The sequence below is a fragment of the Artibeus jamaicensis genome, unplaced genomic scaffold (genome assembly GCF_021234435.1).
Source record: "Artibeus jamaicensis isolate MK-2021 breed Jamaican fruit bat unplaced genomic scaffold, CSHL_Jam_final contig_444, whole genome shotgun sequence".
Classification (NCBI taxonomy): Eukaryota; Metazoa; Chordata; class Mammalia; order Chiroptera; family Phyllostomidae; genus Artibeus; species Artibeus jamaicensis.
The window spans coordinates 5,903,553-6,125,822 of NW_026521831.1; the positions used below are offsets into that span (position 1 = coordinate 5,903,553).

General features: G+C 48.4%; 2 protein-coding genes and 1 long non-coding RNA gene across 4 annotated transcripts; all 3 read right to left on the reverse strand.

The window, feature by feature from the left end:
- Nucleotides 1-23,388: 23,388 nt before the first annotated feature.
- On the reverse strand, nt 23,389-54,287 carry LOC128627559 (uncharacterized). Its single transcript, XR_008391803.1, has 3 exons — nt 54,216-54,287; nt 52,137-52,353; nt 23,389-23,511 (listed from the first exon to the last, which is right to left on the reverse strand). It is a non-coding gene; the product is annotated as an uncharacterized LOC128627559 (long non-coding RNA).
- A 40,583-nt stretch (nt 54,288-94,870) lies between these two features.
- On the reverse strand, nt 94,871-157,589 carry PAPOLA (poly(A) polymerase alpha). 2 transcript variants are annotated; one of them, XM_037130349.2, is made up of 21 exons: nt 157,366-157,589; nt 142,395-142,568; nt 141,711-141,777; nt 135,501-135,582; nt 133,040-133,149; nt 132,546-132,599; nt 129,903-130,014; nt 129,136-129,225; nt 128,906-129,044; nt 127,345-127,417; nt 125,920-126,040; nt 124,901-124,985; nt 119,378-119,431; nt 118,724-118,843; nt 117,257-117,366; nt 113,287-113,408; nt 109,154-109,296; nt 105,836-105,954; nt 105,408-105,628; nt 98,911-98,985; nt 94,871-96,979 (listed from the first exon to the last, which is right to left on the reverse strand). In XM_037130349.2, exons 1-21 carry the CDS (start codon nt 157,371-157,373, stop codon nt 96,884-96,886), a joined length of 2,175 nt encoding a protein of 724 aa, XP_036986244.1. In that variant the 5' UTR covers nt 157,374-157,589; the 3' UTR covers nt 94,871-96,883. The 2 variants fall into 2 exon arrangements, with proteins under 2 accessions (XP_036986244.1, XP_036986243.1); XM_037130348.2 differs by having other exon boundaries at nt 105,836-105,957.
- Nucleotides 157,590-165,073: 7,484 nt separating this feature from the next.
- Nucleotides 165,074-221,386, reverse strand: AK7 (adenylate kinase 7). The gene is made up of 19 exons (XM_053666073.1): nt 221,256-221,386; nt 217,737-217,922; nt 214,924-214,926; nt 211,071-211,179; nt 207,019-207,113; nt 201,992-202,102; nt 193,506-193,586; nt 192,896-192,984; nt 190,879-190,969; nt 189,432-189,509; nt 188,164-188,313; nt 186,013-186,141; nt 185,309-185,438; nt 178,346-178,474; nt 178,118-178,183; nt 172,448-172,645; nt 169,405-169,625; nt 166,891-167,049; nt 165,074-166,180 (listed from the first exon to the last, which is right to left on the reverse strand). Exons 1-19 carry the CDS (start codon nt 221,358-221,360, stop codon nt 166,142-166,144), a joined length of 2,169 nt encoding a protein of 722 aa, XP_053522048.1. The 5' UTR covers nt 221,361-221,386; the 3' UTR covers nt 165,074-166,141.
- Nucleotides 221,387-222,270: the final 884 nt, after the last annotated feature.

Below are 222,270 nucleotides of genomic sequence, written 5' to 3' on the forward strand. Positions count from 1 at the left end.
CTAGGCAGCCTGCTGTGCTGACTCTCTGGGGAAGTTTTCTCCTTGTAGTGGGCTGTGCACAGCCAGGCCTTATTTCCATGCACTTGACCCTGAGAAGCAGTGTCTGGAACACAAGGGGCACTCGGTAAACGTTGGAGGTGCAGCTCCAAGAGCCCGAAGGGGATGGGGGGTGCACAGACCCTTCCTGACATGTTCTTGTCTGCCCCACGTGGGAGCTGAGCTGTGAAGGTAATTGTATTGGTTTCCCGTGGCTACCACACAAATCGGCTCAGAGGCAGTGGCTTAAAACCACAGACACTACCTCTCTTCCTGCTCTGGAGGTCGCAATGCCAAAATTGGTTCCAGTGAGCAGAGACCAGGGGGTCAGCGAGTCCCCCGCCCCTGAGCTTCCAGTGGGACCGGGGTCCTGCAAGTGGCAGAGCCAGGATTAGAACCCACAATGTTGGGAGACTGAGCCTGTGCAACCAGGTGAGGCCTCTAAGCAGAGCAGGCACCCCAAGGGTTCAAGCAACAGAAGGAAGAAGTTTCGAGGTCCCTGCTTCACAGAAACCCCCACGAAGGGCTCCAGCGAGGCGCAGCCCAGCCGTCTCAGCACTGCCGGTGACCCCCACGACCCCTTGTCGGACTTTGGGCGCCGGCGAGCCAGGCCAGCAGGAGGCCCAGCAGGCCCTGCCGCTCACCACCTTCACTCAGCACCCAGGGCATCACGGGCTCGCGCCCGGCAGGCCTCCGTGACCCTCATCCACTCAGATTGCGGAGCCTGGCACCTCATTAATGCATTATTTATTTTATTACCTTATTGTGGAAGTCGGTGTTTGTAATGTGCTACTTTGTATAATGGCCTTCTAAAGCACACACTGCTAAATAATTGAACAACGCCTTGCCACCGCCCCTCGGGAGCCCAGTTCCTTTATTCTGCTAACAAGGGCAATGGTTTAAGTCCCGCCCTGGTGTGTCCTTCACTGTGGAGTGGGTGCTGCCAAGCGGGTGCGGGACCAGGGGTGACCGGGGTCACCAAGGTCGGAAACCTGAGGGGGCCGCCCATCCCCTGCCCCGAGGGCAGAGACGACGTGTGACGGGCTGAGTAAAGGCCCCAAAGATGTCCACGTTCCGGTCCCTGCAACCTGTGGGTACGTTTCCCCACCTGGCAGAAGAAACCTGGCAGGTGTGACTAAGGATTGAGGTGGGGGGATGAGCCCGGATCATCCAGGCTGGCCCTAAATGGAACCACAAGTGTCCTTAGGGAGACAGAGGGTCAGGACAGAGAGCTAAGGGAGGACCATGTGACGACAGATCAGAGAGAGCTGAGCAAACACACGCTTGGCTTAAAGAGAAAGGGAGGGGCCATGAGCCAAGGAGTGCAGGAGTCCCCTGAACACTGGGGAGGGCAGGGATCGATGCTCACCAGAGTCCTCAACGGGAACCTTAATTTTCACCCTGTGCCCAGTTCCTGACTCCAGAACACTAAGAGAGTGTAATTTTATGGCATTTAAAGCCAGAAAATTTGTAGCCATTTGTTATAGCAGCCACAGGAAACTAATGCATCATGTCGTACATCCCACCGAACACAGCTTGGCACCTAGCAGGGAAGGGACCAGGCACAGAGGACACGCGTGGAGGTCTGATGGCTACACAGTGACCTGTGCGTGTGGACACACTGAGAGCAGCCTGGCAAAATCCAGGCCAGATTCCCCAGCTTTGGCCAAATGGGTTGGCAGGCACACGGAAGCTGCTGAAAGCCCACTAAAGCTAATGGGCTCCACTTCCCCTCCTGCCGAGCGTTTGGCTGGCGAAACGTGCAGCCACTAGCTCCAAGTCATCCGAGTTCCCCAGGCAGCCAGACTGGGAGCGAGGCAGGGCCATGTCCCAAACAGACAAGAAAAACAAGGCTGGAAAAGGTGAGAACGCTTGCCCTGCAGCGAGTGGGGGGTAGACCTGGGCCCCAGAGCCCCGTGACACAGAGCCGGGATGCACCACACTGGGATGCGCCTTCTCTCCTCTCGCAGGGGTCCGAATCCACCCTGTCAGGCCTCAGGATGAAGGAGTCCAAGCCCAGGATCCCCACGGGTCCCTAACTGGATGTCGAGCTCCTGAATAATTGATCGTCCTTCACATGAGCTACAAGTTGGGTGCAAAAGGCTTTTCCTTTCAGATCTGTTGTGTTATCTGGTCTCTGGTCAGCCAGTCAGGCACCAGCCACGACCGAGTGGCTCATGCTGGGACCCACGTGCTTCACCCAGGGGAAAATTAAAGACTCGGAGGGTCAAGTTCCTGATCCTGGGACCTGGCACCTGCTGCGTGAGCTGGCCAAGGGCCAGGAAAGCAGAATCCGGAGGCAGAAGCCGGAAGAGTTTCAGCTCACTCTCTCCTGCAGTCCCTTGGTTCGCAGCTTCTTCGGGGAGACAGACGGAAGGAGAAAACATTAGAGCAGACATGGGCCGTAAAGAAAGACCCAGAGCTCCCCCCGCCCCTACCCCAGCAACACTGGAGGTGGAGGAAGGGGCTCCTGTTTGCTGAATTTTCCTGTGAAAGTCACGCATCTAAATGCAAACCCTCAGCAGTGCATCTGTGAATGCACTGGGGGGAGCCTGTGTCCCGGTGGGGGGCAGGGCAGGGGGCAGGGCCAGGGCCCTACCCCTGAGCAGGGCACCGCTAATGTGGTGCTGGTGGTCCTGTTGTTAAAGTCGAACCGTAGCGTGCCTCCGTCTCTCCCTTCTTCCTTTGTTCATCCCATGAATGTGCACTGAAGACCCAGTTGCGTTCTCGGGCACGAGAACCAGGCCTCGCTGAGCCCCACATCCCTCACGGTTCAGGGGCTGAGACCCCTGTGTGGGGACACGGACCTCAGCTGACCACTGCTGGACGGGTGCTCAGGATCCAGGGGGTCTCAGGGCCAGGAAGGTGGGGGTGGGAAGAGGACCCACCCAGCCAGAGCGGCTTCCTGGCTGCGTGATGCCCGGCCACAGGGTGGGAAAATTTCTTCTGTGATGAGAAACCCAGAAGCGAGAGAGGAAATGAAGCAAACATCGTTACCTGCAGGGAATCCTTTCTGGCTGCAAGAGGGACAACCTGCAATGTTAGACACCGGGGGAGGCCTTTGAGATGCCACATGCTTTGGGGACAGGGCAGTGGCCCAGGCCCAGCACCCCCACAGCCATGGTGAAGAGGTTGGGGAGCACACCCACAGGCACAGAGATACCTTGTCACCCTCCTCCCTCACAGTGGACACCGTTGTCCCTGCCAGTCCCCCATCAACTTTCCCTGAGTGGCCTTCAGGTACACATAGAGGTGGGTCAGATGTGTGGTCTCCCAGAACTTTAACTCTTAAAAGAAAAACTAAATGCTAACAGACTACCTCCAGGGTCTGGGACATCCCAAGTGCCTCTGTGACCCACCTGGGGGCCACAAGCTCTCAGACAGCACCCTTGCTGCCCTTCCCTGGGTCCTGAGGAGCCAGGCCAGCAGGAGGCTGGCCCCTGCGGGGACCTCAGCCTCACTCTGGCACACAGGCCCCCGCCCCACTGCCCCCAGAGCCCCCACACCCAGGGACTCATGCAGCTAGAATGATTCACTTCTGTCCTTCCAGCAAGCCCAGCTCTTACCCCAGTGCCGCTGTCTGGACCACCTCCCTGCCGTTTCCACCAGTCACACACCTGCTCATCCACCTGCAGGCAGAGGTGGTGATGCCGATTGGATCTCAGCCTCCCCATGGGCCAGCTGGGGGCTGTTGGAGCAGCCCCTAAATTTCCCTAAGCCTCCGTTTCTCATCTGTGAAATCACAACAATAACAATGCCTGCCTCAGATGTAAGTTGTGAGTAGCACACAGGATAACATTTACAAAGCACATCAACACATCTTCTGGCTGTTACTGTTGTTACAGATACGAGTCGCCTCTTCCATGAAGCCTTACTTGATTTCCCTCATGCCAATCGGCCCAGGACTTTTAGCACTGAAGCCTCACACCCCAGGAAACCCCTCAGCCCCAGGCAACATGGACGACACTGGTCACACTATTCCCTCTAGACTTCTAGCTCCTGAAGGCAAGGGCCCCCAGAAGACCTCATGACCCATGTCTGGGCTACTGTGGAAGAAAGCCAACGTCCAATCAAGGAAGGGAGGAAAGGAAGGAGGCGGGGCACAAGGGAGGGGGAGGGAAGGAGGGAGGACTACTACTCTGAAATACCACTTGTACTTTCTCTCTGGTGCTTCTTCTGATAAGGGTGCTATTCCCATCATGGGGGCCCCACTCTCATCACCTCGTCTCGCCCCAAATCTCTCCCAGTGGCTCCCTCTCCCAACACCATCACAGCGGGCTACAGCATGCTAATTTGGGGGTCATAATTCGGTCTGTAGCCCTGGGCATCGGGCTGGGCCTGGTGGAGGACAAGGCAAGAGGTCGGAGGAGGTGGCCCGAGGAAAGCAGCATCTCAGCTGAGTCCCCGTCCCCTCTGTGTCTCAGGTCTGCCACCCAGTGTCCTCACAGCCTCCTGGCCCTCTCTCTCCCTTTCCCCCAAGAAGCACTTGGCCCCAGGGCCAGCCTCAAGGACTTTGTCCTCAGCCGAAAGGAGCTCTTCTCCGTGTGTGTGTGTGTGTGTGTGTGTGCGCGCACGTACAGGCATCGTGTGGCCACCCTGCTCTGGCAAAACAAGCCACAGCCACGCACGGGTCCAAAGACACTGCTTTGGAAGCAGGACAGCAGCTGCACCACAGCTGTCCCGGGAGCAAAACTTGCCTCCTCCTGCCACCAGGCACGCGGAGGCTCCCACGCGGGGGAGAGGCCCCTGCACTGCTACGTACACGGGATTCTCCTGCTGAAATCAACCGAATTTGTAGTGCCCACACTTACAGGCATGCGCACACACTCACACACACGTGCAAATGGACCGTCTTTCAGAAACGAGGGTGCAGATGGGAGACTCAAGGACAGGCCTCACCTGCCCTCTGCCAGCGCACAAGAGAATTTATTCTCCAGTCTCACCATGAATATTTAGCAAGGCAACAATAACACCCAGTGACACCCGTGAGAGGCGCGACGTGAAGAGCCCTCTCCCAGGAACTCGCACATGATCCTGGATCATCCAGGTGGGCCCTAAGTATAATCACAAGAGTCCTTATACCGGGAAGGTCAAGGGAGACCTGACTGTAGGGGAGAAAGAAGGCCATGTGACAAGGGGGACAGAGATGCCCTTTGGACGTGGAAGGAGGCGCTGGGAGCCAAGAGCTGCATACAGCCACCAGAAACCGATTGTCCCGTCAAGCTGCAGAAGAAAAGCCTGTGAACACCATGAATAAGTTTCGGACTTGCGGCCTCCAGAACTGAAAGAGAGTAAACTTGTGTTGTTTTCAGTCACTCAGGCAGCGGTCATTTTTGTTACAGCAGCAACAGGAAACTGATACATCCACAGTAGCTCCAAAGACAGGTGTCCCCTCCACAGGTGTTCCCAGCATCCCCTGAGGGGCTCACCTGCAGCCAGGTGGTCTGCGGGGATCCACCGTCAGTGCCAGGCTTGCAGAGATGACTCGAGGTTTTGTGTTTCTGTGTTGAAAATCCTTTGTGTCCCTAACAACAAAGTCAATGCAGGTCCACAGTAGGAAATGGAAGGTCTAAAGCAAAGTTGGAAAAACATAAAATAAAAATAAAAAACATAAAACAAAAAGACCGTAGCATCCATCTACAATCCCAGCCTTCAGAAATCACCTTCTCAATAGCAATGATCCCGATTTGCAACTGTAAGTTTATTTTCATGGTTCTTCTTTGATATTGCTTCTCTGTCCACTCCTCCCCCAACCGTAAGGCAAGGCCCCCTGTGCCCCGTACGCTCACTGCCCAGTTTGTGCCCAGGGAACCATGGATACAATGTGTGTTTGTGGAATGAATCACCTCTGCTAACGTGTTAGTGCATTTCTTTCCAGTCTTTTTTCTGTGTATGTTGCATATTTTTACATGTTTGCTGTCATGCTATCCACATGTTTTTGCCCTACCTTCTTCACTGAATATTAATCCTGAACATGTTCCAAAGCCATTAGTCTTCAAAACTGTATTGTAATGACCACCTATTTGTTCCGCCTGCGGGTGTTGTTTGTCAGCTTGTTTGCCTTTTTCTTTTTCCTTTTTTTTATATTAGATATGATGCGGTTGTGAACATTTTGGTGCATAAGTCTTTATCCAAGTTCCGACTGTTGTCTGGAGGTGAATCCCTGGGAGGCGCCATAACAGGAACATTAGCATGTCATCATTGTTGACGACAGATTTTAGCTCTCAATTCATGCATTTAAATGCTTTGAAACCAGCTCTGCCACCAAGGGGGGCCCCTCAGGGACCCAGAGCCACAGGGCACGTGGCTGCATGGGCCCCCGAAACCAGCCCACTTGGTTTCTGTCCAGGCAAAGAACTTGGACGGGGGACAGGGGGCCTTGGCTGTGGCGTGAGATCTGCCACCGCCTCGTCATGCCTCTTTCCCCCTGGGCAACGGGACATCCTCTTCTTTAAAACAGGGAGTCTGGGTGATGACTTTAAACTCTCTTCTACCAGGAAACTTCTCGAAACTTCTCTTGGAGACCATTACCAAAGGAGACAAGCCAGTGAAAACAAGGGGCAATTCGTGCCAGGTGATCAAATGTTGATCAAAACCCCACCAAAAGTCAGACTCACCAGGTTTGTAAATTAACCCAGCAAAGAACTTTTCTGTGTAGACGTGGCATTTGTTTGTTGAAGAATGAGTCGAAGAATTCAAAGCACGTGAAGAACCTTCCCCTCTATTAACAGACTGAAAGAAGCAGTCAGCCTGACTCCGCAGAGGCAAACCAACTCCATTTATGCAGAGGCAGAAGAAACAAAAGCTGGTCGGTGGGAAGTGCCGTCGGTAGGGCTTTATTTAAGCTGCGTGATTGTAATTGCTGCGTTCCACTGCTCTGAGAAGTGGAATCCGTGTCTGACGGACAGACGTGACGACTGTGTTAGCTGGCACTGTCCCCGTCCAGTTCCTGCTTCTCGGCGAAATGCCTGTGTCATTCCAGGCAGCCCCTGCCCTCTGTCTCTCTCAGAAATTTGACACTTCACTCCTTCGCTCCTTTATTCCGTCGGTCGGTCACTCAAACATTTGTCGAAGAGCTGGGCCAGGCCCCGGAGAGATGGGATGGAACAGGGCGTGATCTCTCTGGCACAGTGGGAAGACCGCAGAAAGCCCAGCTCTGCCTCCAAGTGGCCTGTGACCTGAGAAAATGCACCTGCTTTTAGCTCCCCATGACGGGGCCATTAATACTTCACCTGGGCCTCTTATAAAGAATAAACCATGGCGAGTAACCTGTGTGGCCCAGAGCCTGGTACAGAGGAGATGATGAACGTCATCCCTTCACCCTGGCCTGGGACCACTCGCAGCTTGAGGAGTTGCGATCAGTACAGGTTGTTGCAGCCTAGGAGGTTTGTACGAAGGTGCATGTAACCGTAGGGAGAGACACCAGCCGCTCTGGTTTTCTTAGATGCATAAAGGGGATGTTTCAAGTATACTGGCCGCAAAGTGAAGGGTTTGCAAGCCCCAGGGCCGCCCTTGGGAGCCGAATGTTTAGAATCAGTTTGCAAGGGTACTATGGCTGATGGGTGTTTATTTAGACACACACTCCGACAGCCTGTGACGTGTGCACAGAAGAGAGAAGGGGGCCGGAAGGCGGGGTAGATTTTCTGTGCAAGGAAGAACGGCAGCTACGGAATGGGGAGGGAAAGGTGCAGGAAGAGAGGAAAGGTCTTTCTCCCCTAAGCTAGAGCACTGGGCCAAGCTGGGCTGCGGGAGAATCACGGCAAGTGGGGGACAACCTCAGCTGGTGGCGTGGGCTTCAGGGCAGGCGGCCCGGGCTTGTGTCTCAGCACCGCCCCTTACTAAGCATGGGAGGGCGGGCGAGCTTTGTTTTCTAGAAAGCTCCATCCTACGTCGGATGGGGGACGTTACGGTGCCCACCCCAGGGGCTGGGGTGGGCGGGGAATAAGGTGGTGCTGAGAGAGAGCCACACAGTGTCCAGCCCCACGCAAGCGCTCAATAAATATTAGTTACTAAGCAGTCTGGTTGATATGCTTGTTATGCAATGTTTTTTTGAACTTCAAGAGAGATGCCTTTATGGAGGGTTGGTTGCAGGGAAACTTTTAACAAGAGGAGAGAAGGGAGAGGTGTGTACTTCCACCCTGGGATAGATAAGCTGGTGTTTACAGTTCATGCTTCTGATGAGCTGGTGACCCACTATCGAACTGCTGAATTTATTGTCACCTCCAAGTGTGGAAATGTCTTAGGATTCAGTTCCAACAAAGATTTTCCAAGTGTTTTCTACATTCCAGGCCTTGCAAGTCAGACATCACCTCCCCGTGTTTGATCTCAGGTCACCCACCCTTTCGGTAGCAGCACGAGGTGACACTGTCTCAGAAGTCACAGAGAGGCCCGCTGACTTGCCCAAGGACACACAGGATGGACATGTCGAAGCAGAGATTTCAAACTGGGTCTGAATGACAAGTCGCCTTTCATAACTTCACACCTGGGAGGATGAGTGTCCCGTTGGAAGTGGGGGTGCCCTGGGAGAGCCCCACAGGGTCGGACCCCCTGGCTACCAGTAGGAAGACATCTGTCCTATGGCAAGTGACCGACCACATCCCAGATCTGAGCTCCCAGGGCTGACTTTCAGGAGGAATGCACTCATCAGCAAACACACACAAACCGTCAATGCTGCATCACCGTGACCTCCAAGGCTTCCTGAGCTCGCAGAAGAGAAGAGGCACTGTCTGCTGAGCAGAGTCCTGTATCACCAGGGGACAGGTGAAGCCGTCTGGCCTGTCCCTTCTCCTGTCATGGCCCTGCAGTGACAGAAGTTGCGCGTCTGCACTTCAGGGAGCCAGGACTTGCTCATGAGAAGAGCCAGCCTCTGTCCTTGCCAGCTCAAGCTCCTGGTGAGAGGAGACACCATCTCTGAGCCACCCTTGGCACTCAGGGCTGGTCTGGGGCAGACGCGCAGCTCCCTGGACAGCAGAAGAGTGTGCAAAGACCCAAGGGTGTGCACAGCCGTGCACGGATGGCTCAATTGCCTGACCCACCGAAGTGACCAGAAATGCAGGGTATGGCCCACGATACCCTAACTCCTGGTATGTCCGGAAGTCACTCCACAGCCTCTGATGGACTTCCTTCCCAGCCTTCAGGCCGCCCTCAAGCCCCTGCCACACGGAAGCCTCAGGGGCTATCTCCTAAAGGTGCCGCCCACTCCAGCCCGTGACTCCTGCCTGAATGCCCTTTACCTCACTGACCTTCAGGCATGGCCCTCCTTCTCTGAGGGGCAATCACACCCCCTTCTCTTGCTCTGTTGAGGAGCAGGTCTCAAAAATCCCGGAGGGTGTTTATCCCCACAGCTCCAGCTCTTGGCTCAGCCCACACCCAGAATGTCTGAAAAGAGTCCTGTTGAATAAATTCCATGAATTCCTTATTTTCCCCATACACCCTTACAGCCCTATTTCAACCTCCTTTGGGGGACTTGCAGCCTGAGTGGACTTCACTGTTTAAACAGGCCCCTCGCAGGGTCCCGTTAGTCCTTGGAAGAACCCCATGCGGTGGCCGTCCCTATTATCTGCACCCGTGTTCTTTTCCTTTTTCTCTCAGTGACAAAACTGAGGCCAAGAGGCAAGTGACTCACCCAAAGCCACAGAGCTCTGTGGCAGCAGCAATGGGACAAAGCCTGAGCTCTGGACTTCGTGTCTGCCGGGGACAAGCGAGACCCGCAGCCCCCGGAGCCAGCCCTGCCCCGAGACGTGAGCCCCAGGAGGAGGCCCAGGCTCAGATGCCTCCTGGACCTGGCAGCGCCTCACCTGGGCCAGGTGGGGCGAGGCCAAGGCCTTGAGGCTCTCCTGCTGGGCAGCCCGTCCTGCCTGCCCACGGGTGGCCTCCACCAGCTGCCCTCCGCCGTCTGCCGATTCCAAGCTTTTCGGCAAACTGGCACCTAATCCCCCACCATCTGTGAGCTGAGTGAGTCTTGGCTACCTCTTGGTGCTTCTTCAAATCAACTTGCAAGTTTTCAAAGTGACGCGAGTTCTTGGTGCTTGCAAAAATGTCAGCTTCCGCCACGTCGCATTAAAGCTGAAAATATGAAAAGGTTTCAGATAAACTGAGACGAGCCCGGTTTTCCTCTTTTCTTAAGTGAGATTGCTTTCCTTTCTTGCTTGCTTTTTTTTTTTTTTCAGAAATGAAAAACATTTGGTTGTTTTTCTGTCGTCATCGGAGGGACGAGCATCGCTGGGGCACCTGTTGCCTGCTGCGGGGGCCACGCCCCGGGGCCGGACTGCAGCCGACTCTGCCCAGCCTGTGTGAGCAGTGCTTTGGGCCACTTTCCAGCAAGGACTTACTCCCACAAGGCTCCTCGATGGGGGAACAATTGTGGAGAGAATGCTCATAGTGGGCAACACACCCGCACCAGCAACAAGGCCCTGTGTGCGTTCACTTAACCCTAGAAGTACATGCAACTTTTACCTTCATGGAGATGAGGACACGGGTCAGACGTGTTCAGTCGTCACACGATGGTGAGTGACAGAGTGGGAACTAATCCAGGCAGCCTGGCTCAACGCCCTGCGTCCAGCCTCTTCAGCACCTGACCCCCACGCTCCCAGCCAATGCCTCACGGGTGACTGGGGGCCGGACCCCGCTGTAGACCTGCAGGCTGGAGGCGGAGCTTGGACCCCCTCCTGAGAGCACTGAGAAGCTGAGGAGGTGCAAGCAGGGGGCCAACAGGGTCAGACCTGCATTGTAAAGGTGACTGGAACTCCCTTGTGGATTCACTCATCCACCCGGGAAGTAGCTACCGCTGAGCAGCTCGGGGCTGGGTTCTCAGGGGAAATGCAGGAGGGATGAAACTCGAACCCACACCCAAGGGACTGAGCCGAAACCTAGTACAACAGTGCATCATTATAATGGACTACTTTCAGAATGGCAAAACCCATCAACTGTCAAAAGCCTTTGGAACGCCCTTGCGTCAGTGACCCCCACTCTTGGGACTAACCCGAGAGTTAAGGGGGTGGGAGGGAGCGTATATTATCTAAAGCTTGATCAGTAGCAATAAAGAGAGAGGGTCGAACATCCAAATCTTCAACTCTAAGGGACTGGTAACCTCAGTGGGTTGATTGCCACTGGTGGGAATATTACACAGCTTTGAACAAGGTGGTGATGAAGAGTTCGTACCACCAGGAAGATGTTCATGGTGTATTGCTAAGAGGAACAAATTAGGACAAAATAGTATGTACACTGTGTATAGAGTATCATAAAATACGTATGCTCATAGACAAGTATTAGAATAAGAGAAAAATGAAAATAATTATTGGAAGAGTTGGATATTCAAAAATAAGGGATTTCTTTCACAGTTTTCTTTAATATTGCTGTCATATTGTTTTTTCAATACAAATAAAAAGAAAAAAACCAACAATCTATACTTTTTCCCCTTTGTGTATAATATCGCTGTGTCTATTTAAAAGATTTCTCTTTTAAAATCTCATTTAGCACCACAACAAAGAATGTCCAACTTTTAGTTCATTTCAAATGAGTTCCTCATAATAAATTTATTCCCATTCACCATGCGTATAATCTGTGCAGTTTGGGGGATTTGGTGATTACACAGGAATTCGGAGTTGTTAATAATTTCCTGAAGGGTTTTTGAAGGAGACAGCGTGTTTTCCTATTTCCCAAACAATCGGAATGATGGCAAATATCCAAAGTAGCCATGCCCAAGTCTTCCTTTCTTCTCTCTAATTTCACATACATCTTTGTTGTCCCCACAGTTCTGCGCGCCGGAATTCTCCTCCTGAAGCTGCGTCCTCGCAGACGAGAAATTGCAGTCATCTTATCCCTAATGCACCACCAGATAAGAAAAGGACTTATTATCCTTCAAGAATCTACACACAAAGGCTTCTTCCCAGCGGGCAGACTCAGTCTCCGTGGGGCAGGCGAGTATCAGGTCTCATCCAGGGACTTCCAGGCTGCGGGAAATGGCATTTATGTCAGTAGCACCGCCAACACCTGTTTCGATTCATCTGCGAGATAGAGGATGGGAAAGAGAGGGCTGCAGTGCAGCCCTAGCTTGTCTCATTCAGCCACGTCGCTGCTCAGATGGGGAAACCAAGGTCCATCGGGGTTTTCACAGATGGGAAAACTGAGGCCCGGTGGACCTGCCCGAGGTGATGCTGCCCCTCAGTGGCTGGGCGGAGGCTGCAGCTGCCCCTAAACCAAGGTCTTTTCTCCCCTCTTTAAGACGTATTTTCCAAACTGAAGAGCGAGCCACGCCCTCTGACAAAGCATTCTCTCTAGTCTGTGAGTATACTTAGCCACACCCAGCCATTGGCTCCCAGGTCTCCCTGCTGCCCCAGGGAAGAGAATGACCTCGAGGAGAGAGAAGCAGAGGCCCTCCAGCACAGGGGTGGACATCAGCCGCCCCTGCCTCACCAGGCCAAGCCAGCCCCCAGCCCAAGCCAAGGCCCTCGGCCTGCTCTAGTGGAGCCTTTGTGTCTGGCCCCCCCGGGCACCGGTGATGACATGAGGGAGGGTCCCCGGAGGTCTGCCCGCTCCCGGAAAGAACCCCATTCTCTGCACGTCTGCACCACCCCTCACAGCTGCACTGCCACCATTTGCCTTGAGGACAAACAACTCAGCGCTTCTCCCTCGGGGCACATCAGCCACCACCAGGCATCCAGGGCTCCCACCTCACCCACCGCTCGTCCCCTGTGGTCCAGGGCAGCAGGTCCCTCTCCAGGCGTCGGGTCCCCTCCGCACTCTGTCCCCAGTCCCTGCTTCATCTTCATACCACCATGCCACATAGGCCATTTCTCCGCCAGCCCCAGGGACCGGCTGCGGGCCCCCTGCCCTCTGCCGGGGCTGACGCAGAGTCTGCACAGGCACCCACAGGCAGACCCCGTTAATGAGGGCGCCCAGCCAATGACCTATGGCATGAATACATTAGGTGGGTGTCTGGGGTGAGGTTTCTAAACAGGCCCCTCATTAACGCCCTGCCAGGTCTCCTGCTGGAACAGTGCCAGCTCATCTCGGGGGAAGGCAGGGACCCGCGAGGGACGGGAAGGAGACAAGTGCCCCCGAGCGATCTGGGCTGCAACCTAACCCGCGTCGCCTCCTCACACGGGAACTGGGCCCGGCTAAGTCATTTGGACACAACATAGTTTTCTTGCCAAAATGTGGAGGGAAGGCCATTTCCTGATCCCAGGAAACAGGAAGTGGATACAGCACGCGGCACTCCGCCCAGGGACCCGTCCATCGTTGGGGGCTGGGAGGGATTGACCACCTGGTGCTCCTTCTCTGATGAGGATCATGATGATTGTGATGATAATGATGAATAAAAGTTTTAAGGAGTATCTAATTACTCTGTGCCACTCTTCTAGGTGTTTTTATAAAGCTTGTCTCATTTAAACCTTACCACAGTTCAGGGAACAGGCATTGTCACCCCATCTCACAGATGAAGAGCCGGGTCCTCAGGAAAGCCGTGGGGCTCAGCGGGGCTTCTCCGAGACCACTGGGAGCTGGAGTAGGGTCTCGGCAGGTGACCCCGTGCCAGAGCCCTGCGTCTTCTGCTGTCTGAGGTCTGTCTCGGGCTCCAAGAGAGTAAATCCTCTCTCGGGAATGGTCATGGCTTGCTCACTCCATGGCACAGGATGACCACATGGCCACATGGCCTCTCTGACCTGCTCCCAGACACACAAGAGAGCTTTTCAGCTTTGCCCACATTGTCATTCCCAAGGCCAAGTGGCCTTGGAGCACTTTGCAAGACCCACTGGCTGGAAGATGGGGCAACCGAGGGACAGGCAAGAAGAGGCCAGGTCAACACAATGGGGCCCTGGATTGGATTGGGAAAGGCATCTCTTATGTGACCACCGCACCCCAGACAAAAGGGTCAGGCTCTGGGGCCTGGACAAGCTCCTGACACTTTGACAACGGATGATGACAGGCTCACCTATGTCACCAGTGAGTTCCAGAGAAAACCGACCACACCGGACACTCCTTGTTGGTGGGGGGTGGGGGGTTCTTAGCCAGACTCGCACACACACTAACAGATGCAAGTGACCTCCACAGGACGCAAGCACTGCCCAGCATTGCTGACCATGAGATACGGCCACCTGCTTCCTCCCTTTCGGAAATGCTGGCTCACACCCGTCCCCACTCCCAAGCAGGGGGGCAACCCTGCGGCCCTGAGCATGCTCACCCACTGGGATTTCGGTGTTCACAGAGGGGGGAAGGGAAAAGAGCCCCCTGTTTGCTGAAGTGGCACCACCACCAGGCACTGTAGGGTTTTGCAGACTCACCCACACTGCCGCAGGTCTGAGTGCCCGGATAACAGCCCATGAGTGGAGGCAGCTCCTCTCGTTCGTCCTCCAACAATGGACCCTCCACTTGTGGCCACCTTCCGGCCGTTACAACCAATGCTCCTATGAACTCGTGTGTAACAGTTTTTCCATGGACACGTTCTCCTTCCTGCTGGGTGTGTCTCCAGGAATAGCACTGCTGCGTCCCAGGTCAGAAACCACCGGACTGTCTCCCAAAGTGACTATGCCATTCTCCATCCCCGCCGGCCCTGTCTGAGGGTTCCCCGCTGTCACCATCCTCACCGGTACTTGTCCCTGAGTGGGCACCTCTCCCTTGTTATCCACACAGCCCTACAGCTGCACAGAGGCCCTCTCGTGGCTGCGTGTCCCCCACCTGAACCCACACACCATTTAGGTGCTGAGTGCCACAGGAAATGGTGGAATTCGTGTCTGACGGAACGAGCATGTTACTGTTTATCCTGTAAAGGCTGTATAAGTGTTATGGGGAGGCGTCCCAAGGTGGTAAGCACTAAGGGAAGTAGGATTGTTGGGAAGAGAGAGACCAGTTCTGAGTGTGCACTCCCGCATGCCCTGCAGGCTGGCTGGCCTGGCCACCGCTCAGCCTCCTCACCGAGGAAATGGAAAACCATTCCCGTGGGCTGTTGTGGGAGAGCCTAAGAGGAGACACGTGCAGTGTCCATGATCAGAATGGACCTCAGACACACCCCTAACCCAGGTCTGGTCCTTTCCAGCCATGCCCCAGGGGGCGCTCCCTGGCTCTGCCTTCTGGGACTCAACACACCGAGCGTCATCTCTTTGCAAGCCATGTCCGCAATGCTTCTGCCCACTTTCTGCAGAGGGCTGGGCTCGCTGTCCGCCAGGCCCCACGCTGGTGCTGCGGATCCTCACAGCAGCCCTGGGAGGGTGGGTGCACCCCTTCAGGTGACCAAGGCACACACGGAGCTCAGGAAGCAGAAGACTTGCACAGAGCTCACAGCCAGGCAGCAGCAAAACAGAGCAGGAGCCCCGACCTGGCCAACGCCTCCAGGGCTGTGCTCTAGGCCACGCCCTGTATGCCTGCTTGCCCCTTCTTTCCTTGGTTCTCACCCACCTCTCCTTCTCCATGGGTGGGCAAGGGATGGTCCCAAGAAAAATGGTCTGTCCCGGGACCCCACAGAAGGGAGCAGATGGGTTTGGGAGCAGATCGCTCCTAGTCACCAGGCAGGAAGCACCTCTCTTTCTCGGTTCCTGGCCAGCCGCCATCAGCACCGCCCCCCGGAGCCCACCTGGTCCAGCTGCGAACAGCATCCCTGGTATCATGACAACGAGAGGCTGTCAGTTTTCAGCTGCGATGGACTCCTCTTTGGCTGTGCACTGAGAGTCCATTAACAATGCCCTCTCCGCTAAAGCGTGGCGTCCCCGGGTTAAATTCTTTATAAACACGTGTTTATTTTTAGAGAGCTGCCGTGTGGGCTATTATTGAATGCTTAAGCAGTTCCTTAAGACGGGGGTCACCAAAGGCTTCCTCTGTAGAAAAACCTCTACATAATACTGCCTGCCGAACAACACTGCCAAGAGGGAGAAAAGAACGAAAAAAGCCTTTTATGTAAGGAAGGAGGAATATGATGGGGGGGAGGGTGTCTCTAAAAGCATTTCTGTTGAAAGAGGCAGGCTTGTATGTTTCCATTCAACGTGGAAATGGACTCTATCAAGTTTCTTTTTTCCGGTGTTTTGAGTGACAATGACAGCACCGGATCCGGTTGCGGAGGACGAGCTGTGCCAAGGAGACGTCTGTGGGTCTTGAACGCAGGGTCTCGTCCAAGGCCAGGGGTTAATGGAAGCTTCCCAGCGCCCTTGCCTACATTCTGTTCCCATGCCAGGCATGTAGTCAGGAGAAGAAAGAAGCCTGTGGCTGTCAGACAACGAGTGGGGGCTGGACAGGGAGCTGTGGGAGGTCCCCCTGGTCTGGAGAAGGGGATTTTGTGAGATGCCTCCCAGTCTCTGCCGGCCCGGTCCGTCTGGGAAGCACCCAGACCGCTGGACAAGAGCCGCATCCTGCCAATGGCCTCCAGTCCCCTGGACTCAGTGCCAGTCAGACAGCTGTACGTGAGACCAGAGTTGGCTCCGCTTGGCGTAAACCCGGGAGCTCTTCCTCCTTCAGACCTTCCTGCCTCCCAGCAGCAGCCCTTGCGATGCAGATTCCTGGGGAACCATCAAATAGAAAATGTTCTCAAGAAAAATGTACCGGGCAGAGGTATGGGCCAGGGGAGGGAAAGAGCCGTGGGAAGGAGCAGGAGGGCCTTGCCGAATCCCGCAGAGGGCACCTTGGATGCAGTCCCTGGGGAGGGGGCTGGGGACACACCGAAGAGTTGTCACAGCCAGGGGCACGGGCGTTGGGGGATTTGTATCTCAAGTCCCGGGCACCTCTGGTCCTTCTGGTTGGTGAGCTAAGCAGACTTCGGCTGCCTGAGGGCAGTCCTGCAGCCAAATGGCCGCTGCTGGCTCTCAGGGTCGGAAGTGCGACCGCAGACAGCAGGTCAAGTGAAAATGGGCAGGTGACTGTAGGGGGTCCGGGTGCAGCGCCCACAGCTTCTGACAGTCCCCAGACTCAGTTCCCCCATTTGGACCAGATGAGCTCTCGGGTCGCTTCTAACTCTGATTTCTTCCAGCTCTATGACCTCAAGGTACCATTCTGGTCCCCAGCATATGACCCCCAGGACTCAAAAAAGCACTGCAGCCACCCAAAGGGAGTGGCGGCTTCTCAGCACCCAGGAGTCTGGGTGGAGTGCCCAGCCGGGGCTGCCGGGACAGGGGCCCTCGCAGGCAGCTCCAGCCACGAGGCACCAGGAACAGCTGAGAAACTCCTCCGGCGGCTCCGGCTCTCCCTGTGCCATGGGCCTGCTGTGTCTAGACAGCAGAGATGCCGAGTCGTGGAGGGAGTTCCAGCTTGTAACTCTCAGCACAAGCGCCTTGGCCTTTTACCAATGGTCACAGGGTGGGGAGGGGAGGCATGATGGAATTTTCATACAAGGAAATGCTGAAGAGCTAGGGCTGCCGCTGCCCACAGGGTTGAAATAAGCCCCAGGAAGGCAGCTGACATGGTGCCTAGAAACTAGAGAGCTGTGGGAGTCAGAACTGTTACAGAACAGGGCTGGGGGTGTGTGCAAACGATATACTATCACCAAATAGACCCACCCTAGTGCTCTGGGGCTCCCCCACCCTGTACTAGGTTCACCTTGCCTGCACCAGGGAAAGACGTCTCTCGATGCCAGAGATCAGGGTAAAGGAAAGAGATTATGTATTTAAAGAGTTATACAAACTTAAGAGTAATGACTTAATGTCTTCATTGAGATCCCAAAGTCCTTTAGAACACCCACAAATGCACAGTCCTACCTTCCCCCTCTGCCCAGTCCAGGGTACCGTATCTCAGAAAAGGAAGTAGAAGCCTGTGGTTCTTCTCTGCCCAAGCTGTGTGGTCCCCAAAAAGATGTTTCATGGCTGCCACTCCTGGGTTTAAACCCCAGCACCACTATTCCTCTCCCACACCATCTCCAACTCCTCCCACAATTGGCCACAGCTGCCAGCATTCCCGTATTCCTCCAGCTTTACTGGGCTGCCATAGTAAGTCTGGGCAGGTGTGGCCCTGTGGTGTGAAGCCAATCATCTCCAAGTTCTTACTCAGGCTCTGTAACCATGGGGGGGGGGTTGCCTCCCAATTACATCATGGGTTGAAGTCACTCCCATCCCCCTGGCTCACAGCATGGCCACAGCTGTTTAACATATCTGTGAAACCAGTTAAAAGTTATAGACATGTTAAATGACCATTCTAGAGGTTATCTGCAAAGCTTTGCTATTCAAAACAGCTCTCAATGTCCCTGCTCCACGTGTCCCATCCCCCAGGTCAGAGTGGTGGGGGTGAGACATCCTACATATATGTATTTTTCTGATATTTCCTGGACACCGAGTTCTGGACCCCATTACAAATCCCTATTTGCCCCCCTCCCTTGGCTGCACCCTGTTACATGACCTCTCTGCTCGGCTACTTCACTGGCTGCTTTAAACGCTGTGCCCTGTCTGGTCTTTGGTTCCATGCTCTGCCATTCTGCTTGGAACCAGTGTCCTTCTGCCCCTGGGCCTCAGCTTGACTTCCTGCCTTGCCCTCACCTCCGGGACCAGAGTGCAGCCTTCTCTGAACTGATGAACATCACCATTCCCTTATTTCGCCTTGACGGGCTGCCTTGGGTGACTTCCCGGGCCCCGCTCACTCTCTGGCTCCCCTATGTCCCCATCCCCTGTCCCACATCTATGCCCTGGACCTGTGACACACCAATCTTTCCATCCGCAGTGCCCATGGTCACCCCAAACCCCACCATTTAATAAATAAAAGAATCTATATCTCCTCTTCAAAGTGAGAATAGGGTCGGCGAAGAAAGGGGAGCTGGCCATGCTACCCGGGGCCGGGCTGAGAAGTCCACGCTCAAGTCCAGTATTAATAACGGGGATGGCTTGCTATACTAGGTGGTAGGGTGGGGCTTGTGTTTACAAGGTGCTGTGAGGTTCAAAAGCAATTTGCATTCTATTGTCTTTTTGGAGCCTCACGCAAGCCTGGGAAGGGAGGCAGGAAACAGGATGTTACCCTCATTTTTCGGATGAGGACTGGTGCTGGCGAGGCTGGAAGAAAGCATCCAGGCGCCAGAGTCAGGCTGACCCAGGCTCCGACCCCAGCTCTGCTGCGTAAGCTTCTTCAGGTCACCCTACCTCTGAGAAGAAAAAAATGACACTGTGCATGTAATGAACCAGCATAAGTGGGCGGGCCATGGGGGATGCTGCACAGATGTGCTCTCACGTGGGGGAGGGGTGGCCAGCCCTGGTTTCTCACCCCCCCCAAGTCACACCCCTACCATGGCCTTGTGATGGACCGGGCGTTCTCCCCACCAGTGGACCCACCTGGGCCATGTGACTTTCTTGGCCAATGGCATGTGGCCAGCAATGAGCTGGCCAGCTGCTTAATAAGCATTAAGAGACTTTCTTGCACATTGGCCGGGGCCCTAAGAAGCTCTTCCCTGGGGAGCTGCTCCCTGGGGCCCCAGAATGAACACATGCGGAGCAGACTCACCCACTGGGCACTCCCTGCCAGACCCACAGGACAAGAGCTGCCCAGATGAGCCCAGCCCCCCTGCACTCTACGAGAACAAGTGATGGAGAAAACCACTGAGTTTGGGGTGCTTTGTTATACGGCATTCCGTAGCAATAGCTAACTGATGCATGTCCAATCCTGTGGGGGCCCCCTGGGTCCCCTCAGCTCACCGACACACCGGAACTGGACTCCTTCTCCCTGGAGAAGGATTCTAGCATGCTTCCCCCACCCCCACTCCTACCCCACCTCCCCAGTCCACAGGTCTGGCTCCCCAAGCCCACATCGTGCAAACGTGGTGGAGCATCTCTTCGCTCAAGCAGCGCCCAGCAGAAACGCCCCCGCAGGCAGGAGAAAGCAGCAGAGGCCAAGGTCTGCACGCGTCTCCGCCTCTGAAAGGGTCTTTTGTTCGGTGCCGCCTCTGCCAGAGGGGCTCACATTCCCGGGTCAAGCTCTCAGCACACGTGAGGGACAGAGGGGTACATTTCACTAAAGCTGCCCACTTCAGTTTTCTCTTTGTCAAAAAAAAAAATTCCAAGTGCTTCATGGGTACGTTTAAGGGCCTCATTACCTTCTGGGAGCTTTGCCGTCATTACCGGTCTTCTCGCACAACCACGGGAAGACCTTGACGCGGGACGGCGCCGCCTTCTGCTTCGGGGGCACCTCGCCCGGCGTGGAGGCATTGTTTCCCGGCGCTGCGGACGCCTCGCGTGAGGGGCTTGGAGAGGAGGCTCTCCAGGTAAATGGAAACACTTCTGTTTCCATTCGAGGCGCCGAGCCCTCCCTTCACCTCTGGGGGGGCTGGATAAATCATCTCTGCCAAGCAGAGCTGAGAGGGCTGAAAAGCAAGGATTTTCCTCGGGGACCTCCATTTATCTCGGTGGATTGTCGGGGAGAGACAAAGAGCGGGGAGCTGGGGCCGGGCACTCATGCGATGGTGCCGGGCTCTGTTGGCTCAGAGCTGTGGAAATTGGACGGTGAGTGTGCAGGGCACAGGGATGCAATGGACTTTCTCTCCTCCCTATGGCGTTTTAGGTCTCACGAAGCTACCTAGTACCTCCTGGTCTCGGCTAAATGGAAGGCAAGGGCCCTCTGGATCTGGAAGGTGGTTGCACTTGGTGGCCTCTGTGGCCTTGCAGGCACAAATTCTGTCCCATCAGCCCCAGCGCTGAGCTTCCCACCCAGCAACCAAAACAAAGGTCTTTTGTCCTCTACCACTGGCAAAGCAGCATCTGTCCTTAACCTCTGTGCAAGGGAGGAGGGCAGCAGAGCACAGAAGGAAACTGAGGCCCAAAAGGTTTACAGGTGAATGCGTACCCAGCTCGTGCCCACACAGCCAAGCTGGGGCTCTGGCCCCAGGACACTTTCTGCTGCTCCCAGGAATGCTCCCCAAATGGAGTTCTCTGCTCTTTCAAATACAAAATGGAAAGTGCTGCACAGAGAAACCACAGCCTCGTTCACCAAACACTGATTGAGTGCCTACTATGTGTCGGGAACTACTGCTCCATGTGCTCAACAGCAGTGATTCTGAGGCCAAATGACAGGTCGGAGGACCAGAAAGGAGACATGTGCCATGTGGTCGTGTGACTGTGTCTCCACAGTGATGGGACAGAGACATTCTAGAAACTCCCAAATGTGTGTCTCCTCAAGGCGAGGACAGTTGGCCTGGTGCAGGGGCCTTAGTGACGTCTGCCTCAGAGAAAAGAGCCCCTTGGTGGCCAAGAGGAGCAGGAGGGGCAGTGGGAGGTGCCCCACCAGGGCAGGGGTCCCTGGGCAGGCGGCAAAGCCCTGCTGCTTCCTCAGGTAGAAGCCCGGTGGCCGTGCTACCTGGTCACCTCAGAGCCTGCAGGACGCAAGAGTCAATGCCGCCTGCCAGGTCTGTGCCCCGTGTAGGTGACAATACACCCCACCTGTTGACAGGACGAGGGAAGAGTGGGAGGGTAAAGTGATGAGTCCTGTTTGGAGCCTGCTGGGTTGGCGGATCTCCAGGACGTCCCCAGGGCGACTCCCAGAACACAGTCGTGTGGCTGTAAGTTTGTTTAGAGGGCTCCACAGCTGGAGTACAGGTTTGGGGTGGTTGATGAGCCGGTGGCACACGGTGCGATGGCGCAGAGAGCGTGGGGGCAGGGAAGGAGAGGTGGCATAGTCTGCGGTCTAGAGCCAGGGGGAAGGCGCTGAGAAGGAACAGCCAGAGAGGTGGGGGCATGGGGTGGGGCGCAGAATTGAACTGCCGTCCCTGAGATGAAAGCCAAGGAAGGAAAGAATGGAAGAGAGGAGGACCAGCGGTGCCCGGGGTGGGGGTCGGCAGGATTCACCTGCCACGGGGCCGACACCAGGGAACGCGTCTCCACAGGCCAGCACGGCACAGCATGTGTGTGTCTACGCCTCGGTTAACTCCACGCACAGGGACTCTCACCTGGAGCCCTGACAGATTCCCAGGTGTTTCTGCTCGCTCCCAGGTGACATCCCGTCCTAAGGTCACTGGAAAGTCACAGAGACAGTCTCAGTTTTTAGAATGTCCAGAATAAGTGATCGAGCCCTGTGCTCAGTTTGAAGGTGAGACTGTCTCCCTGCCCAAGCAGGGCCTGCCCAGGCTGGTGCCCGGAAGTGGGAAGGACACAGGGACCCCTCTGTCCCCTGCCTGCCCACTGCTCCACTCAGCCCAGTGTCCCGAGGCAGAGCCCCTGCCAAGATCCTCCCCAGCCCCACATTCTGGATCCTTTGTTTCGAGTCTTGACCTTCCTGCGGAGCCTCGGAACTGTAGGACCGGTTTCTGCTTCGCGCTCACTTGGATGACAAAGTGTCATACTGACCCCATGCCCCCGGAGGCAGGAAGAATGTCACACTGGCATAACATTAAAGACCACCCAGACCTCAGAAGGCGCAGGCCCAGTGCTGAGCCGGTGGCAGGCTGGGCTCCTTCAAGGCGTCAGAAAGGCAGAGGCAGCATTGGGAGAGGGCGCCCGGCCGGGCCTGCACTGGGAAGCTGCCGGACAGGGGTGGGACAGCTGCCACCCAAGCCCCGCGGAGTGGCACCAGCGTGCACCTTCGGGCCCAGAAGGCTCCTCTGTGTTCCGAATGCTGTTTACAAAGCTGATCTCACAGTTCAAGGAGAAAAAAAAACTTGGTCGTTTTCAAGAATGGAAAACCAAATGCAATTAAAAAAGAGAGCAGGGAAAACCCATCAAACGCCTTAGACTTCATGAGAAGCGTTTCTCACACTGACAAGAGGGAAGTAGCAAGGGGGTGTTCTCGTTATTTTTCCCGAGGGACGGCCTATATGCCAGTGGAGAGGAAGCTACGAAAGATACCAGGGAAATGCAGTAACTGGCTGCTTCAGTGCATGGGACTCGAGCTCTTTGGGGGCAGGGAAAGCCACAGCAGAGCACTTTAGACAGCCTACTTAATTCTGAGAGAAAAGGAGCATCATTTGCGATTTCAATGGCAGCCCCTCACCGGCTCCACCACCGCCTCGGCAAGGAAGCCGGTTGCCATGGCAACTTCAGGTTGCATCATTAAGAATTTTAAAAATGTTCAGAGTTGGGAGGCAGGCCTTTAAACATTGCAGGGAGAGAGATAGGGAGAGAGAGAAGTGAGGCTTGAGAAGTGAAGGAAGGAAGTAATCCAGGGAGTAGTAAAAGTCTTGGCGAGAGAGACAGACAGACAGAGAAAGACAGAGAGACAGACAGAGAAAACTGGGGAGTGGGCCTCCTCTCACATCGAGGGGATGTTTGTGGTTTTACTGTCTCTCTCAGCATCATGGAAGAAAATGACACCTTGCCCCCACTGACCTTGGGTTCCTCTTTATTTCATGTCCTTATTTGATCATTTGATTCCTTATCCATTAAAAGGGAAAAGGGGAGAAGAGGAGGAGGGGGGCGAGAAGGGGCCTTCACTGGCGGTGGTGTGTCTGGTGTAAGTTTTGAGTGGGTCATCCCATTTCAAGCCATTCTCCCAATGTTCTCCCATGGTTTGGGCTTGAACTTGCCCCTCTGACAGAATATAAAAGCAAAACTTTGTGCTCCACGCTCAACTTCTTACAGTTGTCCTCTAGCTCTTCACCTGTGTGGGAAACAGATACCAAAGTGTTATTAGAACTATGTTTATGCCCCAAGAAAGATTTTTATCCAAAGATCCAAGGATGAGAGATTACACCATCACTCCACCGCTGTGGTGCTGTTTCTTCTTAAGAAACGTGGGTCTTATTTCTCTTCAACCTGTGTCTTCATGTGGAAGGAGGAGGAGAAAATCCGTGACCACCAAGTCCTTAGTTGCCTGGGCAAGATATGGAAATAGTCTGCTTTCACCTTGGAAATACCTTGACGATTACTTGTCTGGGTCGTCAATTCCATTTTGCGCCCGTCCTGCTCTTGCCCCTGCCCTAGCAGCTTACTGTCCTTTGCGATGTGGGTCCCCTTTTCAGTCCTCACCTGCCCCTGTCACAGGTCACAGCACTTTGAAAGAGGGCTGACCCCGCCCAGGGAGGGTGCTGCGGGCTGGAGCTCTGCTCATGCCATGGAAAGGCAGGTGTGCCAGTGAGCAAGGCTGCGTGGGGACAGTGGAGGGACTCAAGTAGCCAGCCTCACTGTGGGCCAGCAATGCTGGGGCTCGGGGGCGCCAGGCCAGAGCCGAACTGCCTGGGCCCTGCTTCCACTCAGCCTCCCCCGAAGAAGAGTAGACAATTCCACCTGTTGTGGCCCCAAGCAACCCTCTCTCCAGCCTCTGAGCCTGCTTCTTCCGGTGGGAAATGGGGAGCGTAATTATAACCGCTGCTTACCTAGAGAGTTGGCAAGAGGACAGAGTGAGGGGAGATGCAGGGGAGCCCTGTGTGCACGGGAAAGGGTTACACGGGTGTCAGGCCGCATCCCATGGGGGGCCGGCCGCAGGATCCATGCCCCTGCCTCAAACAAGCCAATGCTGGTTTCACAGAGGAGGGGCTTAGACTTGGCTCCCACTGGGTCCTCGGGCCTTTTTGAGGACACTGTCTGAGCTCTGGGCTGTCTGAAGACAGACAAGAAGCAAACTGGGCCCAATACCACTTGGTACCCACACTGTCAACTCTGCGGGGGCAGCAGCCCGAGATACCAGCCTCTTTACTCAAACGGGTGCAGGGTGGGGCCCTGGGCGGGGGCTGTGCAAGACACCCAGTGCTCTGTGCTGGCTACAGCCCACACCCCCAAGCCACGAGGCTGGCCCTGCTGTGCCCCCAACCCTCCTCCCATGCCACCCAGCCCGGGGGCCCCGTTACTGCCCCCCTAGCCTGAAAATGCACCCACCACCCAGCACAGGCACCTCTTTTTTTCCCTCTGGTGCTAGTGGCCACAGGAGACCAGGGCTCCGGCCCAGGCTCTGTGTGCTCAGGCCGGCCCCATTCCCAAACGCACACGCGTGTTCCTGGCTCTCGTGCATCCACCAGCCATCCGCCCGGCAGTCAACAGACATTTATACGACACCTTTGCTAGACATTTGGCTGAGCCAGGGGGCCGGGAAATGATGGCCGTGGGCCACATCCAGCTTGAAGCCTGTTTTGGTAAACGAGGCCTCACTGGGTGGAACACACGTGTGCCCGCTTGTTTACGTGTTGGCCACGGCTGCACTCCAGGACACAACGGCAGAGTTGGTCGTTGTGACAGAGCTCATCATACGCCCCATAAAGCCTCAAATACGGCCATACAGGCTCCCCGGTCTTTCCAGAAACAATTTTGCCAGCTCTTGGGCTAGACTCTTCGCTGGGTGGGGAGGGCATTCCCTGCCCAAGATGCTGACAGTTGAGTGGAGGGAGCGAGTTGTGGACACTATGATTCTATTACAGGGCAGGCAGGAAAGAAAGTGCTGAGGAGGCCCAGAGACAAGAGCTGCCAGTCCACAGGAGACGCTGGAAGGGGTCTGAAGGCTGGACCTCGCAGGATGGATTGGCCTTGGCCATGGGCATATGAAAAGGTCAGGGAAGGGCAGCCACAGGCTGGGACCTGCCTGGGCAAAGGTGCCGGCTCAGGAACCGGGGCTGTGCCCCCAGGAGGCGGCGGGTGTTGTGCTCAGGTATGAAGGCCAGGTGTGCAATCAAGAGACTGAAGGAACACGGCTGGAAAGCGAGGTCTGGACAGGGTCCGGCAGGGCCTGGGACACCAGCCTAGGGGGGCAGGAGTTTATTCTCTAGGCACAGCCAGTTTTTAAAAAAGTTTTCGAGTCGGGGAATAAATGGGGAAGCTGTGCTTTGGGACCATTAAAAAGGCAGCCAGGTGAAGTACAGACTAGAGATTGATATTTCCAAGAGAAATTAGGCCTGAAGATTTATTCCCCCCAACCCAGTCAAATGAAGTAATGTATAAGAAGGATTTTGTAAGCTATAAAATGTATGGGATTATTATGATTATTTATTAGAACAATAATGCTAACCCAGGTAAGATTTAGGCCTTTCTGCTCAGATTCATTTCCATGTTTCAATCACTTGAACAGCTCCCCCATCCTGGGTTGCATTTCAACTTCCCCAGACTGCAGTCTTGGCCCACACAATGCTGGGCGGGGCGTATTGAGCAGGAACGCCCAAGCGTTCAAGTGTTCACATCCAGGACTGTCCTCCTTGGCATGACACAGAACATGCCGTGGCATTGTAATGTCACATAGCAGGGTGGGGAACTGTGTGTGGGACAGATCCTCTCCCACCAATGGGGCCCAGACACGTCCTTGATGTGGCCTTGACACTGAAAAGTGTGACTCTACTGTAATCCGAGTGTCGCCAAAGGGCTGAGCCAAGGCATGAAGGGCGGCAGCTTCCCGCAGCCCCACCAGCATGAGGGGGGAGTGAACGGACGAAGGCTGGGTGTGGGAGCTGTCACCGCTCAAGGAGGGGACAGCGGACCACTCTGAACATCCACCGAAGTCAGGAACCAACAATTCATGTAATTAAAGAGATATGATCAAACTGTGTCTTAACAAGTGACACTAAAAATCGCCAAATCAAGTTTATTTTCCTTAGTAATAGCATGTAGGTTATCATGGCAGCGAAGTGTGGGTTCTTAGAATGAGTACACAGTCAGTTGGCTGGTGAGGAGACGTGACTTTTCCAATAACCCCCAGTGGGGGCGCTAAGGAGCAAGCATACCCAGAAGCCCTTGCGCTGCCATCTGCAACAAGAAAGCATGCCCCCGTGGTCACTGCGCCCTCGGCCTGGCCCTGTGATGAGCAGTCCATGGAGCGGGCTGGACAGAAGGCTGGTCAAGCTCATAAGACAGCAGGGAACACCTGTTTAGGAGACCACAGGATGGCGGCGGTGTGTGCGCGTCATAGTTGCTACAAAACCTAGCAACCCTCCTCTTCCCTACAACCTGTGAGCACCCATAAACGTTTATAACTTCTGTCTTCACGAAATCTACGGTACACAATTGAGGCGGTGTGGTTGGTTCTCTCAGAGAGTAGGAAGGGAGGTCAAGGTCAGTCTGGGTGGGTCGGTTGGTTGGTTGGTTGGTTTTGGTGGGGAGGGGAGCTGTCTGTTGTTTATCCTCTGCACCAAGAAGCACTCGGGCGAGACAGTGGTGAGTGCGGCCCCCGGAGCCGGCACACCTGGACTGGGACCCCAGCTCTATTACTCCGGGCAGAGGACAGAGCCTTGCTGTTGATCGGAGAGATGGCAATGGACATGTCTCTGCAGTCGAAATGGTTTGGCGAGTTTGTGGGGCAATGGACTGAATGACTCTGTGGCACTGGGAGTCACTCCTCTCTGGCCCAGTGGACGCGTCCCATCGGCTGACGGTTCCACTGGCTATGAGCCCGGAGCCCTGTCACAGCCACCTCTGCTGTCCCAGGGCCAGAACACATGGCCTGCTGTGCCCTAGGTGCTGTCTGAATGGCATGTCCTGGTGTCCTCAGCAGGTGACACTAATCCAGAGCGTCACCCCCTCGAGTCCTCAGAGTCACAGGGGAATGAGCAGGCGCAGGGAATGTGAAACACTTTCCAGTCACCAATGGGAGGCCAGAGGGGGTAGGGGGCCCTGGAGACGCCATCCCAGCTGGCAGCCCCTCCCAGACCTTCCCACAGGTGAGCATGAGCCTGGGGACGAGCTGACCTTGACTGGCTGTGACAAAGGACAGTGGCACTGCTCGCACACCTGAGTTCGTGGCCTCAGCTTTGTGTCAGTGACACTGTTGTAACAGAGGCACATCCCTGGGACAGTCTGTGCAGAAGCTGGAGCCGGGTTGCTATTCTGTTTGTCTCTGGAGGCCAGGACCCAGGAGGCCTCTGCCCCCTCCAAGCACTTGACCCTGCTCAAAGTGGGAAGAGGGTGTAGCCCAGCTCTCTGTGTCCCTGGTTCAGGCCCCTGCTCTTCAGGCCCCCACAGGATTGCCTCAGCCATGTCTGATTCGTCCAAGAGCGCCGAGCCTCCTCAACTGCCCAGAGGACCCACAGCCCCTGGGTCCCTACAGCCAAATGGCCTGGCTACACGCCTGGCTCACTTTCACTGCTGTGGGCATCCCCAACCAGGTTCAGAGCATTCTCTTGGGCCTTTTCTCTGAGTGGGGGCCCATGGCTGGTGTAATAATCCTTGATGCTGCCCATGGCTGGCCACCTGCTACCCACACAAGGCCAGCTCCCCCTTTCATCCTCTCCCTGTTACAGAACAGACCCCAGGGGGAGGTGTGAATGATATACTATTACCAAATGGACCCACACTTGTGCTCTGAGAGTCCCCCGCCCTGTACTAGGTTCACCTTGCCACTGCCAGGGAAAGATGTCTCTCAATGCCAGAGATTGGTGAAAAGGAAAGAGATTATTTATTTAAAGAGTTATACAAACTTAAGAGTAATGACTTAATGTCTTCATTGAGATCCAGTCCCAAAGTCCTTTAGAATACCCACAAACTCACAGTCCTTCCTTCCCCCTCTGCCCAGTCCAGGGTACCATATCTCAGAAAAAGAAGTAGAAGTACATGGTTCTTCTCTGCCCAAGCCCCATGGCCCCCAAAAGACCCCACATAGCTGCTGCTCCTGGGTTTAAATCCCAGTCTTCCTCTGCCGCACCATTTCCCACTCCTCCCACAATTGGCCACAGCTGCCAGCATTCCCGTGTTTTCCAGCTTTACTGGGCTGCCATAGTAAGTCCGGGCAGGTGTGGCCTTGTGGTGTGGAGCCAATCATCTCTTACACAGGCTCTGTAACCAGGGGGAGTTGCCTGGTTATACCATGGGTTGAAGTCACTCCCATCCCCCTGGTTCAAAGCATGGCCACAGCTATTTAACATATCCGTGAAACCAGTTAAAGGTTATAGATATGTTAAATGACCATTCCAGAGGTTATCTGCAAACCTGTTGCTATTCAAAACAACTCTCAATGGCCCTGCTCCATGTGTCCCATCCCCCAGCTCAGACTGGTGGGGGTGAGGACATCTCATATAAATATATATACATATATTTCTAATATTTCCTGGAGACCAAGCTCTGGACCCCATTACAAATCTCTATTTGGGCCCCCCGCTTTGGCTGCACCCTGTTACATCCCCCCACAAAAAAACTTTTCCCTCCTGCAGCCAGATCTCCCCAATTCTGACCGCATTTCCTCCCTCATGGCAGTTGCACATCCTTGCATGGGAAGAAGGGGTTTGCTACCTGAAAATGCCATCATGAGATGATGGTCACCACTGGGAGTGTTTTCAGAAAACACCAGTCACGTGGCAGGGATCCGTGGAAACTGGTCAGACGTGGGCTTCTAATTCTGTGGGGGAGAAAGACCAGGGAGGAGCACGTCCACTGGGGCAATGGAGGAAGAACAATGGCTATGGCACCGTCTCGGGTCTGTCCCTCTTTCTCTCAGAACACCAGCGACACTCTCAGGGATCTTCAAAAGGAAAACAAAATACGAGGCCCGTCCAGAAAACGCCCAGCCATTGTTAATATAATGAGAACAGTTTGTGCAACATCGATGTAACCTGGCAGCCAAGGGGAGTGGACTGGAATGCGCATCTGTGCACAATGACGACTTCACTGTACTAGTCAGTGGGGGCGATAGATGTCACTGAGTGACCAGGTGCACTGTGTGGCTGTCACATTCAAATGACTGAGCTAGTAAAGCAAAAAATCTGCATCAAATTAAGCTTAATACAAATTAAGCTTGGACATTCCTCCATGAAAACTATTCGGATGATGCAGAAGGCCACAGGTGTGGGCAGCTGGTGACTGGCAGCTTCATCGTGACAGCACGCCCGCCCATGCACCCTGTCTCCTGTAGAGTTTTCTGACAAAACATCAAATCCCCCAGGTGACTCAGCTCCCCTGCAGCCCAGATTTGGTGCCCAGTGACTTCTGGCTTTTCCCCAAACTAACATCACCTTTGCAAGAGAAGAGATTTCAGACTGTTTATGAGATTCAGGAAATTACAACAGGGCAGCTGATGGCGACTGGGAGAACTGTGTGAGGTCCCAAGGTGCCTCCTTTGAAGGGGAGTGAGGAGTCATTGTCCTGTGTACAGTGTTTCTTGTATTTTGCATCTTCAATAGATGTCTCCGGCATGTGGCTGGACTCTTTCTGGACAGGCCTCACGTACCAGCTCTGACTCTCATCCGGGGCTGCTCGATGGAGGTGCTGTTTGCATTTGGGCAGGGGCTGTCCTGTGCCCTGAGGACACTGGCCCCTGCCCACTAGATGCCTGTAGTTCCGCTCCCCCTACCAGTCATGACAGTCACCACTGATTCAGATGGTGTCTGCTGGGGGTACAATCACCCCAGCCACAAACCCCTGCCCTGAGGCAGTGAGAGGAACAGCCGTGGAAGGTACACGTAGGAACTCACAGTCTAGGACCGCACTGTCCAATCAGAGGAGGATGCGAGCCACAAAGGTGGGCCTCAGGTGCAATTTTACATTTTCTTGTAGGGTCACTTAAAAAAGTGAAAAAGAAACAAGTGAATTATTTTTAATGATGCATTTTATGAAACCCAATATATCCAAAGTATTATCATTTCAACATGCAACAAGATAAAAAATCATTAATATACTTCCTATCTTCTTCAGCACCCTGCCTTGGAGATCCTGTGAGTCCTGGCCACAGCGCAGCTCCGTGAGGACAAGCCCATTGGAGCACTCAGCAGTCACCTGAGGCCACGGCGGGCTGGGGAGCGTGGGTGACTTTACAGTGACACCAGAGACAACAACAGAATCAAGCAAGCAGTGAGCTGCAAGCTCCGGCTCACTTGCTGGGTGACTCTGAACACGTGATTGCCTGAGCCTCGTCTTGCCTGTCTGTGAAATGGGACAATGCCCCTCTGTGTATGAGCTCCCTCCAGAGAAGAGTGCAAGCAGCAGGGCGACCCTCACTGGGCACCCATCGAGATCCCCTGACCCCACTTTGCTCTCTGTCCCCCAAGGTCCCCACCCAGTCTCCACTTCCCCAGGGCAGCAGGGTCCATGAGCGGCGTGCATTTCAGCCCTATCGGTTCATAAATGGTGCTTCTCCTAGAATGCCACCCAACTCAGGGAGTAGAGGGTAATAACATGGGTTTGGCGTCTTCGATATTAATAGCACCGAGTGTCACATGCTATGACAGTGATGAAGGTGGGTACGGACGCAGGGCCCCCTCTCTCCTAGAAGGCAATGCTCCCCCTTGCAAACAGAAAATAAACACAGCCCTGGCAGAGCGTGAACGCCAATAACTGTGAAATTTTGATTAAATAATAGATATGTGTTCAGAAGCACTGCTTTGTAGCATGTGATTAAGAAAGATAAGTAGACATTCTCACAGCCCTAATGGTAATAATTACCGCAGCACATCAAGTGCAGAATATGACACCAGAGAGCCATTATTAACCTTTCCCAGGGTTATTTTTTGGGGTGTATTTTTGACACCATGGACACCGGCCTTCAGAAACTGAAGAAAACCAGGGCTCAGGAAAATGCCCTCAGCTATTGCCCCGATACGTCGTGGGGTTGGGAGGGTGGTGAGGGGTGAGCAGGGGAGGGACCAAGAGCAACAGCGTGCAGGGGCATAAAAACTCTTGTGCACAAAACAGATGCTTGTTCAATATTGAACATCTGCCCAGTCTTATGAAGATTTGTATTAACATTTCTGCAACTGTCAGTAATTCCAAAAACTGACAGAGCTTCCCTGTTTACATTTTCGCTATAAATAACCACCTCAGACCCAGGCTTTTTTTTTTCCTGCTTGCATGCAATTTTTGGTTCCTGACATATGATCCCCAACTGCTCCTCATTTTCCGTCTTGCCCCGAGGATGAGGAAGGGTGGTGCCAGCTCTGCAGTCTCACCTCCTCCTTTGCTGCCCCTCCGGAACCGCCCCAATGCCCCACCCTGGCATCAGGCCTCAGTGCCCCTAAGCTGCCCTCTACTCTATGCCGAGTGCATCAGTTAGCTTCTGCTGCTTAGCAAGTCATCCCAACATGGAGTCGCATCAAATGATTGATCATTTGTTTTGCTTCTGATTCCACGGGTGGGGAATTTAGATGGGGTATTGCTTCTGGCCTTGGTGGGGCTCCCACCTGGTCGGCTCTCAGCTTCCAGGTTGGCCAGGGCCTGGCTGGCCCAGGATGGTCCCCAGGATGGTCCCCAGGATGGCTCATCTCTGCTATGCGCTCTCCCAGCAACCAGCAGGCCAGCCTGGGAGGACCTGTGCAGCAGAAGCAGGGATCCACAAGACCAAGTGGCAGTCAGCAAGGTCTCGAGGGGCCAAGACTCAGAAATTCCTGCTCCATCATTGCCATCGTTTCTGCTCCATTCCGTTAGTTAACGCAAGTCACAAAGCCAGATTTATTCGATCCAGAAATGGACTCTACTCGGTGAAAGAGTGCAAAGTCAGGTTGCAAGGGTGTAGGCTGGGAAAAAACTGTGGTCATTTTTGCAAACAAGATTCCCACCCCAGGCACAGCTTCTCGGCCATTACCCAGTGACCCTCGGAGCGGGGCAGGCAGGGATTGTCGTCATCGCCTTGCAGTTCAGGAACTGCAGGAGGCTAAGTGATTTCCCCAAGGTTGCTCGGCTACTAGGAGACATCATGAATCAAAAGCAAAGGCTCTGGGTGCCTGGAGAAGGCAAACAACAGGAAACACTCCCAAGTGGGCGGCAAGGGCACTCTGGGGGCTGGTGGTCACCACCAGGTGCCACCGCTGCCCATGCCCAGGGCGAGCTTTCTGGCGGATAAACTCCGCAGCCCTAGATGCCAGCGCTTTGAGTGGCATCAGAAGGTACACTTATTATTTCACTGATTTATTTCTTCCACCATCTCATTCAACAAAGGAATGAGGCCATTTGCAAAAATAGATGCAAATGTGAAAGGACAAGAATAAATAAGAGTGTCCAGGTGCTCATCCTCAAAGGCCCGAGCTGAGGTGTGCATGCCGGGAGGGATGAGGACCTGTGCACAGCTCACTGGAGTCCGCCCCATGCAGCCAGAGACGGGGCCAACCCCGATGGCGGGCACTGGGAAATCATATGAGGTCATCTCCGGGGGGTGCAGCTGGGGAGGTGGGAGAAACTGCTGCCATCTAACAGAAGAGCTTTGGGTACAAACGTGATACGGTCCCACCCAACAGGGCATAGTCCAACTAAAACACCAGTAGTGCATTGTTTTTTAGCTACTGGCCTTAAAGGGCCCCTGTGAAGATGTCAGTGAGCTTTGACGGAAGCGGTAGTGCATCATATTCACACAGCTGGGTGGTGCAAAGGTGTACGTGTGTTTCGTCCTTTAAGTCTCACAATCACCTTGTGAGATGCAGCAGATCTGATACTTGTTTTCCCAGCAAGAAAACTGAAACTGCCGTGTTCATCGCCTTGCTCAGAGGGGTCAGTTCAGGTCCTTCAAGAAGCAGGTGGCAGGAAGGATGAAGGGCAGAGGGAGCCGGGGTGGTGGGCGGGTCTGAGAGCTGAGGGAGGAGAGGGAAGGGGGAAATGGGGGAGGAGCCTCAGACCACATGGCAGCCGGCCCTGGGGGCACCAGAGCAGACTGCCTGTAAGAGGCGGCCCATTGGTGGGGCAGCAGTGGTCCAGCTACACAACCCACTGAACTCTGTCATTGGTTGGGGACCGCTGAAGGGGGGTGTGCCCTGGGGGTGAGCACTGCCGAGGGCACAACAGCCCGAGGTTACCTGCTGACACCCTGACCCCAGAGGGTTCTCCGGAAAGGACCTCTGGGCAGGACACCCACCGCTGTGGCCACTACATCACAATTATGACGCAGTGGCGTCAGATGAGGAAGAACAAAGAGGAAGACCTGGAACACGAAGGTCTGGGGGTGCGAGGGCCAGCAGCCCATGGGGAGCCTGAGAAAATCCTGGAGTGGACAGACCAAAAAGCCGGAGGGGCAGAGACTCCAAAACCAGCATCAACGCCAGGACTGCTACTTTGCTTGGACCCATCAAGCCGGAACATGCTGGAAAGTTGGGGCAAGTTGCTGGACGCCATGCTCAGGGGATGGCCTGGTGAGAAGGTCCAATTAGCCAAAGCCTTTGCAAACGCAAAAGCCACGGTGCCCGATTTAAAGAGGTGACAAGGAGACAAACAAAAGAAGAGTTTGGAGGCTGAGACTGTCTGCCTTCCAGGGTGGTATTTTCTGGTGACTGTTGCTGCAAAAAGCCTGCCAGCGTCACCCAGCTGCATGTCACATCACGTGGGCACCCTGGCATCGGAGAGGCTATATCAGGGCCCTGGTGTCACGGGGCAGGAAGTCAGTGATGCAGAACCTCTGAGTCACCCCCGAGCCAGAGACATGATTAGTTCACACAAGCTTTAAGGGACCACAGGCATCACCTGGTGCAGCCCTTCCACCTCCACTTTACAGATGAGGAGACTGAGGCCCAGAGGGAAGAGGCTTCCTCTAGACCAGGGTTCTCAACCTGGCTTTGGGGGCCCGGGTAAGGCCTTGGCCAGAGAGGAAGGACAGGCCTGATGGACAGGCCTGTGCTGTGCATCACAGGATATGTAGCCACATCCCTGGCCTCTGCCTACAATGCCAGGAGCATCTTCCAGGTCATCTCGACCAAAAATACCTCTAGACATTTTCAGCTGTCCTCTGTGGGGCAAAGTCCCCCTGCTTGAGAAGCACTTCTATGGGTCAAACACACAGGCAGCTGCAGAGAGGCACCTCCGACCCGACTTCTTGCTTTACAAGCCACAGCCCAGTAGCTCCAACATGACAGCAGTCTCGAGTGGGACAGGCCCAGTGTCTGCCCCGTGACGTCAGGGGTGGAGAAGGGAAGTGGGGAGCCCTCTGAATTCCACAGCTGTGCCCTGGCCACAGCAGAGAGGCAGGAAGAAGTCTCATATGCCACCAGGGCAACAGTGGAAAGAACTGCCCCTTTTCTCTTTTTAGTAGATCGGGTCTTTGCGTTATGAGCCTTATCCACAGCACCAAAGAAATAGGAAAACAGAGAGCATGAATCAGATGTTGTGACTCCACCCTCTTCTTCACTGTTTCCAAATCTCCAGGCCACTGTCAGGTTTAAGGAAGCATGTTGGGGCAATGACCCCGTGGAAGTGGGTTCCCTCCCTCCACATTGGTTGGGCTGTTGTAGGTGCTCCGACAGTGCGGATATTTCAGGCAGGATACTGCGGATGTGACCACTCCAGGCTTCTGGGCCTCCCTGGGCTGGCTGCACCTGGGCTTTTTGCACCATTTCCAACTCCTCCCACAACTGGCCACAGCGGCCAGCACTTTCGTATTCCTCCAGCTTTACTGGGCTGCCATAGTAAGTACTGGCAGGTGTGGCCCCGTGATGTGGAGCCAATCATCTCCAAGCTCTTACACAGGCTCTGTAACCAGTGGGGGGGGGGGGGCTCCCAGTTACATAATGGATTGAAGTCACTCCCATCCCCCTGGCTCACAGCATGGCCACAGCTGTTTAACATATCTGTGAAACCAGTTACAGGTTACAGATACGTTAAATGACCATTCTAGAAGTTATCTGCAAAGCTGTTGCTATGCAAAACAGCTCTCAATGGTCCTGCTCCATGTGTCCCATCCCCCAGCTCAGACTGGTGGGGGTGAGGACATCCTGCATATATATTTTTCTGATATTTCCTGGACACCGAGTTCTGGACCCCATTACAAATCCCTATTTGCCCCCGCCCCTTGGCTGTACCCTGTTACACAAGGAGACGACACTGGCAGAAGCTGCGTTGTCACCTGTTATTAAAATGCCGCTGTAGGTTGGGAGGGCACAGGGGTCCCCACAAGCTCACTGAGTACACTGGAAAGCACTCCGAACCTGTCTGAAGTGCTAGGTCTCTACCCCAGCCTCCTGGTTGTGGGATTTCGGGCAAGTCCCATTCAAGTCTGCCCTGTGTGGTCGTTTGGGTAATTTGCTGCCCCAGGTGGTGATGAGAGGTTGAAATTGGGTCTGCACGTTGCTTGTTAAGTCACGTGCCCCAGGACAGATCTGTGTCATCCCAGAGAAAGCATCTCGCATCTTCCTAATTCTCACAGAGACAGTAGATCGGCCAGCCGCTGTGCTCCACTGTCTGTTCATAACCTCAGTTTCTTTTTTTAAAAATATGTTCATTGATTTTCGAGAGAGAAGAAGGGAGGAAGGGAGGGAGAGAGAGAAACATTGAAGTGAGAGAGACAGACATCGGTTGGTTGCCTTCCATACACACCCCGACCAGGGAACAAGCCCAAAACCCAGGCAAGTGCCCTGACTGGGAATCAAACCCACAACCTTTTGCTATATGAGACAACGCTTCAACCCACTGAGCCACACTATCCAGGGCAGCCTCAGTTTCTGCCTCAATGGACAAGGACACCTTCAGTAGCCTGTCCTCATTGCAGTTATAAAGCCCTTTCTTTCCCATTTGTTATTACTTCTTTTCCTTTTTATCCCCTTCAAAATGGGAGAGAGAAAGAGAAAAAGGAAAGAAGAGGGAGGAAGGAAAGAAGGATGGTAGGAAGGAACCGACCTTCAGGTTTATCACACTGAGCTTCTGGAAGGCAAGGTGGAAAGTGCAGGCAGAGCCTGGAGATATTTGGAGGATGAACAGGAGCATGACTTCCCGCAGTCCTGGGCAAGACGGGAGAGCTGGGAGCTGAGGGGGACTCTGAGTGTCAGGCTCAGGTTTTGGGGTGGGTGGAAGAAGTGGGGTTTGGGAAAGGGGCGTGGTGCAGGAAGAACTCGTCCATCATGGACAGGTGAGTTTAGAAACCTTCCAGGAGAAATGTCCCACCGGCAGCTGCCTGCACAGCTTCGAAGCTCAGGGAGGGAGCCTGAACCAGAGGCCCAGACCAACCAATCCTGGGGCACAAGGCAGGGGAGCCCATCAGGCGAACGCCCACAACTCCACTGCTGTCAAGGAAGGGAGGCGCTGGGAAGCCAAGGTGCACAGCGTTCCAGAGGCCACTCTGGCTCCAGCACTTCACACAGTTGTGGTTCTGGGTGGGACTTCATGCCTCAAATGCACAGAGAAAGGGTTCCGGGCCCCTCTAGAGGCAGAAAACCAGTGCAGAGGCTGAGCCAGGCAGCTAGGCTGCTGGAGAAAGAGACCACAGGGATCCAGGTCAGCTCTGAAGAACACTCCTGTCTGGGACACCTCTCCCACCTGGGCCTGTTTTCAGGAATTCCTTTTAATGAACAGCATGCACGACTATGGATTCTCTTCCCCCCGGGCCCCCTGTGCAGCCATTTTCAGCGGAGCCACTGGTTGAGAGCTGCACTGATCTCTCACGACGAGGGCCGTGGGAAACACTCTCATGTGGTGTTTAGTGACCACCCGCTGTTCCTGAGGACTAATTACAATAATAATAGAGTTTGCAGGATGCATTCACCCTGATCCACTTGATCATGGCAACAGCACAACAAGGTAGGACTATTATCCCATCATACAGATGAGGAAATGGAGGCTAGGCGACACAGATCAGCCCATCCGAGACCGCACATGGGGACACTCACAGAAGAGAGAGGAAATTGAACTAGACACACAAACACAGAACCAAAACGGCTCTGGGTATGCAGGCGGCAAGGACCACTTAGCATCCCTCAGGAGGCCATTTCTAGGGTGAAGCAGAGCTGGCTTTCCTTTATCTTTGTCTGATTTGCTTAAGAATCTCAGAGGAAAATATGATTGGTTGAGCCTGGGTCACATGCTCCTTCCTTGTCCAGTGGAATAAAGGGCCCTTTGATTGACAGCTCCTCCTAGAATACACACAAAGGAGAAGAGGTGATGCTCCAGAAGGCAGCAAGTAGAGTAATGGAAGGAGGGGTAGATCCAGGGAGCAAAAGAAGCATCCAGTGCTCACGCCATTCTCCCAAAGCTGTGTGTGAATCAGATTTCTGACGAATGGGGCTCTGCGTCTCCTTTCCTCTGACTCTCAACCTCTTTATAGCAAGCACTGTTTTCATTTCGCCTCTGTGAGCAATGCCACCTAAGAGTTTGGCTGCCCGTGGCTGTATGTATGTGATCTTGGTCCAGTCTGCAAATCCAAGGGAGTGGGGAGTTCCTGAGAGCCAAGGCAGGGATCCAAGTTCAAAAGGCAAGTAACAAATCGCCTTCGGTAACCTGGTAACCTCGGTGGTGGCCCTCACAGCAGGCGTCTTTCCCATCTGAAATGACAACAAGCCCAGGATTTGAGTCCCTGGGGGCACCGTGGAAACTGGCTGGCGGGGCTGAAGAACATTCCCCGCTGGCTTTTCTGTTCTAGGCGAAATCTACAAAGGCTCAGACTCCTTCAGATACTTCTGCCCTTTGGTCCCCTCCCTTCGTCTGCTCTGCACAAGCTCTCTGCCCCTCCTTTGTCACTGCCCTTGACACATTCACTCACCTTTCCAGCCCCAGCTCCCCGCTCTCCCCTGACCACCCGCCCGACCCAGAATGAAGCCCCCTTCCTCTGGGCTCCCCCGGACCTCGTGCTTTATCACGGCCTTTGCCCTGCAGGGCGAGGTCTTCAGGCTTCTTTCCCAACTGTGAGCATTTCACAGGCAGGGCATGGGTTTCCCTGTGCCCACATTCTCAATGCCGGGCATGATGCCCAGCTTGAGGTGGGTGCCAAGGGACGGCTTATGGGATTATGGTGAATGATTGATTGGGTGGATGGATGGATACTGGATGGATGGGATACTTTCCAGCAGTCTTGTGGGTAGCTGATGTCAGCCCTGGCTCTAGATCACAGCCTTCCCATTCTTGAAACAAGGTGTTCCCGAATGAATTCTTTCACTCCCCCGATCCTTAGGGGCAGTGACACTGCCTTGGCTCATTTTGATTGAACACGGCTCCCCTGGACCTACGCCCCCAGCCAGCTGCTTGAGTGGTTGGAGCACTGGGCCATCGTGCAGCGCGCCGGGCATGGTGCCAAGAGCAGGCCGGCCACGGCCAGCCTGCACGGGCACCCCAGCGGCTTCGGTGCCCCCCAGCAGTAAGCACAGCCCTCCTCTGACCGGGATGAGGGGTGAGGGCCACAGAGAGGATTTGGAAGAGGCTCTGTGGGAAAGCAGTGAGTCCTAGCCAGGAAACCGGGGATGTTCCGGAGCAACATGGGGGAGCCTATGTGGCAACAGCTGAGAGGGGGAGTGGCTTCTGGGAAGGGAGGCCGTGAGGATGGGGTGCCCTGCCGCTCCGATAACCAAGCTCCAGGGGTTCTAGGGCCGCCAGCTGTAGCCCTAGGGAGGTCACTTTGAAAACCTATCTGACATAACAGAGAGGGTTTGGAGCAGGTCGGAGAACGGCCACAGATACCGCACCATTGCACCAAAGAAGGGGGTTGGCTGGAGCCCGCTCTTGGAGGAGGGACGGTACAGGGGGAGGGGCGGGGCTGTCTTCTCTACATTCAATGAAAAGTTTCTTCTCTCCTCTCTCTGCCCCAATAGATGTCAAGCCTGCCCAGCTGTTTGTTCGTCTGTGTTTGTGTGTGTTTTTGTAAGGAGAAGAGGAGGGGAGGATTCGAAGGTGTGAGAGACCGTGGACAGGCACACTCGTGTGGCTGGCTTTGTGCCTTTGTCACGTTCCTTGCATTTTTAGGACCATGGAATTTCTTCCAGGTCCTCTGCGGCTCTGCGACCAACCCATGTCATTTCTCCAGACCTCGGTTTCCTCTCCTGTAAAATAAGAGGCTTAGCCAGGGTCTAAGGACCTCAGAACCCTAACGCGCCACGTGTCGACAACACCAGTGGGGAAGAAATGCCCTCCCAGGGGCTGAATGTGCACAAGTCAAATCAAAATATTAATCATCCCACCCTGTTATGGGTCTCATACACAGTTTCTTTTAATAAAATATGCAAATATTTTGCAGTAAATTGATTTCCCAGTTTCATTCTCTTATCTCCATATTTATTATTCATGATTCTTCCACTCCCTACTTGACATAAGGGTGTGTGTGGGGTGGGAAACAAGTCTAGAGTGTGGAGTTCACTGCTCTCTTGCCGTTATTATTAATGCAATGGTGTACCCCCAGGAACAAACGGTACAGTCAACATTGCTTCTAGTCTCAAACCAAGGTAAGAGCAAAACGCAAGAGGGTCTTCGATGATCTGAATGCAGGCACCTAGCCTCCTGGCAGACGAACAGAAGTGGGACTTTGTTGAGGGAAATGTGCATTGTGTAAGCCACGGTTGCGTGGATGCTGTCACATTGTTCAAATACATTGTACCACAGTCAGAATTTTTGAGAAAGAGGAAAATCTAGAAAATTATTCCTTGAAGAGTTTTTTTCAAAAACAAAAAAGAATATTTGAAGGATATACATTGTGTTTCAGACATAAGCCTGGGCCTAAAAGGTCCAGCCCCAGAAGAGTGTCCCGCTGAAAGCGGTGACATCCACACCCTGCAATTAGCCACACCCCCTGAAGAACACGATCTTGGCAACTCTTCATGCCGCCAATTGCTGTCGCCTGTCTTCTGACATGGCAGTGCCCAGGGCCTTTTCCCCCTCCCCCACCCACTTTTCTCTCTCCCACCCCCCTCTATCTTGCTCTGGGTCACCCCTCCCCCACTGTGCCCTGAATTCAGCCCCCACCGCTCTCAGGGTGGGCAATGCACCCATCCCTTCCCTTCCTGGCTTTCCCACTGTGGTGACTCCCAGGACTGATGGCAGGGGGCAGGGAGTGGAGGGGGATATGACCATGAGATGGCAATAGCACACAGCACTTCACTTGGGTGTCGCTTTGACAGGTGTGCATGTGAGAGAAGTCCATCAGAACGTGACCTTATTCTGAGCGGGTGACAGAAGGGGAGGGGAAGGGTGCTACCCAGAGGGGGCGGAAGGCAAAGGAACTCCTGGGGAAGAGGGGGCGGGAGAAGGGTCCGAGGTGCCTGGAGAACGTGGCTCAGCAGCCCAAGGGAGTCGCTGGGCCGGAGCTTCAAAGGGCAGCTGACACTTGGGGTCTACTCAGCTGCAGGGTCTCTCTTATCTATAGCTAACAGATGTGGGTACAGGCTCTCAGAGCATGGATTCAGCCAGGCTAAAAATCTGCTTGGAGCTGTGTTTAAAAGGCCACTGGACATGTGAAAGTTTGGGTTCGGTGTGGGAAGGTTCCTGAGCTAACAGGTCCTGGCTGCAGCCTCCCTCCCACCTGGCAGTCGGAGCTGGCTGTGGGCTGGAGGGGTCAATTCTCTGGAGTGTGGCGTCTCATCCTCCACAAGGCTAGCCTGGGCTTCTCTGTATGTTAACAGAAATATCCCGAAAGGACAAGCTCAGGTATGCAAACGCTATGGCCTCTGCTGGCATCCTATTGGCTCAAACAAGTCCTTCAGCCCAGACCCGAGGCCCTGTGGGAGGGGACTATAAGGAAGGCAGGGACCCCTGGAGGTGCCATCGGGCTGGGATCATCAGTGTAACAATCTATCACAATCCTGAAGCCACAGGGAAGACTCTTGTATGGTGTCCACTCTCCTGTCTACTGGGAAAAACCGTTTTCAGCCCCGACTCCATTCAGGAAGTTACTCCTTCTGATATAAACAAAGTTCGCCCCAAAGCAGTCCCTGACAAAAGGACTTTGGTGCAGGCAGTTTATGTGAGAAGCAAACTGGGGAAGGACAAACCAGGGAAATGAGATCAGAAGGAAGCGCAGTGCTAGGGAGTGGGTTACCACCGTGGGGGGCTCGGGCCCCTCTGAGGAACCTGCGTACAGCCTCAGAATTTGCCGTCAGACGAGAGGAAGCCGGAGCTTGTGTCCACCACTGGTGGCGTGGGTGTGGCGGTTTCTGAGATGATGGGAAAACCAGGAGGCCAAGAAAAAGAGAGGCTCAGCCTGGGAAGCAATCGGTGGGCTGCAGACAGTTGGCCCAGCTGCAGGTGAGCCGGTGGGCTGTGGGGCCATGGGCCACAGGCCGTGGTGTCAATGGCACCTCATACGGAGACAGAGGGAAATGTCTCTCCTCACCAAAATGCAGCACAACGCAACCAACCTACAGCCCAGAAGCAGAGGAAGGAGGACCAAGCTGCGGGAAACCCACGTCTTGTCACGGTGACCACCACAGGCGGTACCCTGAGCAGACGGGAAAGGACAAACCAAGTGACCAGTGAGAGACTGAAAGCCGACTCTGAGTAACCCCACACGCACAGACACACATAGCTTTTGCAAATGGAAACAAGGGTCTAACTCCCAAAAGTGGTCTCCTTCCTCATGTTTTTATCGTGGAACAAAATCTGCTTGGGATCCAGAAAGGTCTCACCTGTTTCCTGGCAAGAATGGGACAGGAAGCTCATAGAGTTCTGTGCCGTCGCTGTGAGCCACTACCTTTAAGTTAACCATATGCACCCTATGACATTGATCCTAAAGGGCACTTTTTTCGCGTTTAACGTTTCCAAAATCAGGATGCATGTGAAATTTATAACTGGAAGAATTTGTTTCTTGCTTGGTGGTACATAAAATAATGATGCACCTTACATTTGATGATGCCTTAGAGATGATGAACTGCAGGGATTCTCATTTCAGAGTGTGGGTTCAACCAGGTTGAAATAATTCTTTCATTGACTGCAGTCCCAACTTAAAGAGCTCCTTCGAACCACAGTTACAAAGAGGTGCCAAAGCCCTTCCCCATTTCCAGTCAAGATTCTGAGGTCCCAAGGAGACACACAGGGCTGGTCTGAAGCCCTCTTTACAAACACCATTTTAAAGCACCTACTTCTGCTTAGGTTACACAGGCTCTATTTTATTATTCAAGACTTTCACTCTTGAAAGAACTCTTACATCTATCAGAAAGCGCAAATGCTAAGACAGCTAAAAAGGATGCAAGAACAATAACAGAACCCCAAGCAGGGAACTAGATTAAGATTTGGTTTAGCAGGGCCCAGAATGACCCACATTAAACAAATTAGAGGTTTATTCATGTCTCATGTGGAAAAAAGACTAGAGAGAGGCAATTTTGGGCTGGTACAATAGTTCTATGTCACCAGGGATCCTGACTCCTTAAATATTTCTTACACAACCTCCAAGAACCTTGTTTTTATATCAGGGTTATCTCATGGTCTAGGACGGCTGCCAGAGCTCCAATGATCTCATCTACATTGCAGGCTAGAGGAGAAAAGCAAGTGTGAACTGTAAATAGGACTGTGGGGTGTTCCATTTAAGAACATCCCGCAGAAGTTCTGCTTAGCAACTTCTGCATGCATCTCATTGGCTAGAACTTAGTCATGTGACTATCTCTAGCTGCAAGAGAAGCAGGGCAGTGTAATCTGTTAGCTGAGTCCAAGGTGCCTCCAGGATGTAGTGGTTTTATTTGTAAGGAATAAAGGGGGAGGGAATGGGGGGTAGGCAGGAAGGTATCCGTAGGCTAAATGGGGAAGTGGGGTAAGGACGTACTTAGTCCAGGGCCCTTTATCATGACACTCATGACAGCCGTGTCCAGGTAAACTGGATGAGGAAACCTGGAGGCCGGGATTTCAGCCCTGTTTCTGACGTAAACTTAGCCCATGAGCGCCTGGTATGGATCCAATCAGCCTTCCAAAGGGCGCAGAGGGAGAGAGAGATGGGTATCCCATCTCCACGACAGAAGAAGGCCCCAAGTGGGAAAGGACAAAGCCGTTGAACACACTCTTTGCTTTCATTTCCAAAAGCAGATGCGGGCTTGCGCCTTTGTCATCAGGCCTGTCACTCCTGTGAGCATACTCGGGGCAGCCAGGGGGAAAGTGGGCCTGGTTATTAATGTGCCATCCAGGCAGGAGGTCCAGAGTGGGCCTTTTTCATGGTCACTGGTGGTCTGTGTGTCCCGCCAGCTCCATGGGAACCCAGGCCACAGCGAAATGTTCTTAAAAGAGGAAAATTACCCAGAAAGTGTCTCCCAAAGAAAAGTCAGCTCTAAAAAAGTTTGTACATGTAGCAAAGCATTATCTTTAAGTCCTCCAGCTAGGCTAAAAGCCTATCCCGTTCCTCCCTGGGATTTCTAGTGAATTAATAATGCCACTGATGAATATTCAAAAGTAGGCAGCTATTGTGCCTCCAAGCACATAATTAATTATTCATTACACATTTTTATTCACTGAATTAAAAAACACAGGGTGCTCTGGGAAATGAAGTGTACTTCACTGCAGGGGCATGAAATTCCACACTGCCCCTTTAAGGACTATTATTCTCTATTTGTGGTTACCAAGCAACATAAATGCTGGGCAATTAGATCATGGGTTGTCCCTGAAGACTGATGGGATAATAAGCAGTAGTTAAGTATTAAGTTGACCCAGCGAAGGTCCCATATGAATAAACCTGGGTAGGACCACAGCTGGTGTCTTTTCAATGAAACTTTTACATTAATACCGTACAAAAGGTGATTCTGTTCCAGGATCACGTGTCGGCAAAACTCGCTCGTCTGCACGCCCTGCTCAGGTTCCCTCTGTCGTCCCTGTGACACGCTGCACTCGAGAGGTAGGACAAGGAGCGTGCTCTCCACTCCCAAACGGGCAGAGGCTCGGATCCAGGGCGCAGCTGGGCTGAGATGTCAGGCTTCAGCCTCAGCCCCTCAAAGAAAGAAAACGCACCATTTGGGGGACTTCCAGGCAGGCTGCAGGTGGAAGAATAAAAGCTGAGTTTCTCCACTGGATGGGCCGAAGTTGGAGCGCAGGCCAGCCCGGCACAAGGGCCGGCAGAGGCGCGCACAGGCTGCTGCCTTGTTCAAGGCCGCTCATCCCTTCCTGGTTTTCACCCCAGATGGTCTCTCCTGACCTTGACCCCAGGGCAGAAACCTGAGTAGTCCAGGGCTGGAGCTCTGGGTTATGCAGCTGCCTCTCTCCTAAACGCCGCCCCCTCGGGTCCTGGGCACCCCTGATACAGGATGCAGGTCAGCCTGTGTCCACAGAGTCTGGCGCGGGTAGACTATCAACAAATGATTACTGAATCACTACTAAGGGTTTAGGACAATTTATTAGCCATGCCATTTGATTGTAAAGAAAAGCTTTACAATCACACACGCCCCCAGAGTGCGGCTGGGCATGGCCTGAGGACCAGACAGAGGCCCACAGGTCACCTCACTGTCACCTGAGGGATGTGGAGGGAAAGTATGAAGTGTAAGCAGGGAGATCCAGCAGGGCAGAAACCAGGACATTTTTATTGGGGTGAATCTCCAAGCAACCCTGTGGGGTATGTATGTATCCCCATTTGCGGACGGGAAGACTGAGGCTTAGAGAGCTTGAACAACCTGCCCATCATCACAGAACCAGAGAGGAGCCAGGGTTTCAACCCAGACAGGCTGGCCCCCCGAGCCTGGGCCCTCAACCAGGGCTCACATTCAAACTAGGTAACAACCAAGTAGGGTGTCTGACCAGACACACGCCTCAGGGGAAGAGCAGGGTCCTGGGGCTCCCTGCTGGCCAGCATCAACCTCTCAGCTGCTAAGTTATTGGGTGGTCAGTCAGGGGAGTGGGGCCCCCAAGAGATCAGGCAGCAGCACTTCGCCCCGGGAAGGCGGCCATATCCGTGTCTGACAATGGGTACAGCCCAGCAGCCCCTGCCCACCGAACACCAGCCTGCTCGGAGCCATGGCACTTTCCTGCCTCGGAGGCCCCACGAGTCAGAGAGGCACAAGGGAGTGAACCCAAAGCAGAGCCCTGGGCAGGGACCAGACTCTGCACTGAGGAAGTGACAGGGCCCGGGACTGGTGGCAGCCAGCTCTGGAAGATCTGGGCTGGGCCTCCCTGCTCCAGCAGAGAAGTGAAGTCACCGCTGGGAGGAAACAAGGCTGGTGATGGGGAGGCCCGGACCGGACACGCCCCCTCTGACCACTGGGGAAATAAAGGCTTTGGGCTGGAAAGTCTCCCAGGAGCATCGCCAACAGTAACATTTTATGATTCCATGCTTCTAACAACCACATGCTCTTGAAGAAAAAGGAAAAATAAAAACATCTGCACTTTTTGCCACTGAGGTTTTGTGCTGTGGTTTGTTTGTTTGTTTTTCTTAAGTTCAAAATGTCCTATGATCCCCCCTGGTGACGGGAGATGATGCTTTTATTGTAGTTGTAGATCATTAATTTTGTAGACAAAAATGTGGAAACACAGCTTATCTCTGCCTGCAGACACTTTGCTACGCCAGAGCATGAAACAGTTCTCAGTCGAAGATAAAGAACTGCTGTCTAGAGTTGTGTGACGGGGAGCAAAGAAGACAGTCCCCTCAGAGCTAAGTGGGCTCCCTGCTGGGCTCGAGACGGGCTGTGGCAGTTTCCAGGTAAGGACTGCAGTTGGTTAGGCAAGAGCAGGAAGCAGGGGCTGGAGAAGCTAAGGGAAGGGCCAGCAGAGCACCCCACTCAGCGACGCCTGCACCCCAAGCCACCCCTCCTACCCTGATCAGGCAGACAGACTCTTGGGGCTACTGCAGGGGTGCCGTCGCTAAGACTTCCTTCCTCCCTCTGTGCTCTCTCCTTGAGGCAAGACCTTAACCTTAGTTGTTTTCGTTCTCGGAGCTCCTGCCTAAGACAGCATGGACACTTGCTAAAGGTTTCGTAAATAAAAGGGTGGTTGAATGGATGGATGGATGGATGGATAGATGGATGGATGGATGGATGGATGGATGGATGGATGGATGGATGGATAGATGGATGAGTAACCCAGGATTCTCACTGTCTCCTCTCTCCATTCTCAAGGGTGCAGAATGTACAAATTGAGGAACTTCCTGGAAGGTTTGATCTCGCGAATGTCCTCAGGGGTTCCCAGAACTGCATCTCTAACTTCGAGTCCTAGAAGTCACGCTGGCAAGGTGTTCTGGCACAGCAGAGAAAGGAGCAATGACAAAATCAGACAAGACGGCCATTTCAGACGTCTATAAATCACCCAAAGTTGCACCTTCAACTAAGAAGTGGCCATTCGTGCAGAACCACTGAACTTCAAATGAGAACAGAGAAAGTATATAGTATTCTCGCCTGAGGCTTCTCCTATCCCTCACCCAAGGTAGGGCGAGCCAGCCCTAAAAGCCAGTAGCTTCGATGACAGAGGGGGATGAGTTGAGTTGGACCCCATACCTCATGGCCTTGTCACTAACAATAGCAACTTCAGTGGCAAGTGAACAGGGAAGACAGACAATTGAACTACCCCGAGGTTACAGTTCTCACTGGGGCAAGCATGGACCAGCAGACAGGCCAGCATTTTAATAGGGGGATGAGGTAAATGAGGCCACACCAGAAAGCCTTGGTAAGCTCTTGACACATCCATGGAGGAGAGACTTGGAGGGGTCCCCAGCTACAGAGATAACGCAGCTGACTGTGAGTCTGGACACATGTGCTGAGAAGGTATGAAAGACGTGGGGACTGACTTAGAAGCGGCCTGAACTTTGAGTGCATCCCTTCACCTGCCCAAGGTGTTTGAGCACAGCTTCCGACTAATCCTTGGCCGGCTGGTAGGCTAGACGGATACAGGGGAAGCTCTCGGTAGCTGCGCACTAAAGAGAGAGAGGTTGAACTTTGAGGATGTTACAGTAGGTGAAATACGGCAATCACAAATAGACAAACCCTGTAGCATTTCACTCATATCACTTGTATAAGGTATCTAAGTAGTCGAATTCCTGGAAATGGAAAGTAGAATCGTGGTTTCCAGGACCTGAAGGAAGGGAAAATGGGAGGTTAGTGCTTGATGTGAATGAAGTTTCAGTTTTGCATGATGAATGAGTTCTAAAGATCTGTAGCACAGTAATGCAAATAAACTCACCACCACTGGGCTGCACGCTCAGAAATGGTTACAATGGTAAATTTCCTATTATTTTTATCACAATTTAAAATCATTTTTTTAAATAAAAGAATAAACAGTTCCATAATAATAATTGTAGACCTCAATACCCCACTCTCGGCAATTGATAAAATAACTAGACAAATCAGCCAGAATAAAGAAACAGTACCGTCAAAAACCTTGACCTAATGAACATCTGTAGAACGCTCATCCAGTGGCAGAACGTACATTCTTTTCAAGCATATAACAAACATCCTGAAAGACAGATTATATTCTGAGCCATATACTAAGTCTCAATAAATTTAAAAGGATGGAAATCAAAGCATGCTCTCTGATCACGATGGAATTAAACTGAAATCAAAGCAGAAAGAAATCTGGAAAATCCCCACATATCTGGAAAGTAAACAGCACCTTCCTAAATAGCCCATGGGTCAAAGAGAAGAAGTAACAAGAAAAATTCAAAAATATTTTAACTGGATGAAAAGAAAATACATCAGAATCTAGGGAATGCACCTAAAGCACTGTTCAGAGGGAAACACATAGCTTTAAACATTTATGTTTTAAAAAGGATAAAGATTTCAAAATAATAAATTAAACTTCCACCTTAAGAAACTAAAAAACGAAGTGCAAACTAACCCAAAGGAAGCAGAGGGAAGTGAATTGTAAATATGAGAGCGGAGTCCAGTGAAATAGAAAACAGAGGAAATGAATGAAACTACAAAATCGTTCTTTCAAAAGATCAGCAAAGTTGACAAACCTTTAAGGACCCTGATCAAGAAAAAAAGAGTGAGAGACGATACATATCACCAAGATCAAGAATGCAAAAGAGAACATCCAGAAGTTAAAAAAACTTATAAGAGACACTCTGAAGAACTTTATGCCAATAAATCGGACAACTTTGGTGAAATGGACAGATTTCTAGAAAGGCACAAGTTACCAAAACTGACCAAAGAAGGCAAAAAACCTGAATAGCTCTATAATTAGTAGAAGAAAACTAGTAATTTAAAATTTTTTCCACAAAGAAAAACTCAGGCTTCCATGATGAATTCTATCAAATATTTCAAAAAGACATAAACATAAAGTATGCCTGAAAACTCATTTTATTAGGCAGCAACACAATGATACCAAAGCCAAAAGAGATATCACAAAAAGAGAAAAACTATAGACCAGTATACCTCATGAACATAAATGTAAAAAATTTCAACACAATATTAGCAAACCAAATCCAGCAATATACAAAAAGGATATTCACCAGTAGGATTTGTCTTGGAAATGCAAGGTTGAAAATCAATTAATGTAATACACCATAGTAATAGAATAAAAGACAAAAACCATGTGATCATCTGAAAATACAGAAAAAATTTTTTACAAAGTCTAATATGTATGATAAAAACTCTCTACAAAGAAAGGATAGAAGGGAAATTCCAGAACCTGATAAAAAGCATCTACAAATTGTACTTCTATGTTCTAACAATAAACAATCTGAAAATGGAATTTTAAAAATTCCATTTAGAATGAGAGAATAGAATATTTAGGACTAAATTGAGCAAAAGCGATGCAAGCTTTGTACTGTACACTGAAACTGTAAACCACTGCTGAGATAAATAAAATTTAATTAAACCAAGAGTCCAGGAATACAGATAGATTAAAGACTCACGATTGTTAAATTGACAATTCCATCCAAATCGATCTATACGTTCAACATAATCTCTATCAAAATCCCAGTAGGTTTTTCCTTCAGAAATTGATTAGCTCACCCTAAAATTCATATGGACCTAGAACGGTAAAAACAATTTTTAAAAAGAACAGAGAACTTAGAGTACCTGACTTCAAAACTTGCTACTGCATAAGGACTCTCTAAGATAATGCAGTACAGAGATGAGGGTAGGATCTCAGGGACAGAACTGAGTCTGATTATTACACTATCGCATTTGTGGTCAATTGGTTTTTTTAAATATTTTATTTATTTTTAGAGAGAGGGGAAGGGAAGGAGAAAGAGTAGAAGAGAAACATCAATGTGTGGTTGCCTCTCATGTGTCCTCCACTGAGGACCCAGCCTGCAACCCATGTGCCCTGACTGGAAATTGAACCGGCGACCATTTGCTTCATAGGCCTGCGCTCAATCCACTGAGCTACACCAGCCAGGGGTGCAGTCAATTGGTTTTTGACAAAGGTGTTAAGGCTATTCAATGGGCAAAAAATAGTCTCATCAACAAATGGAACCAGGGAAGTTGGGTATCCATATGCAAAAAAAAAAGAAAGAAAAAAGAATTTAGACCTTCCCTCACACTATACACAAAAACTAGTTTAAAATAGATCATAAACTTAAGTATATTAACTAAAACTATAAAATTTCTACAAGAAAGATTAGCAAAATACGTTGAACTTTGGGTTAGGCAGAGTTCTTAAACACGACACCAAAACATAATCCATATAATGACAAACCCATACATTGAGTTAGATCCAAATTAAAGGCATTTGTGTTTCTAAAGACATCATTAAGAAAATGAAAAGACAAGACCTATACTGGGAGAAAATATTTTCAGATCGTATATTTGATAAAGGATTTGTAACTAGAATACATAAAGAACTCTTACAACTCAATAATTAGAAGACAAAAAACCCAATTTAAAAATAGACAAAATTGACTAGACATCACCAAAGAAGATATACAAATGGCTAATAAGCACATGAAGAATGTCAACATCATTAGTCATTAGCAAAATGCAAATCAAAGCCACAATGATATACCATTATCCACCCACTAGAATGTCTATAATCAAAAAGACAATAACGAGTTTGGCAAGGACGTGGGCAAGCGAGGACCCTCAGGCGCGGCTGGTGAGGGTCTGCAACTGGGCCGCCATTTTGAAAACCAGTTTGGCGTTTTCTTGAAAAGCTAAATAGAAACTCACCGTACGACCCAGCAACTCCATTCCTAAGTCTCTATACAAGAAAAATGAAAGCATCCAATCGGTTGTTTTCATTTGTGCGTGAATGCTCAGAGCAACATTATTCGCAAGAGCCAAAAACCCTGAAACAATCCACATGTCCATCGGCTGGTCGGCGAATAAGCCGAGTGTGGTCTGTCCTTCCCACGGAATTAGACTCGGCCGTAAAGGAGGAAGGAACTACTCAAACATGCTAGTCCTTGGATGAACCTCAGAAGCATCACACAAAGTGAAGGAAGCCAAATACGAAAGACCACATATTGGATGATTTCACTTACATTAAATGTCCCCAAAAGGCACAATTAATAGAAACAGAAAGCAAATCAGTGGTTGTCATGGGCTGGGGGTGGGAGCGTGGTCGCCCTGAAGGGCCCTGGGGGAAGTGCTAGGGGGTGAAATGGCTCTAAAACTGGATGATGGCGATGACCACACAACTCCACACATTTAGTGAAGGTCGCCAGATTGTAGGCTTCACTAAGTGAATTTTATGATATTTAAAGCAACCTTCAGTAAAGCCGTAAAAAAACATTCAGTGCTCCAGGACGGGGCTGGATGGTGCACGGCCTGGGGCCAGCCCTTGTGAGCCTGGGGCACGGGAGCCTGCATCCTGGCCATGGGTGCTCTGTCCCGCCCTGTGGGATCAGCCAGGCCCTTGCCCATTCTTCCCAATGGCTGCAGGCGCCCAGGGGCAAACATATGCACTGCAAACTTGCTTTCTTGGAAAGCAGGGATCTCTGTGTCCTTGAAATTGCCCGTGGGTGCTGTGGACAGCCTGCCTCGCTGGTGGAGGCATGTAGGTGGGAGCTGGCCCTCAGGTCCAGCGCCCTGCCTGCACCGGGGGTGTCCTGCCCACGCCCACCCTGATGCTCTCTGCCTTCTTCTCCCCAGGCTCCCCCCTTCATCTCCTCCCTTCCTCCCTCCCTCCCTCCCTCCCTCCCTCCCTCCCTCCCCCCTTTCTCCTTCTCTGCTCTGCCTCTTCCCTCTGCTTCCTCTGACATCATCTCTCCTCCTCTTTGGTATTTCTCTTTTTGTTCTCTCTCTCCTTTTCTCTTCTTTCTCTCTCCACTGTGGCTGTTCGACTCGTATTCATCATACACTGCCCCTCTCTACTCTCCAACCTGTGCAAAGAATTTTCCCCCTGCTGCCTCCAGGCAAAGTCAGTGGAGAAGAATACATTTTTCATTTGTTTTTGCATTATTCTGCTCCTGCACCCCACTCAGTGGAACTCAGGTCCCTCTGCGTGTGACTAGAGATGGGACACACCTTGACCTCCGAGATTTGTGTTGCCATTTCCCATAGTAGTAAACTGCACTCAGGGAGTCAGACACCAGGCCCTGGTCATCAGCAAGTCTGTCGGCAGGTCAAGTGGGTTTTCTGTGTCCGTGGGCAGGGAACATGGGGAATGGGAGTTCTTTTGTCTCCATTCCCTGGCTGGAAGGTAAGAACTTATTAGAAAGTTGTCGAGTTCCCAAGGATGCTGGACCTGAAAGTCATGTTTCCAGCCAAGGACACCTGCTGCACACACACAGAAGGGACATTCTGTGCAGGCCCGGCCCACCTCCCTGACAGTGGACCCACTGGGTCTCTGGAACCAAGGTGATGAGGAGGACCAGGGAAAGCAGATTCCCCAATTTTCTTTCCTTAATCTAGTTCTAAACGAGAAACTGAGTCAGGGTCAGCTCACCTGGGTTTTTGTCTTTCCTCTGAGGATGTCATGTCCTTCCCTGCACCTCGATTTCCCATAATCCAAAGCAGGATCAATGATCCCAGTGTCAGATGAGAGGACCACAGGGACACCCAAGGCTGTCCAAAAGGATTGTGCTTGTCATACGCCTGGCCCCATTTGGTCCTCCCGGCCTCAGCGTCAATGGCATCTCTCAGGAGGAGCCGTCCTTGTCACCCTGTCCAAAGAAACAACTTTCGTCTTGTTGCCACAGAGCATCCTGGTTCCCTTCCCAACACCTCCATCTCCTGAAGTTGTTTTATTCATTCCTGGGCTGCTTGTTGACTGCCAGCCTCCCCTCTACAATGGAAGCCCCATTAAGATGGCACCTTGCCGCTGGCTTAGCACCCGCCCCTCAGCAGGTATGGCCAGTAAATATGTATTGAACAAATGAACGAATGAATGAATGAATGAATGAAATTACTTATCCAAGCTCCAGATATTATCAAGGATGAAACTGAGGCCCCAGGGGAAAAAGTGACTTGCCCAAGCCTGCAGAGCCAGGTGGGTCTCTAGTCCCCTCCTGGGGCCTTCACCCCGACCCCAGGTCCCCAAGTCCCTTCCCAGCCTGGTCTCTCCCCTCAACTGGGGGCCATCCACCGAAACGTCTCACCCACCCGCCTGCTCCCTCTTCAGCCAGGCCCATATTTCCTTTGGAGTAATAATTAAAATAACATATTCACCAGCTGGGTTTTTTTTTTCCTTAGATTTAATCTGCCCAGGCTCTGATTTGCATATTAAAAGCACTAATTAGCCCCTCCGAGTGCTTGAGCACGCACTGCGCAATAACTGGCCATGTGCTCCCTGAAGGCCCGCCCGGCTCTGGGCTGGGACTGGATGGCGACCACAGCCCAGCCCTGGGCAGGGAGGGGCTTTGTGTCCCCGAGTTTGGGGACTGGAGTGCCACAAGGCTTCATCCTGTGGCTCTTCTTCTCTTTGAAGTGTTGTGTTTGATCTGTTAGCTTGTGTGTCGATTTTTATGTTAGCACCTTTGGAGTATGCCTTTGAACCCCTCTGGCCACCCCTGAGCTCAGAGCCAGGGGACATGGGCGGCCTTTGAGCAGTGACACAAGTATGAGCCCCCAAGTCTAAGCTGGGTGGGCTCTCTCTTCCTTCCCAGGTGTCTCCCACCCCACCTCCAAGCAAGGATGAGAGGGTCAATTCCGGCGTGAGTGTCCCTTTAAATTATTCTTCTACTGGAAGTATTCAAAGGAATTGCTAATTGTTATTATTTTCTTAAAAATAAAATTGGGGGAATGTGTGTGAGGGGAGGGAGGCGTCCACGGAAGCTATCAGTCCATGAAGTGGGGTGCCGATTGCGCTGGCTGCAGACTGACACCCAGAGGTGGCATTCAGGGGTCCCCAAGATGGCTGGAGTGTTCTGCTCCCCCGAGCAGAGATGTGAGATGGGGACCTGCCCGCTCCAGGCGCAGCTCTGCAAGGGAACCGAGGCCTAACCCTCGCCGGAGCCGGTAAAGGCCAGCCAGGGACGCCCCAGAACTCCCCACACGCTGCTCCCCCAGACCCGGGTTTTCACAGCAAACGGCCCCTCCCGGAAGGCAGGCAGGAGCCTGCGGGGGTTGGGCCGCAGCAGAGAGAGCCAGATGGCGCCGCGTGAGCACCAGGGGGCAGGGCCAAAACCGTGATCGGGAAGAACGCGCTGGCAAGAGGGGTTCTTTATTTCCATCCCCGGCTGGCCGGGTGGGCTCCAGCTCCCACCCACGGCTGCAGCTCGCCGGAGCTTCAGGCGCCTGTGGGCGGCTGGGCACAGCCTGACCTGAGCACGCGGCAGGCGAGCTGGGCCGGCCGGGCGGACCCAGAGCCAACGGGACCTCCCCCAGGGGCCCCTCCGCGCTGCCTGGCTAGCGGGGCCTTCTGCCCGGCTGGTCCTTCCTGCCCTTGGCCGGCCTTGCAGGAGCCAGGAGCCACCCCCACACCTCATGACCCTCCCACCCCTGCAGCCCCACCCCCAGCTCTGCTCCGCCTCCCAGGACTTCCTGAGCTGCCCCCGGCAGCACCCCCCACCGCGTCCATCCCTACCTTGGTTCCAGATTCCCTCCTCCGGCAGGCATCTTGCCTGCGCCAGACCTCGAGATGAAGATTGAGAAGGCGTCTGGGAGGGCCCGACGTGTCACCTTGACTCTGTCGGCAGCCAGATCAGTAGCCGGAGGAGGCAGCCTAATGAGAAGGCCTGGCTTGGCTCTGAGTGTCAAAAAAGCAGGCAGGAAGCTTCAAAGTCAAGTGTGCATCTTACACTCCTCACAAAGGCTACAGAGGAGGGGAGGGGAGGAGACAGCACGGGGGACAGATGCTCTGTGGACAGAGGACTGCACCTTAAGAATCTCTCTTGGCTTTGGTGGGGAGAATCACCAGAAAGTCTAGGAAACGTGGAGCGAACTGCAAAGCGGGGTGTCTGGCAGTCCCAGCAGGAACTGTGGGGAAGGGGAAGAGCCGGCAAGCAATGGCAGCCTGAGAGTTAGGTGGCCGGTGAGCAGGCGGAGTCCTGCAGGCCAGCCGGGCCAGCCTGGGCCCGAAGAAGTCCTGGGCCTTGGGGACAGAGGTGACCATGTGGGGCCATGGGAGCTGCCACAGGAGAAGTTCCCTGGAGCCACAGGATGGATGCCTGCGGGGGGAGGGGGAGCGGTGAAAAGAAGGAGGCAGGGATGCGCCCTGGGGCAGAAGGCTGCCTGGTTCACTTGGGACCTCTTGAGCGCACAGCTTCCAACAAGGAGGTGAACAGGGGTGGAGGGGATGGCGCCCCTGCAGGCAGGAGTGCAGCCCATGTGCATTTCCAAGTGGAAGGCAGAGTTATGAAAGGGGTGTCCTGAGGGTTTGCAGGACTCCCTCGGGGCTGGAGAGCCCAGGAGGGGGACAGGCAAGGGCCGTGGCAGAGAGAGAGGAGTGGGAGCTTGATGCAGGCCTGCCTGGTGCCCTGGGGCACGCTGTTCCCAAGGAGAAAGGGTAACCACTTACCCGCCCCCCCTCAGACTCAGGATCAGTGTGTCTGGAAAACAGGAGGAGGAGAATACCTCCCCAGAGAAGGTGACTGGGTGGGTGAACACTATAGCAAGAAGACCCTCAGCCCGGACAGACACTTGGGTGTCACAACTTACACCAAGGGTTCCAGAGGCTGCCTTCCAAAGACGATGGGTTTTCCTTTCGGGAACAGAAACTTTCCAAAGGGGCATCAGGAAACCCAAATCCATCTGTCACTGAGAAACTGGCTCAGCTGCACCGAAGGGCTGCTGGGGACAGGCCCAAGGACTGGCTCCAAGGCCCTGGCAGGTGGCTTGACCACATCTTTCCCCAAAAAACGTTACGTCCCCTCCCAGGTACACCAGCTGGGGAGCGCCAGTCTCTGTGGCCAGGGATCTGAACTCGGGTCCCCAATTTGAATGTGGGTCTCCGCGGGGCCCTGAGGGCCCTGCTGCGACTTGAGGAACACAGTTACCAGCGCCACCAGACATGGTCAGCTGCTGCTGCCGTGGCCCCCTTGACTCCCATACCTGATTGTTAATCACTGCACCGTCAACAGCGTGTCTCCAAGAGGCCGTATGACCCAGGAACTGTGCAGGGGTGTGGATGACGGAGGGTGGGAGGGGCTTGCAGTTGAAGAAGATAGTTGAGAGGAAGCTGACTGACCCCTCATTTGACCCCGGGGAGAAGGACCAGGACTGGGAGGGCTTTGTCGGTTGGGATAGAGACAAGGGGACACAGACTCTGATGGGGGTGCATGGTGAGCGCTCAGCAGCCAGAACTGGGCAGGACACGGAGAAGACAGTGTGCGTGGGAGAGAGACTTGGTACACGTGCCAGGATTGTAATCTCTCCAAAGCGAGCTCTAAAAGTAAGAGACTAACGGCCCTGTCCCGCTTCCAAACAGAAGAGCCCTTGTGTCCTGCATGCGGGAGGGCCGTTGTTCGGGTGCTCTGTGCTGTGGATAACACCTCGCTGGGTCCCTGCTGTTGGCACAGAGGTGACTATTTGCCTGTGCCAGGTGATGTGACTGTGTGTGGCAGGTTGCTCTCTGAGCCTGGTGTCCCCCGTGGCCTTAGATAGGTGCCCGGCAGGCACCACCCGGTGTGTTTCGGGAGCTTCCGGGGCAGCCTGGACTTGGTGCTCATGAAAGGCGCCAACAGCTGAATCTTCCACCTGCCTGGACCCAGGAGGGTTTTAAGGAGCTACAGAAATTGACCTTCCAAGATGCATCTCCTTTGAGATATGTCTCATTTCTCCCCCAAGAGGTGCACAGCCGCCCGCCAAGGTGAGCCAGTACCCAGCTGACCGGCGGGCAGCACGTAGGGGGCGTTGATCTGGCCCTCCCTGCCCTCCCTGCCCTCCCAGGGAGGCCCATCACGCTCGAGATCTCATGTGCAGAGAGGATTAGACAACTCGCGGGAGAAGAAAGAACTAGAAATGGGCAGACAGAGCCCCACCCCCTCCCCCACGGCCAGCCCCCACCTCAGGCTTCTCCTCCCCTGGGCAGGTGGCGGACATGACGGGACTCTAACAATTGCTCTGTCTCCTTTCTCCCCTTCACACCTGTCCCTGTTGGATGGGTGGTCCAAGGAGATGTGGCTGAGCTGACAACCATTCTTGCTGGAGGGGACCTTTGTCCCTAAAGACAGACTGGGACAGTCAAGGGAGGGAAATCAAGTTTCTGGTGGGTTAGAGTAGGCCAAGCAAGCAAGCGCGTTGCTTAAGGTCACACATGTTGATGCGGCTCCCTTCATCAAGAGGTAGAGTCCGGTGGTCAAAGCAAGTCCCAAGGCCAACCACGACACAAGGGGCAGGAGGGGCTGCGGAATCTCGTGGCCCTGTGTTCCCATCCAACACATGCACATGCTCTGCCACGCAGCGACTCCAGGTCTCACGGTGCGCCCTGGACCTGGGAGGACTCTCACACAAACGGACGGGGACAGAAGCGCTCACCACCATGCCGGTCATCACGGCAAAATTGAAAATGAAAACAGCAGTCCCTGGAGGATGCAGATGGACAACGGCCTGTTTGTGCCTTGGGCAGCTGGACAGCGATTTATAAGACGAGGCAGACGCCCACTCACAGCACGGGCGGCTCAAAGGCCATGTGGGTGGGACAAAAACGACCTGCAGAATTAAATGTACAGTGTGATATGGTTCTGAGGAAAGATTTAAAGGGCCAAAATAATGTCACGGATTGTTTGCACATATTTGCACGCATGTCTCGCTCTCTGTTCTGTGTATCAAATGGCTGTACCTCGATTACTCGGGATCCGGTGGCTGTGGGAGTGGAATGGCGCCGGGGGTTCTCTGGGGAGAAAATGGGGTGGGCACCTGGGTCCAGTTTGGGCATTCGAGAGTCAACGCAGAGAATAATTTCAAAATAAAAATATAAAGTTGAGGAGACTAGCCATGCAGGAGGAAGCTAAGGGGGGAAGCTGGCCCAGGGGAGTTTGTAGGACATGGAAGGAACGTCAGCTACAGGGCTTTGAGGCAGGCCCTGCCTTCCCACGGGCGCTCCCGCACACGCAGCGTGTGGAAGCTCAGTGCTTTGCTTTGTTTTGTCATTGTTGCTTATTTCTGCTTACCCTTGCAATGTGCCCCTTTTATTAGGAAGGTCAGGCTGTTGCCACTGTCTGGATGAACTTGGTCTTGCCAAGACCCTTCACGATGACTGGACTCTGCCCCTAGGAAGTCCTGTCCCCTTCGTCTTTCCACGGCTGCATTAGCCCAACGTAGGGGGTTGGGAATGTGTTTTTTGGCATTCTCTTCATGGACAATAATCCTATGAAGAACCCCCGGGGAGGAAGTGCAGGGTGGACATGAACGTGGTCCTTGTTCTGAGCTAAAGGGGGCGGGAGCCTTGACCAGATGAGCAGGATGGAGGCGCAAAGGAGACCACCCCCAGGTAGACCCATCCTGTGCCAGCTGCTCTCGGCTCCCCCAGTGCAGCCCACGTGTCTGCCCCTCTGTGCTGTGTCTGACACCTGAGCCAGGCTCCCACCTTGGGAATATAGACCCAGTACAAATGCCACCTCTGCAGAACCTCCCGTGACCCCTCACCTCGCCCTTCACACTCCCCAGCCTCGGGCTCACACCCCTACCTCCTGCAGCTCAATGTGGCAGCCGGGGGGCCTTTCCGCCCCTTCCACCGCTGACCCTGGTCATTCACCCAGGCTCTTCCCGGGGGCTGCCCTACGGTGGAGGCATGAGGGAGGGCGTGTTGGAACAGGGTTCACAAAGGAAGGGGCGACGGGAGCCGTGGGGAGGATGGAAAGGTGAGGCGACACTGGCCACGCAGCGCAAAGCCCCCAGGGAGGGAGGTGGCTTTGCCAGGCCCTCTTATGTCTCGGGAAATGGGTGGCAGTACCAGTGTTGTGGTCCCACCAAGAAGGCCGCTCGGGCAGAGCAGGCTGTCTGCAGGACGCAGGGCACGCCGCGGCCCGTGGGGAGAAGGACTTCCGTCTAAACCCTGGGGCTCCCTGGGGTGGTGTGGCTGACTCTCCCCCTTCCTGTGCAACCCCCGATTCCATAGTCATTCACGAACATGAACAGCAGTGCGGCCGTGCCCCTGAGTGGGTCCATTCACACGGTTCGGTGCTGGGCTCTTGTAGTAGAGCTGCCTGATATCAAATCCTGCCACTTCCTGGCTGTGTGACTGTGTACAAGTCCCTTAATCTCTCTGAGCCTCAGGTTCTCATCTGGAAAGCACGGGGAACAACAGCACCCATCCCACTGCGGGTTCTGAGGGGCAGTTAGAGCCGACGTCGCAGGGCCGAGACTTGTGTTACAGTATGTGTGTTGTCTCATGTCATCTCCAGGTCACCTGCAGCTAGAGGGGACTGAAGCTCAGAGACATGTCCACCCCGCAGGGAGAGAGTCCAGATTTGGACCCAGCTCTCTTGTCTGGCCCTGGGGACAAAAAGGCCCTAGGAAAGGCCACTGCCAGCCCTCCTCACCTCCCCTCCTGAGGCTGTCATGGCTCCAGACACAATGCTGATCTGCGGTTCTAAGTGGCGACACAGTGGTAACCAAGAGGAGCCCTGTGGCCCCCAATCCACCACCATCTGCCTGCACCCCACCCAGTCTCCTACCACAAAGCTCACGCCCAGGCCTCCAGGGACCACCAAACCCAAAGGCAGCTCTGTCTCCCCCCCAGAACCTCCCATGCTCATTGGCTCCGCACTGACCCTCACAGTCACCTGATCTCTGGCCACGTCCCTTGGATTCCCAGCCTGCTCCTCTTCCCCACCCTCTGCATTGGCCTCCCACCCCTTGGCCTCTTCTCCTCTCTACTCTCAGCCTCTCCCTGGGCAGTTCTGGCCTCACTCCTCCACAGTCCCTGCTGATGACCCATGTCACCTCCTGGAGGTCCAGATCCTGGAGCCAATGGCTTTCTCCACCCGGATGTCCCATGGACACCCCTGCTACCTCAGCATGCCCGTGGCTGGACTCCCCTCTCCCCCAGTGCCTGCTCCTCCCCTGCCTGGACACCCACCGCCCACCACCCAAAACGGAAATGCAGAGTCACCCGGACTCCTTCTTTCTTGTGCCTCACGTTGAAAAAGTGTCCAAATCCTTTCCTTTGGCTTGTCAACCCTTTCTCACCGTCCCCTCCTCTCCATCCCCTCCACCAAAGTGGGGGCCTCCCCCTCCCTTACCGGGACCATGAGCGTTTCACCCTGAGGTTTGTTTGGTGCGCGTCCCCCTGTGCTCCGTCCCTGCCCACAGGGCAGCAGGTGACCTGCTCAGATCTCTCCCATCCACGGCGCTCATTCCAGCTGCAGCACCTGAGGGCCACACCTGTGTCTGCACTGTGCCAGGTTCACAGGATCCATGGGGCCAAACCCTGTTTCTCTCCGGAAGCTCAAAGACCTCATGACAACCGCAGATGGAGAATGAATTGCCATGCAAATGACAAAGCAGAGTAGCAACTGGTACGGGGTCACTTGACAAGTCTTAGAGGACCACGCGTGGCTCTTCGGAGGGAATGGCAGCTGAGATGAGTGAGGTTCTCCTCCCGCTGGCCCACAGGACCCTTTGTGAGCTGGGCCTGGCCACCCCTGTGCACACACGCGTGCATGCACACACACACACACACACACACACACACACAGAGCACTCTCCGTCCAGGCCCAGCCACCACGTGGCAGTGGGTGGCAGGCAGCTCTTCTCCCCGCCGGTCCACCCCAGCGCAACATCCTGCATCGAGCATCGGGTCAATTTGTGAGCTCGCAAATTGGCACTTAGCTCGCGTGCCCAAGTCCACAGGCCTAAGTTTCGGTGGCAGAAAGACATTGCTGAAAATAATTGTGCCTGGCAGCGCTGGGCTGGTTCCAGACACCGTCGAGCGCTCCAGCGCGCGGCATCTTTGGTCGCTCTCTGCCACTGCCAGATGCCTCCATCTCCTGCCCAATTAATCTGGCGTGAGTTGGGCTGTGACGGTGTACATTCCCAACAACCTGCTTCTGAACGAAGGGCCGCGGAACCGCTTCCCAGCCCCTTCGCCTCTTCCCTGCCTGTCCCCACTGTCGCTCTCTGGAGGGCCCTGCTGCTGCCAGCCCCCCACAGGTAGATGGCACCGGGTTGTTGCAGAAAGAAGCATCCCCCCAGATGAGCTGGCAGCAGAGACCCCTGCGTTGCCAGCCACTAGCCACTGACCACACTCCTGCTGGCTCCGGCAGGAGCTGGCTGCACCGCCTGCTGGCCGCCTCTGGCGGGAGGGGGCCCATGCCCTGAGCCTTTTCCTGGAAGTGACTTTGGCCCATTTCACGTGGTCGAAACTTCAAGGCGTTCCTGAGGACTGGCTTCTGCAGGCAGGGAACTGTTTCCCCCTCTTAGCGCTCCCCAGAGAACCAGAAAAGGAAAGAATGATTCTTGCTGGGTGTACCTCCAGGCAGCCTCGGGAGGGCTCTGGTCTTCATTCTTGTTAATGGGCAGCAACTTAGAAGCTCAGAGAGGGTGAGTGCCCTGGGTCAGGCCACGCTGCCAGCTGGCCATCTCAGGCAGGCCTCCTGGCCCCAGCACACCCCCCCCCCCAACACCCTGCCCTGTCACTCGATCTGTCTGCCCCGGGGGCAGGAAGAGGGGCTGTGCAGAGCAGCCATCCACCCCCAGCACTACTCAGAGGCTTGCTCGCTTCTTCCATCCCCCCCCTTCTCTTGGCTCCTCTCCATTGAACCCTCACATCCTTCATCTCAAGGGTCCCCTTGCACCAGGCCATCCGAGCTGCCACCTCCCTCTTCTCCTCCGTTCCTGGCTATTCTTGGAGCACAGAGAACGCCTGACTCCAGAAAGAGCACCCGGGCCTGGCGGAAGGCTGGAAATGTCCCAGAGCCTGCAGGGGCATCATTCCTAGGAAATAAATGACCCGAGAAATCGTTAACGTTGTGTTCCTCTCGGGAACCCGGAAACTTGAGTGAACTCCCAGGCTGGCGAACTGCTTTGAGTTTGCGCTTTTTGCGGAAATTGTGCTTTTGCTCCTTTCTTTTCCCTTTTCCCCGCACCCGCCCCAGTATCTATAAACGCAGAGTGAAGAGGCAGGCCTCGGCCCCAGCCTTCTCCTCCTCCACCTGAAGCTGTGAGTGGGTCCCCACTGCACCGTGTCCTTCCAGCGCCTCCTCCCCTGGCCCAGTCGCCCCACCCTGCCACCTCCCCGCCCCCGCCCCCACCTCCACTCCCTTCCAAGAGAAGCTGTCTCTTGGCACCCAGCTTGACCAAGAGAAATGCCAAATGTTCGCCTCCCACAAGCACCGAAAGTTCTGGGGGTTTTTTTGGTTTTTTTTTTTTCTGGCCTGTGCATGGAGCTGAGGAAGAGCAGAGGAGCGAGAAGAGGAAGAAGGGGAGGGACTTGTGCCCGGAGAGATGAGCATCACAGTCAAGCAAGGTTTCAACGTGGGACCCAGCCTCTCCCTCCATGCGCCGGGCTGCCGGCGGCCTCGTCAGCCATCAAGGACGCAGGGGCTGGCCCGCGGCAGGCTGCCCTGGCACGAGGTCCCTCCACTCACAGAAAGTCCCTCCAACAATGGAGCTGGGGCCCTTTGTTCCGCTCCCCTCTCTCTCCCTCTCTCTCCGACGCCACGTCCCACTGTGCGGGGTACCGCAGCCGCCCTCCCCGTCAGGCCGCTCCGCAGCAACACTGTGGCGCCGTGGAGAGGAGCTAATTGGATTTGTTGTCACCTCCTGAAGCTGCCAGGAGCTCACGTCTGCTCTGGTTACAGATGAAGACATCACGGTGACAAGCTCAGAGACAGCTCAGCTGGCATCCCAAGGCCACTAATAGAGTCATGTTGATTTAATGTCCGAGTGGAGAGGTGCAGACAAGCTGTTCGAGTTTTGCCTTCCAAACAAAGCAGGGATCCGCCATCCGTCATCTGTGGATCAGTAAATAAGCCTCCGCGCGCCTCCAGGAGCGCTTAACCATTGCCACAAAAGAATGACAAACTGTTTTAAACGGGGAGACGGGACTTTGAAACAGCGTCTCTCTGGTTTATGCTGCCCTCAGGGAGCCCGGCTAATTCCACCAAACATAAATTTTACTTAACTATGTAATTATGAATGGATCCTACCAGCCTTAAACTCGCCCGCTCGCTAAAGGTGTGCCCTGTGTGTGTGTGTGTGTGTGTGTGTGTGTGTGTGTGTGTGTGACTGCTGGTGTGCAGGCAAGAGGAGAGGAGAGGTGCCGGTGAAGATGGCAAGATCTATGGACCTTCCGAGAAGCCAGTCATGCGTTCGGTAGGCGTGCAGTGAGCACCTACTATGTGCTGGGCACACACTTGAGAAGCTCACGGGTCAGGTGTTGACAGACACATGGACGGGCCAGAGCAACTGGGGCCGTGGAGAAGAGAAAACAGGGGCAAGGGGAGGCCTGAGGAGGGGCACCCCTCCCTGTGAGGGTCCGGAAAGGGTTCCCAGGGGGAGACGCATCAAGCCCAGGGTCTAATTTCAGAGAACAGGGGTGTTCACCAGACGCCTCTTCAGCCTGGGCAGCTGGGGTCTGTAACCCGACAGGGAATACCAGGGTGACCGTTCCCCTTTGTCTGCAGGCCAGCCCGACAGACCGGAAGTAACAGTCATTTCCCACCAACCCACTGGTGATTCTGGCCCCCGCTGGGCCTGCTGAGGCCTGCAGGTTCCAGAGAGGTGATGGGGTCACGCTGGGTGATGGGGACATGGCACCTGAGTTTGGAGAACTCTGGGAGGCCCGTGGGAGGCTTGTCCTGCCCCCCCCAGTACATCATCCCCTGCGCCCCTCACCCCCTACCCCGCAGCTCCGGAGCACTTCAGTGATGCCCCGCATGGGAATTCTCTCAGACCCAGCATGTGCCCATCCACACAGCACCCATGCACCCCTCTCAGTGATGGGGCCCACGCAGGGGCACGCTGAAAATACTAAGTCGGAACGGGTGTGGGCAGTGCTTCATGTTGGGTGGACCACGCCCTCCGCTCGAACATCCCTGTGCCCAGCCCCCAGCCCCTCATCCTGTTCCTGACCCAGCCTGTCCTTAGGTCCCCACCCCAGGAGCCCACCGGCCCCGCTCTTCCTCCCCCGGGTCCAGAGAGGAGGAAGACCAGCGGGAAGTGTCAGCAGGGCCCCACAACTTGACAGAAGGGAGGGCCCAGGGCCAGTCCAAACTGGGGATGCTCTGAAGCCCATCATGGGACTTTCTCCCCGACAACCAAAGATGCAGATGCAGGCAGAGGCCTTCATCGCCAGGGGTGTGGGGGGAGGGGTGGTGCCCCTGTGGCAAGACAAAGACCTCCTGCCCCTGGGGCGGAATGGTCCCCCGCTTCAGCCTCAGCCCAGTTATTAAAGAGTCGCCAGACTGCAGCTTGGAGCAGAAAGAAAACTCATCTGCAACCACAGCAGCAACGAGCCAGAGGCTGCCCCCCACCCACAGTTACATCTGTCCTTAGGGCCGTCCCAACGCGGCGCCCAGCATCTGGCAGGGCCACCCTGGCAGAGGAAACCATACTGATCATAACCTGCACCCCTGCACCAATCCACGGGGAAAGGGGGCAGGGGGAGAGAAAAACCGAGGTCCCTACCGACAGTGGGACAGACCTCTGGGGAGCGAAGGACATCCCTCGCTGCTGGGTAGCTCCTGAGAGCACAGCAGCGGCACCAAACAAGAGCAGGGAGACAAAGGCAATGGAACAATGGGAGCGCGGGAAGGGAGATGGCTCAGAGCTGAGCGGGGAGAGTGGAGCCAAACCCCCTGGCGAGAGTCCTGGCTGACTCTCAGACACAGGGAATGGAAAACATGCCAAAGACCTAAACCAGTGACCTAATGGAAAAGCTCAAGAAAACGGTGAATGCCTATGAAACAGAGGGACCAAAGTAGTTAGAGAAACGCTAATCTCAACAACGGATGGAGAGGTAGAGATTGAGAGATGTGTTCGCCCAAAGCGAGCGCTCAGCAGACAGAACCGAAGATGCATCCAGAGATAATACGAGACGCTCTCTAAAAGGAGAACTTTCCGAAGAGGTACGTACACACAGTGATCCTGAACTGGAAGCCGCCGGCACCGAAACACAGCCCAAGCGAATTCTAGAACGTCAAGGACAAAAGCGAGTTCTCCAAAGACCAGGACACAAATAGCAGGTCCCCCACAGGTGGAAGAGGTCTAGTTGGCCCACCCCTTACCTACAGCCATGGTCAATATCAGTAAACGCTGGAGAAACAGCTCCCGGGTTCTCGTCTAACCAAGAGAGTTACAACCTGAAGAGAGGCTGTTTGAGTGCAATAATCACAAGAGAGACAGATTCCTAAACACGATGAAACTCTGAGAACACAGACCTGAGCCTTTGAAATAAATGTCTTATCATGAAATCAGCCAGTTCCAAGGAGGGCCCACAAAGGGACAAGTATGCCCCAGTGGCAGGAATTGGATCCATTTGAGCACAGAACTGAAATCGCACATGCCTGGAACTGTGGTTTCAGAAGATATTATAAAATATCAGAACTGGGGGTCGGGGAGGCTGCGAGGGGTGTGTGTCCGCCTCAGAGAAGAGTCCAGTGGCAGCAGCTGAAGTGGACACCTGGGGGGACCCAGGGCCAGGTAGGAAGGACAGACACGTGCGTTTGCTAGTACCTGAGGGCCCCGCTGAAACGACAGCCACAGAACAAAACGGCCATGAACGCACAAGAGCAAAGAAGATAGGGAAGACTGTGCAGCAGGTGAGACGGGTCAACGACATCTAGGGAGGGGGACAGGTGCTGGGCCGGCAGGTGCTGACCGAGCAGACCAGAGTGCTAACCTTGATTGATTTCAAAGGGTGGGGCACAGAGGGGCCACACAGAGAGAGCCAGTTCCCCTGACAGGAGCCGCGCCAGGCCCAGCAGCCCGAAGGATGGAGGATGTCTGAAGTCGGGCAGGTGAGCTGGGACTGAGGACGGAGGAGGGTGGGTAGGAAGCTGCCATGAGGACAGCAAGACCTCCTGGTAGCCGGACCCCTGTCCTGGTCACCTGGGCCTGCGGGTTTCCCCAGATGTGGGACTTCCAGGGCTAAACCCAGGGTCAGTTGGTCGCCCGCCCCCAGGTCTCTTCCCCACCTCTACCCTGTGCTTCTCTGCCCCTCCTTCCCTGGGAGAAGGCGGATTAACTCGATTTCATGGTGAGCGTGTGCCAGACTGTATACTCAACAACCCGGGCACAGTGAAGACCCCACTGAAAATGGGGGTGGGGGGAGGGGCGCTAAGAGGAAGTTCACCCAGAGACTATGGTGGGATACACGGCCCCCATTCCTCATTTGGTTCAGAACTGCGACAGTTGGGCTTATAGCGCCCCCTCCTCTCTGAATATAGCCCCACCCCCAGTAGGAAATTCAGAAACTCCCCTTTGAGGGAAGCGTCCAAGAGGAAGGTCTACCGAGACCGATATTCAGGAGCCCCCGAGAGAATAACCAGATGGCCACCAGGTGACATTCCATGAAAAACACCCGCCCACAGGCCAGGCCCTGGCCCCGGAGCTCAGCTCGGCTTTTCAGCGCCTCGCTCTGAAGGCGCCCCCGCCTTTACTGTGAAGGGACCCCCATGTATCGCCGCACGTGAGCACCAGGACTGGAGCAAAGCCTGTAGCAAAGCCTGTAGCACAGAGGTAGAAAAAAATTCTAAATGCCCAGGGAACAGCCACAGAAACCACAAGAAATACTGTCTCTGATGAATCGAACCAGAGAGCAGAAAGAGGCCTACGATGTTAGAAACGTGACTGAAGACGTTTTAAACTCAGTAGGCAGCTCAGAAGGCCATGCTGAGGAAAACTGGAAAACAGAGGCAAGAAAGGCGGGAGGCCCCGTCCCAGCGCACACTCAGGACGGCAACGGTAAGGAGAGTGACCTGCTGCTCCCGGCGTCATCCTGCAAGTCTTCCACAATGGACACATAAGAGTTTTATAGTCGGAAGGCAAAAATGTGTAAAGATGATGTCGTCACCCCGGCCAGCCCAGTTCAGCTGGTTGGACAGCGTCCCATAACTGAAAAGTTGCGGGTTCGATTCTCGGTCAGGTTTGACCCCTGCTCCAGGCGTGGATGAACCCCAGTCCGGGTGTACACAGGAGGCAACCAATCGACGTTTCTCCCATCAGGTTTCTCTCTCTTCCTTCCTTGTCTAAAAGCAACGAAAAGTTGTCTTTGCATGGGTATTACCAAATATTTTTAAATAAAATGAAGATGACATAGTAAAAAGCCTGTGCACACACAATAGGCCATGTTCTGTGAGCTCAGAGAAGGGGTCTGGGAAGGGCTGGGCGGGGGGACCTGGGATGGGCTGGGGCGGGGGCTGCCAGAGGCCCCTCCCTCTTCGTGGCACCCAGATCCGTGGGCTGTGCGTGAAGGGGGCCCAGAGCCTGAGGACTGGCTGGGCCTATGGGGGCCTGGGGCCGGCCAGGCCAGCGGCAGGCACTGCAAGGGGAGCGGGGCCTGGATTTGGACAAGGTCACTTTTTCCTGTGTGCACAAAAGACTGAACAAGATCTGTATCCCACCGCTGGCTGGGGAGGACGGGGCGGGGGGTGGCGGGGTTGGGGGACCGCTTGTGGTGCCTCCTTGTGCCTGAGAAACGTTACAGCGTCTCTCACCCCGCCCGGAGACTGGTTCACACCCTCGCTCTGCAGGGCTTCGCCAGCCTTCTCTTTGCCGCCGACACCCCTCACCGTGAACAAGGCCTGTAGGAGCCGAGGCAGAGGGCAGGCCAGAACCGTTCCGAGCACCCCCGCATGCTCCAACGCCGTGAGTCTGAACAGGGGCTGGGCGGGACAGCGTGGGGTGGTGAGGGTGCCCGCCCTCTGGGGGCCCCCTTCAGTGAAAAGGTATTTTGGAGACACCACAAAGGGAGAGGATGGCCGTGACCATGGTCTAGAAATAACGCTGCCCTCCAGGAAGACGGCGGCGGTGGCTGTGTGAGGCCCTGGTGCTGCTCGCGTCGCGGTCACCTGCAGGCCTGTCCTCCTCTCTTCTGCGCCCCCCACTCCCACCAGCCGCACATCACCACCTCTGTGTCCCGCAGGAGGAAATGGCCTTGGAAAGCAGAAGCAATGTAACCGTTGTAAAGTGCAAAGCCAAGAGTCCCACCCGGGCCGGCCTTGGGCCACCTGCCCCCCCTTCTGCCACACTCCTTAGAAATCGCCCACAGAGGCAACAGGGAGGTCAGGAACGCACGCCCCAACTTTGCCCTTCCCAGCACCCCATCATCACTCCTCCAAGGCTCCCAGTGCCCACTCGCTGGCACTCACCCTCGGCCACATCATCCCCACAGTTGCGTCCAGGACGACCACGGCGAGACCTGAGGGGGCCACACTGCATCCACCGAGGCTTTCTACTCGGTTTCTGCCCAATCCCCCCCCCCGGAAGAGGGGTGGTCCCTCCCCAGCAGGGCATCCCCAAGATGCGAAGAGGGTCCTTCTTTCGAACGGAGAGCACACGTGCCGTGCCACGTCCCCGAGTTTCTCTGGCTGGGGCCGCAGCCGGAGCAGCCGGCCGGCGCCACTGTGAGCCCCTCCTGCTGAGGGCTTGTCTCACGAATGGAAAATCACTGCCCGGCCACGGGCCCCACCTTTAAGGCCTGCAGACATACAAGTGACTCAGGCACAAGTCCCCAGCTGAAGGCCGCACCTCATCCAAACCCAGATGGGCCAGATGGCTCCCTCCATGCTGAGGTCAGGTGCCAGTGCTGTCTCCTGTTGACACAGCCTTGGGACAGCTTTGGACTTGATGGGCCAAATATCCCAGAGCAGCCACAGTGGCTCCCCCGTCTAGACTTGGCTCCTGCAGTTCTCCCTGCCCCAGGTCTCCTCCTCTGAGAAGCTTCCCAGATGCCCAGAGAGGGGTCCCTTGTTCTGACTCCCCGAGCACCTGCCTGTCTCCCTGTCACTTGTCTCCTGCACCAGATTGGGGACTCCTCATCTCATTTCTGGATGGGTCCCCACAGCCGTTAAGAGTCATTCAGTGAAGACCAGGCAGGCGCATGAGGGACTCACCAGCCCGGACTCTCCCCCTCCCCTGAGAAGTCAGTGAGGGGACTTCACAGCCACCTGCCCTAGGTGGTGGTCACAGCCCTGCTTCAGTGGAGGATGATGGTGGGTTTGCCCCCGAGCGAGAAGTGGAAATGGGAGCACCAGGAAACGTGCACAGTGTGGCTCGCTGGCTCATGCAGGGACCGCACACCGGGGACAGGCCAAGGCGGGCCATGGGAACCCATGGCGGGATTTTAAACAGGGAAGTACTATGAGCGGGACTGTGTTTGAAGGGAACCCTCAGAAAACACCGACTCCAGGACAGGACTCAGTCTGCTCTGCGCAGTAATGACCTGGAGGACCAGCTCCAGAGCCCAGTGTCCATGGACTGGCCACTTCGTTTCCAGCCCCAAGCCAGTCACTGAAGCTCTTTCTCTGAATCCACAGAGCTTTCAGGGTCTATCCCTGCGTGACCCCCTGTCTGGGACAAACCTGTTTCTGCCTGCCTGGCACCCACTCCCTGTTCGTGGCAGTCAGCTTTTACTGCGTAGCGCTGCAGTGACAAGTGATCCCGGCCCTCAGGAACTTACAGCAGCAAACGCCCGGTTCTCGGACACAGTTCACGTAGCCTTTCGGTTAGCTGCTGCTCTATGCCACGTGCCTTCTTTATTTCTGTCCCATGTGTCCCCTTTATTTTCAGATCTAGCTTCTATTTGTAACATTTCCACAGGAAAAGAGGACCAGATCTGATGGAGACTATAATGTTAAAACTCACAATGTTTCGCTCAGATATGACATACGAGGTCTGTCTAGAAAAAGTTTAGCCATTGTTACTATAACCAGAACAGTTTGCATGACATCAGTGTAACCTGGCAGCCCAGGAGAGTGGACTGGAATGCGCATGTGTGAACAACAACAACTTCACTGCACTAGTCAGTGGGGGTGGTAGACGCTGCTGAGTGAGCATGTGCACTGTGTGGCTGTTGCATTCAAATGACTGAGTGAGCAGAGCAACGAATCTGCATCCTATTTTGCATTAGGTTTGAACATTCCTTTACAAAACCTATTCAGATGGTTCAGAAGGCTTTTGGGGATGATACAATGAGTGCAGCACAAATACAAGTGTGGCACAAATGCTTCAAAGATGGTTAAGAATCTGTTTGATCCACATTCTGGAAGGCCTGCAACAAGCAGAGCACTTGAGCATGTTGAACGTGTACGGGCTGCAGTCAACAAAGATCGGCAACTGACAGAGTGAGAACCAGAATCTGACCCCTGTTCCAAAAGCTCCTGTGTCCGAGATTTCGATGCAGGATCTTGGCATGAGCTGTGTGGTGGCAAAATTTGTTCCATGGCCTCTGCTACCAGAGCAGAAGGAACACTGAGCTGCAGTTGTTAATGACCTGATTCAAACTGCTACCAGTGAACCAGACTGCTCAAGAAGGTCCTAACCAGAGATGAATCAGGGGTCTCTGGCTGTGATCTAGAAGCGAAGGCCCAGCCATCTCAATGGAGGTCACCTGGTTCCTCATACCCAAAGAAGGTGTGGCAAAGTCACAGCAAGGTCAAAACCATGTTTTAAACAGTGGGAGAGACACTGGGAGAACTGTGTGAGGTCCCAAAGTGCCTACTTTGAAGGGGACTGAGGCGTCCTTGTGCACAATGTTTTTGTATCTTATATCTTCTTTAAGGGAAATGTCTCTCTTTTTCAGAGTGCATGGGTGGATACTTTCTGGACAGGCTCACATGCCACTGACCAGAACAAACCCCATGCCAAGCTCAAGGGCAGTGGGCAGGGCGGGTAAACCCCTCCCCGAGGAGGCACTGCAAGTCAGATGGATGGGCAGGGGTTGCGTAACTGTGATAGGAGGAGAGGGAAGAGTTGAGAACAATGATACAATCCACCCCCGCTCCATCTGGTAATCTCTTTGCCATAGTTGTTGGTTCAGGGATGGGCACGTGACCTGGGCCAGGCCAACTGAGTCAACATTGTTCATTTCCAAGCCTTTCCTTTGAGCTGTAAAGAGAGAAAAGCATGTATTCCCATAGGCTTCTGAGAAGACAGTTGTGAGGTTGGAGCTCTGGCAGCTGTCTTGGCACCACGTGGAGACAGTCTATCTGAGGGCAGAGCCCTCCCAGAGAGAGCAGGCACAGGGCCAGGTCCCAACAAGAATCTGCTCAAGCCATTTGAGCTGGCTTTCTGTCCGCCAGAACAGTCCCGATGGATACCAAAATCCAACTAGACCCTCTAACAATTACAGTTTAACTTATCCCAGGATGCACTTTGCTTCCCTAACAAAATAAACACTTCTTAAGGACAGAAGCCCACAGCACTTACTTTTAATCCCCCTGAGTATCTAACTCACAACCGGACACACACATGTCATCCCATTGCCGAGAAACCCCATAACGTAAATTCACTGTCGAGTCAAAAGGATTAAACTCTGTCCAAGTTGCTCGCACATCAGTGACGGAATGGGAGGCAGAGTCACGTCTGCCCGGGCTGTGGGCAGGACGCCTCCCTGGGCTTTCAGACCACCCACGGGTGCTCCATCTCAGGGCTCTGACTACCATAAGGGGGCACACCACTCTCCCCAGGCGGCCCTGCTTGTGAGCGCGGCAGTGACACAGCCAGCCAGGCCTGGGTCTGGACTCAGTGAGTGACAGACACGCATCCTTGCCTTGTCTTGGAACTCCAAGGCACCTGCCCTGATGCCCAGCCCAGCCTCCTCCCCTGAACCAAGACCATCAGCGTACAGGAGCTGAAGGCTGGGTCCACTCGGTTCGACCACCTGTCAAACCAGCCCTTCCTTGGGCCACATCCTGCACCTTTACCCAGGGGGCCAAAGCCAGTTCCAAAGCTACTTTCTGCCCAAATTCCAAGCGTGTGCCAAGACCCCAGACCTCTGTGCCCAAGCTTCCCCTAGTCCTCCACCTTCCTCGAACTCCCGGTCCATAGCATCCAGCCCTTCTACCCTCAGATTATTAAATATAACCCCCATTTGTGGGAAAGGGGCAAGACAGTGTATCTTTGGAAATTAAAATATATGAAACCAAGTCATCAGGCAAATTACCTGCATCAGGAAGTGATAACAAACGTTCAGGCCAGCAACCCTGAAATGGCGTGTCAAAGCCTCTTTGCCGCTCCCCTTTCTGCCTACAGAGCCCTTCAGCAGAGTTCAGCGCTGGCAATACAAAGTCAAGTCTGCCGAGCCATTCCCATCAATCCGGCCTGTTTGGAGGATCCCGAGGGGCCCACAGGGCAGGGCCCCCCAGCCAGGGTCCCAGCCCACCTTTTCTGCACCCCAGGGCAGACTGTCAGGACCCTGTTTGTTCCGGGTGCAACCCCAAGACCCCTACGATTTGGCAGCTTGGGACTGGGAGGAAGTCCAGCAGACAGTCCTCTTCCCGACATTCCCTCCGTTCACTGGCCCAAGGGGCTGGCCTCTGGCACCAACTCCGCACCAGTGTGGCCAGGCAAGGGCCAGGGCAAAGGGCACTTGGAGTCCTGTTCCCCTGAGGCCCCAAGACATACAACAGCGCCTGGCAGCTCCCCCCGCCCAGTAAAATCTCTCTCATCTCCTTCCCCACAGACAGGTACACCCACCACTTCCTGCCCCTCCCACATACCTGACCCTGGTGAGCCTGCAAATAAAACACAAGCCCTGGCCTACCCTTGACCGGATGTCGGAGACCCAAATCCAGTCCTGACTTCCCCAACTCACTGCAGGAAATTAGCCCTCTGCCTTGTCTCTGCATCTGCCACCGAGAGTCTCTAGTCTCAGGCCCCTACTGGCTCCGGATGGGTTTTCTCATCCTCGCCACTGCTTGGGATGATCCAGTCCCTGAAAGTCATTCGTTTATTCATTCAACAAACACCCGTGGGCCATGTCCTGTGCGCCAGGCCCTGTGCTAAGCCTTGGGGCACTGGAGCAGTTGAGACAGGTGCCCACCGAGCTGCTCGGTCTGGGGCCTGGAGTGCGCCCTGGAAAATGCCTCCTGCACGAGAAATGAGCATGCGGACCCCGGGTCTTGGACAGCCGTGGCCCATCCCGAGCCCTTCATTTGCTTGTCTTCTGCACGGAGAGCTCATTGGATCAGTTCAGCACCGCGATTCGCAACCTTTTCCATCTCAGGGCACCCACCAACTAGTTACCAAAATTCTGCAGCACACCAACAAATATGTTCTTTTTTGCCGACCTGACAAAAACCTTTGATTCACTCACACCAGACGGCTACTGTTGTGTTGCCTGTTTTCATATTTTTCCTTGATAATCTAAGCGATAATCCCTGACTGGACAGTGTGGTACTGTGTGTTTTAAACGTTCTTGTGGCGCACCCCGAGGGCCACAGGCACCCCGGTCGGAAATGGTTGGTTTGGCACAATGGTTGAAATCTCTGGCAGAACTGGGTTTCAATGTCGGTGCCCACATTTGTTTTCTCTGCCTCAGTTTCCCCACCTGAAAATGCACATGGTAAAGAACAATCTCACAAGGACACCTCGGGGTCACATGAGGTCATGCATGGTGACACCCAGAGTAAGCAGTTAATAAACACTACAGCCATTGTCACGACTAAAGACAGGCCCCCTCCCCCACCCACCCCCCGCTGGAGCTGAGCATGCTGGCTTCCTGAGAACACTGACCTGGTTTCTGCCAGCTCTGGGGCGGCTCCCATTTTCTTCTCGGCCAGGTCCCAAGGTGACCTCACACTGTCCTCTGCTGTCCTCCAACCTCACCCTCCTGAGGTACAGATGAGGCTGTCTCACCACAGAGCGGTCTGCCCTGGGCCTCGGCTGTCCTTGTCTGAAACATAGAGCTGACGCCCCATGTCCCCGAACCCCCAGGGCTGTGGAGGCTCAGGGACCCTGTCTTATCGGCGGAGGGTTTCCGGCCTCACGCTCTCCTGTAAAAGCAAACTCACTCTTTCTTTGCAGGATCAGCCAAGTGGCTTCAGGTTGCAAGTACCAGAAACACCAACTCAGAGAGGTGTAAACAATGCAAAGACCCTGAGGTGGCATCACCTCCTGACCTAGTAGGTCAGCTGACCAGCTCAAGGGTCAACGGACACCTTAGACCAATCCCAACTCCCAAAGCCATGGTGGAGCAGAACAGGGGGGTCCTGAGCTAAGTGGAGAGATGGATTCTAGCAGAAACGGGGGTGTCCGCCACACCTGCTCACATGAGAGCTTTGAGTGAGAATGTCTCATTCTCATGAGAGATGAGCAACATGAAGAGGTAAAACCTCGACTGGGAAGGACAGACAGGCCTGTCCTTGGCGCTTCACGGCCAGCAGCCCCAGGCTCCCAACAACTCAAGGAAGCAACCTTGGGCAGATTTGCTGTCCATGGTCACAGTCTCCACTTGAACTTGGTCTGGTGAGTTGCTATCCTGGAAAATGCCAGGCCAGACTCCACGAGTCCTCCCTGTCCAGCCTGGGGAACATGACTGGGGAAGCAGGAAGCGAGGAGCAGAGCGGGGTGCACTCACTTCAGGGGGGGCAGGCTAGCCTCTAGGCCACCGGGGACCACCCTGCCCTCCTGGCTCCACCCCCAACCACACACTCTTGCTGCCACTGGAGCAGGTCAAGTAAGTGCAAGCCCCCACCTCCCACTGTCCAGTCCCCACGCCGCCCTGGTCCCTGCGCTTCCTCCAACCGCACAGGACGCCCCTTCCAGCAGCAGGCTCTCTCTTGTCAGGTGAGACCGTCAGTCAGGGCAGTTGCTTGCCGCCCAAAGAATCTGAATGAATGCAGGGGCCTTAGCCCTCCCAAGAACCTCCGTTCTCAGGAGCAGGGGAACGGAACCCGAGGGGTCAGAGCCCAAGGAATCGGGTGGCCGAGGTTGCACAGGAAGGGGCTGGCAGGCCCGAGACATCCAAGCTTCTTGGCATCTCCCCTTGCTCCCTAATACATGGGAGCTGGTGCCCTCCCACAGCCCTCCCCAGGAACACTGATGTGCTGGAGAAGGAAGGCTCTGCCCTGGCTCAGCACGGAGCCGGGAGAGCACAGGAGCCCTGCAGGGCTAAAACGGCTTCCGCCCAGCTCACCCCCTGCCCTGCCAACACCTCCAGCTCCCACAGTCCCCTGGGGACCAGAGAGGGTGCAGCCCCTCCCACAGACAGAGCAGGCAGAGAAGCAGGGACAACCCTGCTGGAGTGTTTATTGCTCCCGCAGCTGGAAGGAGCAGCGCCTCGGACCCCGGCACACAGCTCTGGGCAGAGTCAGTTTCCGTGGTTTGCTGAACTCGGGAACACAGATGTCCCGCTGCGTTTCAGCAGCGCACTCGGTGCTCTGCGGCTTGTGACCTCTGCACCGGGCAATAATGACCTGGCTCAGGCCCATTCCTCACCAGCTGGCTGGGGACTCGCTCAGTCCGGCCAGGGCCGTGCCTGCCGTCAGCCCTTTCCAGGCAACTAGACAGGCCCCTCACCACCGGGATGTCTCAGCTGGGCTCACGTTAGCACCGCAGGAGGCGGGTGGGCCTGCCCACCTGAGCAGACACCTCAGGAGAGAGAAGACCCTTCCAGAGCTCAGCTACCCTGGGGGAGGCTGCAGGAGGAAGGGAGAGGGAGGAGAGGAAAGGATGAGAGAGAGAGAGAGAGAGAGGAAAGGGGGCCAGTGTGGGAAGGGAGAGAAGAGAGTGGGAAGGAGGAGGAGGGAGGCCCAGGCCGAGCACAGCCAGGCAGCTCAGCAGGCCCAGCAGGGCACAGCCTGGACCCCAGCTCAGGCCCGGGGCCACCTCAGTCACAGGGCAGAGAAGGTCTAGGGGAGCAGAGTGCCTGGCGGAGCGCCGGCCAGAGCTGAAGAGCTGGCCTGGCAGAGCTGACAAACCTGGGTGAGCAGGAAGGGGTCGGGGTCCGCGCCGACCCCTACGCTCGGCTCACCTACGCTCGGCTTCGGGGTAACAAGGGGCCCAGCGAGCGCTACCTGTTGCTTTGCTGTGTGGGTTTCCTGAGCGGGCTATTTCAGCAGTTTGGCCTCTGCTCTACCGTCTGTAAAATAGAACAATACCAGGGGGACCCCCCAAAACTAGAATTTACTTCTAAAAATTGTGTATTGATTCTTACATGTTTGAACTTCGGTCACCTTCAAAGTCCTCTCCACTTCATGCAATACTCCTATCGAGGTGTTTTATTTCCACTTCTCAGAACAGTTGTTGAACTTGCTGGTTTTAATGCCTTATAGTGCTTCCACCGTTTTTTGTTTTACCTCTTCCACATCAGCAAAACGTTTCCCTATGAGGACTTTTTTCATCGGGGAAACAAAAAAAGTTACTCAGGGCCAGACTGGGTGAATAGTGAATGAAGGTAGGGCACGGGGGTCATGCTGTTTTTGGTCAGAAACTGCTGAACACTCAGCGCAGGGTGGGCAGGTGCGCTCGTAAATCACCCATCGTGAAATGAGTAAATGGGTTGAGTCTTCAAAAAACATTCACCGAAGCCGAATGCAGCCTCTCACAACAACACCAGCTGGTGCACTGATACAAATGGGCTCCTAGAACACTCACCAAGTGGGGAAGCCAGTACTACAAGGGGCCCGCCCTCCAGAAGATAATTCCAGGGGTGTTGGGGGTGCCCCACAGACAAATAGCTTGCTCTTCTTTGATTTGTAGGACAGCAGAAAAGCTCGAAGCTTCTGCAAACTGTGGTGACTTCCTCAGAATGTGTGGCAAGGGGACATGCTAGTGTGTCACTCTGATCACGATAAAGCACCATCAATGAAACAAGAAGCCAGTGGCTCTCCGTGGGAGAATTAACATTCTATCTGCAGAAGCAGGAGACTGGAGCTGAGAGAGCGGACACCACAGCAGGGCACAGAGCCCACGGGGCCAAGGAGGGACCTTCTCCCACGGCCCCCAGACAGACGGCCATCCATGAGGCTCCTGGGGCCCACCGAGATCCGAGACCACCACCCTGAGGCCACCCTGGGTCTCACAGTGTACCCAGGACCGTGAGGCTGGGACAGCTGACAACCTGGTCACTTGGTTAAGGGCCACCTTAGGGTTTGGGCAAACCTGCAGCTCGAGGAAGTCAATGCCCACAGTCTAGAGGGGTCTGGAGACCGGGGTACAGGAGGTCAGGGGGTCTAAACCCAGAAGTGCAAGAGGGCACACCCAGGTGCCCACAGTGCCCCACCCCTCCCAGGCAGCCACAGCCTCAGGAAGGACAGACAGTCTGGGCGCCAAGCCACAGAGAGGTAGGGAAGTGGATGGGGACGGAGGCCTGGAGCGTGGAGGAGACCGTCCTTGCTGATTAAAAGCATCGCATTTGAAGACACTGGGCCTTCTCCACCTCTGGGCTGCCCGGTGCCTGGACAGCTCACCTGGATGCAGCAGCCAAGGAGCCTGCGGTTGGGCTGCTCTGCTGCGGGTGGCCAGGGACAGTCACAAGTCTTCGGTGATGCTGTAGAGTCAGCAAATGAGCCCACCCATCACCTCTGGAAATCCTGTTATATGAGAGTGTCCTGACTTTTGAAGCTAGTGGGTGGGGTCTTCTGTCCTGTGCCACTGAAGGCAGGCTTCCTGAATCCAGGACGGGCCGCCCGCAGCTCCACCCTGAGCAGGAGGGGGTCTGGGCTGCCTCAGAGCCTGTGGCCCCCGGGGGCTGGGGCCCCCATCCCCGCGGGCCTCTGTTACTGAAGACTGCTCTGGTGTTGCCCCAAGAAACTGCTCTTTCCATTGCTTCTCGTCCACAAAGGGGACACTTTTTCCTAAGTGACTTTCTCACTCTTCCCTTCAGTGAAGCCTCCCGCCAAAGGGCCAGGGACCTCCCTTTGTTCACATCAAAACAGGAAACTACCAGCTCTCCCTTAGCCGCCAGCGGTGATTGAGTTCATTCAGCCACAGCCATCTGATGGCTGAATGCGCAGCCGCTCCAATGGCGCTGATGGGGGGGGAAGGGGGGCACAGAGAGGCTCATGGATGCCTGGGGGAGGGGAGAAAGGACACGGAACCACACAGGACGATCCTGATGCTGTATGTGCACACGCAGGAAAAGCCCGGGAGAAAACACACCAGCGTGTAGCCCTGCGTGATGAACTGGGGGCAGTATTTACTTTCAACGTTGTCTTTCTGCATCATTTTCAGACTTTCTATACAGAGCATATGGCACGATTATAACTCCCAAACTACCATGAATAGTGAGAGAAAGCACTGGACAAAGCCCTAAAAGAAGAGAAACGAAAAGTTTGGGTTCTGACAGTGTATTTTCCGATTACAGTTGGCATACCATATTGCATTAGTCTCAGGTGTACAACGAAGAGAGTAGACACGTGATTTACAGCTTTGTCCCCGTGAGTTGGGCCGCCGCCTGACACCACTCACAGTTCCCAGTCCGTCACTGAGTGGGTTCCCTGGGCCGCATTTCTCACGTTGCCCCCAAGGTCCAGAATGCCACGTGTCCACAGACGCCACATCAGGCCAGAGCCAGCCCTTCAGGAGTTTCTGGTGAGTGCGAGGCTCACTCTGCCGAACATGAAAGGAAGGAGTTGGAAGCCGGGCACCACCAGTGTGTACAGAAGCCGCCGCCCTCCGCCTCGGGGGCCTCCACGGCTGGATCCTGCGAGTTTTCTCCCTGAGGCCAGGAAGCAGCGGAGCCCCAAGAAGTCCTTGGAGCCGGTGTGGAAGCCTACCCCACGGTGGCCCACTCCCCAGGAACCCTGCACTCCGGGAGCCTGGCACGCAGGAGGTTAATTCTCTCATCAAAACTGTACAAAATCTTAATTTTGCAGAGTGGCAATCTGGGGGGGAGAAGACTCAGCAACGGGCAAGTGCTGGGTATACAGCACTAGACAGTTCTCCAGGGATCAATTATAAAAACACTCATTCAGCTATTTCTATTCAAATGAACACCTGAAGAGCAGGCCTCAGTGGTTTTAGAAGTGCGTGGATATTACTAGGTAAATGTTAGTCCAATAAAAGAGATCATCACGCACTATTTGTGTACATCTAAGTTGACACTAAAAAGATCTTCATGGAGGATGCGGCTGCGGCTGCTCCTGTTTCCACGGGAAGCTTCTTATCTCCGACCCCCTTAACGCTTTCGGAGCTGCAGACCGCAGACCTCACCGGTCTCCGGGCTTGGCTTTCTTCCTCTTGTTCGTCTTCCTCCCCCAAGATGAAGGGGGCACAGGCGATGGGCAGGCCACACCTGAAGCAGGGAGCCGGGTCCCTCACACTTATAAATATGGAATGTCCTGCTCGGAGGCGCCGTCATGAACGCTCAATAAGAATTCACGAGTCCGTGTTTGAAAACAGGCATTTGCATTTGCCCTGCGGTCACAGTACACGGACCATTCTTATTCAAAAGCTTATTTTCCTTCTTTTCTTTTTATTAAGGCCTGGAAATGTTCCGTGCCCTTGCTCTGCACACACACACACACGCGCGCACACACGCACACACACGTGCCCTTGTTTCTCTGTTCTCCTTAAACAGGAATTAAGAGAAGGGCACCCAGAGCCATGCAGTCCTTTCCCGGCAGCTGCCGGACCTGAGGGGGGGCCCTCGCTCCCAGATGAGAGGCTACCCCCAAAACCTGGTTCCGGAGATGTAACTAGTTTCATGTCCAGGTGCTCTCCCAGGCCAAAATGAAAGGCAGGATTGAAAAGAAGGGGAGCAAAACAAATGGGGGATGATACACACATCGGGGCTCACCAGGCCCCTCCATGTGAGGCCAGGGCGGGGCTCCCTTACCTGAGGGGTGCTTGGAGTGGCCAGCACAGCCCAGCCAGTGCGGGGCAGGAATGACCAGGGGGCTGTGCTTTCCGAGGTAAATTCCCTGGAAAACAGCACCTGGCAGGCCATTTTTGAAAAACAGACTTCTCAAAGGAGCCCCTTATCACCCTGAACCCCTACATGGCTGGCAGTGTTGGGGAAGGGGGGGTGCCACCATGTGAGGTGGTGGGAACCCCACGGGAACCCCTGACTGTTTGGTCTCTCCTCCCTGCCGTCCCTGCCTTGGGGGACTGCGCTGTCCCTCTGCAGGCCCCAGGCCTCCTAGGTGGCCCGAGCTCCAGGACAGGATGCTCTGAGCCGTCTGAGGCCCCCTGCTTCAGAGCAGCCACAGCGACACCCCAGTCTCAAACCCAACTTTGCACTGTTCCTCAGCTGGAGCCCCACTGAACCCCTCCTCTGGGGAGGTCGCCTAGGTTACGAGTGATCCCACAGACCCCTTTTGGTAACTTCATCCTAATTGCAGGCGCTCAGAGAGCAGTGGCACAGGTGGGGGACACAGCACTCCCTGTAGGCCTGCTGGACTGCGCTGTGTTTATTTAATCCGGGGTTGCAGGCTGGAGGGATGTCAGGAGGAGAGGGGCCCCAGGCCAAGTGCGGGTCACTGAACCCACTGGCCAGATTCCTCTGTGGGCGGCCCTGGGGCCAGCAAGCTGAGCCCCTATTCCAGGGCTAATAGTGACACCTGCAGTTTAACCCGCCACATGTCATGCTGCAGGACAGCCACTGGGAGGGGGCCTCAGCCACCGCACCCGTACAAGCCCTGTGGCCAGATGAGGTGGTTGGCCAGGGGCCCCCAGGGAGGCAGGGAGGAGCTCAGCCCTCACTTCCCTGGCAAAGGAGCCAGAGAGGCCAGCTCTGAACCTCCAGAACCGAGGACCTGGGCCAGCAGCCCTCCACGCAGACCTGGGCAGCCCTGGCCGGCACGCGCTGGGCCGTGAGCAGCAGGAAGCAGGACCCAGAGCGCATTTCTCGGAACCTCCTCTGTGCAGCAGCACTTTGTCACCAGCCCCCTGGTCCCCTGGCCCCTCAGCAAGGTAAGACACCCTCACGTTTCAGAGGAGACGGAGGACACAGCGGGGAAGTGGCTGGGTCAAGGTCACCCAGAGAACAGTAGGTACCTAAGTCTGGTCTGTAGCCCTAACCACAGATGTGTGCTCAGGACTGCCGTAGGCATCGATTGGGGTCCCATCACGCCCTCCTGGCATGGCCCCGTGGGAAGACACAGGTGCGGCTTTCCCCAGACCACCCCCCTCCGCCCCAATGCCCTCGCACGCTCGCACGCTCACGTGCGCCCTGGGAGAGGGCGCAGGTACAGCTGAATCCAGTACTTGGGCTCCTGACACCTGACCCAGGCCCCGAGGCTGGTTCCTCCAGCCCAGGCCCAGTCTCCCGCACACCCGCTCGCAGAAGTCTGAGAGCCAGGATGGCCGGGGAGCAGGGACGGAAAGGAACCGACGCGGAGATTTCTTTATATCTTCTCTCAATATTCTGCTGATTGCTAGCTCAGTAGCAGATGTGGTGTGCTTAATGATGCATAGACAAGAAGCAGCCCCTAATCCCTAAATGAACTTCTTATCTCTAAATATATACAGGGGAAGCTATGTAAACTCGATTTAGCCCCTCTGCTCTCCCAGCTATTCGAGAAAGGGGACTGGCGGGGCACGTGGGGGGCAGGGCAAAGGGCAGGGGGCCACCTCGGTGACCCCTGCATGCACATGACCAAGCTGGCCCTGGCAGACAGACAGCCCGACACCCTCTCCATCCCAGGGGCCTTCAGCGGCAGCTACGGCCACAGTGGCAAACCCTGCGCCGGCCATGCCTCCCGCCCTCCCTCCAGGTCCCATGACAGGTGCCAAGAAGACCCCTCAGATGGCTCTTCTCCCTCCTGTCCGCCCATGCACACCACATCCCTGGCAGGAGGCAGGACAGTTTCAAAACTGAATTCTTGATAAGAGGTTGAAAGGTCAGGTGCTGGCTGGGGTGGGGTAGGGTGGAGTGGGGCGAGGCAGGGCGGGGCAGCAGCAGCCGTTGGGGGCTATGAGTTCCAGGTGCAGGTGTGCACCAGAGGCAAACCACTGGGATGCAGGAAGACAGGGGGTCTCCAAGGGCCTCCACACCCCACTCTCTGCTCCAGGCCTGGCGGGACTGCCAGACAGAGGGCGGAGGAAGCAGCCGGGGCGAGGGCTTTGGGCCAGGGGAGGCATGGTCCATATAGGAGCTGGTGGGTACAAGGCCAGAGGGCCCAAGCGTGGGGCAAATGGGGGGCCTGTGAGCAGAGGGGGCAGGGCCTCTAATGCCAGGAAAGGGGCTTGATCTTTGTCCTGTGGAAGGTGAAGATGACCCTTGGGCCTCTTCCCTCAGGTGGATCCTGACCAGTCTCCTGCTATGGGTGGGTGGGCAGGAGGGTGCGGTACGGTTCGAGACTCAAGTCCCAGAGACCCTGAGAGGCCAGTCCGGGGTCTGGCCAGACCACTCCCGATAGCGGTTTAGCCCAGGTGGCCTGCACCTCTGGAAGGAAATCCAAAACAGCACAAGGAGACACGAAGGGAAAGAGCGACATCGCCCTCCACCGCCCCCCACCCCGAGGCCTGGGGAGAGCTTATGCATATTCAACTCGGGCCCACTCCGAAAGCTTTTCCATTAGCCGCGTGGAGGAGCCGTGGCCTGGGTGGGGAGTCTGTATTTCACTTTACGCTGCACACAGCTGGGTTCAGACTGGCACTGGCGCTAATATGCAAAAAAGGCCGTATCTGTATTCACCCGACACTCCCGAGGAGCCTGGAGGGCCTGGCTCCTTCCCGGGTTCCAAACAAAGAGCCGGTGGGTGGGGTGTGCCTGGGTCGGGGAGCAGGCAGGGTGGCAAGCCAGAGCCAGCTGGGGAGAGGGCCAGGGGCCCTGAAGGAGAGACCAAGTCTTTGTCGAATCTCATCCTCAAAGAGGAGACTCAGGAAGCCGGGAGGAGCTGGGAGCCAGACACTTCCCCGAAGATGGAGGTCCGCTGGCCTCATTGTATTGACGGAAACACTGAGGCGCAGAGAGGAGAAGTGACCCGCCCAGGCACACGCAGCTGGCTGTACTGTGGGTGGTTCTGGCGCAAACACAGCCGCGCTCAATCCCGGTCTCCGGTCACATGGGTGGAGAAAGGTCCAGGAGACCCGTGGAAGGTTGGTCCTGTGGAGGCCGTGCCCACTCTGCTAAGCACCGAGTGGCGGGCAGAGGTGGGGCCCTTGCCTGCATGGTGTTTGGGAATAAAAAGACCAGCTGGCGTTCCAAACGCTCGGCAAACGCTGCAACGCAGACGGCAGTAGGAACCGAGGGTGGGAAGCCCCGTGTTGGTTTGAGAACCAACAAGCCACGGGCACCTGCTGTGTGCCAGGCTCAGCCAGAGCCGCGTGGGGTCAGCGCCACCCCAGGGGTGCGAGGCACGGGGGCTGTCGGGGCTCACAGCCTTCTTCACTCCGAGCTCTGCCCTGGACCCCCGACCCCCGCCCTGGACCCCCGACCCCCAAGGCCCCTTCCTTGGTGTTCTCTGGGAGGAGTGGTCTGCACAAGCCTCCCCCATCTGCAGAGACTGGTGCAAAGGAGACCGGACGCAGCTTTCATGGTTCAAAGTGCGCGTGTCTGCTAAAGTCAGTTGAAGCCCGAGGCGGCCCCCCTCCCTCTCTTGGCACAATTAGCCAATCGATCGGCAGAGCAGCTATCTGCACTAGGCACCTGCAACGTGGCAGACACCTCTTATCTGAGCTCGCTTCCTGCCCAGGTGAGTGCAGTCCCCAGGCCACTACTTCCAGGACTTGAAGTCAAGGCAGCTAAGCCTGCCGACTGACCGCTGGTGTGAGCTGGGAACACAGAAGCAGAGTGAGAGGGAGGGCCAGTAAGGGGGCAGGGTTCAGCATGACAGTCACGTGGCAGCCACCAGGACCCTTGCCACCCACCTGATGAGGAGAGGGCACGCAGCCTGGGTGCTGGGCCGGGAACGTTTCTGCCCAGAGCCTGGAAGCCTTTTGCACTCACAGTTGAGAGAGATTCAGGGCTGAGTCCTTGGGGTGTATTGAACGTGCCAGCTGGACATCCAGCTAAAGAGGCTTTCGCTTTTCATGTGGATTGGCTGCACTCTGTCCCAGGTTTGGGGGCCCCTTTCTAGTGCCACTGCGATGACCTGGTGTCAGCCTGTGCTCCCCAAAGCCCTGGGAAGGCTGGCGTGAATCTAGCTTTGCTCTCTCCTGGATGCTCTGAGCGTCCATTGGATGGAGTGAGAGTTAGGGTGGCGATACCCTATTCATTTTTTATAAGAAGGAATCACACAAGCCAAGATGGGGTTTTTGGCAATCATGAGAGTTACCTGCCTGGGCCCAGTCCCACAGTGACGAACTTGTTTGGCCCTTGTCATTTTATTCCACAAGACCTGCCATAGCCAGGACGGTGATGCACGCAGGGACCTGGGGGACCAGCCGCTAGTCCTCACCCAAGGAATGGGATTTGACAGTGACCCCTGAGCTCTGGAGGGACCCACTAGCTGGGCTCTCTGCCATGGATCATTCAGTGGATGACAGTAAGAATTTTCGCACCACAGGCCCTTCCCAGAGAGGCGGGAGAGACCGTGGAAGGAGCACTCCCGCCTGAGGGCCCCTGGCCCCCTGGGTCTGCCTTCTTGGAAGGTCAGTGGGCTTGAACTCCGACTTGACTGCTTCCTAACTGGTGCCTGGGAGCAAGTCACCGACCGGGGTTCCTGGGTTCCGGGCAGCTACAGGGCTCTCACGGGGCTGCCTGGAGGGGTGTGCTCTACCCTCCTCGTCTGCCACCCCCAGATCTCCCACCAGGCCCTCGGGCTCAGAACGGAAGGAGGCAGAGGCCGCTGGCCTGCTGCCCAGGCTTAGTGGCCCCCTGCACCGGGCACATATCCTTCCCGCCCACCATGCCAGGTGCCTCTCCAGGTCCCCAGGGAAGACACCATGGAGAAGCCAGAACGAAGCAGGATGGACAGGAAACAGCAGGGCAGTTTGTGGAGCAAGGGGTGGCCGTGCCAGGCTGGGGAGGGGCTCACACCCCCAGGTGCCCCAGCCTCCGAGTCCCGGTGCTGCTGACTGGGGCCCCAGTGGTGTGGCAGAGCGGCTTGGGTTTTGGAACCAAGGTTCTGGCAACACTGACCTGGAGGACTGTGAATCCGCTCCAGGCCCACACTCCCCTTGCCTCCGTCTGGCAAAGTCCCCAAGATGTGTCCCCACCTGCCGTGTGCCTGGCAGGCCCCACCCCAGCCTCCCCCCTCCCCACACCCTGCTGGTTCCTCTTCTCGCTGAGACACCAACCGTCCCGTGCCCTCCCCTGAGCGAGGCTGTGACCACAACCAGCAGTCGGACAAGCAGCATCAGGAGGACATCAGGACAGCGCGTCCCCAGACTCCTGTTGGGTCTTCTCCACCATCTTCCACTCAGGTCACAAGATGCCGAACGCCTGGGGACTGGGGGGTCCCGTAGCGAGGCTGCAGCCTCTCCCCGCCCTGGAACGCATGTGCGCCCCACTGCACCGCTGAGGTGGGGGACATGGAGAGGACTCCACCTGGACCTCTCCAACCAGCAGCAGGTGGGGGGGACCGGAACAGCAGGGCAGTGGTGGAGCCTGGGCCACAGGGGCCGTGAGGCGCCAGGGTGGCCACGTTTACCAGCGAATGTCCAGAGAGCTGTTTCCGACCCTAATTAAATAGACTCGTGGACCCCAGCGTAGCCACACTGGGCCCGCAGCGACGGGCACCCTGGGGAAGGACTGCAGGGACAGTGGCCCCTACCTTAACAGGCCACGTCACGGTCCCCACACGTCAGAACGGAAGGTGCACACAGCTCACCACCTACCCTGGCTTCAGGGACATACCGTCCCCTCTCACGCACCCTACGAGCCGAATGAACTTGTGTTCCAGGGACCTGGGTGCCACCAGCACAGTCCTGGAGCCACGGCCCCCCAGCAGCTGAGACACGGAAGTGGGCAGTAGCGCTGGTGGAAGGGGACCTGGGAGCCCGGCACTCAGCCCACCCAGCAAACCAGGTGCTTCCCCAGGACCTGGGGCCCCGCGGGGCAGCCGGGAGGAGCAGAGGTGGTGGCACCATCTGGTACTTAGTGCCAGCCCATCCCTGAAAACGCAGGCGTGAGTCGGCTTCACAAAGGGTGTGGGGGGGGGGGAATGGGGATGTGATGTCCCCAAGCACCCAGACTGGAGGAGTGGCAGCAGGAAGGGCTGGACTGGGTCCGCAGTGAAAGGGGACCTGGGGCACGGGCACAGGCACAGCAGCAGGGGCCCCCACCGTCCTGTGCGGGCTGGCCACCGTGAAGGGCCATCTCTCCGGTCTGCCTGCTGCCCCTGGGCATGACGGGTTGTTACAGAAAGCAGCTGGAGACAGGGTCAAGTGCACGCCCACAGACAGCCCACTGCTGGTTCACTCGGTCTGAGCCCGCCCACACACACGGTTTTAACTACCTGCACAAAGCTAGGACTGCGCCTTGCTTGGGCGGACGCATCTCAGGCCCTTTAGGCCCCTCCGAGAGCTGTTGCCTCTCTGGTGGAAGTGGCCACATGCTTCCTGCCATCTCCCTCTTTGCTCTGGGCTGCAACGTCCCTCAACGTCCCCCGCTCCAACTCCCCACTCTGCTTCCTGTCCCACCCAGCCACCCTGCAGATGGTCCCTATGTCCCATGCCCTCCCAAAGGCCACAGAAGCCCCTCTGGGCCTCTGCCACCAAGCTGGGATGCATCTGGGTGTGTGCAGCCCTCTGAACCCCGCTCCCCTCCCATTCAACCCACTCCAGGAAGCTGGTGCTGCTGTTCCTCCCAGGTCACCCAGTTCCTTCTTGCCCCTGGTGGATGCCACACTGTTCTTCAGGTGGAAGCAGGTCTAAGCCGGGGGCTCCTGTCCTTCCGGAAGCCCTGCACTGTCCCTGGAGAGCCGTCCCGTGCTCTGTGACTCATTTGTCTGCCGTGTGTGTGTTCCTGTGACCGGGAAGCTCTGTAAGGGTCCAGGCTGCCTCCAGGCTTGCTCACCACCACTGCCCAGGACCCGACCCCACGGCTCTGACTGAGCCAGTGTCTCCAGACGGGAAGGGCCTGGGCTTTGGAACCAGCCGAGTCCAGCCCATCCCCGGCTGCGCTGTGTCGCTACCACAGACTTGTTTCTGCGGCCATGTGTGCTGTCCCCAGCGCCCCCAGGGCCCCCTCGAGGATGCCCCGTGACTGGCCCCCTGCCCTGCTCGCCCGAGTCCCGGGCAGTGGCAGCGGCACTGGTGGCTCAGTAACCTTCGGCTGAACAAACAGACCTTCACAGGAGGCTGCACTGTACCCTCTACATTACACCACAAAATGGGGGGACCGGGCCGACAGCTTTCGGAACTGTGTTTGGTAACCACTGACAGGGGTACCCATGTGCACAGAAGGCCAGGCATCACAGTGAACCGCCGCGGTTCAGTCCCCGGGGGTCCCAGGGGCCTTCGCCTCCGCCCGGCCTGTCCCCTCGGACACAGACCCTCCTGGAGCCAAGGCCACCCAAGGCTGCTCCTTCAGACGCACAGGCCCACCGAAGGGCGTGGGCCTTTCCCTCCACCTCGGCCCCGGCCAGGACGCTTCATGGGGAGATGCGTATCGTGCAGAACCGCCTGCTAGGGGACCTCGACTATGTGGGAAGGGAGGTGCATGGAAGACGAAGCGCACAGTTAAGATCTTAAAAGCTAACCCGGACGCCCAGGTTAGGGATGACTTTTATTTTCTTTATATTTTTGTATTTTTCAAGTACACAACGATTGTGTATTTCTATTATAATCAGAAAAGAAATCAACATTATCCTATGCTAGATAGCGTCAAATTTGCCTAAAATCAATCCAGCTCATGGTGCCCTTTCTAACCGACAGAGGCAGCCACAGCCCACAGCGAACAGGCCTTTTCACCTTTTTCTTCTTTTGAACATCAAGAATTGTTTTATCCAAGCCCTGTAAGGGGAACTGTGCCTCGATTCTGTGTGTCTAACAAACATCTGCTAAATGAGCACCTTCGACTCGGCGACGGCAACACCGTGCACTTGACCCTGTCTCCCAGCTGCCGCCCGAGCAGCCCTGCCACCTGTCTCTGCGGGTCTCTGGCCCGCCTCGCCCTTCACAGCCAGCTCCCCGGGCGCCCCAGCCGCAGGCGAGCACTTTAGCTGTTCTGGAACTAGAAGCCACCAAGCCCAGCCCTTCTGCCGACAACACCCCGAGCAACGCGGTGCAGGGCAACACCGTAGAGCCAGGAAGCACAAGGCCCTTCCCGATTCAGGACTGAGTTTTACAGCAAAGCGGGCCACATCCCACCCTGCTGTGTGCCCACGGGCAAGGCGTTTCAGAACACACCCGCCGTCCTCATCTGTAGAAGGTGACAGGCAGCACTGACCTCAGGGGTCGCTTGGCACCGGCTACCTACCGCTGGGAAGTTTCCCCAGCCACCCACACCCTCCACCGATGCGGGTGGGCGGGCGGGCAGGCAGCTACCGCCTCGGAAACTGCGCATTTGTCCAGGCAGGAAGGCAGGGGGTTTTATTTACAGGTGCCCCCCACATTCATTTTCTAAAAATGGGGAAGGGGTGGGGCCTTTGCCCGACTCCTGGTGGTTTTCTCCCAACTCTGGTCCTGCCCAAATTTCCTACCAGGAAGGCACGTGGGGACTCAGGAGGGGCAACTCGCTCGACACCCCTTTGCAGTGTGCCACTGGCCGCTGTGCGCCCCCGCCACTTTCAACCCTGGTGTAGCCTTAGCACTTATTTAAAAACCCGATGCTAATGCACACACAACTGCAACAGAAGTGGAGACATACAGCGTGAGACCCCTCTGACTGAGATGCTGAAGTGCTCGATTGCCTGCTGTCGCCAGGCCCTGGCGGGCAGAATGGGGACCTGTCCTCCCAGAGGCTGGGCTCTGTCTTCCCCCTGCTGCCCCAGTTTGCTCCTTAGCACCTACCACTGTCGGGCGCGCTGGCCACGGAAGCCCCAGGCTCAGACCTGGGCGCAAACTGGAGCGGGTCCTCAACTTAATGCAGGAAGGGGCACTGACCAGCCATTCTTTCTCTTCCCGCAGCCCGGTGCCGTCAGTGGGGCGGGCGGGGCCCGCAGGGGCCGACCTTCCCCATCTCCCAGCACACAGACACTAACCACTGACATTCCTCGGCACACCCAAAAACGTGTTTTTGCCACTCTGAGAAAAGAAAAAACTAAGTACGATTTTGATTCATTCACACTGGATGGCTACTGCACTGGTTCTCACTTTTTATTTAATGAGCTAAGCTGAAAGAGGCCCCGCTTCTAAATAGTCAGATACCGTGTGTGTTCAAACTTCTTGCGGCCCCTCAGGATGCCTCTGGTGGGTGCCCCACATGGGCTGAGGGTGGAAGAGCCAACATTTCAAGGACTTAGTTGGTGATGAATTTGGCTGAAATATTTACCAAAAAAATCCGACACAATGTTATACTTTAATGGGATTGCATTCAGCCTCTCTCCGGTGTGCAGCTGCCTAAATTCTACCTTGGACCAAAGCTCAAACTGCCGCAGACCATTTGGCTGACCCAATAAACCTGCCAGTCAGAACTGAAGGCCCCGGGGCATGCTGGGACAAGGGCCGAAGTGCTAAAGCCAAGACCGGAGCGCAGCTGACCTGCAAACACGCGCCCCTTCACTGCCACACAGAAAAGGTGTTCGTGCAGCACCGCGGTGTGGCGCGAGCGGGAGAACAGCAGTGGGGGCACACGGCTCCGGGGGCCACTTCGCCACGGACCATTTTGAGCAAGTGCCATACCCAACACAGATGACCAGAGCCCCGTGGAAGTCTGTTTTTCCACCAGGGGCAAGGCACCCCATCACGATGCCACTCCCACTGAACCAAAAGCCTGAACCTCATCCTCTTCCTCTCCACAGGGCCCAACCCTGCCACCTCGCTGCCGTCTGTCCAGCCTAGACCCCCCGTGGTGTTCTCCTGCCCCCTCCCACGGTAACCACGCCAGGGAGCGTCCCCCCGAACACTGCTCCAGTTGGAGCCCAGTCCCATGTTTAACTTCTCGTCTGTCCCTCAGCAAAGCTCCGGCTTCGGTGAAGTTCCGTCTTGGGTGTTGATCGAACCAAAAATTACAAGTGAAGATTTCAAAATAATTCTTCATTAATGAAGTCTTCCTAACTTCTGTGGTTTAGCTTGTCATTACTAATAAAAATGTACCAAAACATTCACTTCCACTGGCATGTAAATTCCATGAAGCCAACTAGAAAAGGCTCGAGAGAACTGGAACTGGCTGTTGAATTAACGAAGGGGAAGGGGAGGGCAGGCACTGAGTAACTTTCTCTGGGTTTCTGGCTGTTTTAGTCAATCCCTTTCTCTAGCCCAACGGCATGACCCTTTTTAAACACTGCATTTCAAACAAGTTAATCATGTCTAATGATTAGCTGAGGCAACCCTGGCCACAAGACGGAACCAGGCTCCACCTGGGATAAGAAAACCCAACCAGTGGCGATTCAGAAGTCTGTGTTCAAAGGTCTCATTAAAGGAGGTGAAGATCGGTCAGAACTTGCTTCTGAAAGTTGGGCATCAAGGACACCACGTTGAGCCCCATCTAAAACTTCAAATCCGCCCCGTGACGGAAATGATGCAATACGGACTCCTCCCGTCATGGGGACAGTGACCTGGATGTTTCGATAGCTTCCTTCTGACGTTGAGAGTTTATGAACATACTTTTTTTTATATTTAAAATATCACATCACTAGGTTTATTTTGATAGTATTTTGTTATGGCATTTAAAAAAAAAGATTTTATTTACCTTTAGAGGGGAAAGGAAGGAGAGAGGGAGAGAAATATCAATGTATGGTTGCCTCTCCTGTGTCCCCTCCTGGGAACTGGCCTGCAACCCAGGGATGTGCCCTGAGTGGGAATCGAACCGTGGTTGCTTGGTTCCCAGGCCCGCGCTCAGTCCACTGAGCTACACCAGCCAGGGCTTTGAACATATTTTTTTTAAAAATCTGAAAAGCCCTGTGACTGATTATGTGCCGGGGATGAGGAGGGTGAAACCCTACAGTTTGGACAGATAGCAAAAAACCATCCTTGCTAAATTAACTTCTTCAAAAACTTTCATTGTCAGGAAACTGAAGTGTCCACATTTGGGTCACTTAACAGGACAGAGAAGCCACAATGACACAGTAGTTTCCTCACCAAAGAAATCCAACCAAGAAAATATTCTCATTGTTAGGAAAACTAAAGCAGAGGATATGCAACCTAGGAACGTTAGAAAGATCAAAAACTATAGGCAAAACCCTACATCTTCAAATTTAGTATTAGTGTGCCGGAAAGCCTAGCGCGGGGTCGGGGGCACACGGCACAGCCACCAGCTTCCCGGAAGGCGGCAGCCCCGCTTGCCCGCAGCGAGGACACACGGCTACGAGCACCAGGACTTGGACATCCACCCTCCATAACCAGGCCTCACACAGCCACTGCCGTTTTCTGAGGCTGTCAGACTTCACTCAAGACTGTGAGTAGGCTGCTGTCTAGAAGAAATTTAAGCTTTCTCTAAAAAGCATAAGGCAATCTTAACTAAACCAAATTAGGATAAATTACTGGTGCTTTCAAGAATGTACAAAAGCTGGCTGGTGTGGCCCAGTGGACAGAGTGCCGACCTGTGAACTCCAAGGCCTTCAGTTCAATTCCCAGTCAAGGCACATGCCTGGGTTGCAAGACAGGTCCTGTTGGGGGCGTTCAAGAGGCAACCAATTGATGTTTCTCTCCCTCTTACCTTCTCTAAAAACAAAACTAAAAAAAAGCACAAAAATACTTGGGGAGTGTGTCACACCTGCAAATGCACTCGCCCTGGGCCCTCCATGGACTCAGGGCTACAAGGGGAACGTAAAATGGGCCTGAGCCAAAGACACGCAGCCTCGGGCGCAGTGTGGCTCCTCCGCTCTTGGCACGGGGCGCACGCAGCCCGGCCGCCCCTCCGCGGGGGGCGGCGTTCCTGGCTGCGAAGGCAGACCGTGCCCTCTGTCACTCACGGGGAGCAGTTCTGCCCAACTGTCTGTTTTCGACAACTTTATCATCCATCTCTTTATTAACAGCTCCACGCAGTCAGAAAACGCAAACGAGGACCAGTTCTCGGGCCAGATTTCTGGAACCCGCACAGCGCCAGGCAGCACACGGTGTGAAAGTTTGTAAGGAGGGTGCTATGCCAAGAGAGACAGCATCCACAAGGAGCGGGCACGAAGCTGGGATATTTTACGTTATTTTAAAATATACGTGCATCTCCCTGATGTCTGAAGGTTCAAAGAACCCAAGAGCCGTGAGCGCGCACAGGTGCCCTCGCCCGCGGGAGTGGGGGGGCCCTGCCAAGATGGAGACTCTCCCCGGAAACAACCCGGTTATTTTGTGTTCACATAAGTCTTCTCAGAGCAAATACGGTGTTATACCAAAAATTAGTAATTTCAGGGCTCTATGGCTTTATTAAAAAAACTTCTAAGACTGAGATAAAGGTCTGCAATGAGCTGTAAAGAAATCTAAAATCAAAATTTTAAATTATTCAAAATAGCTGTTTTCATATTGAAAACTGTTGGATCAAAAAATAGCATCTTATGAATTAAAGGAAATGCTTCTAAAAGGCTTACAGATATCTTTAAGGGACTTGGACTTTTAAAGAAATCAGGCCGCACTCGTGACTAACGTGGAATTAAAAACATTGATGTGAAAACCGAGACCAGTCCTGAGCACGGAGATGCCCTGGGCTTAGACTAAGTGGCCCTGTAGGACTTGAACTGTCAGTTACGTCACACTCTGCGGAAGACTCGGACCTCCCACGGGCCAGGACTAGCCCCTCACTCCTTTCCTGTTTCCCATTTCAATCCGCGGTGCAGTTGTGTGACATACGCTCAGAACTGCCAGCAGAACAGGGCTCACAAAGCGTCTGGACACCGGCAGCCACTGTACACCGCTCCCAGGGGAGCGTCTGGCTGCGCTTGTTTCAGGGACACACACGGTCTTGGGGCTGTGCCGTCTGTGCTTGGGCGGAAGACGAGGTGGCTGAGACGACGGGGATCGGGGGGAGGTTCAAGCCCCAGTGAGGCCGCACTGGGCCTTCTAGACCAGCACCATTCACCCCACGATGTACAGTAGAGCAAAACCAACACTGCCTTAGGCCTCCCCTGGCCAATTCTGCCTGCTGGTAAGAGGAAGCGTGATTCTCACTGCAAACGGACACGCAGAGACGCAGGTGCTCAGCTGGGCGGCGAGGAGGAACTACTGTAGGGCGTCGACCTGTGTTTCAGAAGCCGCGCAGCAGGAAGTATAAAGCTCCAAGTGGGGCGCACGCTCAGCCTGCTCTCCGGTCCACAGGATGCACTCCCCACCCCAGGACTGCATGCAGTTCAAAGACACCCGACCTAGAAGGGGGTGCTGCACACCCTGTTTACATTCACCTGCGAATACTTTCAAAGTTAACAATGTAAACAGCAGGTAGGTAAAGTCCATAAACTCTGAACAGTGCTGAGCCCGGAACTCTAAATCAGCACAATTTTTAGCTATGTGAAAATGTGAAATCATTTAAAAAAGATAACTCAAGAAAAAACAGTAATTACCCATCACAACCTTGCACACAGACATGAGCTTTCTGATATGGGAACGTGAGCACTGCCTACATTCTACCCTTTCAAGGAAAGGCCTGTGAACTGGGAGTGGATGAGGAGAGGGGGAAATGTACTCAGAATTCCATTCCTCGACAAAGTATGGTTTTGTATAAGCTGCAATGATATTCTCAGAACACAGATGAAAGCACATCTCTGAGGAATAAAAGCAGAAGTTGAAATGGCTTCCCAAGTAGACGAAACCATTTGCAGAATGAAGTACAATCATTTCTAAATTCGTGGCTCAGAAATATCGATGTCGTCTTCCTTGGGGCCAATAAAGACATATAAAATGTCGTAAGAATTCTTAAACTTAGAAGCAGAGAGAAAGGACGAATAAATTGATCCCACAAATAAGTGTCACACAAAATCAAGCAGACCACTGTGTCTCTACGACTGAAGGTCACAATCATTACAAAGTGCATTTAGTATTTCATTCACCAAGTTCAGGTCTGGGTTAAAACGGCATCCATTTATGATTTGGGACTGCAAGAAAAGCTATAGAAGAGGAATAAAGTGGAAAATCAAAAACAAAACAAAACACAAACTCCACACAATTCAGATAAATGACGACTTATTTTCCTTGTACTATTCTTTTATTAGAATTAAAAGAGGCAAAACATAGTCCAAAGGATCGTTTAATGCCTTTTTGGTAAACAGCTTTTGTTTAAATGCATTTAAGTGCACTAACAGTTACGATCCCGGGGCCTGGTTTGTGCCTTAGTGAGTTACCCTTTCATGTATCAATTACTACTTAGAGCTGCTGGTCATTTATTGCCAACTTGAGTATCTATTCTCTGCATAGAATAGATACTATGCAGAGCTCTAAAACACTTTTCTGTGTGGAGAAAAAAAAAAGAGGTGTTAATTAGACAAATACAAACCTTATTACAGAATACACTGAGAGCCACAAAACACACAACTTGCAATATCATTTTACTAATTCAGCAAGAGGAACGAACGCCAGAGGCAGTGCGGGCGACGCAGCTGCGCGTGCGCGTTGAGTCCCGCGGCCGGGAGTCAGCCCAGGCAGAGCAAGTTCAGGAAGTTGACTCTGCGGGCGTGAAGAGTCAAGGGTCATTTTTACAGGATGTTCCCTTTCCTCGAACAGTCTCAAAGGTATGACAGAAAGTTCTCCCACGCTGAAGCCATGTGTTTTTATACACGGCAGAGGCACCAGAACTTAAAATTTCGGGGATGAAACAGGCACAAGGGCACGTCCCTTGGCACAACGCTTTTACGGCAGGACGTCTGCCACTCCACCCAAAGCGCCGCAGGTGACCACATCCGGGGGCTGGCCACCACCGTGTGTACGGAGCAGCTCCCTCCTCACTGAAGTGAAACACTCAATGCTGAGCATTTGGGGGTTTAGGAAAAGTGGCATCTGATTTGGGTTTGGTAAGAGAAGTGCAGGATCCTGGCTGGCTACAGTTTTTAATCCCAAGTTCACCGAGAAACAACAGTGCCACCTGCTGACACTGGGGAGAGCATCGACTGCTTGGAAACCCACCGCTTTGTGAGCAGCACATGCAGGGCGCCGGGCGCACAGCGCGGGGCAGACACAAAGGCGAGGTGCAGTGCCCACGTGCTCGGAGGACATGCTCTGGAGGACATGACAGCTGGAACTGAGCTCAACTGCCTTCCTGTTCTCTTCCCTAATGATTACCTACGTGAAAAACAAATACCTAATTGTGTGCGCTATCAATTACTACTGGGCTGCTGGCTACTGGCATGAATTAACCAGAAAGAAATCTTCTCTCAATGGAACCACAGGAGATCCTTCTGCAAATCTTCACTCAGACCCGCACTACACCAACGTTAGGACGAACCAATCGTACCACTTAAAAAACAAAAGACAAAGTCACTCAAAAGAAACCAGCCAACCGTGGAATTGTGCTGCTGTTGTTTTTTATTGTGTTTTCAATGGAGAAATACATCATCTGTTTACAAAATAGCTCTTGAAAAATACAAGGAGTACAGACACTATAAAACAAAGCAAACCCCAGTCATGGGACACTACGTACATCATGCGAAGGCAACAGTCTGATCTCCAGGTTATGGAAACTAGAATTAAAAAGTCACTACACAGAAAAGGTCCAAGTCTCCAGCTTGGCAAAACTTGGGTGCAGTTACATGAAACGTTTAATGAACTGAATTTTTCCCCAATCTGTAAACAAAATGACAAGACTAAATCTGTGCCTGGCAATTCCGATCTAACTCTGAAGCTACACAAAACACACGGACACCTCGTACACTTCACCTGTTAGCACGACCGTCTCTTCGCAGGTGGTGGGAGGAAGGGCAAGGTGGCTGTGCAGAGCCAAGATGACTGAGGGAGGTGCCGTGCTAGACGTCCAAAGTGTGGTGAAAAGAAAGCCTCAATCAATGTGGAGCCCAAGGGGGAGAGACTGCACTGTGACTGGGAAATCAATTTAGAAGGACGGGGAAGAGTTTACGGAGCTGCAGTTTAACAGGAAAATGCACGTGTGCCAAAATGGAACACCGCGGAGGGCGTGGGACACGCTTGTCGGAAAGACCGGCCAGGCTGGCTCTGTCCAGATGGAGAGAGAGTTTATCAACATCTGGCGTCCCTCAGAGTTTGTGAAGATGGAGGTTCTGCTGCTTCCTTTGGAGGAGTTATTCCCTTTAAAGAAAAGAGTTCCTAATCCATCGACAGGATAACGCAAAACGGAGGAGCAGAGAGAGCTGACTAGATGTCAAGTGCTTGCTAGAAATGATTTTTTAAATGCTTCTACACATAAAGTTTACTGACAAATTTTGGTCAACCATTTAAAAGTAAAAGTTAGTTTAAAATTCTTGGAAAAAATATCTTTTGCCCACATTTTTTAAACTGAAAAATCAACTTTGCTGCCGACAGCTCTGCGGAGCACACAAAATCCCCCCACGCAGAGCCCCGGTGGGCACCCCCGAGGCAGCACATTCCCAGGCCTCAGCCACGGGCTGACACTGCGTGGCGTGTGCATGCGGCCTCGGGGCCGCCGGCTCCACACCGCGGTGCGAAAAAACACTGGCAAGTAGTCTCGTCTGGAGCCGCCCTGCCTTGTGCACACAAGCAGAGGGGAAAAGAGCGAGGGGGGGAAAGCAAAAGGGTTCGTTTGTTTCACAGACAACAGATTGAAGGCAAAAGAATATGGAGCTTTAATGAGCTCAAAGGAAAAATGTTTGCTGGCTGATCGCTGATTTATATGCACTCTAAACAATTCTATAAATAAAACCAATATATCATTTCTTAATCATGACCCCATCAAACCAAGAGTTTCCTAATTCTTCTTCCGATGTTAAATATACACCCTAGAACTGGCCATCCAGCTGACGGGCAACAGCTGCCCCCAGGGACTGCACTGGGTGGCCTCCGGGCCCTTCCCTGAAGGACGGCGGTGCACCTGCACGACGGTATCCAATTTGAAGACTAAAGGGGAAGGAAATTCTTCAGGAAAATGAAACTCCATCAGGCTGAAAATCTAAAATTAGTTCTACTTTCTAATTTAAAAAAAAACATGAAAGTGCATCGTCAGAATAAGGAGTTCTTATGCCAGTTTATATTGCAAATTTTTCAAACAATGCATCAAACATACACCCAATCCAGATGTCGATTATGGATACAAATAGAGCTTGAGGGGTTTTTTTTTTGCTTTTTTTTAAAGGCAGTAATTTTTTGAAATAGTTAATGCAACTGTTGCTAACACAATAATAATAGTACTCCTGGCTTCACATACTAACCTGGACTTCCGACCGAGTGCTGGTTAGCCCAGTAAGGGAGGCCACAAAACCCCTAAGTCCGTTTTCAGTCCTGTCTAGTCTCGGACCCTCCATTCTCCTTTTTAGCATCTGAAGACGACAGGTGGACTTGGCAGATACTGTGTATGGACCCCTGAGGTGGTTTTTACCGATTCAATCTCAGTTTTATTGAATTCTTGATAACAGGAATAGGATTTGCAGGGAGAGCAGGAATATCAGAAAGGTCTGTACTGGATGTTTTCTGAGAACAAAAGCAAAGAACACAACACTGTTCAAAGCGCTGTAACCGAACAATGAGACTCACTCCCCCACTGCTTTACTCCTAAGATGAGATGGGACCTTATCATGAGAAGCACTAGAAAACTGAAGAAAAATGTTCTAAAATGATGTCAAAATGGAATGCAAATAAATATGACGTACTATGAGATTATTTCTTCTACACTTGTAGAAACATTTTAGCAACACATAGAAAACTGGTTAAGTAATTTCAAATACAGCTGCTACAGACCCACTTCTCTGCGATCACCTATCATGTAATTGTTAGGTTCATCTGAACACCGACTGCTGTGATGCTGACTGGTGCTGGAGCTCCCCCATGTGGGAGAATGCTTCAAGTTCACCCTACACACAGGAGCAGCAGTTACCGGTACATTTATTATTTTCTGACCCTGTAAATTATAAAATCGAATCTATACAACTTAGCAATAATTTAATTATCCTAAATTTCAGGGAAGTCTCATGTTAAAAGTAAATCAGATCATGGGCTTCTTTAACATTCAAGAACATGGAGATAAATGTTCCAACGTTCATTACGGGGAGTTCCAAACACATGAAGGCAGGAGCGCCCATGATGAGTCCCCGGCACTTGTCCTCCACCTTCGCCAGCTGCCGGGCGAGCCCACTGTCCTCCCCCCTTCGCTCCCGGGCTATTCCAAAGCAGATCCTAGCATTTCAACGGTAAATAGTTCAAGTTTATCTTAAAACAATAAGGGCTTTTTGTTAGACACAGCCACAATACTTTACCCCTCCCCCAAGAAAACCATTCCCCACACAGCACCAACTACAGGGATGTGTTTTTAAAAATCAACATAATCACTTTTATAATGGGGCGATTTTCCTGTCAGTGGCTCTAGGAACCTTTTCATCCTACTTCCTCGTAAAAACAGCCAAAGGGCCAGCACCTCTGGGTACCAATCACCACAGGGACACAACTGGGAAAGCCCCCTAGAGAGTGACGTGGCAAATGACAGGATGTGCCATCACCACCACGGCAGGACAGCTGAGGTTGGCTGGCTAAACAGGGCTGTCCGCGCAGTGCCATCGAACGCGGCACTTCTGAATGTCGTTCCGGTCAGTCCCCCAAACACGTGTTCCTTAGATAAAGGTCACAGAACTAGAAGGCATTCCAGAAGAGTAAACACAGAATTTAGAGCATCTTTAGGGACTGTGACACAGGTTAACAACCAGCAAAAACACAGTGTAGAACTACCACACTGAAATGACCCTGGAACACAAAGCACCAAAACATCACTGCGTCAGTTCGACAACTGCAGTGGTCATCTCTGCGACTTTGTGGGGTCGAACGGTTTAACTTCCAGTTAAAGAAAACATTTACTTTGTGTCAGAGTTTGACCTAGACTTTGAAATACAGTCAATTTGAAAGAATTCAAAAAGAAAACATTGCACAAATGGAAGTTCACGAATCAACAAAAAGATTCCAACCAAGTGCCTGCTATATGCAAGGGACTGTCACGAGTAGAACTTATAGGTCAAATGAAAAACTTATTTTAAAGAACTATAGGTTACAATAAATTAATAACTGAAGATCAGAAGAAACACTTTAAAAATAAAAAGATCACATTAACCTCATAAAATCTGCAAAGGCTGGTTTTCACCTGTCATCATTTACATTTCCCTTTGACCTACACCAATAGACCCTTCACGAACACTGCATACGGTGACTCCTGAGGGTGGACGTGACAGGCAACACTCAGTGTGTAAGGAGCTGAGTTAGCGGTCTTGACAGTGCAAACAACAATAAAAAGGCTCCATGTAACCCTGTGCTTTATAAACCACAACAAATACATTTTTAAACTAGCAAGTAATTACGTTAAATCTTACACCACAATAATCTTCACTTTTATAAAACTCCTTGCTTTTCGCATTCAGTACCTGAGAGGCCAACAGAGAAGCCGCTGTCTGACCAGCTTCTGATTGAGCTGTACTTGTCTCTGTATCAAGTTGTTCCTGTGAGACAAAGATGGGAAAGAGACTTAACAACTAAAAAGGTAACTGGGCTGGTGGCTAATAAAGAACACGTACCAGAACACCAAGGATTGGAAGAAGACTCAGCTGTGGCACAAAACCACCTAGGGAGCCTTGTTGGAGGTGAGTGCCCATTTCATACACACGTAAACTTCGATTTGTCTCCTTAAACCTTCTAAAGCTTGGTCAAAATAGCTCAACTTCCCAACCAGCTCCAATTGGACATTTTAAGCAAACAATAATTAAAGGCACACACAGGCACATTATGAAATGTTGCCCGATTGTTAACAAAATATAAACCCGAGCTCTTAGTTATGTGGAAAAAACAAAGCCTATTCAGTATCATTAGATGAAATTACCAAAGCACCAAATGGCCCCATGCCTTCAATGTGAAGTGGAAAGTCGCTACATCCCCTCTTTCCCTTTGGTTTCTCTGCCCCTCCGCAATAACCACACGCTGATTCTACTCTACATTTAATCGGGAAACAAGGCTGAATGAACCGTGTCATTCCACTTTTTAAAAACAGTGCACGCACACAAACATACTTATACACAAATGAAAATAAACATAAAAATGGGCATTTCTAGAAAAAATACATATACAGTAATAGAACAATGAAATACCAATCTTCTCCTCTGAAAATGAAAAGCGTAAAGCGGGACGTGAGGAGTGGACATGAAGCGCAGTGTTTCTGTAGCACGGCTCGGCAACATGCACCGAGTTTTAAAGGGAAGCATACTATCGGCCTTAGTAATTCCTCTGTAATTACTTTTTCCTAATAAACATAAACGGATGGCAGGAATTTAGCTACCGTTAATACTACGGTGGGAAAGAGCAACTTCCTTTTTTTTAACAGAAGCAATCTCTAACAATAGGAAACTCACGCAAAAAATGGTAACTGCTTTAAGACAGCATTCTATGCAACCATTAGTAGTATTTTCTAGACATAATATAAAGTAACATAAAATGTCTTCTTGACTTACGGGAAGAATAAACATTTGAAAGCAAAAAGCACTGGCAGTATACACAAACAAAATCTATGAAGACATCGAAACCATCCGTGCTGAAATAGCAAACATGGGAATGTGGATAATTTGGGAGAAGAAAGGTAAGCTAAAAGCCTTTATTTAGCACAGGTCAGTTTCTGAGAAAAATGATGTTCCAAGTCTAAAAGTTTCCATCCCATCTACCTTGTTTCAAGCCCCATGCACCTCAGCTTCTAGCCAGAACCTCCTGCTGAAAACTAGTTCTGCAAACACTCCACCCTCTCGCCCCAGCAGTGCGGCGAGCTCATCGAGGGCTGCCCCAAACCCTGCGTGTCCGTCAGGCACCACCGCAAATGCTCCGTCTTCCCTTTCCGAAGCCCTACGCTGTGTTCTGCAGTCACAAAGTAACACCTAACTCCTCTTGCCTCTCACCACCACCAACCTCAGTTACTTTTATTTTCTTTGATAATGTAATGAAATGCTTCTGCCTCTTCTGTATGTAACTGTAACTTCTTTAAAGGTGTGGGACACAGTTCACCCACTCACCACTCTATCCCGTGAGGTGCTATCAGATTACAGCGCACCCGGAAGGGCCTCAAACATGTTGCAGAATTCAATCTCAGCGTTGTGAAGTAACATTAAAAAGGGACAAACACTTCTCTGAAAACAGTAATGAACATAAGCTACTGAACAAAAGACAGCACAATATTCGAGAGACATTCCTATCACACCTTCTGTCCTCTTAACCGTGTATGTATCCCAAAGCCAAGTTCAGTGCACCTGTTTCTGTTTTATCATGTCCACTCAAAGCTGGACAGTTAGCATCTTCACTTGTTTCATCCTGTTGTTTAAAACAAAAGCTTTATTCTCTAAAACAAAAAATTTAGATTACTTGCCAATCAATGCTTTAATTTATATAAATTTTTAAAATTATGAAATAATTTAACCTGTAGGATCAAGTATGGTCTTAAAAGAGATTATTGATTCACCTAATTTTTTCATATTAACAAGTTTAATTAGTATACTAATTTTAGTATCTGACAAAATTAAAAAGAACAGACGAAAACTGGATCATCACCACTTAAAGTGCATGCCCTAAAACCTGTAAGCTCATAAAATATTTTTTGTAAGAAAGAAAAAAAGGAGTTCCTTGATTAAACAATTTAGACTTGAAATACTATCACCTGCATTCTGGGAGATTCATCCATATCTCTTCTCTCTCTTTCTCACACACACACACATACACACACACACACACCCAAGATTCTATTAAAAAAACACACAAACACACACACACATATCCCTTTGACTTTTCCAAAGTTAATTAACCACAGAATGCCCTTGCATAGTAAAGCCTATTGAAATCCTGAATACAATGTTTCAGAAATGTTCTCTGCAGGTCTTAATTTTTAAATTTATTATAATTTTATTCAAAACAACTCATTTTTGATAAAGAAAAAAGGAAAAGCCAAAAATGGCTGTGCTTTCTTATTCCTGCAGTGACTTTTTAATAAATATCACTTTCTTAAGAAAAATAATTTTGACACTAATTTCTGTTTTATTTACTAGGAAGAACTAGAATTTAATTTTAAATGTGGCTCTTAAATAAGATATAGAAACCATAGGCTAACTTACAAAGTAGGAGATTATTAATTGCAATATCAACCAATTCCAATAATATAAACCTTATTTGTATCCTGCAAACATACAAACTTAAATATGTGGTAATTAAAATTACTGGGTAAATTATTTTCTTAAAATTTTTTTGGGTTGATTTTTAGATGGGGGGGAGAAAGAGAGAGACACTGATTTGTTGTTCTACTTATTTGTGCTTTCACTAGTGGATTCTCATGTGCGCCCTGACCAGGGATCAACCCCACGACCTTGGTGGTATGGGGATGACATTCTAACCAACTGAGCTACCTGGCCAGGACCACCCACTGGGCAAACTTCAATTCTGACTGGATATGTGACATTATGGAACTACTGTTAATATCGGTAAATATACACACACACATAAAACATATACGGTAATAATACCTATAATTCTGTTTTTATTAGTCCTTATTTTCAGAAGCACTCACTGCTGAAATGATATGCCTGGGATCTGCTTGGTAACAATGGGGAGGGGAGCAGGTATGTAGATGAAAGGCTAGCAATGAGCTGTTAACTGCTAAGTGATACAAACATCATTATAATTTTGTAAATGTTTGAAATTTTCCATAAGTTTTAAAAATATGTGTACGTATATATGTATGTATCTATCCATCTATCTATCTAAATATATGTATCACCCTGGCCGAGTAGCTCAGTGGGTTCCCAGCCAGGACACATATAAGAGAATCAACCAAAAAATGCATAAATAAGTGGAACAACACTGATGCTTGTCCCCTCTCTCTTCCTCACTGAAAATCAATTAAAAAATAAATGAAAATACACATAGCTAAAATATAATAAACATAGCAACATTAAGTTTAAAAAATATGTAGGGCAAACCCTGGCTGGTGTAGCTCAGTGGATTGAGCACGGGCCTGTGAACCACTGCAGTTCGATTCCCAGTCAGGGCACATGCCTGGGTCGCAGGCCAGTTCCCAGCAGGGGACTCAAGAGAAGCAACCACACATTGATATTTCCCTCCTTCTCTCCTCCCCTTCCTCTCTAAAGATAAATACAATCTTTTAAAAATATGTCGGGCAAATTTTTCTACTTTCTTTTATATTCCTAGCACTTAAATATATTTGAAAAGCAGAATCAAACCACCTGGTAATACCTAAACCCTCCTATCTGCACACATTAGTGTATTATTAATTACGTAGTGCTGTGTTTCTCTCTCATTTGCTAAAATTTCTAACACCAAGCACTCATTAACAGAGGATAAAAGACTGCAGTTTAGGAGCACTTCAACATGAGGCTATTTAGGGTATTCAGAACAATCTTCTTCCACTTTAGCAGTCTGATTTAGGTTGGGTTCTAACCCGGTCTGACTTCCATTAGCTCTCTAAATGCAAAGCCAATGAACCTCAAGTTTCTCTTCTAAGGAATCAGATTACTCTAAGAGATAACCAAGATCCTAAGATCCCTTCTCTATCTCAAAATCCCATTTTTATTAGTCAACTCCAGAGCTGCCTAAACAAAACCCAGACTGAGAGACTATACAGCAAAAACAACTGCAAGAAAAAAGGGGAGCAACCTGTACTTTTACAGGGCACTTAGGCACAGCACTCAATTGCTAAACAGGGATCTTATTTAGTTACAGATGTGAATAAAGACTTTAAAAAAAATCAGTGACACAATCAGGGGTATTTGGGCACCGACCAGATATTTGACATTAATAAACTGTTGATTTGTTTCTAAGTGGGTTACATTTACTTTGTTCACACTTTCTTTTTTATAACCATTATATTTTAGATAGAAGATTTCAAAATTACTCATGATAGAATGTTTGAATTTTGCATCTAAATAATCCAAGTATAGGAGGAAATAAGTGGAAAGGCTGAAAAGAATGAAGGGTGCGGGGTCTGGCTCAGTTCACGACACTTGAAGCTGCATGATCAGCATGAGTACATGAAGTGACTCTCTGTACTCATGTGTCTACTTCAAATTTTCCATACTAAACTTAAAAACTTTATATTCCTACTGCTTCTCTAAATTAGTCAGGAAACATGCGTGTTTTCTACCAAGGTAAGTGCAAATAAAATTACAAATATTGTGCTGGCACACATTTAGTTAGAGCTCATACAGAACCATTAAGAAATTAACCAATTAAGAAAACAGAATGACCCATGGTTGGTGTGGTTCAGTGGACTGAGTGCCAGCCTGCAAACCAAAGGGTCATCGGCTCAATTCCCAGTCAGGGCACATGCAGGCCAGGTCCCCACTCTGGGGACGTGAGAGGCAGAAGAAAACAGAATGACAGGCACCTGGAGTTCCACTCACATGTACTGTACTAAGGTGAAATAGGAACTCTGAAACGCCAACAGCCCCGACCAGGTACCCAGACAAAACGTGCCAGCGCATGCAAAGCAGCGCGTGTGCAGGCCGACGCCAACACTCTGCAGGGGCGCTGGGGCTTCTAATAACAGAGTCCTCAAGACTCTGGGCCACTGCCTCCCCCAAACCCCAGCCTCCAAAAGGTCTTAATCTAGTGTTTGGAAGACGGTGAGAAGCAGACAACTGAGGAAGAGAGGGGCTAAGTCAATCCTCTTTGGGTGGTGTTTCTTTAGGAAAAAACTTAAGTTTTACACAGAAACATTAATAAAAAAGTTATTTCCTTATTGTGTAAAAAAAACCCTCCCAAGCCTCCCTCCGAGAGAGCCTCTGACTCAGTGTGTCTCCAGAGAAGGCCCGAGGATCTATATTGGGAGGGGGGGAGACGTGAAAAAGTGACTCTAATGTGCACCTGGGGTCTGAAATCAGCACCTTTAGAAAGATAATCACAGTCACAGATGCAGTTTTCAGAACACATGTTTTACAATAAACTGTGACCGGTTTCCATTCACCCTTAGCATGGTGAGAACGACAAAATTCACCAAATTATTCATGCTTCATTAACAATGACTACTTCCTAAAACAAACAAAAAAAAACCAAACTTCAGAACCTAGGGAACAGAACATTTAAAAATTAAAGACAATAATTTTTCCCCATTACAGATCAAACACTCTATGAGAAAGATTTTTTCCCACATTCTAAAAAAATTTCTGTTATAATGAGTTAAGTTCCTAGACACCCAATTATCAGCCAGAAAGCACCACAAGGCTGGTGTTGAGGACTGCCACCTCCAGGGCGGTGGGGACACCTCGCAGGCAGGAGACACCTGGAGAGGGGCCCTGGGGCCAGTGCGACTGTGTGGAAGGCTACGTCTGTTCCAAGACTCACACTAACACCAATGGACACTTCAACTGGTTTCCTTAAAACTGAGACTTTGATACAATAAACCAGCTACTACCAAATGTTGAAGTATTGCTAGAAAATTTCCTAGAAAGTTAGAGAAAACGATCACTCCAGGCCCCAAACTCACCTGACTGTGCAACTTGGCCCGTCGCCCTGCAAGCATTCCCTGAGAACCACCGGTACTCACTGCGGAGACCGCAAACCTCCACGTGGGTCTGAGACAAAAACTGTGTCCAAGAGGCTATGGAGGAGCCAGAGCGCACAGCACACGGAGAGAAGGGAACACTGACCGAGGGTGTCCTGTGAGTCCACGCTAAGTGTGCTACAGTCTGGGTGGACTGCCCAGCCCGACAGAGAGGCGGTCAGGGGCGGGGCGGGACCGAGTGCAGAGAAACTAGGGCGCTACCTGCAACTTCCCTACAAGCTTCCTCCTCGCTGCTTCCCAACTTTGGCTCACAAAGGTTTCCCTCCACTGGAGTTTAAAATAGGCAAGCTGTATTCCCACGGGTAGTGAACATATAGATACCTCTTCTGCCCTAGTCTTTTTGGGACTCTCTTCTTTATGAGGTGAGGATCTCCGTTTGACCCCTACTACAGGTGTTGGTATTTTTGTCGCTGCATTTCCCGAAGGTCTGGGTGACGGGTTCACCAGGCGCGTGGAAGAAACGACTCTGGAGACTGCAGGCTTTGGCGGTGATGAAACAGCTGGCTGGGTGGCGGTCTGCGGAACGCTTTCACTTGGTGCACCTGGGCGATAAGGACCCGTTAGAACGGAGGAGTTACATTGCGCCAGCGTCCACTTACAAGTAAAGCCTCGTGTCTCTGAATGTGACTGCACTGATAATTTCACATGCAAGTGCTAAAACCTTTAAAAACTGAATTCAAACCACTTGACAAAAAAGGCATCTTTCCAGATGAAGCCTGAATCCCCACACGCTGTGAGTCCCCACAAACCTGTCAAACCGATCTCCTTGCCCCCTGAGCTTTCGCCGGAATTCGCTTGTGGCACAGAAACTTCAGTGGCTTGTATGCTGGTCACAGATGCTGCTGTTACAGCTGGTGCAGGACTGCTTCTGCTATTAAAGAAAAAAAGTTAAGAAGTAAATAGAGAAGTATAAACTTCAATTGCAAAGGTATAAGCTATTTTCTAAAGGACATGACTGCGAGTTTCCTTCCCATATGGCACGTCAGTAACTGACTTGACTCAGGGAGATGTGACCCCACCAAAAGCACGCCGACACCAGAGCAGCGCTGTCCTGCAGGACTCCCAGTGCCAGTCCTGCGCCTGCAACAGCCCACCTGGGAGTCACTCTACAGAGGAAACAGTGTCAGACACTGAGTATAGGTTTTATTTAATACTAATCACATTACAAGCGCCACATGTACCTAGGGACTACCATGTTAAGAACAGATTTTTAAGAACTGTTCTATTTGATTTTAGGTAAAAAAGAATCCTATCAAAAAATATAAACAAGAAAACAACCCGAGAAATAGAAATGTCTCTGTACCCCAAATCTGAGCATTCAGGAGACCCTGAAAGCCCACCCAGTGGCCCAGAGAAGCAGCAGACTCTCCAAGCCCCACCCCTTCCTGCCATCTTGAGAAACTAATCATTCTCCCTTCACTCTCCTGTCTCTTCAACTTTTCTATTTTAAATAAATCCAACATGTAAGCACTTAAATAATCTCATTTATTACCTCCTGGAAAAAGAAAACAAAAAAAGGCCTCTGCTGCTCCTCTCCCCCTCAACTGCGAAATGACGGCATCACAACAAGCCAGGCAACGCTAGAGCAGTTCCAGGTTTCTGGTGCCCATGTGACATTCGCAGAAGAGCCGGAGAGCATTCAGCTTGTGAAAGCTCTGGGGCTACCTGGCACAGCTGTTCCGTTCAACGTCATGTCACTTCATCGTAATACTGATGAGAAAGACAAACAGACCCCACTGGGGACACCGTCTGCGTGCGCTGCTGCACGTTCCCCTGGGTCCGCAAGGGGCTGCTCCGGGGACCCTGGGCTCCTCCCCCATCGCACAGATGGGCGCTGGTGCATCTCGGGTGTCACAGTCAGAGTGAGTGGCGTGTGTGTGAGGAGCACTGTTATGGAAGAACATCCTGTGGGGGGGGGTGGTGGTGGTGGTGGTTCCCAACTTGCATCCCAAGCTGCCAGGATAAGCAATGGCCACCCACACCCTGAACTGGAATGAGCACGTTAGAAAAACTACAATCTTCTTGTTTTTATTAATCTTTCTTAAATGTACGTATAGCTCACCTTTATTTCAATGTTTCGTATTAGAATTGTTTGGTGATGTTTTTGAGACCAGAAATACGCCGTAAGAACTTGTGTTTGTATCAATTGGCCTATGGTAAAATGGATTTTGTTCATGTTAAAGTCACAGTTTCTAAGAACCTATCGACAATGTTAAGTGAGAATTTACTGCCCATGAAAGTCGCCAAAGTCAGCAGAGCAGGTGACAGCACGACCCCACGGAAATCAGAGACGGAGGAAAGGCCAAGGAGCGAGCCCTTGAGGGCACAGGCATCTCAGGACTAAGCAGAAAAGGGGAGCCAACCGGGGCCACAGGTGCAGGGAGAGGCCTGGAGGAGCCGGCCAAGTGGTCAGTACGTAATCACGCTCGTCATTTGTTCAGTACATACACATCATGAGCTTGAAATCCATAAGTCTTTACTTCTAGTATTAAAACTCCTGAAATTACTTAGTACATACACCTATTTTACACACACATTTACAGTTGGGAGTCTGTGAATCAGTTGTTTATTATTTATTATTGTATTATTCCTGTGTATTACAACTGTAAACCTACTTTTGCCCACCCCAGTATGCTGTGTGAACTCCAAGTACACCATGGTTTTTATAAAAAGCCTTAAATTCCTATTAAAATTTCTGCATTTACACTAAAAAAATTTTAAAAATCTGGAAAGTATCAGTACAGATGGGGAACTGCTCTGAAGCTGGAGATGTCAGTGCTGTGCTCCTGTCGGAAGTCTTCAGATTACGCGTCATTAGCCTGAGGACACACCGCCCACTCAGAGTCCAAGACGAGAGAACTGAACCCACCCACTGCACCTCGCGTTTTCCATCTCCTGCTCACCCAAAGAGTCATCTAACTTGAGCCTTTGCCATTGGCAATACTTTAACAATCTAATTTTTAAAACTGCTTTTTAAAAATTAAAATGTAACATGCACTCATAAATGTGCTCGAATTTTAAGTATCAACTTATTTACAAACGAGATCAGTATAACCATCACAACTTTAAAACATGGGCAGAACCCCCAAAAAGTCTACCGTAACAGCTCCCTTTCAAATAGTTGTGTATCCATTTAAAAAACGCTGCAGGGATATACTATAAAGATTTATAGAACTTAGCTATAAATATGACCTTGGCCTTCTGTGTTCTAATTTTTGTCATCGCAGTCATTATGTGTTTCTTTCGTAATAAAAACAGCTGCTTTGAATGTTTTTAGAGACATTTAATTCTTCAAAAAAGCTTCCCCTGATGTAAGGCAGCCCAGTAGACCTTCATTTTTCGTTAGAAGGTCCCTAGCACTTCACAGATATGTTCTCCTGCGACACAGGTAGAGCAGCTCTAGGACAGGAAGGTAACCTCGTCCCTCTCATCTGTTCTCCTTAGCAACCATACCATGCACTGTAGACAGCAGATGTCTCACTATATAAAACTGAAGGGGTTATGGCACTAATATTCATATTCGTATAGACTACAAGTATGATGCAGTAGGACAAAAAAATTACTCTTCCCAAAACTAAGAGTTAAATGGCCACTTAAAAAATGCCAGAAGGTGAGGTCTCTGGTGAAAGATGGCAGTGAGGTAGGTGGGAGCTGAACCCACTTACTCCTGCACCCAACCGGGACACTAGCCAATCTCCTGAAGAACAGCCAAAGAAATCCCAGCTTACATGAAATCTGCAAGCCAAAGACTGCAGAGGCTGACCCCGGGACCTCCGCTGCACGGGAGCTTTGGAGGAGAGCCGCAACGGCGACTGTAACCTCGCAGCTCCCTCCCCACACAGGGCAGGGCGGCCAGTCCCACACCAGGAGAGCCCCGGATGCTTCCGGTCGCTGCGGGGATGAAGACACAGAGGGAGACTCAGCAGCCGGCATCCTGGCTGGGTCAGTAGCAGGAACACATCACAAGACAAAATGAAAATACTATCCTACACAGATGACTCAGACAACAAGAACGCATCTCATGTGTTTATAAACCCCCGCTGCATCTGCACCCCTGTCCTCCTTACCCCTGGGAGCTGCCGGAGCTGCTCGGTGGACTGGTCTTCACGGCACTGGTGGGCGAGGGCACAGACATGCTGTTGTCACTGTCCACGGACAGGTCGAGGCTGTTCTCACTCACCGGCGTCAAACGGACGCCTTCTGCTGAATGCTGCAATTGATAAAGTATCTGATCAAACACAGCTGTTACTTTTATCCAGTGGACAGATTCTATGTAACTGGTGATGGCTACTAAAAATTTGTAACCTCTGTTATGAAAGCTAGGAGTTATGCTGACTACAAAAGGCAAAGATTTGAGAGACCCGCACTCCTAACTTCTAAGAGGTCTACAACTCGACTAAAGTTCTTCTGGGGGAGAAATGCGACAACGGAGTGTCACACTAAACGTACACGCTGAATGTAACAAACACTGCAAATTAAAATGTACATAAAGACACATGGGTCCTATATTTGAGGGCTTAAATACACACACACACATTATTAGAAAAGTCTTTTAATAATGACATGTTAACCGTGAATATCTCTAGCTAGCAGAATTAGAAAAAACTGTTTACACATTTTAAAATTACTGAATAACAAAATCTGTATAATTTCAAAAAAAGTGCCAGTAAGTACAATTTAGTGCCACTCCGCTTTGGAAACACCAAGCCTCTCCCGAGAAGAGGCCTCTTCCTGCTCTTACTGTAACTCAGGGTCACCACGGTGTGATCAAGGGGGCAATGAGCCCACAGAAAAGAGCATTTTCTGACAACTAAACTGCACATCCACCCACAAATCTGAATGTTGGCCCTTCTTAAAAAGCATTCAAATATCGGAAAACCAAAACAAAGCTAAAAAACCGTAAGTGGTTCTAAGGATAGAAGTTGATTTTCAAAGTGACTTAAGTTTCAATTTCAGAAATCAGTGCTATTATAATATCAAATTTACGTCTTCAACGTCTTTTTTCCCCCAGGATCCTTTCAGCCCCACTGTTCACTTACCTACAGAAACATTTTAATGGAAGCATTTGCACTGTTGACAAAACCCACATCCTGTGTGTGCGCACATGTGTGCTCTACAGACACCACTCGTGCGCATAAACACACACAGACCCAATGGGGGAAGGTGAGGAGGTCTGGCCGGAAGGAAAGCGGAGAGCATAATGCCACCTGCTCCGAAGTTCGCTGTGATGCAAATTTCCTAAGATTCTAATGAGCCTCTTTCCTATCCAAAAATTACTCCCAATCTTACTCTCCTCCAGAAAAGGATCTGTTCGGTGAATTACATTCAACTCCAAATAGTCACCTGCATGCCCAGGTGATCAAACCCTGTGAGGTAGCAGGGCACTTGGTAGGGAGGACCTGTAAACCTGGAAGCTTCACCTGGCTGGACGGAACAGGAAACAGCATTAAGCTGCTTTGCCTCAGGATCTACTTCTACGTGTGTGCGTCTCTGTGGGCACGAGAGACTCTGTGCTAAGAAACCATAAATATTCTGTCACGGCTCTCTGGTCGGATAAAGACAGAACAGACCACAGAGAAAAACACACATACACTTTGCACGGAGACGGAGATCCAGCTCACACCTCGTACCACCGGACCCTGGGCAAGTTTTCTAACCACTCTGTTTCTTCCACAACACAGACCATTCCTACGGGCTTGCTGTATCGTTAATTAAGTCAGTAAAAAAAACAAATAAATAAAACTTGTACGTTGTGCTTTGCAAAAAGCAGTTAATAAAAGGAAGCTATAATAAGAATCCAATGAAAAGATTCATAGATGTAAACTTGTAGATAGTTGTTATTTATAAAAAGAAGAAAAATGCTCATTCTATGAGTAGAAAGTTGAAAATAATTTAAATTATATCAGAGGATAAGTTTGCTCACTATAGCCACACAAATAAATATTAAGCAGCCATCAGTACTTACAATGTAATTTGCATAGGTAACCACAACACAGCAAGCACCAAAAAAAGGTCACGAAATGGTTATCATCAAAAACTGTTTTAAAATACCTAACTACATGTGGTTGCATATTTGCACTAAATAGTCTATGTAGAAATAAACTAAAATGTTAAGAGTAGCTATCACTGGGAGACTATAGTTAAATGTTACTCAATAAATATAATTCTTGGACTAAGCAACAACTTTCTGATCATTAATGATTCCTTTTGTATTCTAGAAGATTATATCTACTTTACTACCTTAAGAAAAAGAAAATAAATAAAACCTGTTCCAAGTATCAATACTGCCACGTAAACAGGAGTTTTAAAAGGCAGTCTGAGCCCTGGCTCATGTGGCTCAGTGGACTGAGTGCCAACCTGCAAACCAAAGGGCCGCCAGTTCGATACCCAGTCAGGGCACATGCCTGGGTTGCAGGCCAGGTCCCCAGTAGGAGGAGGCAGGCATAAGAAGCAACCACACACTGATGTTAAAAAAAAAAAAGTAATCTGAATCCAAAGTTCTGGTAAATCTAATTACCTCAGTGATAAATAGCTTTTTAATAGAACAGAAACAGTTAAATAACATTATTCACATTTATTTGTGAAAACATAATATGTATTCTTTTTGTAATGTAGTAATTACACAAGTATGGCTGCTTAAACCCATTAATAATATAATATTAAGGGACAACTAGAAAACAAATACTTGACACTTTAAAATAAAATTACTTCACAGTAAGTTTTGTTATATATATTTTATGACAAAGAATAAAAGAAAAAGAAAAAACAAACATTGCTCAAGAAAGGAGTAGTATATTTTTAGCACTTTCTAGATTATTTAGTTAATTCATGAAGCCGTTAGGTTGAGAAAGAAGTAAGTTAAGCTACATACAGGTTTTAATGTGATGTTATTTTTTTTAAGTTAAAAAAATTGCATTTTAGACCCCCCCCCAAAAAAACAACAAAAAACCAAGCAAGTAGCCCAAGTTCAGTGACTAATGATGATGGTGATGGTGGTGATGACGACAGAAACAAAGGAAGCGTTTACTCTGGGCCAGGTACTCGTCTAAACAACCTTTCACAGGTATTGACTCATTTCATTCTCACAAAATACCCAGTAAGGTAGATAAAAATTATATGCTGATTTTAGAGATGAGGCAAATTAAGAACATGATGTTTGTTATCAAACTTGCCCAAGTTTCAAAGCTAGAAAATAGCAGAACCTGAAATTGAACCAGGAAGTCTTCTCAAAGCCATTGCCCTTGACCGACAGACTTGCATTACATCATGTTTCAAGTTTTAAGAAACAAAACACTGTGAAGTTGATGGCCACTCTGTACTGATTGCTTTATTCCTCTTTTCCCAGCCCCAGCCAATCAACCGTTATGATGAGTGGGTGGTAACTGTTCTCTAATATATGGTATTATTTCATAATTGCTTTTAAATCATGTATTGTTTTACATTTTTTAAACTGGTAAACTTTATATAAACATATCAAATAGTACATATTCATCTGTACCTTCTTAAGTCACTTAATATGTAGCTATAGCTCATTTATTTTCACTGCTACGTTTAAGTATTCCATTATAGGAATAAGTCATCGATTTCTGAAACCACATAAAGAAAGAATGTAACTGCTGTCTGTGAATTAAAATCCCACTATGTGCCCTGTTGTGAGCCTGAGTAAGGAAAAGGCTGTAAGTTATTCAACAGGAAGCACTAACAACAAAGCAAAATACAAAGCATTAACTCCCGTTACCTCTGTTAGTGATTTTTGTATTTGGCAACTTTTGAAATTTAAATAAAATACATGTATAATTCTTACCAAAATAAGGTCATTTTCACTTAAAAAGTCATCTAATTTCCTTGATCTACGTAAATACCTAATTTAATTTGTTTACTTTTGAAAGGAAAGGAAATGAGATATTTATGTGGAATTACATAGGTAAGAACAAAAGATTTTTAAAAGAATCTAAGTAAATATAAAATAAGGATATGAAACATCACCACTAACCTTTCTAAAGTCTGAAGCAAGTTAGTGCAGGAAACCTGACTAGGAACAAGGTTTCATATAATGGAATGGATCCACTTAAATTTTAAAAATGCTGTGATCTATTTCAAATATAACTAGTTCACTAAGCCTAAATTTGTGAAGTACTGATAGCCTCTATACATAAAATAGTGTATTAGGAATGCTTTTGTAAGTACTTTCTAAATTTACCTTTTTCTTTTTCTGAAGCACATGATTAGGTAGTAGTTCATGGAGTTGCTTTCTTTTTACATGCATTGCAGCAATTTTCATGTCCACCTCAAACATCTTGCTGTTTATTGCTTGCCTATAAACTACACAATTAGGAAATTGTTACAAGAAATAGAAACATTTTAATAAAGGCAGTTAAACTCATCCAGGAGAAGCTGTTCTAAACAGGGGTCCTTTTTACATCAGTACTTCATATATGTAAAAGTATCAGAAGACCTCTCTCTACTGACAAGCCATTGCCTGAACGAACTCTAAGTCCCTTCTATCGCAAGGTCATGATCATAATGAGTAAAAGCACAAAATTTATGAATTCTTCCAATGTAATAACTCAAAGTGATAACTTAAAAGAGTAACTCTTTAAGGAACATCGGAATTGGAGTAAAAGGGATTCTTAAATCCATATGATTTTATGCTCCCAGTAAAATTTTCAATTCTATTCTAAGTAACAAACACAGCAAAACAAAAGTCAAACTTATTTAAATACACCTAAAGATACCTTTTAAGAATCTGCAAGATAAAATTTTAAAATAGCACATTTTCTATTACAGAAATAAGTTACATAGGTCACAGGAACAAGAATAATATGCTAAAATAAGTAAATCCAAATAATTTAGTTCAAGAGGGCGCCCAAAATGGAAAAATTCATTCACTCAAACAACAAGTGTTTATTCAGTGGCTATACTGTGTCACACTGTTCTAAACACAGGAGATCTACAGCACGGCACAGAGACCAAAGTAAGTTCAGAGTCTACAATCAGAAGGGAAAATATCCTGAACAGAAAAAAAGTACGTAACTAAAAGTTATCCTGTGAATGCAGGGCTTAGGGGCAGCAACCTCCCAGGAAGTCAAAAATAGGGATATAAATTTAGTCAGCCCTCCACATACAATTCCCAACCACAGAGCTGACCCCTGAACGTGGGTCTGAACTGTGGGGGTCAACTGGAAAATTCTGCATATAAGTGGACCTCTCGGTGCAAACCTGTGTTGCTCAAGAGTCAACTGTACTTCCTATCAGACATAACAGGTGCTACGGAAAACCACTGAGCAGGGAAGAAAAGAAGCTCAGCCTGGAAACTAAGATTACACCTGAATGGAGACTTAAATGAAAGTGAGGAAGTGAGCTGACAGTACCTGGTGGAATAGCATTCCAGGAAGAGCAAACATCAAGGACAAAATGTCCTGAGTGGAGAGCATGCCTGGAATGTTTGAGGAACAACAAAGAGGCCGTGGGGAAGGAGGAAAAGCAGAGATCAGTAATCCTGTATCTGCAACTCCACAACCCCAAAAGCTCCCACCCAACACAGAAGCTTTCGCTGAGACTGGTACCAGTACTCATTTGCCAGCAAACCCCTGACCTGAACCATCTGTGGCTACTGGCCTCTGCCTGTGCAATGTGACTATCCGATGGTTCCCTGCAGAAATGTCGCTGTCTCTGACTACAAGTTCAGCTTGAGGCCCTGGAATGGTACTAACTTTATTACCTTTCCGGTCCCAAGACACATGGATAAAAAAATTCTGCACTTATAATAAAATATGAGGTCAGACATAATGCAAAAGTCAGATCGGATAGTTTTACAAACCGCAGTAAAGACTTGGGACTTCTATTCCCAGTGACATGGATAGTCATTACAGGTTTTAAACAGGCGAGATGTGACTTCATTTAATGTCAGTTCAGACGCTAACCAAAGGAGCTGAAGGGTGAGGGCAGGGCGGGGACCCTACAGCAACAGCAGTAACCCGACCGAGCAGGGGGAAATGGCCCGGACTAGGCTGACAGCAGAAGAAATACCGATTAGCGGAATCTCAATGTGTTCTGAAAGTGCAGGCAAAACAACTTTTTAATGAATTTATATCAAGTACAGCAGGTCCTTGAATAACATCATTTCATGATGCTGTTGAGGGAAGAACAACGGATTCCTGACCAGGACCGCTGTCCGTGTGCCCTTTGCAGGTTCTCCTGGTGTCTGCACGAGGGTTCACCCCACGTCCCAGAGACGTGCAGCTAGGCAAACTGGAGGATCTAATTGTTCCAGTATGAGAGTGGGTGTGTGTGTGACTGAACCCTGCAACAGAAGGGTGTCCTGTCCATGTGGGTCCCACCTGGTGCCCTGAGCTGCCAGGAGAGGCTTCGGCCACCAGTCACAGTGAATTGGAATAAACGGAAATAATTATCTGACTTGATTTTATTAATCTTTCTTAAATGTATGGATAGCTCACATTATTTCAATGCTTAATATTACAAGTGTTTAGGATCTTTATTTAGAAGTTTGGTGATGTTTCTGAGACCAGAACTATGTCACAAAACTTAACTCACGTTTATGTCAATTAGCCTATGGTTAAAACTGTGTTCTTTATACATCATTTCACTTCAAGTCAGTTTCCAAGAATCTGTCAAGGACCCTGAGGACTCATTATTTGAGAAAACCTAGAGAGAAAAAGGGGTCCAATTTTTCTAGCTTGAACAACTACAAGAATATAGCTGTCAAAATCTGAGATCAGAAAGATCTGAAGAAGTTGGAAGAGACTGGATGTAAGAATTTGAGTTTTGAACATGTTGAATTTGTTTATTACCAAATCCCCAAAAGTTTTCCATTAAAATGTTTCAAGATACAGGACAACTAAGTATTTCTTAACCCCCAAACCTGAGAGTTCCTTGAAAATCTTGATGGTTCTTTAATACAATCTTTGATAAACAGCTCAGCTGAGATTCAAAGTACAAACTTTCTAATTCAAGAATCTTTACAGGAGTTGTCAGTTCACAAATAGTTTAACTTGACGTCAGTTTTTACTCTGGGGAAAAACACTTCTGTCGTGTTCAGCAGGTGGAGCTACAACCCTCTGATTCACACCCCAGAAAACCTGTGTGAGTACGTGTGCTGTCTCAGTAACCAAGGGTTACTACTTGCTATGGACACTTAATATCCTTCAATGAGCTTCTCACAACAAAGGATTCTACCATGTCCTACATTCCCAAAGAGAAAACACATACTTAGCAGTCATCTGAACCAAGAACTCCATTCTACATAAAAACAGAAGTGTTTTAACCTGGGTTTCTGGGGATGCAGCCACCAGATGTGCCACATGGCAATGGACTCACAGCCAGGTCACTGACATGGGTCTTCAGTCATCATACCTATGCATTTATATACTGAAATACACAGCATTTTCCTTCTATTTTTCCTTTACATTTAGTGTATGATGCTGATTTTTCAACAGATTAAACCAATGTTGTCTCTCCTTCTCCAAATGAAAAACTTGTGATGCTAAATCTGAATCTCTTTAGCAGAAAACTCCCTAATGGGGGCAGGTAGAGATGATACCCACTAAAGCTTTTTAAAGCAGAAGGAACAGGAGAGGTGTCTGAAAGAAAGACTAGTCCCTGAAAAGATGCAGTTCACCGCCGTCTGTAGGCACACGCACCCAGCCCTCGGAAGGTGGCGCATACCGGCCTGAGCCTCTGCCAACCACATCTACCACTGGGTCTTCCGAGAGCGCTGCCCGCGGGGTCTCAGGGCACAGGCCACTCCGAAGGGAACCTCTACTCATCCTACCGCCCCCAGGAGCTAACACTGGCATCGACATTTGACAGGACAAATTTCCTTCAAGTCACCAAAAGTTCCGCTCCAAACATTTCTAAGATTATTAATAAGGCAGTCAGACACAGATTTGGTCTTCTAGATAATCAAACATCTAAGTGGTTTCTAATAAGTAATTGTGGACAACCCAAATTTAAGATGGTTCTACTTAAGTCTACCACAACAGGAAAAAAAATCATCTATTAGCATTACTGAAACTAATTAACTAACCCCCAAAACATTAAGATTATTTTGATCATTATTGTTCACTATTCCCGATTATAATAGTTATTACAAACATCACATTATACAATAAGACAAATTCAAATGTTGGATTACCCGAGCAGAGATATACCTGTATCTGTGAAAGACTGAATGTCATAGGTGAGATCAACACTGAGATTTTCAGAGTTTTCGGTTTTTTTAAACACTAACCCAATCACCCACATCGTGCGAAATTCTTCCCTGAAAAGTAAGAAGAGTATTACTAGTTAATCAAGATTTCATAAAAATACAGTTATCAAGGCGAATGACAACCTGAGATATGTGGCAAAACCTGAAATGTAAAGGTATAAACTAAGTAAACCTCTAAGCCCAAACTCCATCAAAACTCAAGTCCTCCCACACACCTAATCTTTATATTTCTATTGATACAGAAACAATCAGAACACTAGGACAAATATACTTGTATTATCCATTCACTGGCAGCCAACTTTCTTAATGATGACTCTAAAGTACTAGCCACATTGTAAACAAGGAAAAATCATGTTCAAAACAATGAAGGAAAGGGGATTAACATATTGCAGGGAAAAAGTGAAACAAGAGAGGATATTCTAGATACAAAAACTGAACTGGAACTTTATATTCCTTAAATTAGTTAAAACTCAGTTGAGAGGGATATAAGGGTTAGGGCTATGGGAAAAAACCCATGAAGACTCAATTAAAAACCTCGATTGAAAAGGGCACAGGACCAGAAAGGTGATGGCAGCATGACAACGGAACAAGGGTGACCGGTTACCTGTGCACATTCAATGGCACATCTACTGAAGGGACCCTATAGCCTGTCAATAATGCGACTGCAGCAGCAAAAAAATGGTAAGCAGCTCAAATCACACTTTTTTACATGATTACAAAAAATAACCTGCATAAGTAGTCAGAGCAACAGCCATTCTATCACAGCAGTCCTACATGACTCGCTCCCCTGCACCTTCAATCTTTCTTTAATGCTACTGTTTTTAAATAAAGTCCGTCGCTCAAACTCCCTTCACCCTCCAAAAGCAACAAAGCACACAGAGCAGAGTAGAATCCCAGATAACACAGCAAGGAGCAAACCCGAAATTGACCTATAGAGGACACCTGAAGGTAGGAAGTCGGCCTGCTTTGGATGTATCTTCTCATTGGTCCAGAATACATCACAAACCAGACTTTTACAAGGTTGAATCCAAGTATGTTATCTTTAAAAAATTAATACAAAAAGCAAAAACTGACGCTTGGTGTTAAGAGTATTCTGATAACCACTATACCAAACAGGACGAGAGAGAAATGGCGAGAAATGCTAGTGGGCAGATCTGCAGAAACTGAAGTTAAAAGGCACCTATTCATTACAGACTATTATCAGTTATTTTAGTCGTAAACTTTTCTCAAGGAATAATTTTTTTCCTCAATGATTTTGATCAGGAAAACATACACTATCAATCTCAAATTGGTTTTGAGCCCCATATATACATTAACAGTGACCTGTTATTAAAATTTGCCTATAGATGCTTCTATAAGTAAAAGCTGAAAATAGGAAGAGACCAGATTAAGTCATAAGACCGCTTACTTGTCAGGACTTTCTTTGGGCGCTGGAAATGACTGGGGGTTCACGTGAGCCAGTGTAATAAACTCATTCTTCTCCAAACTTCCAACCAAGATTCGGATTTTTGATTCCACCAAGCCCACCCTGAACAAATGTCACTTAGTATTAATAATAATTCTGGTTAATTTGAAAAAGTGAAATAAAACACACACAATCGAATGTTTATGCTAAGCAGTATTATGAAAAAGCATACTTAAACACACAGGGGGCAGTTCAACTGTCTGAACCCCACAGATAAAACCAAAGCCTTATGCTCCACCCAAAAATGCTGAAGAAAAACGGGGGGAGAAAAGAAACCACATTTCAAACTAGGAAGTTTACAGAAGACATCTTAACAAATATTTAAAGAAAAAAATGAGTAAGCTAAACTAAAGCCTCTTTTTTAAAAAAGCACTTTAAACATACAGTTAGGAAATGATGCATGGATAAGGCAAACAATGAAAAACAGGTGCATCTGAATATCCCCAATTCCTATACTTCTACTGTTAACAGTAAAGTTCCATTTATGAATAAAACCAAACTGACTGTTTTAAGGACTTCCACCTCCTACTGTGCTCTGAGGCTATCTGATTCATTTTGAAGTTTCGTTTTTTCTGTAAAGTCTAATCTTGTACTTACCATTCTAGGCGTTGTTTTTCTGTTGGTGCACTTGCTAGAAGTACAATATAATGCCTTTGAAGATAAAGACAACATGCTATTTATTTTATTTAAGTGCTTTAAGCTGGACATTAAACCATACTATAATAAGCTTCATGAGTTATATATCAGCATCAATTTAGTAAGGGTGAACCGCAATATCGGTATGTACATAAAATCATAAAAGCTAAGGCCCCAAATTTCTGTAACTACTGGCAAGTCTTATTCCTCTGCCAGTAGAGGAATGTAAATAATTACATTATGAATAATTACCCAGAAAGTAGCTTAACTCAAGAGTGCTGCACAAACATGAAACAACACTGTGGCTCAGTGACTGCAGTGGGTGCTTTACCTACAGAGTCAACTGGCTGCTCACTAGGACAGGATCTGCCAGACCAAGGTTATTTCAATGGAAACAAAGCAAGGAGGTTGTAGCCACAACAAAACACTAAGTATACATATGACACTGATAACTTCAAAAAACACTTATCAAACACATGCTTTCTAATGCAAATGTAAAGGCAGTGAACATTAAACCCAAGTTCATTAACACTGAAGTTAGGCCTCAAGACTTTTTTCAAGTACCTGAATAAACTTTTCTAACAAAGAAGCAGATACCACTAATGTGAGAGCATCAAAGAATCTGCTTTGATCAATTCCACAGAAATGAGAGAAAAAGTTTTAATTTTAGAAAATACCATCATGGCCAAATTATCAACTTGAAATTTTTAAAACAAACTATACCTCAAGTATAATTCATATTTAACTCAATTTCTTGGGACTGAAACAGTTCAGTCCAATACTCTTCTACAGAATCCATTTTAGAAGTGATGGAAGCCAAACTTCCTAGCGGAACTTTACTTCAAAAAGCAAACCGACACCATTATCTGGTGTGGATACGGTTTGAGAAGTCACAGCTAGACCAAAGATTTTAAGTTCCTTTATTCTTTCAAAAGGCTGAAACCTTTAACATTATCTTTCACGTTTTGTAAATGAAGACTTCTGGCCAAATGCAAATGTATGACTTGGACCCAGAAAAAAACTAGCTGCCTCAGTCCAATTAGCAACCCTCCACCCCTTCCCCACCAAAGGCATTCTGGCAAGGGACGCTGAAGATTTGGCAAATTTAAACATTTTTTTAACCAAACTCCCTCAAAACAGACTATTTGATTATTTATGCTCAAAAGTATTTGAAAGAAAATATTTCCGATTCTTCACAGCTGTGTAACCCAGACCTAAGCCTTGCTTGGGTCCATCTGTACAGTGGGAAGACACTGGTCTCAATGGCACTGGAATTGTGAAATTCAAATGAGTCAACTTCCAAGTATTTTTAAATATTCAGCAATGGAGGTAATATATGTATGTACAGAAACATATAGTCAGATATATGAATATGCAGTCCAAATCCACACAGACTAGTATCAATACTTCCTTTACCAGTTTAATTTGTTCAGCATCATTTGGAGCAAAACCAAATAGTTGACCCTTGAATAACACAGATATGAACTGCACAGGTCCACTTACGTGGATTTCTTTTTTCAATAAATACTGTAAATGTATTTTCTGTATGACTTTAATAACGTTTTTCTCTAGCTTATTTTATTGTAAGGCTGGAATATACAATACCTAACAAAAAAGACACATTCGCCAATTGCCTATGTTGTCAGTGAGGCTTCCAGGCAACAGTCTGCTATCAGTAGTTCAGATTTTGGGGGGTTAAAAGTTATACAGAGTCCCACCACTTTGGGGTTTTGGTGCTCCTGACCTCTGTATTTTCCAAGGGTCACTGTATGTAGAGCAAGCACAGATGGACCAAATAAATCACATGGAAGCACTTTTTAAAAGCTCATGCATTTTATGTACACAGAAACCTGTTCTCAAGACCCTAAATGCTCTTAAATCAAACAAAATCCCAGGAAGATCAGTAACCTTATTTCCAGCTTTCTGGGAAATGGAAACTGGGAACAGATTATTTAAAAAAAAAAAAAAAAAAAAGGAAGGGTAGGAGGAGAAAGAGCTCTGACAAAGTGCAACTTACAACAGGAGACAAGAGTATACAAAGCATGCACTAAAAAAAAAACCTCAAAAAGAGCAAAGTTGTCTGGGTTCGCCTAGTTTGGGAACAAAACTTGCCTTCTCTAACTTGCTTTACCACACCATTAAAATGGACATTCTTAATGACCACCTGAGTCTTCAACAAAAGCTTAAATGATGTACCATGTTCTCTATTTACTAAGGCAAATATACAACCCATATAAGCATGACTTTGTTGTCAATTCCAAGGTTTCAAGTTTTGAAGCTTAAAAGCTCAACTTTGGTTCTTATTGAACTGGAGGGAGTGTATCTACTCTCAACACTAACAGCATACAAAGGCTTTGGTTTCAACACAGCTGAAAGGGTTAAACAGCCAGTATTTATGCTGAGGTTAAATGTCATTTACTCAGCCACATTTAAGCATAGTTAAAGTATTAGAAACAAAATACAGTAACTAATTTTAGTAGAAATAACCTGCTCTTAGGAACTATTTATAAAACAAAGACTCAACCATCTAAGAAACTGAAAAAAAAAAAAAAAAAAATCCAGACTCAATTTAGTTTTAAAAATTGGAATTGGTAATCAGTTCCTCAAATCCATATCAGAGCACAGACTAAGTAGTACTTCTAATTGTGACTATGGTGTTGCCGTTCCAAAACACATGATCCCCTATTTCACACTGCCACCATCATGCCCACAGGGCTCAGATGCCTCCAAGAGACATTTTCAAGTCTTAATGTAATTGTGAGTAACTTGTCCCTAAGTTGAAAGATTATCAATTCCAAATAATAAATTTAAGTATATCCCATATGAAGTAAAGTCTATTTAAAAATTCCTAAGAATACTTAATTTAGTTGCTATTATTACTTAGTAACTATTTATCCTCCCAAAAACATCCTGTAAGTCAGCAGGTTTCCTGGCCATTTTATCACATTAATATTTTGCCTGGGCAGATCACAGCTCATATGTATGTGCAGTGGAAATTTAATGATCTCTTAGGCAAAAAAAAAACCATGCAGTTCCATCTTTAAGTAACTGAGGACCAAATTACAGTTCACTGCTTTTAGTTTTTAAAATATTTTAAGGCTAACATATTCTATACATGTATATTCCTTGAAATTATAAACTATTAATCTTACACCTCAGAGAACATTCTGGCTTTTCTAATACCTTTCCTTCCTTGTTTCCTAGTGAAATGAAACACCTGAAATATGTATTCGCATTTCCTTCGTCAATAATGATTAAGTGTCCATTTGAGTACCACTCAAGGAAAAATATAAAAAATACTTTTGTGGGCCTATTTAAAATTTTACAAAGCGATGCTACCCCTTTTCACAAGGAACACTGATCTCTTCTGCAAGATGATTTATCTTAAAAAGCAAGACAGGAATTCCTCCATGGTTCCCTCCCTTCCAAGAATGGCAGGCAGGGAGGAAATGCAATTTAAAATCCTAGACATAAAAGATATTTGCAGGATATACTTCAGATAAGATCTAACCAACATGGACTCAAGGAAAAACTAAGAATTTCAATTTAGTTGTACAGCCAATCTTTGGAGTACTTCATTGCGTAAAAAGAAAATTTCAGATATGTGAATACCTACAGGGGTGTCCAACCTTCTGGCATCTCTGGGCCCCCTGGAAAAAGAGTTGTCTTGGGCCACACATGAAATACACAAATACTAATGAAAACTGATGAGCAAAAATAAATTTAAAAGAAGGCTTTAAGTACATTGCCGATTTTGTGCTGGGCTGCACACAGCTGCTGAGTAATAGTCTAATAAAAGTATTTACTAGAAATTCAAGGAGGAAAATGTTTGAAATACAATTTGCTATAAATAAAATTAGCCCACTGTTACCATGTTTTAAAATCTAGGCCCATAGCTGAAAACTTTTTTTCTGATATAATTTCCTGTTTGTTGCTACATCCTTACATCTAATTGTGTTTAAAGTCATTTGTGATAACCTAAAATGATTTGTTTCAAGAGAATTCAGTAAAGAGAGTAATCTGTCTTTTCATCAGATCAACTGAGCTCACAGGTACTATCTGACATAGACAGCAAACACCCTAAAAGTTTTAAAAGATTGAGCAAACTTTAAGAAACCTTCTAAGTTCTAGCAATACACATTTACTTAAATGAATAACCCTATCAACTTTTGTTCGATTTCAACAATAATCTTTCTTAAAATGAAGGCAGACATTTAAGTACTTCAGAATATTTCATTCTACCCACCTCTCATCCTAAAAGGAAGTGAGATAGGAAAAAGAATCTCGTTTCATCTTTGATTCTCAGGAATTAAGAGATGCTGATACTTTTCTACAAAACTAACGTATTATTCTCCGTAGAAGTAATTATGTACTCTATTATGTAGTTTTAAAGTATCAGAATATGTGTTCATTGGTTTGTTCAAAAGCACTTCCTCAACACTGGCTCCAATAAAAAACAAAGAAAAACCATCTGCCAAATGGAAAAGCACCACGTGCGAGGAGTGCGGAAGGACAAGAGCGTTCTGTGTTGCGCTACTTAGATGTCTACTGACAAAGCCGTGCTCCCAGAACAACAACGAAGCTGGCTCCACCACTGCTTTTCATGCAAAAGATACAGAAACAAAACACAGAGACGTCATGATGGTCATCAGTATCGTTTTAATTGGGGAAATAGCATAGAGCAATCTTGCTTCGATTATTACAAAAACACAATCCACAAGATCAAATGGTCAGGAAAGTTTCAAGCATAAAAGAAAAAAAATTTAAGTGGGACTTTGGCAAATTTTCAGCTCAGGGCAAATAAAAGTGCAAGTCCATTTTTTTAAAAGATTTATTGTAACTTACAATTTTCATCAAAACCAACACAATCAGGCTTTTAACCTGTACTAAGGTGTTAAACCATTATATTAAAACCGTTAGTAAAAACTATTACCCCCACTTAGATTCCAAAAAAAATTATTTGTGTAAGTATTTGAAGGGGCTTTATTAATATTGGGGGAAAGTGTAGGGCAATCCTATATACCATAACTATTAAAAATATTTGACTATATATTGACATTTTGTTAGCTTTGCCTATGTTATAGAAAATCTTAATGATAAATACATTTCCAAAAATACCTGAAATTACTCAGCTTAATACATAATATTAACTACAAATTTTAAAGTTCACTCCTTTGCCAAGATATACAGATTCTGAGATTGGGTGAGGACTAACATGTGCCTATGAATTGATGTTGCTACAAATGTAATAGCAGATCAGTTTCAGAAGGCAGCAAAAGGTAGGTAGTAGGGGCCAATCTTTACCTTGACAGATAAAAAAAATAAAGGGTTTAACTGAAAACAGTACGCCCTTTGTGACAACAAAAGTTCTAAGAGGATGTTTAAAGGAAAATTCAAAACTCCGTTAGTCTAGCAAGAAGAGATTTCACATATGCAACCAGTACTTAAGAGAGCAACATGTCCGACATGCCTTAAAATACATACTTGTACTTTTGAAAGAAGTTTGGAGCTTCAAAAAGTTTGGACCACTCTCCCTTACTCAGCAAAATTTCATCTGTGATAGCAAGACCTAAATTAAAAACATATTAAAATGTTTGCATGGTTCACTCTAACAAGCTGGAGTTTTAAAGATCTTAAACATACATGCGTTCACTATAACCCTAAAATAATTTTAATGAAAAGCAGTTTTAGTCTATGACTTTAGAGCATGAAGATTATTACATACACACACTTTTCCAAAAACCTAGAGGATTTTTTGAGAACCAGGTGCCTGGTAAATGACCATTACTCTACAATTCCATGCTCACAGAATGACTCTCCTCATTAACTGAAGCACCATAGTTGCCCAAGACATTCTTCCCAAAAGCTTTTGTCTTGTCTTTTTAGAAACATGCTCCCTGCTGATTCTAAACGGACAGCAATATCTTCCCATGAAGAGCCTGTTTAGACTAGAGAGATTTACACTTTGAGTCTGAAGCTGGTCACTACACAGTGGATTCCACAGCCCAAACAGACAGCCGTCAAACTAAAAAACCCTGTTCCAGTAACTTCCCTCAAAAACTGTTCGGCAACGGCTCTTCCCTCAAATTAACGGTGCTACTGGGATTCCAAAACCTCTAGAGGTTTTTGCAAAATAGGTAGTTTAGACCCAATCCTGCCTAAAGCTCTTCCCAAGAATACAGCCCTGCTAAAAATACATCTCATGTCACCCAGTGGAGACAAACTCTAATAGCATGGCACTAACCCAGCCGCTAAAGGCCCTGCTAAGAATATGGCTTTAAATATTGGTAAATCTTACAAAATATAATAAAAATAAATTGCCCAAAGGGAATTCAACTAAGTTTTTCAAGTCAATGCATAAATCTCTATTGTAATCAATGAATAAAAACACTACAATCCACCTAGTGAAAGCTTTCTTCAATTTAAACTGCAGACCTGACTACGGGGCCCGCGACAGCGAGGCAAACCCTCTGTGCATAAAGGAGAGAAGGATGACCACTTACCTTGTTTAAACTCCTCAACCATGACCATCCGTGTTGAAACGGACACATTGTACGTGGAGTTCTGCTGTGGGTATGCTGGTGTAATTATAGGCATAAGATGGTACCTATCACTGGGGTTTACCTACATACAACAACAGCCAATCAGTTTCTTCAAGTACATATGCAACAGATACTCGGACTTTTTACCCTTTAAAACTGAACCAATGATTAAATTTTATTTCATTCATAGCTGGAGTTGAGAAAGAAAACCATGTAAGGAGACACTTTTTAAGGGAGTTCTTTACAGAATCAGGATCTGGTCTGGACGAACCGTCTGTCCCAACCACTCGGGCACGACCACGGTGGCAACCTCACTAGAGACAGTGTGCCTGGCGGGCAAGGGGCTCTGCGTGGGCAGGGGCGGTGTCACACTTCCTTGTTCTCCACAAGAGAAATGGGGGTGCGCACACTTTTGAGAATGTCATACTCCCATATTCTGTGCAAAATAAACTTTAAACAAGATGAGAAGTTTTAATATACCCTCAACTTATAAAGACTAAGCTTAATTTACATAGCTTAATTTACATGGTGAAACTACATTATCTACATTGGTATCATTTTAAGAGATAATTAAATGATTTAATACTATTCACCTTAATCCATATACTAAGTATAAGTGGCATATTTCCATAAAGAAAATTGTAAACTCACATCCCTCCAAAAATGCCTTGGGATTTGGAAAACTTAAATACATAGCTTGATATAATTAACAGAACTTAAAACTGACAATATTTTTGATACTGTAATAAGATAGCAAAACAATATAGAGAAGTGGAATTTTATAAACCTATAAATCCTTATTCAAATCTAAATATTTTACCCATTGATAAAGTGCATGTTGTTAACATTTAAACTGATTAAGCAATAAAGACCATAACTTCCCAAGAAGCAGAATGGGAGCTCTTCTTTAGCCCAATTGTGTTTTTGTAATCTGAAACACTCAAACCAATTTTTATAATTACATCATAATAAAGTGATATTTCTTAGAAAGTATCTGTCACAGGTAACCATTAAGCAACAGCTTTCCTATACAACCCAATTTTAACAGAATATTTAGATCAAATAAAAAAAAAACAGGGATTTTTAGTATCCTTTTATTTTTTTTAAGCACAAATGCCCACACAACTTTGACTTACAAGGTAGTTCTATATAAATTGTCAGTGACCTTGATATTATAAACTATGTACAATTAAATGTAGTTTACAGGGTACATAATTATGCTTCTCACATCAGAGGACAATTATATTGGAGGTTATCTAAAAAAGAGTGTAATACGAACATGTCCACTCATAGGTAGAAGGATGGAAAGTCTCCCTGAAGTTTATGCAGATGACTTTTACTTGTTATTGCAGTGTGAATTTGTAGGGGAAAAAATAATACACTAACCCTTGGGTCCCATACAGGCAAATTAAGATTGCATTCTTCAGGCTGTTTCAATAGCACTGGATTTGGCCATTCCCTGTTTGAAAAGATTGTAGTACTTGATAAGACTTGGATATTACCATCTAAACGTATTTTGTTAAACATACAGCATTGTGAATGTGACCCTCCTTTATTCATTTTGCCCTCTTGGTAAATAATCTTTTATGCCTGTTGATGTTAGACTACTTGAAATACTTTTTCCTCTATGCAATCATGGTAGCTTTCTTAGACTGAAGTCAAACACCTTCCTCTGCCTCTCAAAGAACTACCCTAAAAAATTGACATGTTCACCTCAACCTTGAACAGGATAAATCCCTCTTGAAAGACAAACATCCTCTCTTTATACTAGGCTCCACCCAAAGACAAACGAGAATGAAAAAGTAAACATTATAGGCAAAGTATAAATAACTATAAAAATTGACTAGAAAAGTTTTCCTCTATCTCAGAACATAAAGGCTGTGAGCATGTGCAATAGTTTGCCGTGAACACGCTATTTTCAAGACGCGCCCTATGAATTAGCTACTCCGTCCTTTACAGAAGAGATCAGAAACTGGGTAGCATATGCTATCCAAATATCAAGATTACTTCTTAAAAATAGTACCTGCTATGTATGTGTAGCATTTAGGAAAAACTCTGACATGCTTTATTTAGTTATTCTCATCAGACCTAATTATGTATGATTAAGTACTATCAACTTGGTCAATAACGGAATGCGTGTTCATTTTGCACAGTCTACATTATCAACTGCATCCAAAAACTCTGGTTTTATAAAGTAACCACACAAGCCTTTCTTCAGAGGGAGGAGATCTAGGAGTTGGCTGGAAGAGGGAGGAAGACAAATCTCTAAAATCAGTGTGATTAAAACCAAGAACCCTAAGCTTTAGGGCCAAAACAACTACTATAAAATGACAATAATCTTTTATCTTACTTTTCTTAAAAGAAATAATGTTTGATAAATGTGAACATGCTGAGATGAGGGAACTTAAAAAATTTCTGCAGGGTTAATGACTAATCTCAAAGGGATGGTCAACTGCTTTTTACCAGGCACTTAATGGTTATTCTTAAAAGCTTTTTATACATGTTTGTATCTTAATATTTTATCAAGATGAATGGGCAGCTAAAAGCAAAAAAAAAAAAAAAAAATCACAAGAAGCTAAGGGCCTATAGATTTACAAGAATTCAAAGAGTAAATGGTAGTATCCAAAGTAACTAATATTCTAGCCTACCAATTCATTGGATTTTACAGATATTACAGCTAAAATTCAGAGTTCATTTAGAGGGCAAGTTTATGCATAGAAGTACAAACAGCAACTCCCTTACTATCCTGGGAAAGCTAGGGAAACGGAATGTAGTTAAGTTTACCATTTTATATACAACACAATCTGCCCCCTCTCCCAGGACTACCTAAATGGCTATATCATGAACTAAAATTTGAATCTGAAATCAGCTGCAGAAATGTCATAGAAATAAGACTAAACTTCAGTGTCTACAATCAATTTTATTTTAATATAATCTAAACACATACCATTTAGAAAATACCAAGAAAAATTTATGTACAAGAGTTGATGCTATTGCATTTGGATAAAGCTGGCAAGTTCTTGCTACCAGCATAGCCCAGGAAACACCACCGAGGAAACCTAATATATTGGAATAGATGTTGTGGCCTGTTGGTAAGGGAAAAGCAAAAAAAAAAAGTTAGTGTTGAACAAAAACTTAAATATTTTTAATAAGCTAGCCAACAAATTCTGAACTCACGTTTGGCCCACAGTTTGATAGCTCTCAGAGTTAACCTGAAGTTGTCAATGTTTGGTACTAGGTGTAAAATTTCATCGGTTACCCTGCAACCTGATTAATAGGAGTGAAAAAAACAGAACATTAAATTATCAAAAACTTAATGATAATCTCTTTTAATTTTCTGACATTAACATCAAATTCTAAAATAACTACCTTATTTGGCACAATTTGTAATACTAATTCAGTAAAGAGACAATGTGACACTTTGATCTCCTGCCACAAACCTTATCCTCAACCAAAACATCTGCACTGTCATTTGCCTGCTTTCGAACTTCCAATCCATAACTCAAACTTCTTCCTCCTAGGCCAAACATAGCAAGGATGACTTGACCCACTTAAATTTCCAAGAATTGTTCTTCAAGATCATGGTAACAAGCAATGCTAATAGAGTGTTCAAAGGCAATCCTTTCGAACACAACAGCTGGGAACAGTACAAAGGACAGCGCACCAAAATTAACTAGGGCTACACAGTGAGACCCACATCATGGCCAACCGAGCACCAGTGTCTGACATCTTTCAATATTTCAGGAATTATTTTTAAAAGTGCAAGATGAGTAAAATAAATGAACAAATAGCCTCTAGAGTCTGACTATTAAGTAAAGCACATTTAATTTGAATCACTACAGATATTATGGCTATAAAAGGTTTCATTATAAAATGGGAGTTTAAAACTGTTTCACATTTGACAAAAACTGCTAATATGCAAATGGAAGTAAGTTTTCACATACCGTTAAGACTTCTTATGCATCGTATATCTAAGTTTTTAAGCAGACTGTCATCTCGTAAGTCCAAGTCTTCTGGAATAGTCTGCAGTGCTAATCTTGCAAATAAAATATCAATCTAAAATAAAAACAAAACTTAACATTCTGTATCTGTTGAACTACTTTTAAAGCATTTCTTTAAAAAAGAGAACAGTATTCCTGCCCTGGCTAGGATGGCTCAGTGGATTGAGTGACAGCCTATGAACCAAAGGGTCACCAGTTCAAATTCCAGGTGGGGCACAAGCCTGGATTGCAGGCCAGGTCCCCAGTTGGGGGTGCATGAGAGGCAACCACACATTGGTGTTTCTCTCCCTCTCTTACTCCCTCCCCTTCCCCTCACTCTAAAAATAAATTATATATTTAAAAAAAGAAAACAGCAGTCCTTAAAGACAGGATCTTCTCCTCAATTATAAACATGGCAATGCTTCCAAAAGTCCAAACACTATTAATTCACAGCATAACTATTTTAATCAGGTGATAAAACATAATAATATGAAACAGAACCTACATGTCATTTTAATCATAGTTACTAAGTTTGACTTACTAAGTTTATTCAATGCATCTAACTGGATTTACTTAATCTGCTAAATTCATATGCTGGGTTGACTTCCCTTAGTTCTCCCTATGAACTGTAAAATGATTATACACTATAAGGTGTACAATTATAATGGCACATCCTTGTATTTAGCCCAAATATACCTTTTACTAAAAAAAGAAGCTCCTTACTTAAGAAGTTACATATCTACCCTATTACAGTATGCTTCTCCACCTCAGTTTTGACTAAGAAAACAAAAACGGACACTAGCTGACTCTGAAGGTTTATAGAATGCAAGGATCTTCAAGAAAAGGTGGGTGTTCAAAGAAACAGCAAAAATTTGTTAATTACCCCAAAGGTATGACTGCATACTTCTAAACTCTGAGTGCTGCTGAACAAGCCTTTTATAAAATCACTTTAAAAACAAGTATTTTAAGAGCTTATTGTGAAAAACTATTCATAGGTACCTACAGTAGGAAGAAAAACTGTACACAAATAGTACTTGTGGTATGAGTTTTCCAATTACAGATTCCAGAGCCCTAATTTAGACAGAAATAAAGATTATATGCTCACAAAAATATTAACTCAGAAAGCACCTCAGTGATGACACTGACATTTAAAAACAAGAACAGTTTCACAGAACATTGAAATGGAAACATGTTCCCCCAAACAGTATTATTTTACTTAGAACGAATACATAGAAAACCCATTAACCATTTCAAGGAACCATCCAACTTTCACCTCCACCCTGAGACATGCACACAAATGAGTGTGCTTTCCCACAAACACTCCCCCTTTGCTGGTGACGTTCTTCCTGAGAAGCCGTCACACGACTTCCCAGGCTGCTCTATAGTCACTGCAGTACCGGCAGGAAATCAAAACCGTTTCGCCTCAGTAAATCTTCACTTAAGATGCCACTGTATGTCTATTCAGAAAGGGTGGTCATCTGGCTTTTCATGGACGACTGAGCTGGGCAGCAATTATAGAAAACACCTTTTGCCCTCACTGGTGTGGTGCCAGCTTAGTTGGCTGGGTTGTCCCACGAAGTGAAAGGTCATCAGTTCAATTCCCAGCCAGAGCGCATGCCCGGGTGGTGGGTTTGGTCCCCAGTGGGACACATGTGAGAGTCAACCAATCAATGTTTCTCTCTCATGTCGATGTTTTTCTTCCTCTCTTTCTCCCTCCCTTCCCCTCTCTCTAAAAATGAATAAATACAATGTTAAATTTAAAAGAAAACTTTTTTTTTTGCAAAACCACGAAGCATTTATTTTCAACTCTAAAATTTTATAATCTTCACTGTCACCATCAGCACCGTTATGTGTGGGGAAAGTAATTAATACAGTTGCTTCGCTGGCAGCTTTGTCCAATTACTTTCACTACACATGTTGAAAGAGGCAAAAAGAAATGCACAGCATCTCAAGAATTGGGAGTTCATACATCCTCCCCATCAGAAAATAGGTTAGCATGCATAATATCACACAATTTTCTCTCAACTTCTTTATATATTTTATTTAAATGAAATCAAGGCAAAATTCTATTTGCAAAAATATATAGTACTGTCTTAATGAGACTTAAAAGTATACAAAATTGACATATGAAAAAACTGCCAAGTAAACTTTTATAGCAGCATTTCATTGTCAGTTTCATTATTTGTCTATATTTTTTTAAAGGTTATTTATTTATTTCTAGAGAGGGAAAGGGAGGGAGAGAGAAAGGGAAACATCGATGTGTGGCGTCGTCTTGCACAGCCCCTGCTAGGGACCCGGCCTGCAACCCAGGCATGTGCCTCAGACCAAGAAACAAAACTGGCCACCCTGTGGTCCACAGGCCTGCACTCAATCCACTGAGCCACACCAGCCAGGGCGTTTGTCTGTATTCTGGCCCCTAATTCCACTATACTCTTTTAAAAGAGTAAAAATGGTATTCTACACAGAACAAGCAGTCGCTTCCATTAAAAAATTAATTCTTATTAATATCACACCAATTCATCAATTATATAACTTTAAAAGAAGTTTTTAACCTACACAGGTTAAAATTCCACCCAGCAAAAACTGTGTATCTGAACTTCACCTTACCTCTATCCCATCAAAACACAGTTTGATAACTGGCACAAATGCCTCTTCAACAGCCTGTAAGAAAATCAAACAAGTTCAATGTCTCTGAAACTACATTAGACCTATACTAATTTTAGTGCTTTTAAAAGACTGTAATACTTGAAATTGTTTAAATATAATGTAGCATAATGTCTCACCAACTAGCTTTAACACCCCAGGTTCTTGAATTAGACAAACCTTAAGTTCAAATCTTTGATTTATGCAACTCAGATATGTGATCATGGCCAAAATGCATAACACTTATTTTGTTTGCCTCATTTTCTACTTTGTTCACAAAATTAGATTTATGACTTCAGACTTACTGTAAAGAATTAAAATGCAAACATAGAGAGTAAGCAATTTAAAAGGTATGGCAAACTTTTTAAGAGTTCAAAAAATGATGGCTATACCATAAAATTCACTCAATTGACTAAACTAACTTTTATAAATCTTCCCCTTTCACCCCATTTACGCACTCTTAAATCTTTTACTTCTTCCTGTAATTTCAACTTATCATAGAATGAGGTGAAAAAGTCACTTCGATCAACATGTCTTGGTGCAACACACAAAGCATCAATATCGGCACCTAAAAAAAGATTAAGCCCATCAAGCATTAATTACTATTTCAAGAAAATTATTTTGCATCTTATTATAAAGTATCTGACGTTGAGACTCTGTTAACATTATACTGGTGAGCCTCTAAAAACTCAACCCTCCCCTTAACAAAAAAACTTACTGGTCAGTATAGGAATAACATGATTCTAATTAATGGGACTGCCTTTGCTAGAGCTTCCTCCAGTTGCAGTGGCCTAAATGAACTGGGAGGCAAAGAAAGGTGACCCAGAAAGGACCTATGATGGCCACACAGAACTGGTGGAGAACAGAGCCAGCATCTTGATGTCATCAGTCACACACTTGTCATCAGTAAAACAAAGAAAGTTTTCTTCTACACTGTGTGACTGGTGCTTTGAGGCTGGCAACGAGCCCCTAAACAGGCCCTACAGGGGTCAACATCAAGAAGAACCACTGAGAAGAACCCAGCAAGGTAGACCATATAGTAAGATATTTGTTATTAATGTAGTGCTTGATAGGAGGCCAGCACTGAGTATGCAGGGAGAACATGAGAGAGATGATTACAGTCAGTAATCGACTGTAACTGGGACCATAAATGGGGGTAAATGGAATAAGTGTAGAATCAGGTCAACATTGTCTTCTTCCTCAAAGTCAACAGCCAAGTCACTATCAGGAAGGCTGTTATTTAGCATATTCATGATGCAAAAGAACACACGGAACACTACTGACACCAACCAAGCAGTGGGAGATGAGGAGAGGGAAGGATGCCAGATCAAAGAGAACACATAGGAGGTCTGCCCAGAAGGGACCCAGCCATGCAATATGAAAAAACAGAGCCATTTACTGAAGATAACAAGATACAGGAAACACTGTACACAGGACAATGACTCCTCAGTCTCCTCCAAAGTAGGCACCTTGGGACCTCACACAGTTCTCCCAATCGCTATCAGCTGTTCCATCATACTTTCCTGAACCTCATCAACGATAGTCTGAAATCTCTTCCCCTTCAAAGGTGATTTTAGTTTTGGGAAAAGCCAGAAGTCACAGGGCACCAAATCTAGGCTGTAGGGCCTAGATTCACCTGGGTGAGTCACCTGGGTGATTTGACACTTGTCAAAAAACTCAGCACAAGACATGATGATGCTTGAGTGGGTGCATTGTCATGATAAAGCTGCCAATCACCAGTTGCCCATAGTTTGTGGCCTTCTGAATAATCCAAATGGTTTCCATAGAGAAATGTTCAAGCTAAATGTAAAATCTGATGCAGATTCATTGCTCCTACTTAGTCATCTTGAATGTGACAGCCACACAGTAAACATGCTCACTCAACGGTGTCAACTGCCCCTACTGACTAGTACAGCAAAGGTGCCATTGTTCACAGATGCACATTCCAGTCCACTCCTCCTGGCTGCCAGGTCTCATGGATGTCGCGCAAGTCATTTTCATTATAATAACATTGGCTGAGCTTTTTCCAGACAGACCTCGTATACATTGACAGATAACTTTCAACACAGAGGCCAGTGGTTAATGGTTGAAAAGTACAGCTTCAGAATGCCCCGCCGAAGAAGAACCCTCGAACTGCCCAGAACTGCCCACATGACTGGTTGAAATTGTTCAAGCTCTACTGCCTCTGTAAGTCTCAGCTCCCTATGAACGACATGAGAGTAAGAGTACTGAGGAATAAATATTGTAACGAACACCGAAAAAAGTATTACCTCTGTGCTCAGTACAAAGAAAAAGCTCAATAAATGCCCCCTGCCATGGTAGCAGTTTTATTGCGTTCTTATCTGCACAGAGGAAAAACTACAAGTGTCAATAAGGAAATAGTAAAAGCCAATCAATGACTGCAGATAAACTTTTTTATTCTACTTAACTGTATTTTGCAACTATAATAAAAGTATGGGGAAAAGAAAATCCACAGGTTACTTTCTGAAAGCTTTCACCTGATCTTGCTCGGATGCCCAGGTTAACAGTCTCCAGGGAGAAGAAGCGGCACAGAGGTCCGCACTGCTCAGAAGAACGTCCTAACGGGAAAAGGCTCTCCTGCCAACCCGGCAGCCGCTGGGCACTCAGCCCCTGGTGGCTGCTCGCACTCAGCCCCTGGTGGCTGCTCAACACTGAGAGTTGCAGCTACTTCTACTGAGGGGCTAAATTTCAAATTTTGCTTCCTACTGCATAAACAGCACCAGTACAGAAGTCATCAATTTATTTCTTCCCCCTTACCAAATGCGGGTCCCTTGACCTGCTCTCTCCAAGCACGTTAGGGCTGTATGATATACTACAAGCAACTGAGATGGGTGCGTTGTTAAAAATTTTTAAGAAATGAAAAGTATTTCTTTTCAAAATAATTAAAACAATATTTACCTTTTGTGTGTACTCCTAATCGGTAAGATCCAAATGTAAAAATTTTTCCTCCAACATTTTCAATTACAGACTGTGGAAGATTCTGTTAAAACAAGAAGAAAATAGTTGTTTTCTCAGTGGATAACAAAGAAAATTATTTCAAGTAACAGTGTACATTTTAAAAACAACCAAAATAAGATTTCAGTGCAAATTTAGACAGAGGATAAACAAGCTCTAGAAAATACCAGCCTTCACAGATCAATCTAATTTGAAAGTAAAGCAATTTTCAACCTCTAATGAGTGTTCTTTGGTAAAGACCCTCACTTTTTTGGAATTTTGCCACAGTTCTGGAAACTGCTTTAAAGAAGACTGCAGTAGAGATCACGTGACTATACAGGAGCAATGATTCAGAGATTTTTTTCATGACAAAGTAGCTGCATAAATTATGAATGTTACAATTTAACAAAACATTCTAATTGCTTAAAAGATTATATTACATTCAATGATTGTGCCAAACAGCCAATGGTGCCGACCTCACAGCAGCGATTTTCAACCAGCGCACCACAGAATTCTTATAACACACAACACCTGGCAACTCAGTGATGAGCAGTGACCTCTTTTCCCTCATACAGTCAGACTGGAAAGTAACAACAGCTGACAAAACAACAGCTGTCCAGTATAAATGTTCTGTCTTGAACCATAAATATATAAGTCACATAGTAACAGAATCGCATCTTACTGGTCACGGCGCATAATAAGGTTGAATCCGATTGGTTAATTCTTGGTACCAGAAATCCTTATATACAAGTACAGGCACCTGATTTTTTCAAAAGTCACTTTAGAGCAAAAAGGGTAGGTAATTACTATTATTATTTTTTGTAAATCAATCAAAATTATGCCTATTATCATATCAGCAAAAAATATTTTTTGTTGTGCCACTGAATTTCAGTAATTAGTTTACGCATACCATGAGGTAAAAAAAAAAAAAGGTTGAATATTGCTGCATTAGAGTATAATTTTCCCATATAAAAAGTCACTGTACTGTGAGGCCAGTAATGCTACATAATGGTTTATTTTTAGATTTCCAAAAGACTTTGGTAGAATGATTCTGAGCAGGACTAATCACTGATGGCTTTTTAGAGAAGAGACACCAGAAGCTGGGAGAAGGGAAAGCATTCAGTACACCTCCCTGACCCTGGCCCTGAAGTTCCACGGTGAGTACTCACTCTCCCTGTTGATCAGGATGATGTGTGCCCAAACAAATTTTAATGTGTGCTAAGTCAGTCACTTCTTTCTACCATCTAATTACTCAGTATAGTCCAGTCTTACTGAGTACCAGAGCAGACTACTTTTCCCTTTGCCCTGGAAAAATGGCACCATCGATTCAATTTCAAAAACCCTAGAAAAAATTGTAAAGATTCAGGGACTTCCTGTGTTTTAAAAACATATTTAATCATTGCTTATAGAAAAGACAATCTATAGCTATAACATTACATTTGTCAGAAGTAGTCAAGGTCAGAAACCACCAAAGACCCCAAATAGTCAAAGAAATATTAAGAAAGAAAAACAAAGTTGGAGGTATCACACTACCTGTTATCAAATTTTACTCCAAGGCTATAGTACTCAAAACATGGTACTGCCATAAAAACAGGGACAGAGACCAATGGAACTGAATAGAGAGCCTGCAAATAAACCCAGCCTACATGGCCAATTAATCTATGACAAAGAAGATGGGAATACACGATGGGGTGAATCTGTGATAAAAGGAGCTGCGAAAACTGGACAGGTGCACGCAACAACGAAATGAAGTCGCTTTCTGTACCATCCACCAAAATGAACTCGAAACGGACTGAACTTACAAGTGAGACCTGAAAGCACAAAACTCCTAGAAGAAAACAGGCAGTAATCTCTCTGACATTCCTGTTAGCAACTTTTTGGGATATGTCTTGTCAGGAAAGGAAAACAGAAATAATAACAAATGGGACTACAACAAACTAAACAGTTTTTGCACAGCAAAGAAAACCATCAACTAAACAAAAAGACAACCTACTGAATTGGAGAAGAGATTCACCAACGATACTTCTGATAAAGGGTTAAAATCCAAAATATACCAGAAACTCATACAATTTAACACCAAAACACCCCAAACAATCTGATTAAAAAATGGACATACAACATGAATAGACACTTCTCCAAAGAGGACATACAGAAGGCCAATAAACACATGAAAAGATGCTCAACATCACTAATCATCAGGGGAATGCAAATTAAGACCACAATGAGGTATTATCTCACAGCTGTCATCAAACAAATCAACAAACAAGTGCTGGCAAGGCTGTGGAAAAAAGGGAGCACTCCTGCACTGTTGGTGGGAATGCAGCCGGGTGCAGCCAATACAGAAAACAGTATGGAGGTTCCTCGAAAAATTAAAAACAGAACTTCCACATGACCCAGCAACCCTACTTCTGAGTATTTATCCAAAAAAATCCAAAAAACTAATTTGAAAATATATATACCCCCCCTATGTTCATTGCAGCATTATTTACAACAGCCAAGATATGGAAGCAACAAGAGTCCACTAATACACAAATGGCTAAAGATGTGGTAATATATACAACAGACTATTACTCAGCTGTTAAAAAAAATACCTCTTTCCATCTGCAACATGGATGGACCCAGAGGATATTATGCTAAGTGAAATTAAAAAACAAATAAAACAGAAACAAACTCATAAATATAAAGAACAGCCTAGTGGTCTCCATATGGGATGGCTGTGGAGGGAATGGAGAAATGGTGGACGGGATTATGAAGTACAAGCCGCCAGTTCTAAAAAACAGTTATGGGGATTTCAAGTACAGCAGAGGGAATAAGGGCAACAGTATCGTGATAACTATGTATGGTGCCAGGCATTACTAGACTTTTCAGGGGGAATCACTTCATAACTTAAATAAATGTCTAACTATTATGCTGTACACCTGAAACTAAAATATCGAGTGTCAACTATAACAAAAAATAATTGAAACACAAAAACTCTAAATAAAAAAAATAAAAGAATCACTGGGTAAGGAAACTTACCAGGCACTCAAGGACCTGAAACAAAACTATCAGTTGAGACAACACTCGTTTCACATTAAATAAATGTAACTTCTAACCCTGTCTAGTTGACTACAATTTTAAACTTAAACTAAACATCTAAGAAAAAGCCATTAAAACAGACCAAAGTTTTCTATACAAGGTTAAGGAAACACTAAGTTCAATAAATGAGTAAAAATATACTTCGACTTGGACAGCTTTAGCTCGGCTCAAAAGAACTTCCTTTTCAAAATCTCATTTTTACCAAACTACACTGATGAGGAATAGGTAATTTAGGGAACCCCAATTTAGAATATTCCACTGCTAAAGTTTTAATCAACTACTTGAAATACAAACACACTATTTTAAGGTGAAAAATTATAAATTCGACTAAAACCAAAAGACTAACTTTTCTTCGACGCTGACATCCTCTCTCAGGTGTTCTTCTACCTTGGTTCTTCCTATCGCTTTTTCAACTTCATTATAGAGTAAAGATGCATCTGGAACTACCCTGGGAAAGTGGTAGTGGAAACTACCACTATGTAGGGATTGTTTTTTTAACAAGTCAAATGAATTCCATAAATGATTCTAATACATTTCTTTACCAGTAACCTAGTCATGAATTCATCAGTTGTGTGTATAATTTTTCATAATTAAGTATTAGAAGCTCAAAAATGTTATTATAAAAAACTAAATATTCAGTTTCAGTCTAATACCTGAAAACCTAAAAAATGCTCATTATTGCACGATTCCTTAAAAGGTAACCGGGACTTCCCAAGATGGAGGCGCAGGCAGAAACACTGTTGCCGCCTCGCACAACCAAAATAAGGACAACAAAGGGGGGGGGACGGACACGACCAAAACCGACAGAAAACTGAACTGTAAGGAAGTCCAACGACCAAGGAGTTATAATAGAAACTCATCCAGACCAGTAGGAGCGGTGGAGCTTGGCAGAGAAGGGCCATGCAGAGAAAAAGCGGTGGTCAGTGGACCGCACAGAGCAGCAGCAGCAGCCCCAGGGAGGCAGCAGATTGTGGAGGGGCGTGGCCCACGGGTCAACCAGGGGGCACTGGGGAGCGAGACAGCCCACACAACCCAGGACCCCAGCAGGGAAATAAAGCCTCAAACCACTGACTGAAAACACCTGTGGGGGATGAGGTATCGGGAGAGTTCACTGGAGAGACAGACCCACAGGGTCCTGGAGGGTGCACACAAACCCACGTACCTGGGGACCAGCACCAGAAGGGCCCAGTTTGCTTGGGTCCCCCTCCGCTTCCTGTGGAGGGGACTGAGATCCAGCAGAGAGCGGAGCAAGCACCACTGTTCCCTCTCGGACCCCTGCCCCACATGTAGCATCACAACCCAGCCACCGGGTTGCCCCGCCCTGGTGAACACCTAAGGTTCTGCCACTCACCATATAACAGGTGTGTCAAGACAAAAAAAAAAGACCCAAACGAAACAACAGATCAAAGCTCCAGAAAAAATACAAATAAGTGACAAAGAGGTAGCCAACCTATCAGATGCACAGTTCAAAGCACTGGTGATCAGGATGCTCACAGAAGTGGTTGAATTTGGTCACAAATTAGATGAAAAAATGAAGGCTATTCTAAGTGAAATAAAGGAAAATGCACAGGGAACCAATAGCGATGGGAAGGAAATGGGACTCAAATCAATGGAGTGAACCAGAAGGAAGAAAGAAACAACCAAAAAGAATGAAAAAACGGTAATTTAAAAAAAAATGAGGAGAGGCTTAGGAATCTCCAGGACCTTTAAATGTTCCAACATCCAAATGATAGGGGTACCAAAAGGAGAAGAGGAAGAGCAACAAGTGGAAAAGTTATCTGAACAAATAATAAAGGAGAACTTCCCCAATCTGGCAAAGGAAATACACTTCCAGGAAGTCCAGGAAGCTCAGAGAGTCCCAGAGAAGTTGGACCCAAGAAGGAACACACCAAGGCACATCATGAGCCAAGATTAAAATGAAGGAGAGAATCCTAGAAGCAGCAAGAGATAAGGAGACAGTTACCTACAAAGGAGTTCCCATCAGACTGTCAGCTGATTTCTCAAAAGAAAACTTGCAGGCGAGAGGGGCTGGAAAGAAGTATTCCAAGTCACGAAAGGCAAGGACCTACATCCAAGATTCCTCTATCCAGCAAAGCTTTCATTTAGAATGGAAGGGCAGAAAAAAGTGCTTCTCAGATAAGGTCAAGTTAAAGAAGCTCATCATCACCAAGCCCTTATTATATGAAATGTTAAAGGGATTATCTAAGAAAAAGAAGATAAAACATGTACAGTGAAATGACAGCAAACTCACAATTATTAACAACGACACCTAAAACAGAAACAAAAACAAACACAAACTAAGCAAATAACTAGAACAGGAAATGAACCACAGAAATGGAGATCACATGGAGGGTTAGCAACAGGGGAGTGGGAGGAGGAGAGGGGGAAAGGTACAGAGAATAAGTAGCATACATGGTAGGTAGAAAATAGACAGGGGGAGGGTGAGAATATGTGGGAAATGTAGAAACTAAAGAACTTATAAGTATGACACATGGACATGAACTAAAGGGGGAGAATGTGGGTGGGAGAGGGTGCATAGGGGGGATGGGAGTGAAGGGGGGGAAATGGGACAACTGTAATAGCATAATCAATAAAATATATTTTTAAAAGGTAACCAGATTTTCAAATATTTAATAGACATCTTAAAAAAGCACCTTTCCTGGACAGTAGCTACTATTTCAGTAAAATGTATAAATAACTACTGAGTTTCAGCTTTGAAATGCTGCAACCAAGAGTACTTACATTAAAAAACAAAAAATCATTGAGTTCACTAAAGACTGTCCTGTTTCCAAAATAACTAGAAACAAAATATCCAAGGTGAGGGCAAAAGTAAGTTTACAGTTGTTCATATGGAAATTACAATAATTAATCAAAAATAATACCAAGAATAAATAAACTGTTTCATTTACTTATAAGTACAGGAAACACTGTTTATTCTTGTATTATTTATTTAATTACTGTATTTTCCTTATACTGTAAAACTTTTTGCCCCACCCTATAAATTGTTACTAAATCCATTCAAACAAGAACAGGTTATATAAGACAACTGCTATATTCAGTTGGCAAATTATTTTATATACAAATAAGTCACCTTACCTTGCTTTCACTGATTTCTCGTATCCACTCTTTTACCAGGTTATTTAATTTTCCCAAAATTAAAATCCTGTTGATAAAGGAAATATTAATCATTAAGTTTTTTGTTATTCCAAATCATTACTTATTAAAATGTGGAAGTTGCCTTGGCTGGTTGTGGCTCAGTGCATTGAGCACCGGCCTGCCAACCAAAGGGTCACCAGTTCGATGATTCCCACTCAAGGCACATGCCAGGGTTGCAGGCCAGGTCTCCATTAGGGAGCATGCGAGAGGCAACCACACATTGATGTTTCCGTCTCTTTTTCCCCTCCCTTCCCGTCTTTCAATAAATGAATGAATGAATGAATGAATGAATGAATGAATGAATGGATGAAGTTTTCCATAGGTAGCTTTCTAACTTTTAAAGAGCTTGTAAGGTATCAGAATGAAAGTATGCAGCAGCTTATGTAGGCACTGTTACACTGGGTGAGGCAGTCCCCTTTCCCCTGACAATTCTGTATTATAACAACCAAAAGCATCAAAAACCAAAATTAAAAGGATGCAACTCCAGGTAGAAAAAGTTTTTTCTAAGTGTCACTCTTATCTGAAACAGACATATTTGAGAGAATAATCCTGACTTTCTAAGTCAAAATGCCACCAAATTAGTTCGTTATGTGAATAAGAAATTATAAATTTTTATGTACTTACCTGCGCTGCAGTTCCTCTTCCTCTTCAAAAACCCCGAAGGGCTTCAGAGTCTCAATTAATTTCTGTGTAAGCAGGCAGTCAGTCTCCTTGGGGGCTGCTAAGCTGATAGGAGAGGTAATGCCATAGTGCTTCTGTGGCGGCTGTGTCTGTTGTGATCCCTGCGTTGTAACTGGACTGCAAATGGAATTGGATAAAATTACTGCCAAAAAATGTCTGCAAATTTGAAACAAATCAGCATGACTAGAAAAACTGCTTTGGTAAAATGTATTTCTAAACATGGTTGACATTCTGTCTTACAATAAAAGCAACCAAAAGCAAGTGACTAAATGAAAACATTTTTTTCTACTTCCACTCCGAGTTTAACTTTGTCACTTTATCTGTAAGAATCCAGATCAAATATACTGCTGGGGAAAAATGTGATCTAGAACAGAAGTAAACTGAGGAGTTTTACTTGTAAAAAAGGAGCCAAAATCTGCTACACTGTTCTTTTCAAAGCAATGACGAACATACTGCAAAACCACTCTCTTACCAATATAAGAAACTCCCCAAATGGAACCTAACGACTGACTCCCAATGAATAAAACTCAGAGATGAACAGGGCATACGACATAAGCACACCCAGTGTGTGTGGGGGACTATACTCACACTAAGCTTGTTACAGATTTTTAGTGGATTTACACAGAGACGATGATGCTAGTCTAAAAGTTTTTCCATTTTAAAAGAAATTCCGATTTTTTATAACTAATAGGATTTTAACACAGCTTGAAATGTTTTAATCCACCTTGTTGAAATACTTTATAATTCAATGAACAAGGATCTCAAAGATTAGTCGCACAACTATTATGTAACAACTATTAAGTAACATACAAAGCCAGAAAGGGGCTCCAGGCAGGGGCTAAGGGAAGTACCTAACACCCAGATCAGTTATTTCTCCCAAATTCTGTTCCTTAACAAATATTTGCTTTACACACATACGCACACACCCCTATTTTTCTTTTAAGTTCTAAATACATTTTTCTTTTTAAAATAAAGTGCAATAATCCACTTACTTAAGCAATTAACATGCTAAATCCAAGATCTTAGGCAGGTAAGTCCCATTATGCAACCCACTGGGCTCTGGTTTATACTGTGACCATTGGGCTGTTTTGTATTGTGTCTTCTGATAATCAATACAGATCTAAGAATACCAGGAGGCCTATAGTGCTTATTACTGATTAGCCAGTGGGCTGCCTACTATCTAATCAATGTTTTCTGATCTAGTTAGAAATTGTCTCAATTTTAAAAGATTTTACAGTAACATTTACTAAGTAAATATCGGATTACCTCCTGCAGCAATTAATTCACGTCAGAACACTTCTCCTACTCCTTGGATCTAAACTGCACAGCTACTTGGGGCTATGATGTTAATTCAGAGCTGGGAAACCACATGAGCACCAAGCACTACCTGAAGACTAACAGCTTACACTGATATTCTACTTCCAAAATTTATGTAGCGTCTCCTATGCTTAAAATATATGTTAACTTCAAGTTCCGTGTAAGTGTATTCACAATGTCTTGGTTAATACATATTTTCATCAATCAACAAATTATCAGATTCCTTAAAAATGACACCAATAACATGGCCCTCAAAACTAGTCATTTCGTAATCCTTTGATTCGATATTCTTAAATAGATTTCAGATAAGTTAGGTTTTAAATGTAAAAAAATTACCCTTACCACATAGCCTAGAGTTAATTACATTCTTTCGTATTGCTCACTGCTTCATAAGTTTCTTCAAGTAAGCTACAGCCCTTCACTACTATCCCAGAATTATGAATTACACTTTTATAAATAATTCTAACTTGAGTGGGGCCACAAATGAAAAGGGTAAAAGTTCATTCTAGACAGAATTGGTGCAAGCAAAGAGTGCTTTCAAGGCAAGTGTAAATTGAATTCACGTTTTCTAAACTTCAAATAATAAATCTCTACACTATATATAGTTTTGTTTTTTGTTATTGTTTTGAGCAAGTAATAATATGTTTCTCTGCATTCTTTTCCTTTCTGAAAGGTTTAAATTCATTACCAGTTGAGTTAGATCTCTGTGGGGTTAAGATTCTTCACTTAAAATTTCCTGTTTTTTTCTTTCTCTAATATTCTGGTTTTTCAGTGATACAAAAAACAATGATTGGAAAGTCTGTCTATTTAAACTACATTACCATAACATTAGGGGTCCAGACTTAGATTTCCAATTCACACCAAGTCTGTTTACTCTGTTGATGTCTACATTAGTTTCCACATTAACACTCTGATGAGGAAGCAAATTACATGTGAATTGTACATTTTTATTTACTTTATTCAAAATGCAGTCACACCATTGAGAATAAACACACATTCATCTGTCCCGTCCAGTTGAAGGAAGGACATACATGGTGCTTGCTTACTTACCCACACATACAGAACATATATCTGAAGTGCACATACAGAACATACATGGATTAAAGAACACACAAAATAAATATAAATCACAACCAAACAAAAGGAAAGAAACACAAGATACCTGTGCCTCCAACATAAATGACTTAATAAAAAGCAGCACAGCACAAAATTCCGGGCTGCCAGATGCCCTGAATTTCCAAAATGTCCCAAGAAGAAACATTAGCCATGGGATGAAAATAAACCAGTTGCTAACAAAGCAAAAACACACACTCCAATACTGGGTAATTTGAAAGATTCTCCTGTGCACTCTCGTCCAGAACCATACAGCAGACAGCGACCCATCCCAGGAATGCAACACTCTTCCTCCCATTCCTGACACATTAGACACCTGCTCGTGCCTGTCACTTTCTAGAGACATTTTTACCAGTATTTAGTTTTCTTCAGACATTACTCTACTTTAAAAATAAAACTACAATGATGTAAAACAATGTGAAAAAACAAATGGTGTAGAGCTCCAGTATGTGTCTCAAACTTTCTAGTTTTTGATATCAAGAACACTTGTTCTTGCCCTGGCTGGTGTGGCTCAGTGGACTGTGTGCCAGCCTTCAAAACAAACGTCACGGGTTCAATTCCCAGTCAGGGCACATGTCAGGGTGGAGTGAGAGGCAACCACACATTGATGTTTCTTTCCCTCTCTCTCTCCTTCCTCCTTCCCTTCCCCCCCTCTCTAAAAATAAATAAATAAATAAAATATTTTTTAAGAAGAACACTTGCTCCTCTGAGCAACTGATTTCTTTGCATCTCATGAACATGACTTGCATTTCCCTTCGGGATACTGCGCAAACTCTTAGAGCAAAACTGGTGTGAATCTAGCAAGTTCTCTACTCCACAAAAACCCAAATACCACTGTATTTCTGTTAGAACTATTTTAGTGCCCTAATTTCCTCTTCTGCTTTATATGGCTATCCTTAATTTTTCCTTTCCACCCACCTAATGCAAACATCTTGCTAGTCTTTAAAGTGTGACTAAAGCATTCTGGTTTGCAAGTCTTATTATTACTTCCTGGATCAGAGTAGGATATATATACGATGCACAGAGTACATAAAATTTTGCTTCCCCTCAAAATCACAAATGATTGCCACAGACTCCCATTTGTGGGGGTGGGGGTGCAGGTGCAGGGAAGGGTAAGAGGGCACACTGTTAAACAGGGTCCAGCACAAATAACACTCCTTTTTTATTATAAAACCTTTTATTACAAAATCATAAGTATGTAATTCTGTAACATAACAATATCACACTCAAGCACACCATGTGACATTTTAATTGAAATGTTCAAATTAAAACTATAAATTGGCCCTGGCTGGTATGGCTCAGTGGACTGAATGCTGGTGTGTGAACCCAAACGTTGGTTTGGTTCCCAGTCAGGGCACATGCCTGGGTTGCAGGGCCAGTCTGTCAGCTGGAGGAGCGCAAAGGCAACCGAGTGATGTTTCTCTCCTGCTTCCTACCTCCCTTTCCCTCTCTCTAAAGATAGTGTCTTTAAATAGATAGATAGACAGACAGACAGAGAGACAGAACTATAACTTATTACACCCATATTATTGCCCTACCAACCACACTCAAGCAGGCATTACATCTGTCAAACACTGTATTTTCAGAATCCTTCTCTTAGAATCTGAGGTATTTTCTTGACTACATTTAAACTACTGTCATCAGGGCAAAGTTCATAAAGTTCAAAAAGGAGCCCTGACTGGTGTAGCTCAGTGGATTGAGCGCAGGCCTGGGAACCCACGATCACAGTTCAATTCCCAGTCAGGGCACATGCCTTGGTTGCAGGCCACTTCCCGCAGGGGACTCACGAGAGGCAACCGTACATTGATATTTCTCTCTCCTTCCCTTCCCCTCTAAAAAAGATAAATAAATAAAATCTTTAAAAAAAATAGCCTGCTTAAAAAAAAAAAGACACATGCCCATTTTCTTTTCTTTTCTAATTTAACAACATTCTACGTAACAATCCTATTCCAACCACTCCAGCCATGACACCTGGCATGGCGGTCCCACTGCAGCCTTCTACTCCTCTGCTGTGCCAGCCCACCACCCGTGCTGCTGCCAAGCACATCTTCCTAAAACGGTTTCCTTAAAACGCTCCACAACTTCTGGTAATGGCATTCAAAACTCCTACTCTCGATTCTGCAGAAATGTAATAGAGAGGCCTATTTTCTCTGCTACTCTGTTACTAGTGAAAATCATTCTCGGTAAGTGGTACCTATGGATTTACCAGTGAATTTATTACATCTCCTCTGTAAGACAGACGGTAAACTAGGAATTTAAAAACTATCACATATTTGTGACCTAAGGAGTTTTCCAAATATATCAAGTTTTTAAACTAACACTCAAATAGAGCTCTGCCTTTTTCTGATGATAGGCTAAGACTTGACTCTCATTAGGATATTTGGGCACTTACAAAGAACAGCAATATTTTTGTAAAAGTAGCACAATAGGCTCCTTATTACAGTTATGTATTTGTTTCAAAAGTTTAGGTGTTCAAGTTAACCAGAACGTACACTCTGAAATATCAAGAGCCTCTTGGTACAACAACTATAAAGCTGATATAAATAGTGCAGGTTCCTGCGATTTGTGAACTGTAGTTTAGTGGCCATACATCCAAAAAAAGTATCATCAATCTTTGGATGTATTATTACTAATAATTATCCCAAGTCAGTGAAGAAATAATGAAACGCTCAAATGGCTTTGATTGTATACAGTAAAATCTAAATTGTAGATGCCATGATACATTACAAAACATTTAAAAACCATAAGAGACATTTTGAAATGTTAAAGGAAATGAACGCTATTTTCAGAACCACATTTACGCTGGAGGCAAATCCCAAAAGCCATACACAAAACATACTTGCCCATATAAAAATACTCCAACTTTTATATGGCAAAAATACATCATGGACAAAGGTAAAGCAAATGGTAAATGAGGAAAATACATGCAACCTCTGCCAAAACAGTAACATTCTATTCTAAATACATAAAGTTCTTAAATCACACGAACACACACACACAGGTTCACTGGAAATCAGGGAAGCAAATTAAGACAATGATTTTCCGCAAGACTGGAGAAAAACAAAGTTGATGGATAGCTGATAGAAATTAAAAACTTATTATAAACCACTAATGTTGGCAACAGTGTAAGAAAATGAGCACACTGATCCATCCCAATGAACGTGAACTTGGTGCATCATTTTAAAAAGCAACTTGGCAATATTCATCAAAATTAAAAATGTATATATCAATTTTTTAGCTACTTTACTTATTTGTAGAGAGAAGAGAAGGACAGGAGGAAGAGAAGGAAGGAAGAGAAGGAAGGAAACAATGACGCACGGTAGCTACACCCATCAGTCGCCTCTCGAAAGCCCCTGTGGACCTGGCCCACAACCCAAGCACATGCCTAACTGAGAATTGAATTGGTGACCTCTCGGTTTCCAGGCTGGCACTGAATCCACTAAACTACACCACACAGGGCAATATATCAATTTTTAAAGTTTATGTCTAGCAAATTCACTTCTAGCAATCTATCATACAGAAATCCTAAGACACAGAACTCAAACCAAACGCCCTGAAGTAGGAAGACATATCCTATTTAAACTATACTGTAATATATAAAATCCTAATCACAAAAATCCCAAATTTCTGGCCACTTCTGGGACAGATGTGTAATGGCTTAGACGACAGGCCAAATATGAACTTGGCCCCCAGTACCTGTACAGCAAGCTTAAAATGAACAGTGTCAGCCCAGGGTGATTTCCTACAGAAGGGGCACACCTGATATTGGCCAATGAACACCTCTCTAGACATCACAGGTTCCGGAATTTGACACTTTTCGTAAGAATCACACAAAAAAAGATATCCCAGGTTACACTGGAACACTGTACACAATGCGCTAACAAACTGGAAACCATCATAATATCCATTAATATAGAACTAGCTGATTACAGAGTATTCTTGCAATATAATGTGATAGAAAAATGAAACCGTTATTACATGTTAAGTTGCGCAGACAGATACCCACAATGTCAGGTAAAAAGCTGCAGAATATAATTGTGGTAATAGCTAGTATTTACTGACACATACTCCAGGTAGTGTGTACAGCACCTCATATTATTCCCAACTGTTCCAAATAACTCCATTAACTCTACATTTTACAGATGAAGAAAACCAGAGAGAGGAGGAAAGACTTACCTACATTCACTGGACTGGGACATGAACCCTAGCATCCGACTCCAATCACAGCCTCTGTGTTGAGAAGCTAAAGGGCCTCTATACATCTGTCGCAATACAGAGGGGAATCTTTAAAAAGTGTCTTTCTGTGCACACAGACACATCAAGCAGAAATGAGATGGGAAATGTTCACTTTCTATTTTATAATTATTTTGTTTCAACTTGTTAAATTACTCTTAAAAACAAATACTGATGATAAAAGCTAAAAATCGAATTCCACTATTCTCCACTAAATTAAGGTCGTGAAAATAAGGAGGCTCCAATCATCCCCTGACAGAAAGGGACACCAAAGGCTCAATTCAAAACAAATAGTTTTTCTGATTATGAGCTAAAAACCAAGTTTATGCTGACCAAAACACATTAAGAAAGTTTAATAAAACAAGACTTAAAAAATGAATTTTTCAGTGCAATACCCTGTGATGAGAAATAGCAATACAAAGCACATCATGCTTTATTTGTTGCTCCAGGAAACTGCTAAGGCATCCACGGTGATCAAACTTCACGAATCCAATTTTCCTAAGAGCACCTTTTTCTCATTTAACTTATTTTTTTAACCAAAAAGTATGGTACAATAAATAGTTAAGGTGAAATTTACTAAACTTGTAAATTCAAACGAAAGACAACACTAACATCAGGAATACAAAGATAGCCTCTGTTTCCAGTGACAGTATCAAATCTGCTCTGGGATTCAAGATACTTAAACAGCAGAGAAATGCACAGTAAAAGCTTACAATAAATACTGCAGAAACAAAAACTCAACGCTCTTCAAAAGGAAGAAGTGAAAGAGGTGTGCACTCTAAATGACTGGAGGGGAGAGAGGGGAAAAAGAAGTCCAGATAAAATAAATTAATACAACAGAAAAGGACAACAAATCACCCATGGTGCTCTTCCAAATAGTAAACAGTTGATGCCTGTTCATCCCAATTTAAACAAAGCTACTACTACTGACAACTCCCCACCTCCTTATGTTTGTGGCCAATGGTATCAACGACCAACTGCCTCAAAATATGCAGCCGGGCAAAAAAAACCCTACTTTATCATTTTTTTAGTTTTAGTCAGTCAGGTTAAAATCGAAAGCCTGATATGGAAGCAATCAGATAAATCACAACTTAATTAATGTAACAATTCACCACAGTATAATTTGCTGTTCTGAAAGCCCTCAACTTGAATGTAATATACCCATTCAGAGTAAGTAGAAAAAAAGGACACTGGAGAGAAAATAAGGGATCTCTCTAAGCTATGTGAGTGCATTATTAAATATTAATTCTTAGCAGAAATAGTACAAATCTATTTCACAGGAAGTTTAACATGTTTTAATTTCACTAACAGTTTGGAGTCAGTCACATAGCTCAGACAATGCATTTATTTGCTAAGAAGTTGCTCTAAGGATGGCTAATTCTCCCGCCACATGACCTGTGTAAGTGGTACTAAATACATTTAGAACTTAATTACATTCTTAAAATATGGAGGCCAAGTGGATCATCCAGCCAATATTTAGAAAGCAGAAGCGGAGGTTCAGACACAGATGAACTAATAGTTTATACTGAAGGGGAATAAGTTACAATGAATCCCAAGACCACACTTTGAAAATTCAAGGTTAATTATGCAGGAAAAGGGTACTTGTTATACAGTTTTAACAATGGCCAGGTTATTTTTCCTTTGGGCATTTCCAACTGCCCCTCTGTTCTCTCTCCAGAAGGGCCAGCAAGAGAACAAAACCAGACAAACCACAGCACTCCTGCATCAATTTGCCAAGAACACTTGAAAATGAAGGAAAGCAAACAGAGAATCTGAAGAAGTATAATAATATATCAAAAAGAAATAGTCAATATATTAAAACATAGTATTATACACATTAACTCCAGGGAATGAAATTTAGATGTTTCTAATGATCAAAATGACAGGAGAACTCTAAACTTAACCCCCAACTATAAATACTACCATAAACTGCAAGAAGCTGGGTTTTGGACAAAGTATAGAGGGAACATAAATTTTAGAGACAATTCTGGCGCTGGCGCGGCTCAGTGCATTGAGTGCCAGCCTGTGATCCAGAGGGTTTGATGCCTAGTGAGGGCACGTGCCTGGGTTGCAGGCCAGGTCCCTATCTAGGGGGTTGGGGAGCAATGTATCCCTAGCACACAGATGTTTCTCTACCTCTCTTTCTCCCTCTCTCCCCACTCTCTAAAAATAAATAAAATCTTTAAAAAGAAGTAACAAATACCTTTCCCACAGAAGGAAGTGGTCACAAAATAGAGTTTGTGACTGGTAAATCTGTACATGGCTTTAAATACACAAAACAGTCACTAAAAATACAAACTAAGATCTTATGTTGTATAGTATACTTTATGTTCACTGTAACTATATAGTGTTACCAATAAAAAAATTTAAGATTCCTATGTTCTACACACAGACACGCAAAACCTTATACTGAAAACTCATTCTACTCAAGCTGTGGGAAGACTCCAACTGAGCTGCTCCAAGGGCCCCAACAAGGCTCCCGGGGCCCAGTCCGGTCCCACAGTGAGAATGAACACAGGACCCAGAGCTGAACCAAGGCCCGATCCACCACTCAGCACCCTTAATTCCTTGGACAACTCACTACTTGGAGCCTCAACTTAACCACCTTTAAGGAACTCCTCCAATGCGAATTGTAAACTGATTCTGTGCAATTACTTTAAAGATCTGAATATTCAAAACATTGAACATACAGAATAAAAGACATGCCTCACACCCCACCAATGAGAAACAGCTAAGATCCCAAATGGCCTCAATTTGCCTGCAAGTAGCTTTTACACACTTGCCTAGATGCAACTGAAGGTGAAATGTGAGTCTTAACTAAAAGGTGGCTTTGTTACCAATGACTGGAATGTTCTAATGAAGTATATTTTCTAAAGATTTTATTTTTATTTATATTTAGAGAGGAAAGGAAGGAGAAAAACATCAATGTGTGGTTGCCTCTCATGTGCCCCTAAGTGGGGACTTGGCCTGCAACCCAGGCATGTGCCCCAACTGGGAATCGAACCAGTGACGCTTTGGTTCACAGCCCACGCTCAATCCACTGAGCTGCACCAGTCAGGGCTGAAATATATTTTTTAAGATTTTGTTTATTTATTTCTAGAGATCAGAGAAGGGAGGGAGAAAGAAAGGGAGAGGACACCCCCAACCAGGGACCCTGTCCCCAATCCAGGCATGCGCCCACAGGGAATCAAAGAGGCGACCGTTCAGCTGGCAGGCTGGTGCTCAATCCACTGAGCCACCCCAGTCAGGGCTCAAACCAAGTATTTTTGCAAGTTGTATGTTATCAAGCCTTGTGCCTAAGGAATGGTGGGAGTCATGGCGAAAAGAACTGAACAGGCTCATAAATTTACTCAACCCCAATACCTTCCCTCCCAACTTCTCGGTGAGAAAGAGTGGACTGAAAGCACGCATAAGGTAAAATGCCACATTTGAAAACCATAACCACTATTCAATACTCGGCAAACAATTCGTCACAAAATATCTAAATCCTAAAATCTAAGAAAATCTCTCAGAAGTTATCTTCCCTAACAATTATCCAGTGCACTGTTTTCACTGACAACAAAACATGTCTTCCAACCACGTGCCCCTGCCTCCAGACCCGTTTAAAAGCCACCCAGACACTGCGCCAACACTACCACTGAAACAGCAGCCTGGGCCAGCTGCTGGCTGTTCCTGCACAGCCACAGTTCGGACCCTCTCATAACTCTTACAATTTGTCGAGGACCTGAAATAGCTTCTACTATATAGATTATGTCCACTAGTACTTACTGCATTGGGAACTATAACTAAAAAATGTCTTTAATGTTGACTCATTTAAGTAACAAGAAAACCCATTACTTGTTAACAGAAATAACTTCTTTTAAAGCAACTGTTTTCCAAAACAAAAATATAGAACTAAACATGGCATGGCACTGGTTTTTACATTTTTCTAATTTCTTTAATTCTGGTTAATCAAAGACAGCTGAACTCCCAGTATGATTGCTTCTGGATTCAATCCCTTTGAGTAAGCTGTTTTTGCAGACACATATAAAAAAACTTAGCATCGTACCTTTGTAACAGGGAGAGAATATTTTAACAACCTTTTCAATTAATTGTGGGTATTCTTCTTTGGTACTACATCAAAACTCCACAAGTGGCAATTTCAGTAAGATTAGTTACAGTATGAAAGCTGAAACCAGATCAATAAACTCTTTGTACTCTGTTGCACTAAAATCCACTGGTGTCAGTGGCTTGAGCACTGGCCTGTGCACCAGCCTGTCCACAAAACCAAAAGGTCGCCAGTTTGATTCCCGGGAGGGCACGTGCCTGAGTTGCAGGTCAGGTTCCCCAGTTGGGGGCGTGCTAGAGGCAATCTCACGTGGTGTTTTTCTCCCTCTCTTTCTCCCTCCTCTTCCCTTTCTCTAAAAATAAATAAATAAGACCTTTAAAAATGTTTTTAAAAAGTAAATAAAATGTCTGAAAATTAAGTAAAAAATAAAATCTATTACCTATCTTGCATTTAATGTACCTTTCACCCATGTGTAATTTTATTACACCATGACTGGTGATTAGGGAAGATGTGGGTTCACTGAATTACACATATCTTCCAAATGCTGACACATTATCATATGCTACCAAAACAAACTATATCAAAAAAACTATATTCATTAATATCACCGCCAATCTAAGTAGAAACTTTTTACATTGCTGGGATGCTGTCAAGCTCACATGGCAGAAATGAGCTTTCCAAAGCCTTAATTTTTGCTTGAAAGCTCAAATTTTTTCACTGGCCACAAATACTGTGTTACTTTCCTTAAAGATACAGGCTCACTTTATTTTCAGGTGAATGCTAAATAGTCAAGTATGAATACCCATAGTTCATCACTTGTTCTTCACGTAAAAATAGAACTCTGTGAGAAAAGCACTAGTTTAGCTCACAAATCAATCATACATGTGTTCTCAACAACAGCTTTAGGCTTATTTCCCATTTTATCATACCATATTTAAAAGGCAAACTCAAGGATTAAGATTTAATAAAATTAGCACAACCGCTTCATCAAGGACTTCTTTTTAGCTGTGTGCGGTGAAGAACACGACCACTAGGACAACAGGAGGCCTCTGCCCTGATTCTCTCTAAGCCGTGGGCACTGCCCCCTGGCGCCAGTGTCAGCAGAGTAAAAGACCTGTCGTCTCAGCATTGCTAGCCAACAGTCTGGGTTTACCTACTCCCTGAAAGGGTCTCAGGGACCCCTTAGCTCTGGGGACCACTGCTCCACACAGTATTATCCACCAACAGGTCCCAAACGTACCTGTGATGGCTACATGAAAGTACTTCAATTCTTTATTTTGCAATGGCCCAAAAATATTTGAGAGAAAAGCTCTTGTCTTCCCCCAGTCTTGCTAAGTATCTCTTCCAGTAACTTCCACAACCATCTATGAATGTAACATGAATGCTAGGTCCCTGAAACTGGTTACTTGCCTTAAAGTCTTATCAAGTGTGACAGCCAAAACTAAGCTGACACAAATAATGGCCTGACCCACACAGAGTAGGGCAGAAATCTAAAAATGGTTTCCTAAGGGCATCATGCTCTGCATTGATGCAGTGGTTCTCCACACAAAGATTTGGCCCCCAGAGCACATTTTGCAGTATCTTTTTTGGTCATCACTACTGGGGGGGGGGGGACACACGACTTCTGAAATCTACCAGAGGTTAGGGATGCTATTAAACATCCTACAATACGCGGGACAGCTCCATGAAACAGGAATTACACAGCCTAAAATATCATTCATACCATGTGATAAACTCTATAAATGCACCTCACCACTGTCAAAATTGTCAGCAGCTTTCATCGCCATGGCTCTTAAATCACACAAGTCTTTCAAAATTATATATGCAATTACATGACTTTCAGGCAAATACAGACACTTGTTCACAATGTTTTATAATGACCTCAACTCCAATAATCTATTTTTATTTGGTCCACTGGGTCCATTCTAACAACTCACCTACGACCTATGCTTCCACCCTACCCACCTGCCCAAATTTGACAGGACTGGCATACCAAAAATGAAAGGGAAGTCAAATATAAACTGGAAAATCACAATTCAAAACTTCAAAGAAACAAAGTTAATGTCAGTGTGACACCAGAACATGAAAAACAAAGCAAACTGATGAGGAAAAAGGTCTATTAAACTAGGCAGGCTTTAGTCTTTCCGCTGCACACTTAGGGCTAAAAATGAGAGGGAGAGCTAATGAGAAACTGGCCATATTGTCCACATTTCAGAAACACACTGGAAAGGCCATGTCCATGTGTAAACTTGCTATCTTGACTGTTTCCATCTTATACATTGGGAACACTGCCAAAGAATCTGAAGCTCCTACGTTTTCAAAGGAAATATATACCTCCCTCCCTCCACAAAGAAAACTTGTAAAAAGTAGGTATAAAAGGAATTTTAATTTACAAACACTAAGACAAATTATTCCTTGAGTTATTTCCTCATTAAAGCCTTGTAAGGGATACATTTCTATCATGATCCATTTTTAGTACCGATGTGACTATCAGAAAAAGAAGTCCCCCCTTCAAAGCAGCAATAAAATGTCAGCTAACATGAAGAAGTCACATGGCATCACCGCAAACATTTAGGTTTATTTTAATTGCTGCTGAACTGAAAAAGGCCACAAAAATCTTGCTTAGACTTGGTTCTCCTGGTGCCTCTTTTTAACTTTCTATGAAAGGATGAAACAACAGGGTTCTTGCTGATTCTAAGATCTTCGGTCTGTATATTTAATTAAAACTAATAAATATTCTCATTACAGACATATGTTGATAAGCCTCTTAAAATAACAGGAGTGGATGAGGAGTATAAAATTCCTTTTTAAAATATCGTGTAGAATGCTATAGATGGCCTTAAAGCCTGTGTCAAAGTTAGAGCCTCACCTGTAAAGACAGACACATACACACACGGATACTCACACACAGGGTGGGGCAAAAGCAGGTTTACAGCTGCTCATATGGATAATGCAATAAGTAACAAGTAATTCAAGAATAAACTGTTTTGCGTACTCACAACTGTAAACCTACTTTTGCCCACCTTGTAAAAAGAAAATCGGAAAACTATAGTCGGTAATAGGTGCAAAAAAGAAACTATCTTTACTTAAAAAATAAAAAGCCTGGTGTGCCACATAATAGGTGTCCAGAAATTTTAAAAAAAAAAAAAAAACCTTTACTTTGCATTGAAGTAAAATTTCGAATATCAATTACATGCCTCGTTTTGGGGCTACAAAGAAAACTCGGTCCCTCGTCTCAAAGGAGAACCCTTGCTCTGAAATCTTCAAAAGTGAAAGAAATGCAGTCTCACTATTTAGGCCCCAACACTGCCCTGTAAACGCAGAACATACGCTGTAATCTTTCTATCCCAACAAGGATTTCTAAAATTACATCTCATTCTTTCAATGAAAAAAGGAAAACTTATGTCGAAAACTCTCTATAACGTGCGGGGGGGGGGCGATAAAATGTAGGCCTAGTGAGATCAGAATGCACTGATAGACTGGCTTTACGTCTACAATCTGAAAAAGAAGTATCACTACGAGGTGGAGGGAGAAGGAAGCTGGTTGCAATCCCGCTCCATCAAAACAAAACAAGGCGAGCAATTCAGAACCTGGCGCGTTTCGGAGGCCTCCTGGCAAGTGCCCCTTTCCTGGTAGTGGAACAACTGGGTGGAGGAAGGATTCAAATACCCAGGCTCAACACCCCAAACAGTGCTTTTTAACTAGTGCTCAGGCCACCTCCAACGTGGACGCGGGTTAACACTGGCGCACGATTTGAGCATCGCGGAAACGGGAAGACAGAGACGCAGCGCAGGTGGACAGGGAACTGGAGCCGCGAAATGCGCCGGGGAGGCGCAGTGGGCGAGCCCGCACCCCACGTGGAGACCCCACGAGCAGCAGGGCCTCCCTTCCCCACCGCCGCCGGACGCGGTTTGGGGTTTTCGGCCGGAGCGGAGAAGCAGCAGTGATGAGGATGGAGGTTCCTCTTCCGGAAGGGGAAGGCCCCCGGACGACGGCTGCAGAAGCCAGGAAGAGGTGGGGGGAAAGGGACCCGAGCACGAGGGGAAGTGCGGCAGCGAGTGGATGAGGAAACAGGAAGAGCCCCAGTCCCGCCGGCTGCCCCCGTGGGGCGAGGGCCCCGCTCGTGCACCATCCATTCCTTATCCCCCGACGCCCCCAAGGCCCCGCCGGCGTGCGGGAGAAAACAGAATATAAATTACTTACAACGGCATCGTTTCCTGCGCCGGCACCGCCCAGTCACTTCCCCCCAGCAACCGCCGCCGCTGCCGCCCTGGGCATGATCCACTGAGGCGGGAGGGAGGGGGACCTGCCGCAGCCCTGGGTCCAACCCCACTCCCGCACCCGCTCCCGCCGCTTTAAGCGCTTCTCCTCCTTCCCCTTCGTCCTAACATGGCGCCCGAGCGCTACCACAGCAACGTTCTAGAATTGCTGACGCGGCCACGCACGTAGTGCGCGCGCCTGCGCAGAGGCCTACCCGCGCCGCGAAGCCTCACGGGAAAGATAGTTCGTGAAGTGGTGGGAGGTCGAGCAATTTCCGCTCCAATCCCGTCACATTTTTGCTAAGGGTACCGTGAGTGACTTGGGAATGGTGCGGGTAGCTCCCGTAGCCGGTCGTCGGTCGACCGAGACGCTCTCGTCTGAGACGGGGGCGACGCGACCCAGGCGGCGCGAGGAAGGACCCAGGGAGCCCCTGGGACCGCGAGGAGCGGCTTCCGGCGCATTGTGAGGTCCCGCGGTTCGTGTCGCCTGAGGTCGCGGCGGCTGCGCCTCCCCTCGAATGGCGCCTGTGGAGGCGCTTGGAAGGAACTGAGGCACCCACGCGTGTCCGGTGTGCCGCCCGGGAGAGGGACTCAGAACGCGGCCACGTGGGTCGAGGCCTTGGGGTTGTAACAGGTTACTCCACCGCTCCGTAGGTAGTGCTCTGCAAAGTGAGAACCAGCCTCTTTCTCGTTGAACCTGATCGTGCCAGCGCGGTGCCTAGCGGAGCTGGTGCAGAGGGCGCAGAGCTGTTTTGGAGACGCACCTTCCCCCGAGACAGCGCTTTCGGCTGTTTGCTCCTCGAACGCATGTGCGTTCAGCGAAATATTTGCTGAACGAATACCTTCTCGGGGTAGGACAATGACAGCCAGTGCTGGGACATGAGTTAACTTCACACTTTAACGAATTACGGAAAACTTGGCGGGCACTCTGCGGCCACAGTTTCCCGCAGGCGGCGTTTCCGGGCCCCGATCTCTCCCTGGGGCAGGGTTCGGGAGCTTTTCCCGCACCCCCAGCAGAAGGCGGAGACGCCCTGCCTGAGCCGACTCGACTCCAATGCTCCGATCTTCGAATTAGAACGCGTTGTAAAGCGTCGCACAGGTTGATGGAAGGCAGGGGCGGGAAGGGATCGAATACGGCCGGTAAAGTTCTAAATTCTTTAAATACACTCCGGAAATTTGACAAAGGGTTCCCCCCCATAACATCCAGTGGGACTAGCCTTCGGGGACCAGGCTCGGTGGGGAAAACGCGGGGTCCAAGCCGGCATGGCCCGGTGCAGCAGCCCTTGGAACGCTCCCCGCTGGGCTAGTCCCGGGGAGAAAGAAGGGCTGTCCCTGCCCAACGCACGCGGATTTCACAGGTTTAGTGTGCAGCACCGCACCGATGCCCTGTATCGTCCGGATATGTTGCATTAAAGGGACCATCACAAAAATTACCTCCACCTGTTTCTTTTTACATGTTTAAGTGTGGCTCCTAGGAAATTCTAAATTGTCTGTGTGACCGCCCTTTGCATGGAACAGCACTCTGCAGACAGGCTTGCACCTACTTGATTCTCAGTTCTACTGCTTACCTTTCTGTCCTGGGGGTGGCTTTAGTTAAGGACCCCGCAATGGACCTGTCCTCAAAAGATAGTCTGAGATACAGAGAAAACAATAAAGCGTTAAGTCTGCGCTCTTGAACCTTGCTCTGTGATAGGCACTGCTGATGCACGTGACGAAGTAAAGAATGGGACCTCCCCGAGCTCAGGGCCGTGCTCTGCCTGAATCACAGCCTGAAGAAGAGGTGGAGGGCGTCTGCTGTAGCTCCGCAGCGTTTCTGTTTCAGCTTTGCGCGGCTAGAGTTTGCTTGGTGCCAGGAGCATGCTGGGTGCCACATTGCTGGTCGAAGACCATTAAAAGGAGCTGTATTTGCGGGGAAGTCAAGGTAGATTTCGCACAGAAGGTGACTCGAGAAATGTCCTGTTGGAAAAACTTAAGATTTAGAACGTGGACAGAAGAGGAACACATCGGCAAGAGGGAACAACTTTGAAAAAGAAGATGGGAAGAAGGAAGGGGCGGAGGAGGGAAAAGACATCTGATGAGAAAACTTAAGGTTTGAGAAGTGTATCAGGTAGAGGGGAAAATTAACAAACAAAAAAGCAGAGCGAAAGGTGCTAGGCTGGGGTTCCTTTCCACTGTGAAAAATACAGTGGGAAACTGATGCAATTAGACCTTGAATTCCAGGGGGCCATAACCAGAAGTGGGAGTTACAGGGTGTGATTAAGAACCACGAATGAAATGAATCAGTGTGAGAGCCCAGAGCCACCTTTAGAGAGAGCCTGGTCAGACAGGCCCTCTGAGTTGCTGGCCTTTGAGCTGAGGCCATTCTGAGAGCTTTGGATTTTATTACCTTTTTGTGAATGGAGGAGCCATTGAAAGTTTTGAAACAATGAGATATTTTTTGAAATCCCTCAAAGGGCAGGGAATGAATTTGCACTGGGAGAGACTCGAGTTGGAGGATAGGTGAGGCAAGAGATGATGAAGGAAGTGAATTGAGGGATTTTGGCAATGTAGTTCATCGTGGTTGTGAGCGGTGATGCAGCGGAAGGTAAAAATGATTACGAAGTTTCTAGGGAGGGTGGCGGGATGAGTGGGGCTCTCAGTGAATGAAATAAGAGGAAGATAACTGGGTGAGTGGGTGAGCTTGATATGGGTGGGTTTTGCAGCGCCCACGAGACCTTCAGAAACATGTCAGGCCACTAAAAACACACTTCAGGAGCTAGAGAGAGAGGTCATAACCTCTGCAAGCAAGACTCATGTTAATGAAATCAAGTTCTGGAAGGGACTTACATACACCCAGTCTTATGCAACGAAAATTTCACACCTGAGTAATGAGCGAGGTGTTTGCGTAGCCCCAACTCATAGGACCCAATTAAGGATAAAACTTGAGCCACAGAAAGTGGAGCGAGAGCTAAAGCCAATTACCAGTGTATTGATCAAGATACTCTCTGTACTGTTAGCCCCATCTTGCTTGTCCTCAGAGCCCCTGCCCACTCCCTGCAGCTGCTGCCTGTCTCCACTGCTACTGACTGCCCTGCAGCGGGCCCTTGCAGGACCCCCAGCTGTTTCTGCCAGCTGCTCAGAGTGGGAAGGTGCTTTCAGCTGGTGTTTAGTAGCTTTCAGATCCCATGGTCCACACAACAACGTCATACATAGTAAGAATTCTGAAACTGGTTCTCTTAGGTCCACAGTGTGCTCGAAAAAAGAAAACACACATACATGTCTGGGAGCAGAACCTCTTCCCACTGCGGGGACTACCTGGATTGTGTTTCAGTGTCACATAGGGGGTGATAATTGCAGATACTGTGTGCGATGCAGGTTTCTATCCCCAAAATAAAGTGCACTGATTCAATGGACTATTAATGGTGCATACTTTTTAAAAAGTTTAATCAGAAACCCGGTTTATGAGTCACTAAGTAAAAATAACATAAGCACTTCCATCAAATGATGGCTGTACTCTCAGGCTGTCTTTTTATTAAATTCTCATTCCCCTTTTAGGTGTCTGTTCGTTTATGTTTTGAAAATGCATTGTCTACCATTTGCATGCCAGAAAGAACCACAACAGCATGCTGGGTAGAACCAGCCCAAACCGCTGCCTCTGCTAGTTTCCACAGCAAATCAGTATCCTTGGTCTCTTTCTTCCCCTCATTAACCATATCCAATCTGTGATCGAGTCCCATTGATTCCACCTCCCAAGTCCATTGGAAATCCACCCCGTTCTCTCCGTGTCAACGGCCACACATCCCCCCTTCTTAGCCACTGTCTTCTCTCAGGCCATTGTCGTAGCCCCGGTTCTCCCTCTTCCACTCCTGCTTTTCTCCCATCCATTGTCCACACAGTAGCTGGTTTTCAGAACATGCTAGAGATGTCATCACCCCCTGTACCCAAACCCAATTTCACAGCTTCAGTTGTTCTTAGAATTAAACCAAACTTAATAGTAGCTTATGAAGCCATGCGTAATCGGGCTTCCAATTCTCTCCAGCCTCATCCCAGACTCTTCCCCTTTCCCAGCTGAGCTTCAACCCTCCTGGCCTCTTCTTTTTCCTAACATGAGGGGCTCCCTTCCACCCCTGAGCCTCCACACTCGTCCCCTTCTGCCTCGCTGCCTAGTTCAGTGGTTGGCTCCTCAGCCCGTCAAAGCTCACATGTTGCCGCCTCACGGATGCCTTCCAGACCACTTATCCAGACTTAATTTGCATTATAGTCCTTATCGCATAACCAGAACATCCTTGGTAATTTTTTAAGTTATTTATTCTGTCATCCCCACTAAAATATAAACTCTGTGAAGGTAGGGACCCAGACTGTTCAATACTAGTGTAAGCCCAAAGCACGGAACAGCAGCTGGCACACACTGGCACTTAAAGAATTAGGTTGTGACTGGTCGGTCAAAGAACTTAGATTGGCCTGGGCACTTCAATTCAATCATTTCAGTTCTGCAGGTTATCTGGCTAAAACAAACAAATAGTTTTAATAATCTCGACATGAGCTGCCATAACGAAATGCCACAGAATGAGTGGCTTCCACACACAGGCATTCCACACCTCACTTCCGGAGGCCCAGAAGTCTGAGATCCTGGCGCCAACGCGGCCACTTTCCGATAAGGGCTCTCTTCCTGACTCGTGGACGGCCAAGTGTCCCCGTGTCCCCGTGTCCTCACGAGTCAGAGAGAGGCAAAGTGAAAGCACTTGCATGCTCGCTCCTGTGCGAGGGAGACTAATCCTGCTGGATCTGGGCCCACCCTTATGACCTCACATAACCTTAATTCCATAGCAGCCTGTCTCCAAACAATCACTCGGGGCGGGGGCAGGGTGGGGGGGTAGTGCTTACACATACGAATTTGGGGACATGCAAACGTTCAGTCCCTAACAGTGATCCGCACAGAATGTCAACTCCTGGGAGATAATAATGCCTATTAATCATTAGATTAGTTACTGCCCTGGAGTAACTGCCACCAGCTTTAAGCTGCTTAAAACAACGCGTGTATTATCAAACGGTTTCAGTGGGTCAGGAATTCGGATGTGGCTTAGTTGGGTCCTCTGCTTCAGGGTCTCTCAACAAGGCTGCCTTCATGGTATTAGGACTGGCGTCTCATTTGCAGACTCCCTGTGGAAGGATTCGCTTCCATTCCCGTCTGTTAGCGGAATCCGTTCCTAGAAGCTGTTAGATTGAAGGTGTCAGTGTCCTGCTAGCTGTTTGCTAAGAGCCCTCTGAGCCCCTGGCCAGTGGGCCTCTCAGCCATGGCGGCATGCTTCCTCAAAGCCTCTTGCGTGGAGAAGACAAATGAGCCTGCTGGCATCATCCGCAGTCTCGTGTGGCCTGAGCATCCCCGTGTTGAAGCAGTCACAGGCTCCGCCCACACTGGGAGAAGAGGATACTCAGAGGTGCCAACACCTGTGGGCGGGGCCACCAGGGGCCAGCGCAGAGCCGGCCTGCCCTGTCGCCCAGACTTACTTTGTGTCACTCCTACGGAGGTGCCACATCCAAATATACTAAATACAGAATTTGCATCACATTCTGCTTATTTTTTAAAAATTTAATTGAATTTATTGGTCTGACATTGGTTAATAAATTATATAGGTTTCGGGTATACAATTCTATAATACACCATCTGCATGTCGTCTTGTATGCTCACTGCCCTAGGTCTAGTCTCCTTCCATCACCATTTGTCCCCCCTAGATCCTCTTCTACCTAAGTGGCACTAGGGAAGCCTCTTGGTGACCCTCAAAGTTACTTAAGTGTCCCATCACAGCCACATGGACTAAATAACAACTGAAAATTGGAATTAGTCATAAAAAACAGCTGTGCAAAAACCTCAGCTAAATAGCTCTTATTCGCCAACTTATTATACTTCTACTGTGCACCGTGTACATTTTTAGTCTCTAGAGATGCACAGAAGCAATACAAAATCCCTGCCCCCTGGAGCTTACATTTTGCTGGGGGAGAGACAAAGGACGCGTAGGCAGGTGAAATGAGGTCCAGGTGAGCAGAGGAAAGAAACAGTGGGGTGCGCAGAGAAGACGATGGGGGGAGGCCTCTGAGGAGGGGCTGCTTGAGCTGAGCATGGATGAGAGTGAGCATGTGGATATGTAGGGGCAGCCTAGCTCAGGCAAAGACCCCCCCCCCCAACAGACTGTACTTGGCAATGAGGCTTGAAGTGAGGGAGACAGTGAGGTCCTGAGGGGACAGGCTGGATGGGCCTCCCAGCTCCAGGTCAGGACCTGGCCTTTCGGTCTGTGTGGGCGGGCAAGGCCTCGGAGGGCTTTGCGCAGACCTGGTTTCTTCTTTTGGAAGACGTCCCTGCTGGTATGTGGAGAGTACTGACCGATGGGAGCAGGCAAGACTGGAAAAGATAGTGCCTGAGGCCAGGACACGAGACTGGACAGGTGGGAAGCAGGCAGACTCTTCTGATTGCTCGGGTTTGCTCAGTGAAGGAAGGAGCAGTGTCACGAAACGTAACCATCAGGGAGACGTGAAAAGGTAACTACTACAAAGACTGACGACTTCAAACTGTTGAAAATGTGTTCTTTTTATTTACTTAGTATTTTTTATTAAAATATAAGGGTCAGAAAGAGACCAGTGAAAGAAAAGGGGAAAAAAAAGTAAATTGGGCATCATCAAAATTAAAAACTTTTGCTCTGGCAGGTGTGCTTCAGTGTATTGAGCACCAACCTGCAGACCAAAAAGGTGCCAGTTGGATTCCCAGTTAGGACACATACCTAGGTTGCGGGCCAGGTCCCCACTAGGGGCGAGAAAGAGGCAACCGGTCACTGTTTCTCTCATAACACCAATGTTTCTCTCCCTCTCTTTCTCCTTCCTTTTCCCTCTCTCTAAAAATAAATAAGATTTTTTTTAAGTAAAAACTTTTGTACCTTAAAGGGGACCATCAAAGAAAGTGAAAAGATGAGCCACTAAATGGGAGGAAATATTTGCAAATCACATATCTGATAAGTGTTTTATATTTAGAATATATAAGAATTCTTATAATTCAATAACAAAAGATCAACAGCCCAAATAAAAAGTGAGCGAAGGACCTGACTATACATTTCTCCAGAGAAGATGTATAAGTAGCCAGCAGGCACATGGGAAAGGATGCTTAGTTACAATGTGATACACACTTCATTACCATTAAATACACACACACACACACACACACACACACACACACACACACACACACACACACAAATACAGGTGTTGGTAAGGATGCAGAGAAACTAGAATGCCCTCACACTGCTGCTGGAAATGTAAAATGATGCAGCCACGGTGGAAAACAGCCTGGCAGTTCCTCAATAAGTTACACGTGGAGTTGCCATAGGACAGCAATTCTATCTCTAGGGATCGACCCAGAACAATTGATGCCAGGTGTTCAAACAAGAACTTGACCTCAGATGTTCATAGCAGCTGTATGCACTGCATTTAAAGGTGGAAACAACCCAAATGAATGATTAAACCAAATGTGGTCTCTCCATGCGATGGAATAGTACTCAGCCACAAAAAGGAATGAAGTACTGACACAGGCTGTGACTTGGATGGGCCTTGAAAACACGCTGCGTGAAAGAAGCCAGATGCAAAAGGCCACGTATTGTACGATTCTGTTTATTTAAAATGTCCAGAATACAGAAACTCACAGAGACAGAAAGCAGATTAGTGGTTGCTAGGAGCTGGTGGAGAGGGGATAATGGGGAGTGACTGCTTAACGAGTAGAGGGTTTCCATTTGGGGTGATAGAATGTTCTGGAGCTAGACGGTGGTGCCCGTATAGCACTGTGAGTGTACTAGTGCCGCTGAATTATACATGCTAACATGGTTATAATGCTAAATTTTATGTTGTGTGTGTTTTACCACAATAAAAAAAAATAGTGCCCTCCCCAGCCAGGGTGCAAAAAAAAAAAAATAGCACAGTGTATTCATATAACATTATTATCTAAAGGGATCAAATAGATATGCCATTAAAATAGATCTAAACAAATTTCTCATTCAGTGTAATTCTGGGAATGATAGGGCTTTTAGAGCCGGAAGAGACCATCAGGATTGATTGTTTATGCCTACATTGTACAGTTAGTTTGCTAAAAATATTCGACAATTTTCTGATTATCGCAAATACTAGCACTGCTCATTCTGCTACATGACTTTTTCCATGGAGAGGTCTCCAGTGCTTTCTGACATACTGGTTGGGGTACTGACCCTGAACTCAAACAGCAGCGTTGTGGAGACCAATCAGGTCTGATTTACTGTGTGATTCAACAGAGCATAAACAGTCCTAATGTGTTTCCATTTCTAATGCCACTGGCATCTGGGCCATGACAAACTGTGCAGATTCATTAGCCCACATGTTCAGATAATGTATAGTCTGATTCTCTCCACAGTGTAAATTACCAGAAACATTAGCATGCACACAACTTAGACTAGGAATGAAATATCAAATTGAGGTTCGTCCCACAAGCTGTGCCACAGACGCCTTACCAAATTTACCTCCCCAGATTTACCTTCCCAATAGTTTTCATGAAGTAGTCACTCATCACCACGCAGCTTGTGACAATAATTTCACTTAATAAAATATTGGCTTGCAGGAAAAAAAAATTTTTTCCAAAAACTAGGAAAGCGGGTTTTAATGCGGTTTTTCAAACTACAATGTCAAAGTCGTCTCTAGCTCTGTAAAGGGTCATGGCACGAGGGTTTCCAGCTTCACTGTGTTGCAGGGTTGTTTTTGAAGAGATACTCTGCCTGTAAGTGAAAGAAAGAAAAAGAAAGAAGTCAACAATTAGTAGGTATTACAAGGTATTTATGAGTCATATATCAGTACTATTAATGTTTACAACTAAAAATAAAAGTACCTAAATCTTACTTTCAAATGAGCAATAAAAATAGCTGAGTGAAATAAGCTAGTCAGAGAAAGACAAGTACCATATGATTTCACTTATATATGGCACCTAATGAGCAAAACAAACAAAATAGAAATAGACCATAGACACAGAGAACAGACCGACTGATGGCTAGGAGAGGGAAGGGGTTTGGGGCGCTGCATGAAAAAAGATGAAGGAATAGTAAAAAACAAAACAAACAAAAAAAACAAATGAACCCCTCATAGTCTATGGAGATGACCAGAGGAAAAGGAAGGTGAAGAGGCAGGAGAGGGTAAGTGGTGGTGAATGGCGGTGGTAAATGGCGCTGGAAGGAGACCTGTCTTGGGTGGTGAACACACCATACAGCATGGAGATGATGTGTTGTGGAACTGTGCACCTGGAACCTGGGTCATTCCACTAACCAATGCTACTCCAAGAAATCCAATAACATTTTTTTAATCTTATTGTAAACTGTGAAGGTATCAGTAGCTACTTACCAGGCACACAATTTCTCTATGTCAACTGGCTTCCCATTTAGATTCAGGTGCATTTTATTTTCAAATTGATGTTGAAAACAAAAAAGTCTCCTACCAGAAAATCGACGGGATCCTCCGGCCTGACCTTGCAGCACTCACTCAGCCCCTGCATGAGCGTGGGCATGACGTAGGTCATCAGATAGTTTCTCAGGGGGGCGGACTGCGCCTGCAGTAGCTCTCTCTCCTCTCTCTTCACTTCCTCTAGTTGTTTATTCTGCAGAGGGAGCGTTTGGGGCCAACAGTCAGAAAAGGGAGAACACCTTGGCTCAGCCCACCGTGCCTCGGAACTAGGTGGTGCTGTAATTGTTCACCACGTTTTTATTAGAAAGATGGCATTTCCAGCCAGCAGAGGATGTGCATGACGACAAACTAGTCAGTTAGAAAATAAGGGACTGGACTCCTACCTCACTTCTTAGACAAAAATAATTTCTAGCGGCCTAGACGAAGGAAGGAACAAAAGGGAGGGAAGGAAGGAAGATGGAAGAAGGAAAGCCACAGGCCTGCTCATAGGTCTGAGGTGTGGGTCTGCTGGCCCTGTGTTAATCCCTTGCTCAGGACGCTGCTGCCCGTCCTTGGGAAAAATAATTCCATCTTGCCTTTGAGAAATCTTCCTCCTCAGCCTAGAGGTTTAGGTGGGACTGAAGCCCACCAAGCCAGCCCACCTCCTGCCCATGGACACTTGAGGACCGGCCCCAGGATGACGCCGACACAGGAGATGCAGCGAAGAGAGGGGCCCCCGGTCCTTGGTGACATCACCTGCGCCACCATCTCGAGCCTCGCCTGAAGCCAGCCCTCCCTCCGGACTTTTCTGTTCTGTGAATCCATCAGTTTTCTTTGTTTCTAAGCCATTTTAAGTTTGCCTTTTTGTCACTTGCAAGTTAAAGAGTCCTGGTTTTCTTTCTTTCTTTTTTTTTTTTTGAAAAGAGGTCTTTCCCAGGAAGATAGCAAACCCAAAAACCAAAATGGGAAGAGATGATAGATTTGACTACATAGAAACATGAATGTTCCGATGACCAGAAGAAACACCATAAATGATGTTAAACAATGAGATGAGAAAAACTGCAACAAATTATAAAATGCTAAGATATTATGGGAACTCACACCACTGGCCAGGCACTGCCTGAATGTGTTTACATGAACTCTTCAATCACCACAGCTCCTCCATGAGTAGGTGCTACAATCATCTTAATTTCCCCGATAATAATGAGCAGATGAGACAGGCAGCAACAAGGACAGTGGAGGGGGTTTGGACAGTGCTGGAGGCTGTTGTCTCCTGGGGCTATTCCTGTTCTTGCAAAAGGATCAAAAAAACATACAGAGCTCAAAAAAACATACACGGCTCAAGCACGGGCAGAGAAAACATGCGTAAGAGGTGATGTAAATTCCTAACTAGCAGAGGAAAAGCCATTAAATCTGTGATGGGAGAGATGCATAAAATCACGAGATCGGTTTTTCTTTATGAGAGTGGCATGTGTGAGTGCAAGGGAAGACGCTCTGTTGGAGGAGGTGTGGGGAAACGCTCTGGTAAACAATGCGATCACCCTTGCTGGAGGGTAGTTCAGAAATAGAGATCAAAAATTAAACCAGGTATGCAGAGCTTGACCCAGCAAACCTTAGAAATTTATGCTAAGGAGACAACAGGAACCCTGAGGTGTATACACAAAGAAACCCTCCCTCCCCTCCCCTCCCCTCCCCTCCCCTCCCCTCCCCTCCCCTCCCCTCCCCTCCCCTCCCCTCCCCTCCCCTCCCCTCCCCCTCCCCCTCTCTCCTCCCTCCCTCCCTCCCTTCCTTCCTTCCTTCCTCCATACATTAGACAGAATAAGCACACAGAGGGAAATTACAAAGTGTAAAAGGGGATATGGCATGTTTTGGGGAGAGGCAGAGGTTGAAATTTTACATATAGCTGATGTCCAGGAAAGGCCTCATTAAAAAGATGATTTCTAGTAAAAACTCAAAAAAAGAAAGGATGTTAGTCACACAGATGGCACATGTTTAGATACCCTGGGAAGTCACAGAAGCAGCAGGTCACCGAGGACCTTGGGGGCCACGAGGAGGAGTTTGGACTGTCACCTCACCCGGTGGAGAGCGTGTGAAGAGTTTAAGCAGAGAACGGCCGCGGAGCATCTGTGTTTTAGAAGGCTGCGTGGGGAGAGGCTGGAGATGGCGGGGTGGGGTTGGGGGGCACAGCCCGCGTGACCCTGGTGAGAGGTGGGGAGCCGCGTGTCCCTGAGCGCTGCTGTGGGAGGTGACCTGGGGGATGAGGACGGGGAATGAGGCTGAGCACCCTCGTTCAGGCTGACATGCAGCGAGACATTCTCCTTCACAGAGATGCGTGTCGCCCCTGGCAATGGCTCGTTGTTGCAGTTATTTACAATAAGCAAATGACTGTGGGCATCATTTTTAAAATGGTACAAATAACTGAACAAACTAACAAACAAAACTTGTTCGGGGGGTATTTCTGTGACATTATTAGTGGGATGGGAAGTATAACTGGTCTAAATGGCTTTGTGCAGGACGGCACGGGGTGGGGGGGGGCAGTGCACGGGTGCCGGCACATATGCGCACTCACCCACTCCTCCCATCGGGCGATCTTCTCCGCCCTCTCCTTGGCTTCCTTGCGCTCATAGGCCGCTTTCGCCGCCACCTCCTTGGCTAAGGCCTCCTCAGCAACCCTCCGCTCCTCTTCTGCCTTTTCTTCATCGGTTAAACCGTAATTTCGAGGCTCCCCAATCTCTTTGATGAGCCGTTTGATCGTGAGTCTGTTCTCGGCATCTTCAAGTTTCCCTACGTCTTTCAAAACCAGGAGAGAGGAAGGCAGTCAACACAACTCACATGCGGGGCCTGCCTGCTATGTGTTCTGAGACCATACTCGGGAAACTCTTTGTCACTGTCAACCTGTGATGATAAGTTGCCACACTGGGGTGTCCTTTTCTAATTGCCAGCACAGTGCAGAGTTTCATGTGTCAGTGGCAAATGTCAGCCTGAGGTCTGGCAGTCATGGGGTTGGGGGCGGGGGCAATGGGCTCCGGTCATTGCATTTCTGACAGTCACTGTTGGTTCAAGTGGATGGATGAGGGGGGATGGACTTCCTCAAAAGGAGTGAGTTCTCCATCCTGGAAGCATTCAAGCAAAGACTGGAACAGGTCAAATGGGGGTTTCCGCAGGAGGAAGTCCTACCCTTTCTGGAGGCCAGACTGGGTGATTTCCTGGTTTCTTTTGTTTTGTTTCTGAGAGTCAGTTATTCCAGGACATGATTTTAATTTAGTTAAAGAAAACAAAAAAAAACTAAACTAACCATTTCAGTTAGCCTACTTGAGTAGGAATAAGTCCAAACTCCAGACTATATGACTAATGTTAATATCAGGGGAAGGAAAAAAGAAGAAAAGGCTTGTTGGTAACCATAAGTCCCCCTCAGTCACTGAAGAGTCAACTGAATGTCACTCTCTTGGGTGTTCCTGGAAGGTGTCTGCACAGGAGGGTGTGCAGTGGGTACACTGTGATGCTCAGCACCTCCGGGCCTTCCTCCTGGTAACCTCTCATCCACCCCCACCCCCACCCCGTGCACAGCCAGGGTGATGCTCCCTTCCCCTCCCTGTGTTTTTACATAGTGACCTTGACCTAGACCAGAGGCCCTGCCAGATTCTGACATGGGCAGACGGGAAGAACAGGGCGAATGTATCAGTGAGTGGGTAGAAGCAAGCCAAAGACAAAAACAAAAACTCAAATCTGCAGGTGCTTGAATGCTGACATTGAAATATTTCCCCTGATTCCTCTAGTAATTACAACCTTGATGTGCTTGGAAAGGCTCTGAAACATTTTTGAAAAGGTTCACTCTCTTTTGGAGGAGGGTCTTGCAGAGGACAGTGCTGCCCCCAGCGACACCTCTGCTCCCACCCAGGGGGGAACTTGGGAGTGGGCAGGGAGGGGCACCTGACCACCGGGGCACTAATTGGCCTCTGACTTGCTCTTCTTGGAGTGTGGAATTGGGACTGAAAGTCACGTCCAGCCCCAGACTTGGCTCCAGTGTGACACGGGAACTCTGGATCAAAGAGTAGCCCCAGGCCACCATGTGAACTGGGGAGGAGAGAGGGAGAGATTCTGGTCCAAAGAGCAAGAGAGGAAAGAGTGAGAGGGCAGTGGAATTGAGAGATGCAGAGAGAGAATGTGGGCGCCAGCATCATTCCAGACCATTCCAGAGCCTTCTGAAGCCAGGCTGCATTCCTGACCTTGACCCCCTCCCCCACACCCATCCTTATGATACATTTCTCCAGTTTGCTTTCATTATCTCCTGGTTGCCAGCATGGAGTTTCGGGCACAGAAGGTGCCAGGAACACAGGGGCCCCTCCTTCCCTCCTCCCGCCATTTCCGCGCCTCTCAGCCTTTCTCCCTGGGGCTCTCCTGGTCTTTCCATAAGTAATTTCTGGGTCTTTACTGAAAGGATGACAATTACTGTCTTTGTAAAATTTGTTCACCGTTTTTTCCTAGTTCTCTCATTAGATAGGGTAAAGAACGTTCCACCGTAGAAGGCATCAAACCCTTTGCCGTACGTATAAAATATGTAAAATAAATCCAACATACACAGACACAGCCAGACGATGGCCAAACCCAGACACTTCCAAAGGTGCGAAACAGAGAAGAATTCATAAGCAGAGTCATCTTTTTATTTATTAGTAGGCCATTTCTCCCCAGAACTTGCCTTTGTATTGGTAGTAAAAAGAAAATGACCACTTGTTGAAATCCCTTCAACGTGCCAGGAACTTCCTGTCTGTTATCTGTACTACCTGGAACACACTACAAGTCGGGGATTACTCTCCTATTTCACAGGTGAGGAAACTGAGGCAGAGCCGGAACTGGAATCTGCCGTCCTGTTGACCTTAGCTCTAAGCCTCCCAATACTCCAGAGTCCAAACGCTGCCCCTTCTGGCTCCTGGGGTTAAGAGAGGCCTCGGGAGGCCCTGGGGGTTGGCCTGGCCACTAAGCTCCCACCAAGTCTTCTCACCAATGGAGGAGAAAGTATCAAGTGCCCAGAAAACCAGAAAGGAAGTTCGGGGGTTCACCAAGCCACGGGGAGTGGAAACAGCTAGGACAGCTGAGACTTGGAGTCATGAATGGTGATGGTGATGGCGAGGACGGTGAGAGATCATGTTTCCTGGGTGCTCACTGCAAGCTAGCTCAGAGTAAAGCATTTAGAGGAAACATGGAGAAATGCAATGAAGAACTATTGGCTTTTCTGAGCAGCTGGCCGATCTAAAGGCCAGGTGGGGCTCTGTGAAGAGCACTAGTGTCCACAATGCTACTGTGATGGAACACTGTCCCCAAGGAAGACAGGTGCATTGCCCAAAGCAGCTGGCAGCAAGCACATTTCTTTGAAATGCCCTTTAAAATTTTGGTGTTCCACTTCATAATATACCCATATGTTTTCATGTAACAATAACACTCCACCTCCAAGTGCTCAAGGAGGACTCCCCAGGGGAAGCGCCCCATTTATCCTGCGACTTTCCAAGGCTTCCAGCCTCCCCCAACCTGGCCAGAGACCCGCTCTGGGGTTGGCTGGCGGTCTTGACGTTTGGTGGTACCTTTCCACACTCACCACTTTTCAGTTCATTGCATACCGATATGTATCGGGTGGATTTCCACTTCATCAAAATAGTTGAGCACCGTCTCATCTTCGGTATTGATGTCCCGGTAGTTGCTCAGAGCCCGGAGGAACCGGTCCTGGCTGTAGTGGGTGCCCGCCACCAGGCTCTCGGGCATATTCATCACCCGGAACTTGAGGAACTCATCCGAGGCATCCAGCGCACAGACAAATTCTGGGGAGAAGGAGAGGCTCCTTAGTTAACCCAGTGACAGTGCAGGTCACATAATCAGCTGGTGCTGGTGGACAGGAAAACACCTGGTTGGCATCCAGGACAAGACCAAGACCTCGAGCAGCTGCAAATGGCCCGACAAAGTGGAGGGTAAGAGCATGTAAATCAGGGATAGTTTCAGAGACTACCCCCTGAGGCCCTGCCAGCTGGTATTTGTAGGATTTATTTTTCCTCCCTCCCTCCCATTTTTCCTTCCCTTCCCTTCCCTTCCCTCTCTCCTTTCCTTCCTTCCTTTCATCCTTCCTTCCTTCCTTCAATAGAAGCAGCAGAAATTGCAAATAGCACATTTTTAATAATCCTGTGGTATCTGGCATCAGCTTCCCAGTCAATTGTCGAAGAGATCGGTGGCTATGAGCAATATACTCCAATGGCTGATTTGCCAAATTGATAAAATTGGGGACCCCCCTGGAGATTTTACTTTTCCACAGATCCAGCACTTTCCTCACTTTATGCCGCTGGCTACAAAACATCTATGTCCAACGCAACACGGCCAGTGCCTCGCTAAGTTCTGACCCATGGACCATGTCAATGACAGTGTCATTTCACCTGCCTGTGATTGTCCTTTAAACTGCAAAAACAGCTGCTTCTCCAGCTTCTCGTACAGGTTCAGTGGATGTTTGAGCGAGTGAATGAATGATTAAAGTGCAGGTCAGTGAAATTAACTTTCTAGGCGAGTTCCTGTTCTCTGATGTCCTCAGCAGGTCCTGAATACCCTGGTGCCCAGACCAGCAGCTGTGGACATTATAAACAGCTAGCTACCCGAGAAAGCCTGGGAAAGTTTGGGAATGATTGGGTTTTTATTGCACAGTTGTTATTTGGTCTGCCACATAATACGCCATTCTCACTTCATTACATGATAATATGCTTTCCTGAATGAGCAAGAAAAGTAAGCGTTGCCCTGACGTGGTCCCACACACTGAAAAGTTGCAGGGTTGACCCCTGGCCAGGGCGCATGCCTGGGTTGCAGGCCAGGTCCACAGTTGGGGGCGTGTGAGGCAATTGATTGATGCTTCTCACCCACGTCCATGTTTTTCTCCCTCTTTCTCCTTCCCTTCCCCTCTCTCTAAAAATAAAGAAAATCTTTTTGAAAAAAGTGTTCAGTGCAGAGCCCAGAGCAGGGTGTGCCCCAGGGGCACATGGGACACCTGTGAACATTGTCCGCTTCATGTGTTAGCAGTGAAAACAAAGTTTTTCAAAGTTTGCGAAAGTCCATAAAGCACAGAGAATCCCAAACAGATGGACCCAAAGAGGCCCACTCCAGGATTGAAATGCCAAAATGCCAAAGGTTAAAGATAAAGAGAGAATCTCAAAAGCAGCAAGAGAAAAGCAGTTTGCTATCTACAGGGGTGTCCCTGTAAGATCGTCGGCTAACTTCTCAAAAGAAACCTTACAGGCTAAAAGGGATTGGTGAGAAGTATTCAGTCGTGAAAAGCAGGGACCTACAGCCAAGATTGCTCTACCCAGGAAAGCTCTCATTTAGAATGGAAGGGCAGACAACTTCCCAGACAGGAAGCAACTACAGGAGTTCATCATCACCAAACCATTATTATATAAAATGTTAAAGAGACTTATTTAAGAAAAATATGAAGATCAAAACTATGAACAACAGAATGGCAAAAAATACACATCTATCAATAATTGAATCTAAAAAACAAACTAAGCAAACAAGAAGAGCAGAGACAGAATCACGGGTACAGAGAACATTTTGATGGTTGTGAGATGGAACAAGGGTGTGGAGGAAGGGTGAAGAGGTGAGGGGATTAGGAAGTACAAACAGGCAGTTACAGAACAGCCATGGGGATGTACAGTACAGTACAGGAAGTGGAGTAGCCAAAGGACTTACACACATGATCCAAGGACATGAACAATGGTAGGGGCATTGCCCAAGGGAGTCGGGGGTGCTGGGTGGAGGGGGGGCAAACGGGGAGAAATCAGGACAACTGTAATAGCATAATCAATGAAATATAAATTAAAAAAGGAATCAACCAATGAATGCATAAATAGGTGGAACAACATATTGATGTTTCTCTTTTTCTTTAAAAATAATTCTTAAAGAATTTTAAAGTTCTGTTAATAATCTATGAATTTCAAAATATAACATCGTATCTTTTATCCAGCGATTAGGAGATGGAAGATTCTAGTTCATCAAATTGTGAGTAATGACTGACATATTTGGCTTCCAGTTTTCAAAGAATTTTAATATGATGACATATATTTCCTATGAAGTGGTTTGCTTTCAAGAGTCCTTTCTCTCTTATGATTTGGGGGAATGTCAGGGTTCCCAGTACCTTGAGATAATTATTCAGAATATCTGCTTTTTCTTGTGCTTGCTGACTGTGGATAGCAAGGAGTAGATCTCTGCTTATTAAGATCGTACAGAACAACGCCGCCACTGTATTTGGCAATCTGCAATCATGTGAAAGCCTAAGTTTTAACAAATGTTTCCATATTCATCAGATAGGTGGGACTCTAAATTGCCTCTTTCAACCAGCGTTCTGAATAGAATCACAATAGACATGTGCCAACAGCGGAGATGAAAGGCAATGATTTACTCCAGGACTGGGTTACCACAGGTTCCATTGTGCTACCACTCAAATCAAGCATGGGGGCTTGTATTAATTCTGTTATTTTCCGTATCTTAAGATGCTTTGACATCTTGAGGGGGTGCCTTCCTGACCTGGGGGGCGGCTGCCCCTCCCAGGGCTAGCTGGCTTCTGAAGACAGTCAACAACTTAATTGGGAGCAAGCCTCCCATATGCAAGCCAATGCCCCCCCCCCCTTCACGTAAGAATGTACTCCAGGCCAACCTTCCCCCCCCCCCCCCGCTAGAAACCATCCACCGCTCGGTACCAGGTGACTAGAGACCCCAGCCCACTGGGGTCTTACACAAACCGTCCAGTCCTCTAGAGAAGCTGTTTGCTCTGCCCTGCCTTGCCTTTCCCACGGAAACCCGGGGAAGGCTGCCCTCTCCATCTGCCCCTGCATCCCCCCCTGAGCCTGCAGTCCCTCCTGCCCGCCCGCTTCCCTGGGGGAACATCACAAATTCTTCTTCCAATGGCAGCAACCTCTTGTGTGTTTACTCAGTCACCTCCATACATTAAGATCCAGCGGGTGCAAATGAGACGGTACTCTAACTGCTTTTAGGGAGAGCAAAACACAACAATCATTTCTGGGAAGAGAGTAATTTACCAAAACCCTGCTAAACATTCCAAAGAGATAACATCTCAGACGTGTTCGGACTGTGTCCAACAAAGAGAGGGCAGCCCAGTGGACGACGGTTCAGAATCCTTCATCATTTTCCTCGCTTCTCTTTCCTCATCTTACAAAGGGCTTTCATTAACTCTGGGCTTCGGAGGCAGTGGGGTGGGGACAGCTGGGTCTGAACGTAAGCCCTGCTGTGCCCCAAGGAAGTGGACTTGGCTGAGTCACTGGGCCTTGGCTTCTGGAATGGTAAACATGGGAGTCATTTCTGCCCTGCGGGACTGTGGGAAGGCTCAAGGGGCTCCTGTGTCCAGTGCTGCCTGGTGTTAGACAAGTGGCTAGTTGAGCCGAATGATATCTATTTACGCCTCTGTGAGGACATGAGGATTTACGACAGTTTGCAGGGAATGCACGTTGCCCAGAAGCAGCAAACTCTCATTAACTGGCTAGACCTGGTCATTGAGAGCAATTGACTTTGTTTTTTAACTTTCTGGGAGGAAGACCTCTGTGAATGGGAAATTGAGATAACCCACCCATTCCACGTTCCTGCCATAGCCCTCCATCCTTGAGGACGGCTGACTCCTGGGGGTCTCCGAGCTCCCCTGCACTTCTTTGTAAGCTGGCCTGGACCAAGAGGAGGACAGGGTGATGGCTGGGAGCCGGCTTTCTTGAGGACTTTGACACAAGTGAGCACGCCCTCCTGGGTTACAAGTGTCTAGGCCCAGGGCAGGTACCCCAAGATATTCCACCATGGTATATTGATTATTTTGAGTTAAAGTTACTTAACAAACTATCTGTGTACCCTGGCTAGTGTGGCTCAGTGGATTGAGCGCCAACCTGTGAACCAAAGGGTCACTGGTTCGATTCCCAGCCAGGGCACATGCCTGGGGTGCAGGCCAGGTCCCCAACTGGGGGCACATGAGACACAACCAATCAGTTATCCCTTGTGTGCTGTTGTTTCTCTCCCTTTCTCCTTCCCTTCCCTTCTCTTTAAAAATAAAGAAAGGAAATCTTTAAAAAAGAACCATATCGGCAAGAAGAAAGCCCTGCCCTCTCTGTCTTCCTGGGAGCAGGAGATAAATCTACCTCGTGATCAGGGCCCTCCCTGCTCCTGAGGGCTGAGTGCTGATCACCTGACCCCGGAATGGGGAGCCAATCTAAACAAGCCTCACACTGCCTTTCCTGGTTCATTCCTTAGGCCTTACCTTTGTTTAGACTCCTCGCTGAGAGGAATACCCAAAACTTGCTTAGATTCCTTTTTAATGAGCACTAATGTTCTTCCTTCTGTAAAGGTCTCAAGTTATTTTTTACGTTTTAGACTTTCCTTTGTCTAAAAAGTATAAAAAGGTGCCTGGTCCATCATTTCTCTGAGTCTCATTAAGTCCCGAGCAGCTTCTTATGATTCTCCCGTGTGCATGTATTAAGTAGGTTTTTCTCCTTTTACTCTCGGCTTGTGTCAATTGTATCATTTTATTGTTAGTCCAGCTGTAAGAACTAAATAAGGGAGGGGGCATTCCCCCACCCTCTGCAGCACGATCTTGTACTAAGTTGTTGAAAATAGCTTGTATTTACCCTCTGACCAAAAATTGTCCCCTGTGATTAGACCTCATGCAGAATGATTTAAAATAGAGAGACAGAAAGTTTTAAAGTTCATGGCAAGGTCAGAGGAAATGCCTGCTGGTTACTCAGCAACTTCTTTTTTCCTGGGATAAGTTGTTTAAACTTCTCTTTCAGAAGTACATTGTGAAATCTCTGGGTCAATACAGGACGGAATCAGACTTGCCGTGGAGCGAACTGTGAACTGAAAAGCTTTTCAGCTGCCCTGTCTCCGTTCTGGATTTCGAACGCCTTCTGGAATTCATCATGGCCTCCCTGGCTCCTCCTACGGCAGGTAGGAGCTGCCACCACCCCGCTCTGCACCCGGTGGTCTGGCCAGCTGACTCAGAAGTCGGGGTGTCCATCCCCAGAAGGGCTGCGTGTTGCTTTGCCCCAGGAGGGAGCCACAGAAATGCACATTCTCGAAGAACCTCAACTTCCCTGATATGTGGCTCCCCACATTCTTTAGCTTGGAAATTGGATATTAAATGTATCACGTGACTTTTTTATTCCCTTAAGAACCCTACTTTATTAACATCAAAAAGATTGTTCTGGTACAAAAGAGGTATCAAATGACATTCCTTTAAATATGACCTTGGAGAAGTATTTTAAACTTACCAGGCATGATTAATTTATCAAAGGGAAACATTTTGCCTCTAATTTCTTCCTCGTCCTCCTCGTCTTCTAATAAAACAAAATATACATCGCCATGGTTATTACATATCATTACTATGGATAGCTTAAAAAATTAAACTATTTTAACTAGCAGTCACTAGTTCCAGCTGAGTGATTCTTACTCTGAACAGTAAAGCTGCAGCTCATCTGAACGTAAATATTCAAACTTACGGCTGAACAGGTCTTTGGCTTGATCGTAGGTCTTTGGGAATCCATCCAAAATGTAACCTTGATTCCTGCAAGGCATAGACTTCAGCTTTTCTCTTATAAATCGAATTACATATTGATCTTCCAGTCTGCCTAATAAAAAGAAAAAAAATACATTTCAGAGTCTCATTCTACATAAGGGTTACATCCTAGAGTCATCTGAAAAATGATCATGTAGTCAAAGTTACTACTGAACATCTCTTTTTTTTCCATTACAGTGAAAATTATGCCCTGACTGGTATAGCTCAGTGGATTGAGTGCAGGCCTGTGAACCAGAGGACTGAGGTTCGATTCCCAGTCAGGGCACATGCCTGGGTTGCAGGCCAGTTCCCAGCAGGGAATGCGCAAGAGGGAACCACACATTGATATTTCTCTCCCTCTCTCCTTCCCTTCCCCTCTAAAGACAAATAAATAAAATCTTTTTTAAAAAGTGAAAATTATGTGGTTTGGAATTTCACGCATGACCTGTGACTTCTAACACACAGTGAAAAGGAGGAGAACCCAGTGAGCTGGTCTCCAAAGAAGAACAGAAGCAAATGCTGATGTCTGGATTTCCAGAATGTCTTCTGTAGTCACAGCTTCTGGCTATCGTTGTATGTGGAATAAGTGGAGAGATCTAGAGGGACCCTACTCAGCAGTGGGGTTTGCTCAATTCCGTTTTGGTATCATACTTCCATTAATCTTAATACATAATGGTAAATGCTTCTGTTCTGTGAATTGAGACGGTATTCATGCATGTTGCTAGCACATTATTTATTACTAGTCAGAGGGGCTCAATAAATAAATAAATAAATAAATAAATAAATAAATAAATAAATAAATAAACAAATTTGCTGCATTTGAATAAAAATCAACCTTGATCTGGGCCTCAGAGGCACCCTTCTCTCCGTTCTCTTTAAAGCAGCGGACCAGGGCCCCGCCCTGCAACCTGTCTTTTCCAGTTCTAATGGCATTTCTGACCTTGACCCCACTGGACGGGCCCTTTCAAACCTTGGCCACTGCCTTTGCTTGGGGAGGCTGGAGACGGGGGAGTTTGTTCTAAAACTGGCACAGGGATTAAAAGTGTAGGGGTTCAGAACAGTCCTCCCCAAAATGCGCCACTTAGACCTGTGAATTATTATGAACTGAAGGCAATTGAAACCCTCTGAGATCATGAGAAACTTTTAACTGTCCCTCAAAGAACTTAAACTAGGGACCTTGCCCACAACAAGAATTATCAACAGATTTTTTTTTTTTTACCTTATCTGTACAGCTGGACAAACTACTCCTTACTGAACACCTGCCCTTCCTAGCACACTGCAATGACCTTCCTCCCCTCCGAGCCTCGTGCTTGGCTAAGAAGGTCACGTACACCTCATTTCCCTTCTGTCATTGCACCTCTCACGTATGTGGGCCCTCTGGCTCCCTCGTGTGGGGGGGCTCCCATGCATACACGTATGTAAGTGAATTTGGTTATCATCTCTTGTTAAAATCTGTCTCATGTAGATTGAATGTTCAGACCAGCTGAAAAAACCTAGGAGAGTAAGTTTCTCCCTCCCTGACATAGACTCCACAATATCCACTTATCATTTCGCCACAATTATTGATCAGCTAACATTTCCAAGACACAGCCCTGCCCTTACACTGCTTCATGGATGCCTTTCGGTGACGTGAGTCTGATTCAAGAAACTGCCCTCTGAAGCTGTGTCCAGGGCAGCGCTGTGCTTTCTGTCAGTCAGTGGGTCCATCAGCAAAAGCAGCTCTTGGCCTCTGTCAGTGACAATGCTGTGATCTGATCGGGACACCTTTCTTCCGCCTGTCACTGTCTCACTGATCATGGAGCAGTAACCGAGTCAGAAAATCATTGTCTTTCGGAAATGTGAGTATTACGGCGAGACCAAAAAATTATCAGAAGTGTCATTTAGCATAATAAAGTTCTTCGAAATGATCCGACACCACTTCCCAGGAAGGTTCCCGATTTGGCAGAGACAAAGACACCTGTTCGGGAAGGTCAGGGATTCGCCGACACTCACAGCAAGAGCCCTCTAAGCGTTCCACTTGCAGTTTTGGAAGGCTTCCTTGGGGAGGCAAAGGCACGTGATCAGAAACCCCCGCTTCCCTCCTGGTCAGTGTGTGACTTGCTTCACTCCAGGCAGCAGGCTTTGCCGTCCACGTCTGTTTGCCTCCCAGCAAAGCGCTCAGTATACCAACAGGGCCCCCCAGGGACAGGCGAGCATGACCACAGGCTGCGAGGACACAAAGGGCCAAGTCCCAGCACCTTTCTCCTGGGAACCGTGACCTCCCAGAGGTGTTGGGCTCCTTGGAAAAGGACTGTCACTTCTACTCTGAAAGGAATGAGCACAGCCCTAGGGGACAGTCCTTAAAACACCACACTGCTCTTCTTAAAAAATGCTAAATCTGTCTCTGAAATACCAGTAATATTTATTTACTTTTTATTTATTTTTAAAGCCAGATATTGTACAATTTTTTTAAAAAAAAAGATTTATTTGTGTATTTTTAGAGAGAGGGGAAGGGAGGGAGAAAAAGGGGGAAAAAACATCAATATGTAGGAGAAACGGCGATGGACTGCCTCTCGAGTGCCCCCTGCTGGGGACCTGGCCTGCAACCCAGGCATGTGCCCTGACGGGGAATCAAACTGGTGACCTTTCAGTTCACAGAGGGGTGCTCAGTCCACTGAGCCACACCAGCCGGGGCCAAACCATTTACACTGAAGTGTCTTGGTTTAGGGAGGATGGGCTTGTCTGACTATGTGTCTCAGTTTCCCTGTGCCACTTGCCAAGGAATGCCCCTAGCTTCCTACCATCCTGCTTTAAAACCACAAAAGTGTGACTCCGGTCCTGTTGAAGTCTCTTCTAGTTCTTACACGGCCTCACAAGTTTAACACTAACGCCACCAGTCTGTCATTCAATTTCAAACTCTTCTCCCAGCACAGCCTGACCCAGGCCCAGAGGGACGCAGGGGGAGGGGCCTTGCACGTGCTCAGCTGGTTTCTCTTCCCTCCTCCTTTGTCTGCCCCTTCCTCTTGCTCTTCCTCTTCCTTGCTCTATTACCTGCCTGTTTTTTTATCATCATCATCATTTCCTTTTCATTTCTTAAATTGTTTTATCCTTTTAAACATTTATTTTAGGATCTCTGCTCATTTATTTTCTGAAGGCAAGGCAAGTCTGATGTCACTCCTGGCGGACGAATGTCTCAAAAAAATGATAATTTTGGCTTATGAGTTCATCTTTAGTAGGTTTTTTTAATAGTTTCTCTTAATAAGCATATATTAAAAATATATGCTTATTTCTCTTAAATATAGTTTCTCTTAATAAGCATAAATTTTCTTGTGATTTAAAAAACTGTAATTTAAAAATAATTCTGCGGCCCTGGCTGGTGTGGTTGAGTAGACTGAGTGACAGCCTGTAAACGGAAAGGCTGCCGGTTCGATTCCCAGTCGGGGCACGTGCCTGGGTTGCAGGCCAGGTCCCCTGTTGGGGGTGTGCAAGAGGCAACTGATCAATGTTTCTCTCCTTCTCTTTCTCCTTCCCTTCCCTTTTTGCTAAAAATAATTAAATAAATATTTGGTGTCCCCTATGCTTTGGGAAAAAAAGATTTTATATATTTATCTTTACAGAGAGGGTAAGGGAGGGATAAAAAGTGGGGGAGAAACATCGATCCATTGCCTCTCACATGTGCTCCAGCTGGAGACCAGGCCCACAACCCAGGCATGTGCCCTGACCGGGGATCGAACTTGTGAACTTTTCCTTTGTGGGATGATACCTAACCAATAGAGCCCATGCTGGTGGGACTCATATAATCACAAACCGGGTCACGTTAGGGACAAGGGAGCCCACCTCTGTGTCCTAAGGCTGGGAAATTTCTATGTGAGCTTGGGGTGGGTTCCCAGGTCTTGCTTTGTTGAAACATAATCAAGGTACGAGTCCTAGTTTCTGATAAACATGACCGGTAAGGGATTTTGGACAGACTCGAGGGGACTGAGGAACCTTTCCGGTCTTGTAGGAAGTGGGTGGGTGGGAGGACAGAGGGGGAGGGGAGGGGCGCTTGCCGTTCCCCCAAAGACCTCATCTGTCCTCTGCTCCACCCCAGGCCTCCCCAGACGGAGGCTGCTAACCCGGCGTGGCCTCTCGCATCTGGGAAGAACAGAGTCTTCTCTGGCCAAGCACAGGCCCTTCCTGAGCCTGGGCCGTGCACTGGCTGTTCTCAGCTTGGCACAGTCTCGCCTGTGACCCTTCTACGCGGTCACCTCCCCAGGCTTGAAAAGAGCCCAGGTGGCACGTCACGCCACGCGGTTACACAGAGTCCTTGGATAAGACCTGGTACATCCGTCTCTGTCGGTAAGTTCTTTCCCGTGTTTGTCTCCTCTGCTGAGCTGAGTATGAGAGGCTCTTGTCTCTCTCCGGGGGCGGCACTGTTCTCCGCCTCCAGTGCCCTCTTTCTGTCCCTGACACCTCGGGCTTAAAGGGTTAGTACGGGAGGCCCCGTACTCCTGTGGATTCCTACAGTCCTGGTCTCCCACCCTTCATTTTTGATTTTTCTAGAACATTTTTATAAGAGTTTATTTGAGCCGAACTGACGACATATCAGGAAACAAGATCTCAAAGGCTCCTCTCCCTTCCATGTGGCCTGGCCAGACTTCCTTCCACTGGTGTCCCGACCGTGGAATGTGGGGTTGGTTTCCTCACCCCCAAATGCTGGGAGCCAGGACTCTGTCGGACTCTACACTGGCACAGTGACTCCCAGTGTCCCCCGGGGGTGGGGGGGCACTGTGCAGCTCCACGTAGGATGTGTATTCTCTGCACACCTTCCTTTCCCTGAGAGAAAGCTCTGCGACTCTCACTCCCACTTCAGCTGGTTTAAGTAGATACTCAGTGTATGCTGACAACACCGCTTTTTCTACCACTGAAAACCAGATTGGTGCAGCCTGGGGGGGGGGGGCGAGGAGGCAGACGGGTAGCCTGGACTTCAGAGGGCTTGGAAGAACAAGAGTCCCAGAAGTTGAGTAGCTAGGAAGAGGACAGTCCGGAGGAGCTGAGGGCAGAGGCCCAGAAGACCAGAAGTCGGGGGCTGGGGGGCCCTCAAGAGTAGTGCCTCGGGGTAGGGCAGGGGCTGCCCCACAGTGGCCCAGAGAAGCACAGCACCAGGAAAGGGCAGTGAGCACCCAGGGCCAGTTCACACCTCTGAGCTTTCCTAACTAGCTCTTGCCCCAGTCCAACCCTGGAGGATCAGAAACAGCTACCGGCAAGATGGGAGAAGTCAAGAGAGAAGAGAAACCAGAGGTGCTGGATGAGAGGCCGGGGGAGGACTCCACTGCACCGGGTCTGCACTGCCGGACTGGCCTGTAGACGGTACCAAGGTAACCATGTTGGTGGACGGACTCAACTGTTTAAGTGTAAAAATGAAATGGCTTGATTTTTCTAGTAACTACCGACTGACGGCCTTCCTGCTGGGTAACAAGCTCCCTTAGAAACATCTCAATGCAAAACCCAGTGTCTGATGACTTGAATGGCCTTCCTGAAGCACGAATAAATAAACAAGGAGCTACTTACGCAGGATCCAGAGGCTGCAGTGGGGCTGGCCCTAGATCCTAGATTCCATCCCAGAGTGGGGAGAAATGAGTCCAGGTTTTGAGTTTATAGCCACACTTGACTGTAGTGACTTCGTTCAACCAACTGGTTAAAATGACCAAGTGAGTATGGATGACAAAAAAAAGGCTCTCAGGAAAGCCGCCTCACAGGGTGAGCTGACCACAAATGCCCAACTGGGCAGGTCGAGGTGCAGGGTCACGCCCAGGAACATAACTTTTCAGGGACAGACTTTAAGCCAGCTCTGTCCATTGTTCTCATGGGTGTACGCTGAAACGCCAGAAGTCCAGTAGCACCCCTGGAAGGGGGTATTGACGCTCAAGAGGGCACATCATCTTGTTAACTGTCCTGTAACCCAACCCCGACCTTGCTTCCTCCCACCTTCAGGTAATCTTCGGTACATGCTCCCCTTAATCTCAAATTCGCAAAAGAAGCTGCGAACGGTTACTCTCTGGAGCAGCTGAGACCTCGCTCTCCGGCGTATGCCATCGGTCCGGCTCAACCTCTTATAGAAATTCTCTACTGGTTTGGATGTTTCTTATGTCCAAACGTGAGTAGGAATATTTCCCCACTGATTTGTATTCCTTCCTGCATTAGTTACGGGTCTACATTATTCATCTTTTTTTTTCTATTAAGAATTTAATAATTTTCTTTATTTTTAGAAAATTTGTATGTATTTATTTTTAGAGAGAGGGGAAGGGAGGTAGAAAGAAAGGGAGAGAAACTTCCATGCGAGAGAGAAACACCTACCAGTTGTCTGTTGCACACCCCCGGCTGGGCACCTGGCTGCAACCCAGGTGTGTGCTCTGACTGGGATGTGAACTGGTGACCGTTTAGTTTGTGGGACAGTGTCCACTCAGCTGAGCCACCCAGCCAGGGCTTAATAATTTTCTTATTAGTTTGTCTGAGTATTTTATATATTAAGACTATTAACTCTGTCATATCGGTGTCAAGTATTTTTTTTCTGGTTTGTCCTTTGCCTTTTAATTAACGACTTTTGACATTTTAAAATATTTATGACTAAACATTTAATTTTTTTTAACTTAGGTATTTCTTTCCCATCTTATGATAAATCACCAAAATATTAATGCTAACTTTTTTCGGGGGGGATAGAATTATAAATGAAATTTTTTTTCAGGTTGTAATAAATTTTATACTTACGAGAACAAACAAATAGTCTTTGATAACAAGGAGGAAAAAACCAGAAAGACTCACAGACCAAATTAGAAGAATAAAATAAATCATACAATAACACTTCTATGCTATTGACCTGGGGGGGAAGAGCAAAAACCAGCCAAAGAACATCATCGGCAAGGCCAGGGCGCTCGGGCTTGCATGTCACCTGCGTTCTGCTCCATGCTCTCCTTGACCCCGTCCAAGAGCTCCTGTGCATCTTCCATGTTGTTTTCCTCTTCCTCTTCCTCACCTTCCTCGTCTCCTTCCCCTCCATACTTCGGCGCCACTGCGGCCTCCTGAACACCACAGAGAATGCCCCCGTTGGAAGAAGCCTGAGCTGACTTGCTATTCACTAACCACCTGCAGAGGGAGGGCAGGGGCTTGCGGGAAACCTCTGAACCTTCCTCTCAGTTTTGCTGTCACCTAAGCTGCTCTGAGGAAATAATGCCTTTCCCATGATACCCCGAGACCTGGACATATAGAGTAAAAACACCTCAAAAGGTTCTAGTTGGGGGTCGGGGGGCGGAGGTGGGCAATGGACAGCAAAAGGGGGGGTGGGGGAATTGGGACAAGTGTAATAGAACAACAATAAAATAATAAAATAAAATAATTACAAAAACAAAAATGTTCTGGTCAACAGGAAGAATACAGATATATTTTGAACAACAGCTGGGAGATGCACTAAGTTTCACAAGCTGCCCGTGAAAGATGCTTCCATCTCGGAGAGAGAAGCCATGTGGGATTCGGTCTTCTCGTTAAGTGGGGCCAACGGTAAAATCCAGTTACAGTAACGCATCTCTTTGTAGGATGTCATGTGAAAGAGCATTTTTAAAATATAAAAATCCCCAGTAAAGCAGTTAACAGTGATACCAGTTTTGCTATGGCCTCAGAAATGACGTCCTTGAGTTTGACGTGATGTAGTCTGTAGTACTTGGTCAGCACTTCCGCGACACTGGATTTCCCCACCGCGGGGGGACCGAGGATGCAAACCTTAATGGGCTGAGAGAGGAGAGTGGTCACCTAGTGGGCTCTGAACAACCTGTAGCGGGACAGAGCGCTTGTTATCTCCTAGGAGAGCCTTTCTGAGTCTCCAGGTCCTGCAAGGTACCTCTCCAGTTGCTCTCTCCAAGTACTTAGTGAGCACCTACTGTGTGCTCTGACCTGGGCAGGGGAATACAACCCTCCAGGATGTGCTCTGGAATACCCTAAAAGTATTAAAAAAGAAAGTATCCAAGCACAACACGCTGCCAGCTTCACAGTTCGTTGTGTTACTCTTGCAAAGACAACAAAGAAATTAAAGAATTTCTGGTCTGGTGTAGATGGTGCTTAACTTATTGCCTCATGAATATTGTCTCTGGACTGAATTTGATGTTTAGTTATACTTTCCTTTTTAACACAGATAATTTACTCTAGTTTTCAAAGATACACATATTAAAACAATGCGATTTCTTCTGCTGAAAAACTTTCTCGAATGCTAAGGAAGCTTTGTCACATGCCTAACCAGTGAGGGAATGTTAATGTTGGCAGAAATAAAAACATCAGTAGCAAATAGCTGTTTCTTTCAAAGTGGTCCAAAGCATTGTGAAGCTGGGGGCTAGTGTTTTGCAAGGCAAATTAAAAACATGTTTTTACTTTTAAAGTGTTTTTAAAAAATCATGGCAGTGACAAGAATTTCCTCTGGCAGAGCATCATGTGCTTCCAGATTGTATAATTTCACCCAGGAAGTGGGTTGTGGTTAGTGTTGTTACCGGTTGTCGATGGGGAAACCGAGGCCGTGGAGAGACAGGCAGAGACATGGCGCGGTGCAGGGTGAGGAGCGGTGGACGCAAGTGGTCCCATCTGGTCAGCGACGGGCACTTTCAGGATGACGGTACTGACCAAGATGGCAGGCAGCGGGTGTCGGGGAGACAGGTGCCAGGCGACAGAGCAGCTCTGAGCTGAGTCTCGCTGAGCAGGGCTGACCGACACCCCAGGGAGGCACAGGCTGTGAACTTTGTAGGTACGCTCATTCCTTCTATCACGTTCTTGGCCGGTCTTGCTAATCGGGAACCACAGGGTCTTTTTAAGGTGTCTTATCTAGAATCGTGTGCCATATTACAGTTGATTCACAGAGGAAACACTAGTCTTGCCTCTTGAGTTGGATGGGTCTGTGCCAAGGAATGGTCTCCAAGAAAGTCACCCCGGGTACCTTGGATGCTGAAAGGGGTCATTGTCTCTTTTGCTAAGTGGTATGTCCTTCACTGGTTATTAACGAACCATGTTTTTCACCTTAGGAATGGCGACACTGCACTCGCTCCTATGACGCTCTCCCGTGCACAGTGGCAGTTAGGACTGTGACGGCACCCGTCACTCACAGGCAACACTACAGGTTTCCAAACGTCGCCCCACACCTACTGGCACCTCCGAGGTGCTTCCCTGGAATGAGTCCAAAGGTCCGGGCAAGCGCTGCCGTGGTCTGGGCTCAGAGGGGGTGTGCAGACTCTGCAGTGGGGCCGTTCTAGCCAAGTGGGTTTGAATCCCCAATGAGCCATGTGGCCTTGAGAAACGCGCTCCATCTCTCTGAGCCTTGGTTTTCACATGGACAAGGTGGGGATCAGAATATCAGCCTAGACAAACTGTGATGATTAAAGTGACCAGCAAATCTGGCCAATAGCATCAAAGTAATAGAGATTCCTCCCACCTCCTCCCTCCCCTCTCCCATGCCAGTATCCAGGGCTGAGACAGGCAGGCCGGTAGGGTGCCAGCTTTGTTCCCTTGTGTAGACAGCTCTGTGACGGTCGGCCTTGAGCTCACTGTCAGGTTCAATGTGTGCCAAGCATGGCAGTCATTGTTTCTATTAACTTTATAATTTTCATATTCGGTTGACAGTATTAATGTAACACACATGTGGGCTGTTAGACCTGGACCAACGGGTCACCTTTGAAAAAGAACTTGAATTTAGAAATTTGGACATTTAAGGAAGGAAATACTTTCACCGAGAGAATTATACCCGAAGTTGAAATAGAAAATGGCTATAGTTACCAGTAATTTTCTGCTTTGCTTGTACTCCCTGAGGACGGTGTTGATGTTTTCCACGAAGCCCGCTTGGGCGACCCAGCGCATGTTGAAATTCTCCTTCACACAGGAGGCTTCCATCCTCAGGTTGACCAGTAAGTGGTCAATGCTCTCTTGCTAAGAGATAAAGTCACGTCAGAGAGTTGTCTCTTTGTTTGAATTTTCATGGTGATAACAGACCAAAGTCTGTTGTGATTAGAGAAAAATATATAGCCATTCACTAACCCTGACGGTCCCTGAGTGTTGACAGAGAGCCCGCTGCGACCCTCCAACCAGCCTACGCCCTCCCCGCACCCGCTCTCTGGGGACGGGCGGCTCTGGGCTCTTGCACAGACACTCTGAGTAGGAAGATACTAGAAGCCCAAGTGAGGTTTCGTCTTAAAAATGTTTCATTGTATCTACCAATATTTTCGGATTTCAGTAACTTTATTCCTATGCCCTGAACAGCCCCCCATCAGACTGCTATGCTGCTATTCAACTGATTTATAACATCCATACCCAACTGCCTTTTAAAGAAACCACTTAATTTAAAAAAGTACATGTATAGAGTGTTCTTCCTTGGCCTTACAGATATTACTGAAAAATCAGGCTAAAAAACTCTCCAAAATCTCATCAATTACCTCACTCCTACAGCTTCCATCATCCTGCCTTTTCCTTGATAGCTGAATCAATTTTTTTTAAAAAGTATTAAATGGATTGGGGTGACATTGGTTGAAAGGACCATATAGGTCTCAGTTGTATATTTCTATGATACCAGATCTGTATATTCCACTGTGTGCCACCATCTACTGTGTCTGCTTTTTTTAAAAAGAGATTTCATTTATTTATTTTTAGAGAGAGGGGAAGGGAGGGAGAAATATAAGAGAGAAACACAGACGTGCAAGAGAAACAACCATAGGTTGCCTCTCACATGCCCCCTACTGGGGTCCAGGCGCACAACCCAAGCATGTGCCCTGACTGGGAATTGAACCAGTGACCTGTCAGTTTGCAGGCTGGCACTCAATCCACTGAGCCACACCAGCCAGGGCCAGAGAGCTTTCACATACATCTTCTGACCGTGACCTCTGAGAGTTTTTCAGAAAGAAAAACAGGCTAGCAGAAGAGAAGAGAAAGTTACTTTAGGGCCGATGGCTAGCTGGGCAGGAGTGTGGAAGGCAGGCATTCTGACTCCAAACCGCTGAAGAACCACTCCACTCAGGAAAAGGGCAGACAAAAAGAATCCCTTATATACTAACCGTTAATTCCTTGGTTAGGAAAACATTTTCTTGGGGTACTTTCTGAATTTTCCCAGGGCCAGTATTCTTACTGATGCACTGTTAGAGAAAAATAGAAATATTATTTGGCTTACCTGTAAAGTTTTAACAAACGAATGCATGCATAATGGAACACAAACACATTTGCACAACAGAAGGGGACACACGACGGTGTGCATTCACTTATTTAGCAACCAGCACTGCGTGCCAGGGACTGGTGATGAGAGTGAGAAAAGGCCCACTTCCTGCTTCCAGAAGCTCCCCGTCTGGAGAGGGAGGCGAATGTGTACACACAGACATGTAACATTTGCAGCTAAGGGGATGCTGGGAATACAAAGAAACATCGGGCCTGTGTGGGAGGTGGGGAGGAGGCGGCGGGGTGGGGGGGGGTGTGCAGAGGGAGATACCTGGGCCGAATCTTCATGATGGGGGGAGGGCAGGAGAAGGCTAGCTGGGCCCCGAGGAGACCGGTGGCTGTGGCCAGAGCGGCCTGGACCAGCGAGGAGACTGGACAGACCCAGCGCTCCTGGGAGCTGCCAGCTGGTCTGGAGAACCTGACCGTCAATACATTAAGGCCAGTGTCCAGGGGCACATTTTAGTGTTCTGGTGAGTGACTTGCGGGTGTCCAGCCCCTCAACGGCCTTTCCTGCTGCCCTTCCTGCCATGACTGGAGAAAGGCCATTTTGGCTGTAAATCGCCAACACTTTATTGCAGATGCAGATGGGGAGTTTGGTTTTATGGACATTCTGCAGAGTTGGTCAAAAAGTCCATTACGTTTTTTCTGTACGATGGCTCTAGTAGGACTTAGTTGTCTTAAATTTCATTTGAAACCATTTTTTTAGATTGCTTTGTGACAGCTGTCATATCGGTGTGTTTTAAAAAAATGATCAAAACCAGTGAATTTTTGTACAGCCATTTAAAATTGAAGATGGAAGAAGATATGCAACATTTTGGCATATTATGCTTTATTATTTTAAGAAAGGTAAAAACACAAACAACTGTAAAGCCAAAAATTATCAGAGTGGGTCAGTCGCAGTGAATGGAGGAGGTGCTGTGACTGATTGAATGGGTCAAAAGTCGTTTGTGAAGTTTCTTGGTACTACTGACATTTTGGCCAAACAGTTCTTTGCTGTGGGGCTGTCTCCTGCATTGGAAGATGTTTAGCAGCAGCCCAGGCCTCTCTGCCCACTAGAAGCCAGTAGCAGGAGATAGCTGACATACTCAAAATATGCAAATCAATAAAGTTATTGGTGAAAAGGAATAATGTGCCTTTCATTTTACAGAAAAAAAACCATGGGGCCTTTTTGGCCAGCCCAGTACGTTAGGGGACCCAGCCCCCAGTCTTGTTAGCACACCTGGTTCTGTAACTACACTTCAATAGTAAAACGATTTAAGAAACGCTGTCAAGTACGGGGTAAAATGGCTGTACCTTGACTAAGTCCTCCAGGGTCTGGGCAGACTCGTCCACAGCAACCAGGTAATGAGCCTTCGGCACGTGGTCTATTATGTTTTGTATCACTCTGCGGACCGACAGGGAAAGTCACCGGGGAAAAGCAAAAGCGAGACAGTCAACCAGAATTCGCTGACCCGCCCCCACCCCCCCCTCCACGTGCACCGGGCACCACGGTGTTCGGTGTGTCAGGAAATTATGTCACTTCACTTCCAATGAGATCACGGTTGGGCTGATGGGCTGGCTGCACTGTAGGTGGGGATGCTGGTGAAGAGTTAAGTGACATTTCTCTGGCCGAAAAGCTACAGAATTTGAAGCGGGATTATAGTCCCAGGGCACCTGGGCCCGCAGGTGTGAAGTTTACCCAGAAGCCCGCCCGCCCGCTCCGCTGCTCGTTGACGTCACACCGCGTTTGTGGGCGGGGTTTCACGGGGCAGAGCAGACTTCACCGAGAGGGGTCGCTCTCCCGGACGGCGTCACGCAGCTCCAGGGACTGGGCCTGAGATCTTCTCCCGGGGTTAGTATTGACCGCCAACAGACGGTGCCCCAGAGCCCCCTGACCAGGGAGGCACTGTTATTATCATCCTCATCTCACAAATGAGAAACTCGGACACAGGCTCCCGGGGGCACACAGCTGGCGGGAGGCAGGGCAGGGACTTGGGCCAGAATGAAAGAATCCCAAAGAGGAAATCTCAGGGACTCGAAGTCTAACACAGGACTGTCGAGTCTATCTCCATGCAAACTTTTTTTTTTTAGTAACATAAAAATAAACCAGAGGCATACATCTAAATGTCCATTTCACATTTTTATATTAATTTCTCAAAATATCATTCTTTAGTTTCTTTCTTGTTAAAGATTTGACGATCTGAGAAGAAATCTGTAGGAGAAATGCTACCGAGTCCTTCTGTAATGGCAATAATTTAAATGGCTAATTTATCTGTTTGGAAGTAAGAGGTTAAGGACGAATGCTAAGTATTTCGTCTTAATAATCGAAAAGATTCCTTTGCATTTTGGAGAGCTGATAATGTAATGGCGCAAAAGTGCGGAAAAGAAGGGCACTTCCGGTCCCGCCCCCAGGTCAAGTGTAAATGCTGGCTGAAGCAGGTCTGGGTTTTGGGTGGAGCCTGAAGCTTGTACAGTTGGGGGGGGGGTCCTCCCCGGGGGGGTCCTCCCCCCACCAAAAAAAATAATAAAATTTAAGTTCGGGGCCTTGGAAGAGACCCAGGCAGGGGAGGCAGGGTCATAAAGTGGGAGCTTCACTTTCTCCCCAGTATGTCTGCACATCTGCCCGGGCCTGGGGCCAGTTTACTAGTGCCCAGCGGAAGAGAGGGAGAGTGGGATCCAGAAACCAGAATCTCAGGGAAGAGCCGAAACTCGGTGGGGGGGTTTGGAGAAGGATGAGCAGAAGGGGTGGTAAGGTAAAGCTCCTGGAACCGAAAGTGTAGGAACCACAAATGAAGTGAACCTGTGTTGGACTCGTGTTTAAGTCAGGGTGCGCAGACAGGGAGGGGCTCTCTGGGCCTGCCTGGAGCACAGAGCTGGGATACTCGGTGAACGGGGAAGACATGTATTAATGTTACCTACGGTTGTCCAGGAAACCCACTTCAGCTTTAGAGTTTGCTTTGCTGTCTGATTTCTGGAATTTAAATTGCTGGGCCAGACGTACCAATGTCACCTGGGGCAAAAGAGCACCAGGTCCCTGGAATGCACGTAACAAGATCCTTCTTTCCTAGAATTGGAAGGCATTCTATTCTGCTGATAAAGCTTTTAAAAGATGAACCCGAACGTGGCCTCGGAAGTGTGGAGCTTTTAGATGGTGGGTGCTATTTCATCAGGTGTAAAATGGAGAGAATCGCTGTACCGTCTGTGTTGGTTTGTTGTGAAGAATAAACACGATGACGCACACACTTGGTGAGGGCTCAGTACGTGTTCACTTATGAACACACACACCCATCCGTGAGTTTGAGGGAAGCGGTGCTTCTGGGAGAAAACTTACCCTGCGAGATCAAGGACATGAATGGTTGGAATTATGTTTGATCCATCCCCAAACACTGGTAGTGCAGGGACCTCACCCAGCCAGGCTAACTAAAAGAGAGAGAAGCAGAAGCATAAGTTCTCCGTTACATGTGTAGGATTATTACTGCTCCCGTACAAAGCTACAGTGAGAGGCACCCAAGGGATCTGCCTGTCCGATGCAGATGAAGCACCAAAGAGCTGTTTGGTAAATCAGTTCTGGGGAGATGTATCCAATCCTGTTAAGATAAATAGAGTGTAACCCCAGAGCTGGAACACTTTTCCAGCAATCTGTGCCCTCACCAGTTGTCTTTAGTAGTCCTCTGCATGTTACCCGCGTAGGAAGAAAGTGTTTACGCAGGCATGATGTCTTTGAATGAGAGGAGACCCATCTTTGTCTCTGTTACCCTGACAGAGGCAACTGAAGACGTCAATGATGGGAGAGAACACAGGTGGCCATGGTCGCTGCCCTGAACTCTCTGCTACTGTGTGGGCTCAGCTGCCAGCAGAAGCCATCAAAAATATATTCAAATGGCATAACCTTGCTGGAAAATAACAGGAAAAAAATCCTCATGGTCACTGAGAAGTCATACCTTTAAAAAATAGTGTAAGATGCCTCCTTCCACTCCATACTGAAGTCCAGAAGCAACTACGAAAGTCGTGAATTTTTTGACCTGTTCGGCAGAATACAGGAAAAAAGCTGAGTGTAATATTATTAATCATATTGCACCGGGTCATTTTAGTGGTTAACAAATGAGTACCTTAGGGAGGCTCATCATCTTTTTCAGCTACTAAGTTATTGTTTAAGATAGAAATGGAATCCTCTCTAGACACCACTCCACGCTCCTCAGGAATGCCTCCGCCCGCTATTACAATTTAATCATCACTCTTAATTAAATGAAAGCCAGAGTTTATTATTTGTGAAGACTTAACACCTCTAAGTGTCAGGCACTTAGGGAAAAGGGAGATGTACAAATTAGTCCTTCCACAGTGATCTTTAATTACCTGGTAGGGGAGGTGGACACACATGAAACCACACAGCTTGGCAGTGAACCTTAGTGCAAGGACTGCAATTGCTGCGGAATGTTTATTTCATCCTGGAGACGTAATTTGGGCCCTGGGAGAATCTGCCTCCATATTTAACCATGTTTAAAAGTCACCACGGTGCTGGCAGCCTCACTGTGGGGAAACAGGCTTTTTGCAGGTTGACAAGCTTCAGGCAGAGCCAATGCTTCTGATTTTAGTGCCCTCCTGCCTAATGATCCAATCACCATGTGGCTTTCATGATCCTTAGTTTAAAAAAGTGGGGACACTTGTGTAATTGTTGGAGCAGTTCTTTCTGGATCGCTGACGCAAGGTCCCAGTATAAACAGGGCAAGGACCCCTGGAGGTCTGGTTAGATTCCATGAAATATTTGACTCCCAGGCCACCACAGGCCGCCCCACTTCAGATCAGATTTTCTTTTCCCTGGTTAGTTGGATGGGAAACTTAACCTTACCTGGGAGAGAGTCATTTGTGAGTACATACGTGTGTGACTGGACTCTCTTCTTGTTCATTCATCCCCCGATTAAAACACCAGAGTTGGTGGCAGAAGCAGAGAGATCGACAAAGGCACCCCCCCACCACCACCACCACCGTGATTAGATTTTGTAAGGTGTGGAGGGAAGGGAAGGATGATAAACAGAGAACACAGTCCTCCGTTTAGGCGGGGAAGTTGAGGCAGGAACCCCCTGCTGCGGGGGAACTGGGAGGGCTGAGCCAGGTTTCTGGGGGGGAGGGGACAGTGTCACTGCAGAGGATCCACACCCCTCGCCATCTGGACGGGCGGATGTGCTAAGCAAGGGCAAGGTGCGGGCTAACCCAGTTCCCTGGCGGTTCCTGACTGTACTGGCTAATGTGACAACAAATTTTGCAAGAGGGTTTGAAAAGCCTTTGGGCTTGAGGCTGGTGAACACGTGGAGACTGGGAGAGGGGCGCTCGGAGAGGGCACTCTTCACCCCACACCTTGCCCTACACATCCCTTCCCTCTGGCTGTTCCTGAATTATATCCTTTTATAAGAAAACCAATGATCTACTAAGTGAGTGTTTCTCTGGGTTCTGAGAGCCCCTCTAGGAGATCAGTCTAACCCCAGGGGAGAGGGTGGTCATTGGGACCTCTAATTTACTGGGGTGGTGGGAAGCCCAGGTTTGTCTCCTGGGCTTGTCTCTGGTGTCTGAAGGTCGGGGAGCAGTCTCGTGTGACTGAGCCCATCATCCGGGGGACGTGATTCTATCTCTGGGTAGATAGTGTCAGAACTGAGTTGAACGGCAAGACACCCAGCTGGTGCATGCTAATTGCTTGGTAGTGGGGGAAAACCCACCCCTCCCCCATCCGATTTGGAATTGGGTCTAGAACCTGTATCAGGAAAACGAAGAGTTCCCCTCTTCTGCTTCAGGTAATGCAGTAGGTTAAAAAAAAAAAATCTAAAACTTTTCCCATGGGGACGAAAAAGGGGTTCTACTGAAAGCCACCTCCCAGGGTGATCTGGTGGTGAATTTCTAAGTGAACAGGTCACGGCAGGTAGTCAGGCCCTAGGAATAAAACACTCTTAGTCAAAGGCTTATCTTTCCCTCCAGCCAGCCCTGTCCATTGTTTCTGGTTAACATCTAGGTTAACACACCTTTGAAATAAGCCCAACCATCCCCCAGAAAGTACATAATCTTGTTAACTGTGTTATAATTCATTCCCTTTGCTTTGCTTTCTCCCACCTTCATGTAATCTGCCAACATGCCCTCCTTTAATTTCATACGCCTGAAAGAAACCGCAAACTGTTGTTCTTGGAAGCACTTAAGACCTTTGCTTCCTGGTTTTTAAGTAAAGACTCCTTTCCTTTATTAAAAGAAAAGAAATCTTGTCTCCCTGCTACTGTTGTCATTTTGACTCAAATCAACTCCACAATTCTCTATATATTTGGACATTCTTACGTTGACCCTTACTGTCACCTGTCTAGCGTTGGTGTGCCCGACACTTCAGAAGGCCACAACAAATGTCTGAGCATGGAATAAGGAAAGGCTTATTGGTTGAGGAAGTGCCAGCTGAGAAGATGGGGGCCCTCAGGGGACCTCGCATGCATCTCAAGAAAGTACAGAGTTCAGGCTCCTCTTCAAGGGAAATGGAAACGAGAGGCCCAAGACGTAACTGACCACGGAAGACATCTGGGGGCCGTCACAGGTCCCGGGAAGACTGTGCTAGCTGATGTGAGTCTGGTCCCTGCAACTCTGGCAAACAACACCCGCTTCCCTTATCTACGCAAGCCAGCAGAATTCCGGTACCGCGTAGCGTGTCTGTATGCAGGACAGCAGAATTCCTGTAACACGTAGCGTGTCTCTATGCAGGACAACAGAATTCCTGTACCACGTAGCGTGTCTCTATGCAGGACCAAACTGATGGATGGCACTGGCCCGAGGGCCAAGGGGACAACGCAGCCGGGAACAGATGGAGTCAGAGAGACGGAGTATTTCCCTTTGTTATACCACCATGAACACCTGGAAATGCCAAATAAAATGCCACTGGTACCTCCTAAGTATGGCAGCATCTCAAGAATATAAGCGATATCCCTCGGGACTAAAAACAGACACGCGAACACTAGCGTGCTGAGAGCCGACAGTATCGCAGCCCAGGGAGCTGCTGGTTTCGTAATTTGTAAGTGTGAATGAACAAAAATCCTCACTGGAGGATTTGGCTAGTGATTTGAGAGACAGAGAGAGAGACCAGTGTGAGAGAGAAACTTTGAGCGGTTGCCTCCGCTATGTCCCCAACAGGAATCAGGCCCACACCCTAGGCGTGTGCCCTGACTGGGGATCGAACCCACAAACTTCTGGCTGTGGATGAAAAGGGGCCACATACTGAACCTGACAAGCTCAGGAGAGGCCTGCATGATGGCCTTACAAACTCAGAGATTTAAAGTAACCGCATAGGACGGGCTGAAATTAAAAACTTTTCAATAAAAGCAGGTCATGAAGAGCAGTCATGTTGATGGGAGACTCCCATGTTGGAAACATTTTAGTTTCAGGGAATAGTTAGTAAGCTTAGTAATCAATGTATGAAAAAAGCTTTTGTTCCAGGAACTGAAGGTAGGACCCACCTGGACTCCAGGAGACCACAGGCAGGAACTGAAGGTAGGACCCTCTGTGCCCCAGGAGGACTGCAAGCAATTCAAGTTCATATCAGAGTCACTGTGCCCCGGAGTGAGATGCCCACCGCCCAGGGCACAGAGGAAAGACTGCTGCAGCTTTTCATCTGATTAACTTTCCCCCTGAATTCTAATCCCCTTCCCTACACTTTTCTTCTTATAAAAAGGATCGGTTTAAAATGGAATTTAAGATGGTCTGTTAGGGTACAAACCCACTGCCTTCTCAGATCACCGACCATAGAGATTCAATCCCTCTCACTGCTTATTGGGTCTGGTAGGCGACAGGCAGCATGAATACTGGCTTTTCCAGTTTCAAAATTACAATTTTTATGAGAGTAGTCCGCCAGGAGTGACATCAGACTTGCCTTGCCTTCAGAAAATAAATGAGCAGAGATCCTAAAATAAATGTTTAAAAGGATAAAACAATTTAAGAAATGAAAAGGAAATGATGATGATGATGATGATGATGATGATGATAAAAACCAGGCAGGTAACAGAGCAAGGAAGAGGAAGAGCAAGAGGAAGGGGCAGACAAAGGAGGAGGGAAGAGAAACCAGCTGAGCACGTGCAAGGCCCCTCCCCCTGCGCCCCTCTGGGCCTGGGTCAGGCTGTGCTGGGAGAAGAGTTTGAAATTGAATGACAGACTGGTGGCGTTAGTGTTAAACTTGTGAGGCCATGTAAGAACTAGAAGAGACTTCAACAGGACTGGAGAGTCACACTTTTGTGGTTTTAAAGCAGGATGGTAGGAAGCTAGGGGCATTCCTTGGCAAGTGGCACAGGGAAACTGAGACACCTAGTCAGACAAGCCCGTCCTCCCTAAACAAGACACTTCAGTGTAAATGGTTTGCATTTCTCCTCCCTCCCCTGAGGGTAAATGGCTGAAACCACCCTGCTGGGGACAAGGGGGACTAGATAGCAAAAATCCAACTAGTGCTATTTGTGCCAACCCCACCCAAGGACGGCTGAAGTTCAGGTAATAAGTCTCTGACTCTGGCATATCAGCATAAGACCCCCCTAAACTACCAGCCGTTAAACCCCTCCCAGCAAAGGTCCCACTGTGCGCTCCCCCTCCCAGGAATGCACCTGTGCCTTTCCTTCCTCAGTTTCCCCCTCAGGCACATGTGTCCTAAACTCTTGGGGACCCCATGAGGCTTGCAACCAGGAAACAAGGGCAGGGGCGGCTAGCCCAGCTAACCCCGACCTGTCTCCAAGGCCCCCTTTTCTCGGACTTCCCCCCGGGGCACTAAGGCGGCCCTGTCAGGCCCTGTTCTTTCCCAAACGACTTCCACAGGACCAAGGCAGCCCTGCTTAAGCTCTCCTGTTGCTCCCAATGTCCTAAGCCCGTCCTGGTTTCACGGTCCCCAGCTTGAACACACGGCCTCTAAAAGTCACCCGGACTTGTGCTACAAATTTTGTTCCCAGTCCAGTGTGTGACAGTGGAAACACAATGGTAAAACCAGGGAAGGACAGAGTGTCAAAGGAAGACTATAGGCCAACCCCACTTGTACACGTGGATGAAAGTGCAATACTGTCAACTTTGACCCTAGTGAAGCAAATAGAAACATTCTCATTAAAAATTACCATGACTGCCCTGACCGGCGTGGGGCTCAGTGGGTTGGGGATCCTTCCGCAAAGCTAAAGGTCACCGGTTCAGTTCCTGGTCAGAGCACATGCGTGGGTTGTGGGTTTGGTGCTCCGTTGGGGCACAAAGGAGAGACGACCGATCGTTGTCTCTCGTATCAATGTTTCTTTTTCTTTCTCCCTCCCTTCCTCTCCTAAATATAAATAAATAAAATCAACTTGGGCTGGTCAGAGAATATAGGCATCAAAAGCCAGGGGGATAATTATCTGTTATAACAGATTTCACAGATTGCCACTGAGACTAGGCAGATTTTTTTTGGGGGGGGGACCGTAGACACAGGGACCACTAAATGACTTAAGTGACTTTGGCAAAACAGATGGACAATTCTGGTAAACTTGAAATGCTAAGTAAAGCTTATTTTATTTTTTAAAAAAGATTTTAAAAAAGGTCTTATTTATGTATTTTTAGAGAGGGGGGAAGGGAGGGAGAAAAAGGGGGAGAGAAACATCGATGTGCGGGAGAAACAGAGATGGACTGCCTCTCACACGCCCCCTACTGGCGACCCGGCCTGCAACCCAGGCATGTGCCCTGACTGGGAATCGAATTGCCAACCCTTTGGTTCACAGGCCAGCACTTAGTCCACTGAGCCACACCAGTCAGGGCTAAAATTTATTTTAAAATATTCCAAATAATTGGCATGACTCATTTAAAGATTAGGTTTGGTGTTAGGCAAATCTGAGCTATTTAGGCAACTCATAATTATTAGGGCTTCTCTTTGTCTCTAAATGCTAAACGAGTCCACCTTGCGTTTGTAACGGAGATACAAATGTGATCACTGCAGACGCAGCGCCGGCCTGCGGACCCTGGACATCCAGCCCCGGGCTTGCACGGTCCAGGTCGGCTCTGTTCCTGCCTGTGAGGTCAGCCTTGGCCGCCAGTGCCTGGGACGTAGCAGGATCCAGGCAGCTGTGAGTTCGAGCCACAGGTTAAATGATCAGTTCCAAAGTTCTCTCTCTCTGATGAGGAGCAGGGTCACTGAGATGACCAAGTTGGCCACGTCAACCTTACTTATCTGATTAATTGCTCAGAAAAGACTGATTAAGAAAGCTGGGGATAAAAATAATAGATTTTTAAAATAAAATTTTGAATCTATTGCTTAGAACATGGGACACATGTGATGTTTTTATAACAAACAAGATATTAAGATGATACTGTGTCTCTATTTCAGACTGTCACTCACATCAATTAGTTTGTGTGTGTGATCGTGTGTTCTCAATTAGTGGATTACATCGACGATGGAGAAATCATGGATTTCCTGTTACACAGAGCCCCCCCGGCATTCACAGATACGGGCAGGACGCACCATCTCTCATGCCACCAGCACCCACACGCACGGTGGGCACTGGACCCTGTGGCTGCCGTCCTAGGGCATCTTGTCCCTCTGTCCCCCTTGCTTCCCTCCCCTAGAGGACGGACTCCTCCTGCAAACCCCACAGTTCCTCCACCTGGCCGACTTGGCCGTTCTTCCGGTCCCCTTCCCGGATACTCGATTTTAGCTGTGATCCTCTGCCAATCGTCCCAGCTGGAAAGAGTCAGGTCAGAGGGACAGAGGGGCCTTAGTGCCCCCTCAGGTGGAGGGGACTCAAAGGTCGAATTGTAAACTTAGATGCTTCTACACGGTGGCTCAGTTATTAAAGAAACAACTGTATTAATACTAGTATTGCAGTATTACTTAAAATAAAGCCGGAAATACAAAAAAAAATCATGGACGTCCCACTTGGGGGCCATGTCCAGTGTTTAATAAAATAATACAGTTATAGGATTCGGACCTGGAAGACATTTAGACCATCTAGTCTTGCCCCTTCTTTTTTTTACTTTAATCCCAAAAGTTCAATAACTTGGCTAAGGTCATAAATTAATGGATAGGAAAGTAGCTATAAATTCTAATCCCATGTGGTGTCCTTCAAATATTTTATATCCACAGTATTTGTGTTGCAAAAGCTAAAAAAAATAAAAATAAAACAAAACCATAAGCAGCCCTGGCTGGTGTGGCTCAGTGGACAGTACAGGCCTGTGAACTGAAAGGTCACCAGTTCGATTCCCAGTCAGGGCACATGCCTGGGTTGCAGGCCAGGCCTCCAGGTGGGGTCATGTGAGAGGCGAGAGGCAACCAATTGATGGGGTGTATCTCTCGCACATCGATGTTTCTCTTCTTCTGCTTCTCACCCCTTCACTAAAGATAAATAAATAAACTCTTAAAAAAAAATAAAAGGACAATTTGAACTTAGGGACCAGGTTCCTAATGTAATTTCCCCTGAGACCACTAGGTGTCACCTTAGAACTACTATTACATACCACGTGGCAGGTCTTCAGCTAGTGGGGAAAATGTGCTGGGTGGTGGGTGGAACCTTTGTGCCTGGCAAACATTTACAAGCCCTCGGTTTTAGCTGTTATTACTTACTCATCACCAGGACATTCGGTCACCCATTTTGATAAGATACAAGAGAAATAACATAATTCCATCATACATATGATAAATTTTGCTGCGACAGAAGGCTAATAAGCTGCTGTTACTGTTTACATGAGCTTCTCAGCTCTCGGTAGGTCTTCATGATCAGTGACCTGGGTGTGCCAAGGTCAACTCTGTTGAGCGATGGAGTTTGGAGTCAGAATCCAAACCAAGCAACACCCACAGGCTGATGGACCTAGACTGGAACCACAGCCCTACCACCTGACACCGCTTACCCACAGCGTCCACATCTGAGAAACAGGGCTGACTACGCACATCTACGGTGCCGGTGTAGTGAGGAGAAGGTCAGGCAAGGTGGAGGGGCGCTCAGAATGGTGCTCAGTGCACGCTACCTGTGTGACCTTGTGCCGGCTACTTAACCCCTGCAGCCCTCTGTCTCCTTATTGGTAAGATGAGGTTCATGCACTTTTCAGAGTGATAAGAAACAAACATGATAGATTCTGGAAAAAGGAAAACTGTGGTCCCTCACCCCCCCCCCCCCATTTAAACTGAGTTATTTGCCTCTTTGGACCTACAGACTCCATGGTAGGTAAGAGTTTGAGTTCTTCTGGGGACCTGATACAAGGCTTTCAACTCTGTGGGCTGGACCAGCACCTGAGCCAGGGTCTAAGGACAGTGCGTCTGGGGGTGAGCCTGAAGCTGAAATCTGTGGGCACTAAGGACAGGAAAACCCAACTCAGAGATGTTTAAGGAGTTAAGAGGATGTATGTGAAGCAGGAGGAACGGGTCTGGCCCTTGCACGCTGCCTAACAAAGAACTTTCCCTACCCAGCATGTTCTACTATGGCAGACTTACATTTTTTCCAAATTTGAGGACCATTTTTTCAGCATTTATGTGGTCCAGAAAATGAGGATGGTGCTTTCTCCTGCGATAATCCTCTTCGGTAAATGGAATCTCAGAATCATCCTGTGAAAGAAAAAACTCGGTATGTTAGGGCTACAGAAAGCTAAGCCCAGCGATGCTGGCTTCACTGTGTTCCTTGTAGCTCAAATAAAGTGTTCTAAAAATGACTGCTTATTTTGTAGTGATTTAATTGTCTGGAAAATGTTTTAGCGCACTACATTTTATCATTTAAACTTACTCTAAACAAAATTAAACATTTAAATGTCTTTTATTTTGTGGCGATGGTGCCGGGTTGACCCGTGACTCCATAAAGTCATCGAATAACCCATTTCTTAACAGTTCTTGCCATCCAGGCGGTTTTGTTTTGATTCTAAATTGTTATTTTTTTCCCCCTTTTCTACACTGCCCCTTGCCTTCAAATCAATCCCGTGTTTTTAAACACGGGATTTAGGTTTTAAACCTGAGACAAGTTTCTGTCTCAGGTTTAAAAACTGCTTCCATCAGATAAGATGAAATGTCAGTTTGCCCTGAGACCAGGGATGACAAGTATGCGTATTTCCCGACAGTGCATTTCGCTGTCCATCCCCTCAGCCCCCCAGGACCCTGAATTAAAACCTGCTGGAAAATGGCAGGGAGAAATGAGTTCCATGGTATAGAGTGACTTCCCCAAATCCATCCAGATGTAGAGGTCCTAGTTGGGGTAGGGTTTTACTTTTTAAAGATTTTATTTATTTATTTTCCAAGAGAGGAGAAGGGAGGGCGAGAGGGGGAAACATCATTTGGCTGCCTCTCGTGCGCCCCCTACTGGGGACCTGGCCTGCAACCCAGGCATGTGCCCTGAGCGGGAATCAAACCAGTGACTTTTAGGTTTGCAGGCTGGTGCTCAACCCACTGAGCCACACCAGCCGGGGCAAGCAGGGTTTTAAAATACAGTGTTCAGTAAGGAGACTTTCCATCCTACCACGTTGGTCTAAGTTCAATATCCAGGCCAAAGCATTTGAGTACCAGGCTTACACGAAATCAATCAGAGAGGCAGAAGAAACTGGCCCTGAGGCCGCACGTGGTTGGCAGGTGTGAAAAATGGGAAGCAGGGCCCCAGTGATGGAGCCAAGCTGGGACCTGGTGGGGGATGAGGTAGGCAACGGCCGTGCTGTCAGGGCTGTGCCTGTGTGGAGGACTTTAGATGGATCCTAAGGGTGTTACGAGGCCCTGGAGGGTTTTTGGCAGGACGCCAACAGGGTCTGAATTCTGAACGAGCTCGCTTAGGCTGTTCCTTAGGCCGATTGGGAGAGGTGGTGGCAGGTACTGTTACCCGGCTGTGTTAGTAGTCCGTCGGTACAAAGGGAACAGGTGGGTTCATGATACATTTTGGATGATGAATTAATGGAATTTACGGATGGAATGGCTGGTGGATGGAAGGGAGTGAGGAGGAAGAACTGAAATGATGCCACTGGGAGAGAGACTGGGGAGAATTTGATCTTCGCTTTGGGAAGATGAAGTTAATCCTGTGCACACTCGACAAAGACATGCTACCTAAGAGGTGACCAGTGGCTCACATGTAGGGTTGCCAGATAAACACGGGACACCCAGCTAAATTTGAATTTCAGATACTTATGCTAAAACTTGCTTGCTGTTTGTCTGAAATTCAAATTCAGCCGGGTGTCCTGTGCTTTCATGAGCTACACTTGGCCATTCCACTCACACGGCGTCTGGGAACACCTGTGTTCTGCTCTGCCTTTGGGATGGGCTCGCCCCGGCATCTCCCTAGTCCTGGCTAACAGGACGTGGTGGCCGGCCTGCCCAAATGACCTTCCTGTTCCCTGTGACTGGGGCTGCCCAGCAGCCATCTTTTGAGATTTGCCACACCCTCGACTTTCCCTCTGGATAAAGCCAATCCGCTCACACAGACGGCCCCTTGAGCCGGACCTCGGTATGTGTGACAGGGGGTCCCGTCAAGCCCTCCTACTGAGAGCTCTTTGTTGTTTATCATGAAACATGTATGTCACCAGCTGTATACTTTCTGTCTCCCATGGACGGCCTGTGCTGAGCGTGGCATCCGGTCTAATGCTGAGTCCATAACAAAGCTGTTTTCTTTCTCTGCTACCTCGTGGAGAGATTTGATGGATAGGTGAAGATTTCGTTGTTAATTGTATTTCCCCAGCGGTATACGCATGCATCTGTTTCTGAGCCATTTGAGAGCAGGTGGCAGAGATCAGGCCCCCTTCCTCTTTAATCAGTGTCCTCAGTGTTTCCTAAGGACACTCCCCTACATAACTGGTCCACTTAGGAAGTTCAGGTAATTCCACATGATGCCATGATTTTATCCAGTCCACGGTCTGTGCTCCAGTTCTGTCACCTGTTCCAGTGATGTCTTTGTAGCACATTCTCCTTCGGCATTGGGTCTGGCTCGGGATCATGCACTGCCTCGTCTCTTTAGTCTTCTTCATCTGGAACCGGGGTTCAGCTTTCTTTGTCTTTTGTTGCCATTTTTAAGGCCTACAGGCCAGTCATTTGCTAGACTGTCCTTCAGTCTGTGCTCACGTGAGGTTTCCATGTGATTCGACGCAGGTTTCTGCAGAGCAAATCTCCCTTCTCCACGCTCCAGCCACCACTCATTCCCTCGAATTATTCCCCCACCCTTGGGTGTTTTTTGGTTTTGTTTTTAAACATGCAAATGCCAATTTCATTTCTATATACTAGCAATGAGCATGTGAACACAAAAAAATTAAAAGTACAATGCCATTTACAATACCCTTCCCCTTAGGTTTTTTGAAGTAAAATCTCAGACTAGTATTGCGTGTGGTGTGAGGCAGAGAATCTGGGGGAGTGATGGAAATGTTCTGTGATGGAAATCTTGACTTTGAGGGCTACATAACCAGGTGCATTTGTCAAAACTCATAGAACTATACAGTAAGAAGGGCTAACTTTACTGTATTTACCATATTTTGCTGTGTATAATATACACCAACATTTTGTGTGCATTATATGTGGAATTAGTACACCTGTTACTATACCCATGGTATGGAATCATTATACCCATGTATAATGTGAATCTTTATTTTTCCTTCAGAAATTTGGGCAAAAAAGTGTGTATTATACACAGCAAAATACAATAATCTGCACCTTAACAAACCTGACTTAACGTCACCATGAGCCAGTAGGGAAATGCAAATTAAAACCACAGTGAGAGGATGTGGCCATGCCGGGACGTGAGAGCCAGCCCAGGTGCCACCTCCCTGTGTTTTGGGGAGGGAAGCACCTCTTCTCCACCCTCGGCCCATTCACCTTAGAGGGCTGACTATTGTCCCTCCCCCTAGAAGTGGGTATGTGATCCCCGGTCTGGCCAATCAGAGCTCTGCATTCCCCGGGTCACAGTGACCTGTTCAAAGTTGGGTTTGCAACTTAAGACCTGGACATAGAGCACAGTGCAGGTCCGGGAGGGAACAGGGCCAAAGCGGGAAAGAGCACGAAGGTTCTGGGGTTATAAGCCTGGGAGCTCCTTAGGGCCAGGAGGAGGGGGAGGGCTAATCTGAGAATGAAGCCCACTAGGAGCAGAAAAGGGCAATGGAAGAAAGAAAGTGAGTGGGCAGGCTCTGAGGACACAGTTGAGGCCCCTAGATGCAGCCGTGCCTGAAGTCCATCGTCGGGCTTCCCAATCATGTGAGTCATTAAGTTCCCATCTTTCTAAAGTCAGTGTGAGTTGGTTTATAACTGGGGACAAGCAATCAGGCCTAATCCAGTGGCCAGTGGTGAGGTAGCAGACACCTCACTGGATACTCTGGGGGGAGCAACTGTAACAGGCATAGAATGACGGGCCGACCCCTGGAGATGATGGCAACCAAACGAAGCAGGTGAGTGAACCTGACAAGCACAGCACATGAAACCTGGCCCCTGCCCTCAGAATGTCCTGGTCCACCAAGGGAGAGAGAATTAAACAAACCGATGTCGTTTCACACAAGGAATGTGATAAGTGCCTAAATATTTTCTTGTGATAAGTAACATATTCCACTGATTCTAACACATGCATGTCCCCCAGGTTAACCTCTCTGAAATTAAATGTGTCTCGTAATCAATGGCTTTATTACGGTTGCAGTCAGTGAGGAAGCATTGATGCTGTCCTTGCTGGTACCCCAGTGACCTTGGCAATGACTATCTGTATCATTGTCCCTTCTAAGTCACTTAGGTCAGGGGTGTCAAACTTGTTTTCACCAGGGGCTACATCAACCTTGCGGTTGCCTTCAAAGGGCCGAATGTAATTTCAACTCCTTTTCAATAGTTAAGGAGTCATTACATTTATACCGTCCTCAGATTAGTGCGGCCCAAGGAAGGCAACTGTGAGGCTGATGTGGCCCCCAGCGAAAACGGGTTCGACACCCCTGACTTGGGTCCTGCACAGGTTGCTCGAATTGCCTTTTTGACCATCTTTGAAAAGATTTGCTGGGATTCCGTGCAGCAGTCAAAGCTAGTTCACGGGCCGGAAGGAGCAGAGCAGCATGTGTAAGTGGGACGTTGGTGAGGAATGATGTGAAGCCCACATTTTCTTGCGAATAACCATGTGCTTCACAGAAAAGGGAAGTGCCCTCAGTTAGAGACGTGACTTGGGTCTATGTCGAGTTGCGTGGAGACAGGAGGCAGGTGTGGCTCGGAGAAGCTGGGCTCTGAGTAGGAAGAAGTTCGGGGCAGCAGCACGGCTGCCGTATTTTGCTTCTATTGTCCTTTTAATGTATGCACAAGAAAACACACGACCAAAACACAGGTCTGAACAAGTCTAAAAGAGGGCTCTTTTGACACCTTTAAAATAAAAAGTACAAGTGATGAGCAAGCAATGGGGCCCCTTAGGAGGGAGGGAACTTAGAGAGCCAGCGAGCTCTGCTGAGCGCTTCTTTTGAGATGGGGTTCAGGGGCACAAGAATGCCAGGTTCGCTGTAGAAAGTTCTCTCTGCGCGGATTACCAGGGACAAGCTAGAGGCACTACTTACAGGGTCCAGGGGTTTGGTTCGCGCCCAGGTCATCACCGTGGAAACTAAAATAAACACCTTCCGCTTCTCAAAGTGGCTGACTTCCTCGTTCAGTGCTGTAGGGCCAAAAAGCGAGCGGTTACTTGGATCCACGCAGAACGTGTTTTCGAAACCACGTGTACCGTGAGCGGGACTTGGAGTTACTCCTCTTTCCGGAGCAGCCTAACCCGAGGTCCACGTCCCCTCTGCCGCCGCACTGCCCGTCCCCACTGCGCTGCTCGGCGCTCTCCCTCCAGCCGCCTGCCCTCCTCTGCGCCCAGCTGAAAGGCGAGCTCCCGACCTCCTTCAGGCCTGCAGCTGTGCGCTTTCACCTGCGTGTGGGCCCGTGACGGTACTGACCACCGTGGACATGCGCGGGCACGATTCATGGGCATTATCGGACTCTCACCATTATGAGATCGGCACTACTCTGATCTCTGGTTTACAGGTGAGGGAACTGAGGCCCGGTGTGCCCAGAGTCACGGAAGGACAGTCCAGGCAGCTTGCTGGCCAGGCCTGTGGTCTCCCCAAGGTGCTGCAGGACCAGCAGCCAGGGGGGTGGGAGGGGGCGCCCCAGAGCAGAAGGCAAGGCACTCACAGGAACTCAGGTAGAGCAGCCCGAGGCAGCCTAAGGCGGTGTGGAAGGCCGTAATCGGGCGTGCCCATGCTTCCCACGCGCTGGGTAGGGGAGAGGCGCCCACGCCAGGGGGCTGTGGGCGGCGTGGGGGGCCTGGTGAGGCCTTGTGCTCAGTTAGGAACCACGGGCGGGGGTCTGGATGTAGGACGGTGCGGGCAGGAGGGAGGGTGTTCAATTTCCGAAGGGTTTCCCCTTCCCTGGAGGGCGGCCGCTCCTCCAGTGCTTTAGACATGTGATTCCACTCAAAGAGCCTTCGTGACATACAAAATTCCAGGAAAAAAAATCCTGAAGTGAGTTCTGATTAAATTGTCAGAGGATCCAAGTGACACAGCTAGTCGTGGTACATTTTTAGTCTCATGAGCTGATTCCTTAACAAGCCAAACGACGACATGCCGATATCCTGCGCCTAAGAAATGCCTGCGTTCCGGCTGCAAGATGAGACGGCACGATAAGTCTCAGAGCACTGTGTGCCCGCGTGGATCCCAGCTCAAATGTTAATTTTAGCTTCTATCTCTGTTCTATTAATGAGGGTGGCCTCTTCGGTTTAATTGTGCTCTTTCCCCTGCGCTGTTTCGGAGCGGCCTAATTTGTGAACGTTGGCACGGTTAGACGCCCTCTAACTGGGTTATCCTCTTTATTTATCATTTTAATGGGTCAGTAATGATCTGCTTGCTCACTTGTGGACAAGCACATTATATCCATATCTGCGAATGTTTTCTCTCATTTCTAATACTTTCTTCCCCTCTCCTATATGATTTTACCTTCCTTTGATAGTATCTGAAAGGCAAGATAGGGAAATTCTTTTATATTAAAACATGCCAAAATAATTTAATAAAACACGATGAAGAAGTAATACATATCCACTGCAAAACCAAAACTAAACAGCGTCCCCAAATCTAAGAATGCGCTTCAGGTAAAATGACAAAGTCCCACCCCCCTTGCCCCATGCCACCCAGGAGACCCCAGTTACAGACCAAGGGCCTCTGACTAGAATGCACTTAAAACCTTTCCACCCACTAGAGGCTTAACATTTTCTTAATTATATAAAGCTCTTTATTAGAATAAAGAAGGAAGCAGTAAAACATACTCTACATTTTTAAGTTCAGGAAAGGAAACTCAGTGATCAAAGTCTGAGAACCAATCACATTCCCTGAGGGGAACAAGGTGGGGGTGGGGCATCCTGTGAGAGTCTGAAGGTCATTTGTCCCAGCAGGAAGTCAGTGGTTAGTGTCTGAAATGCACAATGAAAAGACACCAGTGCAGGCGTTTGTATGGATTACAAGGAACCAGTGGGTTAAATGAGGTTCCTCTGGGGAGTAGAGATGGGATGGAAAGAAAATGTAGGGAATTGTTGCTTTTTATTCTAAGCCCTGCTATGCTTTTTAATTTTCAAAACCTGTCCAGGTTTTATTTTGGAAAAAAATATTAAACATGTTAAGAAAATTGCAAGTGTACATTATACAGAAAAATCAATTTCCAAAAGCCTGGCACAAAAGAAGAACTCAATAAGCATTAGCTCTGATTATTATTTTAGGCAGTGCAATTATTTCAGAAGGTGTAATTATCCATCATCTGTAAATGTTTGCAAGGGGACAAAATGCACAGAGCAGGCTTATAAACTCTCTGTCGCAGAAGATGACGCTGTGTTCGTGTGTTTGACTTGCAGCTTATTGAATGAGATTTAGGCCTGAAGTTGTAAACGAGCAATCAGCCATTCCAGGTCCCCAGGAGCCCCGTGTACCCTCAGAGTGCACTTTTCCATCCCAATTTCCCTGAACAGGCACCGCCATTTCTGAGGCGCTGTTTCATTTCTCCAATTTAAGCCAAAATATGGTTTTGCTGTTGATATTATTCAGGGGTTGGCCAAAGTACTGCCTGCTTTTTAAAACCATTTTTGGGGGGAACCAGACCATTCATTTACATATTGTCTATGGCTCTGTTCTGGGCATAATGGCAGAGCAGTGGGCTTGGAAAGCCAAAAATATCCACTCTCTGGTCCTTCACGGGAAAAGTTTGCTGACCCCTGGTCGAAACTGCCTAAAACCAAGGAAATGCCGAGTAAAAAGCATTGAAAAGTAAGGTGCTCTGTGTTTTTTTTTTTTTTGGCTTTATGTAGAATAACGACTCAGATAAGCTGATACACTTTCTTCTTAGCTCCTGACTTGATGAGGAGATGGGTTACAAAGCACCAAACTGCTAACCATCACTTCCTCCTCCCACACTTGAGGTCCTTAGAGTTCATGACCTTTTTCCAAGCCCTTGAAAACTGCAGGTATCCCCACAGCCCTCCAGGACTCTTGCCGTCACGGACATTGGTGGAACCCTCATAGTCAGACATAATTCCTCTGCTCTTAAAGTCCCATCTCTCCTGTGGCAACTCTCCTGTGAAGAAGCCGTTCTCTACCCTGGTTCAAGTGTCTCCCGTGTACCCGAACTCCCTCGTAGGCCTCCAAGTGCCTGGGGGTACACTCTTTTTCTTATGTGTCTTTGTATCTGCCCGATATATTCAACCACACCTCCTTAAGCAGTTCCCACAGAATGAATAAAAGTTGCAATTTGGAAGTTAATATTTCATTTCTTTTAATAATTAAAAATATTCTATTCTGCGGAATAGAATATTTTGTTAAGATAATTAAACAAGGAGGCCCATTAGACTGGGGGTGGTTCTGACATCTGTGCAGGCTGCTTCAGTAACTCAAACCTAAGCCCATAAATGGCTCGAGGTTGAGAAATCAAAACATAAGGTCAACCAATCACAAAGAGCCAACTAGGCTCTTCCAAATAAGGTAACTGCTTGAGCTATAGCCAATCAAATCATTTCTTTGCTTTGCTCCTGGCTTTTTTCTATAAAATCCTTTCCCCTAGCTCTAATTGATGGCATACTCCTAACCACTCCCAGTTTGGCACTACCTACTTTGAATTGATTTTTTGCTCAAATACACTCTTAAAAATTTTAATATGTTTCAGTTTATCTTTTTTTTTAATCCTCACCTGAGGACATGCTTATTGATTTCAGAGAGAGAAGAAGGGAGGAAGAAAGAGAGGGAGAGAAACGCCAACGTGAGAGAGAAATATTGATTGGTTGCCTCTCACATGCACCCCAACCAGGACTGAACCCGCAGCCCAGGCACGTGCCCTGACTGGGAATCAAACTGGTGACCTTTTGCTTCATGCCACAGTGCTCCAGCCAACTGAGCCACGCCGGCCAGGGGTCTGTTTATCTTGGAACCCTGTTCCCAGGCATATCTACCAGCCTGGTTTCAATCTCTGCTTTAGGTCATTCTCAGGTTGTTTCTCCTAATGGTCCTCATTTGCTGCGTGCTCACTGGATGCCTCTTAGGTAAAGAAAATTACACAAAAGTGGTGTCCCCAGAGATGCAAGGGTCACCTCACTGACCGGAGACCGCCCAGATGGCTTCTTCCGCTTGCTCTGCGTTCTCAGTGATGTTGTAGATGATAACGTCACACTCCAGCAGGTGCATGAGCAGCTCTTCTCGAGAGACGGCCTGAAAAGAGAATTGATGGGCGCTTGTTCAAGAAGCTAACCAAGTAGCCTTAATATGCAGACAGAACGGCAGTTTTCAAATCAGATGCGCTGTGCTGAAGCGTCCCACAGAAAACGTTTGCAGGAGGATTGCTATTTAAAATGAAATTTTGGCTCCCTTCTGTGTGTAGTTTTCAAATAGCAAAGAAGTTTGTGAAAAGAGCTGGGAATAGATGACTAAAAAATTGCATCGTGATCTTAGGTATGCTGTTTGCATCCCGATTCAGAAGGGAAGCGTTAGAACACACTGGAAAAGATTGTGGGAGGCATTTAAAACCCACTCCAACTCTGGGCACGATTATCTGAGCAATTATGTGTCTTGAATCACTCACAAGTGCTGATGAGTGATTTATGGGGATTGTTTTGGAATCCTCAAGATGAAATCAATCTGTTCTCCTTCTAGATGTAAGGTATCTTATTACAGTTGACTGTTGGGTATATTTTATTTTTATTTTATTTTATTTTATTTTATTTATTTTTTATTTTTTAAAGATTTTATTTATTTATCTTTAGAGGGGAAGGAGAGAGGGAGAGAAACATTAATGTATGGTTGCCTTTTGTGCACCCTTTGCTGGTGAACCAGCCTGCAACTCAGGTATGTGCCCTGAGTGGAATTGAACTGTGATCCTCTGGTTCACAGGCCTGTGTTCAACCCACTGAGCTACACCAGCCAGGGCCAACTTTATATTATTTTAAAGATTTTATTGTTTATTTTCAGAGAGAGAGAAAGGAGGGAGAAAGCGAGGGAGAGAAACATCAGTGTGTGGGAGACACCTCAACTGGTTGCCTCTTGCAAGCCCCCAAATGGGGATCTGTCCCACAACCCAGGCATGTGCCCTGACCAGGAATTGAACCAGTGACTTTTTGGTTCATAGACCGATGCTCAGTCCACTGAGCCACACCAGCTAGAGTGGGAGTATTTAAAAAATATGTAAAGTTTTAATGGTCAAAAATGTAAAGTTCTTCCATAGACAACAGTAACCGTGGCGATCACGGTGTTCAGCTGGTCCCCCCTTGCTGCGCGGATGCCAGCTCGTTTCCCAGTGGAGCGATATCTCAGTGGGGATTAAGATAGCCACTTGAGGACCTGGCAGTCTCCAAACCCAAGTCTGCACGTGTCCTGAAGACCAGACGGTCCCTACAGGCCCTTGACGAGGTGCATTAAAACAGAACCTTGCAGCGCAGACTTGGTCGCTTACCACAATCGGTTGGAGTACCAAAGAAAAGTGGATGTCTTTTAAAATTAATCCTGGAGGACTACCTTGGCGAGGTGAATGCATCCATGTCAAGTTCAACAGCAAGGACTGCCAATTTCTCCAGCTTGTTCCCTACATTCTTTTGTATCCAGCGATACTAGTTTCCTAGAATGGCTGTAAATAAGTATCACAACTGAATGGTCTGAACAACAAAAATGTGTGTCTCACAGTTCTGGAGCCTACAAGTCCAAGGTCAAGGTGTCCGCAGGGTTGGTTCCTTCTGAGGCTGTGAGAGATAATCTGTTCCGTGTCTCTCCCCAGGCACCTGGGGAGTCACCATCAATCTTTGGTGTTCCTTGGCTTGTTGACCATCCCAGCTCTCGGTCTTCATCATCACGTGACCTTCTCCCTGGGTGACGTCTGGGTCCAGATTTTCCCTTTTTATGAGGCTACCAGTCATACTGATTTAGGGGTCCGCCCTAATGAGCCCCCTTTACCTTGATTTCCTCTGTAAAGACCCTATCTCCAAATAAGGTCACATTCTGAGCTGGGGGGGTTAGGACTTAAACATATCTTTTACTAGGGGGATGCAGTTCAACCCATAATACCATCCATGCAATGTCTTTTCCCGACTAAACGTGCAGGAGAGAGGACACTCCGAGAATGCTGATCCAAACACTGCTTTTTACTTCGTCAGAGGCGTGACAGTGTGAGAGGACACTGCTCTCCTGGTACAGCTCGGACTGGACTAGATTCCGGAATGACACATGGAAGAAAGGAAGTAAGAACCCAGGAGGAAGTTGAAGGCCTGTGCTCCAGACGCGGTCCGACAGGAAGAAGGGACGGCATCTTTGACTCCAGCCGGTCAGAGCCCACGAGAGAGGGGCCCAAAGGAAAACTCGCGTGCTTGTTAAATCAGAGCCCGATCCGCTTCCAAGGAAACAGGCACGTCAAGAGGATGGTTGTCCTGACCAGGCGTTGAGTGCCCATGTTCGTGCATTCGTTTGTTCCCTCAACAAACATTCGTGGGCCCTGTTTCTGACCCAGAAGATAGAGGCAAAGATGAGTTCTACAAGGTTGCTGACACTAAGGAGCCATCTGCGTGTTTGCTGTTGGGAAAACTTTTAACAAATAATTATAGACTATAATGTAGACGAGGGCACACCAAAGCACATGTGAAGCTCTTCTACAAATTAGATAAACCCATCCTGCTCTTGGTGGAAAAATTACCAAAAGGCATCCACCCTGGCGCATACTGGAGCCAGCGGAACAGGTTGCTTTTCGGTCCCTACTCATGCCCCTAGCCCCGCCTCCTTGCTCAGGTGCAGCTCACGCGCAGCTTTACCCTGCAGCCTCCCGCGTGGAACGCACTGTCACAGAGGTAGTGAGCACCAGTGATTCAAAGGACCTGGAGGAGTGTGCTGTCATGTCTCACTGGAGGGCACCCTGGGGCGGGGCAGGCAGGGTGAATCCGAGCTCGTGCGGCAGCGTCTGGGATGCTCAGGGAGGAGGAGCGGCTTTGCTGAGTCAGGCAGAGGTGCCTTTAACAGCCTGGAACCTTTCCATCTGCCACTCTATCTCTACTGACACTGCCCTTGCCTCTTCCCCTTGGCCCTTGCGAAACTGATGCCTCCTATGTCAAAGGAACACAGTCCCATGGTTCCCTTTGGGTGGCGTTCCTTGTTCCCTTATCTCCCTTATCCACGCAGTCCTAGAGGCCCACCGTCAGTCACAACTTCTCTAGCAGCCCCCAGCCTCCCGAAAAGAGGGCCGTGGGCAGAACTCAGTGCTGTGGAAGGCCCCAGGATCTCTAGGCCACAGGAGTCAGGGGGCCTCTGTCTGTGTGTGTGTGTGTGTGTGTGTGTGCGCGCGCACACACACGTGGGGGGGGGGCTTGAAGCTCCTTTGCCTGGCTCTGTAGATAAGACGGAGAACTCAGCACCTGCCCTTTCCAGGGGGCTCTGGGTGCTGCCGTGTGCACGCCTCTGCCATCACCTCTCCTGCACTGCTGTGGAACGAACGGCCTGTGTCACAGACGCCCCGTTAGGCTGTGAGCTCCGTGTTCCCCTGCAGAGCCTTGGAAGCTCAATACACAGCCACTGCTTCAGATGCAGGAGCAAGTGGTTAGAGATGATGGGGGTCTGAACTAAGGCAAATGGCTCTGGGAAAGGAGGTGTCCCTTAGAGAACTGGTAAAGAGACGGGCCCTGGCTGGTGTGGCTCAGTGGATTGAGTGCTGACCTGTGAATCTAAGGGTCGCCGGTTCGATTCCCAGTCAGGGCACATGCCTGGGTTGCAGACCAGGTCCCTAGTTGGGGAGCTTGAGAGAGGCAACCACACATTGATGTTTCTCTCCTTCTCTTTCTCCCTCCCTTCCCCTCTCTAAAAATAAACAAATAAAATCTTAAAAAAAGAGAGAGACAAACAGGGTTGAGGACCCCATGACCACGCACTGTCACAGTGGGAGGGGCAAAGAGCCTGCATAGCTTTCAGCTGTGGTGGGGCACGCACATGCTGAATGGTATGGCCACTGGCAGTTGTCTGCAAACATCCATTTCCTCTTTCTCTTTTCTGGAAGAACCCCAATTTCGTTCAGATACTCCCCTTCTCAGCCCGGGGAACTAGCTCCATCCTCTAGCTTAAGGGATAGGCCTTATTGATTTCAGCGTAGGTGACTGGTTCAGGAATGGCCATGCGTCTCCATTCAAGACAGTGAGACCGAGGGAGATGCTGTGGGGGGCTGCTGGGATGTGCACCCTCCTTTCTCTGAGACCTTCTGGAAGCTCTTTCCTCAGATGTTACTGTGTATGAATTAAGGTCCTAGACTGCTGCAGCCTCGCTGATGGCTTGATCATGAAGTCATCCCAGAGAGAGGCAGAGTTCAGGAAGGGGCAAGAAAAAGAGCTTAGGCCCCTGGATCATGCCAGTCCTGAAGCTGGTAATGTATTGAGACTATCAGCCACATAAACTAATGCATTTTCTTATTTATTAAGCTGGTTTGGATTGCTCTTTTTTCTATTGCCTGTAGCCCAAACTGATGTAGATAGCAAGGTCCTTAATAAAACTTGGGAGTGCAAAGAACAGAGTGGATTTATAGGAGAACACACATTTAATTTGGAGTATATTAATTTAGAAGTGACTACAGGTCATCAGGGAGAGTGAACTAGAAGGCAGTTGGATTTGTGGGTGAAAGGACTGGAGACAGATCTGAAAGGCAGTGGTTTGTATGGGGCAGCTGAAGCCAGGGGTCTGGGTAAGATTTAGGAAGGTCAACTATTATGAGAAAGGAGGGAGCTCTGGGGGAAATTGCATTTATTTTATTTTTTAAAAAACTGTATTTACCTGGCTGGTGTAGCTCAATGAATTGAGCACAGGCCTGTGAACCAAAGGATCACCAGTTCAATTACTAGTTGGGGCACATGCCTGGGTTGCAGGCCAAGTCCCCAGTTTGGGGCATGTGAGAGGCAACCACACACTGATGTTTTTCTCCCTCTCTTCTTCTTTCCTTTTCCCTCCTTCTAAAAATAAATAAATAAAATCTTATATTTATTTACTTATTTTTAGAGAGAGGGGAAGGGAGAGGGGGAGAGAGGGAGAGAAACAATGATGCAAGAGAGAAATATCTATTGGTTGCTGCTCATATGCACCCCAGCTCTCCACTTATATGCGGAGACCAAACCTGCAATCCAAGCTTATGCCTTGACTGGGAATCCAACCGCGACCTTTCACTTTGCAGGGTGATGCCTGACCAACTGAGCCACATGGGTCTGGGTGGAAACTGCATTTGAAGGCTGGAAGGGAGAAAAGGAGCCAGTGGAAGAAGACAAGCAGAGCGCTCAGGTGCCTCAGGGAGGTCAGAGCAGAGGGCGGAGGAGGGGGGAGGAGAGTCTCTCCTGAAAAGCCAGGTAAGGCAAGACCGTGGGAATTCCGGGCTCATGGCGATACTGGCCAGGTCATTTCCTCTGAAGTGGTGGGGACAGAGCTTGCTGGCTCTTCCTCACTGTGGGGAATAGGGACTGGGGCATGCTGGAGTGAGACCTGCCAACATGGCTGGACCCTCTCTGAAGGTCATTGGTGGCAGGGGGCAGGGCACAGAAAGAGGCGAGCAGTTACCTGGAAGGACACATGAAGTGGCTTACAGCGGGAAAGATTTGGGTATATGTATCGGTGGAAAGAGAGAAGCCAGTGGCGAGTGAAGACCCAGAAGAGTGTGAAAGGGGTGAGTGGTGAAGACAGGTCCCAAAGATGGGCGGAGGGGACCCATTCATTCATTTCACAAACACTTACTGGGAGACACTTTCTGCCGGTCATGGTGCTCGGTGCCCAAGATGCGTGGGTAGGCAGGAGAATAAGACATAGTCTCCGCCCTCAAGAAGCTGATAGTTATAGTCAGTGAGACTCACACTTGATAGATCATAACAATGATGTGTGAAAGTGTTATGACCGGCCCTGGCAAGTGTGGCTCAGTGGATTGAGTGCCGACCTGTGAACCAGAGGGTCTCTGGTTTGATTCCCAGTCGGGGCACATGCCTGGGTTGGCAGCAGAGTCCCCACTAGGGGGCGTGTGAAGGGCAATCACACATTGATGTTTCCTTCTCTTTGTCCTTCCCTTCCCTTTTCTCTAAAAATAAATAAATAAAGTATTTTTAAAAAGATAGAGAAAGTGTTATTACCGATGCAGGTAAAGAATGCTATGGTTGTACAGAAAATGGCTCAGAAACCAAACTGGGATGGCGGGGAGAAGTAAAAATGACGGAGGGCTTCCTGGAGGCGATGACACCCTGAAGGATGAATAGGGCTGGCTGGGGAGGGAAGTGGAGAGTCCATTCCAGGGCACAGAGTGGGCAAAGCTGTATCAGGCAGGGTGATGGGAGGAGATAGCCCAGGAGGGACACCCCTCTTGGCGGTACTGAAATGTCTCAGGGCAAGAACTGTGTAGAATTTGCCACGTGGAGGCAGCCATGTGTCTCAGTAAGACAGCAATGCAATGGCATGTTATTCCTGAGTGGCCTGTGACCAGAGGAGGTTTTCTGTTCACAAAGAGCACGCCCCATGGCCCTGAGTAGCACTGGGACAACGCAAGGCAGAATAAAGTCCAAATTAGTTTCATACGTTCCGAGAATATCTCATTTCAATTCTTTCAAGTAGCAACAATGGTGTCATTCTCCTTTCAAGGATGAAGACCAGCCCCCACGTTGTCCCTCACCTTCCCCAGCCCCCCACATTTGCAGAAGAGGGGGCGGAGAAGCCTTGTGGGGAGGTCTGAGGGGAAAGGTGGCGCTCCCCTCTGTCTGCCCTCAGGAGGGGCACGGCAGGGTACTTACCGAGTAGGTCTCCAGAGCAAAGCTGGGCTGGGGGGCTCCGGGGGTGGAAATGGTGCCCACGATCTGGAACGTGCCTTCCTTCAGCTTGAATGAGGAGGTTTCTGGCAGGACTAACCCACTTTCATCTTCCTCTTCCTCTTCTGGAATTTCCTCAAGTGAAGCCCCAGCTACACAGTTAGAGAGAAACTGCAAGACAAGAGACATTTCCTCAATCCTCAGAACAACTCGGAGCAAGGGTGGTCAGTGAAGGGCGGGTCTGAAAACTGGCCTTAGTGACAGCTGATGGAGAGGCCGCCCGCAGAAATAAAATCCATTCTTCAGAACGAGCATCACCATGTAGAGCTTGGGGATGACTTAGCTTATCTGCACCTCTGGAAAATCCTTCCTGGGCTTCGTAACACCAGTAGCAATTCTTTCCTCTGTTCATGTGATCATTGCCCCCCACGCCCTTGCTCATGAAATCCCTTTGCCCTCCCTCCCCTAATCTGAACACTGTTTGGCCTTCTCCCTGAATCACTGACTCCTGCGGAGCTCTTGTTTTTGGGTTTCAAATAAACACTTGTTGCCTCTCACTGGGCCTTTTATTTCTAGGTTAACAGCCAGATGACAGCAATTACTTGCAATTTGAGAAGGAGAGGTCCTGGTTAGTTAAGGAATAACCAGAAAGTTCTGCTACTGATAAGTCTTTGAAAAAAATTACCTCTGCAAATGAAAAGTTTTATTCTAAAGCTACGCTGTTAAAAAATAATCAGAGATCAACTGGAGAGAAAGAGTCTCTTCCTTCCCTCCCTCTAATCTCAACCATGGCACCTCCCTTTTTAAATATTCCAGTGGCCTTCGTGGGGTTGAGAAGATGAGACTGGCTCCTGACCCCACGTGATCTGGGCCTTCGCGCTGGACTCTTCTTGGCTGTCTGTGCAAAAAATATCGATGGAGTGCTGAGCGCGTGTGCGGCGCTGCTGTGGTGCGGATTGGGGCCACATTCTGACTTTCATGGGCCCCTCCGTCCACAGAAAAATGTTAAAAATTATACTTAAGCCCTGGCTGGTGTGGCTCAGTGCACCGTGTGCAGGCCTGCCAACCAAAGGGTGGCTGGTTTGACTCCTGATCTAGGGAATGTGCTGGGTTGCAGGCCGGGTCCCCAGGAGGGGGGCGCATGTGAGGCAACCACACATTGATGTTTCTCCCTCCAGTCCTCTCTCTAAAAATAAATAAATAGTAAAAGAGACCTTTAAAATAATACTTTATATGTGTTTTGCTATAAAGACAAACATAATCTTTGACCCTCAGATTTTAGTTGCTTCCTTTCGGTTTTCAGAGAAATGGAAACATTTTTGTGGGCCCCCAAATCTCACGGGCCTTGGGCCCCGTGTCTCCTGCACCAGTGAAGTCCACCCTGGAGCTCTGGGTCACCGCCCCCATTCTGGGCCACTCTGGCCTCTGAAAACACCAACCCGACTGCCACCGCAGAACCTCTGCCCTTGTCGTGACGCCTGGGGACCAATGCCTCAGGCTTGATCCCCAGCTGGTGTCACACTGGAGAGTCCTTTTATGCAGTTCTCTGTAAAGCAGCTGCTCTTGCTCATGGTGAGCACGGGGTGTCCTCTTTCCTTCCGAGGACTTGTCACACACTGGAACCTCTTGTGGACTCTACAAATTAGTGGTCGTCGGTCTTCTTCCAAAAGAGGCAGTGTCCTTGAGGGCAGCAACATTTTTCCGGTCTCACCCAGTGCATAGTTGTCTGTGCCTGCCAACTTGTAGGTGCCCTGAGTGGGCCCCACCCTCCAGAGCTGATGCCGGCTGAGTTCCTTGTGTACCCTCAGAGACGCTTTCTATGTATAGATGACCTACCTATCTCTCTTTTCTGTACCTGGAGCTCTTGTTTTCAAAGACACAAAGAAGTCCATACTACACCTGTGTTTTTCATGTTTCCTTTCTTTAAAAATATTTTCTGTTTGTATTGTTTCAGTTTTGGTGGTCATTGTCATTTCCTTTCCTTCTCTTTTGGTCATGTGTTTTTAGTCTCTCCTAGTAGCTGTTACTATTTACAATACATATAATATCATATACATTGTTTATCATAATGACATGCTGCATAAAAATACTATTTTTATAAACTATATATCTAAATCTATATATATAGTTTATTTTTTATTAAAATCCATATGTTTTTGACAGATAACTGTAGATGACATACAGGGTTGAACAGTCCCCCTGCTGTACCCCCAAATTCCTGTCCACCTGGAACGTGTGAGTCTGATCACATGTGGAATTGGGTCTTTGCAGATGTATTTGAAGTTACCCTGGATTACAGTGGGCTCTAATCCAGGGCCTGGTGTCCTTCTAAGAAGAGAATTTGGGCACAGAGACCTCCCCCCCCCCCCCCCGCCGGGAACAGCACCACATGGAGACGGGGGCAGAGCTGGGAGTGATGAGTCTGGGAACCGAGGGACAGCAAGGACGGCTGGCGGCCGCCCGAAGCTGAGAGGGGAACATGGAGCAGATTCCCTCCTGGGCCTCGGTGGGGACCCACCCGGCTGACTCACTGATTTTGGATTCCTGGACCCCAGAACCGGGAGGGAATAAATTTTGTTGTTTTCAGCCCCCCACTTGGTGCTAATTTGTCACCAGTCTTAAGAAAATCAGTACGTCCTCCTCAGGGAATGATAACAATCATGGCTTTCTTTTCACAGCTGGGCATTTTAAGATGGAGGGCGCCAGCGTCCTCTCTCTGAACAGCTTCATTTTCCAGGGGCGAAAGGTGGAGAAGGTGACAAAGCTTAGTGGGACTCGGGGCCCAAAACAGTTCCTGGCATACACCAGACGCTCAAACCGAGAGCTGAAGGCAGTGCTGAGTGAAAAATGCCTTGTGGGCAAAATAACCATGGGACTTATGTTTTAAAAATGTTTTCTTGCAGTTAGTTTACTTTCAATATTATTTTGCACTGTGCACAGCACAGCGGTTAGACAATCACATCCTCTACAAAAGTGTTCCCCTGATGCTTCCAGGGCCCACCTGGCACCGTAGGTAGTTATTACAGTGTTAGGGACTGTATTTGTGACGCTGTACTTGGCTTCCCCGGGTCTATTTTGGACTTCTTTTTGCATCAGTGGCCTGCTTCAGAGGCGGTGGCAGGGTGGTCAGAGTCCTGGGCTCCATTTCCAGGTTCTGCCTTCACCTAGCTATGTGATCTTGGGCCGGCCCCTTTTTTCCTCTGAGCCCCACCCAGTTTTCCCTTATTAACAAGGGAGGAGCTGGGGCTCCACCGGTGAACTCATTTAGGGGTGGGTGGGCGGGGAGACTTCCAGGTGGGGCGGTTGTCTAGCCTGGATTCAGACTGGGGGCCCTGGGGGTATTTGCCATGCCTACCACAAGGGACCCTCCCTTGGGAGGGAGATACCCTGAGAGCCCCCCTACCCCCCCACCCCGTGGCACAGGGCCTCTCTGGGTTCAGGGACTTGGGGCCGTGGAACAGGAGCTGGGGGGTCAGCGTCCCGCCCTGACTCACTGCCGCTCACCTTCCCGATGTTTCTGCTGCTGTATGAGTCCAGCAGGTTTATAAACACCCTCTGGATCCGAATAACTTTCTCCGTCCGGACAGCACCTTCCTCTTCTTCAGCCATGGTGGGAGCCGCGCTGGTTGCTAAGGAGAAAGCGTCCCTTTGGTTGCTAAGGCCGCGGGATCGCGGTCCAGAGACTGTTGGGCTCTGCCCCCGGGGGCGGGGCCTAGGGCGTTGGGCGGGGCGCTCCTGGGTTGGGGCGGGGCTACTGGCTTCGCGAGCTTCCGGGGCTCAGTCCCACTTTGGGAGTCTCGTGGGTGTCCCCAGCCAGTTCTGTCTTCCACCGCACCCCGTGCATTCAGCCAGGGCCCTGCTCTGCCCTGCTGCACGCCGTGTGCCCTCGGACAGGGCGCGTCCTCTGTTCTTTTTCTTTTTCATTGGAGACTCTGGAAACGTCCCAGTGTCCACTTGACAGCGAGAGCTGAAACTACTGAAGAACCTGATGAGAAGGCAAAGCCTACAGCCTCGGCCTCCCCTGAGATGTCGAAGTTAGTGTGGGATGGTCTGACCAGGAGGACGTGGCACAATCCTCTACTGCAAAGAAGAGCTGTTGCCTTGGGATGTCAAGTCCCGTACACCTGAACGACAGGTGGGTGGTCCCCAGCGGGCAGCCAGTTGCTACTTGGTCCAGGGGGCCCAGCTGGTGTAGGGGTCGTCTCCTAACAGCTCTGAAAGACCTCCGGGAGTGGGCGTGGTGGGTGGGGTGGAGGCAGCCAGAGGCTGCTGTGCCGGGCATTCAACCATCCACATCCACAAAGGGATGAATGAGATTTAGATTTTGACCTTTCATGCCGAGATGAACTGACAATTGGAAAGATGACATCCAACTTATTTCAGGGGTCATCACATCACAAAGGTCGTGGTGGACTATGACTACATCTTGCCATTTGTTGTCTTGGAATAGCCAATGCTATGGAAATATTTTGGGGCTTTAAACATTAACTTGCTATATGTAAAAATTTAACCCATGCAG

What these genes read in the sequence shown, in the direction of transcription:
- PAPOLA (XM_037130348.2), bottom strand. An exon ending in GAGAAATCAGTGAAAGCAAG is followed by an intron (nt 135,583 to 141,710) that starts GTAAGGTGACTT and finishes TTGTTTTAACAG; the next exon opens with AATCTTCCACAGTCTGTAAT. An exon ending in CCCAAAGAAAGTCCTGACAA is followed by an intron (nt 117,367 to 118,723) that starts GTAAGCGGTCTT and finishes CTTACTTTTCAG; the next exon opens with GGAAGAATTTCGCACGATGT.
- AK7 (XM_053666073.1), bottom strand. Translation starts at nt 221,360, where the DNA reads ATGGCTGAAGAAGAGGAAGGTGCTGTCCGGACGGAGAAAGTTATTCGG. An exon ending in GAGCATGGAGCAGAACGCAG is followed by an intron (nt 178,475 to 185,308) that starts GTGACATGCAAG and finishes TCTTTTTATTAG; the next exon opens with GCAGACTGGAAGATCAATAT. An exon ending in TCGCCCGATGGGAGGAGTGG is followed by an intron (nt 167,050 to 169,404) that starts GTGAGTGCGCAT and finishes CTCCCTCTGCAG; the next exon opens with AATAAACAACTAGAGGAAGT.